Here is a 204040-nt window from a genome sequence, read left to right on the forward strand (position 1 = left end):
CTTAATGCGATGTTTTTGGGCGGCCCTGCCCTGTCCTCAGCATCCCAAGAGACGGGTGGCTTCGGTGCCCCCCGGGGAGCAGACCCGGGGATGCAGAAGCAGCGGGAGGCGAGCCTAGGGGTCTCTCATGTCCCTCAGCTGCCCCATCATTGGTGAGCATGTACAAACCGTCCCCTGCAAGGCTTCAAAAAGAAAACTGCACTGAAGGAGTGTGACAGTCACTCTGGAGGGCTCGAGTGGCCCGCCAGGCGAGGCTCTCGGAACACCCAGCGGCACCAGGCTGGTCGCGGGGCTTATCGGCCGCAGCTGGCTCGGGGCTGGCTGCTCGCCGGGGTGGGCGCAGCGGAGGGCGGCGCGCCGGGCACCCTTCCCCGCGGGGTGTGCGGAGCGAGCCTGGCGGCTGGAGCGCCTCCTCTGCCCGGGGCCGTGGCCCCGGCGGCTTCAGGAGGCGTCGCTGGGGCCGGACACTCTCGGGGAGGGGCGGGGGCGGGAGCGAGCAAAGTCCCAGGCCCCGCAGCCCCGGCGCCCAGCGGCTCGGCCGGAGACAGGCGCAGTCCCGGGTGAGGGAAGCTCGGGAAGGTGGGCTCCCGGCGGCGGGCAGCGTGGCATCCGCGCGGTCCTCCCGGTCCCGGCGACCAGTCTGCTGGCCCCGAACCCCGGCGGGGTGGGGAGGGGGGTGTTGTGAGGAGGCTGGGCGACCTCCCCAGGCTGGGGCTGGTGCCCCTGGACCTGAGACTGGTTTCTCCCCAGGCGGAGATGGATCCAGAGGTGGGAAGGATCGCAACATTCCGGATCACCGAGACCAGGGAGGACGGATTTGAACTGGGCGTCAGCAGGTACATCACCCTCGGCCACCGCTTTTCTGCTTTTCTCGTTACACGCGAGTCAGCAGAGCCACATGGAGCCGAGCAAAGAAGTTGAGTGGATGATGCCTTTGGCCTTTGTTTTGGAGTTTCCTTAGAGTCTTTTCTGTGGTTCTGACTTTACCCAAGGAATGTCACTGAGGTTTCTTTTGCGACAGGCTGGCTTTCCTGGTGGCTCAGTGATAAAGAATCCCTCAGAGACGCGGGGATCCCTGGGTTGGGAAGATCCCCTTGAGACGAGCAAGGCAAGCCACTCTTGTATTCTTCCCTGGAGAATCCCCATGGGCAGAAGAGCCTGGTGGGCTACAGTCCTCTTGTGGCAAAGAGTCAGACACGACTTCGCCAATAAACACCACCAGGAAAGAGAGCACGGTTGAAGGCGCCCCTTCCCTTTGTGCAGGGCCCTTCCATGAGCATGTGTGGTGTAACACTCCTTGCATTATGGAGCTCATGACTTTTCCAGAAATCTCTCATAAGCATCGTCTGATCTTCCGGGCTTAAAGAGCATCAGACACCTGCTGTTGATGGTTGTGCTTTTTAAACAAGTGTAGTGAAGCAGGCAGCTCCTTCCTCCACTCATTATTCCTCTTCCTCCTCATTTTACCCGCCTTCCTCTCAGCTCTCCGGTTCCCTCTTTCTCCCCTCTGGGGGGTGAGGGGTGAGGTGGGGAGGGGAACCTTGAGCAGCCTGGGGTGGGTTACCTGCGCTTCCAAAGAAACTGTTGCTCAAATGCAAGGGGGAAACCTCTGCCTTTCTCTGCTTGCCTGTCTTTCTCCCTGTGCTGGCTCTTTGGCCCCAAGGGCCCTTGTCACTCTCACTTCTCCACCTTAGTAGGGGCAGAAGCAATCAGTAAGTGGCATGCTGGCTTTGTCCCTCTTTCACTTTGAGGACAGTGAATCGTTTTTGCCTTCAGCGTCAAAATTTATGAGGCTGTTGTGGTCTCTGAGTTCATGCCAAGCCACCCAGAACCAATTGACCTGTGTCATCCAGTGATCACCCAGAGGGACAAACTTATCAGGTTCTGTAGTGGGTCCTCAGGCTGCAAGTGGCCTGATTAGTTAACAGAGAACATGCCTATCTGGTGGTTAAACCGGGGCATTATTTTAGCCTGTTAATTTCTTCATACAATAATCTTGCTTTATTTCTTCTACGTACCATGGTATTCATTCACAGAATATCTAGTTTGCCCTGTGAAATTGGAAAACCCATGGATGGTATTTTTTCTTCTAGAAAAATGTGGTTTTCATTCGCTGGCAATTTAGGCTGGAATTGACTGTGAATCTATAAATAGGTGGCATTTTCTCCAAGAAGTCTATTTCTCTGTTGCACAGGCTAAACATTGGTGAGTGTACAGAGGGGTTACTCCTGCAAAAGATGTAGTAACACAGCAGAACCCAAGAAGTTCTCAGAACCGGGGCTCACAGCCTTGTGTTGGGAAGAAGACAGTTTAAAGAGTGTAAAAGACTAAGAAAAAGTTAAGATTATGAACTTAAGTGTAATGAGACACACTTTTATAAAAAATGGACCAAAACTTGCATGCTAAAGAAGTTCAGCTCACTTCAGTGGTCCAGGGAAAACTGAGTTCCATGGTTGTTGCGATCACGCAGTTTCGCCTGTCACATTCTTGTGAACATATTTCATTGCAGATGTCAGTCCTTTGATTTCAGAAAATGTTCCAGATAGTTTGGGATCAAGTCCTGTGAATAAAACTTTACCTGGAAATTTAAATAAATGCCTTTAGGTAAAAAAAGTCTGCTCTCCTACAGTTAGCGTTTATTTATTATTGAGAATAGATGTAAACAATACATATGCTGAATAGTAGTTGCTAAAATCTTGCAAGTAGTCTTTATATGCCATGGAATTAAAGCCCAAGATACATAAAAGAAAAATATTACATCAAATTCCATCTTCCTGCCTAAGGGGAGAACCAGATTATGTTTCATTCCATACCCAAGACTGAAGAAGCAACAGTGTTTCCAACCTAAAACCAAATTAATAGCCTGTGCTTCTGAGACAAATTATCACCAAAGGGCATCAGATATCCCAAACCAGGAAACCAGGGACACTCTTGGGCTTTAAGTAATATAAAGTTAGATCTATGCAAATATGTGATCATTTGTGAAAAAGAAGCATCCATAAACTCTTTTCCCAGGGGCACTTTGTCCTGCAAACAATTGTTAGCAGGTAATGAATGCTATGGGAACACGTTAATTAAGCCTAAAGAAATCAGGAGTGCAAAAAAGCAATTTTAAATAGGGTAGTTAAGGTAGGTCATAGTGAGAAGGCAATATTTAAGCAAGAACTTGAAAAAAAAAAAAAAAAGAGAGAGCTGTGTGGCATATATGTACCCCTCCCAGCAGAGGTAATGCAGACCCTGTGGGGGGACGTGTTTGGAGTGTTCACAGGACAGCGGAGGCAGAGAGACCTGGGTGTCTGGAGCAGAGCTGGCAGGAGTGGGAGTGGGCACTGTGCTCAGAGAGGCAACAAAGAATATCATGTGGGGCCAGAGAGGCCAGTGTAAGGATCTGGCTTTTACTCTGAGAAAAGTGGAAGCCACTTGTAAGCCTTTGAGCAGAGTAGCAGCATAATATGACCTGAGAGTTTCTTTTTTTAATTTATTGAAGTAGAGTTGATTTCCAATGCTGTGTTAATTTCTGCTATACAGCAAAATGATCTGCTATTCATATATATATGTATATATTTGCACACACATTTTTTCATGTTCTTTTCCATTATGATTTATTACAGGATGTTGATATAGTTCCCTGTGCTCTTCAGGAGGACCTTGTTGTTCATCCATCTTATGTGTAATAGCTGGCATCTGCTAATCCCAAACTCCCAATCCGTCCCTTGCCTCTTCCTCCTCTTTAGCAAGCCTGTGACTTGTGTTTTTAAATGATGACTCTGAGTATCGTGTTGTGGATAGACTGAAGTGGGCATAAGCGGAAGTGGAGAAACAAGGCAGGAGTTCTCTGGGCTGTTAGGATAGTTATGAAAGTGGCGAAGAGTGAGTGAACTCCAGATGTATTTTGAATGTAGAGCTGACAGGATTTCCTGACAGCACTCCCTGTAATCATTCAGAAGAGTGGCCTTTACTAATTTTAGATCAATATGTACCTTTTTAGCACATGAAGCATTAACTGATCTTGCAGACGTTGTTGACATGGTCATCTTCCTTCTGTGCATGCGTGCTGCAAGGCAGGTGACCATTCCCCGGTTATCCAGAGATTCCTATAGTGCCTTGGACAGTTACCTTTGCACTTGGTCATTGCCTTACACCGTGTGTTAAACTGGATAATTTCGACAGTTTGTGGACATCACTCTTTTACATTTGAAAATATAATATTCAAATATGGCAACTACTTAAATTTATATTCAGTTGACTGTGAAATATTTTGTAAGAGTTTTTAAATTCAAAAATTTAAATTTTTTATATATAAAAAATATATATATATTTTTTTACAGCAGCCAAGCTAAGGAAAAAATGAAGAAAGTAAATTTGATTGGACCATTAACATTGGTAAGCTGTGAAATACTAAGTTTGAATCAGTTCTGCCTTCATTTACGTTTGATGTCTTGGATCTGTGGTGAGAAGTGCTTTAAGCTTGTCTGTAGGCAGCAGCAGATGTCCTGGATTGGCTCATTGTATTTAATGGCCCACATTCTCAAGGTGGATGATAAAGCAGGTAGGGATAGGCTGGCTGGGAGAGCAGAGCTAACTGGTGTACCGGGAAATTGAAGTTAGGACTGGTGTTTGAAGCACCATACAAACCAATTAATTTCAGAAAAATACATCTCTGTATCTTGTTTCTCACACACACACACAAATTTACCTTAAAATAAACTTGTGTACAAGGAGATTGTTAACTACAGAAAATTGTAAATGCTTAAAAAATCTATGTTCACATTGGACGCCAGGGAAACTGATTAAATATGAAGTTAATATTACAGATTCAGATATGTTTATGATAATTCTCAGTGGTTTTCCACCAGTCCAGGGCAAGCCAACATATTTTTGGAAGAAATCAAATCTGTTTTTCATTTGTAATATGTCTTAGAGAGGGGACCCAAGAAAATGTTTGCCCACTTTTGGTGAATAGGATATGTTTTAAACTATGACAGCCATTATTTGATAACAAAGAAGTTGGTTAAAAAAAAAAAAAAAAGCATGTCATCTGAAATCTCCAGTTTATTAAGTTTCATTCTCTTCTCCCTTATGCTTGTGACTTTTGTGTTTAAAAATCTCAGTAAGGGTAACATCTTTTCAATTCAGTACTTTAGAGACTAAATTGTTTGTAAAACTAAATCTGGTTTTAATGCAAAGGTTTTAAATCTGCCTCTTTCAGAAAACAAAATGTCACAAACCTTAAAGTAGAAACAGAAATTTTCATTTGAATTTGGAAGTTTAACCTTAAATATAAATGTAATCTTTTTCACTCTCAATAGATTTTTTTTGCTGCTGTTCTGATTGAGGTTCAGAATAAAACTGCATTTTAATAGGAGTTAGGCATTCAGGCTTCTCTGATGGCTCAGATGGTAAAGAATCTACCTGCAAAGCGGGAGATCTGGGTTCGATCTCTGGGTTGGGAAGATCCCCTGGAGTAGGGCATGGAGTAACCCACTCCAGTATTCTTGCCTGGAGAATCCCCATGGACAGAGGAGCCTGGCGGGCCACAGTCCATAGGGTCGCAAAGAGTCGGACACGACTGAGTGACTAAGCACAGCACAACACAGAAAGGCCTTCTTTTGTTGAAAAACCACTGAGAACAGATCTAGGTTACTTAGGATATTACTGTGAAATTCCTGGAATTTTCACTGAAGCTTGGTGACAATAAAATTTTGTTTCATTAATATGAGAAACTTTTTAATTGAGGTGCAGTGAATATATTACATTACATGAGTTTCAAATGTACTATGAAGAGCATTTAAAACTTTCCTCAGTTTCACGTGGAGAAGGAAATGGCAACCCACTCCAGTGTTCTTGCCTGGAGAATCCCAGGGACGGAGGAGCCTGGTGGGCTGCTGTCTATAGGGTCGCACAGAGTCGGACACGACTGAAGCGACTTAGCAGCAGCAGCAGAAGTTTCCCATAAATATTTGAAGACAACACTGCATGTCAGCTTGCTCCTGTGCTTGAGCTGTGGCCCAGAAACTCAAGTGCTCTATCTCCCTTCCCCTCCGGCCACTAAGGTGAACCCTGGGGACACTTTTGTGCCAATTTAAGGGGCCCTTCCCCACCCGCTCTGGACTTTACCTGCCCGCCTTGTTTCATTCCAAGCTCCACCTGGCTTCCCACCCTTTGTCTCTCTCAACACTCTTGCTTGCCCTGTGTTTAATGATGGAATTTGGTCTCCCAGACCGAACTTCTCGAAATCCCTGAGAGCAGTTGGCACACCGCCCCCCGACTTTATGCTTTAACCTCAGGGTGCCCCTGCATGGTGACTCCCTCTAACTTAGCCTCCGCTCTCAAGGACCATCTGCCAGCCTGACTCATCACCCATTCTCTTGATGATTGTTCCTTCTTTGTCCCCCAAAGGGAGTGGGGTGGCGAAATGGGCAGAGATAAGGGTTAAAAAGATGAGAGAGATGTGAGGGACAGAGGGGAGAGTATAGAAATGGAAAACTGAGAGACGGGAGATGTAGTCTGGAAGGCAGAGGACGAAAGAAGAACAGAGAGAGAGGCATAGTTTCAGTCAATCAGAAATGGGGAGAAAAAGTGGGAATTTGGAGAGAACTCAAAAAGGTGGTGAAGGACAAAGGGTTTTTGGAGTATTATGACACTGATTGGCTGGTTAGTTCTTCAGTGTTGTGCACTTTACTGGTATAACTACTTCCCTCTATAAGTGATAAGTTGAAGTTGCTCAGTCGTGTCTGACTCTTTGTGACACCATGGACTATTCAGTCCATGGAATTCTCCAGGCCAGAATACTGGAGTGGGTAGCCTTACCCTTCTCCAGGGGATCTTCCCAACCCAAGGATCGACTCTGGGTCTCCCACATTGCAGGCAGATTCTTTACCAGCTGAGCCACCAGGGAAGCCCTCTATGCTGCTGCTGCTAAGTCACTTCAGTCGTGTCCGACTCTGTACGACCCCATAGACGTCTGGCAGCCCACCAGGCTCCCCCATCCCTGGGATTCTCCAGGCAAGAACACTGGAGTGGGTTGCCATTTCCTTCTCCAGTGCATGAAAGTGAAAAGTGAAAGTGAAGTCGCTCAGTTGTGTCCGACTCTCAGCGACCCCATGGACTGCAGCCTACCAGGCTCCTCCATCCATGGGATTTTCCAGGCAAGAGTACTGGAGTGGGGTGCCATTGCCTTCTCCGGGAAGCCCTCTGTAGATGGTACTAAATCCAAGATAGTTGGTGTGGCCACCAGGCCTTTTAGACCTCTCTCTAATATGCTCTGTACTGTGTGCTTAGAAATTCCACCACGTGCAGTTCCCTGAGGACTCATGTAGTTTCCAGTCACCCTGCTGTTCTAAGCCCCCACCTCCCCCACTTTCTCTGCATTCCCCAGTTCTTCTTCGCTAATTCCCCCTTGTCCTTCAAGATTCTACAATGAGTATCATCTCCATAAGCAAGACTTCCCTAAAGCACACACCCAGGCACTCCTTAAGTTTCTTGCCCTTCACTATTGATCTGTCTTCCAAAAAGCTAACTTAAGCCTCTTAAAGGGGCCTTATCCTCAAAACCCAGAATATCCGTTCCCTCTCCACCCTTTATAATTCTCTGTCTGAAATATTCTGAATGTCTTTTTAAAGGATGTATTATGTGTGTGTATGTAAATGAGATCAACCCCTAGCTGTTTCTACCTCAGGAGCTCTGGAAGAGCGAACAGTATTTCTTAATGAAACCAAATCTTAGTCCCTTCTGATTATATTGCAATCACTTACCCAAATAAGACACTGATTAAATGAAATTAGAATTTTTTCCACACAGATACAAAATGAATAGAATCTTGAAATTACTCTGTCAATGATTTGAATTGAAATTCTCTTTCTTCCCTAATACATTTATTTGGAATGGTTACTGACCTTAAAGAAAAATCCAAAGAACATACACTGTGAAAAAAGAGAAATTCTATTATACAAACTAAGTATTCTTCTCTTTTCTTTCTTTTTTTAGTTTCGATACTCTGATTGGCAGGATAAATTATTTATGTCTTTTGGCACTATCATGGCCATAACTCATGGATCAGGTCTGCCCCTCATGATGATAGTATTTGGAGAAATGACTGACAGATTTGTTAATACTGGAGGAAATTTCTCCCTTCCAGGTAAGCATTTCTTTAATTAAGATATGTAGATGTATAGATATATTCCTGGCTGCGATTCATGGGGTCGCAAAGAGTCGGACACGACTGTGCAACTGATCTGATCTGATAGATGTATTCATTTATTTAACTGAGTGAAAGATTAGAAATTGATTTTTCTATTCATCATCTGCTTGCTTCATGGTTTGGACATCTGGGTAGCTTCAGATATCACAGAAGGAGTTTTAAAATTCTCAGTAAAATTCCTCAAATAATCAGTTAAATTTCAACAAATAAGTGTATGCTATTGGACTTTAAGTATAGAATAAGGAAATTTCCAGAAAGCTTTGTATTTCAATAAAGTAAGGAAGTTAGTCTGCTTGAGGATGGTGGAACCATAGCAGAGCATGTCTGCACAGTGTCCATTCAGTTAATGACTATTGATGAGCTAGCTTCAAAATAGGAGAAGGCAATGGCAACCCACTCCAGTACTCTTGCCTGGAACATCCCACGGACGGAGGAGCCTGGTAGGCTGCAGTCCATGGAGTCGCTAAGAGTCGGACACAACTGAGCGACTTCACTTTCACTTTTTACTTAAGGCAATGGCACCCCACTCCAGTACTCTTGCCTGGAAAATCCCATGGATGGAGCAGCCTGGTGGGCTGCAGTCCATGGGGTCACTACAAGTTGGACACTACTGAGCGACTTCACTTTCACCTTTCACTTTCATGCACTGGAGAAGGAAATGGCAACCCACTCCAGTGTTCTTGCCTGGAGAATCCCAGGGATGGCAGAGCCTCGTCGGCTGCCATCTATGGGGTCGCACAGAGTTGGACACGCCTGAAGCGACTTAGCAGCAGCAGCAGCAGCTTCAAAATGCATCAGTTGGCATGGCAATACTTCTTAGCTGTCCTCAGCTTGTGGGTCTGTTTTTTATTTTTTCTTCTTCCCCTCCCCCTCCCCCTTTCTCCTATCCTTCTTGCTAAAATGACACCTACTTTCTGTCTCTAATATTTGGATCAAAAAGGTTGACTGTTCCTTAACAGAGCACTTTACTAAAGAGTGAATGGATTCAGTATGAGAATGATGTGCTTTGAAACTCTCCCAAAAGACTAAAATTACTGGAGTGCCAAAGGAGTCACATAAGTTAATGCCATCAGTGCGAGGGGCTATGTCAGCAGCATTGGAGTGAGGTTCCAATGGACAAAGTTATTTTCATATTAGACAGACTTAGCATAGAAAGGAAGATAGCCATGCTTTCTACCCAGCACGATGGCTCAGTTCCTCCCTAGAGACCTGCGGGCACTAGCTGGAGACCGAGTGGAGCCCTGCTGCTCACAGATGGGGGATGTGAAGGAGATGGCTAATAAAGGAGAGGCAGCTTCCACAGTAGAGGCACCTGAGAGGCAGTAGACTGTATTTAGATGACACTCAGGAAGAGTTTCCAGCGTTCACTGTTGAGAGCTACATATTTGGTTAGCATTGTAGGGCTTAGTTGTAATTACCTAAGAACATGATTGCTTAGTTTATACAATAGGATCTCTTTACATGAATATTGATGAATACTAATACCTTTTAGATGTCTAGTAGAAGCATCCTTTGAATAGTTAAAGCACACTCCTACAAAAATAGTTTATTTATTCTCTAGTACTACTGTCTCTGAGAAGAACCTCTTTATAACAAAAATAATAGAAATCTTTCATAGTGTGTATCATGTGCTAGGTCTTATTCTCAGTGACACATGAAGACAACTGAGGCTTGGAGAGAATAAATAACCTCCCCAAATTTTACAGCGTTAGGGCAGAATTCACTCAGGTCTTTCTACGTCCATACCACGCTCATGACTGTACACATTATACTGCCAATGTAAGTGCTGTACATTCTCCTTTAAAAATTGTGTCTGGGAAAGTTTTAACTGGATTACTTGTATTTGACCAGTGGCCAAAACTTTAACACAAATATTGTAAAGAGTAAGATAGGATAGTTTAAAAAGTCTTTAAGGAAACTAGGAATTTTTATTTTCCTTTTACTTCTTATAAGCTTTATAGATGTATAATACACACACACAGAACAGGAGGATGCCCATATTAGAATCTATCAATCAAAACTGGCTTCAATTTAGGATTTTAAAAACTCAGCTGAATGACTGGATAAACAAAAGTTGTTACATACATACAATGGAGTGTTAAAAAGCCTTAAAAAGGAAGGAAATTTTGACACCTGCTGTAACATGGATGAATCTTGAGGACATTACGCTAAGTGAAAGAAGACAAATATCAAATTATTCTGCTTATAGGAGGTGTCTAGAGTAGCCAAATTCATAGAAACAGAAAAGAAGATAGTGGTAGCTGGGGGTGGAGGATAAGGAAATGGGGAGTTGTTTAATGGGCATAGTTTCAGTTGGGGAAGCTGAAAAAGTTCTGGAGATTGATTTTACCAGAGTGTAAATATATTTAGCACTACTTAACTATACACTTTAAATGGTTAAGATGGTAATGTATATCTTATCACAGTTAATTTTTTTTAACTGGATGCAATGTACTTATCCCAGGCAGGTTGACATTTGGTCCAGTTTTATTAGTCCCGTTTTGGTTTTTGCTAACACCAGAGTAATTCCACAGCTTCCTTATTTGGGGCAGTCTGCTTATTTTTAATGTGTTTCTAATTATGCAACCAAATTGCTTTGAAGCTGGAATGGCAGACAGGTGCCACGTACTGTGCCCAGGGCCAAATTCAAGGTCTTTCTGGGGAATGGCACGAGCAAGTCCCCTGCAGACCTGTGACCGCTGGAGTGATATACTCACCAGAGTTGCCAGCTGTTTCGGTGACCTCCGAATTAAATGACACTTGGTTCCCTACAGCCACGTTTGTCGTTAGGCAACTTGATTGTCTTGGAGGGTTTGGAATGAGAAGTCCCTCAAATGTTATTAATGCCAGTGTCCACTCTTCAGGTTTGTACAAATAATATTCCCATGGCTCTTAGGAGAAAACGAATTGTTGCATTTCATGCTCACTCTGAATCCAGACAGCTCTTTGATATGTTTAGGTTTGTAGAGTTTAGCCAAAGTCATGGGGGTTGAGAGCTGGTAGAGCCCTCAGGTGTCCCTAGCTGAGCTCGCTAGCTCGTCTCACCGAGATGATGTTTGTTTAGAGTCTCTTCTTTAGAATTGTTGGATTCTTGGAGAGCAAGACTCAATGGGAGCCAAATGAGACGAGAATGTTAGAAGAGAAAAAAAAGGTTTAAATCACAAGAGGGTCTGACAATGAGTTATTGTGAACAGACTCCATCCTTGTCAACAGAATAAAGTCTCCGTGGCAAGGTTGTTCCCTCACAATGACTCAGTTGTGCAGAAACTATGCGTAAAACATTCCACATCCAAACCTTAAGAATGGAGTCATAGGAAACAGGGTTTCTACAGAGTATTAGGAACTTGATGTTTTATGCCAAGTCTGTGTGGCTGTAATAATGTAGGAGGTTGTGTGGAGAAATTGATACACCCTGCGTGCCCTTGCATTGCCACGTAGATGAAAGGAAAAGACATTTTTGAGCCCCAGTTACCTTGACTTATTACCCATACTGCTAAAACTGCCTGGACATCCACCAATTCTGTCTTGTGCTGAGTGTTTCTGTGTAATATTAATAAAAGAAGTCCTGGACTGAATCAAGGGAGGCAGACATCGATTTACTCTGAGACTCAAAGTGACAGCACTCCTTATTTAGTGTCTCTTTGAGTGTTCCTTAAGGGATGCATTTATTATTTAGGCCTGTACCTGAGCTGGGGGCAAATTACTTAACCTCTATAATCCCTACTGTTATCACCTTTGAAAGGTAGGCTTGCTGATGGAATGGAATGAGATGACTTATGTCAAGTGTCTGGAACATAAACACTGAGGGCAAACTAGCTGTAAGAACTTGGAAATGCAACAACCACTCTTAGATTCTGTTTCCTCATCTATAAAATGTATGGAATATATGGGAACTCTCTAAAATTAAAAAGCAGCTTTAGAATTTCCCATTTCTTTGCTATGGGAGGCATTTAGGCAGAATAGAGAAGGAGTTCTCCATCCTGGTATATTAAAGTCAATTGGAAGCAATTTTTAGATTATCATCTAGACTCAGCTAGAGGTTCTGATTCAGCTGGTCTTGGATGGAGCCTCAGTTCAGTTGCTCAGTCGTATCTGACTCTTTGCAACCCCATGGACTGCAGCACACCAGGCTTCCCTGTCTATCACCAACTCCTGGAGCTTACTCAAACACATCCATCAAGTCGGTGATGCCATCCAACCATCTTCTGTCGTCCCCATTGGACACCTATATATTTTTCCACCCACCCCACGTGATTCTAACAGGCAGACAGTGCTGTGAGCCACTCAACCAGGTAACTCCTTGAAGATTGTTTGTGAGGCTAAAGCCCAATATGTAGCATCTGGAAGACCAGATAGCGGCTTTCTCCAGATCGAATCCCGTGAGATTTCCAGATCTAGCATTCCAGATTTCATCACATGACTCTTCAAGGAACACATTCATACACATTTGTCACACCTTGGTCCTCTGGCAGCAGAAACTTGGTTTCCTAGGGGCTTTAGGGCTTCTAGGGTTGCTCACCCAGAATTAGATTGCCATTCTCGGCCTGGGACTCTGAGAAAGGAGCAGGTCAAGTTTGTAATGTATGTAGATTTTTATTTCTTAGGAGGGAAGATCAGTTTGAGTTATAATATTGGTGTTGGAGGAGAGAAAAAGTCACTTTAAGATTTCACCTGCTTTCTAAGTTCAGGGGGAAAATAGCCCTGTACACATGATCCGCAGGTTTCCTGTGGTTTTGAACAATGATTTCTGCACATACTTCAGCTTTTGCACAGCTTGTCTGCCTCTCGTTCCAAAGACACTTCCAACGTAGCTATCGAAGGTGCCAGATTTATGAACTCAGGAAGCAAATGAGCACACAGAACTGAATGGATGAGAACAGAAGTGAAATAGAGTCTGCTTCCTCAAGGGCCTAGTAGCTGATAACGAGCTAGATCAATAAGCAGAAACACTTTGCTATGAACATCTACAGAAAGAGCAATCCTGAGGGAGAAATTATGCCACCATCGGGCTACAGGCCTGGTAATTGATCCTGATGGTAGGTTAAATTTAAAATAAATTTCTACCTCATTGCCCTTTGGAAGAAGATAAGCGTGATAACACAGCACCCAGAAAATGTGACCTCAGGGCTGTTTGCCCGTGATAAAGGAGCAAAGCCTAGTTTCTCTCTGGGCATCATGGTAAATGTGTTTTCCCATCAGTGCCGTGGTAACACTGTATCCTGTTACTCTGTGAATGCAGTAGGTATGGGCTGTTTTCTTTTTATGTTTTACTCTGTGTCTGTTAAAGAAGTGAAAATAAGCTATTACCCCGTGACTCAGTCGGTGTGGCATAGTGTCGGGTGCTGTATGAGGAGCGTTAGGACTCTCAGCCTACTTACTATCGTAACTGAGTGACTTTGGGTGAGTTACCTTATATCCCTGTGCTTCAGTTTCCTCATCTGTAAAACAGGAATTTATGATATAGCCCTACCGGTATAGTCCTACCTATGGAATTGTGAAAATTAGACCATGTGATGCGTGTATAGTATTCAGAACAGTGCCCAGCATATAATAAATGCTCACTGGATCCTAGCTGTTACTAAAACATGTGAACCAGAAAAGGCACATTGACACTTTTATCAAAATTAGTTCAAAGTAAAAGACCATTTCCTTCCAGTTAATAATGCTTTAAACATACCAGTTTACAGGACGGCTAGTAACCAAGACAAGGAAAGCAGGACCCTGATGGATCACCAGTGATCCACTGACTTGTCTTTGAGCAACTCAGTGATCTTTCTTGTCTTAATTTTTCTCCCTTTGCCATGAATGTAATTCAGACTTTCCATTATTTATGTTGTGAGGAAGCATGTAAGGGAAACACACACATATAGTAATGTAGAATCAAAAGAAGCAAGTATCTGTAAAGTGCTTTGCACCACTAAGAAAAAAGTGCCTGTTAAATCCTGTGTTTCTATGTGGACCATTTCTTTTTTCTTCCTCTGCCTTCTGTATACCCTTCATCAGCTCCTCTCTGCTGCTCTAGGAAGCTGTGTTGCTAAAGGCCCGAGGCCTCTGGTAGGGGGGCAGCACCTGGGAGGGGGGGCTTTACTTCCCCAACTGGACCCGCGATGGACCTAAACCCCAGGGCCCTTTACGTGGGCCAGACGGTAAGAGTGACTTGAGAGTGAGGGAAAGAGAAAAAGATTTTAAAAACCTGGCAGTGCCTTTCAAAAATGTCTTATTTTTTTTATTTTTATTTTTTAGTGAATTTTTCACTGGCAATGCTAAATCCAGGCAGAATTCTGGAAGAAGAAATGACTAGGTAATTGGCTAATATATGTATATATCATATGTACTTCTTTATACTGTGCTTTTAAAAAATATTTTATTTGAAAATAATTTCAACCTTATGAAGAGTTATAAGCATGTACAAAGAATCCCTGTATACTCTAGCTTTTGTTAGACTCTTTATCCTATTGTTTCCATTTATACCCCCTCCCCTGCCATTTAAAGTAAGCTGCGCAGGGGCCTTCCCTGGTGGTCCAGCGGTTAAGACTCTGTCCTCCCAATGCAGGAGGCCTGGGTTTGATCCCTGGTCAAGGAAATAGATCCCACATGCTGTTACGAAGACCCAGGGCAGCCAAAAGAATAAATAATTTTTTTAAAAAGTAAGTTGCCCAGAGCATGTTCCTTTACTTATAAATACTTGATTGGTTCCAAGAACAGGGCATTCTCTTCATAACCACAGTACAGCTATCAACCTCAGTACATTTCATATTGATACAGTACTTTGACCCGGTCTACCATCTGAATTCCAGTTTTGTCTGTTGATCTAATACTGTCATTTACGGCATTTTCCCCCTTTCTTCACCTTCTTAATAGAAATCCCCAAAGCCTGTCACATAATGTTTGTGTTTACTTTTCAATTAATGTTGCCGACTTAAGTGAGTGCTGTCTGTTGCCGTAGCGGCCTGAAACGAAAATATATTTGAGAGTAATGAAATTGAATTTATATTTCTAAAGATACTAACCTCCCTCCAATTTAGTTACGACTACACTCTGAGTTGATTTGAATTCATAACATTTTAGCATTGTTTTTAAAAATTCTTTCAACTTCTGCCAATCAGGAAGAGGGCTTTTTGTTCTCTGTGTAAACAACATGGGAAAAACTTACACTCAGAGCCATTTTGCATGTTCAGCCTATTTATTCCTGTATTTGCAATGTGGTGAAGCTTTTCAGACAGTAGGATATGCAAGTCTAGAATGTGAATTATGGAAGAGTCAAATTGTGTCTACAGATGATCAGTGTAGGTTTAAAAGTGACTCATGAACACCACTGTATGTTTGCAGTTAACCACACAAGTTTATTTTACCTTTGGCTGATAATTCAAGTGGACAGATTGGCCACTGTTCTATTATAATGTCAGAAAAGAGAAAAAAAATTGTATGTGTTATAATGTCCTACATGGTCTTTGTGATCTGTCAGTAAGTTTATTAATTTCCAATTCTGCATATTTCTCTTGCAAGCATAAAGACTCTATTTAAAAGAAACTTTTGAATTGTTTTCCAGATATGCATATTATTATTCAGGATTAGGTGCTGGAGTTCTTGTTGCTGCCTATATACAGGTTTCATTTTGGACTTTGGCAGCTGGCCGGCAGATTAAGAAAATTAGGCAAGAGTTTTTTCATGCTATTCTACGACAAGAAATAGGCTGGTTTGACATCAGTGACATCACTGAACTCAATACACGGCTAACAGAGTAAGTATGTTGTTACCTACACGTCCGTAAAGAAATTAACTACTAGCTATGTGCAAACTTGTCAAGGGAAGATTTTAAATGAAAAAAATGTTTGCTCAATTAAACATTTGGTGTATATTGGGAATAGATGATCTGATAGCCATCTCTAGCAGTTACAGCCTATGCCACAGTGCATTTTCCATACCTGATAGGTTTTTTTTTTTTTTTTTTTCCTGGCCTCAGTTATATAAGTAGGTGTATTTGAGTACTGAGCTTACATCCTTTGGGGCTTCCTGGTAGCTCAGACAGTAAAGAATCTGCCTGCAAATGCAGGAGACCCGGGTTCTATCCCTGGGTTGGGAAGATCCCCTGGAGAAGGAGATGGCAACCCACTCTAGTATTCTGGCCTGGAGAATCCCATGGACAGAGGAGCCTAGCAGGATACAGCCCATGGGGTCCCAAAGAGTCGTATGGGACTAACACACACACTCACATCCTTTACTTGTTTCTCTCTCATGGACCTTATCACAGGCCTGACAGATATTAAGATGGCACTCCAGTAAGATGGATGAATGAGTGAATCAGGAATTGAATGAATTCATAAAGAGACTTCTTCTCTTAGTTCTTGTTGACTCTTCACTTATTCAACAAACAATTGAAGGCTTATTAAACACTGTTCTAGATGTTTGTGATTTAACAGTGAATGAGGCAAAGATCTCTGGCCTCTTGTTGCTTATGTTCCAGCAGTGGGTGATAGATGATTAGCGTTTTCTGGCTGGAGATCCTGGCGAGAGGGTAGTGAGCAAATGTCCAAGAGGAAGGAGGATCAGGGCATTTTGGGCCTGGTTGACCTCCATAGGGACTTCAGATCTGCCACTGGACATTTTTGACCTGAGAAGTAGCATGTTCAGACTTCCATTTCCAAAGGATCACTCTGGCTGCTGTACTGAGAACAGAGTGGGTTAACAGTAGCACCACCGGTAGAAGGAAGGAGCCCTTCCTTATTCCTGCTGCTGCTGCTAAGTCGCTTCAGTCTCTGCGACCCCATAGACGGCACCCCACCAGGCTCCCTGGGATTCTCCAGGCAAGAACACTGGAGTGGGTTGCCATTTCCTTCTCCAATGCGTGAAAGTGAAAAGTGAAAGTGAAGTCACTCAGTCGTGTCCAACTCTTCGTGACGCCATGGACTGCAGCCCACCAGGCTCCTCCGCCCATGGGATTTTCCAGGCAAGAGTACTGGAGTGGGTTGCCACTGCCTCCTTATTCCTACTTTCAAACAAATTGAGACATATGTGCAAAATGCTAATCCTTCTCTAATAGGATTAACTAACTGAACAGCATCAACTTTTAATGATACTAACTTCCCAGAAGTGTGAACTAATCCTGAATTTCTTCCTTTGTACAGTTTTTAGGTGGGGAAAGTGTCATTCAAGAGGCTAAGACTGCGAGAGGGGCTTGCGGGCATCTGAACGAGCTTTGCCTGTGTCTGTGTTGGTTAGATGTTTGCTTCACGTTTCTGACTGAAGACCTCCTGCCTGTAACCACTTAGGTGTGATCTTTTTTAGTGACATCTCCAAAATCAGTGAAGGAATTGGTGACAAGGTTGGAATGTTCTTTCAAGCAATAGCCACGTTTTTTGCAGGATTCATAGTGGGGTTTATCAGAGGATGGAAGCTCACTCTTGTGATAATGGCCATCAGCCCTATCCTGGGACTCTCTACAGCTGTTTGGGCAAAGGTATGTGAAACATGGGCATGACCATATGTGTTAACTGACACAGATAGAGTTATCTTCAAGATGCAGGATTCTGGTTACATGTTGTGCAGATCTATGTTAAATGTCATTCGAAACTGCGTGCAGAAGGTTGTGGTTAATATGGTGCTCTAATAGGGAAGATTATTTTTAATGTGATTCAAAATGTCAGATACGGGACTTATCTAGTAGTCCAGTAGTTGAGACTCTGAGTTTCCAATGCAAGGGATGTGGGTGTGATCCCTGGCTAGGGAACTAATATCCCACATGCTGCATGGCCAAAAAACGAAAACATCACAGTTATTGCCTCAATTACAGTTTTTGCACTCTTATTTTTTTTTTACTTGTTTTAAAATCAATAAAATATTATTGATTATTTTTATTTTGTATGATTATTTATTGGCTGCGTCAGGTCTTAGTGGTGGCACATGGGATTTTTGTTGTGCTGCACGGGTTTCTCTAGTTGCGGTGCACAGATTTTTTTTATAATTGTGGTGGGTAGGCTCAGTTGCTCAGTGGTATGTGAGATCTTAGTTCCCTGATGAGGGGTTGAACCCCTGTCCCCTGCATTGGAAGGCAGATTCTTAACCTCTGGACCATCAGGGAAGTCCCTGCACTGTTGTTATTACTTTGGGTAAATCTCCTGGCATAGTAATTTAAATTACATAAATCTTTATGTCCCTATTTAAGGAAACATAATTTAAAAGTTACATCGCTCAGTTAGTCACTCAGTCGTGTCTGACTCTTTGCGACCCCATGGACTGCAGCCTGCCAGGATCCTCTGTCCTTGGGATTTTCCAGGCAAGAATACTGGAGTGAGTTGCCATTCCCTTCTCCAGGGGATCTTCCTGATCCGGGGATCAAGCCTGGGTCTCTTGCATTGCAGACAGATTCTTTACCATCTGAGCCACCAGGGAAGCCCAATTTAAAAATATAACATAACTTCAAACTATTGCATGAATATCAAACATTTAACTAAGTTTGGATTTTCTGTTTAATTGTGATGGTTACATGGCACTCTGCCAATTTTGTCTTGCAGTAACATCCACATAACCTGTTCCATTTCAGCCAACACTCCAGGGTTGAGAAATTTTACTGGCAATTTTTGCTCATTTTGGGGTTGATTATTTACTTAATAGACGACTGGCGTCTCTTGTGTTTCGATTCTTCCTTTAGCTTTCTCCTGCAGCGTCTTGTTTAGCCATCTTATCATTCAGTAGACTATCCGTGAGTAGTATCTGGAAATGTGGTTTTCAAAGTGATTAAAAATCATTACACAATAATAATAAGGATGGTGAATCCTTTCCAAGCAGTAAGATTTTAGTTTAGTTTGCAATCAACAGAGAAAAAAAGGTAGTAGATGTGGAACTCAACACTATTACCCAAAACACTATCTAGTGAATTATATGTGCCTTTCTTTTCCTCACTCTGTTACTGAATCAAGTCTAGCTGCTTGAAAAAAATCATTACTTGCAAAAGCTGGTAGAAAGGAAAGTTGCTTTTAATCAGAATGCTGGCAATCTGGGGGAGGTGGTGGACTCAGTGTCCACCAAAAACCTCCAAAGATTCCAAGATCTCCAAAGATTCTGTTACTCATGAAATATTTTAAAGGGGCAAAGGAAAGCATCTCAGTTAATCATCGTAACAGAGGGTCAGAGTCTACAGTACTCCCCATCATGCATACCAATGAGTAGGTGCAACTTCTTGTGATTTTTCTTTAAATGCTATCTCTTTACACAGTTTATTCATGAGATTACTGAAGGGGAAGCTAGGGAAGAGATCTGGTCATTTGTTAATGACTTACTCTTTATTTCTACATCTTTGATCTATGAAAAGAACCAACAAGTTAGGTGAAGTATTGTGTGATCAAAAGATTTGAAAGGGGGACTTCCCCCGTGGTCCAGTGGCTAATGCCTTCCATTACAAGGGGTGCCATTTCAATCCCTGTTCGGGGAACTAAGGTTCTACATGTGGCCAAAAATTTTTTTAAAAAAGAAATTGTGCTAGGGCTGGAGACAAGCAGAGCATGGGGATGATTTGTTTAAGGTTAGTGGCATGACAGATGAAGACAGAGAAATCAATAGAGAGAAAATAGTAGTAGATGTAGACAGCTTTTTCCTGCCTAGAGCTATTTACAACTTCCCTGGGGAGGAGTTCATTAAGGCAGATCACACCTGGCCTTTGTAGGGGAATGGAAGAAGCTGTTGGATGTGGTACACTGAGTGATGTTTGCTTCATATCTACGGTGTTTGGTAAAGGGCAGTGTTTGGGAAGAAAAAGTAAGTTGAAGAGTTGATCAGAGTGTCTTTTAACTTTTTTCCCTATTTGAAAGTCATGTGTTTGTCTTCTTTCCAGATACTCTCAGCGTTTAGTGACAAAGAACTGGCTGCATACGCAAAAGCAGGTGCCGTGGCGGAAGAAGCTCTGGGGGCCATCAGGACTGTGATCGCTTTTGGGGGCCAGAAGAGAGAGCTGGAGAGGTCAGGAAGGTCCTTTGTCCACTGGCTCAAAGAACTCACTTTTATTACATTTTGCTACTTATTCTTTTGTGGTATGAGGCTACAGTCCATACGGTCACAAAGAGTCAGACACAACTGAAGACACTTACAGCACACAGGCATGCACACGTGTCTACGGCTTTCCTTTGCCTAATATAAACCCCTTACCCACAAAACATATTCACCCTTTATTGATGGCTGGAGATTGTCAGACTTTACAGCAGGGTTCTGACCATTTTTGGCTACCCTGGCGGCTCAGATGGTAAAGAATCCGCCTACAATGTGGAAGACCTGGGTTCCATCCCTGGGTTGGGAAGATCCCCTGGAGAAGGGAATGGTAACCCACTCCAGTATTCTTGCCTGGAGAATCCCATGGATAGAGGAGCCTGGTGGGCTACGGTCCATGGGGTCGCAAAGAGTTGGATGTGAGTGAGTGACTAACACTTATACTTTCTGAACTTTTTATAGTCCATGGACTTCTTTGAAAGTCTGATGAAATCTATGGACTTCTTCTTAGAATAATGATTTTAAATGCCTAAAACAAAATACGTAGGCTTACACAGGAAACCAGTTATAGTGAGGCACAATCATCAAAACATTTTTAAAGTTGTGATACAATAAATCCATGCAAATAGATGGGGAAACAGTGGCTGACTTTATTTTTCTGGGCCCCAAAATCACTGCAGATGGTGATTGCAGCCATGAAATTAAAAGACACTTACTCCTTGGAAGGAAAGTTATGACCAACCTAGACAGCATATTAAAAAGCAGAGACATTACTTTGCCAACAAAGGTCCGTCTAGTCAAGGCTATGGTTTTCCCAGTGGTCATGTATGGATGTGAGAGGTGGACTATAAAGAAAGCTGAGTGCCGAAGAATTGATGCTTTTGAACTGTGGTGTTGGAGAAGACTCTTGAGAGTCCCTTGGACTGCAAGGAGATCCAACCAGTCCATCCTAAAGGAGATCAGTCCTGAGTGTTCATTGGAAGGACTGATGGTGAAGCTGAAACTCCAATACGTTGACCACCTGATGCGAAGAGCTGACTCATTTGAAAAGACCCTGATGCTGGGAAAGATTGAGGGCAGGAGGAGAAGGGGACGACAGAGGATGAGGTGGTTGGATGGCATTACCGACTCGATGGACATGGGTTTGGGTGGACTCCGGGAGTTGGTGATGGACAGGGAGGCCTGGTGTGCTGCTATTCATGGGATCACAAAGAGTCGGACATGAATGAGCAACTGAACTGAACTGAACTGAAATCCATGCCTCTATTTTTAACCTATTGAATATCAAGAACTAACTATAGGTCTAATACCTACTGTAATTCCAAGTAGGTCTGTGGGTAAAATGTATTTCAAGATATCTGTAAAAAGTAGAACATGATATGAAAATGATCTGGGATTTCTATTGGCAACACATTCACAGTTACTGCTGACCCTACAGAGGCTTGTTGCCTGCACTGATAATCGAAGGAAATGCTGAATTTTGGTTAGGGGTTAGCAAAGTTAAAAGTGTAAGTTTTTCCCTGGTCAAATTCCTTAACCAGGGATTCCAGGTCGAGTGCCTCTGCTCTAAGGGGAGTTGATAGACAAAAATGTATGGGCCAGAACAAACCCCCTAATAAAGGCTATTCAATTCTCCAACCAGTTTTCTTTAAATAATAACATACCCTAATATAACTGAAGTATGACTCCATGTAAAATATTTTCTTTTGCCATTCTGCGGGACTCCTGATACCCCCGACTCTATGAAAGGGAAATTCTCTGGAAATTCTCCAGCCTTGAAAGCAAAGGTTCCCCACTCCCCTCTTTTTCATTTTCTGTTTTTCTACTCCTTAAGTCCTCTTGACAGCCAACCTGTGCCTGGTTCTCTAACCTCTTCCTTTTTCTCTCTCACTGCTGCTTCCTGCACACAATAGCCCACACACCTCAGGATGTGAGTGTAATCAGTGCCGCTCCATTAGCTGCAAAAGGCAAGCCATCTAAGCGAAGGTAATTACAGCATGTCCATCCTTGTCCCCAGAATCCATGTCATGTTGGGGCTGATATAAACCTCCCTGCCCGCACCTTGCAGCCGGGCCACCTGGGATTCAGCACAGCACTGGGCGTGGGGTGCCAGCTGTCTCCCCAGGGATGCAGCTCTGCTAAGTCAGTGCGTGGCTGAACACTGAGGAAAGAACACTGGAGAGTTAGGTGCTTTAAGTAATTAAAAGATATAATTTTGGGTGGCTGGATGCATTTTAAAAAATGAATAAATTCTCAGCATCTTATTTGGTTAAACTAAAAAAGATATGATGTTGTTTGTTTTTGTTAGAAACATTCTAATGGATGTGATATAAGTTTCATTGTACATCCAGTGCATTTTTTCTTTTGTGACTTTAAGGAGCCAAAATTAAATTTTATACACTCTCTGCATCTAGCATGGAATGAAAGGCTTAACTGAAATTGATGGAAAAATCATTGTTATTTAACAGAACCATTCTAGACATGTGTACCTGTATGTCAAATCCCAGAAGCCAGTAATAATGGATTTTACTTAATATTTAAAATTATGGTTACAATAGAATGAGTGGTATCTAGGAAGAAATTAAATTCTAAAACAAAAGCAATAATAAAAATAGGATTTATCAGATTTTGCCAACTATGTGCTAGCACGGTTCTAACAACTTTCTGACATTGTCTGTCAACCTCACAGTCATCTAGCAAGGTAGGCATTAGTAACTCCATTTTATAATACCATTTGCAGCAATATGGATTGACTTAGAGCATGTCATCCTAAGTGAAGTAAGCTGGACAAAGACAAATATCCTATGATAATACAGAGCCTGGAAAAAATGATACAAGTGAACTTATTTCAAAACAGAAACAGACTCACAGACATAGAAAACAGACTTATGGTTACCAAAAGGAAAAGGAGGGGAGGGGAAATTAGGAGTTTAGGATTAACATATACTCGCTACTCTATAAAACAGGTAAGCAACAAGGACCTACTGTATAGCACAGGGAACTACACTCAATATATTGTAATAATCTGTAAGGTGAAAGAATCTGAAAAAGGATACATGTGTGTGTGTGTGTGTGTGTAGCTGCATCCCTTTGTACATCTGAAACTAACACAACACTGTAAATCAACTGTACTTCAATTTTTAAAAAGTAATTCCATTTTACAAGTGATGCAAGTAAAATCTAAAAAAGTAGAGTAAGAAACTATATCCCATAAGTAGTGACCTCTTTATACCCTATACCCTGGCTTAATCAAAAACAGAACAAAACAGAGACCAAAGCGAAGCAAAAAGGCAAAGACTGGAGTATAAGTACACAAACAGATAGAATTCCCATCCCTTTCCCAATGGGGTAAGGCTTCCCTGGTGGCTCAGATGGTAAAGAATCCGCCTGCAGTGCAGGAGACCCAGGTTCAGTCCTTGGGTCAGGAAGCTCCCCTGGAGGAGGAAATGGCAACCCACTCCAGTACTCTTGCCTGGAGAATCCCACAGACAGAGGAGCCTGGTGGGCTGCAGTCCGTGGGATGGAAAAGAGTCAGACACTACTGAGTGACTAACACTTTCGCTTTCACCCAGTGGGACAGCAGAGAAGATAAATTAGCCTGTCTTGAGAATATAACTGCTTTAAGAGTCCCAAATAGTGTTTGCAGTTTACATTTTGGTGTCACTCCTGGTGGGCTTGGTTTCTCTTCTTCCTCCTTAACCTTGACTTGTGATGCTGGCCATGAAGGTTGATGGTGAGGTTCTCCCAGGGTTGGGAGTTCAGTCCTGGATCAGCTATGGGAACATTGCTGGGACTTGTGGGGACTGAGGTAGATGGGTCCAGGCCAGTAGAGAAAAGGCTCAGATGGGATCTGGTCCAGGTTGACCCTGCATTGGTTCAGTTCCTGGGAAGCTGGGTGTCTCCATGGGTTTCTTGGTTGATGGTTTTTGTCCCTTAAACCTCTAGCTGTCCAGGAGGGGTATATTGCTAAGATTATGTATTCTCAGGGTTCAATCCCTTGGTTGGGAAGATCTCCTGGAGAAGGAAATGACAATCCACTCCAGTATTCTTGCCTGGAGAATTCCACGGACAGTGGAACCTGGTAGGGTACAGTCCATGGGGTCACAATGAGTAAGACACGACTGAGCAACTTCACTTTCACTTTCATGGATTCTTACTATCATATTTCCCCCTTCATTTTCTGGTAGGTATCAGAAACATCTAGAAAATGCCAAAAGGATTGGAATTAAAAAAGCTATTTCAGCAAACATTTCTATGGGCACTGCCTTCCTGCTAATATATGCATCGTATGCACTGGCCTTCTGGTATGGATCCACTCTAGTTATAGCCAAAGAATACACTATTGGAAATGCAATTACAGTAAGTTGTTTTCCTAATATTTGTGACAAATCTGAAAAATTGTTTATCTATCTACCTCTTCTTTCATTTTCCTCCTTTTTGAAGGATGAACCATGGTTCTAACCTTTTTACTTATGGCATATCTTTGCTCAGTCCTGTGGGCAGAGCTGGGCTTCTAGAATACACAGAGCATCACAAGTGGTTAGACCAATTGAGAAACATATGGAGCATATAAAGAAAGATGGAAAGAATTTATTAATGAACAAATATCAATTGGTACCATCTTCATTGTGCCTGTGATTTTCATTACATAAAAAAGTAGACATTATTATACATAGGTCATACTATGAAAGAACATTGAATTTGTATCATATTGGCTATCCAAATACAAGATGAAAAGTGATTTTAGTCTTTTTTTCTTTTATGAAATGAAAATAGGTTCATTTTATGATTAGAAAAATTATACATACTAGTTATACAAAAGATTAGAATACTTTTAAAAATTAGAAATTACTTAAAATTAGAATTACTTATGATCTAAAAATCCATATACACTTAATGATAACTTTTGGTGTTTATCTTCCAGATTATTTTCTGTATATGGGTTTTTTTCTCTTGAAACCTAAATTGCATTATGCATATCTTTTTGTAAATTTTTTTATAAACTAGCAACATATTGCGACCTTCTTTCCATGTCAGTGATGGTCAGGACAACACGTAACCATTCAACTAGCCATGTTTTAAAACCTGCACTTGCCTGTCTTTCTAAACAGAGGACATGGAACACAGTTTGACCCCTTGATGATGACTTAGGGGCATTATGGAAATTTATCATTTCAGAATGTTCTCTAGAGTGGTACCTTCAGACCCCCATTGAAGTGTTGAGGGCTGTTTGGCTGGATGAGGTTTCATCGCTGCAGAGTCTGTTTTTTCTCATGTTGGTCCCCTCTCCTTGTCAGCTTAGAAGCACTCCGCCTCTCTTTACGTCCTCATTTGCTAAATTTTACAAAGTGGGGAGATTGAGAATGACTCTGGCATTCATCCTCTCTGGCCTGGTCTCCCCATTTGTTGGGTGTAGACAGTGACTTCTCCCAAATAGGGGAGCAGAGTGACTCCCATGATGCAGGGAGCCCAGTGATGGCCTCTTCATAAAGACCAAGAACTCGAGTGTGTTAACTTTCTAGCATTGCTTCTGGTAGGGACTTTTTTTGCTCTCTTGCTGGTCCTTCTCTGTATTGCAGATAGTAGATAGATATTTGAGTTCTGGTATGTTAAGCATTATTGTTATTTGTCATCTTCTGAGAAAAGCCAAACTATAAGTAGATGTTTCACCATGCCCAGAGAGAAAGGAGTCATTTCTCTTCATTTAGGTTTTTCTCAGTTAATGTATGCTAATAACCTGGATTCCTGAAACTACAGTCTTGACTTTTCTGTATCAATTTGTTTTCCTAGTGAAAAAAAGATGAAGGGAAATGTGTTAAGTTTGTGTGCTATAGTACAGACTAATTGTGTAAAGGAATTATTAATTAATGCACACAGATGTGATTTATAATGCATGAACTGTTACTTTTTAATGTTAAAAATCTTATCAAAATGTGTGTGTGTATATATATATACATATACATATATATATATAAAACATGGCACTTTTTAAGGAAAGTTATATGGGGCCAGAATCTACCTTGTTTCATTTTGAACATTGTGTGTAATTCCATGCATAGTTAGAGAAAATAATTTAGTACTGAATAATACTGACAGAAAATATTTTCCTCTGGTGGCAATGGCTTCATAATCAAGGCAACAGATTTGAAAAATCTTTGTCATTTTGTCTAAGCCCAGGAGAAGAACAACCAATAGTTTGACAAGATAGATGAAAAAATATTTTTGAGGTTGAAGAAACCCATTTGTGCAACAAAATTTACCTTGTAAATTTTGCTCTTGTGCTGAAAAAAATTTTCAAGGGATTGACCTAATCTTGACGCTTTGGTGGCCTGTGTTCCAAACACATGTGTGTGAGATGACAGTGGACACTGGAATGGGACATGTGACTTTCCCTTGTGTTCTTTTGCTCAGGTCTTTTTCTCAATCCTGATCGGCGCCTTCAGCATTGGACAGGCCGCTCCCTGTATTGATGCTTTTGCCAATGCGAGAGGAGCAGCATATGCAATCTTTGCTATTATTGATAGCGTGAGTCATTTATTATTTTTAATGCTGAAAAATTTTTTGAGGCCTGGATAATTAAATCTGGCTTTATGTTAAATGTCCTGTAAAAATTAAGTAACATGAAAAACTTCTGCTTATTAATGAATAAAAGCAAATGCCTCTTTTGAATATTTGTGAAAGTTTGAAAAAAATACCTCTTTTTCAAGGTTAATTATTTGCATTATATTCTGAGTCTGAGAACTCACAGGATCCCAAGATCAGTAATCAAAACCAGCTCTAATTGATGAGGAAACTTTTTTTGGTTAAGCCTACACTTGACTGTTTGTAACATTCACACTGGTTCCAAATTAAAGAATCAATACAAAATAATAATAAAGAATAGAAATGGGATTTCAAGTGAGGAATAAATGAGGTTAGGAGTGCTTATTACTGTGCCTGCCTCAAGTTAGGGTTTAATAAATTTAAGTTTTGAGTTAGCCAATTGGGGAATAAAAGGCAGAAAGTGCTAAGAACTTTTATAAAGGAGAACAGGTTTTTTTTAAAAAAAAAAAAAAGAATTCTCTCTCCAATAAACTGTATTTTAAAGAAAAAATATTTCTGAATGCTTATCTTTAATCAAACAGCACTGATCTCATTTGGGAAAGTGCATCTGAACTAGTGTGTTATTACTAGAGTTCAAAGCAAAGATGTTTGTCTTCCTAGTTTTTCTCCTTTTCTCTTTCATTTTGTAGCCAGACTGAGAACATTATGCTTTGTAGACAGGATGAGTGGATGGAAAAATGATTGGTGGACTGAAATTGATAGTATGTTTTGCTGTGGGTTTCCCTCTCTCAAAAAAAAAAATGGTCACTGTATATATGATATAATTTTGAATCAATTGTATTGCATAAGTTATCCTGACTGAAGTGAAATAAAGAAAATCATTTTGACACATTAAAGGTGGTCTCTGCATTTACACAGGGAAAATGTTAACTAGCTAACTGAAATGTAATTGTCTAGTCCAAGCAATTGCTGTTTCATTAATCTAAGTCATGAGAAAATTGGTCAGCTTCTGCATATATTGAAAATTTACATCATTCCAAACTAACTTGTCCCTAACCAATTGTTCAATTTTCTCAATCTAGTCCATCACACTTATTGTTTAGGAATAAGCTAATTTTCACTAAATGCTGAAATACCTGGATATATCAATTATAGTATATTTTGTAATTGCAGTTGTAGGAATGTACATTTAGAAAATTTATGATATGCCAGAAACTTAAAGTGAAATATCATATGAAATGAAAATAATATATCCCTTATGTACTTTTTAAGAGAAACCTATTTTCAGAGAAGGAATACTTCCTTATACACATAAACACAAACATACAGACACACACACACACACACACACACACACAGTCTTCAACTTGGGTTCTGACTCACATGAAGGGAATTATGCTTTTCTGGGTCTTGTTTTTGGCATTGCTGAGGCCTATTCCTTAAAAATGCAATTGTTTGTCCTATGATGGAATAGCCATTGAATTTTGTTTTGTTTAGGATCCTAAAATTGACAGTTTTTCAGAGAGAGGACACAAACCAGACAACATCAAAGGGAATTTGGAGTTCAGAGATGTTCATTTCTCTTATCCTGCTCGGCCTGATGTCCAGGTATTATAAGTTATATTTATAGGGATTCCTAATTTAGATTGTTAATCATCTTCAGGAATCCACAGTCTCTGTTATTATGATATGTATGTGCCTTTTCCTTTGGGGGTTATAGTCCCTTATTTAATACTATTTTTCCAAATTTAAAATTGAGTCAGATTACTTCTCTTTCAGGCTTTTGATGTGAAGTGCACTCTTTTTCTCTCTTCCCTTAAAGATCTTGAAGGGCCTCAACCTGAAGGTAGAGAGCGGGCAGACGGTGGCCCTGGTTGGGAACAGCGGCTGTGGGAAGAGCACAGTAGTCCAGCTGGTGCAGAGGCTGTATGACCCTGATGTGGGGAGTGTAAGTGGGAAGAACCCCGCTCTTCAAAATGGGAAGCTGGGTATCAAATAGCCCTTAGAAAAATTTTTTGGTAACATATTTGCATGTGAATCCAATTTTGGTTAAAAAAAGAAAAAGGCTATGGAATTGCAATGCATCTGGATAAGATCTTCAAACCCTTGGGATATTTTGACAAATGTAGTCAAGATGATAAAATTCAAAGAAGCTAGACAATGCTCTCCTCTGTTCCAACTAAGCTTTTCATAATCTACTATGTCACTGGAAAATAGTCGTCCAAACCACCAAGAGGATTATTTTCAATGACTGACTTAGTTTGGTTAAAAATGTTCCACATTAGTAATTGTCAATAAGCTTGTGTTCGGGGTCACAAGGAATCTTAGGGCAGTAATTAAATTCATCAAAGACAGTTGAGTTTTCTTCAGTGTTGGAATATCTGAAGGGGAAAGTGGAACAGTCTCCATGAAACTGGGGACGTGAGAAACAGTAACGGCCTAGGGTATAGTTTTTTTGATCTTTTAAAATTTTTATTATAAATTGAAACTTACCGAAAAGTTGCAAGTAAGGAACTCACATATACTCTTCACCCAGATTTATTCATTGTTTTTATTTTGACCTACTTGCCTTATTATCATCTCTTTCTTACTGCATGTTTGTGTGTATGTATAAGACACACCACAAACATATATACCGGTTATTTTCTGAACCGTTGAGAGTAAGTTAAAGATGTTATGGCCCCCTGACCCTTACATACATTAGAATATAATTTCTTTTTTTTTTTAATGTTATCGGATTATAGGTTGTTTTACAATGTTGTATTCGTTTCAGGCGTATAGCAAAGCAGAATGTATTTTCTGAGAAGACAACATTCTCTTACTTAATCACAAAACAATTATCAAAATCAGTAAATTTAACATTAATACAATAGGGGCCCACAGTAAATATTCAAATTTCCTCAGTTGTACTGACTTGAGAACATTGAGTTTACCTGACATTGAAATGTAGTATAATTATGAAAACAGAAGTTTACAAGTTACACAGAAAAACAAAAAAACACAAAAAGGCATTAATATAGGACAGAGATTCTAGGATATGTGAATTATCCACTTTCTTTAATAAAATTAACAAAATTTCTTTGAAAAATCTGATACACCAAGTAGGAACATGGGCCCCTTCTCATTTCCTAAAGCAAACTCTAGGTTGGTTGAAGTATAAACACTTTTCTTCATTTTTAAAAAAGAACCTAGTAAATACTTACATTGAGGATAAGCATTTCAAAACATCTTATTTTAAAAATTACTATTGGAGTAATACATTTTTAAAAGAAAATACATGTCAGGAAAAAAGTCTTCAGAAATTCTGTAACTCAGAGATATTCACTGTTCACATTGTGATTTAAGTTTGCTTACTGCTGAAATAATGGAAAAAATGCCCAGTGATACAGCTGATTGATTCAATTTTTCCTTAAACCTCTCTTCAATAAAAATCAGTAAAGCTATAGTTTAAGAAAGAAAGAAATTGGAATGAAAAATTTATGATATATGATAAAACTATTATATTACTATTTTATAAATTAATATGAATCTATCAGAGGCTATGAACATGCACATCTTTTGAGAATAAATGTAGATTTGTAAAAAAGAGTCAAGAAATGCTCAATTTCACTTATATATGAATTATATATAAGCTACACCATACAATTATTAATTAGAAAAGACAGATTAATATGATAAAAGCCAGTAAATTACAGTGAAGCAAATATATATTTATATATTCCTGCTGCCACTGTGAATTATTAAAAATCTTTTTAAAGAGTTTGTTCAACCTTTATTCAGCAAATAATAAATACCCAAAATTTGCCAGTTATTGTATGAGTTAAGCAATTATTACTGGAGAAGAAAAAATAAAACATACTCTTCAGTCTGGTAATTCTGTCCTTCTACTATGATTGTCCTTCAGTGTTCTTTGCACGAAGCCAAATATTCAGCAGGTGGGAAATGCTGAAGTACATTATGGTATTGATATATTATGTAGAGTAAAACATCATAATGCCATCAAAGTGATATGTAGACTAGGTAGGTAAATGGACAGTTAATTCAGATTTAATAATGGTAAGCAAAATTCATAGTTATGCCAAAATACATAACTCAATATGTAATCATTTATGGAGAATATTCCATCCATGAAAAACAGTATACATAAGATAATAAAATCAAAAGAGAGAAAAGACTTTATTTTTAGCCTTGTACATTGCTCTTTATTTCCAATTCCCATTTCTAACCACTGCTGCTGCTGCTGCTGCTAAATCACTTCAGTCGTGTCCAACTCTGTGCGACCCCATAGATGGTAGCCACCAGGCTGCCCTGTCCCTGGGATTCTCCAGGCAAGAACACTGGAGTGGGCTGCCATTTCCTTCTCCAATGCATGAAAGTGAAAAGTGAAAGTGAAGTCGCTCAGTTGTGTCCGACTCTTAGCGACCCCATGGACTGCAGCCCACCAGGCTCCTCCATCCATGGGATTTTCCAGGCAAGAGTACTGGAGTGGGGTGCCATTGCCTTCTCTGTCTAAACCACTGAAATAAGTTAAACATTAGCTAAGGTTTTTTTTTTTTTTGCCTTGTCAGCAAACAGATTTTATTGAGCTATATTCTAAAAATAATATGTAAAGTTCTGATAAGGATTATTTAAAAGATGGTTTTACCAGTGTTGCTGCTGCTGCTAAGTTGCTTCTCCAATGAATGAAAGTAAAAAGTGAAAGTGAAGTCGCTCAGTAGTGTCCGACTCTTAGTGACCCCATGGACTGCAGCCTACCAGGCTCCTCCGTCCATGGGATTTTCCAGGCAAGAGTGGGGTGCCATTGCCTTCTCCGTACCAATGTTGAAAACACCCCAATTAAACTAATAGATTCCAAAGTATAAATTGAATGGTAATAATTTAAATAAAAGAATAAAGCATTCAAAATATAAGATCTTTATAAACACAGCAAGCAGAAATAGCTGATAATCCCATTAAAGTGTCTTTTAAAAGAATAAAGATATAAATTACTGCTGCTGACTTTTAATATTATGTGAGTGCTAATGAAGAAACTTTATTAGCAGGAATTCCCTGGCCGTCCAGTGGTTATCACTCAGCACTTTGACTGCAGTGGGCCTGGATTTGATTCCTTGCTTGAGAACCAGGATCACGCCAGCCAAGTGGCATGGCCAAAAAAAGGAAAGAAAAACTTTTATTAGCACCATTTTATTTACATGTCGTGTGGTAAAATAATAAATAGCTCACTCAGTTTGTATGGATCCATTGCATTTATTGTTATTTTTTTTTTAATTGGTGGATAATTCCTTTACAATGGTGTCTTGGTTTCTGCTGCACAACTTGAATCACATATTAGCTAAGGCTTTTTTGGTAACAAATGCTTTCAATGTCAAATGGTTTAAAATATTTAATGGAAGTATCTTGTTTCTTCAGATTATCATCGATGGGCAGGATATTAGGACATTTAATGTAAAGTATCTGAGGGAAATAATTGGAGTGGTGAGTCAGGAGCCAGTGCTCTTTGCTACCACCATTGCTGAAAATATCCGTTACGGCCGTGGAAATGTCACCATGGATGAAATACAGCAAGCTGTGAAGGAAGCCAACGCCTATGAGTTTATCATGCGGTTACCACAGGTAAAGCCTCTGTTAATTTAAGTGCCCTCGAACTTCATGCCACCGAGTTCTTTCTTCAAAGTTTAAGCTAATAATGTTTGAGGTTCCAGGTTGTCCAACTTTGCTAGGTAAGTCCCTTGAATTATCCATTTGGAGGGTCAAGGAGTGTAGCTTGGTACAATGACTCATAGGAAATTTTATACAGAGTTTGTGTTAGTTTTTTAGAATGTGAAATGATTTATTATGATTTGTGACTCATTACGCTAGTCAAAATGAAGCACCCTGTTGTCTTCCATGAATTCCTAGACTCCATAGCTTTTTCTATTTGAAATATTTCAAGAGCTCTACCACGCTTTCTGTTGTAGAAATTTGACACCCTGGTTGGAGAGAGAGGAGCCCAGCTGAGCGGTGGACAGAAGCAGAGAATCGCCATCGCCCGGGCCCTGGTTCGCAACCCCAAGATCCTCCTGCTGGACGAGGCCACCTCAGCGCTGGACACGGAGAGTGAAGCCGAGGTTCAGGCGGCTCTGGATAAGGTCAGTGGGTCCTCAACGCCTGAAGGACCAGCCAACTGAAACTGTATTGAAATTCTTACCAGTGCTTTGCGAGCCTAGGCTGAAAAACATGGACCTGAGAGTAGATGCAGCTCTCCCGTGGGCTTTTTTCTAACGTGTTACTCCATGTGGAGTGCAGTCGGTTAACAATGTTGTGGTAGGTTCAGGTGCGCAGCAGAGCGACTCAGCACTCACGTATCCACGCATCCATTCTCCCCCAAACTCGCCTCCCATCCAGGCTGCCACATAACACTGAGCAGAGTTCCCTGTGCTATACAGTGGGCTGGTTATCCATTTTAAATACAGCAGTGTGTACAGGTCAGTGCCATGGGGCTTTCTTTCAGGGCACATTGCAGAGAGAGGTGGGCAGCCCATTTGCTGGCTTGCTTTCTTGGACCAAGATGCAGTTATCCCCCGGTCCAGGCCTGTGCAGTGAACTGCTAAGCTTTGGGGGTTTTGTTTGTTTTTTTACATATAGGTTAGGACTTTGATCAAAAGTTCTTACGGTAAAACGTACAAAGAAAATTCTGATTACTTACCCAGTGGTCTATCTGAAAAGCAGTTCAAAATACTTGCCTTATTTTGTAGCAGTACATCATCTTTATCTGTTCATAAAAGTGAATGAGTGATTCTCTGGAAATAAAGTTCAATTTTTGTGTTTCTTTAAGCATATAAATAAGGAATATATTTCAAGGCCGCTGAACTCATGGGCCTGGCTCAGTGTTTCTAAATCTCTCACTATCGTCTTTACTAAGCTGAAGCTTCGCAGCATGAACCTTATCTTGGGACACTTTCAAGGTTAGTGCTGATGTCATCTGTCATAACAACACAGTATAAAAACTGGAGTCAGATGACACTATGTAAATAGATTTCAAATACATAAATATCATAAACATTTTTGACTTCATAAAGTTTAGTAATAAAATGTGCAAATTACTTAACAGTCTATCCAAATTGCCTCTTGAAATTTTGTTTTTCTGAATTGACCTACTTTATTTTTCAGTTTTTATTGAAATATAGTTGGTTTACAATGTGGCATTAGTTTCAGGTGTACAGCAAAATGATTCAGTCATACATATATATGTGTGTGTATATATATTATATATCAGATATATATATATATATGTCCTCTTGAAATTATACAGATGAGCTGTATAACCTTATTTTCTCAGGAAAATGTATACTTGAATCCTAAGTAAACACAACTGCCTTGTGTGCTATAAACTGTAGTTAATTCAGGCTTTGTGGTTTATCATGTTAACATTTTGGCTTATTTTATCTAATGGAATTTAATAATTAATGAGAAAATATGATATTCTCTCATTATGAGAGAATATGATGTAAGAGAATTATGAGAGAATATGATATTCTCTCATAAATTATTCCTCATAAATTTTTGTACTGAATTACCCTGCTTTCATGTATATTAAGTCTCAAGGAACCAAAATATAATACATAGGGGACTTATATTTGGTTGGTTAATTAGAAGTGACTTAAATCAGGAAATCATAAAAACAAATACATGCATTCATTAAATAATTGATTTAAAATGTGTCAGAATAGATTTTTTTCGCATACAGTTATGTACGATAAGAGAGATTTATGGAACAAAGTCCTAGTCAGCCCCAGGACACAGGTCCTAAAACTTTCTAGGGTGTGTACATTCAGGACAGTAGCCCTTGCTGTGCTAAACAAACAGAATTACTGACAAGTTTTTTCATGATGTGAATTCTGTCAGCAAACGTTGTATCCTTGCAAGTTTTAATTCATATTTGGATACATTACTTCTTTGAATTTTAGCAATTTGTGTTGGCAGACACAGAAGCTATAAGGCCTCTTGAAGTCTATGCTTCGGACATTGAACAAGCATTCATTCCTTCACAGCTTTTGCTCAAAACTAGTCACGTGGCCTGCCCAAATTTGAGGAGGTGGAAAAATACAGTCCATCTCTGAAGGGAATAGCCCTAAAGTGTTTGTTGCCAATTTTTATCTACCATAGTTGCTACAGATGGTTTATAATCTACCGAATCGACTCCATACACTGCAAGATAACTGATATGTTTTTCAGACAATAAACTATGTCTTGAAGAGGGAAGTCCTTCATTATTGCATTCTCTCCAGTGATACTGGTCAGTCAGTTGGCTGGTCCACCTGGTTAAAAACCAACTGTCTTAACAATGAAAGTTGAGTTTTGTAATTCTCTGTCCTTGAGGAGCATAAGGATGTAACACTGTTACTGTTTTTCCTCTCTGATTACCTAGCCTGGAAGCAGAACATTTTCCTTCTGTAGCCCCTTTCCACAGTCGTCACTGTCTCTTGTCCGGCACCATGCTGTTGTACTTAGCTATTTATTTATATGCTTTCTCTCTCTCTCCCCTAAGAGGCAGAACTAACAAAAGGCTCATGTTTACTCTATAACACCCACTCCAGTGCCTGCACATAGTAAAGCCTGAATAAATTTTTACTGAATTGATTACCATGGTCTAGCTCATTGAATAATGCAGTTCTACATTAGAAAAAAATAATTAATGACCATATCCGCTTTTGGCTCAATAGATAGCAACTGTTCTTCAAAATAAATAATAGGTTTTTCAGTATAAAATCTTAAAGAAGACTAGAAAAGCAGACTTGATATTTTGATTTTTTAAAGAAAGTCAATAATCAAAAAGTTTTATACCTATGTCCCTCTTCTACTTATAGTGTTTCCATACTGGAGGGGCAGGAAAAGAATGAAAATAGTGATTTAATGAAATGATCCCTGTAAGTTTCCATTTGTGCTTCCCGCCCCCCCCCCCCCGCCCCCCAGAAGTCAAGAAGCCTAATAGATGAGCGCTTCCTCTGTTTGGGCCTACCTTTCATTCCTGTGCTGTGAGCTTAATCACACAGTCATGTCCAGCTCTCTGTGACCCCAGGCACTGTAGCCGCCAAGCTCCTCTGTCTGTGGGATTCTCCAGGCAGGAATACTGGAGGGGGTTGCCAAGCTGTCCTCCAGGAGATCTTCCCAACCCAGGGATCGAACCCAGGTTTCCCGCGTTGCAATGGGATTCTTCACCATCAGAGCCACCAGGGAAGCCCACCTGCACATCCAAAATTAGAAGTTTCAAATTTAATAGTTGTTCTCCTTGAATCCAGGATATTTGTTTGCCAGTGTCTTGTCATCGTGGGGGTGTTTGAAAATACCCTTTTGTGTCAAATCTCCTCTACCCTAGCCAAAATTCTTTGGTCAAGGGTGACAGTGGCTAACTTTGAAATTCACAAATACATACTTGATTTCTCCTGCACACCAGTCATGTACTCACGAGTCTGACTCCCAATTCCCTTGTTTTTAAAGTTGACATAGCATTAACCTATTGTTATCATAATGATAAACCCAGCCACTGTTAGCAGTTACTCATCACTGTTAGTGTATAATTAGATTGATCAAATTATTTCCTATATACCTTATCATACATGGACAAAGCTGTGCAACTTCCTTATTAGTATATCAGTAAAGATTTATGAAGGTTTCTTTGGGGCCCAATTGCTAAAAATCAAAGAACAGTCTTAAATGTTGTCCAGTAGACTTATGCTCTAGTCTCTGTCTTTTTATGTTCTCATGTGTGTTAGTGTGTGCACACACGTGTTAGTCACTCAGTTGTGTCTGACTCTGCAACCCCTGGTAGCTCAGATGGTAAAGGGTCTGCCTACAATGCAGGAGACCCAGGTTCAATCCCTGGGTCAGGAAGATCCCCTGCAGAAGGAAATGGCACCCCACTCCAGTACTCTGGCCTGGAAAATCCCATGGACTGAGGAGCCTGGTAGGCTACAGTCCATGGGGTCACAATGAGTTGGACACGACTGAGTGACTTCACTTCATACTTCATACTTCGTACTTCTGCAACCCCATCAATGGTAACCCCCCAGGCTCCTCTGTCCCTGGGATTTTCCAGGCAAGAATACTGGAGGGGGTTGCCATTTCCTTCTCCAGGGCATCTTCCTAACCCAGGGATCAAACCTGGGTTTCCCCCATTGCTGGCAGATTCTTTACCATCTGAGCTACTAGGCTGTTTTATATTTTTTGAAACATAATTGATTAATCTGATTATTAGTATAAGGCCTGAAGAAGAAAGACCACATTATTTTTTTTTCCAGGTGGCTACACAATTGACTCAGTACCATTAATCACATAGTCTACTTTTTCTCAACTGATAGACAATGCATATTTATCACACACTAATTCTTTAAAATGTATGTCTATTCTGGACTCTCTGTATGGTTCTGTTTATCAAATTTTCTGTTTATGTGATAGCTTCCCCTGGATTTTATTGTTTTAATTGCTGTAGCTTTTTATGTTTTAGTATCTAGTGGAGATATTACCCAGATACTTATTAACTTTTTCAGAATTTTTGTGAATGCTCTTTTTAAAAAGATTGATGAATCTTTTAAAAAGATTCATATACCATGAAGTTCACCCATTTTAAATGCACAGTTCATCGGTTTTTAGTATTAATATATTCACAAGATTTTACAACCATTTGCATGATCTCACTGCAAAATATTTTCATCATTCCAAAAAAAAAAAAAACAAACCCTTGTACCCCATAGTACTCACTCTCTATTCTACTCTCACCCTTGAGCTTGGCAACTACTAATCTTTCTCTCTCTCTGGATTTTCCCATTCTGGACATTTCCTATAAATAGAATCATACAAGGCATGGTCTGTTTTAACTGACTTCTTTAACTTAGCGTCATATCTTTAAGGTTCATCCATATTGAAACACGTATCAGAATCTCATTTCTTTTCCTGGCCCAGTGCTATTCCATTGTATGGATATACCACCTTTTGTTTCTCTTTTGATCAACTGAACATTTGGATTGTTCTCACTTTTTGGCTATTATGAATCTAGCCTCACATTTTTATGTTTTTAACTGCTTAGGTGATTTGGGCCACACCCTAAATACCATGCTAACAATGTGGTTTTATTGCCTCAGAGTAGGTAGGTAGTGGTCTTAAGAAGTTGTTAGTCTAATAGGGTAATGAATATTAAAAAGAATAACTATTGTTAATGACGTAACGTGAATAATTTGATGGACATTTTCCAGCCCATTCATTAACCCATCAAGCTAAGGACATGTGAGCTCACTGAACTACTTAGGGGGTGATTTGTAGATTTCAGTATCCATAAAAACCACCCAAAGTATTTGTTAAAAATCACAGTTACTGGCCCCACTCCAGAGTTTGTGATTGAGATGGTCTTTGAACCATAACTTAAACCATCCAGACCTCAGGATATGTTTTCGCCTAAGGTACCTGCACGTAGTCCATCAGAATTACAATCACAGTAATTACAGAATTTCAGGCACTTCAGAAGAAATCATACAGAAGTGCTCTGGAGAAGGCCTTATGTGGCAACAACTTCTGAACATGCTTCTGCTAAAGTCTTTAGCATATCGTATAACTCAGAAGCAGGGCTCCTCACGATGGTATGAAAACATTAGAGAAGCTCCGGAGTTCTCCATCTTCATCCTGGGGGATTGGCCTCCTGTCTGGTCCAGAATTTAAGTCCCTTGTGTCCATTCACATGTGAGAGATGCCTTTGTGCCCTGATCACACAGGGATGGTGAGCTGCTCTCCATCAACCACAGACACCCCCGTCTGCCTGCTTCATTGTGTGTTAATCAACAGTGCAAGGACGGTGTAACCCTGCTCCCCTTCATGCCTGTCCTTTTCCCCTCTAGGCCAGGGAAGGCCGGACCACCATAGTGATAGCTCACCGACTGTCTACAATCCGAAATGCAGATGTCATCGCTGGGTTTGACGATGGAGTCATTGTGGAGCAAGGAAGCCACGGAGAACTAATGAAGAAGGAAGGGGTATACTTCAGGCTTGTAAACACGCAGGTATCTGCTTCTTGGGAAGTTTTTCTGTTGTTTTTTCCTTAATATAATATTCTTTCTTTATTAAAATATCAAATAGCTAATGCTGTACTGAGAAATCAGAAGTATCAGAAAGATGCCACGCATACATCTGAGACTTTAATTCACAGTCGTTGAAAGAATCTTGAAAGAGAAAGGTGGGGAGGGGGGGAAATAAAAGACAAGGCCAAAAACATTTTGAACTTGTTGTTTAGGACAGTGATTCTTAATTGCCTGTTCAAACTAATGGGTCCTTCCCCCAGTAGATTAGGGATGTTCAGAGTGGTGGTCGGGGTAAGAGGCTGATGCTAGGTAGTTGGGAGAGGTCCTATGAGACCTTAAAATACTTCCCAGATCATCCTAATGAAGCCAACAGCAAGATTCATGGCTCTTGGAAGTGAATAGTTCAGTGTTTTGTTTTTTGTTTTTGGCTTGCGAGATCCTAGTTCCCTGACTGGGGATCAAACCCTGGGCCCACAGGAGTGAAAGTGCCAAGTCTTAACCTCTGGGCCTCCAGGGAATTCCTGAGTTTGGTTTTCCTTTAAAACAACAACAACAATAACAACTACTCACTCTGTTTCCTACAGCGGGTTCTATTGATAATTATTGATTTGCCTTATTATTGAAATTAGTCACGAGCAATTTTTCAAAATAAATAACCGAAAAATATTTATCCTGTAAACACAATTCTTCTATTTGTAAAAGTTTATACATTTGCTTTGATAACTATAATATGTACATATTTTTGTTATTTTTCTTCACATTTCAAATACACACACTCCAAATACTATCATTTTATATGTCCTCAGCAGTAATTACATTAATGTGTAATAAACTGCTTGATCATTTCTCTAAAATTGACTATGTGGCTTGTTTCTAGTAATTCTTTGTTCTAAATATTGCCCTTTGGGAGCACGTGGTGGGGAGGGGGGTGAGGGTGGGTTCCAAAAAAGTAAAAAATTTGTTTTGTTTTCTGACAAGTAATTAACTCCTCTGAGTTTCAGTTTCCATATTAGAAATACAAAACCTACCATGTGAGGCTGCTGCAAGGTTAAGAAATAAGCACCCATTTAGTTCAGTTCAGTCGCTCAGTAGTGTCTGACTCTTCACAACTCCATGGACTGCAGCACGCCAAACCTCCCTGTCTATCACCTACTCCCAGAGCTTATTCAAACTCATGTGCATTGAGTCAGTAATGCCATCCAACCATCTCATCCTCTGTCGTCCCCTTCACCTCCCACTTTCAATCTTTCCCAGCATCAGGGTCTTTTCAAATGAGTCAGCTCTTCACATCAGGTGGCTAAAGTATTGGAGTTTCAGCTTTAGCATCAGTCCTTCCAATGATCACTCAGGACTTATTTCCTTTAGGATAGAATGGTTGGATCTCCTTGCTGTCCAAGGGACTCTCAAGAGTCTTCTCCAACACCACAGTTCAAAAGCATCAATTCTTTGGCGCTCAGCTTTCTTTATAGTCTAACTTTCACATCCATACATGACCACTGGAAAAACCATAGCATTGACTAGACGGACCTTTGTTGACAAAGTAATGTCTCTGCTTTTTAATATGCCATCTAGGTCGGTCATAACTTTTCTTCCAAGGAGGAAGAGTCTTTTAATTTCATGGCTTCAATCACCATCTGCAATGATTTTGGAGCCCCAAAATTAAAGTCAGCCACTGTTTCCACTGTTTCCCCATCTATTTGCCATGAAGTGATGGGACTGGATGCCATGCTCTTAGTTTTCTGAATGTTGAGCTTTAAGCCAACTTTTTCACTCTCTTTCACTTTCCTCAAGAATCTTTTGAGTTCCTCTTCACTTTCTGCCATAAGGGTGGTATCATCTGCATATCTGAGGTTATTGATATTTCTCCCAGCAATCTTGATTCCAGCTTGTGCTTCTTCCAGCCCAGCATTTCTCATGATGTACTCTGTATATAAGTTAAATAAGCAGGGTGACAATATACAGCCTTGACATACTCCTTTTCCTATTTGGAACCAGTCTGTTGTTCCATGTTCAGTTGTAATTGTTGCTTCCTGACCTGCATACTGGTTTCTCAGGAGGCAGTTCAGGTGGTCTGGTATTCCCATCTCTTTCAGAATTTTCCACAGTTTGTTGTGATCCACACAGTCAAAGGCTTAGCAATAGTCAATAAAGCCGAAGTAGATGTTTTTCTGAAACTCTCTTGCTTTTTCGATGATCCAACAGATGTTGGCAATTTGATCTCTGGTTCCTCTGCCTTTTCTAAAACCAGCTTGAACATCTGGACGTTCATTGTTCACATATTGTTGAAGCCTGGGTTGGAGAATTTTGAGCATTACTCTGCTAGCATGTGAGATGAGTGCAGTTGTGCAGTAGTTTGAGCATTCTTTGGCATTGCCTTTCTTTGGGATTGGAAAGAAAACTGACCTTTTCCAGTCCTGTGGCCACTGCTGAGTTTTCCAAATTTGCTGACATATTGAGTGCAGCACTTTCACAGCATCATCTTTTAGAATTTGAAATAGATCAACTGGAATTTCATCACTTCCACTAGTTTTATTTGTAGTGATGAGCACCACCTGAATATACTAGAAAAAGTACTTTAAAAGGTATGTGAATTTTGTCTCAATAAAGCTGTTAAATCATTTTTTTTAAGCACCTAACACAAAATAGCGGAGAAGGCAATGGCACCCCACTCCAGTACTCTTGCCTGGAAAATCCCATGGATGGAAGAGGGAAATGCAACCCACTCCAGTGTTCTTGCCTGGAGAATCCCAGGGACGGGGCAGCCTGGTGGCTACCGTCTATGGGGTCGCACAGAGTCGGACACGACTGAAGTGACTGCTTAAATATCAATTTAAGCAGTAGCAGTAACACAAAATAGACGCCTGACAAATAATAGTTACTTGTCCTAAACTTGAAGGTTACATCCATCTGGACACACAACTCAACATTTTGTTCTTCTTCTAGATTTCAGGAAGCCAGATCCAGTCAGAAGAATTTAAAGTTGCACTCGCTGATGAAAAGCCTGCCATGGGTTTGACTCATCCCATAGTTAGGCGTTCTCTTCATAAAAGCCTGAGGAGTTCCCGACAGTATCAGAATGGCTTTGATGTCGAAACCAGTGAACTTGTAAGTAGTTTTTCAATTATCTTTCATTGTTTAGTTTTGTTGGTGAAGTCCATAGCCTTGCAAGTACATTGTAGGCACAGAAGATTCCCACCATGAGCCATACTCTTCTTAAAAGAAGGAAATATCCAATATTAATTGTACTTGTCAAAAATTGAAATCAATTCCAATTAACAATGGATTTCCAATGAAAAGGGAGCCCAAAACATAGCCTTTGTGCTTAGATGCTTAAAATTAAAATAAGGTATTCATTTTTGAGGTCCAGAGTAATACAGGGCTCGTCTAAAGTAAGAGGCCCTAATATTTGCATAATCTATTATGTAGGATTACTTTTGATTGTCTATGATAGGAAACCCAGAGTAATATCAATTTAAGAAAAATAAGGTTTTATTTCTCTTTCACATTAAAAACAAACAAACAAAAAAAAGACTTACAGGTAAGAAACCCAGGGTTACAATGGTAACTCCACCATGGTTACCATGGACTCAGGCTCGTTTCATACTTATTCTCGTTATCCTGGCATGTAGCTTTCATTCTCAATAATCTAAAATGACTCCAGAAGCTCCAGCCATCACATCTATGTTCCAAGCAGCAAGAAAAAACAAAGATTTCCCAGACATCTCATACAGTACTTAAAAACAAAAAACAAAAAAAAACCTATGTCATTGGCCATAACTTAATCACATGTCCATACTTAGCTACAACGGAGAGTAGAAAACTGAACCTTTTTGCTATATGCATTGCTACTCTGAGTAAAACTGGAATTCTTACTAGGAAAAAGGACAGAATAACCAGAAATAGCCAAAGTGTACATTCTTTAATATTTCTCACCTGAAACTTTGGGATTTTTTTTTAGATCAACATCTTACACTTTATAATACAAATTTTTACACAAATCACATGTTTACAGTACAAAAGGCAAAGGATCTCAAGAGAAGTAACTGGGATGATATTAATTCAAGTTAACAGAAGCTTTTATAATAGAAAGGGAACACATTCCAAGAAAAGATATTTTATGATTTTAAGAAACGATTTAGGAGTGTATTTTGATGTTATTTGGAGAAGGCAATGGCACCCCACTCCAGTGCTCTTGCCTAGAAAATCCCATGGATGGAGAAGCCTGGTAGGCTGCAGTCCATGGGGTCGCTAAGAGTTGGATACGACTGAGAGACTTCACTTTGATGTTATTCCCTGATAGCTCAGTTGGTAAAGAATCTGCCTGCAATGCAGGAGACCCTGGCTTGATTCCTGGGTCAGGAAGATCCCCTGGAGAAGGGATAGGGTACCCACTCCAGTATTTTTGTGCTTCCCTTGTGGTTCAGCTGGTAAAGAATCTGCCTGCAATGCAGGAGATGTGGGTTCGATCCCTGGGTTGGGAAGATCCCATGGAGAAGGGAAAACGTACCCACTCCAGTATTCTTACCTGGATACTCCCATGGACAAAGGAGCCTGCTGGGCTACATCCAGTCCAGGGGGTCACAAAAGAGTTAGACTTGACTTAGCAACTAAGCAACAGTTAATAAAAGCCGAGTGTATTTTACTCTTGTGTTGGCCTGAAGAAACTGATCCTCCTGAGAGTTCATTTCGTCTGTTTTTCCTGCCCACGATGTTATTCACTGCAGAGATAAGAAGGGCTCTTTTAGTAGTCTCAATCTTGGTGTATTTATGGAAAGAGAATAACACTGTATTATTGTGGTGCAATATTATTGTAAGTAAGATAAAGAGTTTCTCCCTTTTTGGCTGTGAAGAATTTGCTTCTCATTTTCTCATTTGTCTGGATAGTTACACTGTTACATCTTTAGAGTCTGGTATTTTAGAGGAGAACTACTCTAGGAGAAATGCAAAATGGGGTAGGCAGAAAATGCCACAATCAATATGACTGTCCTTGGTGCCATCATAGAGGGATAAATGGTGTGCCCAGGGAGAGGGGGAGATTAAATCTGATTAGAAGGACTGTTTGCTTGTGAAAAGCAGCCTGAGCTCCTTTATCAGGCTGGAGGCCAGGTCTAAAAGATAGTGCTAACTAGGGAGGAAAAAAGCCCCTAAAATACAGAGGAGGGGGGTGGTTTGAAAGCAAAGGGCTGAATAGAAACTATTCCTATGTTCTCTATTTTATAGAGACACAAACGTGACCTATTTAAACAACTGTAAGGCCATGGGTTTCCATAGGCACTTATGGTATCAAGTTACTGTGAAACCACCTCTATAATTCAGAATATTCTCCTTTTTATTTTTATTTTTGGGCAGCCCACACAGCCTGTGCAATCTTAGTTCCCTGACTAGGGATTGAACACGGGGCCCTTGGCAGTGAAAATGCTGACAGAGTCTTAACCACTGGACTGCCAGGGAATTCGCTAGAATATTCTCCTTTATGTGACTTAAATCCCTCATGTTTGACCAAACATCAGGTTCAACACTTGCTGAGAAGCTGGTATGTGCCAGGCATTGGGCTGTTTCTAAGGAGATAAAGTGTTGGTCATTCAGTTAGTCTCTCAGTTGTATCCAACTCTTTGCGACCACCATGCACTGTAACCCACCAGGCTCCTCTGTCCATGGGATTTCCCAGCAAGAATACTGGAGTGGGTTGCCATTTCCTTCTGCAGGGGGATCTTCCTAATCCAGGGATCAAACCTGGGTCTCCTGCATTGTAGGCAGAGTCTTTTCCATCTGAGCCATAGTGAAAGCTAAGTCATAATGTTGGGGTCACATAAGCCAAGACATCTTAAAACAAAACAAAGTCACAGAGATGTGTAAACAAACAAACGGGGGGAAAGTCACAAAACAAGCTATGAAGCAGAAGTCTGTAGGGACTGCAGAGTAAAGTTAGTCTGCCCTACCGTTAGTAGTGGTGAAAGAAAAGCACGTAGGTACTTTAGTTTTGTGAGTTAGGACATGACAAGGATAAGATGCAAGGCAGGGTTCTGGGCTGAGGAGACCAAGCCCAGGTCCTCAGATGAATCACGGTGTCTTGTGTTGGTGAGGACGCTTAACCGGTCTATTCGTGGGTCTTACCTTGTGTGACCCCAACATCATGACTTGAATTTTAGGGCATCTGGTGCCCAGATCCTGCTTCCGCTCACTTGCTGAGGCTGGGATAGGGAGAGGCTGGTCACACTTTGAGGACTGCTTCTCGGGTGATGGACTACCCCAGCTCAGGCTGTACAGTCCATTTGCTGTCGTTCAGTCACTCGGTCATGTCCAGCTCTTTGCAACCCCGTGGACTCCAGCATTCTAGCCTCCCCTGTCCCTCACTATCTTCCAGAGTTTTCTCAAATGCATGTGTATTAAGTCAGCGATGCCATCCAACCATCTCATCCTCTGTCGTCCCCTTCTCCTCCTGCCTCCAATCTTTCCCAGCATCAGGGTCTTTTCCAATGAGTAGACTCTTCACATGAGGTGGTCAAAGTATTGGGGCTTCAGCTTCAGTCCTTCCAGTGAATATTCAGGGTTGATTTCCTTTAGGATTGACAGGGACATAGTTGACATCTTGTCACATCCTGTCTGACCCTCCCGTGGTCTGCTGTGGCCTAGTCATTCCCTCCGCCCAACTTGTAAGTTCCTGGAGGGCAGGCCAGGCCCTCTCCGGGTCCACACTCTGGTGCCTGTGGTGTTTCTGCCTGTCTGTCTTGATGTGTGTGTGTTCTAGGACGAATCTGTGCCACCGGTGTCTTTTCTGAAGATCCTGAAACTGAACAAGACAGAGTGGCCCTACTTAGTGGTGGGAACCCTGTGTGCCGTTGCCAATGGGGCGCTCCAGCCGGCCTTCTCGGTCATCTTCTCAGAAATGATAGCGGTGAGTGTGGAAACACCACTGGATGGCCTGAGTGAAATCACTCAACCACGAAATCAGTTCTCATGCCAACCCGGTCCACTCTGCAGTAAGGCAGCCTCCAATGAACCTAAGCCAAAGGCTTTAATTCTCTGTTGAGGAAAGCCGTGAGGCAAAAGAAAACGTCGGCCAGTTATGCTTTCAAGGAAATTGGAAACTGTAAGATCCCTGAAGAAGGAAATGGCAACCCATTCCAATAATCTTGCCTGGAGAATCCCATGGACAGAGGAGACTGGCAGGCTACAGTCCATGGGGTTGAAAGAGTCGGACACGACTTAGCGACTAACCCCCTCAAAAGATCCCTGAAGGAGGCATTCTGTTCACTCTCTTCATTCGGGTGAACTGGTGTCATGCTGTGATCCCCACCCTGCTTGTGGAGAGGAGATGCTCACCTCACAGGGTGGTTGGGTGGTGGGGATGGGGGAAGAGTTCACGTCTCAAGGGTTTAAGAGGCCAGGCTCTGGGCTCAGACTGGCCACGCCATTTAATTGCTGTGCTAAGTCGCTTCAGTCATGTCTGACTCTTTGCAGCCCTTGGAGCCCAGCAGGCCCCTCTGTCCATGGGATTCCCCAGGAAAGAATACTGGAGTAGGTTGCCATGCCCTCCTCCAGGGCACCTTCCTGACCCAAGGATAGAACTTAGGTCTCTTACGTCTCCTGCCTCTTAAGTGGGTTCTTTGCCATTAGCGCCACGTGGGAAGCCCCAGCTGCTGTGCAAATGCTTCACCTTGTGGCACCTCAGCTGTTCATCTGTAAAATGAACCTACTCCTGGAATGGCTGATGATTAAGAGACGATAAAAACTATACTCCAATAAAAATTTTTAAAAAGAGAGATAAGTAACGATTAATATACAGAAAGCATTTAAGAGTGTCTACCTCAAAGTGAGTATTGAAAAGTGCTATCTACTACATCATTGTTCAGTAATCCTTACAAGGCTTGGAGAGGCTGAGACACAGGAGGAAAACTCCTACAATCCAGTTGTTAAATTCCCTGAGGGATGTTTATCAGAAGTGATCAGAAATATCTAAGGCTCCATAAAATCCAACATTTATATTTTATGTCCTTAGTTAATCTCTAATGTTATTGGATAGAATTTTTGTTAGAGTTGAATTATTCCCCATCATATAAAGAATTTATTATGCTTCTGAATTGGAACGTTGGTCTACAATTAAGACCACAAATTAAAAAATAAATGAATTAGGGAGAACCCACCAACTGTTTTTACAGTACAGAATAAGGCAATCCCTGACTCTCTTGCAATTCAAAAACAGTGTGGGCTGTATTTATATGGGGGACCTCTCCTTGGTGTCAAATGGAGCTTTTGGAGATTGAGTAGAAAACAAAATAAACCAAGTCCTGCCCCTAAACAGTTTACTTTCTATTGGGACAGACGCATAACACACACACACAAAACAAGTATATTACATGTCACAGGATCGCAGGCATTTTAAAAGCACAGTCAGGCAGTGGAGGGGCCTGCAGTGGGGGTGCGGTTTCCTGCAGTTTGGTCAGGACAGACCTCTTTGGGCCGAGGGCCTGTGGGGTGGGGGGAGGCAGGTGAGGGGCGGAAGGAGTTCAGGCAGAGGGAGCAGCAGGTGCAGAAGAGGAGGAATAAACATGGCGGTGTGCAGCCACACACATCCACGTGTAGTGCTCCAGCCATGGCAGTAACCACGCACAGTGAGTCCTCTACATACGAACCTTCAGGTTGTGAACTTGCAAAGATGCAAACTCACATGCCAGGTCCTGTATGCCAGCTGTTGCACTATGTACTTTACAGGGTTCTGTACTATAAGATTAAAAATATTTCCTTTATTTTTGTGTTCATTTTTTATGTATGCATTTGCGATAAGTATTAGAAACTTGTTTCTATGCAGCTGATCGTATTTGTTGGGGTATCTAGGCTAACTTTGTTGGATTTACAAAAAAAAAATTGGACTTACGAACCTGCTCTTGGAACTGAGCTCATTCATATGTAGGGCACTTACTGTGTTCCTCAAATTCATGGAGACAGGAAGTAGAATGGTGGGACTTGATGGCTAGGGGCAGGGTCGTGGAAGTCCCTGTTGAATGGGTCAGGATTTCATTATGGATGATGAAGACTTCTGGAAATGGATGGTGGCGAAGGTGGCACAACAGTCTGAATATCCTTAACACCACTGTGTAGTACACTTAAATATGTTACATATATTTCACCACAGTTAAAAAAAAAAACACATATTCAAAACCTAGTTTTTAAAATGGGATGCTCAAGCCATTGTTTCTGGGAGGAATATACAAGGTTCATGTAATCCAAGTGGGTATTTTAAATGTTCTCTTGTAGATTTTTGGACCAGGAGACGATGAAGTGAAGCAGCAGAAGTGCAACATGTTCTCATTGCTTTTCTTAGGCCTGGGAATTATTTCCTTTTTTACTTTCTTCCTTCAGGTAGGTATCTGTAATTTGATCTTCTTTATTGAGTCTATATTCAAGTAGAGAATATAGATTAATTATCTATTATATTTTCATTAATTATATGTTAATATAGATTAATTATTGATTAATCAAAGTCCAATAAAAGAAACAGGTTATCCAAACTTTAGCTTTGCTGCTGTATAGCACGGGGATCTCAGCTCGGTGCTCTGTGATGACCCAGAGGGGTGGGAAAGGGGTTGAGTAGGAGGGAGGCTCAAGAGGGAGGGGATATGTGTATCCTTGTATGTATACTTATAGCTGATTAATGCTGTTGTACAGCAGAAACTAACACAACATTGTAAAGCAATTATACTCAAATTTAAATGTTAAAAAAAATTTTAAAACCCTTAGCTTTGATTTGGAGTTTCCAAATCTTAGACTGAAATGAATTAGACTCAGTTGGCACAAGGCTCTTTGAGAGGGCAGAGTCCTAAGTAGTAGACATTGTGACTTCCCTGGGTGCTAAGTTACATCATGATACAGGTTGGCCCTCTGCAGACATTCATTGCCAAGAAGAAAAGAGACTTTAATTCACAGGACAACATAAGTCCCATTTAAACGCAACAAGACATAAACTGAAAAAAATCAGTACAACAGCACTCTCTTTTTGAAACCGAAAGTGTTAGTTGCTCAGTTGTGTCTGACTCTTTGCAACCCCATGGACTGTGGCCCACCAAGTTCCTCTGTCCATGAGATCATCCAGGAAAGAATACTGGAGTGAGTAGTCATTCCCTACTCTGGGGGATCTTCCCGACCCTAGGATTGAATCTGGGTCTCCCGCATTGCAGGCAGATTCTTTACTATCTAAACCACCTTACTTTTTACATAATATCAAATAACTTCTCTGATCTTTTCCTCCTTAATTGATGAACTGTTTGAAAGAATGCACATTATATTGCATTTAGATATTTTAGATCTGGCGAAAATGAACTAGTAAACTCTGATTGTACTTGTCTACCTAGACTTTTACCAGTGGCTTTTTGTCTCTTTAACTCAGTGCCTTTCTAGTACAATCCATTAAGTCCACAAAATATTTCCTAGTCATGCCTAGTGTGTTTTTCTTTTGCAATTGTTGAGCCAGTGGTAAAAGTAAGCCAAGCTTTTTGTTTAGAGCGATTGCCTTGCTGGTGGCAACTCAGTGTCCAATGTAGCCACAAGCCCCAGTGTGTTAGGGAGTGGAGCTAGTTACAAACACGTGCTGCACCAACAGTGGACAGATGGCCGGCCCTTGAGCAATCTGCCAGCAAAGGTACTCTAGGAAATTGGCGAACTCTAGGCCTGGACTCCGGAGGCACTGACCACCCATCCTCTCAGCTTAGTGATATGTGCTCCCAAAGAGCACCCCACATGCTTCCACCAACACTCAACATGGCTGGGGACCCATCCCAGGGCCCCAGAAGCAAGCCCAACTGTGGACATCTGGGCTGCTCTCTATAATTAGAAAGAGGGACGTGTCTGGCAAGGATGCTGGGAGAAGACAAGTAGACTGACCATTGGCTGATCTGAGAGCAGGCAGAGCTGTGATGGGGAAGCAGCAAACTCACTTGGAGCCAGGACTAGAGACATCTGTCTACACCTGGGGTCCCCAGCCTCCAAGATCTAATGCTTGATGATCTGAGGTGAAGCTGATGTAATACTAATAGGAATAAAGTGCACAATAAATGTCATGCTCTTGAATCATCCCCAAACCATCTCCCCACCCCATCTGTCAAAAAATTGTCTTCCATGAAACTGGTCTCTGATGCCAAAAAGCTTGGGGACCAATTTTTGTTGTTTTTCAGCCACTCATTCGTGTCTGGCTCTCATGTCTGACTCTTTGCAACCCCATGGACTGCAGCATGTCAGGCCTCCCTGTCCTTCACTGTCTCCCAGAGTTTACTCAAACCCATGTCCATTGAGTCAGTGATGCCATCCAACCATCTCATCCTGCCCCCTCACCCCCTTCTCCTCCTGCCCTCAATCTTTCCCAGCATCAGAGTCTTTTCCAATGAGTCAGCTCTTTGCATCAGGTGGCCAAAGTATTGGAGCTTCAGCTTCAGCATCAGTCCTTCCAATGAATATTAAGGATGATTTCCTTTAGGATTGACTGGTTGGATCTCCTTGCAGTCCATGGGACTCTCAAGAGCCTTCTCCAGCAACATAAATCGAAAACATCAATTCTTTGGCACTCAGCCTTCTTTATAGTCCAACTCTCACATCCATACATGACTACTGGAAAAACCATAGCTTTGACTAGATGGACCTTTGTTGGCAAAGTAATGTCTCTGCTTTTCAATATGCTCTGTACTACAGGAGCCAAAATGCATCTCAACATAGAATTTTGTTACTTGCATTGAAGACTGTTTTGCTTCAAGCAAAGAACACTCTGAAGGTTGTAATTAAGATGGTATTATTATGCAGATGACACCACCCTTATGGCAGAAAGTGAAGAGGAACTAAAAAGCCTCTGATGAAAATGAAAGAGGAGAGTAAAAAAGTTGGCTTAAATCTCAACATTCAGAAAACTAAGATCATGGCATCTGGTCCCATCACTTCATGGGAAATAGATGGGGAAACAGTGGAAACAGTATCAGACTTTATTTTTTTGGTCTTCAAAATCACTGCAGATGGTGATTTCAGTCATGAAATTAAAAGACACTTACTCCTTGGAAGGAAAGTTATGACCAACCTAGATAGCATATTCAAAAGCAGAGACATTACTTTGCCAGCAAATGTCCATCTAGTCAAGGCTATGGTTTTTCCAGTGGTCATGTATGGATGTGAGAGTTGGACTAAAAAGAAAGCTGAGCGCCGAAGAATTGATGCTTTTGAACTGTGGTGTTGGAGAAGACTCTTGAGAGTCCCTTGAACTGCAAGGAGATCCAACCAGTCCATTCTAGAGGAGACTGGTCCTGGGTGTTCATTGGAAGGACTAAAGCTGAAACTCCAATACTTTGGCCACCTCATGCAAAGAGTTGAGGAAAAGACTCATGGAAAAGACTCTGATGCTGGGAGAGATTGGGGGCAGGAGGAGAAGGGGGTGACAGAGGATGAGATGGCTGGATGGCATCACCTACTTGACGGACGTGAGTCTGAGTGAACTCCGGGAGTTGGTGATGGACAGGGAAGCCTGGCGTGCTACGATTCATGGGGTAGCAAAGAGTCGGATATGACTGAGTGACTGAACTGAACTGATTCTCACTGAGATATTGTCCCTGAGAATTTTGAAAAGAAGTCTCTTTAGAATAGGTCAGAAGCCAATTTCTAAGACACATTTAAGGATTTTGGTCTTAGGGTTCTATTGCATACCAATGATTTACCAGTATATGAATTTTTTATTTTCATTTTTTTATGGAAGTGGAGTTGATTTACAATGTTAATTTCTGCTGTACAGCAAAATGTTTCTGGTATACATATAAAAACATTTAAAAATATTCTTTTCCATTATGGTTTATCTTAGGATACTGAATATAGTTCTCTTTGCTGTATAGTAGGTCCTTGCTGTTTATTCCAGCTGTAATAGCATACCTCTAGCAGCACATGAATTTGAAGTTGGGACTTTGAGTTAGTATCTGATCACAGACTTTGTTATTTGAATAGTTGAGTCACATATAAATATAGAATTCCTTGTGAATACACATACTTGTGTCAGAATGCTTGTGATGATTAAGAGAGACAAGAGGCTTTCTTCTTGCCCAGGGCTTCACGTTTGGGAAGGCTGGTGAGATTCTCACCACGAGGCTTCGGTTGATGGCTTTTAAAGCGATGCTGAGACAGGTAGGTGTGTGCACCGGAGCAGCTTCTTCCTTTCCTTTCGAGCCTCGCTGTGCTGCCCTCTGTGCCGTGGCCCCGGGTGTTTGTGCAGGAACTGGTCAGATCCCCGCTAGCTGCTCTAGTCCTTCAGTATCCAAAGACCTCTTAGGGTTTTCATGGGAATAGGCTTAGCTAATGTAATAAATAGGGGCTAGTATGTCCTGACTTTGGGGGCTTATTTTGCAACTCCCTCTATCCACATGGATACTCTCACTTCAAGGATCTGTCTCTGTTTTCTGGATTCTGTGCAGGCCCTGAGGAGTCACTTGAGACTCCAGGATGCCTTTCAACAAAGGCAACAGTGGTTGGCAGGGGTTCTGCCCAACAGTTGACATGACTTACTATGGGCGTCACCAAATGTTGACCATTGAGTTTTGTTGAGCTCTTCTTCCATGTTAATTCACCTGTTGGTTCACTCAAGTGTCACTCACTATGTACCAGATGGTGTGCTGGTCTTTGGGACTATCACATGCATTGTCGGCCCTGTCGGGAGGGTGACAGCTTAGTGCAGGACTTTGTGGGAAGATGTGCAAGCATGAATTCTCTATTTTATAGAGAAGGCTTAAGAGAGGGCCAGAATACTATCCATGTAGTCGACAGGAATTGATGACACTCCGGTTCACAGGAGGGCACAGGGCTTGTATCATATTTTGTGTAAGACTTTTTTCAGTGTCTTTTAAACTGTTTCTATGTAGGGAAAATTATTTTATATGAAACTAAAAGATTCTGTGGATGAAGGGCATATAATGAAAATCACATCTAAGACTTTAAATTTTTAGAATTTATTTATTTATTTATTTTTGGTGGCACCGAGTCTTCATTGCTGTGCAGGCTTTTCTCTAGTTGCTGCAAGAGGGGCCTACTCTGTACACCACGGGCTTCTCATGTTGCAGTGCACAGACTCTGGGGCACACACGGGCTTCAGTAGTTGTGACTCCCAGACTCCAGAGCACGGGCTCGATAGTTGAGGTGTGCATGCTTCACTTGACCCATGGCATGTGGGATCTTCTTGGACCAGGGATCAAACTCATCTCGTACATTGGAAGGTAGACTCTTTACCACTGAGCCACCAGGGAGGCCCTAAGACAGACTCTTTAATCCTTGCTTCAAATAAACAAAACTAAGCATGGTGAGAAACCAGGGCTGATGATCTCATGCCTAGAATTTACAAGAAAGAGCCACGTCCAGCCCAGCTCCACCACCCTTTGTGAGAGGAGTGGCCCCATCAGGGAGCGGGTGTTGGGAGCACAGGCTGTGAGCAGTGGGTGGATGGACCCGCAGGCACCACGGTCTCAGGTGAAGCTGGTAGCGAGCTTGGTTGCAATCTGGATAAGCCCTGCCCCCATTGCTGTGCTTTCCGGGCACAGATGGGAGGGGTCCTGTGGGCTCCCAGTGTGTGCTCAGGGCAGGGACCCAGGCTCCCCATCACATGGGAGGTCTCACCTAAACTCCAACACCCAAGTTCAGAGTGGGTACTTCCTCAGCATTGAGAGTTTGAGCTGTTTCATCCGATTTTTCTCTGCTTGTTTTAATCTGGAACTAATTTAAAGGTGTGTTGTGTGCCTTAGGACATGAGCTGGTTTGATGATCATAAAAACAGTACTGGTGCACTTTCTACAAGACTTGCGATGGATGCCTCCCAAGTCCAAGGGGTATGTAGACCTCATTCTACTACTGGTTTTCTTTAACTTGGTTTGGGATAAACATATGGCATAGCTGCCACTGTTAAGCTGCCTCAGCTGCAAATAACAGAAAACTCAAACTTGCCTGAACAACAAAGAGGAAGGTTAGACTTCAAGGCTGATGGATCCATTGGCTCGCAAGTGTCCACAAGGACCCAGGACTCTGTCTGTTGACTCTGAGCAGCTTTCAGTCCTCAGAATTGGCTTCACCCTGAGGCTCCTTCCCTTGTGGCCACAAGGTAGCTTCTGGGAGCAACTGGAGCTATAAGCTTCCTTGTTTTCCATCCAGTGAAAGAGAAGGCATACGTGGACCTCAACCACCAAACGAACACCCTTCCTTTAAATCTAATTTAGATTAATTTGGGTTACATACCCAACCCTGAACCAATAACTGGCTCAAGAGGGTGCTGCCTTCTCCCTGGCTTTCGCCCCTAGCCTTGGAGCTGAGGCCTGTTACACAAAGCTCATTGCTTCTGCACAATGCAAGATGTCACCTATGATGTCCCTATGACATCCCTCGTTTTCTGATTGGTGGAAACAGTACTTCATCTTTATGGAGGCTTTCCAGGGGATGGTCTCTTAGGATCTGTACCCTTTGCAACTGATGGTCTCTTGGAGCTCATGAACCTCCCTCTTATACATGTGAAGCAAACAGGCTTTAAAATGACCAGAGTGTCCGAGGTGTATTTCCTCTTTAAACATTGCCTTCAGGAAAAAGTGTATGTACCCCATAGCCTCTCCCCAAAGCAGAGCAGTGATGACTTGGTTCTGTGATGCTGAATTCATGTGGTCAGGAAAGGGGTGAGAGTTGAAAGGCACAGAGAGAGAATAACCTGCAGAGCCTCCCAAGTGATGCATGAGACTACTTTGGGAACCTGATGCAAAGAGCCAACTCATTAGATGCTGGATAAGATTAAGCACAGGAGGAGAAGGGGGTGATAGAGGACTAGATGGTTGCGTGGCATCATAGACTCGATAGACATGAGTATGAGCAAATTCTGGGAGATAGTAAACGACAGGGAAGCCTGGCATGCTGCAGTCCATGGGGCCACAAGAGTTGGACACGACTGAGCGACTAAACAATAACAATCTTGGGTTTATTGTAATGAAAGAGAGCAGATGTTAGCACAGGCATAAATCCCTGTCTCATGGTTTTGAATCAGGAGGCTGAAGGCTGTAGCTCACAGGTCTGAAACTTAAAATACAGCTCCCTCTCTTCTTTTGCTCATCCAGGCCACTGGGACCAGGTTGGCTCTGATTGCACAGAATACAGCTAACCTTGGAACTGGGATTATCATAGCATTCATCTACGGTTGGCAATTAACCCTTTTGCTGTTATCGGTTGTTCCAATTATTGCTGTATCAGGAATTGTTGAAATGAAATTGCTGGCTGGAAATGCCAAAAGAGATAAAAAGGAACTGGAAACTGCTGGAAAGGTGGGTCAAATAAGGCTTCAGCTGATATAAGTATGGTTGTTAAGACATGGGTTTTATTTGATTGATTTGTTACAACATGCGTGTTTTGATAATGTTAGTGCTCTCCACAACTAATGGTGGTCAACACTGAAGATGAAATATCTTACTGTGTCAATGCCTAGAACTTGAAAATGGGATAATTAATGTAAAACTTTTAGCGTATAGAAAGTGCTATATTCAGAAAATTTCTGAGTTTTCAGAGTTCGTTTTACGTTTTACTTTGTACACTGATGCCACTGTTAGGACAAAGGTTACCCCTGTTTTACAGATGAAGAGTCCTTAAAGAAGAGAAATATAAGTGTATTCTAAGTAGACAGTCCTGTTCTTGGTTGTGATTTCTGTAGTTAAGCTAGGCAGCCACCAGAGGGCAGTAATGCTCAGATTTGTAATGGCAATTGGGTACATGCTTAAACTTGGACCTTACTTTGAGCCACTTATTGTTCTAATTATTTATATTTCCCAACTCATCCTCACAAGAATCCTATGAGTCGAGTACTAATGTTCTGCCAATTTTACAAATGCAGAACTCAAGAATGAAACAAGTTAAAGGCATGGCTGGGATTCAAGTCCTGGTCTACTTCAAAGTTCTTTACTATATAGCCTCTTCATATGGGTTTAAATGTGTCTAAACCTACATTTTATTTACACATACATGTATTTAAATGTAAGCGTAGACAACAATCAGGAATTTTTTTACCCTTACTTATGTAAACATTATGCTACATTGAAACATTAAGAGGTGAAGAAATAGTGAAAATTGTGATGTAGTTTCTATAGCACAGCATTTGCAAAACCTTTTCACAGACAATACTGCCTAGGCCTTAATACAGTTATAGTTACTCGAGGTGGGGCAGATAGCATGCCTCGCTCATGGGGAAGAAGAGCAGTCAGCATGATTCCCAGCCTTCAGCTCTCAGGTATCCAGAATCCTGGAAGACCCTCTTGGCTGCTGGCCGTGCCTCCTTTATGGCGTCATTTCCTTGTTTCGTTTGTCACCACTAAACACCACCCCATAGTGCTTGTCTCCTTTCTCCTGAACCCTACTGCTTTTCACATTTCAGAAGGGAAATTGTCAGTAGGTAAAATGAACATCATTTTTTCTTAGACCAGTTACATGGAAGAAAACATCTTGAATCTGGTTAATAGAGCCTTACTTCTGTAAAAATGGCTAATGACATTGAGAGTTGCCAGAGTTTTCTGGCAGGAGCAGGGCTGTTAGAACGGAACAGCTCGGCAAACAAAACGCCACCCTTGATCATCCGTCCTGGCCTTGTAACCGCTCATTATATCATACTGGAGAAGATCCCCCACTTCTCTGGCCTTCAGTTTTCACTTATGTAACGTGAGAAATTGTACCAGATAATGTCACAGGTTCCTTTCAGCTACTACTCTGTTGTTTCAGGGATAAGAGGATGAACAACTCACATTGACCAGTCTGAAATACTTTTAGTAGCTACTTTAACCTAATAATGTTTTTTTTGTTGTTGTTATTTTTTTAATGAGAGGTTAGAAATTGTAAATGTTAATTATCAGCAATTCAATCATATTTCAATTCGGTTTACTCTGTCAACTCCTGATTAACCCAAAATGAGGGTTAGAAAGGTCTTGGAATTTCTGCCCCCACCCCTGCCTTCTGCTCTTCTGCCACATCACTGGTTTGTTTTTTTTTAAGTTTTCATTGACCTGTGTGCAGATTAGTCATGGTTCAGGAACATGGGGACTTGGGATAATTTCCCATTTTCATTTTCCAGAAAAGGCTTAGCAATGAGGGTGTTGGTTGCTGGACTGGGAAGAGGGGAAGGAGGCTGTTTAGTCACCCTCTTGACTCAGGCTCTGCCTGCTGACTGAGATAAGGGGCCTACTGAACCAGCATGAATCCTCGAACCACTTAATCCAGGGACCAGAAAATGAGAAGTTGAGTGAAAATCCTAACATCTAGTTTCTCCTTGTGTAAATTACAAAGCAGGGAAAGTAGAAGAGCATAATGGGTTAAGAGCAGGGACTTGGCATCAAACAGCCTGGTAGGGAATCCTGTCCCACCTACTCATGAACTCTGGAGCCTTAGGCAAGTCACTTCTGTGCTCTGTGCCTTGGCTCCTCACCTGTGCAAACAGGAATAAGAACACGGACCTCACAGGGTTGTCACATGAGGTAATATCTGGCACAGAGTAAAAGCCAATCTGCATTCTCTATTCTGGGGCTTCCAAGGTGGTTCAGCGGTAAAGAATCCACCTGCAATTTGGGAGATGCAGGAGATAGGGGTTTGATCCCTGGATCGGAAAGATTCCCTGGAAGAGGAAATGGCAACCCACTCCAGTATTCTTGCCTGGGAAATCCCATGGGCAGAGGAGCCAGGCGGGCTACAGTCCATGGGGTTGCACAGAGTCAGACATGACTGAGCACATTTTCTATTCCAGCTGTGATTACTGTTAGATGTTTCATTTATAATAAAGATAAAAGGCTCTTCAGCTTGAAGTATTGAATATCTTTCTTTCATCGGGTTCCAGAAGCTGAGAACTGAGATAAAAGTCTCCAACCTAAGATTTCATTTTACATTTTTGTCTCATGCTCCTTGTGCCAATGGTTTAAATGAATCAACTGCAGAACTCTGATTTAAGCCAAATAGCAGAGTCACAGACAATTAACTTCAGTCAGGGTTGGTTTAGCTGTCACAATCAGAAAACCGCTCTGGCGGATTTGGGTCAAAGGGTTTGCTATAAGGACATGCGAGAGTGTGGGGAACACAGACAGCTGATGGTAACTGCAGGGTCCCCAGCGGCTCCTCTCTTAGAGCCACTAGCTCTCTCATCTCTGAGTCTGTCTAGACATTTGTTCTGTTCCTCAGTCGCTGAATATTCAGGCCAGCTTCCTACGCATGCCCTGCTGACCTTAACCTCTGTATCTGCAGGGCCTCCCAAGTCACAGAGTTGCCTTCAAGTGCAGAAACTAAATCCAAGTGGCCTAAATCAGTCAGATGTCTGTCCTGGTTTCATCATTAAGGCCAGGTCATGGTGCTTACAACTGGAATGTTCTCAAATGAGGATAAGCATTTTCTTTACTGTAGAAAGCAGTGTAAGAAGCAGTGTACCTTAGGGAAGAAATGATTGCACCTTCAGTAGGCCCTTAGAAATCACTTGGGGTTTCTCAGGTGGCTCAGTGGTAAAGAACCCGCCTGCCAACACAGGAGACTCAGTTCCTGAGTTCGGGAGATCCCCTGGAGGAGGAAATGGCAACCCCCTCCAGTATTTTTGCCTGGAGAATCCCATGGTTAGAGGAGCCTGGCAGGCTACAGTCCATGGGGTCACAGAGAGTCGGACACGACTGAAATGACTTAGCATGATTATCTCTTCTAAGATCCTTACCCTATAAAGAAAGCAAAGTCACAGAGGGGTTGGACTAAAGCCAGTCAAGTAACTGCCTGGTGGCAAGGCTGGGAAGAGAATTAGGTTTCATGTCCAGACCACTGTTCTTGCCCTAAGCTGCTCTGTGTCTCAGCATAGGGCATAAGAAGGCTTGCCCACCATACATAATAGCACAACCAGTGGTGCTTTTAAGATGCCCCAGGATTCTCACAGAGCTTGTCATGAATAACACATTATGACCATGCTCTACAAACTGAAGGAATTGAAAACTCATCAATGCAAGCTTTGGAGTTCTTTGGACCTAGCCCTGAGACTTATTTATATATAATATATTATATATATAATAAATACATGTATATTTATTATTTATTTATTTCAGAAGTATTATTATTTATTATTTCAGAAGTAAAAACCCCACTTCTAATCCAGGTCTGTTCTATGTTACAGATTGCAACAGAGGCAATAGAAAATATTAGGACAGTTGTATCCTTGACCCAAGAAAGAAAATTTGAATCCATGTATGTTGAAAAATTGTATGGAGCTTACAGGTAATGAGCATATGATTGTTACTAAGAACCTTGTATTACTGATTGCAATTTTTAGGCTGAATTTTTGATTGCAGTTTTTATTGCTGCTGCAAACAATGATATGATTATAAGGATGACCTTTTTTCAATAATTATCTCACTGAAAACAAGCAATTTTTTGATGCAGTTGGACTATAGGATTGGATTTTTACATCTCTTATAAAAATAGTACAATTGGGTCTCTGAGAGCTAACAGGAACAGAGGGCTGCACAAGTACGTTTTTTTTGTTTTTTTTTTTTAACCAGTGCAGGCAACATAAACAACCCATCTGGTGATTCAGGGTAAATATTGTTTTAGGCAGTTCCTCAAGCCTTTATTTTCTTTGGATTGTGTAAGATTAAACCAAAGATGAGACTTGCTTTGGGGTTAAAGTGTTCTCTAGATGAGGGCCAGATCCAACCTATCCTGAAAACAAAGACACACAGTCTGTTTCTCTCGTTTATTTTTGAGCAACTCAACAAACCTCCAGCATCTGTTTGCCACTTGTTTCCAACTAGGGCCCGTTCTCACGAATGGATATATTTTAGCACTAACAGAACCGAACACAAGCTGAATCACAACTTTGTGGACTAGAACAGTGGTTTTGAACACTTACATATTTGGACAGAGATAGTTGTGAATTTCTCAGTGTATCCACCTTCTTAGTTATGCATACTTCACACAGTGACATTTTTCTGTCCCTTTGATGTTTGACATACATGTCAGGAGCACTGTAAATTGTTCAGTACCATTAAGTATTGTAATACTATGCTTACAGCACATAAGTTAAACTAGCCAAATAAGTAATACTTTGAATTTTCCCTCTTGCCAAGTGCCTTCCTTCTAATCTGAAAGTAAATGAATTACTATTCTTTTGGAGGATTTATAATAATGAAGTGTAATAAAGTAGCGAAACTAGTAGAGGAAAGCATGAGGTCTAATTAGAAATGGTGTAGAACAAATTGTGTTTGGGCTGGTGGGATCCAGTTCCAGGAAGAAGTTCTGGTGTGCCTGTGTGGACCTCACTGACCCTACTTTTCTGAATCCAAAACAAGAACAGACTATAATCCAAAACATAAAAGACTATAACTAGTCACAGAAGATGAGATAATAATATTAGACAATCGAATAGACAACTCAAACTTCAGTCTTAACTCTGACATCCTTTATTTTTGACACCACAATCATGTTTATATCATGTGTTGAATGTCTGAATTACTAGATATTCATGTGTAATAAGAATAGCAACTATCATTTGAACATCCTCTGTGAGCTAGGTACTGTGCTAGACATTCATATTGTCTATTTAGATCTCAAAGCAGTTTTGTGATATCCTGGTCATCCCCCTCTTACAAATCAGAAAACTGATATATAGAGAGGCTAAATCACCTCCTCTGATTATAACTGGGAGCAGAATTTAATGGGTAGACTAAACTTAGAAGCTGTGCTGTTTGTATAACCCAGGGTTAAAGAGGCTGAAGAGATGGTTACAGATATATTAATTTGCTTTTCAGGAATTCTGTGCGGAAGGCACATGTCTATGGGATTAGTTTTAGTATTTCACAAGCATTTATGTATTTTTCCTATGCTGGTTGTTTTCGATTTGGTGCCTATCTCATCGTAAATGGACACATGCGCTTCAGAGATGTTATTCTGTAAGTAATCTTTTAAATTTATTGAGATTATTCCATAACAGAGCTTCAGTAGGTATATTCAAAAGTTTGTAGTAGACTGAAAAACTAATTTATGATGAAGCCACAGAGTTGAATCTACTCTAGAAATTGGATGTTGTCAGTACTCCAAGGATAGTTTCATTTATCGAGTGGACTGAAGTCAACCAAGCTAGTGAACACGATCATAAACCAGACTTCTAGTAATACATAGGACAGGAGGATAGCCGGTATTCTCAATGTGGAAATAAAACATAGTTAGAAAACTATGAGAGGTTAAATAGCTTACCATTTATGGTCAACCAAAGATGGCCTTGCCAGTGGGATAGGAATGCATGACTGAAATCTGGGAAAGACTCTCTTCCCTAACCAGACCTGGGATGACCCTGCCCACTTTTGCCTCTTAGCCTTCCTATTGTCTTGGTTTCCAAGGCTAACCAATGGTCTTTCAAAATATGCCAAATACATTCAATTAGGTTGCAGTCTAGTCTTGCCAAGGGGAAGCTATTCTTTTAAGATCACTTGGGATATTTCTGGTGTGATGGGATGATTTTTAAAGCAGTAGCAAACAACTTAAAAAAAAAAAAAACAGGGTCAAGACAGACAAAGCAAAAGAGTTTACAAGCTGTTCTTTTGTTTTCATCCAAAATTAAAATAACCATGAAAAAGGAATATGTATCTTTGCATCAGTCAGGATCCTAGCAGGGACAAATGGTCTTAACAAAGTACAGGGTCTCTCTAATTGGGAGAGTAGCATTGACATATATAAATGACCATGTATAAAATAGATAACTAGTGGGAAGCTGCTGTATAGCACAGGGGGCTCAGCTCGGTGCTCTGTGATGACCTAGAGGGGAGGGGTGGGGTGGAGGAGGGAGCTCAAGAGGGAGGGGATATATGTATACATTGTTGTACAGCAGAAACTAACACAACATTGTAAGGCAATTATCCTCCAGTTAAAAAAATTAAGGGTCTATTTTTAAAGGTGTGAGATGTATAACCCAGCAGCAGTGCCTAGCTAGGAACCACCAAGATGTTACTTAAGCCTAAAGGGCAAGAAGAGGGAGGGATTTTCAGAACCCAGCATGCGGTATTGGGGGGAACACCACAACTGTCCACCACAACACATGCCCTGGCCCCTCTCCTCCAGCCTCCATCCCTGCTATGCTGGTCTTTGCTAAACGCCATCAGGAGCCAGAGGAGCAGGAAACCTTTTGATGCAGACCCTGTAGGTCAGCCTCCAAGGCACAGAGGAAGGAGGATGGCGTCAGGTAGAGATGGAGAGTGGAAAGTGGTTTCAGACAGATGCAAACAGCCAGTTGGGAATTACCACTCGAAGTATGCATACTGTCTTAGAAAAATACCATCAAAGAAATTGGGCCTGCTTTTGAAAGCTGTCTTATTTTTATCTTTAAAATGTTAAATTCTGGGTAATTGAAAGATAGCCTTTAAAGTCTTTCATACCAAGGCTGCATTGCAGGCTCTATAGGAAGGCCAGGCAGCTAGCTATGGGTGAGCTGTTCATCTCTCTTTGAAAATTTGATTTTTGGTAATCAACCTTCTCAGGTATTTACATGAATACTCTACCCACCATCCCCAGCCTCGTGTACTTAAAACACACTTTAATAATTAGGTTTATACTTTGCTGCACAGCAGTAATTAACGCAATCTTATAAAATCAACTATACTTCAATTTTTTAAAAAGAATTTAAAAATAGAAAAAAATTAACTTACAAACCAAAAGAAGAAGCCAAGTGCCATGATACCCAGTCCAGAATTATCTAATCTGTATCAGGGTACAGAAGCAAAGCAGAGAAGATTCAGTGCATGGAGTTTGATTCAATTTGATTCAGGTTTTTTCAAGCTTGTGGAACTTCAGTCTCACTTATTTGAATGTAGCTCAAAGAGACAATACAAACAGCTTAAAAAAAAAACAAAACACCTTAGAAGTTTAGGGGAAATTTTTTTTAAGTTCTCCATTATTATTAGAGATCTTCCTACACTCCTCTTTCTTTGGGGAGCTCTGATGCCAGAAGTAAATAGCTTTGTAAATGGCACTAATTGTAAAGAACCCACCTGCCAATGCAGGAGACATTAAGGTATGCAGTTTCAATCCCTGGGTCAGGAAGATCCCCTGGAGGAAGGCACAGCAATCTACTCCAGTATTCTTGCCTTGAGAATCCCATGGACAGAGGAGCCTGGTGGGCTATGGGGTCACAAAGAGTCGGACACGACTGGGCAACTGAGCATGCACACGCAGATCTCAGAATCTTTAGTTCTTCCTAGAAGTTATCATCCATATCCATTCTTTTAACTGGAGAATAGACCTTTGGTTAAGATGATTGCTTTTTTGAGGGTTGTAGCAATAGATATTTTACTTATAAGAGAAAAGCTGTTTGTAGTAAAGGCTTATTTTGCCTAATAAGAATTCTTTAAGCATAGTGCCGATGATTATCATTTGCCCAGTGGAGAGGTGGGGAGTGGGGGTGTGGAAGCCACTGTCTGAAGGTTAGGGCTGTAGAGTCAGGAGGAAGTCTCGCTCCTGATCTGGTCCTGATCAAGTCCCTTCAGCACCCAGAGCTCCAGTTCCCTCAACTCTAAACTCAGTAGAATTACCTGAGAATTGTCAGTAGAATTATCACAACTCGGATTCTCTGATCAGGAACTTCTGGAGAGAAAAGGACTTTACAAAGTTCCACGAAATCCAGGAAATGAGAAGTCCTGAAGGAAGTCAGAGCATGCTTAGTTGTGTCCAACTCTTTGTGACCCTATGGACTGCCACACGCCAGGCTTCCCTGTCCTTCAGGATCTCCCAGAGTTTGCTCAAACTCATGTCCATTGAGTCAGTGATACCATCCAACCATCTCATCCTCTGTCATCCCCTTCTCCTCCTGCCCTCTGTCTTTGCCAGCATCAGGGTCTTTGCCAATGAGTCAGCTCTTTTATATAAACTAATTTTCAAAATCCCTCTGCTTCCATCTAGGGTGTTCTCAGCGATTGTGTTGGGCGCCGTGGCTCTAGGACATGCTAGTTCCTTTGCTCCAGACTACGCTAAAGCCAAGCTGTCTGCAGCCCACTTATTCAAGCTGTTTGAAAGACAACCTCTGATTGACAGCCACAGTGAAGAAGGCCTGAGGCCCGTGAGTTCCTTGCTGTCTCATAAGCACTTGGTTAATTTTTTCCTCAAGGTTTTCTGTCTGCTAGATCATGTCGACTGGAAAAAAAAGAAAAAAAGCACAATGTGAGAGTTGTGAGTTAAGTTTTATTTGGGGCAAAATGAGGCCAATAGCCAGGAGACAGCACCTCAGATAGCTCTGAGAGACTGCTCCAAAGAGGTAGGGGGAACATCAGTGTTCCATTTGATTTTACTGAAGGGGGTACCTGCCGTCAGGCACACGTTTTGGCAGAGGTTTTCTGCTAGTCACAAGTAACAGATGTCTCTGCTAATGATTTTAGTGCTTTTCTAGTTATGAGATGATGCAAGAAACTGGGTTCATAAAATTCTCTCCTGAAAATGTCTGTCTGCTGGCCTGTTCTGCCAGTGTTTTCCCAGAGCATAGGGTGCCTCATTCCTCATCTCCGCCCTGAACTCCTTTCAGGGGGTGTTCAAGGTCAGCGGCTGCAGCAGTTTGTGGCTTAGCCCTTGTAGATGAGAGGCAGATGTCAAGTGGCAGTCGTAATCACAGGATACATTTGTAGTGATTACGCTGACACTGACTTCACTAGCTTTGTGATAGTTACAGGGCCAATAATATTTGGCCAACTTTCCTGGCATTTTCAAATTTCATAGGGGGTTGCAAGGATTCTGAAGTTGAGCACATCAAAAGTAAAAAAAAAAAAAACAACAACCAAATATCCAGATGTACTAGAACTAAATAATTTCCATGAAAATTGAGTCATCTGCAGGGAAGGTATGTGGCTTTAATACTGTGAGTAACTGCATTAGCAATTTGGCTTTCATCACCTAGTATAATGCTGCTGCTCAGTCGCTTCAGTTGTGTCCGACTCTGTGCGACCCCATAGACGGCACCCCACCAGGCTCCTCTGTCCGTGGGATTCTCCAGGCAAGAACACTGGAGTGGGCTGCCATGTCCTTCTCCACCTAGTATAATGACTGTGTTATAAATGGTAGGACGGCTACTTTATTCGGTGTAGGAGGATAAAATTACTGCGCCAAGTGAATGAGTTAAAGAGGCCGCAGGGCTTGAGTTAAGGGCTATCCACCAAGACTGCTCTAAATCCCCACCCCTTTGAGCCTTGAACCATTGACTTGGCTTCTGCTGCAAAATTATTTGGGAACACTAAATATTTGTCTTCAGTGACCCAGAAATTTTGAGTTTAGACAACAACACTACAACTCTCTCTACTCTAACCTGAACCCCTGGTTCCCATATTCATTTTGTATATATAACAACTCTAAAATATGACCCTCTTTAACCTGTAGCCCTGGTTCCCATCTTTATTTTATAACAACTTGCTACCAATACTAACTGGTGCTACTACTTGTACTGAACACGGATTTTATGTTACTCTGCTGTAGTGTCTGTTAAAGCCTCCTTGAATTTATACTTTTTATTCCAATGATTTATCAGACTAATTATAATAGCAATATAAACATACCTATTTTTTAGGATAAGTTTGAAGGGAATGTGACACTTAATGAAGTTGTGTTCAACTACCCCACCCGGCCAAATGTGCCTGTGCTTCGGGGGCTGAGCCTGGAGGTGAAGAAGGGCCAGACACTGGCCCTGGTGGGAAGCAGCGGCTGTGGGAAGAGCACGGTTGTCCAGCTCCTGGAACGATTCTATGATCCCTTGGCTGGCACAGTGGTGAGCATGCTTTCTGAGATCAGTTCAGTTCAGTTCAGTTGCTCAGTCGTGTCCGACTCTTTGCGACCCCATGAATCGCAGCACGCCAGGCCTCCCTGTCCATCACCAACTCCCAGAGTTCACTCAAACTCACATCCATTGAGTCAGTGATGCCATCCAGCCATCTCATCCTCTGTCGTCCCCTTCTCCTCCTGCCCCCAATCCCTCCCAGCATCAGAGTCTTTTCCAATGAGTCAAGTCTTCTCATGAGGTGGCCAGAGTACTGGAGTTTCAGCTTTAGCATCATTCCTTCCAAAGAAATCCCAGGGCTGATCTCCTTCAGAATGGACTGGTTGGATCTCCTTGCAGTCCAAGGGACTCTCAAGAGTCTTCTCCAACACCACAGTTCAAAAGCATCAATTCTTAGGCTCTCAGCTTTCTTCACAGTCCAACTCTCATATCCATACATGACCACAGGAAAAACCATAGCCTTTCTGAGATCAGTAACCTGATTTAAGGCACTATCGGGCAAGACCTATAATCTTAATGAAAAAATGACCCCATTCTGTGGATCCCAAACTGGTGCCCACAGTCAGACAAATATATGGGTAGAGTATCTGGAACTGAGTGGAGTTCAGAAAGGACTGAGTATGAAGTTGATCTCTACCCCACCCTGGGCCCTTTGCACCAGCCGGATCCCCTCTGCGTGAACATACATTCGCTTCCTGGGTTATAAAGGTAACCACACACTCCTGCCAGAGTTCTAAGCAGATTCCCAGACTCCCTCCCCTCCCTTCTGCTTGGCTATCTCTCTAACCCTGAATTTGAGGCTCTCTTTGATCCTTACCTCCAGGCCTCTAATATTTGGCTTTTAGCATTGATGTTGTTGGTGTCTAGCCCCTGGCCCTCTTCGAGCGGAAGTGTGGCTCTTACCAATAATGCGTGCATCTCCCATTACCTTGGGATGGTACCCACCGATCTGGCCCAGGGAGCCAACCCGTGTAGACAGTCACCAGAACGTTAAATCTTCTTGAGTTGTTTCTTTGGGGGAAAATCTTACGTTTCCACTATTATAATTACTGTGAAGATATGAATATGGGCAAACCAGCTCAACAGTGCTCTGCAGATATGCTGTGCTAATCCTCCAGTGGGGATTTCTTTCTTAAAAGGCCAAGACTAGTTGGACTCGTGTATTTCTTCACCGTGTCCTTTGCACTGTGGAAGCTGTTTCCTCACTTAGCACATCACAAGGCTCCTCTAAAAGCATCAGGCATCCTGCTTCCAACAAACCCGAAAATAAAACCACCACCAAAGATAAAGATCCTACTCTTGAGCTTGTCCACTTTCAGCTGAGCTCTTGTCCTATGTGTCAGTTAGTCAGTCCTGTCCAACTCTGTGACCCCATGGACTGTAGCCCACCAGATTCTTCTGTCTGTAGAATTTTCCAGGAAAGAATACTGGAGTGGGTTCCCATTCCCTTCTCCAGGGGATCTTCTCGACCCAGGGATTGAACTCCAGTCTCCTGCATTGGCAGGCAGATTCTTTGCCATCTTAGCCAACAGTTAGGGTAGGTGAAGACTGCTAGTTCTCAGGGGAAAGAGAGGTGAGGTGGGTAAGACAGGAGATAGCAGCTTTCAGAATGTGGGGCCCTGCTACTGATCTGCTTTTCTTCCTGGTGTGCCTGGAGAAGGGGCACAGTGTCAAGGTGAAAGGTCAGAGCTGATCAGGCGACAGCAGACAGAAGTAGGACACTGCATTGCTTGCTTCTTTTTTTTTTTTAATTAATTGGCTCAGACGGTTAAGCGTCTGTCTACAATGTGGGAGACCAGGGTTCAATCCCTGGGTCAGGAAGGTCCCTGGAGAAGGAAATGGCAATCCACTCCAGTACTATTGCCTGGAAAATCCCATGGAAAGAGGAGCGTGGTAGGCTACAGTCCATGGGGTCGCAAAGAGTCGGACACTACTGAGCAATCTTCACTGTAATTTTAATTGGAGGCTAATTACTTTACAATATTGTGGTGAAGGCAAAGGATGGTACACTTGCCTAGATGAAGGCAGACAGGAACAGAGAGAGTAATGTGGAAAGACAGGGCCAAATGTGCTACCGTTTTCTGAGGTAGAATAAGAAAGGGATGGCTGAGTTGCCGTAAAAAAAAAATCTTTTTGTTGGCTGTGTGGGCCTTACAGGCTCTTACTGTGTAAGAGCTTACAGGCGGTGAGGCTTGGTATTTCACAAGCTGCCGATGTCCATGTGCCACAGTCTCTTAGTAACATACTGCTCAGTTTTTTTGTTGCTGTTGTTGAAGTCCTTCTTACAGTTTGTGGGGTCTGGTTTTCAGCTTCTAGATGGTCACGAAGCAAAGAAGCTCAACGTCCAGTGGCTCAGAGCCCAACTTGGAATCGTGTTGCAGGAGCCCGTCCTGTTTGACTGCAGCATTGCCGACAACATTGCCTATGGGGACAACAGCCGGCCTGTAACCATGCCTGAAATTGTGAGCGCAGCCAAAGCAGCCAACATCCATCCTTTCATTGAGACCTTGCCCCACGTAAGTGAGCTGGTGACTTCCTGGATGAGCGGAATCAACTGCACACTGTGTTCCTCCTCCAGCAGGTCCCAGAGTTGGCCTCTGTACTAGCACTGTGGCCTTGGACTACACACTGAAGTCCATGATACCAAGTTTCCTTATTGGTAAATGGAAATATTAGTTGTGGTGTTTATCTTGTACCAATGTCATGGAAAGCAAGTGAGGCAATTGTTAAGTCACCTCAAACTGTTTGCTATGGGCTGCATTTGGACTAAAGCTGTTTGCTTTGTCCCTTATGGCACTTTTTTAATGAAACATTTTATTTCGAGGTAATCACAGATTCACATGCAGTTGTAAGGAATATGGAGATCATATGTACCTTTGACCTAGTTTTCTCCAATGACATCTTGCAAAAGTGATAGAGTATTGCAACCATGATACTAATTTGATACAGCCCACTGACCTTATTCAGAATTTGCTGGTTTTGCTTGTATGCATTTGTACACATAGTTCTCTTCACTTTTATTGCCTGTGTAGACTCACATCCACTGCTCCAGTCAGGATATGGAACGTTTTCATCACCACAGATTCCTCATGTTACCTTTCTGTAGACACTCCCCTCCTTCTTACTCTCTCTCCCCACAACCCCTGGCAACAAATAACTGTTCTCCATTTGTGTCATACTTTCAGAATGTTATATAACCACATGAGATTAGCATTTTCACTCAGCTGTAAATCCCTGAAGCTCTTGGGTATGGACTGTAGTTCATGCCTTTTTATTACTGAATCAGATGGATATATGGTCTGGATGGCCTTTTAAAATTTTTTATTGGAGTATAGTTGGTTTACAGTGTTGTGTTAGTTTCAGGTATACACAAAGTGAATCATATATATATATATGATTGTACATTATGTATATGTGTGTCTCCACATACACCCAACTTTCAGATTCTTTTCCCATAGAGGCCATTACAGAGTATTGAGCAGAGTTCCATGTGCTGTACAGTAGGTCATAATTAGTTCTCTCTTTTACATATATAGTGGAGTGCATCTGTCAATCCCAGTCTCCTAATTTAACATCCTCCTCCCCATTCCTCCCTGGTAAGCATGTTTGTTTTCTACATCTGTAACTCTATTTCTGTTTTGCAGAGAAGAGAGAATGCTCCTATAACTGTTGGTGGAAACGTAAATTGGTGCAACCACTATGAACAGTATGGTGGTTCCTTAAACTAGAGCTACTGTATGACCTGCAGCTTTTTAAACTAGTCACCTATTGAAGCATATTGAGATTGTTTCCAGTTGGGTTTTTTAGAGTAAAGCTGCGATAAGTATTTGTGTACAAGTTTTAGTGTGAACCTGAATTTTATTTCTCTGGGATAAATGCCCAGGAGTATAACTGCTAGACCATATGGTGATTGGTTGTTTAATTTTATAAGAAATGGCTAAACAGTTTTCTGAAGTGGTGTTGCCATTTCACATTCCCACCAGCAGGGATGAGGGATATAGTTTCTTTGAATCTTTGCCAGCATTTGCTGTTGCAACTTTTTTTTAACCATCCTGATAGGTACACAGTGATATCTTATTGTGATTTTAATTTGCATTTCCTAATGGCAGAGGATGTTGAACATTTTTTATATAGTTATTTGCCATCTATATTTCCTCTGTGATGAAATGTCTTTTCATGTATTTCATGTAAAAATGCCTATTTTCTAATTGGATTGTTTTTTACTGTTGAGTGTTGACAGATTTTTATGTTCTACTTACTAGTAAGTCCTTTGTTGGAAATGTAGTTTCCAAATATTTTCTCCCAGTTTGTAGTTTTTTTTTCATCCTTTCAACAGGGTCTTTTGCAAAGCTTAAGTTTTTAATTTTGATGAGGTCCCAGTTCATCCTTTATTTCATTTTACAGATTGTGCTTTTGATGTCAAGTCTGAGAACTCTTTGTCTAGGCCTTGGTCCTAAAGATTTTATCCACTATTTTCTAAATTCATGGTTTTACAATTTAGTTTTCACTATCCACTTTGAGTTAATTTTGTCATAAGACTGTTTTTCTTTAGTGCTTTATTTCTTTGGAGAGGATCTGTACTCTCCAATTTCCAGTCCCCAACACTCCCTATTTATTACCTCATTTAGCTTCTATCCTCATTAGTATATAGTGTATATATATTATATATAGATATATATAGTATATATCCTCATTAGCTGCCATCCTCATTAGTATAGTGGTGAGTATCCCCGCTTGTTGCACAGGAGACTGGGGTTTGAGTCCCCGACGGGCAGGCAACACAACCTTGGGGATTCCCTGGTGGCTCAGATGGTAAAGTGCCTGTCTGCAATGCGGGAAACCTGGCTTTGATCCCTGGGTTGGGAAGATCCCTTGGAGAAGGAAACAGCAGCCCACTCCAGTACTCTTGCCTGGAAAATCCCATGGACAGAGGAGCCTGGTAAGCTACAGTCCATGGGGTTGCAAGAGTCAGACACGACTGAGCGACTTCACTTTACTTTAGCTGCTGTGACTATAGCCAAATTGCAGTGAAATCAATACGAATTTGAAAACTAAGCTAAGAATTCAGTGACACAATTTTCTGTTACAAGTAAATTAATCTTATATTGCGTGCTATGTATGTATTTTTTTCTCTTGATTACAAATTCCTTAAGGGTAAGAACAGAGGCAGATTCATATTTATACTTCCCACAGTTCTACCATAACAGGTAGTCAGTAAATATTTAAGTGAATGAATGAATTTAAAAAAGAATAAATTAGGCTCTGTGTGGGTCATGTGAATATTTTAAATTAATAATGTTGAACATTGACATGTAACCATTTTAGGACTCCAGTGACAGCAGATGAGGCTTCCCTGGTGGCTCAGATGGTAAAGAATCTGCCTGCAATGCAGGAGTAAAAGAAAGTGTTAGTTGCTCTGTTGTGTTCGACTCTTTGTGACCATTTGGGTTGTAGCCCACCAAGCTCCTCTGTCCATGGAATTCTCCAGGCAAGAATATTGGAGTGGGTAGCCATTCCCTGCTCCAGGGGATCTTCGGACCTCAGGATGGAACCCAGGTCTGTTGCATTACAGGCAGATTTTTTTTTTTACTGTTGAGCCACCAGGGAAGCCCATGCAATGCAAGAGACTTCAATCCCTGGGTTGGGAAGATCTCCTGGAGAAGGGAACTGATGTTCAGATAATGATAGGATTTGGACAATTTGTTGCAGGATATGAAATGAAATGAAAACTAAGATCATTAACATTCTAGTTTGATTTTGAAAATGAACGTCACATTAAAAAAAAGTAAATGCACAACGTCGTGGTTGTTATAGAAACTTTATTATTATTTCCTATTATTTTTTCCTATAATTAGAACTGTCAAGTGTTAAGAAGTAAAAGTTTATTCAATATACTATTAGGATTTTTCTAAACTAGAACTTTACTAACTCTATTAATGGCTAACTTGCAGAAATATGAAACAAGAGTGGGAGATAAGGGGACTCAGCTTTCCGGGGGACAGAAACAGAGGATTGCTATTGCCCGAGCCCTCATCCGACACCCCCGCATCCTACTGCTGGATGAAGCCACGTCAGCACTGGATACTGAAAGTGAGAAGGTATGGCTTCCCACTTCACACCCCACTTAATTTATAAAACAAAACTTTTTCGTGTAGTCAATCATGAAAAAAATAAACACAAACAGCTCAATATTTTTAAAGAACTCTGGCCAAAAAAATGGACAGAAGTCCTAGATATTGTTCAAAGAAGACATACAGATGGTTAACAAACATATGAAAAGATGTTCAACATCACTAATTATTAGAGAAATGCAAATCAAATCTACAGTGAGGTATCACCTCATACCAGTCAGAATGGCTATCATCAAAAAGTCTACAAATAATAAATGCTGGAGAGGGTGTGGAAAAAAAGGAACCCTCCCACACTGGTGGTGAATGTAAACTCAGACAGCCACAATGGAGAACAGTATAGAGGTTCCTCAGAAAACTAAAAGGAAAGTTAGCATATAATCCAGCAGTCCCACTCCTGGGCATATATCTGGGAAAAAACTTGGTTTGAAAGGATATATGCACCCCAGTGTTCTTTGCAGCACTGTTTACAATAGCAAAGATATGGAAGCACCTAAATGTCCATGGACAGAGGAATGGATAAAGATGTGTACATATGAACAATGGACTAATAAAGCATAAAAGGAATGAAATAATGCTATTTGCAGCAACATGGAGGGACCTAGAGGTCACCATACTAAGTCAGTCAGAGAAAGAAATACCATTAAATCATGCAAATGTGGAAGCTAAAAACAATACAAAAGAACTTATTTACAAAACAAAGACTCAGAAAAAAAACTTATGGTTATCAAAGAGGGGAGGGATAAATTAGGAGTTTGATTTTAAAATATATATGCTACTATATATAAAACAGATAACCAAGAACCTACTATATAGTATAGGCATTTTATTCAACATTTTGTAATTATCTATAATGGAAAATATAAAAAAGGATATAGTAACTGAATCACTTTGCTGCATACATGAAACTAACACACCATTGTAAACTATATTTCAATAAAAATTTTAAAAGAGGGGTAAGCACAAAAAAAAAGGAAACAAATGTAGACAGCAGTTATTTTGAGGTAAAATATTTTTATTTCACCCCTTCCTTCCAGAATTTTCCAAATTTTCTAAAATGATTAAATTTTATACACAAAAAAGTACTTTTATTGCACTTTTTGTTTGAATGCCATAGCATATTAATAATGGAAAAACTGGGAAATAAAACATTCAAAATTGAAGCAGTTAGTTTAAATTATTTTGTGACTGGTTAGAAAATTTAAAGATTGTGAAGATTATTTAGAGAATACATTTTTATTATAAAGAACATAACTATATGCAAGACGGACTATGTAAAACTCAATACATAAAGCTAAAAATTCAAAGATGACATAAGAAATGAAAGGTAACTTTCTTTTGTATAGATGGTAAAATATTTGGATTTCCTTTACTTTTAAAACTTGTTTCTCTAATTTTTAAGGTAAGGCTTCTGTTCTGATTTATTAATAGATTGTCCAAGAAGCCCTGGACAAAGCCCGAGAAGGCCGCACCTGCATCGTGATCGCTCACCGGCTGTCCACCATCCAGAACGCAGACTTGATAGTGGTGATTGAGAATGGCAGAGTCAGGGAGCACGGCACACACCAGCAGCTGCTGGCACAGAAAGGCATCTATTTCACCATGGTCAGTGTCCAGGCTGGGACACAGAACTGATGAACTCTTGTTATAGTGTATCTTAAAAATAAATTCCGGCAAGTTTTTCTGACTTAGAGACTTCTTTTATAAGTCACCATAAAACATAGGTATATCTTATTCGAACTTGGAACATCCAATTTGGGGTTGTCTATTACAGCTTTTGACATTTAGTTGTTAAAAGTAACATCTGGCTTGATGCAGTATGAAAACAGCCTGGCTATGAGTTACCAAAAATGTATGGAGAGAATATTACTCACCATAAAAAAAAGTAACACCATTTGCAGCATCATAGATGGACCTAGAGACTATCTTAATAAAATCAGTCATTATCTTACTGTTTCTCAGACAAATACCATATATTATCACTTATATATGGAATCTAAAAAAAATGATACAAATGAACTTATTTACAAAACAGGAAAAGACCCAGACATAGTGAAAGGGGAAGAGGGATAAATTTGGAATCTGGGATCAACAGCAACACACTGCAGCTGCTGCTAAGTCACTTTAGTCGTGTCTGACTCTGTGCGACCCCACAGACGGCAGCCCACCAGGCTCTGCCATCCCTGGGATTCTCCAGGCAAGAACACTGGAGTGGGTTGCCATTTCCTTCTCCACAGAAACACACTACTATATATAAAAATAAACATCGAGGACCTACTGTATAGCACAGGGAACAATATTCTATATCTTGAAATAATCTATAATGGAAAAGAATCTGAAAAATAGACATGAAAATAATGGACTCACTTTGCTGTATATCTGGAACATTGTAAATCAACTATATACAAATAAAAAAAGAAAGTAAAAAGTTTAGGTATATAAAACTATACATTGAAGATGTAATCCGATCCCTATCAAATTATTCATGACATTTTCCACAGAACTAAAATAATCCTAAAATACTTATGGAACCATAAGAGACACAGAATTGCCAAAGCAATTCTTTTCCTTCAGGAAAAGAACAAAGCAGGAGGCCTAACCATTGGCACAAAAACAGACATATGGGTCAATGGAACAGGACAGACAGCCTAGAAGTAAAACCACACACCTACAGTCAATTAATCTTTGACAAACAAAGCAAGAATATACAATGAAGAAAAGACAATCTCTTTCAGCAAGTGGTACTGGGAAAGCTGGACAGCTTCATGTAAACCAATGAAGTCAGAATTCTCCCTCACACTCTAAGTGAAGATAAAGTGGCTTAAAGACAAACATAAACATTACACCATGAGACTCCCTAGAAGGGATCATAGGCAAAACATTCTGACATAATTCATACCATTTTTTTTTTTAATTTGGCTGCACCAAGTCTTAGTTGTGGCAATGGGATCTTCTATCCTCACTGCGGCAATGCAGGATCTTTTTAGTTGCAGCATGTGGGATCTAGTTCCTCAACCAGGGATTGAGCCTGGGCTCCCCTGTATTGGGAGCATGGAGTCTTAGCCACTGCACCACTCGGGAAGTCCCCATACTAGTGTTTTCTAGGTCAGTTTCCCGAGGCAACAGAAGTAATAACAAAAATAAACAAATGGACCTAATCAAATTTACAAGCTTTTACAGAATGGGAGAAAATATATGCAAATGATGTGAACAACTAGGGACTGATTTCCAAAATGTACAGCTCTACAACTTGGTAAACAAACAACCCAATCAAAAAATGGCCAGAAGTTCTAAACATTTCTCCAAAGAAGACATACAGATCACCAACAGGCATATGAAAAGATGCTCAACATTGCTAATTATTAGAGAAATGCAAATCAAAACTACAATGAAGTGTCACCTCACATCAGTCAGAATGGCCATTAAGAACTCTACAAATAACAAATAGTGGAAAGGGTGTAGAGAAAAGGGAACCTTCCTATACTGTTGGTGAAAATGTAAATTGGTACAACCACTATGTGGGGAGAGAAGGGCAGCTCAAGAGGGAAATGATATATGTATACTTATGACATTTATGACATTATTTATGACATTATTATTTATGACATTATACATATGACATGATATATGTATACTTATGACATTAATGACTTACGACTTATGACATTTCACATTGTTGTACTGCAGAAACCAACACATTATAAAGCCACTTTCCCCCAATTAAATATTTTTTTTAAAAGAAAAAAAAAAACCCAAATGATTCTGTGTGTGCTGACAATCAAGTCAACACTTGTACTAGTGAGTATAAAGGTCTTGACTCAGATTTCATCTTTGTAGTCTATATTAACTCTTAGTTCAGTTCAGTTCAGTTCAGTCGCTCAGTCGTGTCCGACTCTTTGCGACCCCATGAATCGCAGCACGCCAGGCCTCCCTGGATACATCAAATGCCATAGAGGCCAACTCTGAATGTTTTCACAAAGGAATAACAATGGCAACCAGTCATCAAAACCAGAACCTATGAAAATGTAACCAAAAAAGGATATATATTCTACAACCAGTGCACTAAATGTATTGTAATATTTGTGGTAGGTTGCTACAAAATGGCCCCCAATAAACCATGCCCTCTTGTGCCCACTCATGTACATTTACCAAATCATTTACAAATTACTTTGCTGCTCCTCTTACTGTGAGGTAAAACCTTTTCCCTCCTCCACTTGATCCTGGGCTGCTCTGGTAACTCGTTCCAGCCAAGTGCACACAAAAGGGACATCATATGACTTCAACGTGACTTCAGAGCCTAGGCCTCAAGAGGTTTTTCAACTTCTACCCTTCCCTACTAGAACATTTCCACTGCCCAGTTCGGAAGTCCAGGCTAGAATCATGAATGATCAAACACCATGCAGACAAGTCCCAGCCACTATGGCCTCAGGCAGGCGTGAGGCTGTCTCAGGCTTTCCAGCCTCATCCGCCTACCTGGTACGGGCGGCGCTGTAACTCAGGCAAGACAGCAGCACAGCCGTGCGAGTGGGCTCAATCCACTGACACATCATGAGATGACCACCTGTTTTAAGACAGGAAGTTCTGGGGGGATTTATTAGACAACAAATATGCAACTGATCAGAAAGTAGAAGGCCACAGAGGAATGAATCACTCAAACACAAAACAAGAAGCTATATGATTTTGAAAATTTTATTTCCTGAGGGTAAAAACTACAAAACTGGATAAAGGAAAAAGAAATCCTGAGAATCTGATTTAGTATTCAATCCTTGTAAAGTCATTAAGTTTAAATATAAATTAAGTTCATGTTCACAAAACTAATTATTGGGTTGGCCAGAAAGTTCATTTGGGTTTTTCTGTAAGAAAAACTATGGAAATGCTATGGAAAAACCCAAACAAACTTTGGGCAATTCAATGTAAGGATATAATAAATTTGCGGTGGTTTTTCGTATGTGTCAGAGGGTGTAAACCTCCTTACTACAACCTAATTCTGTCCAACATAAGCTTTTAGATTAAATTGTAGTGGTCTTTCCCAAACATAGTAGGCTTGTATCCCTGTGGTGAATGTGGAACCACTGATTTCAGGGAAGTTAGCATCCAATCATGTATTTCATATCCTTTGGCAACTAGAAAATATTAAAGTGCTTGAAAGATGGACTCTACGATGATGTCCAGAAAGAAGACTTATTACCTACTTAGGTACCAACAAAGATATCTGAGAGTTAGATTTGCACTGTTAAAATCTGTAGATTGGCATTGTTGAGGCTGATCTTAAACTATGCATAGTTCTATAGTCATATTGTAATTTGTATTGCTGCATCAGAGGAAGCTTAAAAATATTTCTACTTTCTATGTCAGGATAAATTTTGAGAGCATGATTCTACTGATCTCTACATTTAACAAGTTTCCTTCAGTTAACATCCCTTCCTGTCTCACAATACCACCCACTCCTGGCACCCAATTATATATTTTGGTAAGTGCTTAATAAATGGTTAGTCTCTAGAGATGAGGCATTTCCATCAGTTGCATCATATCACAGAAAGCATGAAAAACCTGCTGAACTAGCTTCTCTGCATCAGTCTCTGGACATGATTTCCAGGCTGAACAGGACACAACAAACCTGCAAAGTACAAATAATAAATGATTAAATACAACACAATGTCAACAGGAAAAGGCTCCAAGTGGTGACAGTGAAGAAAGCCATGACGTTTGTTCCACCTGGCTATTCGTGTATGAAACAGGATTGCTTGCTCACTGTGGGTAAATGTAGCCTGACACAATAGAAAGTAAAGCCACATTCTTCCATATAGCACAACTCCTAATTTACCTTCTAACTAGAGCCTAAGTAAGGACAAAAGGGGACAAGAAACTAGGCAGAGCTCAAGGGTGCTCTGGAGTTAGGTCTTAGTGTGCTAAATAAACTCACCTTTTCCTATAAAGACCTTTCTAACATGCCACAAATGGGATGAGTTAAATGAATTCATGCCACTGTCTGCAATAAAACTTGAACTATTTTTAAAGAATATTTGAAGAGAGTAAACAAAAATAATAAAATAGAAAAAGAAGGGTAAGAGGAGAGAAAGGCTGTTTCTAGAAAAGCCAGAGAAACTCTCTCGAAGCCAAGATATGCCCTCCACACTATGTTCTTCTAGAAGCTCCTGGTGAAGAAATCCCCTATGCAGTAGCTGATAAAGGTGGCCCCAGGAAGCTGAATTAAATAGGAAGAAAGCCTGGCTCTTCGAGGGCTCAGAGCAGAAACGTGGTTACTAATTAATTTTCTTGTAACTAGCTTTCCCCTTTACAGACACACAAATTTTCTACACCAAAACATGCATTATGCTCAAGTTAAAATCAAAATATTGTATAATATAAGTCTGTGGATGACCATGCGATTTTCACATCACTGAAAATTAAGACAGGAAAGTAGTTATCTTTGACATGTACTTTAGATTAAGCAGAATGACATAAAAACATGTTCTGGCCCAGTATATAATAATGAAACCAATGTTTGAGTGGATTACATTTGCTGAAAGATATACAGGAACCTACAGAAAGTCCTGCCTTGCTTTCACTAGTGATTCATGATCAGTAGGCCTTTTCTAGCTATACTGTACATACACCTCTCAAATATTTAGCAAAAGCTAAGTATTTCTTCACAAAGAGTAACAATTTCTATTTATGTGTTAAATTTTTTTAAAAATTCAGTTATATTTTTAAACTATAGAAAGAATAATCATTCCTACATGCACAATTCACCAAAGAATATACACAGATGCCAATAAACAAAGAGAAAATGTTCTGCTTCATATGAATTCAGGTTAAGTTATATTTTCCTATAAAAATTTGTATAGACTGCTTTATAATGCTTAAAGTTGGCAATGATGTGATAAAATAAGGAACACTAATTATCATATTATTATTTGTAATGAGAAAAACTGAAGATAGTAGGGAAGTGGTTTAATTATGGAAATCCATAAGACTAAACCTCAGATACGCAGATGACATCACTCTAATGGCCAAAAACTAAAGAGCCTCTTGATGAAGGTGAAAGAGGACAGTGATAAAGCTGGCTTAAAACTCAATATTCAAAAAACTAAGATCATAGCATCCAGTCCCATCACTTCACGGCAAGCAGAAGGGGAAAAAGTAGAAACAGTGACAGATTTTCTTTTCCTGGGCTCCAAAATCACTGCAGACAGTGACTGGAGCCATGAAAGTAAAAGATACTTGCTTGCTCCTTGGAAGGAAAGCTATGGCAAACCTAGACAGTATATTCAAAAGCAGAGACATCACTTTTCTGACAAAGGTCTGTATAGCCAAATCTGTGGGTTTTCCTGTAGTCATGTACAGATGTGAGAATTGGACCATAAAGAAGGTTGATGCTTTCCAACTGTGCTGGAAAAGACTCTTGAGAGTCCCATGGACTGCAAGGAAATCAAACCAGTCAATCCTGAAGGAAATCAACCCTGAGTATTCATTGGAAAGATTGATACTGAAGTTCCAATACTTTGGACACCTGATGCGGAAAGCCAAATCACTGGAAAAGACACTGATGCTGGGAAAGATTGAGGGCAAAAGAAGAGGGCGGCAGAGGATGAGATGGTTGCATGGCATCACTGACTCAAAGACATGAATTTGAGCAAACTCTGGGAGATAGTGAAGGACAGGGAAACCTGGCGTGCTGCAGTCCATTGGGTCACAGAGAGTCAGACACAATTTAGTGACTAAACAACAAGACTAAATATTACTCAACCAAAAATACCTCAAAGCATATTTAATGGCACTGAGAAATGGCTGAAATAATATTGAGAATGCAATTCACAAAAAAATAATTATAATATGATCTACATTTATAAAAAAGTATACGCTATAATCAATGCACATTATACATTAGAAAGATATGTCATGTCTTATAACAGAAACGTTAAATTTGTTCTTATATTTTTCCATATTTTACAAAATATTTTTAACAATGAGCATGAAGTACACATAAAATAAAATGCTATTTCAAAAATAAACTAACTTTCTCTAGGTCGTACATTTTCAAGCTTAACAATGAATGAAAAATTCCTTTCAGAGAATTTCCATGTATTTGGGGTATATACACAGTAATGACTCAGAAATTGAGTACACCTTGAGCTCTGACTTGTTTTCTGAGCTCCAAACTCATATATCCAACTGCCTACTGGCATATTATCTTGTATATAAATACAAATTATAATTCCTGTATTAGCAGAAATTTTGAAGTGATCATGTACAAAACGAAATTATTACTTCTACACTAACATGCCCATTTCCTCTCTAATTTTCTCCATCCCAGTAAATGCCACCATTGGAATCAGTAATCCATCAGTAAGTCTTACTGGTTCTACCTCCAAAACATCTCTCAAACCTCTCCATGCTCTCCACCTTCAGTATCAACTGCCTTGTTCAACATACATACCATCCATGCTTCCTGATTTCTTTCATCTCATTCTTGTTCATATTACTATCTACCTAATTTATTCTGCATATAACAGCCAAGGGTCCTTCTCAAATGTAAATACAACAAGTTTAACTTTAATACTTAAAATTGGTAAAATGCTTCCCGTTACTTTTTGGAGGAAATCCAAACTCTTTACCATGTTACAAGGCCCTACATCAATGGAGCACCCCAACCAAATCAGTACCTTCAGGAATACCGCTTCTAAAGCTCTTCAGGTAATTCTCAGATGCACTAGGGTTGAGAACACTGCCCTTCCTACCAGTTTTAGCTCTGGTCTCCCCCTCTTCTATCTCTTTTTCTACTAACTTCCCACTCAATTGTTAATGTATAGCCATACTGCCCCTTAATATTCCAAGCTCTTCCCTATCCTCAGATTTGTGTGCTTCTATTAAACAACAAAGTCACTGGGAAATAGGAATGAGCACAATGTGTTGAGCTGGAGATTCAAAAAAATTAAAAATCATGTTCTTGCAGGCTTATATTCTAGGAAGTAAAGATAGATAACACACACACACACACACACACACACACACACACACAGACTGGGTGGTTATAAATGTTAAAATACAACAAGTGTGTGTGGAGAAGGGGGACTGCTATTTTAGATGGTCAGGGAAGGTCTCTCTGATGAGAGCCTTTGAAATAAGGGGGTTACCTTTGCACATACTGCAGGGAAGAGACTACTAAAAGGAGGAAATCACAACTGTGAGGGCCTCGAGGATAGTGCTTTCCTGGCAGGTACAAGGTAGCCTTTGTGGCTGGAGTGGAGGCAATCAGAAGCACTGCAGGAGACAAGGTCAGAGAGGCAGATGAGAGCAAGATCATGAGGTCTCTCAGGAGGACTCTGGATCTCGTGTGACTGAAAGGAAAAGCCCTCGGAGGGTTCTGAGTAGGAGAGTATGACCTGGGTTCCATTTGGCCATCAGGGCTGCTGCGCAGAGAATGTTCTGCAGGGAAGGAAAAGCGAAAGCAAGAAGAGCACGGAGGACCTGCTGCAGAGCGAGCAGGGGACAGATGCTGGAGGGCTGTCCTCCTAGCAATTCATTTGATGAACTCCTTCACACCCTCGACATCTCAGCCTCATCAGCCCTCCTCAGACACGTCCCCTGACCACACACTACAAAAGCAGTGCTCTGTCTCCCTGCCAGCTTGTTTCTATGACCACACTGACTCAATAATATTCATCATTATTTGCAGTCACCCTATTTATTTGTTTCCTTTTGTTCCTATTTCCCATGTAAAAACTACAGTCTACAAGAGAGGGGATCTCCTCTGTCTTGTGTCCTGAGCACACAAAACAATCTTCGGCACATTATAAGTTCTCACTAAATATTTCCTGAATGAGTGAATGGAAGTTCCGTCCCAGGATCATGAAAAATGTATTTTTTCAAAAAGTCAAAGACCTGAGGCATATATGGCCTGAACTCTTAACCCTGCATGCAAGGTGAGATCCACAACTTGCCAGGAAATATGTTACAATCTTCAGGTTTCTCTGTATGTGATGATGATTTTTGACTTCTGACTATTACAAAAAAGGATAATAAGATCTATGTTTAAACTTTATCATTAATTTATAAATTAATGTATAGAAACTGCAAATATGACTATGGGAATATGCCATCTAAGACTTAGATGTCAACAAACACAAGCACCTCGGGTATACACAAACCACGCTTGACATGGAGGCAGATAATAAAATTTTGAAAAAAATAATACTGACTAAATTCTTTAAAAAAGGAAAAGTAGAGAAACAGTATTTCAGAAAGTGAAACATGTCAGACAAACCATTACTTCCATTTTTCACATTCCACCTGAAATGCCTCTAAGCCTGCTCTCTTCTTATTCACACAGTGCTAAATGTAGCCTCGTTATGTTAATTCCCTGACCCAAGCTCTTACAAAAGAGACAGCCAGATGCTATGAACAGGGACTTTCCAAGTCTTTGTCAATTCTTAATTATCTTGTTCTCCACCGCTCTTTCTCTTGCCAGGTTTTAGTATTTTCTTTCTCACTCTTTCCAAAAATTTAAGTCAAACCCCATACAATAAAAATGAAATGCATCTGACAGGGTAAACCATCCTTTTCTGAATATAAGTTAATTTACCTTGTCTCTTGTCTTGGTATCATTGCTATTGTCTATGACTGTACTAACCACCACATATGTATAGACCATCAGTTTTTACCTGAACTTAGCATCAAATACCTGAGGTAGAACAAGTGTACTGTAATATGTGTACTGATTTTGGAGGATGATGATGACATGGTCACCGAGTCAATCTTGAAATGGTGTTGTGCACAAAACACCTCAAGGACTGATTTCACAAAGTCTCAAAAGCAGGAAAGAGAGACTAATTATGCATCAAACACCTAAGTGGTAAAAAATAACTGCCCATGGAGCAAGTGACAGATGATAACATCAGAATCATAGTGGAGGGAAGACATTCAAAAAACGAAAATGAGCACAGTAAGAATAAAAAAGAGCAGCCTTACCTGTCATCTCTGATATGATAGAAGAATCCATAGCCATTGTGCACCATGGGAACCATCACGCCCTGGACTCTTAAATAACCAACCAGACTGGTTGAGAGAACAAAGTTTCCACCTCCTCCACTGCACAGCACAAAGAAAGGATATTTTACTAGGCTTACAGAGGCTTGTTTCTGAAAAGCTTTTAACATCCAGGAAGAAGAACTGCTGAGGTGACAAGACACCACTTTATGTTACCTCCTGGAGAAGAGGGGGTCTGTGAAGAGTTCTGGAACAGGGAGGCCTTCCTCCTTTGCTATGAGTGAGAGGCCTAAGAGATGACGGTCAAATCCTGCAATAGAACCCCAAACTTGAAGTTAGATAAGAGTTTCCTGCACAAGAGAATTTTTTTTTTTTGAGTGACAATAATTCCAGTGTAAGTACCTTTTCCAGTTGAACAATCTTTCATCATTTTATTATGTTTTGCAAAAGCTTCTAACATCATGTGCTTCCGCTCAAGAAGCTGTATTAAAAATCAAGAGATACTTTAATAACAAACTGTACAGAAACCAAACGGAAAAACCTGAGCTCAAAGTAATTAGAATTTGGGTAATTCAGAAGAGAAAAAAGAAAGATTTCAAGAAAGACCTTAAGACACATAATTTTTGTGTCGTTTTCTGCACTTCTATTGCCTTTTTTAAAAAAATATGTTTTATATTGGGGTACAGTTGATTAACAATGTGGTGTTAGTTGCAGGTGCACATCAAGTGATTCAGTTCTACATATACATTTATCCATCCTTTTGCAGATTCTTTTCTCATTTAGGTTATTATGCTCAGAATACTGAGCAGACTTCTCTATGCTTTACAGTAGGTCCTAGTCGGTTATCCATTTAAAATATATCAGTGTGTTCATGTCAATTCCCCACTTCCAATCTATCCCTCCTCCCAACCCTTACCCTCTTCCACTGCCTTTTCCTTCCTATATGCTCCGAAACTTATTTCCTTTCCAGAACAAGAAAATAGGAACTTGTGGGTAGCACTAAAGTGATATTAACAAGTATAAAGACAAAAGCAATTATGATTGCAAAACGAAAGCATAGTTGTACAAAAAAGATAATTAAGCAGCTCCATGAAATTAAAATAAGGTAACACATATATAACTAGGTGCTTTCCTGGTGGCTCAGTGGTAAAGAATCCGCCTGCAATGCAGGAGACAGGGGTTCGATCCCTGGGTCAGGAATATCCCCTGGAGAAGGAAATGGTCACCCACTCCATTATTCTTGTCTGAGAAATCCCAGGGACAGAGGAGCCTGGTGGGGTACAATCCATGGCGTCGCAAAGAGTTGGACACAACAGTGACTACACAACAATATATAACTATAACTATGTCTATCAAGACTAAAGAAGCAAATGCAATACCAAAACAGCAGTGGGAACATACCACCCTTTTGTGGTAAATGCTTAAAAGTAAGTATAAAACAAAACAAAACATATAAAGCTATATTGGTTCTAATATTAAAAAAAAAATCTCATTTCAAAAACGTTCAACCACATCAAGAAAAGTTTCCTTGTAAAGGCGTTTGGGAACAGTCTGCATTGTATGAGTATTATCTAAAGGCAGATCAACAGTAGTGAAATACTCAAGGTGTGGGAAATTATTTTGCCTCGAAGATGACACAAATGGGCTTATCGGGTCTTCCCTGTTTCTTATTCTCTCCAAGGGCATACTTCACTGGCAAATGAAGAAATGTTTGACAGTTTCCAGGAAAAAAATGTTTGAAAATATTTCACTGATTCAGGGATTTGAAGAAGTTAGTTATTCAAGGGTCATGTTTCCTTTAGAACAGACAACTTATCTTAATTTTTTTTCTTTTTGAATACTCACACTGGTAGAAGGATTCTGCATGGATTGGCACCAATTGACTGCTTCTACTGTACATGGTCGCACAGTCTCTGTACGGCCATGATAAAATAATCTTGTCATAGCTGTTTCATAGCAGCAACCAGGACTATGAGAAAAAAGAAAAATGAAAGAGAATGTATTATGAGAAAGAAAACACTATAATGTTACTACAAAGAGTTTAACTAGTAAAGCTGGCTTTGGTCAGAGATTAAGTTCTATGATATACACTGCAATTGAGATTTTCAATAACAAGAGGCTATTTTCAACAGCCAAGAGCAAAAACTACTCAGGCCTAGTATAACATATGTTTCAAAGGCGTGCCTGCCGTCAGGTTGTATGCTTTGGTGTCTGTGGTAGGTGGCCTCTAAGATGCGTCCAGTGGTCCCTGCCTCCTGCTCCTAATGCCCTGGTATAACCCCTCACGCTGTGTGTAGGATGGCCTTGGTGTCTTCTTTCTAACAAAAAGAACAGGACAAAAGCAGTTTGAAGTCACTTCTGAAATCAGGTTACAAAGTGAGCTCTCTCATGCGCTTTCACTTCCTCACTCTGAGGAAAGCCTGCTGCCATGCTGGGGGCTGCCCTGTAGAGAGGCCTCTAAACTAGAGCTTGGGAGGAAAGGCACCTTACTAACAACCACTTGAGTCTAGACACAGATCCTCTTGCAGGAGTGCCTTCAGGTGGGGACACGGCACTGGCTGACACCCTGACTATAGCAATGAGGTCAGAGGCATCCAGCTAAGCTGCACCTGGCTTCCTGACAGACAGAAAATGCGAGATGACAAGGAAGTGTTTGTTGTTCCCAGCTACTAAGATATTGGGTAATTCGTTACATGGCAATAGAGAATACAGTGTGCTTGGCCTTTAGTTCCCTCATACAGAGCTCAAATGACTGTAAAATTAAGTAAAAGCATTATTTAATAAGTTCCCTAGGGTAGGGGTCCTCAAACCTCTGGGATCCAATGCCTGATGACCTGAGGTGGAGCTGATGTAATATTGGAAATAAAGTGCACGATAAATGTAATGTGCTTAAATCATGTTGAAACTCTCCCCCTGCCTCCCCATGGAAAATCTGTCTTCCACAAAACCAATCCCTGGTGCCAGTAAGGTTGGGAACTGCTGCCCAAGGATGATGACTATTTTCCTGGGTTGGAGAATGATATAAATGATATAACAATTTTCAGTACAAAGCTCTCTTTCCTGGTGATAGGAATTCAGTCAAAGCAATAAAATGGAATTAGAGTAAAAGGTCTGAAAGTGGGCACTGCTGCTGCTGCCGCCACGTCGCTTCAGTTGTGTCCGACTCTGTGAGACCCCAGAAGGGGTCAAACACTTTTTTATTTTTTGGTCATGCCACACAGCTTGTGGAATCTTAGTTCCCTGATCAGGGATCAAACCTGGGTCCATGGCAGTGAAATCACCAAGTCTTAACCACTGGACCACCAAGAAATTCCCTCAAATAGTTATTGGGCCTCCTCTGTTCAATGTTTCTATAAGACTATCTCCCTGAGCTGAAATAGTATCTTTTCAAAATGTGAATAAGAAAGTGTAAGTAACAATCTAGGGACTTCCCTCCTGGCCCAGTGGGTAAGACTTTGCCTTCCAGTGTAGGGGGTGTGTGTTCAATTCCTGGTCGGGGAGCTAGGATACCACATACCTCCTGGCCAAAAAACCAAAACAGAAGCAATACTGTAACAAATTCAACAAAGACTTTAAAAATGGCTCACATAAAAAACCTTTAAAAAAAAATTAAAAATAAAGGCAGTAAGAATGAATGAAAAAATATCACTACTCAGCAACTTGTAATGAAATAATAGAGATCATGGTAATGATCATCAATGGCCACTAAAACCATTAGGTAAAAATATCAGGGAGGAAACTTTATAATGGATGTTGGCTAACAACTGAACAGGATATGATAGGAAACAAATAAGATGAACTATTTGATTTACTGTTATAAAAAATAATAAAATTTACTGATTACTATTTTTAAGTTTCCAAATCTAACTACCAGTTTATAGGAAACATGGGAGACAGAGCAACAATGCTTAACAGTTTTTTTACTTAAAGGACAAATACATAAAATAGTAATAAAAATTTATGTCCATGAACACACAATGTAAAAAAATGTAATCTGTGACAAAATAAAAAGGACAGCATCATGATGGACAAAAGCACAGTGTATACTACTGAAACTAAGCCAGTATTATTCAAATTAGGTTGTTATAAATTTAAGATGTTAAACGTAGTTTCCAAGGTAGCCATAAAGAAAACAGCTTAAAAAATAGAGACAAGAAAGACAGGGAAATCAAAATGGTACACTACAAAAAAAAAAAATCAACTAAATACCAAAAAATGCAGGAATGAAGGAACTGAAGAACAAAAACACATAAGACCTACAGAATACATAGCAAAAGGGCAGAATTCTCCCTCATCAGTAATTATCTTAAATATAAATATATTAAACTCTGCAAAGGTAGAGATTGGCAAAATGAACAAAATCACAGTCTATATACTATCCTCAAGAGATTTGCTTTAGATATGAAAACAGTTCAGTCACTCAGTCGTGTCTGACTCTTTGCGACCCCATGAACCACAGTATGCCAGGCCTCCCTGTCCATCACCAACCCCAGAGTTCACCCAAACCCATGTCCATTGTGTCGGTGATGCCATCCAACCATCTCATCCTCCGTCGTCCCCTTCTCTTCCTGCCCCTAATCCCTCCCAGCATCAGGGTCTTTTCAAATGAGTCAGCTCTCCACATCAGGTGGCCAAAGTATTGGAGTTTCAGCTTCAACATCAGTCCCTCCAATGAACACCAAGGACTGATCACCTTTAGGATGAACTGGTTGGATCTCCTTGCAGTCCAAGGGACTCTCTCATCCAACTCTCACATCCATACATGACCACTGGAAAAACCATAGCCTTGACTAGATGGACCTTTGTTGGCAAAGTAATGTCTCTGCTTTTTAATATGCTATCTAGGTTGGTCATAACTTTCCTTCCAAGGAGTAAGCGTCTTTTAATTTCATGGCTGCAGGCACCATCTGTAGTGATTTTGGAGCCCAGAAAAATAAAGTCAGCCACTGTTTCCACTGTTTCCCCATCTATTTTCCATGAAGCGATGGGACTAGATGCCGTGATCTTCGTTTTCTGAATGTTGAGCTTTAAGCCAACTTTTTCACTCTCCACTTTCACTTTCATCAAGAGGCTTTTTTTTAGTTCCTCTTCACTTTCTGCCAGAAGGGTGGTGTCATCTGCATATGTGAGGTTATTGATATTTCTCCCGGCAATCTTGATTCCAGCTTGCGCTTCCTCCAGCCCAGCGTTTCTCATGATGTACTCTGCATACAAGTTAAATAAGCAGGGTGAAAATATACAGCCTTGACATACTCCTTTTCCTATTTGGAACCAGTCTGTTGTTCCATGTCCAGTTCTGACTGTTGCTTCCTGACCTGCATATAGGTTTCTCAAGAGGCAGGTCAGGTGGTCTGGTATTCCCATCTCTTGAATTTTCCACAGTTTATTGTGATCCACACAGTCAAAGGCTTTGGCATAGTCAATAAAGCAGAAAGAGATGTTTTTCTGGAACTCTCTTGCTTTTTCCATGATTCAGCGGATGTTGGCAATTTGATCTCTGGTTCCTGTGCCTTTTCTAAATCCAGCTTGAACATCTGGAAGTTCATGGTTCACATATTGCTAAAGACTGGCTTGGAGAATTTTGAGCATTACTTTACTAGCATGTGAGATGAGTACAACTGTGCAGTAGTTTGAGCATTCTCTGGCATTGCCTCTCTTAGGGATTGGAATGAAAACTGACCTTTTCCAGTCCTGCGACCACTGCTGAGTTTTCCACATGTGCTGACATATTGAGTGCAGCACTTTCACAGCATCATCTTTTAGAATTTGAAATAGCTCAACTGGAATTCTATCGCCTCCACTAGCTTTGTTTGTAGTGATGCTTCCTAAGGCCCACCTGACTTCACATTAGGTTAAAAATAAAAGGATGAAAAAAATGGTACCCAAAAGAGCTGGAGTGGCTACAGATTTTTTTTTCTATTTGGAGTGGCAGTATTATTATCAGACAAACTGTATTTTAAGTGAAAAGCTGAATGAGACAAACAGGACATTATGTACTGGTGAAAGATATAACTCATCAAGACATAACAACTATAAAAATGTATGTACCCAACAAGAGAGTTCGAAGATACATGAAGCAAACTCTAACAGAATTGAAAATAAAACTAGACAGCTCTACAACAACAGTCACAGACTTCAATATCGAACTTTCAATAATGGATAAAACATGTAGACATAAGATCAACAAGGAAACAGAAGCCTTGAACAACACTGTTCAAGCCTTGAACAACAACTACACCCAAAAGACAGTGGCTCAAAGGTAAAGCATCCACCTGCAATGCAGAGATACAGGTTCAGTCCCTCGGCTGGGAAGATCCCCTGGAGAAGGGCATGGCAACCCACTCCAGTATTCTTGCCTGGAGAAACCTATGGACAGAGAAGCCTGGTGGGCTACAGTCCATAGGGTCACAAAGAGTCAGACACAACTGAAACAATTTAGCATGCACGTGTGCAAAAGACAGAATGAGAATAAGCCACTAATAGTAGAATATAAATTCTTTTCAAGTACACATGGAACATTCACCAGGATAGCCATATATTAGGGCACAGAATAACTCAATAAATTTAAAAAGACTGGAACCATACCAAGTATCTTCTTCAATGACAATAGGATGAAGCTAAAAAGCAACAGAAGAAAAACTGAAAAATTCACATATATGTAGAAATAAAACAACACACTCTTAACCAACTGGTTGGGAAGAAATCACAAGGTATATCAGAAAACACACTGAGATAAATGAAAAGCAGAACAGAACTTACCAAAATTTATAGAATGAAGCAAAAGCACTGTTCAGAGGGAAATTCATGGCTCTAAATATTTATATTAAAGAAGAAAATCTCAAATCAGTAAATTAACTGCACACATTAAGGAATTAGGAAAAAGAAGAGCCAACTAGACCCAAAGCCAGCAAAAAAACAAATTAAGATCACAGTAGAGATAAACAAAATACAGATATGAAAAACAAAGAAAGTGAACTAAACCAAAAGTTGATTCTTTGTAAAGATAAACCAAATTGACAAGCTTTTAGCTGTACTGACTAGAAAAAAGGGAGAAGACATCAATTATTACAATAAACTATGAAACAGAGGGCATCACTACTGACTTTACAGAAATAAAAAAAGCACCACAAGAGAACATTTTGAACAACCATTTACAATAAACTGGATGAAGTAAAGTGAAGTCGCTCAGTCGTGTCCAACTGTTTGTGACCCCATGGACTGTAGCCTATCAGGCTCTTCTGTCCATGGGATTTTTCAGGCAAGAGTGCTGGAGTGAATTGCCATTTCCTTCTCCAGGGGATCTTCCCAACCCAGGAATTAAACCCAGGTCTCCCGCATTGCAGGCAGACACTTTACCGTCTGAGCCACAGACAAATTCTGAGGAATACACAAATGACCAAATCTAACTCAAGAGAAAATAGAAATACGACTGGACGTGTAACAAGTAATGAGATGAATCAGCAATCAGAAACCTCCCTACAAAGTTAAGTTCTGGATCAGATGGCTTTACTGATGAATTCTAAATTAAAAAAAAATCAACCACTAATCCTTCTCAAATCCTTCCAAAAACACTAGAGAGGAGGGATCATTTCCTTACTCATAAAATGAGACCAGCATTACCCTGATACCAAAATTAGGCAAAAACACTGTAAGAATAGACACTACAGACTGATATTCCTTATGTCCGAAATCCAAATATTATCACTCAGTCACATCTGACTCTTTGTGACCCCATGAACTGCAGCCTGCCAGGCTCCTATGTCTATGGGATTCTCTAGGCAAGAATACTGGAGTAGATTGCCATTTCCTCCTCCAGAGGATCTTCCTGACCAAGGGATCAAACCCATGTCTCCTATGTCTCCTGCATTGCAGGTGGACTGTTTACATGCTGAGCCATCAGGGAATAGATGCAAAAATCCTCTCCAATTTACTAGAAAATTGAATTTAACAGCAGATTAAAAGGATGATACAGTAAGTCTCCTACATATGAACCTTCAAGGTGCCAACTTTCAAAGATGTGAACGTGTGTTCACATCAATCATGTAAGTTAGTTCACGTGTCTGGTGTACACTGTCATGAGCATGCATCCTCTGCAAGTGGTCGTTCAAACTGCCCTCCGTCTCCTATTGCTGATGAACCTTCAGCTCCACCATCTCCCCATCTCTGCCTCCTCCAGTCAGTAATTCTTCTTGTTCACTCAATGCCAGCCTCCATATGCCAGCTGTTGTACTGTACTACTGTATTCTTCAAGGTACCGTAAGATTAAACGTTTTATTTTTTGTGTTTGTTTTTTATATATTATTTGTGTGAAATATATAAACCTACTACAGTACAGTACTATACAGTTGACTATGTTAGTTGGGTACCTAGGCTAACTTTGTTGGTGTTACTAACAAACCGGACTCACAAATGAGCACTCAGAACAGAACTCATTTGTATGTAGGGATCTCACTGTACACCATGACCAAGTAGGATTTATCCCAGTAATGCAAGGATGGTGCAACATAGGAAATCAATGTAATACACTACATTAACAGAATGAAGAAAAAGACCTACATGATAATCACAATTGATACAGCAACAGCTTTTTATAAAATCTCGTACTCTCCCATAATAAAAAGTGAACAAAGGAATTTCCTCAATATGATAAAGACTTATGAAAAACCCACAGTTAACATGATACTCAGTGGTGGAAAACCAAAAATTTCCCAGCTAAGATTAATAATAAGATAAGGATGCCTGCTTCTGCCAATTCTATTCAACATAGTACTGGCTGTTCTGGCTATAAAGAAAGAAATAAAAGGCATCCAAATCAGAAAGGAAAAACTGAAGCTATCTCTATTCACAGATACCTGGTCTTACACATGGAAAATGCTAAAGAATCTACAAAAAAATTGTTGGAGCTAATAAATGAATTCAGTTTTTTCACGGTATGAAGTCAACATGCAAACATCACTTGCATTTCTATACACTAGCAATAAGTAATCTGAAAAGTAAATCAAGAAAACAATTTACAATAGCATCATAAAGAACACTTAGGACTAAGTTTACCCAAGGAGACAAAAAGACATGTACACTGAAAACTAGAGAAGCCCGTGCAATGAGACGTCTGTGGACAAGGGGAGGAGCGAAGATGACGGAGGAGTAGGAAGGGAGACTACTTTCTCCCCCACAAATTCATCAAAAGAACATTTAAACGCTGAGTAAATTGCACAAAACAACTTCTGAATGCCGGCAGAGGACATCAGGCACCCAGAAAAGCAGCCCATTGTCTTGGAAAGGAGATAGGAAAAAATATAAAAGACAAAAAAAGAGACAAAAGAGGGAGGGATGGAGCTCCATTCTGGGAAGGGAGTCTTAAAAAGAGAGAAGTTTCCAAACACCAGGAAACACTCACTGCCGAGTCTGTGGAGAGCCTTGGAAGCACAGAGGGCAACATAACAGGGAGGAAAAATAAATAAATAATTAAAACCCACAGATTACGAGCCCAGCGGTAACTCCCCCAGCACAGAAGCAGCGCAGACGCCTGCACCCGCCACTAGCAAGTGGGGGCTGGGCAGGGAGGCGCGAGCTGCATCACTTAGAATAAGGACCTGGCCTGAATGCCCTGAGCGCTATCTGAGCGAACTAACTTGGGCTAGCAAACCAGACGGTGGGATAACTACCACGGGAAAAGCCAGCCCTAACCTAAGACACCGCCAGGCCCGCGCACGGAACAAAGGACTGAACAGAGATAGCCGGCTGCAGACCATCCCCCTCTGGTGACAGGCAGCCAGAGTTGGAAGGGGGCAATCGCAGCCCCAGAGAGACATGATCTACAAAACTGTAAGCAGGCTTCTTTGCTAACTAAGACTTCTTGGGGTTCTGGACGGTCAACATTCACCTGAGAATGTGTGCCGGTTGTACACCCAGAAAACTAAGCGGCAGGGATGGGGGAGGCGATAAGTCGCAGCGACTGCGCTCACCAAACACCTCATTACCTGAGCTGCTCGGACCTGGGAAGGGCACAAAACGCAGGCCCAACTGAGTCTGTGCCTCTGAGGACTACCCGAGCGCCTGAACCTGAGCGGCTTAGACCTGGGAGGTGCATGCAGCCCAGGGCTGCCCTTGGACGGTTCCCGGGGGAGCAACCTAGAGCCTGAGCAGTGTGGGCAGGAAGGGCACACGCGCCGTGAGCGAGGGCAAACCCAGTGTGGCTGAGGCACTGCGAGCACACGCCAGTGTTATTTCTTTGCAGCGTCCCTCCCTCCCCACAGCGCGACTGAACAAGTGAGCCTAAAGAAAAAAAAAAAAAAAGTGTCCACCACCGCCCCCTTTGTGTCAGGGTGGAAATCAGACACTGAAGAGACCAGCAAACACAAGAAGCTAAAACAGAGGGAACCCCCTGGGAAGCAACAGGTGCAATAGATTAAAACCCTGTCATTAGTACCAACTACACAGGAAGGGCCCTATAGATCTTGAGAAATATAAGCCGGACCAAGGAACTAGCCGAAAATGAACTGACCCCACTCACACTGCCCACAACACCACCAGAGAAAGTCCTAGATATATTTTTACTATTTTTACGACCATTTTTTTTTTTTTTAATTTTTAAAAAATTTTAAGTCCTCTATTACTCCTTTAATTTTCACTTTTATAACCCACTATTACTTTGCAAAAAAAAAGACCCTATTTTTTAAAAAGCAAACTTCATATATATTTTTTTAATAATTTTTGTGACTTTTTTTTTTCCTCTTTTTTTTTTTCTTCTTTAACATTGTATTTTTGAAATTCCAAACTCTACTCTAGATTTTTAATTTTTTCTTTTTGGTATTTGTTATCAATTTTGTACCTATATTTTTTTTATAATTTTTGTGACTTTGTTTTTTTTTTCTTTTTCTCTTTCTTCTTCTTCTTCTTTTCTTTAACATTGTATTTTCAAAATTCCAAACTCTACTCTAGATTTTTAATTTTTGCTTTTTGGTATTTGTTATCAATTTTGTACCTTTAAGAACCCAATCTTCAGTATCCATTTTTACTTGGGAGCGAGATTACTGGCTTGACTGCTCTCTCCCCCTTTGGACTCTCCTTTTTCTCCACCGGTCGCCTGTGTCTCCTCCCTAACCCCTCTCTGCTCTACCCAACTTTGTGAATTTCTGTGTGTTCCAGATGGTGGAGAACACTTAGGGAACTGATTACTGGCTGGATCTGTCTCTCTCCTTTTCATTCCCCTCTTTTATCCTCCTGGCCACCTCTGTATCCTTCCTCCCTCTTCTCTTCTCTGTATAACTCCGTGAACATCTCTGAGCGGTCCAGTTGTGGAGTGCACGTAAGGAAGTGATTACACGCTAGCCTGCTCTCTCCTCTACTGATTCCACCTCATCTCATTCGGGTCACCTCTAACTCCCTCCTCCCTCTTCTCTTCTCCATGTAATTCTGTGAACCTCTCTGGGTGTCCCTCACTGTGGAGAAACTTTTCATCTTTAACCTAGATGTTTTATCAATGGTGCTGCATAGAAGGAGAAGTTTTGAGACTACTGTAAAAATAAGACTGAAAACCGGAAGCAGGAGGCTTAAGTCCAAACCCTGACTCCAGGGAACTCCTGACTCCAGGGAACATTAATTGACAGGAGCTCATCAAACGCCTCCATACCTACACTGAAACCAAGCACCACCCAAGGGCCAACAAGTTCCAGAGCAAGACATACCATGCAAATTCTCCAGCAACACAGGAACACAGCCCTGAGCTTCAAGATACAGGCTGCCCAAAGTTACTACAAAACCATAGACATCTCATAACTCATTACTGGACACTTCATTGCACTCCAGAGAGAAGAAATCCAGCTCCACCCACCAGAACACCGACACAAGCTTCCCTAACCAAGAAACCTTGACAAGCCACCTGTACAAACCCACCCACAGTGAGGAAACGCCACAATAAAGAGAACTCCACAAACTGCCAGAATACAGAAAGGACACCCCAAACTCAGCAATATAAACAAGATGAAGAGACAGAGGAATACCCAGCAGGTAAAGGAACAGGATAAATGCCCCCCAAACCAAACAAAAGAGGAAGAGATAGGGAATCTACCTGATAAAGAATTCCAAATAATGATAGTGAAAATGATCCAAAATCTTGAAATCAAAATGGAATCACAGATAAATAGCCTGGAGACAAGGATTGAGAAGATGCGAGAAAGGTTTAACAAGGACCTAGAAGAAATAAAAAAGAGTCAATATATAATAAATAATGCAATAAATGAGATCAAAAACACTTTGGAGGCAACAAATGGTAGAATAACAGAGGCAGAAGATAGGATTAGTGAATTAGAAGATAGAATGGTAGAAATAAATGAATCAGAGAGGAAAAATGAAAAACGAATTAAATGAGGACAATCTCAGAGACCTCCAGGACAATATTAAATGCTACAACATTCGAATCATAGGAGTCCCAGAAGAAGACAACAAAAAGAAAGACCATGAGAAAATACTTGAGATAATAGTTGAAAACTTCCCTAAAATGGGGAAGGAAATAATCACCCAAGTCCAAGAAACCCAGAGAGTCCCAAACAGGATACACCCAAGGCGAAACACCCCAAGACACATATTAATCAAATTAACAAAGATCAAACACAAAGAACAAATATTAAAAGCAGCAAGGGAAAAAACAACAAATATCACACAAGGGAATTCCCATAAGGATAACAGCTGATCTTTCAATAGAAACTCTTCAAGCCAGGAGGGAATGGCAAGACATACTTAAAGTGATGAAAGAAAAAAGCCTACAGCCCAGATTACTGTACCCAGCAAGGATCTCATTCATATATGAAGGAGAAATCAAAAGCTTTACAGACAAGCAAAAGCTGAGAGAATTCAGCACCACCAAACTAGCTCTCCAACAAATACTAAAGGATATTCTCTAGACAGGAAACACAAAAAGGGTGTATAAACTCAAACCCAAAACAATAAAGTAAATGGCAACGGGATCATATTTATCAATAATTACTTTAAACGTAAATGGGTTGAATGCCCCAACCAAAAGACAAAGACTGGCTGAATGGATACAAAAACAAGACCCCTATATATGTTGTCTACAAGAGACCCACCTCAAAACAGGGGACACATAAAGACTGAAAGTGAAGGGCTGGAAAAAGATTTTCCATGCAAATAGGGACCAAAAGAAAGCAGGAGTAGCAATACTCATATCAGATAAAATAGACTTTAAAACAAAGGCTGTGAAAAGAGACAAAGAAAGTCACTACATAATGATCAAAGGATCAATCCAAGAAGAAGATATAACAATTTATAAATATATATGCACCCAACATAATAGCACTGCAATATGTAAGACAAATGCTAACAAGTATGAAAGGGGAAATTAACAATAACACAATAATAGTGGGAGACTTTAATACCCCACTCACACCTATGGATAGATCAACTAAACAGAAAATTAACAAGGAAACACAAACGTTAAACGATACAATAGACCAGTTAGACCTAATTGATATCTACAGGACATTTCACCCCAAAACAATGAATTTCACCTTTTTCTCAAGCAGACACGGAACCTTCTCCAGGACAGATCACATCCTGGGCCATAAATCTAGCCTTGGTAAATTCAAAAAAATTGAAATCATTCCAAGCATCTTTTCTGACCACAATGCAGTAAGATTAGATCTCAATTATGGGAGAAAAATTATTAAAAATTCCAACATATGGAGGCTGAACAACACGCTGCTGAATAACCAACAAATCACAGAAGAAATCAAAAAAGAAATCAAAATTTCCATAGAAACAAATGAAAATGAAAACACAACAACCCAAAACCTATGGGACACTGTAAAAGCAGTCCTAAGGGGAAAGTTCGTAGCAATACAGGCATACCTCAAGAAACAAGAAAAAAGTCAAATAAATAACCTAACTCTACACCTAAAGCAACTAGAAAAGAAAGAAATGAAGAACCCCAGGGTTAGTAGAAGGAAAGAAATCTTAAAAATTAGGGCAGAAATAAATGCAAAAGGAACAAAAGAGACCATAGCAAAAGTCAACAAAGCCAAAAGCTGGTTCTTTGAAAGGATAAATAAAATTGACAAACCATTAGCCAGACTCATCAAGAAACAAAGGGAGAAAAATCAAATCAATAAAATTAGAAATGAAAATGGAGAGATCACAACAGACAACACAGAAATACAAAGGATCATAAGAGACTATTATCAGCAATTATATGCCAATAAAATGGACAACGTGGAAGAAATGGACAAATTCTTAGAAAATTACAACTTTCCAAAACTGGACCAGGAAGAAACAGAAAATCTTAACAGACCCATCACAAGCATGGCAAATTGAAACTGTAATCAGAAATCTTCCAGCAAACAAAAGCCCAGGTCCAGATGGCTTCACAGCTGAATTCTACCAAAAATTTAGAGAAGAGCTAACACCTATCCTACTCAAACTCTTCCAAAAATTTCAGAGGAAGGTAAACTTCCAAACTCATTCTACGAGGCCACCATCACCCTAATATCAAAACCTGACAAAGATGCCACAAAAAAAGAAAACTACAGGCCAATATCACTGATGAACATAGATGCAAAAATCCTTAACAAAATTCTAGCAATCAGAATCCAACAACACATTAAAAAGATCATACACCATGACCAAGTGGGTTTATCCCAGGGATGCAAAGATTCTTCAATATCCACAAATCAATCAATGTAATACACCACATTAACAAATTGAAAAATAAAAACCCTATGATTATCTCAATAGATGCAGAGAAAGCCTTTGACAAAATACAACATCCATTTATGATAAAAAAACTCTCCAGAAAGCAGGAATAGAAGGAAAATACCTCAACATAATAAAAGCTATATATGACAAACCCACAGCAAACATTATCCTCAATGGTGAAAAACTGACAGCATTTCCCCTAAAGTCAGGAACAAGACAAGGGTGCCCACTCTCACCACTACTATTCAACATAGTTTTGGAAGTTTTGGCCACAGCAATCAGAGCAGAAAAAGAAATAAAAGGAATCCAAATTGGAAAAGAAGAAGTAAAACTCTCACTGTTTGCAGATGAATGATCCTCTACATAGAAAACCCTAAAGACTCCACCAGAAAATTACTAGAACTAATCAATGAATATAGTAAAGTTACAGGATATAAAATCAACACACAGAAATCCCTTGCATTCCTATATACTAATAATGAGAAAATAGAAAGAGAAATTAAGGAAGCAATTCCATTCACCGTTGCAATGAAAAGAAGAAAATACTTAGGAATATATCTACCTAAAGAAACTAAAGACCTATATATAGAAAATTATAAAACACTGGTGAAATAAATCAAAAAGGATACTAATAGATGGAGGAATATACCATGTTCATGGATTGGAAGAATCAATATAGTGAAAATGAGTATACTACCCAAAGCAATTTATAGATTCAATGCAATTCCTATCAAGCTACCAATGGTATTCTTCACAGAGCTAGAACAAATAATTTCACAATTTGTATGGAAATACAAAAAACCTCAAATAGCCAAAGCGATCTTGAGAAAGAAGAATGGAACTGGAGGAATCAACCTGCCTGACTTTAGGCTCTACTACAAAGCCACACTCATCAAGACAGTGTGGTATGGGCACAAAGACAGAAATATAGATCAATGGAACAAAATAGAAAGCCCAGAGATAAATCCACGCACATATGGACACCTTATCTTTGACAAAGGAGGCAAGAATATACAATGGATTAAAGACAATCTCTTTAACAAGCGGTGCTGGGAAAACTGGTCAACCACGTGTAAAAGAATGAAACTAGAACACTTTCTAACACCATACACAAAAATAAACTCAAAATGGATTAGAGATCTAAACGTAAGACCAGAAACTATAAAACTCCTAGAGGAGAACATAGGCAAAACACTCTCTGACATACATCACAGCAGGATCCTCTATGACCCACCTCCCAGAATATTGGAAATGAAAGCAAAAATAAACAAATGGGACCTAATTAAACTTAAAAGCTTCGGCACATCAAAGGAAACTATAAGCAAGGTGAAAAGACAAACTTCAGAATGGGAGAAAATAATAGCAAATGAAGCAACTGACAAACAACTAATCTCAAAAATATACAAGCAACTCCTGTAGCTCAATTCCAGAAAAATAAATGACCCAATCAAAACATGGGCCAAAGAACTAAATAGACATTTCTCCACAGAAGACATACAGATGGCTAACAAACACATGAAAAGATGCTCAACATCACTCATTATCAGAGAAATGCAAATCAAAACCACTATGAGGTACCATTTCACACCAGTCAGAATGGCTGCGATCCAAGTCTACAAGCAATAAATGCTGGAGAGGGTGTGGAGAAAAGGGAACCCTCTTACACTGTTGGTGGGAATGCAAACTAGTACAGCCACTATGGAGAACAGTGTGGGGATTCCTTAAAAAACTGGAAATAGAACTGCCTTATGACCCAGCAATCCCACTGCTGGGCATACACACCGAGGAAACCAGAAGGGAAAGAGACACGTGTACCCCAATGTTCATTGCAGCACTGTTTATCATAGCCAGGACATGGAAGCAACCTAGATGTCCATCAGCAGATGAATGGATAAGAAAGCTGTGGTACATATACACAATGGAGTATTACTCAGCCATTAAAAAGAATACATTTGAATCAGTTCTAATGAGGTGGATGAAACTGGAGCCTATTATACAGAGTGAAGTGAGCCAGAAAGAAAAACACCAATACAAATAGTATACTAACACATATATATGGAATTTAGAAAGATGGTAACAATAACCCTGTATACGAGGCAGCAAAAGAGACACTGATGTATAGAACAGTTTTTTGGACACTGTGGGAGAGGGAGAGGGTGGGATGATTTGGGAGAATGGCATTGAAACATGTATAATATCATATATGAAATGAGTCGCCAGTCCAGGCTCGATGCACGATACTGGATGCTTGGGGCTGGTGCACTGGGATGACCCAGAGGGATGGTATGGGGAGGGAGGAGGGAGGAGGGTTCACGATGGGGAACACATGTATACCTGTGGCGGATTCATGTTGATATATGGCAAAACCAATACAATATTGTAAAGTTAAAAAATAAAAAAAAAAGTCCATGGACAGCAACGAAGAGTAGCTGCCGCTCTGTGCAGCTAAAGAGAGCCCATGCACAACAATGAACACCCAGCTCAACCAAAGATAAATAAATTTTAAAAACATAAAGTACATATTCTCAGATAAAATTTTAAAAAGATCAAGACACTTCCACTTCTGCTTAGGATGTAGAAAGTCACAAAATACCATCTCTCTTATCCTAAAAATGAGTAAAGACTAGATTCCATAAAACTGTATCTTTTCATGAACCCATTTGAAAACAGGCTTCAAGAAAACCAAGTGATCTGAATTTCAAAGCATGGCAAACCTCTGTAAGATGAGAACAGGTACTTCAAAAGTATCAAGGTAATGAAAAACAAGGAAAGACTGTCAAAGCGTCACAGACGGAAACCTAACAACACTGCTGATGAAAGTACAAATTAAGGCACAGTGCCAAGTGGGGAAAAAACCTCAGAGGAAACACTGGGGAGTTACAGTAGAACAGCTAGAGTAGAGATATCCCCTTCGGCCTCTAGACTCTGAAAATGGAGAAGGATTGGTCCTCACCGTCCATGAAGTCTGTAATAGGCCAACTGAAGTGCCAGCTGAATAAATGTATCAGGGTGAAGCTGCTTCTCCTTGGTTAGCTTTTTGCCAAAAGACGTAAAGGCATATACCACAAGCTGGAGATCGGACACCTAACAAACAGAATTAAATGGGAAGAGTGAACATATACCCAAGGAGAATACCCCCAAAGATAACCAAATTATCATTAGCATTAAATGAATAAAACAGAAATAAAGGTATTAAAAGCTATAACTTCTGAATGTTTTATGCCATCATATGTGGATGATAGCCAAATATTCATACACAGTAGTTAAAAGATAAAGTATTAACTATCAAAGAGAAAAGTGAAAAATCTACCTGCTTGAAATACTGGGCCTTAGCTTGGTTGATGTCATTTAATACTTTTTCATCCACAGTGAAAACAAGCTCCTCTGGAACCGGTATATCCCGTACTTTTTCTGAGCCCTGAAAATACGGAAAACTTAAAAATACTGTATCTATAAAAATATGAGGCGAAAAGGGAGGAAATCATTTTTTCTAACATACCTTCCATCTTCCTTCATTCTCAAGAATGTTCTCATCAACATAATAGCAGACTTTTACCAGAACCATTGCATCAAAAGGAGCATGCTAAAATGAAACCATACAAGATTTTGAATACTTTATGTAAGTTAAGACTTGACCCAGTATTTTATTTTCATTTTTGCCCCACTCTTAACACACAAGAGCAGAATTCTCATATGCCTCAACTCATAATGATAACGATAGGGATATTCTACAGTATAGTAAGTAATTGATGTATTTTATTTTCTGAGAAAGAACAAATATTTAAAGTCAGAAGCACCTAATCAGGGCTCTTGAAGTAATGGGAAGGGATGTAAAGTAAATATGAATCATAAAGAGAAAACAATTGCTATTTGTACTGGAAGTTAAAAGAGGTTCAGGGTGAACACATAGGGTTCAGGATGGGGAACACATGTATACCTGTGGCGGATTAACTTTGATATTTGGCAAAACTAATACAATTATGCAAAGTTCAAAAATAAAATAAAATAAAAAAAAGAGGTATACACATATACCTATACAATGGTAAAATGTTAAGGAATGGTGAGAGCACTGTAAAAAAGCAGATGGAGCTGCCAGTGACAGCACAGGTAACAAGACTCACCGGTCATGGACAAACCCTTTTCTAACTGCATCTCACAACTGCACAGTATTCTGTAGCTTTACAACGAATTTTCACAGACATTGCATATATTATTTCACTGAGACAATAGTGTTAAAATGCAGCCAGTAAGAAGAGCAATATTGAAGTGCCAATACTTTGGCTACCTGATGCAAAGAGCTGACTCACTGGAAAATACCCTGATGCTGGGAAAGACTGAGGGCAGGAGGAGAAGGGGGTGACAGAGGATGATATGGTTGGATGGCATCACTGATTCAATGGACATGAGTTTGAGCAAACTCTGGGAGAGAGTGAAGGACAGGGAAGCCTCGCATGCTATAGTCCATGGGGTTGCAAAGAGTTGGACATGACTGAGCAACTGAACAACAACAAACACGATCTCCACAAAACCCTCTAACAAAGAGAAGACAAAACAGTTGAAGCCAGGATTTTAAATCCAGAGAGGGAAATGTGATTATGTAGTCCAAACCACATATTCTAGTACCAACATAAGAGAGCAGCAACATGACTCTAGATTAAGAGCAAGTTAACTTTACAGTATATATGCTTTAGTAATAATGTTTTATATTAGGTTAAATAGTATTTTCAGTAATCATCTTGGGTTGCAAGAGTAACCTACATGGAATTTTGAAAGCCTATTATCTAGTGAAGACCATCAGATCAATTTTATAAATATATGGGGGATAATGCATACACATAAAATGTGTCCACACACTTTACTGAAAGAAAGCATCTCAGTTGTACAAAGACACGTGCTCATTATAAGACCAATATTTTCATCCCAAAATAGAAAATATGATTAAAATTACCTTCTCCTGAATTTGAGCAAACCGCAGGATATTGCTGCCATCAGTAAAAATCAAAGTAGTACAAGGTGGTAATTTTAGGTGGCTGGGAGTGAGGGAGGAAAGCAAGAAGATAAACTCTTGATGACGGGAGTAACTTGACCCTTACATAACAATGTAACACTCGATTTGGACAATTTAACACACAGTGAAACAAAACTCTTAAAATGAAAGTACCAAGTAAACACTAGAAAAATATAAATGCAAACAAACCAGAAGAGAGAGCAGGCAGAGGGGAAAAATGGTTATGAATAATATTAAGCTCAGTTTTAGAATGTGGAGACAGGAAGAGACTGTTAGGAGGATGAAGGCAATGTGAGATGAGCATGAAAAAGAGGGACATCCTCTGCATCCGACAAGTCAAGGAGAGATGGAAGGAAGAAGCCAGAAGGTTGTTAACTACTTTACAAAGCACAGTTTCCAGGGAACAGTGAGGCTATCAACCAGACTGAGGTGGTTAAGAAGAATCAAACAAGGAGCCAAAGAGAAAAAAGCTGAGGCAATTAACAAGAAATCTTTTGTCAACAGGGGACTCTTAAGGAAGAAGAAAGACAACTGTTAACAGACATTCTGTTACCTGCATATCAACCACTCCACCTTCTTTGGCAGTAACAACTACTTTATTTTTCTTTAGGCAACCAGCGCACATCTCTGTGGTGGTTTGAATGAGTGAGTGATTCTACTAGTGGGTCCCAAGGTTTGGCATGTGACCCAGGCCAGGTGGACTCCCTGGAACATGCACAAGATTCACACAGGCTGATACAACCAACGAGCATTATTCTCAGGTCTTTTGCTGGAACCAGAGGGGTTAAAAAAAAAAAAAAAAAGCTGGCTATTTCCATGGAGAACAATAACCTACTAGGAGAGCTGTGAAAACATGAGACTGTAGGTAAAACCATCACGTGGTACCTTCTACATAAAAATAAAGCTGAGGCTAGGAAAGTGATGCCAAAAAATGTAGAATTTTCTAATGAAAGCATTTGGACACTGGAAGTCAGCCTAACCCAAATTTAGCTGTATCCCATGCCATAAATACCTCTGTAAGGTAATAACAGTTTGATTTAGGTTTCTATCACCTAAAACTGAAAAAAATTACTGATTAATACAACTACTGAACCCAGATCAACATTACAGGTCTTTTTAGTATTTTACAGTCACTAAATCTTTGGGAGGAAAGCCCCCAAACACAAACAAACAAAAAAATCTATCTCATACTACTTTATACCAAGTCACATACTTTATGAAAAGTTACATAACAAGATTATAAATATAGATTGCAATCCTGACTTAGGTTGATTTCTTCATTTTCTTGGTTCATAGACTTCCTGAATGTCCATCAGAAAATGGCAGGGTAGAGATGATAAAGACAACCATAGGAGAACAAAAGAGAAAACAAGTTGTGTGTGTGTATATATATATTTTATAAAGAATGTAAAAAAAAAAATGCTATCCAGTACCAGATATTTTAATATCCAGAAGTAAATAATGTTCCAAAGATCCTGTGTCATTTTTTTAACAAGGTTACAAAATTACTAGGTAAATGTACAAATATAGCTACATACATTTCTCTGTGCACAGAACATATACATAATGCTATATCTTTTTAAATGTGTTGTAATTTTCAACAAGTAGCAGATTTTAAAAGAGCTTCTACTACATAAAGATACATGCAAATTCCATTTTACAGGCACACATCAAACTGTTAGCCTAACTACAGACAAAAATAACTTGTCCTATACTGTTTTCACTGAGAATTCATAACTAAAATTTTTACTCTAATGCCATAAAGCTAAAAAATGATTTATTATCCTGCCACAGGACAGCCTAACTATTGTAGATTACTGCCACTCATTTAACTGAAAAGAGTAAAAGGGAAAAGTAACTTCAGTAGTTTACTTACATCACAATTACTGCCAAATACTCCATTAGAAAAGGCAATCAAGTTATAAGATTTGTCACCCCAGCGTACTGTTGGGTCTCCATTAAGAATCTTTGCAGAAACCTAAAATAAATTTATTATTTCAAATTAAAAGAATCTTAATATTGGTTTTTAAGTATTTGTATCTTAAATATACACAAACACACATGATCTCACTTTTCCTCTCTTCAGGTAAACCAAATTTAATAAAATAATAGCTATTCTCAAGAAATAATAATTTAGGTCCTGACTATTTAAATACTCAAAATCTAAGAAATTCTACCAGAAAAGAGGATGGGACAATATTCATGAATGTTTAGAGAATATCAAAGTGAAAGGACAAGGTGTTTGCAACTTTAATAGAATAAGAAGCATGGATAAGGTTAGTCATGAAAATCTAGTTACAAGGAAAACATTTCAAGAATTCATATCCCACTAAGCCAGTTTCTCAAATGGTAGGTTTTGGCCGTAGTGAGTCAGGAAATCACTGTAAACATCTTTACAAAAAGAATAACAATAGAACATAAATATCAGAGTATATCACAGATAGTCAAAGTAATTACTGTTTTGTGAAACTTCTATTATGTACATACTTGTGTGTGTGAGCGTATGTGTGTGTATTTAATGAGCAGCAATCTAAATACGTCTAACTGTAGATTGCAGCAACTGAGCAACATTTAATTAAAATATATTCTTCAAGCTTGTTGATTCTACTTTTAAAAAAGCAGCTAACGAGGGAAAAACTGTTTCCAAGCTACAAGATTTTTCAATCCAATATTATTTATTTCTCTCATTTAATACTGATGGATGCAAAGATTCTGAGATTCCTACAAATACGAATGCTTCTCTTTTATTTTTTTCCCAGGAAATGGTAATGTCCCAGAAAAAAAAAATAAAACCCCAATTATCCTTAAACTCACTAACGTCAGTGTGTTCTACAAAACCAAATGATAAAATAAGTCACAAGAGTTCTGTGATTCTTAGGACAGACCTCACCAGCTAAGGTATCAAGGCCCACTGCTGTGGGCTATAGGTAGATTTTCATGTCACCTTGGGTTTGAAAAGCTCATTTTCCCCCATGCCTTATGCAAATTTTCTGTATATATAATCAATGGAAAGGTTGGGAACCACTGCCATGTGACAAGCATGTGACAAGCAAATAATACTCACACTTCTTTAAACAACATATAAGATCTGTCTAAACAGCCTTGCCGCTCAGATGGTAAAGCATCTACCTACAATGTGGGAGACCCAGGTTCAATCCCTGAGTCAGGAAGATCCTCTGGAGAAGGAAATGGCAACCCATTCCAGTGCTCTTGCCCAGAAAACCCCATGGACAGAGGCTACAGTCCATGGGGTTGCAAAGAGTCGGACATAACTGAGCGACTTCACTTTCTTTCTTTCTAAACAGAGCTGAACAATGTGGCAAGGATTTACAAAGCATTATTTATTTATGTATAATCTTATAATATGTGTGTATGTGTAGCTAAGAAAAGGTTTTAAAAGCTTGCACAAATATTTATATTGTATGACTTAGTATTTGTGCTTTCTTTTCTTAGCTACCCCATTCTAAGATAAAAGATGTTTCCAAAATCTAGGAAACAATTGTTTTCACGATTATGTTTCAAGGTGGTTTTACAGGTGTATACTTCAAACTAAGTTGTATACATTAAATATATACAGTTTTTTGCATGTCAATTATACTTAATAAAGTGATTCTTTAAAAAAAAAAAAAATTCTTCTCATGTTCAATTTACACAAGAGTTCTCCAGAAAACTCTGTGGGAAGAAATAAAACAAGGGACTTTCCTGGTGGTCTCATAGTTAAGAACCCATCTGCCAACACAGGGGACAGAGGTCTGGCCCTTAAGTGGTAGCTACTGAAGCTCGTGCACCTAGAGCCTGTGCTCCACAACAAGAGAAGCCAGTGCAATGAGAAGCCCACACACAGCAACCAGAGTACATCCCGCCTGCCACAACTGGAAAGAAAGCCTGTGCAAAGCAACAAAGACCCAGCACGGCCAAAAATAAATAAATTCTTTAAAAAAAAAAGAAATAACAGAACAAGATAGTTGAATACCTGAGAATAATCTTCTGGTGTAACATGTGGACTGTCATCATCTAAACAAAATACCAGTAAACTGCTCTGAATTTTTTCTAATATAGTCAGGTTCTCTGGATTAAGACTAATCAAATATTCTCGTGCCTAAAGGGCAAGAAGAAAAAATGAAATATTACAAGTTAAATATAAAATAGTCAGAAAAGCTCAACAGGTTTTTGAAAAGTTAGAGAAAAGGTTCATCAAGAAAAGTGTAAATTCAACGACCTCTGTGATGAGTCCTGAACAGGTTTTCTTCTTCAAAAGCATGCCTAGTCCCTACATTTGTGCTACTAAATGTATAAAGGTATAAAATTATGCCTGCTTTCCTGGGTGCTCAGACAGTAAAGAAAATGCCTGCAAGTCAGGAGACCCAGGTTCGATTCCTCAGTTGGGAAGGTCCCCTGGAGAAGAAAATGGCTACCCACTCAAGTATTCTTGCCTGGAGAATCCCATAAACAGAGGAGCCTGGTGGGCTACAGTTCACGGGGTCACAAAAAGTCAATGACTGAGTGACTAACCACACATAAAGTTATGCCACCCCTAGATTTTCTGCTTGTTCAATATTGTACAATGTATTTAAAAACTGCTTAAAGCTTAAAGCCGTCTGTCCATTTGTCTTTATTTCCAAGGGCCAGCACGTCCTTGAGCTGAGTGTTTGAAGTTTAAATGTAAACAAAATAAAAGTATATACTCTCCCCAAGTCTAAATTATAGTTAATAATATTGTACTGCATATTTGAAAGTTGCTAGAGAGTAGATCTTAAAGTTCTCATCACAAGAAAAATATTTTTAAATTTTCTGTATGGCGACGGACATTAACTAGATTTACTGTGATATTTCTCAATAGAAACAAATACTGAATCCTTATGTGTATACCTGAATATAATGTTGTAAGTCAATTGTAAGTCAATTGTACCTCTAAAGAAAAGAAAAATGTAAATTATAACCTTAGCCCATCGAGTTCGCTCCTCAGTAGTTAACGCTGCTACCCCAGGTCCGTCGGGTTCACTGTGGCATTTCTTTTGGATGTATGTCAATTGCCTTTGGAAGATTAAATAAGGAAGATTCAAAAAGAGCAGAGGCAGGAGCACTAGCTACTTTGGCCTTTCATAGGTTACAAAGTTTATTAGTATTTAAGTGTTTTAATTTAAATATTATCCAAAGAATAATACTGTATTCTGTATTATCCAAAGAAAGGGATTATGGTCTCTACAGCAATGGAGTTATCTCCTACACCTTTTTTTTCCCCACAGTGATTATGTGCCTATTAATACCATCAGTATACTTGACAAGAGCTTAAGCAAATAAATTTTGTTTGATATAATTTATACTTTCAAAAGGTACATGCACTTCCAAGATCCAAGTAAATGCCCTGCATAATGGAGAAGTTTAAAAATATTCTGGTACATAATCTCACAAATATCATATACATTTTATCTAACTAAAAACTACGTGAATATATTAACAGAGGACTCATTCTATACCCAATTAATACTTGGGTTTAACCCCCAAAATAGAAATACCATGTAGTTTTAAATATTTTCACATGTGCCACTGTTACTTAAAATCATTAAAAAGACTATTCAGTTCAGTTCAGTTGCTCAGTTGTGTCCAACTTTTTGCGACCCCATGGACTGTAGCTCTCCACTCCTCCCTGTCCATCACCAACTCCTGGAGTTTACTCAAACTCATGTCCATTGAGTGGGTGATGGCATACAACTATCTCATCTTCTATCGTCCCCTTCTCCTCCCACCCTCAATCTTTCCCAGCATCAGGGTCTTTTCAAATGAGTCTGTTCTTTGCATCAGGTGGCCAAAGTATTGGAGTTTCAGCTTCAGCATCAGTCCTTCTAATGAATATTCAGGACTGATTTCCTTTAGGATGGACTGGTTGGATCTCCTTGCAGTCCAAGGGACTCTCAAGAGTCTTCTCTATCACCACAGTTCAAAAGCATTAATTCTTTGGCACTCAGCTTTCTTTATAGCCCAACTCTCACATCCATACATTACCACTGGAAAAACCATAGCCTTGACTAGATGGACCTTTGTTGGCAAAGTAATGTCTCTGCTTTTTAATATGCTGTCTAGGTTGGTCATAATTTTTCTTCCAAGGAGCAAGCGTCTTTTAATTTCATGGCTACAGTCACCACCTGCAGTGATTTTGGAGCCCAAGAACATAAAGTCTGTCACTATTTCCCCATCATTTTGCCATGAAGTAATGGGACCAGATGCCATGATCTTAGTTTTCTGAATGTTGAGTTTTAAGACAACTTTTTCACTCTCCTCTCTCACTTTCATCAAGAGGCTCTTTAGTTCCTCTTCACTTTCTGTCATAAGAATGGTGTCATCTGCATATCTGAGGTTATTGATATTTCTCCCAGCAATCTTGATTCCAGCTTATGCTTCATCCAGCTCAGCATTTCTAATGATGTACTCTGCATATAAGTTAAATAAGCACGGTGACAATATACAGCCTTGACGTATTCCTTTCTCTATTTGGAACCAGTCTGTGTTTCATGTCCAGTTGTAACTGTTGCTTCTTGACCTGCATACAGATTTCTCAGGAGGCAGGTCAGGTGGTCTGGTTTATTGTGATCCACACAGTCAAAGACTTTGGCATAGTCAATAAAGAAGAAATATATGTTTTTCTGGAACTCTCTTGCTTTCTCAATGATCCAACGGATGTTGGCAATTTGATCTCTGGTTCCTCTGCCTTTTCTAAAACTAGCTTGAACATCTGGAAGTTCACGGTTCACGTACTGTTAAAGCCTGGCTTGGAGGATTTTGAGCATTACTTTGCTAGTGTGTAAGATGAGTGCAATTGTGCAGTAGTTTGAGCATTCTTTGGCATTGCCTTTCTTTGGGATTGGAATGAAAACTGACCTTTTCCAGTCCTATGGCCACTGCTGAGTTTTTCAAAAATATACTGGGTTCACCAAAAAGTTCATTAGGGTTTTTCTGTAACATCTTGGCCAATCCAAACAACGCTATGGTAATCAAAACAATATGGCACAAGTGACACTCATACAGGTCAATGGAACTGAACAGAGAGCCTACAAATAAACCCACTTACAGTCAACTGAGGTGCCAAGGAGACCAAGAATATATGGGAAATAGAAAGCCCCTTAAGTAAACAGTGTTGGGAAAATCACCACATAAAAAGAATTGAAACTGGACCCCTATCTTATACCTTACAGAATTGAAACTGGACCCCTATCTTATACCTTACACAGAAATCAATTCAAAATAGATTTAAGGCTTAAATATTAGACCTGAAACAATAAAACTCCTGGAAGAAAATATGGGAAAAAAGCTTCCAGACATTAACCTTTTGCAATCATTTCTTAGATATGATACCAAAAGCACAGGCAACAAAAGTAAAAATAGACAAATGAGATTACATCGGACCAAAAGCTTTAGCACTGTAAAGGAAACAATGAAGTGAAAGAGCAAACTACAGAATATGAGAAAATATCTGCAAACCATATATCTGGTAAGAGGTCATGGAACCCTCACAATACAATTGCAAAAAAACCCCAAACCACCTGATTTAAAAATGGGCAAAGGAACTGAACAGACATTTCTCCAAAGAAGATATAAAAATGGCCAAGAAATACATGAAAAAGTACTCAACATAACTAATTATCAGGGAAATGTAAATCAAAAGCACAACGAGATATTCTCTCACACCTGTCAGAATGACTACTATCAAAAAGACAAGCAGTAACAAGCACTGATGATGATGGGGAGGAAAGAGAACCCTTCTGCACTGCTGGTGGAACTGTCAATTGGTGCAGCCACTATAGAAAATTATGGAGGTTCCTCATGAAATCAAAAACAGAGATACTATATGATCCAGCTGGAGAAGGCAATGGCGCTCGACTCCAGTACTCTTGCCTGGAAAATCCCATGGACGGAGGAGCCTGGTGGGCTGCAGTCCATGGGGTCGCTAAGAGTTGGACACGACTGAGCAACTTCACTTTCACTTTTCATTTTCATGCACTGGAGAAGGAAATGGCAACCCACTCCAGTGTTCTTGCCTGGAGAATCCCAGAGACGGGGGAGCCTGGTGGGCTGCCGTCTATGGGGTCACACAGAGTCGGACACGACTGAAGCGACTTAGCAGCAGCAGCATATGATCCAGTAATCCCAGTTCTGTGTACATATCCAAAGGAACTGAAACCAGGGTCTCAAAGAGACATCTGCATTCCCATGTTCCTTGCAGTATTATTCACAATAGCCAAGAGGCAAAAGCAACTTAAATATTTAATGATAGATGAATGAATAAACAAGATGTGGTATAAACATACAAATGGAATTTTATTCAGCTTTAAGAAAAAATTCCACTGTTTGCAACAGTGTGAATGAACTTGATGGACACTATCCTAAATGAAATAAGCTAAACACAGAAGAAACACTACATACCATCACTTATATGGGGAATCTAAAATAGATAAAACTCTTAAAAGCAGAAAAGAATAGCGGGTGCCAGGGGTTGGGCTAAGGAGAAAATGAGGAGGCATTAGAATCCACTTGCAATGCAGGAGACCCTGCTTCGATTCCTGGGTAGGGAAGATCTCCTGGAGAAGGGATAGGCTACTCACTCCAGTATTCTTGGGCTTCCCTGGTGGCTCAGTCAGTAAAGAATTTGTCCACCATGCAGGAGACCTGGGTTCAATCCCTGGATTAGGAAGATCCCTGAGAGGAGGGCATGGCAAACATGTATTACATGGCACTCCAGTATTCTTGCCTGGAGAATCCCCAGGAACAGAGGAGTCTGGCGGGCTACAGTCTGTGGGGTCACAAAGAGTCGGACGCGACTGAGTGACCTAGCACAGCACTGCCAAGTGATACAAAGTTTCAGTTATACAACATAAGTCAGTCCTAGAGACCTATTGTACAGCATAGTGCTGTAGTTAATAACACTGTATGACACTCTTAAAAATTTGCTAAGAGGGTAGATCCTAAGGTAAGTGTTCTTACCATTAAAATTTTTTTTACAAACAAAGAGAGAAGGACACCTTTGGGGGTGATGAATATGTTTATGGTATCCATTTTGGTAAGTTTAATCAATGTATACTTATCTCCAAACTCATCCAGTTGTACAGAAAAAATATGCACAGCTTTATATGTCAATCATACTTCAAAGGTGGTTTAAAAATAACTTCTCTATTCATATTGTAAAAAGAGGTATAGATTTGATAACTGTAATTACCCCTCTTCTCTTTCAATTTGACTATCTATGGACTTTTCAGTACACATGCAATTTTTGATATTTAAAAGCACAAAAATTCATATTAACAATATTTTAGAATCATACATATTTTAAAATATTTTATCCTTGATATTTCCTCAAAATCTGCCTTCATTACTTTCCACTCATTCTTTAATTTACTGTAATTGGGTTTTGTCCTCCAGTGATTATCTTGAAAATGTGTTTCTGAATATTAGCAATGGCATCCCATAAGATCTAGCAGCTTTATCTCAGTCTCATGTTTCTCTTTATAAAGTCCTTTACCACCCAGGAGTCAATCTTGAAATTCTGTGTTGGCTTTTGTAGCACTGTTACATTGTGGTCTTTCTAACTCACTGACTAATGGTCTTTTTCACTGACTGTTGTTCTCTGCTGCTGCTGCTAAGTCGCTTCAGTCATGTCCGACTCTGTGCGACCCCAGAGACGGCAGACCACCAGGCTCCCCCGTCCCTGGGATACTCCAGGCAAGAACACTGGAGTGGGTTGCCATTTCCTTCTCCAATGCATGAAAGTGAAAAGTGAAAGTGAAGTCGCTCAGTTGTGTCCGACTCCTAGCGACCCCATGGACTGCAGCCCACCAGGCTCCTCCATCCATGGGATTTTCCAGGCAAGAGTACTGGAGTGGGGTGCCATTTCCTCTATCCACCATCACATGTATGTCTTCCCAAATTTCCCCTCACTGGCCTCCCCCAACCTCTTCTACAAGTTTCTTCTTTGGTAATTTCACCCACTACTTGAATAGCTTCAATTATCACCTTTACCTAAGAGGCAACCAAATCTCTAACTTTAACACTATTTTCTCTCTAAATTTCTAGTACCAAATTTCCAAATGCTTGTTGGATATATCCACCTCAATTTCTGCCAACATTCCAAATTAAATATACATTTAAAAATTATCTCCCTGACCTCTTCCTACAAATTAAGACAAAACTGATCTTAGAAGAAAACATAGGTATCTCTTCATGACTATGAATTAGGGAATGGTTTCTAAGATATGACAGTAAAAGTACAAATAACTAAGGAGTAGATAAACTGAACTCTATCAAAACTAAAATGTTGGCCCTTCACAAGCAACCATGAAAAAAGTGAAGTAAACACTAGAATGGGAGGAAAATATATGTAATTTATGTATATGATAAGGGACTTACATCTAGGATATAGAAAGAAGTTTTATAACTCAATAATAAAAAAGACAAGTAACCCAATTAAGAATTGGTAAAGAATTTGAACAGACATTTCTCCAAGTTGTTGTTCAGTTGCTAAGTCATATCCAACCCTTTGTGACCCCATGGACTGCAGGACACCAGGCTCCCCTGTCCTTCACTACCTCCCAGAGTTTACAGGCATAGGTACATGAAAGTATGTTCAATCTCGTCATCATGGAGACACAACTGTAAACCACAATGAGATCCTACTTCATACTCTCTAGGATGGCTACAATCAAAAAGGCTAACAAGTGCTGGTGAGAATGAAAATAAATTGGAACCCTCAAGTACCACTGATGTGAATGTAAATGGTGCACTCATACTGGAAAACAGTTTGGCAGTTCCTCAAATGGTTAAACATAGAAGTATGATCCAGCAATTCCACTCCAAGGAATACACCCGTGACAAGTGTCCACACGAAAACCTATACACAGATGTCCACAGCAGCATTATTCACAGCAGTCAAAAAGTCAAAACAACCCAAATGTCTATCAACTGATAAATAATTAAATAAAATGTGGTCTAGCCATAGAGTGCATTATTATTCAGTTAAAAAAAAAAAAAAAGGAAGTACTAATAAATGCTACCAGGAGTCTCCAATCCCTGTTAGGAACCAGGCTACACAGCAGGAGGTGAGCAGTTGGGTGAGTGAGCAAAGTTCCACCTGTATTTACAGTCACTTCCCATTGCTCCCATTTACCACCTGAGTTCTGCCTCCCGTCACATCAGCAGGGGCATTCGATTCTCATAGGAGCTGTCAACTGCGCGTGTGAGGGATCTAGACTGTGATTCCCTTATGATGCCTGAGGATCTCAGGTAGAGCTGAGGTGGTGAGGCTAGCTAGCTCTGGGGAGCAGCTGCAGATACAGATTATCACTAGTGAAGAGGTCCAACTGCATAGAGATCATGATAAACCAATTGCTTATGGACTCGTATCAAAACCCTATCAGTGAGTGACAAGTGACAACCGCATAATTATTTCATTATATATTATAATGTGATAGTAATAGAAATAAAATGCACAATAAATGTAATGTTCTTGAATCATCATGAAACCAGTGCACGTCCATAGAAAAACAGTCTTCCAGGAAACCCAGTCTCTGGTGCCAAAAAGATTGAGGACCAGTGACACAGAGGACCGCCACAACATCTATGAATGTTGAAAACGTAAGGTATACTAAGTGAAAGAACCTAGACAGAAAAGGCCATTTAAGAGTCCATTTATGTGAAATGTCCAGAGAAGGAAAACCGTAGAGACAAAAGGTCAAGTGAAACAGACAGAAAGGCTACCTCAGGCTGGTGGGATGGGAGTGTTGGGGAAATATGAGAAATGTCTGCTAATGGATGGGTAAGAGTTGGGGAGCAAATGGGGAATTACTGCTTATGAGTTCAGGGTTACTTTGAGGGGTGACAAAAATATTCTAAAGTTGATTGTGAAGATGACAGCACAATTCTGAACATTCTAAGAAATGCTGAAATATATACTTTAAATGGGTGAACTGTGTAGTATGTGAATTGCCTCAAAGCCAGTATTAAAAACAAGAAAAAACTGAAAATTGAAAGGTTACTTCCTCTTCTGTTATAATACTATCTACTTACTCAGTAATAGCTCCCTTTCTTTCTAAATCCAGTTACCAATTCAAATTAATTTTATCTCCAAAACTTTTTATGCATTTATCTTTTTAAGAAAAATTTAAATTGAAGTATAGTTGATTTACAACATTGTGTTACTTTCTGATATACAACAAAGTGACTCAGTTTTATATATTCTTCTTCAGATTCTTCTCCATTATAGTTCATTATAAGATATTGAATATAGTTCCCTGTATCATACAGTAGAATCTTACTAGTGGTTTTGAACAGTGTTCCATATTCTACAGTCCCAACCTCTAACTTCTTTCCTGGATTACTGCAAATTTTAACACATCTCTTTTGAGGCACCAACTCATAAGATTCAGAATCTGACCGATCTATCTTATACTACTAATACGTATCTTATGTTTCTAAATAAAATTTCCTAATGCATCGCTATTGCTGTTGCTAAGTCGCTTCAGTCGTGTCCGACTCTGTGTGACCCCATAGACGGCAGCCCACCAGGCTCCCCCGTCCCTGGGATTCTCCAGGCAAGAACACTGGAGTGGGTTGCCATTTCCTTCTCCAATGCATGAAAGTGAAAAGTGAAAGTGAAGTTGCTCAGTCGTGTCTGACTCTTAGCGACCCCATGGACTGCAGCCTACCAGGCTCCTCCATCCATGGGATTTTCAGGCAAGAGTACTGGAGCGGGGTGCCATTGCCTTCTCCGTCCTAATGCACAGAGCTGGCCTAATCACTCAGTTCACTCACACATCCACACCCACACCTTTCTGCTTTGTATTAAGCAGAGGGTATTAAAAAAAAAAAAAAAATCTGGTAAGTAATCTCTTTGAGCTCCATCTGAAGGTGAAAATATAGAAATAAATGACTTCAATACAATTTAATAATCAGTATAATAGAGATCAATAAGAGGCTAAGTCCTTGGGCCATGAAGAGAGGAAAGGGAATGGGAAATTATGAAATAAGACATAAAATAGGAAGTAGTAAGCCTGTGGTGACATGTGAACAGAAACAAAGCACGAGGAGCAATTCTTACTTAAAAGGTGGACAAGGCAGGGGACGGCAGTCCAATAGAAAGCATGAGCACATGCAAAGACTACAGATAACCTAACACATCAGAACTGCAAGCAGAGAAACTGGGTAGAACAGGATGCAGAGGGAGGAAGAGCAGGACAAGGCTGAAGGGACAGGCGAAGGTCAAATCGTGACCACAGTTTAAAAAAATTAGACTGTTAGCTAGACCTCAAGGAACTACTCAAGAATTTTAAGGTAAGATACGATCAAATATGAATTTTTAAAGTCACAGGACTGATGACTGTAGAGAATGTAGGGAAGCAAGAAAACCACCTGTGAGGCTGAATCAGAGTTAACAATCTGAACAAGCAAGGCTTTTATTTTAATGGAGAACAGAAATCCAAGTTTTTATATGAATAAAAACAGAAATCCATGTTTATGTGAATTCTCCTGATTTTTAAATAGCAATTCAAATTCTCTGTTATCTAAGCAAAACAGGCTACAGGCTGAATTCAGACCACAAATCACATGTATGCAGTTTCTGAGACAGTGGCTTTCAGTAATCCAAGTAATAAGCCTGATCTAATTCTTTTATGTCAAATTTGGAACAAATTTTAAAATACAGCTGAAGAGACAGAAAGATTATCCAAGAAACAAAAGCAAAAAAAACTAAAAAATGGATCTTTTTTGTCTATATCAAAATTAACAATGCCTGCTGAAGTACAAAAAAAGTTTGCTAACTGGAATGAAATGTTTGCAACCCATATAACTACTAAAGGATGAGTGCCCAGACATATAATTGCTACAAATCAATAAGAATTTAAAAATAGCAAATAGAAAAATAGGCAAAAGCAACTCACTGAAAATATGAGTGACCTATAAACATATAGAAATATATTCAATTTCACTAGTTATGAGGGATATGTCAATTCAGGCAACAATGAAAACCATTTTTCACGGGTCAGTTCACCATATTTTAAGTTTAATTATACCATGTCATCAACCACGTAGAGAAGTAGGTATCCTCCTAAAACACTAGCAGGAAACATAATGCTGCTACGAATGACAATCTGACTTTGTTTAAAAATTTAAAGGTATGTATCCTATGATCCAGAAAGTACATTTCTAATGTCAATACATAGATATTTTCTCACAAATACACAAAGAGGCATGCTGGAAAATGTTGACTGTTTTTTATAGTAACAAACGCAAACTACGTCAATGGGTACTAAAGGAGAATGGTCAAACTATATAGTATGACCATTTGGTGGAATTCTATATGACAGTTTAAAAAAGTAAGGTTGATAATGTCTACTCCAGTATGAATATATTATTGTCTTATTATTCATTGTCTTATTATTCAGTAAAAGAAATGAACTGCAGAAAAATACCTAAAATAAAATTATTTTCTGGACTTCCCCGGTGGTCCAGTGGTTAAGAATCTGCCTCGAAATGAAAGGAACACGGGTTCGATCCCTGGTTTGGGAAGACTCCACCTGCTGTGGAGCGTCTAAGCCCATGCATCACAACTACGGAGGCCTGCACACCCTAGAGCTTCTGTTCCGCAGCAAGAGAGATCACTACAATGAGAAGCCCACACACCGCAATGAAGAGGAGTCTCTACTTGCCGCAACTAGAGAAAGCCTGAGCACAGTGACAAAGACCCAGCACAGCCAAACATAAATTGACTATTTAAAAAAAAACTATTTTTAAATACACAAAACTACCCCTTTCCTCATGACACATGCAAAAATCAATTCTGCTGCTACTGCTAAGTCACTTCAGTCGTGTCCGACTCTGTGTGACCCCATAGACGGCAGCCCACCAGGCTTCCCGGTCCCTGGGATTCTCCAGGCAAGAACACTGGACTGGGTTGCCATCTCCTTCTCCAATGCATGAAAGTGAAAAGTGAAAGTGAAGTCGCTTAGTTGTGTCCGACTCTAGCGACCCCGTGGACTGCAGCCCACCAGGCTCCTCGGTCCATGGGATTTTCTAGGCAAAAGTACTGGAGTGGGGTGCCATTGCCTCCGAAAATCAATTCTAGGCAGACTTTTAACGTAAATGTGAAAGATAAAAGAATGAAAGTTTAGAGCACAATGTAAGAAAATATCTAACAATGTGTTAGTAAAAAAAATTTTTATGTAAGTCCAGACACTACAAAACTCATAGAGGAAAATCTAGGTAGAACTCTAGATGACATAAATTGCATTAATATCCTTTATGACCCACATCCTAGAGCAATGAAAATAAAAACAAAAATAAGCAAATGGAACCTAATTAAACTTAAAAGATTTTGAACAGCAAAGGAAATCATAAATAAGATGAAAAGACAGCCCTCAGAATGGGAGCAAATATTTGCAAATAAAGCAACTGACAAGGGATTAACCCCTAAAAATAAACCCCTAAAAATAATCAGCTCATGCAGCTCAATATTAAAAAAAACAAAAAAACAATCAAAAAATAGGCAGAAGACCTGAACAGACATTCCTCCAAAGAAGACATAAAGATGGCCAACAAATACATGAAAGCATGCTCAGTTCAGTTCAGTCGCTCAGTCGTGTCCGACTCCTTGCGACCCCATGAATTGCAGCACGCCAGGCCTCCCTGTCCATCACCAACTCCCGGAGTTCACCCAAACTCATGTCCATCGAGTCGGTGATGCCATCCAGCCATCTCATCCTCTGTGGTCCCCTTCTCCTCCTCCCAGCATCAGGGTCTCTTCCAATGAGTCAACTCTTCGCAAGAGGTGGCCAAAGTATTGGAGTTTCAGCTTCAGCATCAGTTCTTCCAATGAACACCCAGGACTGATCTCCTTTAAGATGGACTGGTTGGATCTCCTTGCAGTCCAAGGGACTCTCAAGAGTCTTCTCCAACACCACAGTTCAAAAGCATCAATTCTTCAGCGCTCAGCTTTCTTCACAGTCCAACTCTCACATCCATACGTGACCACTGGAAAAACCATAGCCTTGACTAGACGGAGAAAGCACGCTCAACATCCCTAAGAAATGCAAATCCAAACTACAATGAGGTATCACCTCACCAATCAGAATGGCCACCATCAAAAAATCTACAAACAATAGATGCTGAAGAGGGTGTGGAGAAAAGGGAACCCTCTTGCACTGCTGGTAAAAATGCAAACTGATACAACCACTATGGGAAACAGTACGGAGGTTCCTTAAGAAACTAAGAATAAAACTACCATATGACCCAGCAATCCCACTACTGGGCATATACCCTGAGAAAACCATAATTTAAAAAGACACATGTACCCAGTGTTCATTGCAGCACTATTTACAACAGCCAAAACATGGAAAGAATTTAAATGTCCATCAACAGATGAATGGATTAGGAAGATGTGGTGTGTGTGTGTATATACACACACACACACACACAATAGAATATTACTCAGTTATAAAAAGGAATGAAATTGGGTCCTTTGTAGTCATGTGGATGAATCTAGGATCTGTCATACATAGTGAAGCAAGAAAAACACACACTGTTTATTAATGTATATATATGGAATCTAGAAAAATGGTACTCTTGAACCTATCTTCAGGGCAAGAACAGAGACAAAGACATAGAGAACGGACTTATTCACATAGAGGGGGTAAGGAGAAGGTGCGAGGAACTGACAGTAACAGTGACATAGATACACCATGTGTAAAACAGCTAGTGGGAAGCTGCTGCGTAGCACTGAGAGCTCAGCTTTGTGCTCTATGATGATCTAGAAGGGTGGGAGTAGGGAGCGAGGTTCAAGAGGGAAGGGATGTATGTACAAACACAGTAGATTCATGCAACTGTACAGCAAAAACTAACAACGCTGTAAAGCAATTAATACTCCAATTTAAAAAAATTAGAAAAAAATTTCAACAGTACACAAAATGTATAATCCATATGGTAAAATATTGATATACTGGACTACATTCGAATGAAGAATTTCTGATGATCAAAGAGACACTTTGAAATCCATGAAAGCCTCATATCGAGAATGTATAACGAACTCCTACAACACTCCTACACTAGTGGGAAGTGTTTATCAGTACAAATACTTTGGAAAACTGGCATGACCACTGAAGCTGAACATACACATAAACTATGATTCCCCAAGTCCTCTCCTGAGTGTAATGAGACAGAAATGCATGCGTGTATACATCAAAGACTTATACAAGAATTTTTACAGCAGCACTTTTTGTATTAATAAAAATTGCAAGGAAGCTAAGTGATTACACTTGAGAAGGGGGATTTCTGGTATAAGGGGTGTAACGGAAATGTTCTGTATCTTGACCTGGGTGCTAGATGCATGAGTATTTAACTGTGGACTTCTGTGTGTGCTTGTGTACAGGTTTGTAATGCTCAATAAAAATAATTTAAAATATATACACATACATACAATTTTAGAAGACAAACCAGAAAATGTGAACAACTGACTGTATATTAATATATTAAAGAATTCTTGTTAATATTTTAGGAGAAGCAAGTCATTAGGTATGGTAATTTTTTATGTTTATGTTTTTAAGAGTCCTTATATCTTAGAGAAGCTTACTATTTATAGTGAAAGGATATTGCGTTTGAGATTTTTTAAAAATAATCTGTGGGGGAGTTTCGGGAGGGGCACAAGGAGGTATAGCTGAATAAGACAATGAATTTATAATAGTTGAAGCTAGGAGTTACTATAATAGCTGTTCAATCTAGGGGTGACTACATGGAGGAGCTTCATTATATAATTCCCTCTACCTTTGGGAATTTTCCATAATGCTAACTTTAAAAATATAAACATCCAAAATAATACTCTGCTTGCTGTTTAGTTGCTCAGTCATGTTCAACTCTCTGTGACCCCCACAGACTGCAGCCCACCAGGCTGCTCTGCCCATGGGATTTCCCAGGCAAGAATGCTGGAGTGGGCTGCCATTTCCTGATACAGTAGTATATGTACATACTGTATATATATAAAATACATATTGTGGGCTTCCCTGGTAGCTTGGACGGTAAAGAATCTGCCTGCAATGTGGGAGACCTGGGTTCGATCCCTGGGTTGGGAAGATCACCTGGAGAAGGGCACAGCTACCAACTCAGTACTCTGGCCTGGAGAATTCCTTGGACAGAGGAGACTGGCAGGCTACAGTCCATGGGGTCACAAAGAGTTGGATATGACTGAGAAACTTTCACTTTTAGTACATACTATATGTAAAATATACATATATATGTTCTTTTTAAAAAAATCTGTATGTGCATGTAAATTCATTGCAATAGGTTTGAAAGGACAGAATACACCATGCTAGCAATAGTGATTAATTTTGGGGCAGCGAATGCGATGAGTAATGTTTGTAATGTTTATCTTTTCTCCAAGGAGAGTTTATTCATATACAATGAGTAAAATGAAAAGCTAATTTAAATTTAAAATAAAATAAAAATAGGCTTTTAAAAATTAGCATACATAAAATTCTTATTTCTCACTTTACTGTCACTTTTTAAAAGGTAATGTTGAACATTTTTTTTTTTTTAACTCAAGTAAAAGTTTAAAACCTAATGAGACCCAAGAAAGTAGTTTGAAAACCTCTGAATCTCTGGTGCAGTCATCAGATATCCCTCATGCATTACATCAAAGACAAAAACTCGGCCTCGACACAACACTGCAAGGTGACTTGGAGAATGTCCTTCACTCTCTGGGGGAAAAAAAAAAGAAAACACAAGACTCAAATCTCTGAAAGCAAGAGTAAAGCTGCATATTTATATTCAACAGAAGACAATCATTCCTCCAATATTTTATTTATCATATATTCATCAAATATGTCACATGAATAAAAACACTTTAATAAGGTGATAAAATTTCAGTTAATATGTCATAAATACATGTTCTTGAAACCTATGTAAAACATTTAGATTTTCATGTTTCAAATTCTGTATACTTTAAGAATCATATAAATTCCATACTACTACAGGGCTTTCTAGTTTTATTTATGGATAGGCTGGGAGGGGGAAAGGGTTGCAGAGAAGTCCAAGAGGAGAGTTATTTAAGTTTCTTTGGGGGATTCGTTTACTGTTGATTTATCATCAGATTATTAAACTGCAGTAATATCTAGCTAGGATTTCTCAGTAAACTATATTTTTCAGTAGAATAAGGGTACTTTATGCTTGAGTGGCAAGAAGAAAGAATTTTGCCCAATTGTAGTGTTACTAAGGCTCTGATAACACCTGGTAAGCCACTGACAATTGATTGTATGACTCATTTGGCACACATTACCCAGGAACTATTTGTTTTTTTTGTTTGTTTGTTTTCCTTTTTATGAAATATTGGGTATATTGCCTTTGCTGTACAGAACATTCTTGTATCTTATTTACTTTTGTTTTCTTTTGTTTTTTATTTTATTTTTTAACTTTACAATATTGTATTGGTTTTGCCATATATCAAAATGAATCCACCCCAGGTATACATGTGTGCCCCATCCTGAACCCTCCTCCCACCTCCCTCCCCATACCATCCCTCTGGGTCGTCCCAGTGCACCAGCCCCAAGCATCCAGTATCATGCATTGAACCTGGACTGGCGACTCGTTTCATATATGATATTATACATGTTTCAATGCCATTCTCCCAAATCATCCCACCCTCTCCCTCTCCCACAGAGTCCAAAAGACTGTTCTATACATCAGTGTCTTTTTTGCTGTCTCGTATACAAGGTTATTGTTATTGAGATTTGTAAATAACAGACTATTCTGACTTAGTCCCATTTTTCAAGTACTAGGCTCTGACAAGGGTCTTCCTATATGATCTCTGCCTCCTCCCTCTCAAAAAAGGAAGGAAGAAAGTTAGGAAAGACATACACTGCCATTGGAAGTAAACTTATTGGTTGATATGTACAAGGAAATGTGCTAAATGCTTTACACATGTTATCTCATGATATCTACTCATTAGCTATGAGGAAGAACTATTTCCTGAAAGCACTATTATTTTTCCTCTTATATCCTCTTTCCTCAAGTCCTCTTTCCTCGGAGCTGGGGTATGTGTTTTCTGTGTCCCTCATGGCTATTTCCAAACCATTTCTTCCCCTTCATAAACCTCCACATCCTTTTACATTTACCATCACTGCCTTTTATTGTCCTCTACTACTTAAAATTTGGCACTGTATAAAGGAAATAAACCTGAGGCCAAGTTAACACTTGAGGAGACGAGAACAGAGGGTGCTACCTAAGGATGAGCATCAGAGGTTATATCTGAGCAGAGACCAAAGTAAAGTAAAAGAGCTAACACAGAGATATGTGTAGGAAGAGAGCTTCAGGCAAAGGAAACAGCAAGTGCAAAGGCATTAGGGCAAAATGAGCTGGTCTGCTTAAAGGGAGAAAAAGGTCAGTGCAGCTGCAGCAGAGAGAAATGAGTAGAATGGCAGAAAAAATTGCAGCCACATCCTATGGGCCTTAGAAAGGGCTTGCAATTTAAAAAATGATGGAAAAGAAGCCAATGGAAGGTTTTAAGCAGGACAGTAATAATGTCATCTAATTACTACTTTACAAAGGGCATTCCAGCTGCCATATGAAGAAGGGATTATAAGCGGGAAGAGAATATATAGCAGGATCAGAGTTAGGAGGTAACTGAAGTGGTCCAGGTGAGAACAACCAGAGAGGTGATGGTGGCTTTGACTAGGGTGTGACATTGAAAGAAAGCAAGGGGTCAATTTTTTCTTTTTAAGATGGGACATATTACAAATCTGTCCAACCCAGTAAAGAGGGAAAATTGTTAATGCAACACAGAAAGAAGGATAATGCAAAAGCAAGGCCCTTGATTAAACAAGAGGTGGAGCCCAGGACATCATGCAGAAGGGCTATCCTTAGGAATCAGAACAGTTCATCCGTCTTTATAGAGAGAAGACAAAGTATATGAATATGTAATACTGCACTGCAAGGAGGCTGCAAAACGGGCTAACACTTGAATGAATATGTTTCTATGACTGCTGTAATAAATTACCACTAACTTAGTGGTAAATCACCACTAACAAGAAAATTTTATTGTCTTACAGCTCTGGGGACTACAAGTCTGAAATGTGTCTCTCTGGGCTAAAATGAGGGTTGTCCCTGAGTCTGGGTTCCTTCTGGAGACTGTAGAGGAGAATCTGTTTCCTTTGATTTTTCAGCCTCGAAAGGCTGCCCATATTCCTTCTTGACTCAGAGCTCCATTCCTTCATCTTTAAAAGAATTTTTTTTTAAGTTTTTTGGCTGTGCTACACAGTTTTCATGAGAAACACTGGACTGGAAGAAACACAAACTGGAATCAAGATTGCCGGGAGAAACATCAATAACCTCAGATATGCAGATGACACCACCCTTAGGGCAGAAAGTGAAGAGGAACTCAAAAGCCTCTTGATGAAAGTGAAAGGGGAGAGTGGAAAATGTTGGCTTAAAGCTCAACATTCAGAAAACGAAGATCATGGCATCCGGTCCTACCACTTCATGGGAAATAGATGGGGAAACAGTGGAAACAGTGTCAGACTTTATTTTTCGGGGCTCCAAAATCACTGCAGATGGTGACTGCAGTCATGAAATTAAAAGACGCTTACTCCTTGGAAGGAAAGTTATGACCAACCTAGATAGCATGTTCAAAAGCAGAGACATTACTGTGCCAACAAAGGTTCGTCTAGTCAAGGCTATGGTTTTTCCTGTGGTCATGTATGGATGTGAGAGTTGGACTGTGAAGAAGGTTGAGTGCCGAAGAATTGATGCTTTTGAACTGTGGTGTTGGAGAAGACTCTTGAGAGTCCCTTGGACTGCAAGGAGATCCAACCAGTCCATTTTGAAGGAGATCAGCCCTGGGATTTCTTTGGAAGGAATGATGCTAAAGCTGAAACTCCAGTACTTTGGCCATCTCATGCGAAGAGTTGACTTATTGGAAAAGACTCTGATGCTGGGAGGGATTAGGGGCAGGAGCAGAAGGGGACAACAGAGGATGAGATGGCTGGATGGCATCACTGACTCGATGGACGTGAGTCTGAGTGAACTCCGGGAGTTGGTGATGGACAGGGAGGCCTGGCGTGCTGTAATTCATGAGGTCTCAAGGAGTCGGACACGACTGAGTGACTGATCTGAACTGATCTGATCTGACACAGTTTTCAGGGTCCTTAGTTCCCTGACCAGCGATTGGACCCAGACTCTGGCAGTAACAGTGTTGAGTCCTAACCACTGGATCAGCAGGGAATCCCTTCCACTCCTCTGTCTCTGATGCCATCCAGGGAGGATCATAACTTCCTCGTGCTTCCACCCCTTGGCTCTCTCCGCTTTCTCCTTCTTCACTTATACCTAGCGATTACTCTGGGCCCAGGTGAATAATCCAGGATAAGCTCCCTATCTCAAGCTCAACTGATTGTCAAATTTAATTTCATTCTCAATCTAATTTCCGTTTATTATTTAAGGTAACACATTCAATAGGTTCCAAGGATTAGGAAATGGACATTTCTGGAGATCATTTAGTGTACCTGCCACATAGGTTAGCAACTTTGATGATAGAACCATTACATTTGTTGAGAAGTAAAAGAGCTCATTAGCTAGGAATAAAGATGGAGAAAGTCATCAAACAGTCTTCTCTGAAAGTGAGAGAATATCCTGACAAAATACAGCAAGGTAGTGCTTCGGATCCACTCGAGGCTGAGAAAAGTGGTGTTTTGTGGATTCCTCTGGCCAAGTAAACTACTAGGGCAGACGCCTTTAATATGTGGAGTAAAAGCAGAAGACTAACATTTACACAGCGTTGAGGTGGGGATGGAGAAGAGGAGGGAGCGGGTGAGCAAAGGTTTGAATGTATTTAATATATGCTAGGGAGTGGTAAGAGTAAAGAATCACAGAAAGATGTGAAGATTTGGCAGTGGGCAGGGAGAAATGAAAGTGAAGAACTGCAGAGTCACTGGATTTTAAGTCAAGATGTCAAAAAAACGACTGAGGTAGACCTAAAGGAAGTGAGTTGTGAAGAGAAAGTGGAGGTCAGAGTGAGATGCCTACAGCTGCACTGTTAGAGATGAGTTTTTTCTATTATAAGCAAGTCTGGGGCATGGCCATGGTAGTGGTGGCTGCTTGAGAAGGAGTACAGATCCCTAGAGGAAGGAAAGAAAGGAGAAAGGAGCCATGGGTCATCCACACATGGAGGCTGAAGTCAGCAAGGATGCGACTGAGGTAATAAGGGAGAGACAGACAGTGAGACAGGTGCTAAACCGATCAATGAAGGAAGGAAAATGATCAAAAAGGACGTCACTGGGACAATGACGAGCAGGGATGACACAGCCTGCTGGCATTTCTTTTTTCTTCAAAAGCTCAAACTGTAAGGAAAAAGATAAAAACGGAAAGTGCAGTGGGAAATAAAGACACCAACATCTTCTACTTGCTCTTTAGTAACAAAGTATAAGAGAAAAACAAAGTCTCCATTTGAGACGGTCACAGCAAACGTCTAAAAAAAAATAACCAGGTTTCAGAAACAGCAGCTTTCAGAAAGGAAAGGAAAGGGGAGCTTTCAGAGAAAAGGAGGAGGATCCAAAAAATCCAAAAAATGGATTTTGCTGGCCATGAGTTCATGAAGTACAGCAGAAGAGTTTAGGGAAGCAGTGGAAGGTGGGTCACAGCAGTGAGAATCTTGGGTCAAATTAGGTTATGCCCTGCTCTATGAATCCAGATGACAAGAGATGCCATTCAAAGTCTGAACTGCTTGGGCAAAATGAGGTGAACAGGATGAAAAGCAAAACCGAATTAGCCTTAATTGTCACTTAAGGAAAAAAAAAAAAATTGTCACTTAAGGGGTAAGGAACCTGGGTCAGAAGATCCCCTGGAGGAGGGAATGGCAACCCACTCCAATATTCTTGTCTGGAGAATACCACGGACAGAGGAGCTTGGAAGGCTACAGTCCATGGGATCACAGAGAGTCAGACATGACTGAAGCAACTTAGCATGCACACAAAAAAACAAAAAACAGCAAAAACCTCAAACGAGGCCTAATTATTGCTTCGTTACTGAGACTAGCCTCTTAGCTGCAGTGGCTAGCACACTGTTATCCCCATCAACACATAATTTCTTCAATTTTCTCCTTAACCAGAGTAGATTCCATACCCAACATTATAATTTCTCCCTTGCAAAAATCCTTCACTCCCTCTTCCACTGTTGCTGCTTAAGAAAAAATACATGATACCATATAGTCTAACTTTAAACCCATAAACACACATTTCAACACTGTTTAGGTACCCTACCTTTGCACAGAATGTGTGCTTTTCCCATTTTCCAAAACGACCATTTCGAACTATCAAATGATACAATGCAAGCATTAGGTTTGTATCAAACCACGTAAGTCACAGTTTCAAAAAAAAATCCATTCCCATAAATTATTTCCAGCTAAATCACTATGGCTAAAAGATAAGGTTCATAGAAAGCCTAGTCTTTCTATGACTAGGCCAAATCAAAATCCAATAAAACTAGTCAAAATCCAGTAAGAAATATTCTTCGAAATCATACGTTCCATAACATCACGGGATTTCCCTGCCAGCTCAGTGCTTAGGACCTGACACTTCCACTGCTGTGGGCCTGGGTTCTGTCCCTAGTCAAGGAACTGCGATCCCGTAAGGCACATGGCACGGCCAACAAGAGAGTACATTCCACAGCATCACAGAAGAACTGCAGCAAAACCACCCAGATCCTGGGGCTTCCCTGGTGACTCAGCAGTAAAGAATCTATCTGCCAAAGTTGGGGACTCGAGTTCAATCCCTGGTCTGGGAAGATCCCACACGCTGAGGAACAACTACACCCATATGCTGAGACTACTGAAGCCCCCCCTCGCCACAACTAGAGAAAGCCACACGCAGCAACAGAGACCCAGGACAGCCATAAATACAATAAATCTTAAAAAAAAAAAAAAAAACTATCCAAACCCCAATGCTTTTACCAGGAAAAGTACAAATGTTTTCTACTTACCAGTCCTAAAATAATTAATAATTGAATCTCTAGTAATTCCTGGAATCTTGCAGGTGGAAAACAGCATTCGGAATTGATTCATATCTAGAGGAGTATTTCCAACTTTTTCAACAGCTAACTTTTCTCTATTAAAACAAACAAACAAAAGTATATTGGCCAAGAAATCATTACAAAACTTTTAAACCAGTCACACCTATAGTATTCATCCCCAGATGAGTAAATTAAGCTTCTCAACATTTTGCCACCAGAGACTTTGGGTAAATATGTAACTGAATTGACAAAACTATCCTTACTTTCTTAATAGCTGCCAGTAGTTCAAGTTATGCCAAAGACTTATACTTCCTCTTTCCAACTGTGTGCCTTCCTTTGGAGGCCAGTAGTGTTCAATATGGCTTGCAGGACCCCCAAAGTTGACATTCAGTTGTGATGGTATACGAACATCCAGGTAGGCAACATTCAGCCACCACTCTTCCAGCTAAAAAAAATTAAGAACATCAGCCTAATGCTATTGATAGTATTAATACCTGAAGGTGTAACTGCTGAGAAGGAAAAAAAGCTCTATTCTTTTTTCTTTAATTACTTTTCAATACTTAAAAACATGTTTGATTTTAAATCATTACAAATAGTAAAAATGCTATTGTGATCATTTCTTTCTTTTGGAATTATGGGATCTGAATTAAGTACTAGTCAAGTTTAACTACATTATCAAAAACATGAAACAAGAAAGCACTGAAAGAAACACCTTCAGACAGAGCATATTAAAACTACCAATATCCAACAAAGCACTCTAGGTGTGTTTTCTCAGAGTACCTGTTCACAACTGCAACTGAATCTCATGTGTAAGTAAGTGGGTCTCATCAAATTACCTGGAGCTCTTTCTGAAGAATTTGATGTTACAAACTATAGTCAGTCATTCGGAAAAATATAAGTGAAAAGGATACAGGCAGAACAATGACTTTTTAACCTTTACCCTAATTTAAAGTCACTGAAGGCTCAAAATTGAGAAAAAAGGAATCTAGACATATAAACTTGTATTATTCCATTATAGGTATCTAAAGGACAATAAAAAGATCAGCTTGCTTTTTATTTCTGAAACTAAATGATAGTTACAAACATTATTTCTAGACTAAGGCAGTATCTTAAATTACGAAAACTCATCCTACAGGAGTAGTTAAGATGAAAAATCAAAGAAGATTCCTTGTGAAAAATTACTGAGATCTTTATACCAATGTTTCCTCAATCTACCCAGCTGAAACACAGAATACCCATAACCATTCTTCACTCCAGTTTTCTAATGGCCCTTTTCTCCTGTGCACTGTATAAATATTTGCACACTGTAAATGTGATATCTATTTTAGTATTTGGGGCTTTATTTTTAGGCTATGATTATCTGGACAAAATGTTTTTCTCAAACATGGTCTAAAGATGACCTGCATCAGAACTGCATAGAGTAGTTAAATAAGGATATCTGGGCACCCTTTCCAGAGATACTGAATCAGAATCACTGGTCCCAGGAATTCTGCATTTTACCAAGTTCCCCTACATAATAAGAGGAACCCACACACAATACTTAAAACTCCCCAGAGTTAAACAATTCATTCATTCTTTTGGATGATAAAAGATGCTGCTGCTGCTGCTGCTGCTGCTGCTAAGTCGATTCAGTCGTGTCCGACTCTGTGCGACCCCAGAGACGGCAGACCACCAGGCTCCCCCGTCCCTGGGATTCTCCAGGCAAGAACACTGGAGTGGGTTGCCATTTCCTTTTCCAATGCATGAAAGTGAAAAGTGAAGGTGAAGTCGCTCAGTTGTGTCCAACTCCTAGCGACCCCATGGACTGCAGCCCACCAGGCTCCTCCATCCATGGGATTTTCCAGGCAAGAGTGCTTGAGTGGGGTGCCATTGCCTTCTCCGTGATAAAGGATTCTATAGTATATTTCTACAGTAATAGTATTCTACAGTATATTCTACAGTAATAATTTTAAAATGAAAGCTACACATTTACTTTTCATTAAGTATCAATATTCTAATAAATACAATAACATAAATACCCAGTTTCTTCTTCCTTTTGCTCTTTGAAGTAATTTCTGCTGCAATTTTTCTCCAATGCCATTTTGAAATTTCCAGACAATTGCTTCAGTATTCTTATATTCTTCCTCATTTGCAAATGGCTTTACTGTAAAAGGAAAAAATATGCATTAAAGTATTTAGACATCAAGTACCACAAACTCACCTCAATTATTATTACTTACATAAATCTTGACTCAGTTACATAAAACACTTATGTATATACTAGAGCAGTCCACTAAATTAGAGTTTATAACATGAAAATGGCTGAAAAGCAATAATGCAAAATATGTCAAAAAATAAAACAGTGGATACTATGTAGTCTGATAACTATTTCTCCCAAAATTATTTTAAAATCATTCTAGACAATGATAGTTAAAATGACACACAGGACTATCACCTAGCCATTACTGTGAGAAATCTCGCTAGCCATTACTGTGAGAAATTAAAGCTTCTTTCCATTAATGTTCAAGCAGAGCCTTAAACATTATGAATGTAAATGCAGCATATATGTAGATTTAAGTGTAAAGCCTTCCCAGAGCAGTTTAGGATCGCTTGTGGCCAATAACGACTTTCTTCACGAACACATACACAGAATACAAGGTGCCTAGTCCATGAAAACCAAGTGTTCTGAAAATTAAGCTATAGATGAAAGTAGAAATCCCTTAATTAGAAACCAAGGGACATTAATATCTTCCTTTTGATTTATTTTTGCCTCCTCAAAATTTTAAAGTTAATTTAAATAGCTGCATTCAGAGAGCACAAGTGAATAATCAGAAAGTTTTTTTTAAAAAAAGAAACTAGAATTCCCAGATGAAAGTAGGTGAGAAAAAAAAGAAAAAAAAAGTCAGAGTCTTCCAGTTAAACAAAGGCAACCAAGTTCATAAAGGTATCTTCACTTCTAGTAATTCACTAAAATGAGAATTACTAAAAAGGTGTAAGTTTATAAGGACAAAGCACATGAAAGAAGAGAGGACAGCAGAGAGGTTAACATTTTACAAATTAGAAAACGTGTGGGGAAATGGTGACTGACCACAGAATGGACGAAGTAGCCACAGCCTAGGGAGTAGAAAGAAGTGGGAGGGTAAGGAGGGCTTGGTGCAAACCCAACAAGCAAGCCAAGTCCTGCAGTGGAACTCTAGGAAGGTTCAAGAATTCATGACACACAGACTTCTAAAGATAAGGGACAATATGAGGCTGAAAACAGTGTAACTGCTTCAATGCTTGTAAAAGCAGCTGACAACCACCCCACCCACAGCCGTCCTTGTGAATCTCCTACACTCCAGAAAGCCAGACAACTTCCTCCCTCCCAATAGCGTTAGAAATATGAAGGTTTACCCTTAGGAGAAGTTGTCCCAAACTAGCAAAATACATTGATTCCAGCTCACATTTTAAACAGAGGGTTAACAATGAAGGTGTACACTAGAGCAATGATCCCTCCTGTCTCTTCCTCCACTCAGCTCTCCAAACACTAGCCATCAGGCTTCTGCCTTCCTAACAAAAGATGAGAGAATTCTTCTTCGGGGAAAATATCAGTCCAAGAGAAAGGAGGTTGGGCATTTGCTGCTGCTGCTGCTAAGTCGCTTCAGTCGTGTCTGACTCTGTGAGACCCCATAGACGGCAGCCCACCAGGCTCCCCCGTCCCTGGGATTCTCCAGGCAAGAACACTGGAGTGGGTTGCCATTTCCTTCTCCAATGCAGGAAAGTGAAAAGTGAAAGTGAATTCGCTCAGTCGTGTCCGACTCTTAGCTACCCCATGGACTGTAGCCCGCCAGGCTCCTCCATCCATGGGATTTTCCAGGCAAGAATACTGGAGTGGGGTGCCATTGCCTTCTCCAATGCAGGAAAGTGAAAAGTGAAAGTGAAGTCGCTTAGTTGTGTCCGACTCTAGCGACCCCATGGACTGCAGCCCACCAGGCATCCCCGTCCCTGGGATTCTCCAGGCAAGAGTGCTGGAGTGGGCATTTGGATATGTCCTAATAGAACTTCTAGACCTCTGCCCTATTACCCTCTGTGGCTCATTATAAGGCCCACAGGTCACCAAGGTCTACTCACACACTCAGAGCTCCGCATAAGCTTCTCAGGATCTGACTCAAATGTGAATGACAAAGGATTGCCACATATTAGAGGAAACCCCTTCATGTAGGAGTCAGACCAAAAAAGGACTGATGATACCAAATAGTAAGTGGACCAAAAAGGGACAAGTGGCTCAGAAGGTAAAGAATCTGCCTGCAATGCAGGAGACCTGGGTTTAATCCCTGGGTCAGGAAGATCTGCTGGAGAAAGGAATGGCAACCCACTCCAGTATTCTTGCCTGGAGAACCTCATGGACAGAGAAACCTGGTGGGCTGCAGGCAATGGAGTTGCAAAGAGTCGTATATGACTGAGTGACTAACACTTTCACTAATAAAATGAAAGGAAAATAACTTTTTAATTAAAAGCTTTGCCCAGAAGAACGAGATCCAAGTAATAGGAGCTGCTCTCAGAAAGAGTGAAAAAAAGAGAGGAGAAAACTACAAAACAAGTGATACTTTAAAAATTTCTGGGTGGAATGTGCAGGGGGAGGGAGGCTCAAGAAGGATGGGATATACATATAATTATGACTGATTTGCTTTGTTGTACGGCAGAAACTAACACAACATTATAAAGCAATTTTCCTCTAATTAAAAAAAAAAGAATAACTTCCTAGAACTGAAGAACATAACTTAAACAGAAAGGACCCACTGAATGTTCAACGAAATAATGAAAATACCTATACATCATGGTACATCACTGAGATATTCAGAATAACAGAGATAAAGAAATGGTTTCCAAACACATCTAGGGAGTGAAAAACAATGGGTCACATATAAAGGGTCAAACACCAGAACAGCATCAGGTTTCTCAAGAGAAACAGACAGTCCCTTCAAAACTTAAGAAAAGCCATTTCCAACCCCAAATTCTATACTCAGCCAAACAATCAAGCATGAGTAGCATAAAAACATTCTTTTCCTCCCAGACACCCTTTCTCAAGTAGCCTCTAAAGATGCACTTCAAAATAAGCAAACGAAACGAGGAAACCGAACCCAGGAACCAGGGAATCCAACACAGGAGAGAGAGGTGAAGAGAACCACCAGAATGATGGCTACAGAACCTCCAGCCATCTTGAGAAAAGTAAACACTAATTCCAACAAGAAGGTAGTGGGCTCCAGGAGGGATGTCTCCAAGAAGAAATGAAACTGAGTGACTATCTTGTGTATTTAACTGGATTCAGGGATTTTAGGTGTAGTGAGATATCTGGGGTGAGTGAGTTGTAGATACAAAGCAAAGCAAGCAAATGAAAAATGAGGAAAACCCAAAAAATGCAGCCGAAAGGTAATTCCAGTACTGTCCACTGAATGGTTCACTTGTGAATAACTGCATATCCCCAAACCCTCAATGGTCTGGTAAATTATTTTGGGGAAAGTGAAAGTGAAAGTGAAGTCACTCAGTCATGTCCGACTCTTTTCGACCCCATGGACTGTAGCCCACCATGCTCCTCCGTCCATGTTATTTTCTAGGCAAGAGTACTGGAGTGGGTTGCCATTTCCTTCTCCAGAGGATCTTCCCAACCCAGAGATGGAACCCAGGTCTCCTGCATTGTAAGCAAGACGTTTTACCGTCTGAGCCACCAGGGAAGTCCTACTTCGGGTAAATCCAGATTTAAATCAGGTGAACACTAATTTAATTGCAGGTGGTGATTTGGGGCAACAGTGAGAAAATTAGAGGGAAAATGTGATATGTTAGATTGCATAAATGTTGAGAAATGAAGCTGGAGGTTAGAGGGGTGTAGGAGAACTAAATCTTGATCTTTTTAGGAACTAACATATAATACCTACAACTAAAAAAATCTAAGAAGGAGTTGTATATGCTTGTTAGTTTAAATCTGGAGATAAACAACACAAGAAGTAGATATTTGAAAATGCAGTGCGGGAAACAAGGCAGAGGACTACTTGTTATTGTAAACCTAATAGTACTACCTGGCTTTTTAACTATGGAAAAATTAACATGAGAGAAAGACAGAAATGTTTTGGACATTTTAAGGATACTTTTAATTATCATGAGCCTAGAGGACAAAGACTTCCCTGGTGGCTCAGAGGTTAAAGCGTCTGCCTACAATGTGGGAGACCTGGGTTCAATCCCTGGGTCGGGAAGATCCTCTGGAGAAGGAAATGGCAACCCACTCCAGTACCCTTGCCTGGAAAATCCCATGGACGGAGGAGTGTGATAGACTACAGTCCATGGGGTCACAAAGAGTCGGACATGACTGAGCGACTTCACTTTCACTTTTCACTTAGAGGACAAAACAATTAGACCCTCATCAACTTCTGACAATTTCACAGTTAAGCTGCTAGCAATATTAACATACATTAAAAGATCACAAACATACCTGATTCAAGGTATTTTTTTAATGATTCTTCAAGTGAAGGAACAGGCAGCGATGGAAGGGAATCTTGGTACTGAAATGTCCTTTCTTCAGTTGATTTAGCCAGTTGATTTTCCATGATGCAGTCACAATAGGAACACTATAGAAAAAAGCCCTCATAATTAACTCCCATAAATATTATACTAGTTTCAATCCACTACGTCAATATTTAGGGATCACAGTATATCTAGGACTTGGTTCTAGTCCTTAGGAATTCACAGATTTGCCTGAGAGAGAAAATCAATTAAAAAAAAAAAAACAGTCTCAAATTGCTAGAGATCAAGGAGTGATCCTCAAGATCACTATATTTTTTTGAGCCAAGTATTGCAGTAAGTGTGATAGAAAATGTATCATCTCCTTCATCTTCATTCTATGAAAAATGGCATTCACTGCCATTTACATAAGAAGTCAAATCTTAGAGATTTACTAAATTGCCTAAGATCAAACCAACAGCTCAAATACAGATCTGTTTGACCATAATCTTCCTCCCATACCTGATAGTGGGAGAGGGGACTTACAGTCAGTCTAAATGGGTACGTAGAATGCAGATGTATAGAAAAGGACAATGGACTGAGAGAAAGAAATTTCAAGAGGAAAATATGAAGGTATGGAAGAGTCATTAAATCATAAACTTACAAAATATTACAGAATGCATAAATCAACAGAATGCATAAGTCATACAACAAGCTGCTGTAACCTAATTGTGCAGTGAGGCCTACACAGAATGATCGAGTATCATAAAGCAATCTTGAACATTTTCCAGATGTATTAATTTTCAGAGAAATCAAAGTAACACAAAATGTGAATAGAAAAAGAAATTCCTCAAAGAAGCCTTTAAAATTATATATTAAAATGTGCTCAGTCACTTCAGTCGTGTCCGACTCTCTGCGACCCCACGGACTGTAACCTACCAGGCTCCTCCGTCCGTGGGATTTTCCAGGCAAGAGTACTGGAGTGGGGTGCCATTTCCTTCTCCAATATATTAAAATAGCAGCTGAGAAATCAAGGAACAGTAATATTAAGAATTTCCTGGCCTTTCAAATACTACTTGTTAAAACTAATAGCAAAGTCAAATAGTATATTCCACTCACAGAAAGTTACAGAATAAAACATTACTTAAAAAAAAAAACAAAACAATGGTGTGGCAGAGACTGCTCTAAGCCAATATAATTCTCACCCTTTCTTAACAGAATCCTGAGTCTCAGCTGGGTAGCAGGCCACACAGCTGTATCTCTCCTACTCTCCCTTGGAGCTCAGTATGGCTTTTAGATGTGTATGCTGCCTCCAGCTTATGCCCCTGTAAGGAACTACAGGTGTTCTCTGCTTTCTCTTCTCACTGCCAAGCAGGAAAGCCAACTGGACTAGCACTTTGGACCCATTTATAGGAGACAGGTATTGAGGCTGTTAGCACCTTCCTACTAGACCTGGACTCCTTCCTCTAGATGTATAAGAAAAACAAACAAAAAACCACCACCACCACCACCGAAAAAAAAAAAACCCTTTTACTTATGCCACTGTAGTTTGGCTTTCTTTGTTAAGGAAGAAGAGCTTAGCCTACACCACTAATATAAAGAGATAATCCAAAACTGAGATACAACAAATATCCCAATTCCTCAGCTTTTTCCTATCTAAATGACTAACTGCACTTCACTGTGACCATCCATAAACATGGCTTTAGGACTAAAAGAAATGCAGATCTGGGTCCAAATGCCAACTCATCATTTTCTACTCACATGCCCTGAGACAAATAACTTTATCTGAATTTCTTTATCTGTAGAGAGGATACTCAAATAATCATTGTTAGGGTTAATTTTTTCCTTAATACCTTTGAAACTGAATTATAAAAATAATCTAGTTTTGAGACAATCACATCATGTTAAGCAGGATTTCTGTAAGTGGCCCTCTTGATTCTGCCCCCTCTAATACCCAGAACCTGTGAATATGAGATTATCACTTCTTGGACTGTGATGGTGTTATTGCAAAATTGACCTTAAAGAAGAGGGATTATCCAGGTGGGCCTAATCTAATCCCTTGAGCTCTTAGGAGCAGAAAGCTTTCTCCAAGAGGTGGAAGGGTTGAAGGTGCTGTCTGGCTTTGAAAATGCACTTGCTCCCGTGGAACTGAGAGAGGCCCCAGGTGACAGCCAGTAAGGAAATGAGAACCTCGGTCCTGATGGGAAATTAATTCTGCATGGAAATTAATAACCGCATGGAAATTAATTCTACCAACAACCTCAATGAATCTGAAGATGGATTCTCCCTCAGAAAGGCCGGACCAACAAATTCATTTCAGCTTTGTGAGACACTAAGCAGTGAACCCAGCTAAACCTACCCAAACTTTGCATCTATAGAGATGCAGGTTAATAAATTGCTTAACTGTTAGGTTTGTGATAAATTGTTATGTAGCAATAGGAAACTAATACACCTGTGTAGAAAAACACGCTATTCTCTGTATACATCCGTGCCACTTAGACTCTAGGCATCTGAGACCACGACGATCAATTCCATACTCACTATGGTCTTAACTCAGCCAGAGGTACACAGTAAAAATGTGAATTATCAGATTCTTTCATGGAGGATTGTTTTGAACTCTCAATCACAAAGACTGAATAATACAATTCCAAAAGAACCTATAAATAAATGCTTTAGGAAAGTGATGATGCCAGACTTAATTACAGTGGGCCACCTGGGAGCAGTAAGATGGAAACTGAGTACAAAACAGAATCAGGAAAAAGTAAAAGGAACCACATACCGGTAAACCAAGACGAGTTGTTTAGGACTGCCAAGTGCTTGCTGTAACAATTCTGTTCAGGAACCACAGGGGTGTGAACTGAGCCGGTGAACTGTGGGCAGGACGAAAACAAGCTTAACAATTCCAGGAGTAAAAAATTACCAAAAACTAGTAAAAGAGGGTGGAAGACATACAACTGAAGGGTTGCTGCTGCTGCTGCTGCTGCTGCTAAGTCGCTTCAGTCGTGTCCGACTCTGTGAGACCACAGAGACGTCAGCCCACCAGGCTTCCCGTCCCTGGGATTCTCCAGGCAAGAACACTGGAGTGGGTTGCCATTTCCTTCTCCAATGCATGAAAGTGAAAAGTGAAAGTGAAGTCGCTCAGTCGTGTCCGACTCTTAGCGACCCCATGGACTGGAGCCTACCAGGCTCCTCCGTCCATGGGATTTTCTAGGCAAAAGTACTGGAGTGGGGTGCCATTGCCTTCTCCGAACTGAAGGCTTGGGAGGCGCCAAGTCTCATCCCTTCGGAATTCACAGCAAACACACACAAAAAGTCCATCTGCCAGAAAGCTAGATAAAAATTACTACACGGATTAACTAGGTGAATTACTAGGACAACCGCACTCCTTCCATTAGATAAGCCCAAGATTACCATGTACCTCCCGGTGCCCAGGTACCTGGTGCTGGCGATTTATCGCAGGGCTGCCAAGTTCAAAGCCTGGCACTAGAGACAGGAGGAGAGGGCGACGAGAGCTCGGAGACGCTCCCCACCAAAGCAAAGGTAGCTCCGCACACACTCTAAAAGCCACCAGGTGACAGCAATCTAACGAAGCACCACCACGGACCAGCCCAGCGGCCCAACTTCAGGAGTACTTCTCAGACCTGGGCCAGAGACAAGCACGAAGTTACCTCCGCCGAGTCCTGTCACCTCTGCCGCTCTACACCATTTAACCCTGTCCTTAACTTCTCCCCACCCCCAAAATGTTAGGGTAGAGAGGGAGGGAGCGCAAACTCTGCCAGCCAAGTAGTCCCCACCCCGCTCTGCGCTTCACCAACTCCGCTGCAGCCCCCAGCAGCACCCGCCTGCTTCCCTCACGCCCAGAGGCGCGAGAATTGGACGGAAAGCCGCGAGGGTCCCGCCCCGCGGTTAACGGGAAACGGGGATTTGTTGGGATGCCCTGAGGGTCCCGCCCCGTCCTTGAAGGGACGGAGGGCCGGCTGGGCCTGCGCTTTCTCGCGACTTGGCCACGCCCTTTTCGGGCTTTCCTGGTCCGCTGCCCGCCACTTACAGGCCTGGCGGGCAGGCCGTAAGGGCCACAGTCCGAACCCAGCCTGGCAGCGGTTTACTGCTTGCAGCTGTTGGACCACAGCGCCTCACTCGGGACGTGGCTGGAGCTGAGGGCCGGCTGCACTCCGCTCAGGTGCCTCTCTGGAACCGGTATAAAAACAAATGGCCCATTTTCACGCAAGCTGTGCAAGACTCGCTGCGCTGTTCCTCTTCGAACCCCAGCTCCTACTTAGCAGCCGCTCTTCCCAAAGTGAAGAATTCCTTGTCATTTTTGTAACTCCCAAGTAAGAATTTATACCAGTGCCTTAAGGAGGAATACTGTCGTTCCCTCCGTGTCCTACCAAGAGAACAGTAACCACATAAATCCCCACTTGGTCTCTCTTTTGCTTCATCCACTGGGGCTGAAATTTGCCCAGCTAGACATCCTGCAGCACTGGGCTATCGGAGCTTCCCTACCCTCCCACAGGTCTTCCTGCTGCCCAAGGCCCTTGAAGCGCGCAGGGACTCATACTGCAAGCTTCAGGCTGACCTGATACCTTCTACTGTCGCACCAAGAAATGAAGTTTTTAACCCGAGGGAATTAGGCAAGTGCTAGAGAAAGATCGTAATACAATTAACATAGTTTCACAAGCAAGTCTATTTTACATTTACTCCTGGAAATACACTGTTTCAGTTTTCATTTTAAATACATTTTCATTTTTGTGAAAGAAAAGGCCAATGGTTTACAGTGATTGTGAAATGGATATCAAATATAAATAACTGGATTTCAAATTAACATGTCCGTCCCAGGTCCCAATCTTTTCCTAACTCTGTAAAATCTGACCAGAAGGAAACTGAGGATACAAATGAGTATTTGTAAGTTCGCTACAAAAATAGGAATGAGTTTGGTTGCAGTGCATCTTCTGTGCTTTCTAGTGATGTTACATAATATGTGGCAGACACACTTTTCTGATAAATGTTCTGAATTCTGAAACCTATCAGGCCAAATAAGGTTTCAGATAAGGGATTATAAAGTTGTACTGATTTCTGAAGATGCGGGGGGAAAAAACTTCGCTCATAGTATTTAGATGCTATGTTCTGGATAATGTTACAATTGGCTTACAAGGATGTGGGGAAAGAAACTATCATAGTATTTAGATGCTATGTTCTGGATAATGTTAAAATTGGCTTGCAAGGTATTATTCTTAAACACAATTTTAAAAATAGTCAAAAAAACTTCAAAGTATTTTTTTCTCTTCCCTAGTGAATTTTGGTGCCTCTTACAGTTTTTGCATGTCTAATACCTGAGGGTGCCATAGAATTTAGGGTCACTTAGCTTCAATGCCTCCTAATCTTGTTAATTTAAGGGGAAACACAATATTTCTGTAAAGATTCCTAGATTTTTAGAAAGAAAAAACCCGTGGGATTGAATGCAAAGGAGTGAAACAGAGACTTGGGTATGCAGGGGAGAAAAGGTAATCTTTAAAAATATATGAATAAGCAAGTCTACCAATAATTCCCCAAAGCATATAGTTAAAAGTGACTTGTTTTTCTTCAAAATACACAATATGAGTTTTAATGGCAGGTTCTGAATTCTCTTCAGGTTAAATTTGAATTAGTTTACATCTCTTGCAGTGGGGTGGCTGATAGTGGCTCTTGAGCCATATGTTCAGGTACATGACATATATTGATAACAAGAAGTTGTCCCAAGGTTAAAAATTGATTGTGAGTCAAAATACTTTTGTGAAGAAAACCTTGTAATTACTACAAGTAGTGATAATAACATTTTTTATTTAACCTTATTTATTTTTGGCTGTGTTGGGTCTTCGTTGCTGCGTGGGTTTTTCTCTAGTTGCGGTGCACAGGCTTCTCATTGCTGTGGCTTCTCTTGTTGCAGAAAACAGGCTCTAGGGCACACAGGCTTCAGTAATTGTTGTTGCCATGCTCTGGAGCACAAGTTCAATATTGTAGCGCCTAGGCTTAGTCGCTGCAAGCAGGTGGGATCTTCTGCGATCAGGGATCGAATCTGCGTTTTCTGTATTGTCAGATGGCTTCTCTACTACTGAGCCACCAAGAAAGCCCAAGTAGTGATAGTAAGGTTTTTAAGTTGCCATAAAAGATATTTCATTTTTAGTCCCATGAGACCTTTCATTTCTCATCCTATGTAGCTCTTTCTCAGTGTACAACAAACAGAAATAGCTCCTGTAGACAAATCTGGATAAGTTTCACTGTGAAAAGTGTAAAAACACCAGGAATTTACACTTTAGATATGCACAGCTAGCTGTTAAGACTTGTGACTCTGAGAAGTAATGAGTTATAGTATAAACAGCTGTAACCTATGGAACAGATCTTTAATCTACTTTCATTCCAATATATAAAATGAACATATTAAAGAAATAATTATGTGATCTTTTCTTATTTTTAACGACGGGGTGTGGGCAATAGACAGGTAATCACTTCAGGAAGCAACTCACAGCAAAAATAAAGCATTCTGGATACGAAGAAATCAACCTGAGATTAAAAATTAACTCCTCTACCAACAGCAGATGAACATACAAAGGGTGTTTTCTTAGGACTATTCTTTGGTTTGGATTTGTCTTTAGTGATATTTACTGTATATAAAAATTTACCACCAAAATCCTAGAGAACAGTTAAGATCACCATGATGTCTTTAAATCTCAGAAAAAGTCTGTATTACTAAGCAGAACATAAATTAACAGCTTTGTCAGGATATAATTTACATACCATAAAGTGCCCCCATTTATCTATTTACTTTTGCCACGCCACTCGTGTGATCTTATTTCCTTGACCAGGGATTGAACCTGTGTCCCATGCAGTGGAAGAGTCCTAACCACTGGACAGCCAGGCAGTTCCCTAAGATTTCATTTAAAGTGTATAAATCAGTGGCTTTTACTATATTTACAGGTTTATCCAATCAGATCAGATTGGATCAGTCGCTCAGTCATGTCCGACTCTTTGCGACCCCATGAATCCCAGCACACCAGGCCTCCCTGTCTATCACCAGCTCCCGGAGTTCACCCAGACTCATGTCCATCGAGTCAGTGATGCCATCCAGCCATCTCATCCTCTGTCGTCTCCTTCTCCTCTTGCCCCCAATCCCTCCCAGCATCAGAGTCTTTTCCAATGAGTCAACACTTCGCATGAGGTGGCCAAAGTACTGGAGTTTCAGCTTTAGCATCATTCCTTCCAAAGAAATCCCAGGGCTGATCTCCTTCAGAATGGACTGGTTGGATCTCCTTGCAGTCCAAGGGACTCTCAAGAGTCTTCTCCAACACCACAGTTCAAAAGCATCAATTCTTTGGTGCTCAGCCTTCTTCACAATCCAACTCTCACATCCATACATGACCACAGGAAAAACCATAGCCTTGACTAGACGAACCTTTGTTGGCAAAGTTATGTCTCTGCTTTTGAATATGCTATCTAGGTTGGTCATAACTTTCCTTCCAAGGAGCAAGCGTCTCTTAATTTCATGGCTGCAGTCACCATCTGCAGTGATTTTGGAGCCCCCAAAATAAGTCTGACACTGTTTCCACTGTTTCCCCATCTATTTCCCATGAAGTGCTGGGACCAGATGCCATGATCTTCGTTTTCTGAATGTTGAGCTTTAAGCCAACTTTTTCACTCTCCACTTTCACTTTCATCAAGAGGCTTTTGAGTTCCTCTTCGCTTTCTGCCATAAGGGTGGTGTCATCTGCATATCTGAGCTTATTGATATTTCTCCCAGCAATCTTGATTCCAGCTTGTGTTTCTTCCAGTCCAGCGTTTCTCATGATGTACTCTGAATAGAAGTTAAATAAGCAGGGTGACAGTATATAGCCTTGACAAACTCCTTTTCCTATTTGGAACCAGTCTATTGTTCCATGTCCAGTTCTAACTGTTGCTTCCTGACCTGCATACAAATTTCTCAAGAGGCAGGTCAGGTGGTCTGGTATTCCCATCTCTTTCAGAATTTTCCACAGTTTACTGTGATCCACACAGTCAAAGGCTTTGGCATAGTCAATAAAGCAGAAATAGATGCCTTTCTGGAACTCTCTTGCTTTTTCCATGATCCAGCGGATGTTGGCAATTTGACCTCTGGTTCCTCTGCCTTTTCTAAAACCAGAAAAGTGTATAAATCAGTGGCTTTTACTATGGGGCGTGGGGAGGAGCAACCGCATGCCTGAGGCCAGGGGTGGTGGATGGGAGGACCAACCCCACGTCCAAGGAGCCGTGGCTCCGTGGGCACAGGAGGGCCTAGAGGAGCTACCCACGTTGAAAGTCAGTAAGGGTGGCGGCGAGGAGATACCCCTCACCCAAGGTAAGGAGCAATGGCTGCACTTTGCTGGAGCAGCCATGAAGAGATACCCCACGCCCAAGGTAAGAGAAACCCAAGTAAGACGGTAGGTGTTGCAAGAGGGCATCAGAGGGCAGACACACTGAAACCATACTCACAGAAAACTAGTCAATCTAATCACACTAGGGCCACAGCCTTGTCTAACTCAATGAAACTAAGCCATGCCCGTGGGGCAACCCAAGATGGGCGGGTCATGGTGGAGAGATCTGACAGAATGTGGTCCACTGGAGAAGGGAATGGCAAACCACTTCCGTATTCTTGCCTTGAGAATCCCATAAACAGTATGAAAAGGCAAAATGATAGGATACTGAAAGAGAAACTCCCCAGGTCAGAAGGTGCCCAATATGCTACTGGAGATCAGTGGAGAAATAACTCCAGAAAAAATGAAGGGATGGAGCCAAAGCAAAAAGAATACCCAGCTGTGGATGTGACTGGTGATAGAAGCAAGGTCCGATGCTGTGAAGAGCAATATTGCATAGGAACCTGGAATGTCAGGTCCATGAATCAAGGCAAATTGGAAGTGATCAAACAAGAGATGGCAAGAGTGAATGTCGACATTCTAGGAATCAGCAAACTGAAATGCACTGGAATGGGTGAATTTAACTCAGATGACCATTATATCTACTACTGCGGGCAGGAATCCCTCAGAAGAAATGGAGTGGCCATCATGGTCAACAAAAGAGTCCGAAATGCAGTACTTGGATGCAATCTCAAAAACGACAAAATGATCTCTGTTCGTTTCCAAGGCAAACCATTCAATATCACAGTAATCCAAGTCTATGCCCCAACCAGTAACGCTGAAGAAGCTGAAGTTGAATGGTTCTATGAAGACCTACAAGACCTTTTAGAACTAACACCCAAAAAAGATGTCCTTTTCATTCTAGGGGACTGGAATGCACAAGTAGGAAGTCAAGAAACACCTGGAGTAACAGGCAAATTTGGCCTTGGAATACGGAATGAAGCAGGGCAAAGACTAATAGAGTTTTCCCAAGAGAACGCACTGGTCATAGCAAACACCCTCTTCCAACAACACAAGAGAAGACTCTACACATGGACATCACCAGATGGTCAACACCAAAATCAGATTGATTATATTCTTTGCAGCCAAAGATGGAGAAGCTCTATACAGTCAGCAAAAACAAGACCAGGAGCTGACTGTGGCTCAGTCCATAAACTCCTTATTGCTAAATTCAGACTGAAATTGAAGAAAGTAGGGAAAACCACTAGGCCATTCAGGTATGACCTAAATCAAATCCCTTATGATTATACAGTGGAAGTGAGAAATAGACTTAAGGGCCTAGATCTGATAGATAGAGTGCCTGATGAACTATGGAATGAGGTTTGTGACACTGTAGAGGAGACAGGGATCAAGACCATTCCCATAGAAAAGAAATGCAAAAAAGCAAAATGGCTGTCTGGGGAGGCCTTACACATAGCTGTGAAAAGAAGAGAAGTGAAAAGCAAAGGAGAAAAGGAAAGATATAAACATCTGAATGCAGAGTTCCAAAGCATAGCAAGAAGAGATAAGAAAGCCTTCTTCAGTGATCAATGCAAAGAAATAGAGGAAACCAACAGAATGGGAAAGACTAGGGATCTCTTCAAGAAAATCAGAGATACTAAGGGAACATTTCATGCAAAGATGGGCTCGATAAAAGACAGAAATGGTATGGACCTAACAGAAGCAGAAGATATTAAGAAGAGGTGGCAAGAATACACAGAAGAACTGTACAAAAAGCATCTTCACGACCCAGATAATCACGATGGTGTGATCACTGACCTAGAGCCAGACATCCTGGAATGTGAAGTCAAGTGGGCCTTAGAAAGCATCACTACAAACAAAGCTAGTGGAGGTGATAGAATTCCAGTTGAGCTATTCCAAATCCTGAAAGATGATGCTGTGAAAGTGCTGCACTCAATATGCCAGCAAATTTGGAAAACTCAGCAGTGGCCACAGGACTGGAAAAGGTCAGTTTTCATTCCAATCCCAAAGAAAGGCAATGCCAAAGAATGCTCAAACTACTGCACAATTGCACTCATCTCACATGCTAGTAAAGTAATGCTCAAAATTCTTTAAGCCAGGCTTCAGCAATATGTGAACCGTGAACTTCCTGATGTTCAAGCTGGTTTTAGAAAAGGCAGAGGAACCAGAGGTCAAATTGCCAACATCCGCTGGATCATGGAAAAAGCAAGAGAGTTCCAGAAAGGCATCTATTTCTGCTTTATTGACTATGCCAAAGCCTTTGACTGTGTGGATCACAGTAAACTGTGGAAAATTCTGAAAGAGATGGGAATACCAGACCACCTGATCTGCCTCTTGAGAAATTTGTATGCAGGTCAGGAAGCAACAGTTAGAACTGGACATGGAACAATAGACTGGTTCCAAATAGGAAAAGGAGTTTGTCAAGGCTATATACTGTCACCCTGCTTATTTAACTTCTATTCAGAGTACATCATGAGAAACGCTGGACTGGAAGAAACACAAGCTGGAATCAAGATTGCCGGGAGAAATATCAATAAGCTCAGATATGCAGATGACACCACCCTTATGGCAGAAAGTGAAGAGGAACTCAAAAGCCTCTTGATGAAAGTGAAAGTGGAGAGTGAAAAAGTTGGCTTAAAGCTCAACATTCAGAAAACGAAGATCATGGCATCTGGTCCCAGCACTTCATGGGAAATAGATGGGGAAACAGTGGAAACAGTGTCAGACTTATTTTGGGAGGCTCCAAAATCACTGCAGATGGTGACTGCAGCCATGAAATTAAGAGACGCTTGCTCCTTGGAAGGAAAGTTATGACCAACCTAGATAGCATGTTCAAAAGCAGAGACATTACTTTGCCAACAAAGGTTCGTCTAGTCAAGGCTATGGTTTTTCCTGTGGTCATGTATGGATGTGAGAGTTGGATTGTGAAGAAGGCTGAGCACCAAAGAATTGATGCTTTTGAACTGTGGTGTTGGAGAAGACTCTTGAGAGTCCCTTGGACTGCAAGGAGATCCAACCAGTCCATTCTGAAGGAGATCAGCCCTGGGATTTCTTTGGAAGGAATGATGCTAAAGCTGAAACTCCAGTACTTTGGCCACCTCATGCGAACATTTGACTCATTGGAAAAGACTCTGATGCTGGGAGGGATTGGGGGCATGAGGAGAAGGGGACAACAGAGGATGAGATGGCTGGATGGCATCACTGACTCGATGGACGTGAGTCTGAGTGAACTCCGGGAGTTGGTGATAGACAGGGAGGCCTGGTGTGCTGGGATTCATGGGGTCGCAAAGAGTCAGACACAACTGAGCGACTGATCTGATCTGATCTGATACTCTCTGAGACCCCATGGACTGTATCACACTAGGCTTTTTTTGTCATCCACATCTCCTGGAGTTTGCTCAAATTCATGTCTATATAGTCAGTGATGCTATCTAACCATCTGATCCTCTGCCGTCCCCTTCTCCTTTTGCCTTCAATCTTTGCCAGCATCAGGGTCTTTTCCAGTGAGTTGGCTCTTCACATCAGGTGGCCAAAGTATTGAAACTTCAGCTTCAGCATCAGTCCTTCCAATAAATATGCAGGATTGATTTCCTTTAGGTTTGACTGGTTTGATAAAACTGCCAAACTGCTTCCCAAAGTTGGTGCGTGATTTTACATTCCCACCAGCAAAGTATAAGGGTTCCAATCTCTCTCTGCCATAACAGTAACAGTAACACTTGTTATTGTCCATCTCTTTGATTATAGCATCCCAATAGATGGGATATATTAGCTCACTGTCTTAATTTGCATTTCTGTGAAGACTAAGTGTTGAACATCTGTTCCTGTGCTTATTGGTTGTTTGTGTCTCTTCTTTGGATAAATGCCTTTGTGTTGTTGAGTTGTAAGAGTTCTTTATATATTCCAGATACAAATCCCTTATCAGATACATGATTTGCAAATATTTTCCTATCTGTGGATGGTCTTCATTTTCTTGATTGTGTTCTTTAATGGACAGTTTTAATTTTAATGATGTTCTGCTAATCAATCTTGTGATTTTGCTGTTGTAGCTAAGAAATTATTGACTAATCTGAGATCATAAAGACTTACTCCTGTGTTTCTTTTAAGAGTTATGTAGTTTTTGCTCTTAGACTTATGCCTGTGATTCACTTTAAGTTACTTTTTCCGTGTGGTGGGGAGTAGGGGTCCAAATTCATTCTTTTGCATGTGGAATCCAGTTGTCCTATTACCACTATTGGTTGAAAAGACTTTTCCCACTAAACTGGTTTGGCCCCTCTGTCAAGTCAGTGCACCATACGTGATACCCTTTACTTCTCACTCTCAATTCTCTTTGATTCACCTGCATGTCTGTCCTATGCTGGTACCACACTGTCTTGATTACTACAGTTATTGAGTTTTGAAATTGATATCTGAGTCCCCCAGCCTTTTTTTTCTTTTTCAAGATCATTTCGGCTATTCTGGATCTCTTGCCTTTCCAGTGTTGTAACACTTTGTGGTATAGTTACAGACGTCAAGTAGTGTTTCATTTGGTACATAAATGTTGACTTTTTTTTATATCACAGGCTTCTAAGAAACCAACCTAGTCTAGTTAGTAAACTGAACTGTCGACGTTCTTGGTTTTTTTCCCACATCATGAGCGTGTGTGCTTAGTCATATCAAGACTCTCTGAGACCCCACGGACTGCAGCCCACCAGGCTCCTCTGTCCATGGGATTTTCCAGGCAAGAGTACTGAAGTCAGTTGCCATTTTCTCCTCCAGGGGATCTTCCTGACCCAGATATCAAACCTGCGTCTCCTGCATCTCTCACATTGGCAGGCATATTCTTTACCACTGAGCCACCTGGGAAGCCCAATTTCTCATATCACAGCAACACCTAATTCGTGTAGATCAGCTATATCTTCATTTATGCAGTTATTATAAGGAAAAAAAGTTATTCACAAAGTTTTTCCCTATAATAGAATCCCTTTTCTATCATGTGAAGTTTATCTAAAAATATTAACAGGTAAGGGACTATGGATACACATGGTATACAAATAAGATCTCAATGTAGTGAAGTTAAACACTGTTAACCTTAAAAATAAAGCAGTCATATTTTAGCAAAAATGGGGTTATTTGGGACTAGCAGAAGAATTGGTTTTTGAATCCAAGAGTCTGTTTCGTAGAGTTTGACGGCACAAGGAATGGTTGCTGCTGCTGCTGCTAAGTTGCTTCAGTCGTGTCGACTCTGTGCGACCCCAGAGACGGCAGCCCACCAGGCTGCCCTATCCCTGGGATTCTCCAGGCAAGAACACTGGAGTGGGTTGCCATTTCCTTCTCCAGTCAAGGAATGGTTAGCAGTACCTAATAGGGGCTTTCCAGCAAGGCTGAAGGAAGTCTTTCTGGAGGCATCTTTTCCAATAGGCAGGCTGCAAAGTGTGATGCTTAGGGTCTTTGCCTCCTGGGAGCACGCTGTGAAAGGATTGCTCTACCAAAGCATGGTATTTTTAACACAAGCAATTAGGCCTTTATGATAATGAAATTTATCTCCTTTTTATCAGCTGTTGATCAAAAGAGGCAGAGGCCAGGTGCATTCGATGTGCTGTGACTAGCTCAAAAGACTGAGAAGTGCCTGAATATCAAGCTTGAGTTTGAGCAAACAGCAGTTTTTAATTGGAGACCCTATGTCCCTTCAAGGCCAACAGTTTTAACATATGAATGTTGTCGTCCTATGAAAAAGCTTGAGAAAGGGAGCAAAGAAGCAAACTACTCACATAGTATAACAAAAGTAGAGCCTGCAGAAAACTTTACACCATCCAAATCAACCTTCATGATTTGTGAAGAGTAAGGTAAACTTCCTGTGAAATGCAGGGGCATTACTGTCCAAATTTATTGCCTTTCCAAGTGAGCGCAAAAGGGTGTTGTTTAGTCTTATCAACTGGAATACTAAAGAATGTACTCCATAAATTAATTACAGTGAAAATGTGCTTTCAGTGGGACTGGATGTCAGTAGTGTGTGGAGGTTGGGAACAACAGGGTGTCAAGGGATGAAAGAGTGGTTTATTGCTTGTAAGTTCTGGTTGAATGTTCATCGGGGCCCTTGAGTTTTCCTACAGGTAAAATGGGTATTACAGGGACCAGAGGGCTTACCCCGTGGCTCAACGGTAAAGAATCCACCTGTAGTACAGGAGACAGAGGTTCGATCCCTGGATCAGGAAGATCCCCTGGAGGAGGGCAAGACAACCCACTCCAGTATTCTTGCCTGGAGAATTCCATGGACAGAGGAGCCTGGCAGGCTACAGTCCATAGAGTAGCAAAGAGTTGGGCACAGTTGAAGCGACTGAACATGCATGAGTGTGCGCACACACACACGCATATGCACAGGGACTAGAACAGAGGGTGATAGGCTCTAAGCCTTGTAATCCTCTATTATGGCTTGATGCCTTGAAGGACTCCTTTATTTATAGGGTGTTAATTCTGAAGAGAGGCTTTGAGGGATCTATTCGAATCTTGACAGGGGGTGCACTGTGGATTCTACAAATATCCCTTGAAGATTTTTCCCATAAAAAGAGTGGTAGCTGATCCAATAGGGATAAATGGCCAGCGTCCCCATATTCAGCTATACTACCAACAAAAATAAAAGCAAATAAAAGATGGTGAAACGTCATTCAGTTCACTTGGTTGGCTATTGCTACTGTCAAATTCTAGCATTGTTTTTGCCTTTTAGGAGATGGAAATTCCAGCATGATACTTTTCTAAGAAGCCTCAGCCTACTAAATGAATAGGAGCAGAGGAACTAAGGAGAAAAAAGGTATGTATCTCTCAGAAGGTTTAGAGATGGGAAGCTGGGGAGGTTTACTAAGGATCCTCACTCTTTGAACTGTCTTAGTGCTCTGAGGCAGGGGCTGCTTTATAGCAGTTGGTTGAGCGCTGAGAGGGTAGCTCTGGGTCCGTAAGGACAGAGAGATACATTCCCAATCTGGAGAGTGGTGTCTCTAAGCTGATTAAGAGAGAGGATTAGGAAGAGCTCCTGTAGCTCCTCGGAGGCCCCATCATTGGGAATCAGGAGGTCTTGGGAATTAGACTGGCTAGAGGGCTGAAAACTCCTGGAGCACCTGAATTTATAATAACCTTTTGTTCAATATTTTGGTTCTTATAGAAACAGCAGTAATAGGTTTTTGATAGTTTTTGTTTTTTTTTCCTGGGCACACAACATATGGGATGTCAGTTCCCTGACCAGGGATCGAACCCATGCTCCTTGCAGGGAAAACAAGGAGTCCTAACCACTGGACAACCAGGAAAGTCCCACTAGGGGCTTTTCAGTTTTGTTTCAGGGCCTTCATTTGCTGGAGTTGAAAATTAAGAATTCTAGTGGTCTCTCATTTAATTGAGTCAGCTAGAGTTCAAATGAGCTGATTTGCTAAATTAACTAAATTCTGAAGTAGACATGGCTTCCCACTCCAACCCTGGGTCTTTTAACCAACAGAGAAAGATCCTAGTTCAGCCCATTAATAAACATAGAGTTAAAGTCTACCTGAGTGGATTCAGCATCTGAAGGAAGACCTGAATTTCATTTGAAAACAATCTGAAGTCTGTTATAATCGTCATGAAGGGGTTCCTCAGATTTCTGTGGGCAAGCCTTCATTTTATTTCGATCAGGCTTAGGAAGAGCTACTGTAATTGCCCAGTGAAAGTTTTCAGGCAGTGTTCTAGCCTTTTGCTAAAAGTTAAGAGTTTGTTTTTCTACATCTGTTCAGGATGTTCTCATCCAGCAAAATTCGTTCACTGTTTGGCTTGACTATCAGCAACAAGCAAGTGGACTAACTGATCAAAATCTGAGACACCAGGTTGGTTACTTTGAACAACAATGTTAAATACTTCAGCAAACCTATGGGGCTCCTCAGTTATTTCAGGGCTCTCAATTTGGCCTTATAGTCCAGGGAACAGAAGACATTTGGGGTTTATTTGGATCCTCAGAAGAGAAACCTTTAAAGGGAAAGGTTCTGATAGCCTCAGAGAAGGGGTAAGTGAGGAGAGGCTCAGGGAAAAGGGGCAGCTTGGTGAAAGAATGAGACTGGGAAACTGAGGGTGCAGCAGAGGAGAAAGATGGCACCAGGGGTGGGGGCTGGGCACAAGGGGCTGCCTTCAAAAAATGAGGTAGTAGGGGAGAAGCTGTCTTGTCTTTCTTTAGTGACTCAGTTAATTTGGAAATTGTATTTGCAGAGAAGCAATTTTAGACCCTGGATAATGCTTGGAACGGAGAAGGCAATGGCACCCCACTCCAGTACTTTTGCCTAGAAAATCCCATGGACGGAGGAGCCTGGTAGGCTGTAGTCCATGGGGTCGCTAGAGTCGGACACGACTGAGCAACTTCACTTTCACTTTTCACTTTCATGCATTGGAGAAGGAAATGGCAACCCACTCCAGTGTTCTTGCCTGGAGAATCCCAGGGACGGGAAGCCTGGTGGGCTGCGGTCTCTGGGGTTGCACAGAGTCGGACACGACTAAAGTGACGCAGCAGCAGAATGCTTGGAAGCCTCAAAATATCATTGAAAATATGTGTCCCATTAGGTTTTGATAGCTTTAGAGACCACAGCTGTCCAATTCAGTTTGAAGAAAAGTGTGAGGAGTTTGGAAGTTCCCCATAATGGCCATTAGTGTTCTAAGTTACTTTTGGTTAGGTCAGTCTATTGAGTTAGAAATGCGGGTGAGGAAAGGGTTTTGGGTTTTTTTTTAAGTTTTTATTTTGTATTGGGTTATAGCTGATTAATGATGTTATGATAGTTTCAAGTAAACAGTGAGTGAAGAGATTCAGTCATACATGTACATGTACCCATTCTCCCCAGAATCCCCCTCCCATCCAGGCTGCCAGATAACATCGAGCAGAGTTCCTTGTGCTGTACAGTAGATCCTTGTTGATTATCCATTTTAATTATAGCAGTGTGTACACGTCCATCCCAAACTACCTAACTATCCCTTTCCCTGTCCTTCCCACAGCAACCCTAAGATTGTTCTCTAAATCTGTGAGTCTCTTTCTGTTTTGTAAGTTCATTTGTATCATTTCTTTTTAGATTCTACAGGGCTATCATAAGATATGTCTCCTTCTCTGTCTGACTTCACCCAGTATGACACTCTCTGGGTCCATCCATGTTGCTGCAAATGGCATTACTTTCTTCTTTTTAAGGAGAGATCCAAGTTTTTAAACATAAAACTGGCCGGGGGCACCCTCAAAGCATTCTGATGACTGGGATCCCATTTCTTTGGGATTTTTTCCTCTAAATCAACAAGAAAAATTCCCAAATGTACAGTTCCAATAGGAAGAGCCCAGTTCCATAAGAAATCAGGCTAAAGATCAGGACAGTTCTGATAGAGTTCTGATATGACAGACTTCCAGTGGGAACAGCTCAGTTCCAAAAGGAATGAGGCTAAAGGTCAACACAGTTCCAATAAACAGAGTTCCAATAGACAGAGTTGCAGTGGGAACAGCCCAGTTCCAAAGGAATTGGGCCAAAGGCCATATGAACACTCTCAGAAAGAACAAAGCCTTCAAACAGATCCCAAATAAAGCCTGAACTCAAAATGCAAAGAGTGTGAGCTTGAAATCCAGGAGATTCTGTTCCTCAAATTCATGATCAGTGAGAAAGCAATGAGCTCTGGGCTCTGTGGGTTGTTCACACACCTTGGGAGTTGTTGGAGGTCTTCTTGGCATCCCAATTTTTATCATCAAGTGATGTTGACCTTAAAAATAAATCAGTCAGTTGTTTTACCAGAATGGGTTTATTAGGAAATACCAGAGGAGCTACACTTCAGGACAAGCAAGCCATAGCAAAAGCCATAGGCAAGTTCAACAAAAGAAAGGAAAGTTATAAGAGAAAAAAGAGGAAGTTAGGAAGTATTGTTTTGAATTAGTCTGTCAGAGAAAAGTGAGAGTCTAGGCTGATGACTGTTTCTCATTGGCTGAGTTGCTGGAGTAGCTGGTTTCCTGTTCAGTCAGTTAGGTGCAGTCGCTCAGTCATGTCCGACTCTTTGCAACCCCATGGACTGCAGCACGCCAGGCCTCCCTGTCCATCACCAACTCCCGAACTTCACTCAGACTCACGTCCATCAAGTCAGTGATGCCATCCAGCCATCTCATCCTCTGTTGTCCCCTCCTCCTCCTGCCCCCAATCCCTCCCAGCATCAGAGTCTTTTCCAATGAGTCAACTCTTCGCATGAGGTGGCCAAAGTACTGGAGTTTCAGCTTTAGCATCACTCCTTCCAAAGAAATACCAGGGCTGATGTCCTTCAGAATGGACTGGTTGGATCTCCTTGCAGTCCAAGGGACTCTCAAGAGTCTTCTCCAACACCACAGTTCAAATGCATCTATTCTTTGGCACTCAGCTTTCTTTATAGTCCAACTCTCACATCCATACATGACTACTGGATAAACCATAGCCTTGGCTAGACGGACCTTTGTTGACAAAGTAATGTCTCTGCTTTTAAATATGCTGCCTAGGTTGGTCATAACTTTCCTTCCAAGGAGCAAGCGTCTTTTTATTTCATGGCTGCAATCACCATCTGCAGTGATTTTGGAGCCCCCCAAAATAAAGTCTGACACTGTTTCCACTGTTTCCCCATCTATTTGCCATGAAGTGATGAGACCGGATGCCATGATCTTTGTTTTCTGAATTTTGAGTTTTAAGCCAACTTTTTCACTGTCCTCTTTCACTTTCATCAAGAGGCTCTTTAGTTCTTCTTCACTTTCTGCCATAAGGGTGGTGTCATCTGCTTATCTGAGGTTATTGATATTTCTCCTGGCAGTCTTGATTCCAGCTTGTGCTTCATCCAGCCCAGCCTTTCTCATGATGTACTCTGCATATAAGTTAAATAAGCATAGTGACAATATACAGCATTGACATATTCCTTTTGCTATTTGGGACTAGTCTGTTGTTCCACGTCCAGTCCTAACTGTTGCTTCCTGACCTGTGTACAGGTTTCTCAAGAGGCAGGTAAGGTGGCCTGGTATTCCCATCTGTTGAAGAATTTTCCACAACTTTTTGTGATCCACACAGTCAAAGGCTTTGGCATAGTCAATAAAGCAGAAATAAATGTTTTCCTGGAACTCTCCTGCTTTTTCAATGATCCAGCGGATGTTGGCAATTTAATCTCTGGTTCCTCTGCCTTTTCTAAAACCAGCTTGAACATCTGGAAGTTCACGGTTCACATATTGCTGAAGCCTGGCTTGGAGAATTTTGAGCATGACTTTGCTAGTGAGTGAGATGAGTGCAATTGTGCGGTAGTTTGAGCATTCTTTGGCATTGCCTTTCTTAGGGATTGGAATGAAAACTGACCTTTTCCAGTCTTGTGGCCACTGCTGAGTTTTCCAAATTTGCTGGCATATTGAGTGCAGCACTTTCACAGCATCATCTTTCAAGATTTGGAATAGCTCAACTGGAATTCTGTCACCTCCACTAGCTTTGACTGAACGACTTCACTTTCACTTTTCACTTTCACACAATGGAGAAGGCAAAGGCAACCCACTCCAGTGTTCTTGCCTGGAGAATCCCAGGGACGGCAGAGCCTGGTGGGCTGCCGTCTATGGGGTCGCACAGAGTCGGACACGACTGAATCGACTTAGCAGCAGCAGCAGCACTAGCTTTGTTCGTTGTGATGCTTCCTAAGGCCCACTTGACTTCACATTCCAGGATATCTGGCTCTAGGTGAGTGATCACACCATCGTCATTATCTGGGTCGTCAAGATCTTTTTTGCACAGTCTTCTGTGTATTCTTGCCACCTCTTCTTAATATCTTCTGCTTCTGTTAGGTCCATACCATTTCTGTCCTTTATTGAGCCCATCTTTGCATGAAATGTTCCCTTAGTATCTCTAATTTTCTTGAAGAGATCTCTAGTCTTTCCCATTCTATTGTTTTCCTCTATTTCTTTGCATTGATCACTGAGGAAGGCTTTCTTATCTCTCCTTGCTATTCTTTGGAACTCTCCATTCAATGCTTATATCTTTCCTTTTCTCCTTTGCTTTTTGCTTCTCTTCTTTTCTCAGCTATTTGTAAGGCCTCCTCAAACAGTCATTTTGCTTTTTTGCATTTCTTTTTCTTGGGAATGGTCTTGTTCCCTGTCTCCTGTACAATGTCACGAACCTCCATCCATAGTTCACCAGGCACTCTGTCTATCAGATCTAGTCCCTTAAATCTATTTCTCACTCCCACTGTATAATTGTTAAGGACTTGATTTAGGTCATACCTGAATGGTCTAGTGGTTTTCCCTACTTTCTTCAATTTCAGTCTGAATTTGTCAATAAGGAGTTCATGATCTGAGCCACAGTCAGCTCCTGGTCTTGTTTTTGCTGACTGTATAGAGCTTCTCCATCTTTGGCTGCAAAGAATATAATCAGTCTGATTTCAATATTGACCATCTGCTGATGTCCATGTGTGGAGTCTTCTCTTGCATTGTTGGAAGAGGGTGTTTGCTATGACCTGTGCATTCTCTTGGCAGAACTGTAGGAGATGCAATGTATATATTTTCCTGTTGGGGCCTGTAATCAATGGTTCTTTCCTTCTGCTGATCTTGACAATTCTTCCCGTCATGGACAATGAGTGATATTGCATGAAAGCTCCCTCCACCCCCCGGTGGCCTCCTGACTCCATTTTAATGAAGTTTCTCTCTTTATTTTCACAACACAAATCCCTTTCCTCATTCTCTTTCCAGTCGTTGGTTTCTTTCCTGCACATATTCATAAGGTAACTAGGCTGCTTTGAAGAAGTAGTTTCATCTTTTATTAGAGCCGGATGGACCCATCTGTTTCTTGTTGAAACTTCTAACAACCTCTGGTCTCCTCTATTCTGGCATTCTCTGCTGAACTTTCTTTTAGCTCTGCACATTGAGTATCTGTCAAAACCCTCATTTCATCGAGTGTATTTGTGGTTTCCTTTCAGCTATCTCTTTCTCTGAGTTAATAGGGGCCCCAAAGCCATCTGAATGTTTTGGTTTTTATTTCTTTGTCTTGTTTATCTCCGAGCACATGAATTCACGTGAGCCCAAAGCTCAGAGAACACACGTGAGGTGTAGCCAGGCTCTCCTAAGGTGGTTCCAAGGCCCTGTGTTGATGCTGAGGGATCTTGAAACAGTCAGAGGACACAGTCAGTTAATATTTGGGTGTACAAATTGGAAGCTCATGAAAACATTTGCGTGAGGCTGCAAAGAAAATACAGATATCCTATGAAATTCCAGGGGGGAAAAGTAGTGAGTTTTTTAAAGGGAAAACTCCAGCACCCACAGGTCCCCCTACACCTCTCTATTCTGTGTGTTGGGTGCTTCCCTGGGATAATTCATTACTGTCCTCCAGGGCTCTGAGTTATCTTCCTAAACTAAGGTGAGGAAAATTCCATTTTCATTTAGTCCAACTGGTACAAACCTAAATTTTCAAAAGGAGTATTTACAGTAATTTTAAGACAAAGTACATAGAAATGAAATACAGGCTACAAATGTATCCTCTGACAACTAGAATCTAGCTGTAAATGGGCTTTACTGAGACTATTGAGTACCTATCACAGCACATTCTAAGCAGTAACTTGACAAAGGAAGTTGTTTGCCCATCATGGGACATTCGGCAATATCTGAAAACATTTTTGATTATCATGACTACAGGTGGGAATATTATTGGCATTTAGTGGGTAGAGACCAGAGATGCTAAATACCCTATACTAGACAGCCGCCTACAAGAAGGAATTATCCATCCCCAATTGTCAACAGGGCTGAGGTTGGGCAATCGTGGTCCAGGTAGATGAGTAAAAAGAATGAGATTCGAGCAAGCTGTTTGGGCTTCCAGCCCAGAGTGACTCGGGTTGGTACTCTGCCATACTGCTGATCCTGGAGAGGCAGCAGTGAGTGGGCCTGAAGAGAGATCTTAATTCTAGGACCCTCTCCAACATGTGGACATGACTTTTTGTTAAGATGGACCCCATCACAGAGGCCTGTGAGGGTAGGTCCACATTTAGTACGGAGTGGTACCCTCTCCCTTTTTGACCCACAGGAGGCCTTCCTGTGCCTGTCCCAACAGGGAAGTTTTCTTTGACTTCAGGAGTGGGCACCTTATCTCTTTCCTTCAGCAGAGCTCAGCTTCTGCCACTGGCTTTGCCCTTGGAGTGTCTGGGTGAGAACAAAGCTTGAATTTTACTCCACCTGACAAACACCAGCTGTCTAGCCCAGAGGCATCTCTATCTCTTACCTCACTGGGAACTCTGCCAAAGGGTAGAATCAATATTAAAATCTGTTCTAATTCAATGTAACCATATCTTTTCAGCCTGACAACCAAATTCTTACTTCCTTTGGGTGGAAAGTCCAACTCATAACTTTCTGTGCAGAGAAAATAAACCATTGATTAAAACTTCACTAACTTAAGGATCTGGCTTTCTTTACCTTCCCTGTTCTCTTTGATTACTTAGATGCCTATAAGAGAAAAACATTGCAGATTTCCATCGCTAGTTTTCAAGTGAAAATAATGTAAAAGTTCCCTTAAAGAGGTCACTAACAAGTATTTATTAGGCACCTACTCAATGCCTAATATTCTGCAAGAAGCCAGAGAGGATTTTTTAAAGTATCATCTTCACTAGATTTATATTAATGTTTTGTCTTCAACCCACATTGGAGGCCCTCTCAAGAAGCAACTACCTGAAATTTGAAAAATGTTGTGCAAATGTTAAGGATGTTGTTCATTACATCACTTACAATATCTCCTACAATGTCTCACATTAAAAACCTTTCTTTTAGGGTTAAATTCACAGAAAGTTTTTGGTATGTTTCCTCTTTTCTGCTAATGAGATTTAAACTTTTCCTTTAAGCTATAGCTGCCAGGAAGCTCAGCAAAATTTGAATCATATGAACAGTGTCTATTTATTGTTCCCTTTTTTGTTACTGAAACTGATTTCAAATCATGTGTAAAATGAGGGAAGGGTGGGGAAGAAGGAGGAATCAAGAGTTAGAAAAAATATTTATACACTTAAAGGTACAGGAATAAATGTACATGCAAAAATAACTGGAGAAGAGGTTGTGCCTTTTGAAAATTGAGTGTCAGGAGATGTCATATATTAATAGTTCATAAATACCAGTGCCATAGTATTTTAAAACCTAAAACATGAGAGAGGTTATTATGAGCTCTAACCCGAGAATATTTGGAATTAAAGGGCCATAGAGGAAACGTGTTTACTGGTAAGGAGGGAGGAAGATGGGCTTTCCTTCTGAAAGTGACAGCCACATTGACAGGTGTGTAAAGGACAGTGAGGAGGCTGGGTGAGATGAGAGATTCATACTGGAGCTGTATACAGAGAGATGGAGAGATGGTAATGATTGATGAAAAGCCAGACCTGGGTTTGGCTCCTGGGTCAGGAAGATTCCCTGGAGCAGGGAAAGCAACCCACTCCAGTATTCTTGCCTGGGAAATCCCATAGACAGAGGAGCCTGGCAGGCTGCACTCCATGGGGTCGGACATGACTGAATGAAGAATATACTTTTCACTTTTTGTGCTTGAAAGCTGTGGAGACACACACATCCACACTTTTAAAGCTGGCCTTACTTGGGGCTCTTTCTGCTATCCCACATTGTCTCTCAAGATTTCTTTTGACAATAGAAAGCTGTTGTAGGTTTATAAGTTAGAAAGTGTTTTAGAAAGTATAGCAGAGTAAAGTAGGTGTGGGTTGAAGGCAACTGTAGGGAGAGTGTGTCTTGGCTGAGCTCTTTGTCTTGGCTTCTTCACTGCCAACATGGAAGAAATTTACATGATTCCCTGGACCCTGAAAGGCTTTTATAATGCCCCTATGGTAGAAAAAAAAAAAAAACCCACCAGATTAGGGCCTGCAGGTTTCCTTATCATCTCATCAAGTGGAGAAAGAATCATCCTGACGTCACAAACACATGGGCTACTTGTCCCTTCAGTGCTCTCCATCAGCTTCCCCAGGCTGAAATCAGTCACCATATATCAAGCTGTGATGACAAAAGGCGTATTGAGCAGGATGTAGTCAGCCAAATCAGGGACCTTGGACAAGAGACTCTGGCCAAGAGCACGTGGCAGTGCCCTCCTTGTGATGAAGACTAGGATAAAGATTTCTGGGGAAAGACCAGCACCCCACCTGTGGAGCATAGCCAACTAGCATGGCAACAGCATCCCTTTAAGCAGCATAGTTAGGGAACATAAGAGTAACCTGTGTGTTCCCATGTCTCTGTTCTGCTATGAAAATCAATGCCAGACCCTAAAAGACTCTTACTGCTTCCTGCCATGAAAGAGGGTATGGCAACTCCAGTATTCTTGCCTGGAGAATCCCATGGACAGAGGAACCTGGCAGGCTGCAGTGCATGGCGTCACAAAGAGTCGGACACGACTAAAGTGACTTAGCGTGCACTTCTGCCCACAATGCGTTCTTCACTTTTTTCCTCCTAATCTAATTAAAGAAAGATAAATTGTCTGTGACTTTCAAAAAAAGAAAGTGTAGCACAGTGGGGATAAGCTGTGAAGAGATAGAACCAAAGAGTCTTTAATGGTCAAGAAAGAATGGAATTCATGACCAAGGAAAAAAAGAACTTGCTGTTTAGGAAGCACTCCCGTGGCTGCCCTATCGTTATAGTTCCTGCATTAAAAAAGGTGAGATTAGTATACAGATTCCCTATTTAGCAGGATTAATAGCTTTCTAGAAAGTCATTATGAACACTGCAGTTAAGTTATGCCTGTGTGCTTTGAGCTGTCTCACCTAACTCAGAGGACAGCTGGTTTCCATTCATGTATTACTTCATATTCAGAAGTCAGGAACATTAGGTATTAATGATATGGGTTTACACTAAGATAAACAAAAGCTTCTCTTAGGAACTAACACTCCAATGTATTTCATGGAGGATTCTCTTAAGAAGTCAACTTTCATGTTACAGAACATGTGATTCCATATCATCACTAGTTTTCAGGAAAATGAAAGGTACTGAAAGATACCCTTTCCCATGTTTTGGAGCATGAGTTTTATGAATGAGTTTAAATACCATGGACTTAACGCTTGTGTATACTCAGTTCAGTTCAGTCGCTCAGTCTTGTCCAACTCTTTGTGACGACGCATTGACTAGAGCGTGCCAGTCTTCCCTGTCCATCACCAACTTGCAGAGCTTATTCAAACTCGTGTCCATTGAGTTGGTGATGCCATCCAACCATCTCATCCTCTGTCATCTGCTTCTCCTCCTGCCTTCAATCTTTCCCAGCATCAGGGTCTTTTCCAATGAGTCGGTTCTTTGCATCAGGTGGCCAAAGGATTGGAGTTTCAGCTTCAGCACCAGTCCTTCCAATGCATATTCAGGACTGATTCCTTTAGGATTGACTGGTTTGATGTCCTTGCAGTCCAAGGGACGCTCAAGAGTCTTCTGCAACACACAGTTCAAAAGCATCAATTCTTCGGACTCAGCTTTCTTTATAGTCCAACTCTCACATCCATACATGATTACTGGAAAAACCATAGATAGCCTTGACTAGATGGACCTTTGTTTGCAAAGTAATGTTTCTGCTTTTCAATATGCTGTCTAGGTTTGTCATAACTTTTCTTCCAAAGAGCAAGTGTCTTTTAATTTCATGGCTGTAGTCACCATCTGAAGTGATTTTGGAGCCCAAGAAAATAAAGTCTCTCACTATTTCCATTGTTTCCCCATCTATTTGACATGAAGTGATGGGACCACATGCCATGATCTTAGTTTTCTGAATGTTGAGTTTTAAGCCAGCTTTTTCACTCTCTTCTTTCACTCTCATCAAGAGGCTCTTTAGTTCCTTTTCACTTTCTGCCATAAGGGTGGTATCATCTGTACATCTGAGGATATTGATATTTCTCCCAACAGTCTTAATTCCAGCTTGTGCTTATCCAGCTCAGCATTTCTCATGATGTACTCTGCATAAAAGTTAAATAAGCAGGGTGACAATAGACAGCCTTGACATACTCCTTTCCCTATTTGGAACCAGTGTGTTGTTCCATGTCCAATTCTGACTGTTGCTTCTTGACCTGCATACAGATTTCTCAAGAGGCAGGTAAGATGGTCTGGTATTCCCATCTCTTGAAGAATTTTCCAGTTTGTTGTTAACCACACAATCAAAGGCTTTAACGTAGTCAATGAAGCTAACATTGACATTTTCTGGAATTCTCTTGGTTTCTCAATGATGCAATGGATGTTGGCAATTTGATCTCTGGTTCCTTTGCCTTTTCTAAATCCACCTTGAACATTAGGAAGTTCTTTGTTCACATACTGTTGAAGCCTGGCTTGGAGAATTTTGAGCATTACTTTGCTAGTGTGTGAGATGAGTGCAATTGTGTGGCTGTTAGAACATTCTTTGACATTGCCCTTCTTTGGTATTAGAATGGAAACTGACCTTTCCAGTCCTGTGGCCACTGCTGAGTTTTCCAAATTTGCTGGCATATTGAGTGCAGCACTTTCACAGCATCATCTTTCAGGATTTGAAATAGCTCAACTGGAATTCCATCACCTCCACTAGCTTTGTTCATAATGATGCTTCCTAAGGCCCACTTGACTTTGCACTCCAGAATGTCTGGCTCTAGGTGAGTGATCACACCATCATGGTTATGTGGGTCATGAAGATCTTTTTTGCATAGTTCTTCTGTGTATTCTTGTCACCTCTTCTTAATATCTTCTGCTTCTGTTATACCCATACTGTTTTTGTCCTTTATTGTGCCCATCTTTGCATGAAATGTTCCCTTGTATCTCTAATTTTCTTGAAGAGATCTCTAGTCTTTCCCATTCTATTGTTTTCCTCTATTTCTTTGCATTGATCACTAAGGAAGTCTTTCTTACCTCTCATTGCTATTCTTTGGAACTCTGCATTCAGGTGGATATATCTTTCCTTTTCTCCTTTGCCTTTCACTTGTCTTCTTTACTCAGCTATTTGTAAAGCCTCCTCAGACAACCATTTTGCCTTTTTGCATTTCTTTTTCTTGGGGATGGTCTTGATCACTGCCTCCTGTACAATGTTATGAACCTCCATCCGTAATTCTTCAGGCACTCTATCAGATCTAATTTCTTGAATCTATTTGTGACTTCCATTGTATAATTGTAAGGGATTTGATTTAGGTCATACCTGAATGGTTTAGTAGTTTTCTGTACTTTCTTCAATTGAAGTCTAAATTTTGGCTAGACAGACCTAGATCTATGCATATTAGTCGATACAAAAAATTTCCAAGGAAACATTGAATTGGATACCAAGAAAAGAAAGTTAAGGCACTTCAGCTCTGTTGGTAAAGAATCCGCCTGCAATGAAGGAAACCTGGGTTGGGAAGATCCCCTGGAGAAGGGAAAGGCTCATTTCAGTTCAGTTCAGTCGCTCAGTTGTGTCCGACTCTTTGAGACCCCATGAATTGCAGCACGCCAGGCCTCCCTGTCCATCACCAACTCCCTGAGTTCACTCAGACTCACGTCCATCGAGTCAGTGATGCCATCCAGCCATCTCATCCTCTGTCGTCCCCTTCTCCTCCTGCCTTCAATCCCTCCCAACATCAGAGTCTTTTCCAATGAGTCAACTCTTCGCATGAGGTGGCCAAAGTACTGGAGTTTCAGCTTTAGCATCAGTCCTTCCAAAGAACACCCAGGGCTGATCTCCTTTAGAATGGACTGGTTGGATCTCCTTGCAGTCCAAGGGACTCTCAAGAGTCTTCTCCAACACCACAGTTCAAAAGCATCAATTCTTCAGCGCTCAGCCTTCTTCACAGTCCAACTCTCACATCCATACATGACCACAGGAAAAACCATAGCCTTGACTAGACAAACCTTTGTTGGCAAAGTAATGTCTCTGCTTTTGAATATGCTATCTAGGTTGGTCATAACTTTCCTTCCAAGGAGTAAGCGTCTTTTTATTTCATGGCTGCAGTCACCATCTGCAGTGATTTTGGAGCCCAGAAAAATAAAGTCTGACACTGTTTCCACTGTTTCCCCATCTATTTCCCATGAAGTGATGGGACCGGATGCCATGATCTTCATTTTCTGAATGTTGAGCTTTAAGCCAACTTTTTCACTCTCCACTTTCACTTTCATCAAGAGGCTTTTGAGTTCCTCTTCTCTTTCTGCCATAAGGGTGGTCTCATCTGCATATCTGAGGTTATTGATATTTCTCCCAGCAATCTTGATTCCAGCTTGTGTTTCTTCCAGTCCAGCGTTTCTCATGATGTACTCTGCATATAAGTTAAATAAGCAGGGTGACAATATACAGCTTTGACGTACTCCTTTTCCTATTTGGAACCAGTCTGTTGTTCCATGTCCAGTTCTAACTGTTGCTTCCTGACCTGCATACAAATTTCTCAAGAGGCAGGTCAGGTGGTCTGGTATTCCCATCTCTTTCAGAATTTTCCACAGTTTATTGTGATCCACACAAAGGCTTTGGCATAGTCAATAAAGCAGAAATAGATGTTTTTCTGGAACTCTCTTGCTTTTTCCATGATCCAGCGGATGTTGGCAATTTGATCTCTGGTTTTCTGTCTTTTCTAAAACCCTCTTGAACATCAGGAAGTTCATGGTTCATATATTGCTGAAGCCTGGCTTGGAGTCTGAGATGAGTGCAATTGTGCGGTAGTTTGAGCATTCTTTGGCATTGCCTTTCTTTGGGATTGGAATGAAAACTGACCTTTTCCAGTCCTGTGGCCACTGCTGAGTTTTCCAAATTTGCTGGCATATTGAGTGCAGCACTTTCACAGCATCATCTTTCAGGATTTGGAATACCTCAACTGGAATTCCATCACCTCCACTAGCTTTGTTTATAGTGATGCTTTCTAAGGCCCACTTGACTTCACATTCCAGGATGTCTGGCTCTAGGTCAGTGATCACACCATTGTGATTATCTGGGTCGTGAAGATCTTTTTTACAGTTCTTCTGTGTATTCTTGCCACCTCTTCTTAATATCTTCTGCTTCTGTTAGGTCCATACCATTTCTGTCTTTTATCGAGCCCATCTTTGCATGAAATGTTCCCTTAGTATCTCTGATTTTCTTGAAGAGATCCCTAGTCTTTCCCATTCTGTTGGTTTCCTCTATTTCTTTGCATTGATCACTGAAGAAGGCTTTCTTATCTCTTCTTGCTATTCTTTGGAACTCTGCATTCAGATGTTTATATCTTTCCTTTTCTCCTTTGCTTTTCACTTCTCTTCTTTTCACAGCTATGTGTAAGGCCTCTGCAGACAGCCATTTTGGTTTTTTGCATTTCTTTTCCATGGGGATGGTCTTGATCCCTGTCTCCTGTACACTGTCACGAACCTCATTCCATAGATCATCAGGCACTCTATCTATCAGATCTAGGCCCTTAAATCTATTTCTCACTTCCACTGTATAATCATAAGGGATTTGATTGAGGTCATACCTGAATGGCCTAGTGGTTTTCCCTACTTTCTTCAATTTCAGTCTGAATTTAGCAATAAGGAGTTCATGGTCTGAGCCACAGTCAGCTCCTGGTCTTGTTTTTGCTGACTGTATAGAGCTTCTCCATCTTTGGCTGCAAAGAATATAATCAATCTGATTTTGGTGTTGACCATCTGGTGATGTCCATGTATAGAGTCTTCTCTTGTGTTGTTGGAAGAGGGTGTTTGTTATGACCAGAGCATTTTCTTGGCAAAACTCTATTAGTCTTTGCCCTGCTTCATTCCGTATTCCAAGGCCAAATTTGCCTGCTACTCTAGGTGTTTCTTGACTTCCTACTTGTGCATTCCAGTCCCCTATAATGAAAAGGACATCTTTTTTGGGTGTTAGTTCTAAAAGATCTTGTAGGTCTTCATAGAACCGTTCAACTTCAGCTTCTTCAGCGTTACTGGCTGGGGCATAGACTTGGATTACTGTGATATTGAATGGTTTGCCTTGGAAATGAACAGAGATCATTTTGTCGTTTTTGAGATTGTATCCAAGTACTGCATTTCGGACTCTTTTGTTGACCATGATGGCCACTCCATTTCTTCTGAGGGACTCCTGTCCGCAGTAGTAGATATAATGGTCATCTGAATTAAATTCACCCATTCCAGTCCATTTCAGTTTGCTGATTCCTAGAATGTCGACATTCACTTTTGCCATCTCTTGTTTGACCACTTCCAATTTGCCTTGATTCATGGACCTGACATTCCAGGTTCCTATGCAATATTGCTCTTCACAGCATCGGACCTTGCTTCTATCACCGGTCACATCCACAGCTGGGTATTCTTTTTGCTTTGGTTCCATCCCTTCATTCTTTTGGAGTTATTTCTCCACTGATCTCCAGTAGCATATTGGGCACCTTCTGACCTGGGGAGTTCCTCTTTCAGTATCCTATCATTTTGCATTTTCATGCTGTTCATGGGGTTCTCAAGGCAAGAATACTGAAGTGGTTTGCCATTCCCTTCTCCAGTGGACCACATTCTGTCAGATCTCTCCACCATGACCTGCCCATCTTGGGTTGCCCCATGGGCATGGCTTAGTTTCATTGAGTTAGACAAGGCTGTGTTCCTAGTATGATTAGATTGATTAGTTTTCTGTGAGTATGGTTTCAGTGTGTCTGCCCTCTGATGCCCTCTCGCAACACCTACCGTCTTACTTGGGTTTCTCTTACCTTGGGCGTGGGGTATCTCTTCATGGCTGCTCCAGCAAAGAGCAGCTGCTGCTCCTTATCTTGGATGAAGGGTATCTCCTCACCGCCGCCCTTCCTGACCTTCAACGTGGGATAGCTCCTCTAGGCCCTCCTGCGCCTGCGCAACCACGGCTCCTTGGACGTGGGGTTGGTCCTCCCTGCCGCAGCCCCTGGCCTCGGGCGTGGGGTTGTTCCTCCCCGCCTCTGCCCCTGGCCTCCGGTGTGGGGGCGTGGGGTAGCTCCTCCCAGCCGCCGCCCCTGACCTCGGACTTGGGTAGCTCCTCTCCATGGTTCCTGCGCCGTCACAGCCTGGCACTCTTGGCTGCCGGCTCTGACCTCGGACGTGGGGTAACTCGTCTTGGCCCCCGCCCTTCGGGCATGGGGTCCTCCCGGCTTCTGCCTCTGACCTTGGACGTGGCGTAGCTCCCCTCGGCCGACCCACTCCAGTATTCTGGCCTGGAGAATTCCATGGAGAGTCCATGGCGTCGCAAAGAGTCGAACACCGGTGAGCGACTTCCACTTCATTAATGATAGCTTCTCTCCTAAAAAAATAGAAACTCGACAACTTGTTTTTATGACAAAGCTTCAAAAGACCTACTTTAAGTCAATAAAAATGAAAGTTTTGAAGCACTAAGATTAAAGATACTTTCATATCTTTTTAAAAGCTTTAAGATACTCTGTCATATTGATGTTTACACAGTAGTGTATCAGCTTTTATTCAACGTTGAATTCTTGCTTCATTGAGACAATATATTGTGTGTAAGGTGTTTCCTATGTCTCTTCTGGGTCCTGGGACTTATTTGGGACACAAAACCATTTAGATTTTAGGGCTGCCATTTTCCCAAATAGAATTTTGCAAATAAGAATATAATATTCTTGAATAAACAATGAACCTTTGTAAAGAGAGTTCAGAAATAGCCTTGGAGAGCCTCAAGATTCTATAGCAGGGCCATGTAATTCCAAAAATGTGATAGGAGGCAGGGTGGTGTAGTCAGGGCACTCCTGAGAAGGTCTAGAAACCTACTTGTGTTGCTAACAGATATGTCTGGAGCTAATCATTGAAACCCCAGGTAGATCATGGCATTCCCTGGGAAATAAAATGGTTGCTCTCAGAGCTCCTTCATCCCTGCCTATGTTTAAGTTCTGAGAAATTCCCAGTGAGCCTTACAAGTTGTCCTAAAACAGGGCTGATTGGGACCATGTCTCTTGATGGGCAGAAATCCTATGGGAAAGTGAAGTGGTCATGGCACACACACACACGTGTGTGTGTGTATAAGTGTGCATGTGCATGTGTGAAAGAGAGAGAGAGATGAGAGATGAGAGAGAGAGATTTGCAGTCTGCCACAGCAAACTTGGAGAATTCCTTAGGAAATAAAATGATGTCCACCATCTCATGGGTCTGCCTTCTGCTCTTTCTTACACACAGACTCCTGTAGGAACCCTTTCTTGGTGTTCCCCTTCCTGTTCTCTTCTCACTTTTTACCAACAACCCAGGCTGACTACACAGCCAGGCTGACTCACACAAATTCTTCATTGCCCATCCTTTTTGTAATCCTTGTGAACCATCCTCACGTATAGTTTCACCCCTGTGCTACTGAAGTTGGCTAACTCAGACAGTTACTGTGACTTGGCAACTTGACGCAGTTGTTCAGACTGATAGCCCCTTTCGGTAGCTTTCCTTTTAGCCTTCTAAATACCTTGGCCTCTGCTTTGGTGTGTGCAAGGTTCACTTTCTTTGTTCCACAGAAGCTGATAATGTGATTAGCTAAAGAGGTGAAAGGCTATACAAATACATGTTTATTAAGCGCTAGTCCTTGCCCAGCATTATGTTAAATACAGATACAAATCAACACATTGATTCTGTTTTCCAGTTTTCTGTCTCATGTGTAGGGCAGCTCATAGAAGGTGGGAGTCGTGAAGCATTCTTTGTTGTATGTTATGGTGAAATACATATATTGTAAGATATAATAGTAGGCTGCCAACTGTGTAGCTTTTACAAAAAACGCATTCGACATTCTGCTTGTATCAATACAAGTGCTATATTTTATGTCTTTTCCTAACTTATACAAATCTGTAGAACTTAATACTATCCCTTGCAGTGATGTTTGCTTCTTCAATAAAAATTGAATGTAGGATACATATCATTTTATTAGACATACTTTGCATCTTTCTAGCACAATGCCAAGCCAAAGTGAATGATGCTTTAATTTTTAGGTGTGGGAAAAAAAATACTAGATAAGAGCTTTTATCTCTGCATTATAATCATAGAGACTATTTTTTATTTCTTTATACTCTTCCTGCATGATGGTAAATGCCATGTGATGGATGAAGCACAAGCTGGAATCAAGATTGCCGGGAGAAATATCAATAACCTCAGATATGCAGATGACACCACCCTTATGGCAGAAAGTGAAGAGGAACTAAAAAGCCTCTTGATGAAAGTGAAAGAGGAGAGTGAAAAAGTTGGCTTAAAGCTCAACATTCAGAAAACTAAGATCATGGCATCTGGTCTCATCACTTCATGGCAGATAGTTGGGGAAACAATGGAAACAGTGGCTGACTTTATATTACTGGGCTCCAAAATCACTGCAGATGGTGACTGCAGCCATTAAAAATTAAAAGACGAATTAAGGTGAAATTAAAAAAGGTGAAATTAAAAGACGCTTGCTCCTTGGAAGGAAAGCTATGACAAACCTACACAGCATGTTAAAAAGCAGAGACATTACTTTGCCAATAAAGGTCTGTCTAGTCAAAGCTATGGTTTTCCCAGTAGTCATGTACAGATGTGAGGGTTGGACCATAAAGAAGACCGAGCACTGAAGAATTGATGCCTTTGAACTGTTGTGCTGGAAAAGACTCTTGAGAGTCCCTTGGACAGCAAAGAGATCAAACCAGTCAATCCTAAAGGAAATCAACCCTGATATTCATTGGAAGGACTGATTCTGAAGCTGAAACTCCCAACAATTTGTCCACCTGATGTGAAGAGCCAACTCATTGGGAAAGACCCTGATGCTGGGAAAGATTGAGGGCAGGAGGAGAAGGGGATGTCAGGGGATGAGATGGTTGGATGGCATCATCAACTCGTTGGACATGAGTTTGAGCAAGCTCTGGGAGTTGGTGATGGATAGGGAAGCCTGTGTGCTGCCATCCATGGGGTTGCAAAGAGTTGGACATGCCTGAGTGATTCAACTGAACTGAGATAGATAGGGTTTCTGGAATTCGACACCTGGGCCTCATGTACTCACAAGAGGGGAACAGGCAGAGACAGAGTCAAGGAAGGAGATGTGAAGATGGATGAAGAGGTGGTGGAGTTATATAACTGCTGGCCTTAAAGTTGGAAGGAGGCTACAGAGCAGTGAATGCAGATGACTTCCAAAAGCTGGAAAAGGCAAGAAATGGATGATCCAGAAGGCATGCAGTTCTGCTGACATCTTGATTTTAGCCCTGATGTTGAGCTTCTGATCTCTAGAATGGAAAGATTAAAGGGATAAAACTCCTGTTACTTTAAGCCACTAGGTTTGTGGTAGTTCATAACAGGAACAATAGGGAATTAATATAAAATACATACACCAATTTCATATCACTAATAAGTGAGGGATCATGAATCAAGCCTAGATCCTCTCTTGACTCCCCAGTTCATACTTAAATCAGTGTAGTACAAGTGTGACTTGTGTACAAATGAAGGAAGAATAATCTATAGTATATTAGATTGAAATTATTATCTGAATTAATTATTGAAATTTATTATTGAAATCTATAGTTTCAATGAGAGATTTATTCAAAAAGTCAGAAATACTTGAAAAAAAAAAAAAGACGTGTCATGGTATGTTGAGCATATGCTTTGAATCAGGCACTGACAATGGCAGGTCGGAGAGTTATAAAGATTAAAACAACAAAAAGTCCCATGACTGATCTAGTTTGTCATCTCCACGATACATCTTCAGCCCTATCTGTGGTTTGTTTGTTTTATGTCATAGCTTTTATCAGATTTTCTGTGAACGCCTTACTGACAAATCCTTCTCGATATTGTAGTATGTATCAGTATTTCATTTCCTTTTGTTGGTGAATAATATTACATTATAGGTATACCTGTATTGTTCATCCATCAGCTTATGAACATTTGGGTTATTCCTGGGTTTTGGCCTTCATGTATGAGATTTTGTGCATCTGTTATTATTTTATGCAGTAAAAATTTGTTTAGATTTATCCATGTATTTTCTAGTTTTGTACTTATTCATTCTGTCTTGGATCTCAGACTTTGAATCTGGCATCACCTTTCTTTCTACTTGAAATAGCTCGTTTTGAGTTTTCTTTAAAGAGGTTCAGCTAATGGCAAAAATCATTGTTTATATTTACCTGAAAATGTCTTTATTTCACTTTGTTTTTTACAAAATTATTTATTTATTTGGCTGTGCCAGGTCTTAGTTTCAGTGCTCGGGATATTTAGTTGCAGCGTGTGAACTCTTAGTTGCAGCACATGGGATCTACTTCCCTGACCAGGAATCGAACACAGGCCCCCTGCTTTGGGAGCTCAGAGTCTTAGCCACTGGATCACCAGGGAAGTCACTCACTTTCATTTTTAAAAGGTATTTTAAGGTATAAAAATCCTAGGTTGACTGTTATCTTCTTTTACATGAAAGATAGTGTCGGGGGAGTGTGTAATTTCCTTGGTTTTGTGTTGCCACAGCAAACATTTGAAATGGTGGGCCAGTGTTACAGCTAGGTTCCAGCTCAGTTTTATTAAGCAAAGGATAGTACACCCTTTGCATGAGGGCGTGAGGGCGGGCCAGTCCCAAAGGAGAGCCCTCAATCCATCTTGGCTTCCTCTTTTTTATACATTTGTCTCCTCCCGCCTCAGCCTGCCCTGTGTAAACTGGGCTAGCCAGGAGGGCTGTTTGTTTCACCTGAGGTTCTTACTGCAGTCCTTGGATTTTCTTTTGTTCCATTTTTATGGGCTTTTTCCTTTCTTTGTCTTTTAGCCAACTGCCATTTTGAACTCCTTTTTCCTATTCTAACTACCTAAAATTAGCATTCCACCAACTTCTAGTTTCCACTTTTGCTGACGATGTCAGTGATTACTCCTTTGAGGTTAATCCATATATGAATTTCTCTTTCTGTCTTCCTTTGTATTTATTCTATGTTTTTGGTGTTCTGTGGTTTTCCCGGTTTGGTATTTTATTTACTTTTTGCTGTACTGGGTCTTTGTTGCTACATGGGCTGTTCTCTAGTTGTGGGAAGCAGGGGTTACTGTCTAGTTGCAGTGGCTTCCCTTGTTGCTGAGCACGCACTCTAGGGTGCAGGGTTCAGTAGTTGTGACTCGTGTGCTCAGTAGCTGTGGCTATAGAGCGCAGGTTCAGTAGTTGTGGTGCATGGACTAGTTGCTCCATGGCATGTGGAATCTTCCCAGATTGGGGATCAAACCTGTATCTCTTGCATTGGCAGATGAATTCTTTACCCCTGAGCCACTAGGAAAGCCCCCCTATTTTGTATTTGAAATCTATTTTTGTGAAGTCCTTGAGATTCATTCTTAAATCAAAAGATCACTGTATTTCTTCATTTTGGGGGAATTATCAGCGATTACCTTGTTGATGTTATTTCTTTTCCATTCTCTCTACTCTTCTGGGACTTCTTACACCTATATGCTACCTTCTTTCTCCATTCTCTCTGTCTCTTAATTTTCCTTCTGTGTTTCCCATTATTTTCTCTCTAAATCTGTTCTGTCTTCCAGTTCATTAAGTCTCTTAGTATCTTTTACACAGTTCATAGCTATAGAATTTTTATTTGAAATTACTGCAATTATTTTAAAAATTTTATTTGTTCTTTTTCACTTACTTTAGTTCACTCTTTATACTTTCTCCTAAAGTTACCTTTAGGCTCCTTTCTGAAATTTTCTGATAACAGTATAAAACATTGCTTTCCTAGTATTAATAGTTCCTGTATCTGAGGTCTTTCTGTTGTTGTGCTTATTTTCTTTCACGGTGACTTATTTTGTTGTTTACTTTGTTTTCATCGTGTGCCATTCATCGTTCTGAGGTTATTTTTAGGGAAAATTTGAGGTCTTGGATGGATGTGACTTCCTCCATCCAGAAATTACTTGCCTTCTTGACAGTTGCCTTTAGACATGTGCTAACTTGGGGTCACTTTAAGCTTAATTTACAGCTTCAGGTGTTTGGGTCACTCCGTGGAAGAAAATTTGGGCTCCAGGTATTTGTAAGTGTTAGTTTGATTATGCAGTTATTTGTAAGGAGCCAGTTTGGTGTGAAGAATGTGTCCTTAGATTTTGTACCTCAGGCAGCATCAGATTTTGCTTCCTGATTCTCTTGCTGTGCAGTGCTTCAGAACCAAAGGTCAGATCCCATGGTTGGGCATTCATCTGTTTTTAAGGAGACTGTTCCCATGTTTAACACAAGAATTTACATTTTCAACAGGGTTGTTGGTCTGAATAATCTAGCCTGTCATTAGAATGACTGTATAATATTTAGTTTTTCATAAAAATAAAACAAAACAGTTCAAGTTGTTAAATCTCAAGTAGGTGATGTTTTGAAACTTGGGTTGATTGCAGACATTCAAAGACTTTTTTTTTTTTTTTTTGCCATACCATGTGGCATGTGGGATCTCAGTTTTCCCAGACCAAGGATCAAACCTTCAATCCCTGCAGTGGAAGTGCAGAAGGTTGGACCTTCAAAGAAGTCCCAATGGTTAATTTTTAATTTGAGACACTACCTGACCAAGTTAGGCATTTTGAAATGGATACTATTCCTTAACAACTCTGCTCACTTTAGTGAACCTGGTCTCCTTTCCCCCAATGGGCCACAAAGCTCAAATAGGTCTGTGTAGGCAATTTGAAGACCCACCCATGTGGAAATTCATTTTAGCTACAGTTGATTTCCCAAATTCAATTTATTTACTTATCTCAAATTATTTTACAAAATCAAAGCATACTTCCTTGGACTTAGTTCCAACTTACATAAGTCACCATTGATATCAGAAGCTGTCAGATGTCAAGGTTCAAATATCCAAAGTCCAGAGGGAAAATTTTGAAACAGAGGGGAAATTTTGGTCATTTTTCAAATCTTTTCCCAAAAAGAAGCAAACTGATGCAGAAGGTCATTAGCATTGAAAAGAATAAATATGCCCCTCGATGTTACCAATACTGTAATGATCTGCAAGTAAATTGGGATATAAATTCCACTACATGAGTACTAGTTTTGTAGGACTGTCATAATAAAATACCACAAACTGGGTGGCTTAAACAACAGAAATTAATTTTCTCACAATTCTGGTGGCTGGTTGTCCAAGATCAAGGCATCAGCAGGTTCGGTTTCTCCTGAGGCCCTTCTCCTTGGCTTACAGATGGCCTATTCTTGCTGTGTCTTCAACATGGCCATTTCTCTGTGCATTTGTATCCCTAGTGTCTGTGAGTCCTAATCTTACAGGGACACTAGTCAGACTGAATTAGGGACCACCCTAATACCTCTCATTAACTTAATTATCTCTTTAAAAGTTCTGTCTCTAAATACAGTCACATTCTGAGGTAATGGGGATTAGAGTTTCAACATATAAATTTTAGGGGATAGAATCAGTTCATAACAGTATGTAAATAAAAGACTTGCAGATCCATTAAAGTACTGCCAGTACTTTACTAGTTCATGAGTACTGCTTGTACTAGTGAGGAAGAAGAAAGGATTCTATTGACATTTCACTTTAAAAGACCTTAGTTTGACGCACATTCTTTGAAATGACACCAGAAGCACAAACAACAAAGGGAAAAAAACCCCATAAATTGCACTTCATCAAAATTTTAAAAAATTTTACATATAAAGACACAATCAAGAAAGTGAAAATACAACCTACAGAATATTAGAAAATATTTGAAAATTGTCTATCTGAAGGGTCTAGTATCCTGAATATATAAAGAACTCCTAAAACAAGACAAAATTTTTAAAATATCTGTTCGATTAAAAAAATGAGCAGAAGATTTGAAAAGACATTTGTTCAAAGAAGATATACAAATGGCCAAAAAGTGTATGAAAGGATACTCAATTCATTAACCATTTGGGAAGTACACACCAAAACTACAATAAGAAAGCACTTTGTGCCCACTAGGATGACTATTTTTTCAAAAAAAAAAAAAGCAAAATAAAAGGATTAGAAAAGATGTGGAGAAATTAGAATCCTTGAACATTGCTTGTGGAAATGTAGAATAGGGCAGCTACTTTTTTTTAACTGAAGTATTTTTAATTGATTTACAATGTTGCATTAATTTCTGCTTTACAGCACAGTGATTCAGCTATACACACACACACACACGTATATATATACACACACACACAGTTTTAAAATATTTTATTATGGTTGATCATAGGATATTGAAGATAGTTCTCTGTGCTATACAGTAGAACCTTGTTGTTTATCCATTCCATATATAATAGCTTATATCTGCCAACCGCAACCTCCTATTCCACCCCTCCCTTACTCCACTTTCCCTTGGCAACTACAAGCCTGTTTTCTATGTCCACGAGTCTGTTTCTGTAGATAGGCTCAATTGTGTCATATTTTGTATTTCATATATAAGTGATATCACATGGTATTTGTCTTTCTCTTTCTGATTTCCTTCACTTAGTATGGTAATCTCAACTTGCATCTATGTTGCTACAAATGGCATTATTTTGTTCTTTTTTATGTCTGAGTAGTATAGTGCAGCCACTTTGGAAAGCATTTGGCAATTCCTAAATATGTTAAACATAGAATTACTACGCAGCTCAGCAATTTCTTTTCCAAATATATTCCCCAAAGAATTGAAAATAGGCATGCAAACAAATAGGTACTCAAGCCAAGAACTTCCAGATGTATGCTGGATTTAGAAAAGGCAGAAGAACCAGAGATCAAATTGCCAAAATTTATTGGATCATAGAAAAAGCAAGGTAATTCCACAAAAACATTTATTTCTGCTTCATTGACTGCACTGAGTCTTTGACTGTGTGGATCACAATAAACTGTGGAAAATTCTTCAAAAGATGGGATAGCAGGCCACCTTACCTGTCTTCTGAGAAACCTGTATGTGGGTTAAGAAGCAACAGTAGAACTTTATATGGAACAGCTGACTGGTTCAGAATTGGGAAAGGAGTATGACAAGGCTGTATATTGTCACCCTTCCTTTAACTTATATGCAGAGTACATCATATGAAATGCTGAGCTGAATGAATCACAGGCTGCAATCATGATTACATGGAGAAATATCAACAGCCTTGGATATGCAAATGATACCACCCTAATGGCAGAAAGCAAAGAGGAACTAAAGAGCCTCTTGATGAAGGTGAGAGAAGAGAGTGAAAAAGCTGGCTTAAAACTCAACATTCAAAAAACAAAGATCATAGCATCTGGTCTCATGACTTCATGGCAAGTAGATGGGAAAAAAGTAGAAGCAGTGACAGATTTAATTTTCATGGGCTCCAAAATCACTGTAGATGGTGACTGCAGCCATGAAATTAAAAGACGCTTGCTTCTTGAAAGCTGTGACAAACCTAGACAGTGTATTAAAAAGTGGAGACATCACTTTGCCAGTAAAGGTCCATGTAGTCAAAGCTATGGTTTTCCCAGTAGTCCTGTAAGAATGTGAGAGTTGGACCATAAAGAAGGCTGAGTGCCAAAGAATTTATGCTTTTGAATTGAGCTGGAAGAGACTCTTAAGAGTCCCTTGGATTGCAAGGATATCAAAGCAGTCAATCCTAAGGGAAATCAACCCTGGATATTTATTAGAAGGACTGATGCTGAAGCTGAAGCTCCAATACTTTGGCCACCTGATGTGAAGAGCCAACTCATTAGAAAAGACCCTGATGCTGGGAAAGACTGAAGGCAAAAGAAGAAGAGGGCAGCAGAGGATGAGATGGTTAGATGGCATCACTGACTCAAAGGACATGAATTTGAGCAAACTCTGGAAGATAGTGAAGGACAGGGAAGCCTGGCCTGGTCCATGAGGTCGCAAAAAGTCAAGCACGACTTAGCAGCTAACAGTAACAACAGCTCAAACAAATATGTACATACAAATGTTTATTGCAGCACTGTTCACAATAGTCAAAAGGTAGAAACAACCCTTAAAGTCTAGCAACAGAGAAACGGATAAGGAGACTATTATACAGCCATTATTTAGCCACAGAAAGGTACAAAGTACTGATAAAACATGGATTAACCTTGAAAACATTACAGTAGGTAAAAGAGGGCAAACAAAGATCACTTACCTAAAATAATATTTACATGATTCCATAAATAATATTCCATTCTTAGAATAAGCAAATCCATAGGGACAGAAAGTAAATTTGTAGTTACTAGAAGCTGAGGTGGGAGTGGTGAGTGGAAAGGTGAAAGACTGGTAGTGGATGTGGAATTTCCTTTTGGAGTGATAAAAATGTTCTAGAATTAGATGGTGGTGGTGGTTGCATAACCTTGTGAATATATTTTTTAAACACTGAATTGTATATTATAAATAAGATGGTAAATTTTATAGTGTGTGAATTATTAAGTTGATACAGAAGTAATTGTGGTTTCGGACCATCAATTTTAAATCATTTTAACTAGGCTCAAATACATCTTTATTAATCAAAATAGAAACCATACAATCAACACATTTTTGCCAATGAGAAATAAGTTTGTTTCTTCCCGTAGTATAAAAATCCGTGCTTCAGGATTTGATAGACTCTTGGAAAGCATTTTCTGCTTCCTGCTGATTGTGGAAGCATTCTGCCTTCAAGAAGTTGTATTGCTTGAAGAAGTAGTAGGTGGTTGGCAAGAGGTCAGGTGAATATGGCAGATGAGGCATAACTTGGTAGCCCAATTCATTCAACTTTTAAAGTGTTGGTTGTGTGGCATGCAGTTGGATGTTGTTGTGGAGAAGAGTTGGGTCCTTTCTGTTGACCAATGCCAGCTGTAGTTACTGTAGTTTTCAGTACGTATCATCAGTTTGCTGAGGATACTTCTCAGATACAATAGTTTTGCTGGGATTCAGAAAGCTGTAGTGGATCAGGCAGGCAGCAGACCGCCAAACAGTGATCATAACCTTTTTTTGGTGCAAATTTGGCTTTGGGAAGTGTTTTGAAGCTTCTTCTCGGTTCAGCCACTGAGCTAGTTGTCACCGATTGTCATATAAAATCCACTTTTCTACGTATGACACAATCTGACTGAGAAACGGTTCATTGTTGTTGTGTAGAATAACACTTCAAAACAATGATTTTTTTTTTAATTGCAGTCAGGTCATGAGGAACCCCCTTATCGAGCCTTTTCACTTTTCCAGTTTGCTTCAAATGCTGAATGACTATACAATGGTAGACATTGAGTTCTTTGGCAACTTCTCGTGTGGGATCAGCTCCAATGATTGCTCTCAGTTGGTAGTTGTCAACTTCCGATGGCCGGCCACTATGCTCCTCTTCTTCAAGGTTCTAGTCTCCTTTGCAAAACTTCTTGAACTGCCACTGCACTGTCCATTCATTAGCAGTTCCTGAGCCAAATGCATTATTGACGTTGCAAGTTGTCTCGACTGATGTACGACCCTTTTTGAACTTGAATAAAAAAAAAAAATCACTCGAATTTGCTTTTTGTCTAATATCAGTTCATAGTTTAAAATAAGTGTAAAATAAACAGCAAGTAATAAGTCATTAGCAAAAAAAAAAAAGAAATGTACAAGAAAATGATGTATAACAAAATCACATTTATTTAAGAATCTATCCTAGTGTCAAATGGCAAAGTTCAACAATGTAAAACTGCAATTATTTTTGCACCTAATATATCTTATATATCTGAATTTTTGAAATTAAAAGTGGATTATTAAATATAATCATCTGCAATTTTTTTCTTCTCCTCACAAATTCTTTTTGAGTTTTAGAAATACAAGATAAAAAAGAATGAAATTTAAAACCGGTTATCTATTTAACTCACATTTGTAAGCAGTCTGATTCATAGGAGAATATAATTTCAATAGCAGTTCATCTTTAATAGGGAAGAAAAAAATTTTAGGATAATAAAACAAGGTTCAAAAAAAGGAGAGAAACAGCTTATATCTCTTTAAGGAGAAAAATCAGATAATTTGGAGTCTGAATATGAAAGGAACACTTGAGACCAGAGATAGATATTTAATTAATAGGAATTTCTAGAACATGAAGGGATGCTTCTAAAACTAGTCAAGCTTTCAGTTATGAGATGAACTTGTTCTGGGGATCTCACAGCATGGGGACTATAATTAGTAATATTGTAACATATACCTGAAATTTGCTGAGAGCAGATCTTAAGTACTCTCATTGTAAAGGAAAAAAAAGAAGGAAAAGGAAAAAAGAGATGAATGTAATTATGTGAGGTGATGGTTGTGTTAATTAACTTGATTGTGATAATCATAGTAATCATTCACAGTGTATACTAAATTATCATGCTGTACACTCTAACTGTATACACTTTATTTTTCAATTTTACCTCCATAAAGCTGGAAAAAATGGAGTAAAACAAGTCATTCATGAACAATTTTGCTGAATCTTTAAAATCCACGTTGGAACAAATTTTCATTTCAAAAGGAAGCTTAAAAATAAAAGCAGTCAGATCATTTTTCTAAGGTGCTTCTGAAAGAATATAGATATCCTGTTTCCACGGACACAGAGTGAGTGAGTGAGTGAGTGAGTAAAGTCACTCAGTCGTGTCTGACTCTTTGCGACCCCGTGGACTATAGCCTATCAGACTCCTCCGTCCATGGGATTCTCCAGGCAAGGATACTAGAGTGGGTTGCCATGTCCTTCTCCAGGGGATCTTCCCAACCCTGGAAATCGAACCCAGGTCTCCTACATTACAGGCAGATTCTTTACCATTTGAGCCACCAGGGAAGGCCTGAGAATTAATCCTAAAGACATCTGTGTTACAAAGGGCAGTCATAAGTTACGTTAAAATGATTAACAAGGGCATTTGGTCTAAAGCAAACCTGTTAACAACAGAGCCTTGATGTAAATTTTATTCTAATAGAACAGGGAAGAATGTTCATGTTAGTGGTCTACTCTGAGCAGCCATCGTGGTCAAGTTATAGAGCAGAACATAAAGGAATTACATCTGGTGAAAGCAAACTTGGATCCTACCTTTCCTTCAAAAGGGTAGCTTCAACAATTTCACAACTTTAAGTGAGAAAGCCTAGAAAGAAGAGTCATGCGCTAATCTCTGCAGATGGCATTAATAAAAACACTAGCAGCAGGTAGTGGTGATAGCTTCTGGTGAACATGGTCTCTGAAGAAGATCTAGCTTCAGGACCAAACACCAGCCTTAATCACTCAAGAGCTTTTGTGTAGCAGAGTTTTGTTAAAGTGACAGAGGACAGAAAAAGCTTCTGACATAGAAATCAGAGGGGGATGGAGAGTGCCCCACTTGCTAGTATTAGCAAGGGAGCTATATACTTTTAATTGGTTATTCAGTTCAGTCACTCAGTCGTGTCTGACTCTTTGTGACCCCACGAATCGCAGCACGCCAGGCCTCTCTGTCCATCACCAACTCCTGGAGTTCACTCAGACTCACGTCCATTGAGTCGGTGATGCCATTCAGCCATCTCATCCTCTGTTGTCCCCTTCTCCTCCTGCCTCCAATCCCTCCCAGCATCAGGGTCTTTTCCAATGAGTCAACTCTTCGCATGAGGTGGCCAAAGTATTGGAGTTTCAGCTTCAGGATCAGTTCTTCCAGTGAACACCCAGGACTGATGTCCTTTAGGATAGACTGGTTGGAAGTGGTCAAACAGGAGATGGCAAGAGTGAACATTGACATTCCAGGAATGAGCAATCTAAGATAGACGGGAATGGGTGAATTTAACTCAGATGACCATTATATCTACTACTGTGGGCAGAAATCCCTTAGAAGAAATGGACTAGCCATCATAGTCAACAGAAGAGTCCAAAATGCAGTACTTGGATGCAATCTCAATAATGACAGAATGATCTCTGTTAGTTTCCAAGGCAAACCATTCAATATCACAGTAATCCAAGTCTATGCCCCAACCAGTAACGCTGAAGAAGCTGAAGTTGAATGGTTCTATGAAGACCTATAAGACTTTTTAGAACTAACACCCCAAAAAGATGTCCTTTTCATTATAGGGGACTGGAATGCAAAAGTAGGAAGTCAAGAAACACCTGGAGTAACAGGCAAATTTGGCCTTGGAATACGGAATGAAGCAGGGCAAAGACTAATAGAGTTTTCCCAAGAGAACGCACTGGTCATAGCAAACACCCTCTTCCAACAACACAAGAGAAGACTCTACACATGGACATCACCAGATGGTCAACACCAAAATCAGATTGATTATATTCTTTGCAGCCAAAGATGGAGAAGCTCTATACAGTCAGCAATAACAAGACCAGGAGCTGACTGTGGCTCAGATCATGAATTCCTTATTGCCAAATTCTGACTTAAATTGAAAAAAGTGGGGGAAAACCACTAGACCATTCAGGTATGACCTAAATCAAATCCCTTATGATTATACAGTGGAAGTGAGAAATAGATTTAAGGGACTAGATCTGATAGACAGAGTGCCTGATGAACTATCAGGTTCGTGACATTGTACAGGAGACAGGGATCAAGACCATCCCCATGGAAAAGAAATGCAAAAAACCAAAATGGCTGTCTGAGGAGCCCTTACAAATAGCTGTGAAAAGAAGAGAAGCCAAAAGCAAAGGAGAAAAGAAAAGATATACCCATTTGAATGCAGAGTTCCAAAGAATAGCAAGGAGAGATAAGAAAGCCTTCCTCAGCGATCAGTGCAAAGAAATAGAGGTAAACAATAGAATGGGAAAGACTAGAGATCTCTTCAAGAAAATTAGAGATACCAAGGGAACATTTCATGCAAAGATGGGCTCGATAAAGGACAGGAATGGTATGGACCTAACAGAAGCAGAGGAGGCAAGAGGTGGCAAGAATACACAGAAGAACTGTGCAAAAAAGATCTTTACGACCCAGATAATCACGATGGTGTGATCAATGACCTAGAGCCAGACATTCTGGAATGTGAAGTCAAGTAGGCCTTAGGAAGCATCATGACGAACAAAGCTAGTGGAGGTGATGGAATTCCAGTTGAGCTTTTCAAATCCTAAAAGATGATGCTGTGAAAATGCTGTACTCAACATGCCAGCAAATTTGGAAAACTCAGCAGTGGCCACAGGACTGGAAAAGGTCAGTTTTCATTCCAATCCCTAAGAAAGACAATGCCAAAGAAAGCTCAAACTACCGCACAATTGCACTCATCTCACATGTTAGTAAAGTGATGCTCAAAATTCTCCAAGCCAGGCTTCAGCAAGACATGAACCGTGAACTTCCAGATGTTCAAGCTGGTTTTAGAAAAGGCAGAAGAACCAGAGATCAAATTGCCAACATCCGCCGGATCATGGAAAAAGCAAGAGAGTTCCAGAAAAACATCTATTTCTGCTTTATTGCCTATGCCAAAGCCTTTGACTGTGTGGATCACAATAAACTGGAAAATTCTCAAAGAGATGGGAATACCAGACCACCTGACCTGCCTCTTGAGAAACCTATATGCAGGTCAGGAAGCTGCAATTAGAACTGGACATGGAGCAATAGACTGGTTCCAAATAGGAAAAAGAGTACGTCAAGGCTGTATACTGTCACCCTGTTTATTTAACTTCTATGCAGAGTACATCATGAGAAACACTGGACTGGAAGAAGCACAACCTGGAATTAAGATTGCTGGGAGAAATATCAATAAGCTCAAATATGCAGATGACACCACCCTTATGGCAGAAAGTGAAGAGGAACTCAAAAGCCTCTTGATGAAAGTGGAAGTGGAGAGTGAAAAAGTTGGCTTTAAGCTCAACATTCAGAAAATGAAGATCATGGCATCTGGTCCCAGCACTTCATGGGAAATAGATGGGGAAACATGGGGAAACAGTGGAAACAGTGTCAGACTTTATTTTTTGGGGTTCCAAAATCACTGCAGATGGTGATTGCAGCCATGAAATTAAAAGACGCTTACTCCTTGGAAGAAAAGTTATGACCAACCTAGATAGCATATTCAAAAGCAGAGATGTTACTTTGCCAACAAAGGTTCATCTAGTCAAGGCTATGGTTTTTCCTGTGGTCATGTGTGGATGTGAGAGTTGGACTGTGAAGAAAGCTGAGCAATTGAAAAGCAGAGACATTACTTTGCCAACAAAGGTCCATCTAGTCAAGGCTATGGTTTTTCCAGTGGTCATGTATGGATGTGAGAGTTGGACTAAAAAGAAAGCTGAGCACCGAAGAATTGATGCTTTTGAACTGTGGTGTTGGAGAAGACTCTTGAGAGTCCCTTGGACTGCAAGGAGATTCAACCAGTCCATCCTAAAGGAGATCATCCCTGGGTGTTCTTTGGAAGGACTGATGCTAAAGCTGAAACTCCAGTACTTTGGCCACCTCATGCGAAGAGTTGACTCATTGGAAGACTCTGATGCTGGGAGGGATTGGGGGCAGGAGGAGAAGGGGACGACAGAGGATGAGACGGCTGGATGGTATCACTGACTCGATGGACGTGAGTTTGAGTGAACTCCAGGAGTTGGTGATGGACAGGGAGGCCTGGCGTGCTGCAATTCATGGGGTCGCAAAGAGTCGGACAGGACTGAGCGACTGAGCTGAACTGAAGCATCATAGTCATTAGAGATGATTTACAGTGTACAGAGGATGTGTGTAGGTTATATGCAGACATTCCACCATTTTACATAAGGGACTTAAGCATGCTCGAATTTGGTGTCTGTGGAAGTCGTAGAACCAATCCCTAGGAGATACTGAGGGACAGTAGTAGACCCTTATCATGATCTACCTCATGATCTGCCTCTCAGCAATAAAAAGGAATGAATTGTAAATATATGCAACAATCTGGGGGGTGCTGATTGTGAAGAAGCCCGGCCCCCAAAGTTACGACTGTTTGTTTCCATCTTCATAACATTCCAGAAATGACAAAATGATGAAATCCAAAGAGAGTAGCGACTGTCACAAGTCAAGGAGGGGGTAGGAGTGAGAGGGGACCTGGATGTGGCTGTATAAAATGGTAACAGGAGGTGTCCTGTGGTGATAAAATTGTTCTGTACCTTGACTGTATCACTTTAATACCCTGGGTGTTACATTGTATGATAGTTTTTTATAAGATTTTACTATTAGGAAAAATGGAGGTAATTACACACAGGATCTCTCTGTTTTGTTTCTTACAACTGGGTGTTAATTACAGTATCTCAAAATTAAAAGTTTGATTTTCTAAATCTCATTTTAATTGGAGAGAAAGTCTCTGTGTCAGAATTCATGATTTCAGTCCCATGGATTAAAGTAATCCTAGGAAAATTCTGTAGTCTGTTAAGTGTATCATTCTATATTCCTTAAACTGAATTATTATGTGGATTCTCTCTACAAGTAAGCAGGGTTGATTCAAAGTCTTTTTCAGTTAGTGAGTCATTCCGTGATTTTTCTTGCCTAATATCTTGTGTTCAGTGTATCCCATACAACAAGTAGTGTTAGTCATGCAGTCGTATCTGACTCTTTGCAATCCAACAGACTGTAGGATCACCAGGCTTCTCTGTCCATGGGGTTCTCCAGACCAGAACACTGGGGTGGATTGCCATGCCCTTCTCCAGAGGATCTCCTCAACCCAGGGATTGAATCCAGGTCTCCTGCATGGCAGACAAATTCTTTACTGTTTGAGCTACAGGGAAGACCAATTGCAGCAAATACCAAAGTTCTTAGATGCAACAGGCCTGTCATCTTCCAAAACTACACAGTTCCTTTTCAGTCCAGAAGGTCCAGCTGGAGATGGGCTGTGCAACTGTGCCCAGGTCTGGAAGGATTCAGAAGGTTCTGCCCGTGCCAGTAACCGCTTGGATGAGAGCTGGGCAAGGATTCTTAGGAAAGCCCTGAGGCTTTCCAACAATGCTGAACCTTGATTAGCCTAAGAAATTCCTTAATTTTCTGTCGTCATATCATTATAAAGTTATTTCATCATGAAAAATTTCTCATTAAAAAGTATACAAGATCCTGTATTTTTTAAAATCAGTTCTTTTTCCCCCTGTAGAAATACAGAAACTTGTCAATACTTCCTTTGACATACCTGGAAAAGTTATAAGTTTCTTCTTTTTCTAGAATTTTAAATACTAACTGCAACTATTACAGTTACTCCATGTCATAAGTATATTTTAACTTGCCAAAATGAACCCAGGGGTTTTACAGCCCTATTGGGTACTGTTTAAAATTTAACCTTTCTGCCACTCCACTAAGGGTGGCTTTCTGTGAACACATTTTTATCATATAATTCTATAAAATTTTGTTCAAAAATCTTAGAAGTTTGCAGAATTAAGAAATGTGTCAGATCAGATCAGATCAGATCAGTCACTCAGTCGTGTCCGACTCTTTGCGACCCCATGAATCGCAGCATGCCAGGCCTCCCTGTCCATCACCAACTCCCGGAGTTCACTCAGACTCACGTCCATCGAGTCAGTGATGCCATCCAGCCATCTCATCCTCTGTTGTCCTCTTCTCCTCCTGCCCCCAATCCCTCCCAGCATCAGAGTCTTTTCCAATGAGTCAACTCTTCGCATGAGGTGGCCAAAGTACTGGAGTTTCAGCTTTAGCATCATTCCTTCCAAAGAAATCCCAGGGCTGATCTCCTTCACAATGGACTGCAGTCCATTGGACTTGCACAATGTACTTGCAGTCCAAGGGACTCTCAAGAGTCTTCTCCAACACCACAGTTCAAAAGCATCAATTCTTCGGCGCTCAGCCTTCTTCACAGTCCAACTCTCACATCCATACATGACCACAGGAAAAACCATAGCCTTGACTAGATGAACCTTTGTTGGCAAAGTAATGTCTCTGCTTTTCAACATGCTATCTAGGTTGGTCATAACTTTCCTTCCAAGGAGTAAGCGTCTTTTAATTTCATGACTGCAGTCACCATCTGCAGTGATTTTGGAGCCCCCAAAAATAAAGTCTGACACTGTTTCCACTGTTTCCACATCTATTTCCCATGAAGTGGTGGGACCAGATGCCATGATCTTCGTTTTCTGAATGTTGAGCTTTAAGCCAACTTTTTCACTCTCCACTTTCACTTTCATCAAGAGGCTTTTGAGTTCCTCTTCACTTTCTGCCATAAGGGTGGTGTCATCTGCATATCTGAGGTTATTGGTATTTCTCCCGGTAATCTTGATTCCAGTTTGTGTTTCTTCCAGTCCAGTGTTTCTCATGATGTACTCTGCATATAAGTTAAATAAACGGGGTGACAATATACAGCCTTGACAAGTCAGTACGGTACAAATACCACAGTCATCCACTGGAATCAGTGTTTGTAGGCTCCAGAATGAGAAGCACGTGAATGAAATGTCTCATTATGATGCAGTTGTTCTGTATTTTCTAGTTTGGAAAATAAGGCATTTAGAGGGAGTGTATAAGGCATTTGTTGGAAGACTCAAGAGCAGGTTGCTAACCCCAGCCTCCCACTCTACCCCTCCCCCAAACTCCTCCCCCTTGGCAACACCAGTCTGTTTTCTGTCTCTATGTATTCCTGTGCTTGTTATAGATTTACAGCAGCCAAGATATGGACACAAACTAAGTGTCCTTCAGTGGATGAAATGGATAAAGAAGAGGTGATACACGCTCACAGACACATAATTAAAAAAAGATGAAATCCTGCTGTTTGTGACATGACTGGGCCTGGAAGGTATTATGCTAAGTGACGCAAGTCAGAAGGAGAAGACAAATACCATTTAATTTCACTGATATTTGGAATCTAAAAACAAAACACAAATGAACAGATACAGAGAACAGCTTGGTGGTTGCCGAAGAGGAAAGGGGGTAGGAAGAGGTGAAGATGGGTGTAAAGGGCGAAGTGTATGTTGGACAGAAACTAAACTTTTGGTGGTGTATACCCGTTATTATATACATAAATTGAATTGTGTTGTACACACGAAATATTTTAAACCAATGTTGCCTCCATTAAAAAATGAGGAACAATTAAGCCTGTTTGCAACAACTACTGAAGCCCACTTGCTCTAGAGCCTGGGCTCCACAGCAAGAGAAGCCATGGCAACGAGAAGCCTGCACGCTGCACCTAGAGAGTAACCTTCACTTCCCACAACCAGGAAAAGCCTGTGCAAAAGCAACAAAGACGCAGCGTAGCCAAAATTAATAAATAAAAACCACAGGAAGGAGTAGCCCTTGCTCGCAGTCATGTCAGTACCTTCTTTGTGCTAAACATTTAGTTGCTATGAATGGGGTTGTCCAGTAAAATATTGGACACCCAGTTAAATTTGAGTTTCAGGTAACCAACAGTTTTTTTTTTTTTTTTTAATGTATTTCTCATACAATGTTTGGGACCAATTGTTACACAATCCCTGGAGGAGGGCATGTCACCCCATTCCAGTATTCTTGCCTGGGGAATCCCCATGGACAGAGAAGCCTGGCGGGTAACAGTCCATGGGGTCACAAAGAGTTGGACACGACTGAGCAACTAAACACAGCACACAGCACATACTACACAATTACCACATTCAACTGTGTCCTAGAGACTAAAATAATTTATTGCCTTTTTAAAATTCAGATTGAACTGTCTTCTGCCTTATTTGCTTATCTGGCAATCTCAGTCATGAACCCTGATGGAGGTTAGGTAAAGAATGCCAATTTCATGATTAACAAAACACAATGAAGCTCAGAGAGACAACGTCCCCAAAGTCGGTTCACTGAAAAAAATAATAGCAAGAGATGTGACCTGAGCCCAGATTAGGTTCATAACTTCCCCCTCTGTCTTGGCAGCCCTGGGCAATGACTTGAAAGTGAGAGGGAAGTGACAGAGCATAAAAGCTGCAGACTGGGGCTGCAACCAGCTGCCGCTTCTTGTAAGAACGAGGCCCCCACCGTGGAGGCACCCTCCTGCTGCTGCCCCACTGCCGCCAGCATAGGCACAAGCACACGTCTCCTCTTCATGGAACGTCCTGTCCCAGGCTCCACTCTTTGTTTGGGTCTTTGAACTTGCTGAGCCTTGCATGATATGGCGCTTGTCTTCCAGACATGTCACTGTGACTGTGTCCTCGCCAAGGTCTTACATACAGCCCCTCCTTCTACTGAGTCTCAACCCCTAGCACACCACTTCCATGCAAGTTACCTGACAAAGGTGGGAAAAGGAAGGAAAGTTATAGACTCTAAGACTAGCCTCTAGGTGGCTGCTTGGCTGCTAAGCCATACCCAGCATGGCTTGCTAGTATGAACACTAACATAAACAGTAGCTCCATTCTTTAATACTCCGTAGTATTAATACTAAATCAAACAGCAAATGCCTTGTGCCTGGCTGGGTCTTTTACATACATCATGTTTATAATCTCTCAACTTTCAACTCTCCCAGGCAAAAGATACTATATATTATCCCCATTGCACAGGCTCAGGGAAGTGAGTAACTTGCCGAAAGTCATTCATCAGAGCCAAAATTTCTGTCTAGCTTGATTTGCCCCCCAAATCCCATGGCACAAAGCTCTGTCTGCTGTCCCTGACTGTCAGGAAACTAAACCCAGAGTCAGGCAGTGGGGTAGGCAGTTTCTGCTTGAAGCTAAGCAGAACAGAGAGCTTTAACAGAGAACACTGAAGGTTAGGATTTAAATGAGTAGCTTGCTGCCTAAGCTTGTGCCCTTGCTTCAAAAGAGGTTACCTGAAGAGAGACAGCCCCTACCTTTCTCATTGCCTCCTTTCCTTTCTTTCTTTCCTAGTTGATCAGATGTGCCCTGTTCTGAAAGGTATATCTGTCCCCCAGTTTTCCAAGTGCCCACTCCCTGGGCTGGGCTCTGTGTCTCTTCTGGGATCTTATTATTTGGATTTTTACTCCATGATCAAAGCAATTACCATGTGTTTTTGAGCAAGTTCTGTACCTATTGTAACACTCTGGCAATTAAAACACAAGTTTTTAAACTTGGTTTCTTCTATCATCCCAAGGACTCCATGAAGACCTACCTAACTCCACACCCAGTCAGGAAATAAATTGCAAGCATTGTATTAAGAGTGCTGAAACAGGGTCATGAGAGTCACCCTCTTATCTGAGAAGTTTGAAACTTTAAATCATCAGAGAGCCATGGAGAGAGTCCTGTTTAAGATAATTACTGATAGGAGCATAAAACTTCCTCAGATTTGTAACAGTGTATTTTGAGGAAGGGCTGAGGGATAACTTTTCCAGTTTGTGGACATTTGTTGTTGTTTTTCATTTAAAAAGTTTCAGGGAATCCATGTTAGAGAATGCTGGTCTAGACCTTTTCTGGACACTCAGAGTGTGGTCGAAAAACCAGTAGCACTAATACCCCTCTGGGAGCTGTTAACTGGGAGCTGGGAGACTCTGAGTCAGAATGTACATTTTCACAAGATCCCCAGGTGGTTTGCAGGCAGTAGTCTAGACTGATAGATCATAAGTGCACCCCATCACAAGGGCGTGGGGTTTATTTCCTGACGGAGGGTGGGGAGTTGCAGTGATGGGAGAAGCCTAAGTGATCCTCAGGTGGGAGAGTCCACCCTGGGAGAAGTCCCTGGGCAGGCAAGGCTCACCGTGATCTTTCCCTTAAGCAGACGGTTATGTAATTTTAAAATATAGAAATATACTTCATATATATGTCATTTATATTTGTCATTTAGGTGACATTACAGTTGGGAGAACACTGTCAGTCTGACTTCTTAAAACCAGACTGTTGTCCAGTAAAACAGCAAGACTCTCCCTGAACTATATCAACCCCAGACTTGATACACTTTCAGAAACTAGATCTCTGTCCAAGTTATAGAACTGATATTTAAAAAAACATCTGAATGAGCTTGTGAATGAAAAAGAGTGTAGAATGGTAGAGAACAGGGGCCCTTTGGTTGAAAATCACTGGCCTCTCCTGTGAATAAGGGATGATATTTCCTGGTGGATTGTAGTGACGCTCATGGTATGTTTTCTGAAACGTTAGAATTAGGGTTAGAATCAGCATTCATTTTCATACCAACGTAAACACAGCAGCAGCCTCACCGATATCTCCTTATTTAAGCAGTGAGAATCCTGACTCCTGGCCATCTACATCTGGCTATTGAAAGCAGCAGAGCTTGACTCCAGAAACTGAAGTTTTGGGCTGTACTTACTTGTTGCCTCCTCATTACAGGAGGAGGAGTGTTAAAAGGGAACGACCTTAGAAAAACAAGGAGACCCAATTATAAAAGGCAGGTTGGAAATTCCCATGATCCTCACCACTCATGGGACCCAAGGCCAACCCAGGCCAACAATGACACCAGAGTGTCTTCACATTGTCCTGCCTGTTACAGGATCCAACCCAGGCCCACTTCTCTTAAAACAAGCTCTTATAGGGGCTTCCCTGGTGGCTTAGTGGTAAAGAATCTGCCTGCCAATGCAGGAGACATGGCTTTGATCCCTGGTTCTAGAAGAGCCCATGTGTCACAGAGCAGCTAAGCCCAGGCGCCACAACTACTGAGCTGTGATCTAGAGGCCAGGAATCGCAACTACTGAAGACTGCATGCCCTAGAGCCCATGCTCTGCAACAAGAGAAGCCACTGCAACGAGAAGCCCGCACGCCACAGCTAGAGTAGCTCCCGCACACTGCAACTAGAGAAAAGCCTGTGCAGCAACAAAGACCCAGCACAGCCAAAATAAGTACAATTATTACAAAAAAAAAAAAAAAAAAACAAGCTTCTGTAGCTCAAGAGCCGGCTTGTCATTTCCCTACTCCTGATTTGGTGATTTGGCTGGGCTTTTCAGGCCAGCCCTTCTCCAGGTCAGCGTTTTGGTAACGGAGCTGAGAGGTCATCTCTTTCTAGTGCCTTATTCCTCAGCTGTCCTGAACTTTTGAGGAAAGGATAACATCACCATCCTAAAACTGTTGCTCCTGTAACTGGCTTTGCTGAAGAGCCATGACTAGAGAAATTTCGATGTAAGGGAAAAACTTTAAACTATATGCAAATTATAACTGTGCTCACATCACAGGTCTTAAAAAAAATACACAGTTAAGCCCTTCTGTGGACACAGCCTCTTTCCCTGTCCTGGTGTTCACTCACCTCTTCAGAAAGAGAGAAGATACTTCGGTATCTCACGGTACAAATTGCACCCCATCCTTCATCAGTAAAACCTCTAACACAGCTAAAGTTTGAGTCCCCATCTCGGCCACAACAGCATATTTTTTTTAACATTACAATGTTATTTATTTAGTACAGATCTGTTGAGTGTTTACTCTGAGCAAACAGTGGTGAAAGTGGTAAGCTCTGGGTTGCTGGAACTTTTTTCTCATGTGATGAGGATGATAAGAGAGCTTTGGAAACACTATATACTTTCCCTAGAAAATATCATTTCAATAACTTAAGGAAGGGAGGAATATATTAATATAAGCAAGAATAAGAAAAGCCAATCTGACTCCTAATTGGAATGATGTTGGGCAGTGCATTTCTCCTCTTCAGACTTTACTTGCCTTATCTGCTAAATGCAGTGGTTAAACTAGGTATTTCCCAAGAACAAAACTCTAATAAATCCCAATGGCATCTTGGAGACATGATTGACCATAGGATGAGTCTTCAAATCTTAATATAGAATGATGGGAGGTACTCTAGCAGATTGGTCCCATGTGGACTTGACCCTCCAAGTCTTCTGGTCTCCATGGAGGATTCTCTGCAAGCGTGAAATGGGGGGGCACTTCTTCCATCTTCCAGCAGGTTCCTAATGGACTTCTTCCCCACCCCACATATGCACCTTTCAGGGAAAGCTGTGAGAAAGAGCAGAGTCTAAACCCATATGAAGGATGAGAGCCATTGCTCTGAATGCAGCCTCACTAGAAGACGCCCCTTTGCTCAAGGGAGAGAGCTCTCCACCGTGTCAGTTCCTCTTTGTTCATTTCTCTGCTTCCAGAATTTGCTCAGAAATCTATTAATATTCTCATATTAAAAAACCAGGCCCATTTTAGTCTCTTTCAAACAATAGAGAGTATAATCCTAGTGCGTCCCCTTTAGCCGTACAAAGTCCAAACAGAAGCACTGATTGTCAGTTTGTCTTCACTTTGGACCAGATCTAGTTCTGGGACACAAGTCTCTACAAGCAGAGGATGAGCAGTTTAAAGAATGCTTTCCCCTCAGTTCGGAGTGCTCCCAGAGGGGCTGGGTTGAGAGCCCCAGGGTTCTTTTCCCTGCATAACAGAACCTCTGTGGAGTTTATGAAGGCCATTTACTGTGGCCGTTTTTTCCTCCAGGGAAGAAAATAATCCAAAGCAAAATTGCCACGTACATTGAGAGCAGTCAATTGTGCCTTCGAGCCTGTTTCCTGCCCACTATTGAGAACTATCGCTTTTCCCACATCAGACCCTCTGGCATAGGTGGTGAGACCACGTGGCTTCAGCCTCTGAAATAGTCCACCTAATGCCAAACGCAGGCTTAACTTTCTTAGCATTTTGACAGAATCACTTACTGAGACTATATTTCCTACAATGACTCAATCTCGAATGAAAGCAAAACACACATTGCTGTCCAATTTTGGGAAAGTTTCCAGCATGTAACATATCACTTACGGAGAATCGTCAAATACCTGACTATAAAAGAAAGGAATTTTAAAGGGACTTCAAGAAGTAATCTAAAAACCTGACACATCTCCTCCTGGTAATGACATGGCAAAAATACCTGAAAACAGCCTGGTTACTAATTACTAGGTTGCAGATTTAAAGAAACAGATTCAGTGAGGAGTGGTTCTGATTCTCCTGCAGGGGCCGGCAGTGGTGGAGCGGCACCTACTGGCATGTGTGAGTACTGCATGCCAGCTGGCTCCACACCCCGCCCCAACCTTTGAGGCCTTCCCTCAGGTTCAGTCTCTTGGGGGGACATTGCTCCTTTCTCCTGGCTCCTGGTGTGCACAAGGGAACATTTCATGCAAAGATGAGCACAATAAAGGACATAAACAGTATGGATCTAACAGAAGCAGAAGATATTAAGAAGAGGTGGCAAGAATACACACAACTATGCAAAAAAGATCTTCATGACCCAGATAACCACGATGGTGTCATCATTCACCTAGAGCCACACTTCCTGGAGTGCAAATGGGCCTTAGGGAGCATCACTACAAACAAAGCTAGTGGAAGTGATGAAGTTCCAGTTGAGCTGTTTCAAATCCTAAAAGACGATGCTGTGAAAGTGCTGCACTCAATATACCAGCAAATGTGGAAAACTCAGCAGTGGCCACAGGACTGGAAAAGGACAGTTTTCATTCCAGTCCCAAAGGCAATGCCAAAGAATGTTCAAACTACTGCACAATTGCACTCATCTCACACGCTAGCAATGTAATGCTTAAAATTCTCCAAGCTAGCCTTCAACAGTATGTGACCAAAGAACTTCCATATGTTCAACCTGGATTTAGAAAAGGCAGAGGAACCAGAGATCAAATTGTCAACATCTGTTGGATTATTGAAAAAGCAAGAGAGTTCTAGAAAAACATCTATTTCTGCTTTATTGACTATGCCAAAGCCTTTGACTATGTGGATCACCACAAACTGGAAAATTTTTAAAGAGATGGGAATACCAGACCACCTTACCTACCTCTTGAGAAATCTGTATGCAGGTCAAGAAGCAACAGTTAGAATTGGACATGGAACAACAGACTGATTCCAAATAGGGAAAGGAGTACATCAAGGCTGTATATAGTCACCCTGCTTATTTAACTCATATGCAGAATACATCATGAGAAATGCTGGGCTGGATGAAGCACAAGCTGGAATCAAGATCGCTGGGAGAAATATCGATAACCTCAGATATGCAGATGACACCACCTTTATGGCAGAAAGTGAAGAACTAAAGAGCCTCTTGATGAAAGTGAAAGAGGAGAGTGAAAAAGTTGGCTTAAAGCTCAACATTCAGAAAGCTAAGATCATGGCATTTGGTCCCATCACTTTATGGCAAATAGATGGGGAAACAGTGAAAACAGTGACAGACTTTATTTTTTTGAACTCCAAAGTCACTGCAGATGGTGACTGCAGCCGTTAAATTAAAAGACGATTACCCCTTGGAAGAAAAGCTATAAACAGCCTGGACAGCATATTCAAAAGCAGAGACATTACTTTGCCAACAAAGGTCCATCTAGTCAAGGCGATGGTTTTTCCAGTAATCGTGTATGGATGTGAGAGTTGGACTAAAAAGAAAGCTGAGCACCAAAGAATTGATGCTTTTGAACTGTGGTGTTGGAGAAGACTCTTGAGAGTCCCTTGGACTGCAAGGAGATCAAAACAGTCCATCCTAAAGGAGATCAGTTCTGGATGTTCATTGGAAGGACTGATGTTGAAGCTGAAACTCCAATATTTTGGCCACCTGATGCGAAGAGCTGACTCATTTGAAAAGACCCTGATGTGGGAAAGACTGAAGGCGGGAGGAGAAGGGGATGACAGAGGATGAGATTGTTGGATGGCATCACTGACTCAATGGACATAAGTTTGATTAAACTCCGAGAGTTGGTGATGGACAGGGAGGCCTGGCGTGCTGCAGTCCATGCGGTTGGTTGCAAAGAGTCGGACACGACTGAGTGACTGAACTGAACTGAACTACTCTTAATGTTCCCCTTACAGTTTAAAGTTAGTTACTCAGTTGTGTCCAACTCTTTTGTGACCCCATGGACTGTAGCCCACCAGGCACCTCTGTCCATGGAATTCTCCAGGAAAGAATATTGGAGTAGGTTGCCATTGGCTTTTCCAGGGGATCTTCCTGACCCAGGGATGGAACCCAGGTCTGCAGCTTGTCAGACGGATTCTTTACCACTGAGCTATCTGGTAAGCCCACATAGATTAAAGATTCAAAAGTGAAAAGCAAAACTTTAGGACATGTAGAGTGAAATATAGGAAAGTATCTTTATGACTTTGGGTAGAAAAATGCTTTTATAAACAAGACATAAAGAAAAAATAAAAAATATTAACACATGGATTATGCCAAAATTAAAACTTCTGGGCAACAGAGAAAACCTTTAAAAATGTGAAAAGACAAACCATGGATTGAAAGAGGATATTCACAACACCCATATTTATAGAGAATTGGTAAACAGCATGGACACAAATCAACTGGCAAGGGGCTAAGAAACCAGTCACAAAATAAGCAGAGGATTTGAACAGGCAAGTTAGTAAGGAGAAAACCCATTTTAAACGAGGCTCAGCCTCACTAATATTCAGAAGGATGCAAATTAAGACAATGAGACACAATATCAGACCTATAATATCCCAGGTGGTGCTAATGGTAAAGAACCTACCTGTCAGCACAGGAGACTTTAGTGACTCAGGTTCCATCCTTGGGTCGGGAAGATCCCCTGGAGAAGGAAATGGCAATCCACTCCAGTAATCTTGCCTGGAGAATCCCTTAGACAGAGGAGACAGTCCATAGAGTCGCAGAGAGTCAGATATGACATGAGTGAAGTGACTTCTCACACACAGTATTGGCAAAAATTAAAACAGCTGATAAAACTGATCCTTGTTAGAATGTGGAGCTAAACTAACTCTGATGCAAGATGGGTTGAAGCATAAAATCTTTCTGGAAAGCCATTGGCTAAATCTAACAAGATAGAAGAGACTCCTTGTTTCCTACCCTCCGTTATACCAAAAATCTCCCACGTATGATAGGTATATTGTTCAAAACAATGTCAAAGGAAGAACAAATTGAAGAAGAGTTAGACAAGCCTGGGGAGTATGACAAACCTCTGGGGCGGGAAGGACAGAAATGAAATGGCTCAGAGGTATAAGTGAGGATTCAAAGTTATCTATTAAATATGCTTTAGCTTTTTACAAAAATTATTCAGCAAACATGATTGAGTGTTGGCAAAACTGAGGATGGTAAATACAGAGCATGTTAAGTATTACCTTTAAAAGGAAAAAGAAAATGCCTTATTATCTGACAAATCTGATTTCAGACTGTGGCTAGAAACACCAGCTCTGTCACTGCCCAGTTCTCTCCTCGGGGGGATTACTTCGCCGCTTGACACACTTTGTCCTGGTACTTGTCTGATCATCCCGTATCGCCTTTGTGGTTCTGATTCTGGAGCCTGTCTTTTCCTGTGAGCTCTCATCCAACACTCCTTATGAGTGTTGTGGTTATTGACCATGAGTTCAGATTTCTTGGAGTCTTCTCAGTGGGACTTCTTGGAGGCCTGAACTTAAGTGTTATTCTCAGAGCCTGAAGGCTCTGCCAAGCCAGAACCACTTTACATTCTTGCCCTGAGGGGTTTTCTTTCTCCGTGGTGCACTGAGAGTGCTTTTTAGGGACTGAATACCTACTGTGAGGCCATTTTGTGGTTATAAATTCTGCCCCACCCCACCCCTCCCCCATTCCCCACTGACAAGGTTTGAGACAATCCATCTTCTTGCTGCTCTGTGAAGAAACTGATGATTTCTCCTTTATGTTTACAGCAAGGAGGTAGCCCCATAGCACCCCAGCATCAGTGGTGGCTGAGTGGTGAAAGAATGTGCCTGCCAATGCAGGAGATGCAGGAGATGTGGGTTCAATCCCTGGGCTGGAAGATTCCCTGAAGGTAGATATGGCAACCCACTCCAGTATTCTTGCCCGGGAAATCCCGTGGACAGAGGAGCCTGGCCGGCCACAGTCTGTGGGGTTGCAGAGTCAGACATGACTGAGTGACTGACACAGCTTGTGTGGACACTGGGCTTGGGGCGCTTTTAGAAACCTGTGAGAATGAAAACTCATGCTTAGCTGGGTGAAGTTAATCCTCAAAGTGAAAACTAGTTTTAGTTCTTTGCATACTTTTCTGATTTTTATTTTTAGTTTTTTGACTCTGAGAATTCTTTTATTTCTTGCTAACTCTTCAGTGCATTTTAGTTTCTTTGCCCATATTTAATTCAGCACTGGGGAAAAAAATATCGGTGGAGTATTTCTTAAAGATCCATGATTATTACAAGCTCATCCATGATACTACTGGGAATTGATTTTCATGCTCCTTTAAAAAGATTACAAGAAGTCATATCAAGAAAATTAGAGATACCAAGGGAACATTTCTTGTAAAGATGGTCACAATAAAGGACAGAAATGGTATGGACCTAACAGAAGCAGAAGATACTAAGAAGAGGTGGCAAGAATACACAGAAGAACTGTACAAAAAAGATCTTCATGACCCAGATAACCACAATGGTGTGATCACTCACCTAGAGCCAGACATCCTGGAATGCGAAGTCAAGTGGGCCTTAGGAAGCATCACTATGAACAAAGCAAGTAGAGGTGATAGAATTCCAGTTGAGCTCTTTCAAATCCTAAAAAATGATGCTGTGAAAGTGCTGCACTCAGTATGCCAGCAAGTTTGGAAAACTCAGCAGTGGCCACAGGACTGGAAAAGATAAGTTTTCATTCCAATCCCAAAGCAGGACAATGCCAAAGAATGTTCAAACTACTACACAAATGCTCTCATCTCACACACAAACAAAATAATGCTGAAAATTCTTCAGGCCAGGGTTCAACAGTACGTGAGCTGTGAACTTCCAGATGTTCAAGCTGGATTTAGAAAGGGCGGAGAAACCAGAGATCAAATTGCCAACATCCGTTGAATCATAGCAAAAGCAAGAAAATTCCAGAAAAGTGTCTACTTCTGCTTTATTGATTACTCCAAAGTCTTTGACTGTGTAGATCACAACAAACTGGAAAATTCCTCAAAAGATGGGAATACCAGACCACCTGACCTGCCTCCTGAGAAACCTGTATGCAGATCAAGAAGCAACAGTTAGAACCGGACATGAAACAATGGCTGGTGCCAAATTGGGAAAGGAGTACATCAAGGCTGTATATTGTCACCCTGCTTATTTAACTTCTATGCAGAGTACATCATGGTAAATGCCAGACTGGATGAAGCACAAGCTGGAATCAAGATTGCCTGGAGAAATATCAATAACCTCAGATACTCAGATGATACCACCCTTATAGCAGAAATTGAAAAGGAACTAAAGAGCCTCTTGATGAAAGTGAAAGAGAAGAGTGAAAAAGCTGGCTTAAAACTCAACATTCAAAAAGGGAAGATCATGGCATCTGGTCCCATCCCATCTCTTCATGGCAAATAGAAGGAGAAGCAATGGAAATAGGGAGAGACTATTTTCTTGGGCTCCAGAATCACTGTAGATGGTGACTGCAGCCATGAAATTAAAAGGCACTTGCTCCTTGGGAAAAAAAGCTGTGACCAACCTAGACAGCATGTTAAAAAGCAGAGACATTACTTTGCCAACAAAGGTCCATCTAGTCAAAGCTATGGTTTTTCTAGTAGTCACGTATGGATGTGAGAGTTGGACACTAAAGAAAGCTGAGTGCCGAAGAATTGATGCTTTTGAACTGTGGTGTTGGAGAAGACTCTTGAGAGTCCCTTGGACTGCAAGGAGATCAAAACAGTCCATCCTAAAGGAAATCAGTCCTGAATATTCATTGGAAGGACTGATGCTGAAGCTGAAACTGCAATAATTTGGCCACCTGATGCGAAGAACTGACTCACTGGAAAAGACCCTGATGCTGGGAAAGATTGAAGGTGGGAGGAGAGGGGGATGACAGAGGATGAGATGGTTGGACAGCATCACCGACACAATGGACAGGAGTTTGAGCAAGCTCCAGGAGTTGATGATGGACAGGGAAGCCTGGCGTGCTGTAGTCCCTGGGGTCGCGAAGTGTTGGACACGACTGAGTGACTGAACTGAACTGATTGATATGTGAGATTTGCTTTAACATAATTTCATCCAAAAAATAACAACACAGGTTAGCAAAATGTTGAGCTTGGGTGTTAGGTACAAAGAGGGTCATGATACAATTCTTTCTACTTTTGTGTTTGAAAATTTCTTTACCTTTTTTTTTTTTTTTACCTTTTGTTTTTTGAAGTACTGTTGATTTACAATATTATGTTAAATTTCAAGTGTAGAGAATAATAATTTGTGGTTTGTTTGTTTTTTGCAGATTATATTCCAAAGGTTATTACAAGATATTGGGTATAGTTCCCTGTGCTATAGAGTACGTCCTTGTTGCTTCTCTCTTGTGTGTATAGTAGTTTTATATGTTAATCCCATACTCCTACTTCAGCCCTCTTCTCATCCCTCTCCCCTTTGGTAACCACAAGTTTGTTTTCCTTGTCTGTGAGTCGGTTTCTGTTTTGTATACAGATTCATTTTGTATACAGATTTATTAGTATCTGAAAACTTCTTTAATAAAACTTTTGAATGAGACAGAGAGAAAAAAGGAGAATCCAGATGCTTGATCACAAAACATCCCCATTTCCTTTTCCCTCACGAGTTGTTTAACTTTCATAACTTTTTTTGCCTCCAGTCACAATGCCAAACCCCTTCTGTTCTTGTCTCAGAGCGAGTTGGGTTTATTGCCCAGATATCAATACTGAGGGAACAGTCTTTGCAGAGAGAAGGGCTTTACTGCAGGGCAGCCAAGTAAGGAGGCAGGAGGCAAAGCTTAGATCTCTCTCCCCATCAGTGATTCTCTCACCCATTTCTGAATTAGGTGAGGAGTTTGTTATGAGGATGTGCTGGCAGGCAGGTTTTGGAAAGTGGCCCTTTGCGGTCAGGTGTGGGAATGGGGTTTCAGCACCAGATCTTCCTGGACAGCAGACCTTACGCTTCCGAAAGGGTTCCAGTGCTCTGGTTCAGGGGCACGTCCGGTACTTTGGTTCAGTGAGGGGAGAGACTTGGGTTTCAGGTCTTATTTGAGGTCAACATTTTCTCCTCTGCGTATGCTTTGGCTGCATGACTTAGAGTTTTGTTCTGTTGTCTCCAAAGACCAGCTCAGTACCTTGTTAAAAACAGGATAGGGCTAGTTTGGACTAGTCCTGTGGTTATATATTAAAATAGAAATACATGAAAATAATAATTATAGTTTTACCGATAGCAATTATTTATTATCTTTGTTCTGTTACAGGTCAATATCCTCAAAAGGGGCCTAGTCAGAAGGTATCATTCAGTTCAGTTCAGTTCAGTCACTCAGTCATATCCGACTTTTTGCGATCCCATGAATCACAGCACGCCAGGCCTCCCTGTCCATCACCAACTCCCGGAGTTTACTCAAACTCATGTCCATTGAGTTGGTGATGCCATCCAGCCATCTCATCCTCTGTCGTCCCCTTCTCCTCCTGCCCCCAATCCCTCCCAGCATCAGAGTCTTTTCCAATGAGTCAACTCTTCACATGAGGTGGCCAAAGTATTGGAGTTTTAGCTTTAGTATCAGTTCTTCCAATGAACACCCAGGACTGATTTCCTTTAAAATGGACTGGTTGGATCTCCTTGCAGTCCAAGGGGCTCTCAAGAGTTTTCTCCAACACCACAGTTCAAAAGCATCAATTCCTTGGTGCTCAGCTTTCTTCACAGTCCAACTCTCACATCCATACATGACCACTGGAAAAACCATAGCCTTGACTAGACGGACCTTTGTTGGCAAAGTAATGTCTCTGCTTTTCAACATGCTACCTAGGTTGGTCGTAACTTTCCTTCCAAGGAGTAAGTGTCTTTTAATTTCATGGCTGCAGCCACCATCTGCAGTGATTTTGGAGCCCAAAAAAATAAAGTCTGACACTGTTTCCACTGTTTCCCCATCTATTTCCCATGAAGTGATGGGACCAGATGCCATGATCTTAGTTTTCTGAATGTTGAGCTTTAGGCCCACTTTTTCACTCTCCTCTTTCACTTTCATCAAGAGGCTCTTTAGTTCCTCTTCACTTTCTGCCATAAGGGTGGTCTCATCTGCATATCTGAGGTTATTGATATTTCTCCCAGCAATCTTGATTCCAGCTTGTGCTTCTCATGATGTACTCTGCATATAAGTTAAATAAGCAGGGTGACAATATGCAGCCTTGACATACTCCTTTTCCTATTTGGAACCAGTCTGTTGTTCCATGTCCAGTTCTAACTGTTGCTTCCTGACCTGCATACACATTTCTCAAGAGGCAGGTCAGGTAGTCTGGTATTCCCATGTCTTTCAGAATTTTCCACAGTTTATTGTGATCCACACAGTCAAAGGCTTTGGCATAGTCAATAAAGCAGAAATAGATGTTTTTCTGGAACTCTCTTGCTTTTTCCATGATCCAGCAGATATTGGCAATTTGATCTCTGGTTCCTCTGCCTTTTCTAAAACCAGCTTGAACATCTGGAAGTTCATGGTTCACGTATTGCTGAAGCCTGGCTTGGAGAATTTTGAGCATTACTTTACTAGTGTGTGAGATGAGTGCAATTGTGCAGTAGTTTGAGCATTCTTTGGCATTGCTTTTCTTTGGGATTGGAATGAAAACTGACCTTTTCTAGTCCTGTGGCCACTGCTCTGTTTTCCAAGTTTGCTGGCATATTGAGTTCAGCACTTTCACAGCATGATCTTTTAGGATTTGAAATAGCTCAACTGGAATTCCATCACCTCCACTAGCTTTGTTCGTAGTGATGCTTTCTAAGGCCCACTTGACTTCACATTCCAGGATGTCTGGCTCTAGGTCAGTGATCACACCATCATGATTATCTGGGTCATGAAGATCTTTTTTGTACAGTTCTTCTATGTATTCTTGCCACCTCTTCTTAATATCTTCTGCTTCTGTTAGGTCCATACCATTTCTGTCCTTTATCGAGCCCATCTTTGCATGAAATGTTCCCTTGGTAACTCTGATTTTCTTGAAGAGATTTCTAGTCTTTCCCATTCTGTTGGTTTCCTCTATTTCTTTGCATTGATCGCTGAGGAAGGCTTTCTTATCTCTCCTTGCTATTCTTTGGAACTCTGCATTCAGATGCTTATATTTTTCCTTTTCTCCTTTGCTTTTCACTTCTCTTCTTTTCACAGCTATTTGTAAGGCCTCCTCAGACAGCCATCTTGCATTTTTGCATTTCTTTTTCTTGGGGATGGTCTTGATCCCTGTCTCCTGTATAATATCATGAACCTCTGTCCATAGTTCATCAGGCACTCTGTCTATCAGATCTAGTCCCTTAAATCTATTTCTCACTTCCACTGTATAACATAAGGGATTTGATTTAGGTCATACCTGAATGGTCTAGTGGTTTTCCCTGCTTTCTTCAATTTAAGTCTAAATTTGGCAATAAGGAGTTCATGATCTGAGCCACAGTCAGCTCCTGGTCTTGTTATTGCTCACTGTATAGAGCTTCTCCATCTTCGGCTGCAAAGAATATAATCAATCTGATTTCAGTGTTGACCATCTGGTGATGTCCATGTGTAGAGTCTTCTCTTGTGTTGTTGGAAGAGGGTGTTTGCTATGAACAGTGCATTCTCTTGGGAAAACTGTTAGCCTTCGCCCTGCTTCATTCTGTACTCCAAGGCCAAATTTGCCTGTTACTCCAGGTGTTTCTTGACTTCCTACTTTTGCATTCCAGTCCCCTATAATGAAAAGGACATCTTTTTGGGGTGTTAGTTCTAAAAGGTCTTATAGGTCTTCATAGAACCATTCACCTTCAGCTTCTTCAGCGTTACTGGTTGGGGCATAGGCTTGGATTACTGTGATATTGAATGGTTTGCCTTGGAAACAGAGATCATTCTGTTGTTTTTGAGATTGCATCCAAGTACTGCATTTTGGACTCTTTTGTTGACCATGATGGCCACTCCATTTCTTCTAAGGGATTCCTGCCCACAGTAGTAGATACAATGGTCATTTTAGTTAAATTCACCCATTCCAGTCCATTTTAGTTCGCTGATTCCTAGAATGTCGATGTATTATTAACATCTCCATTTACAAATGAGGAAGCAGAATCTTAACTAGATTAAAATAATCTTATGGATCATCATCCCTTCTGTCCGTGGTGGAAAGTGAAAGTGAAAGTCGCTCAGTCCTGTTCGACTCTTTTCAACCCCACGGTCTATATACATATACAGTCCATGGAATTCACCAGAATTCACCAGGCCAGAATACTGGAGTTGGTAGCCTTTCCCTTCTCCATGGGATCTTCCCAACCCAGGGATCGAAGCCAGGGCTCCTGCATAGCGGGTGGATTCTTTACCAGCTGAGCCACAAGGGAAGCCCGTCATTGGTGAAGCCACTAACTAAAAATCATTCTATGTCTGTCTGGCTGCAAAACTCCCTCCCCAAACTACTCAGGAGACCTCCTCCCACTGCACCATACTTTACTGAAAAAAAAAAGAAAAAAACAGAGGTGTGAACTCTTTCTCCTCCATTTGGAAATTTTCTTCTCCAGCTCAGAGAAGCAAGCGTTTCTCCTCCTTTGTGCTCCGAGGCTCTATGATTCCACCGTCTGCCCTTCACTGGAGCCTTTCTCACCTCCATCTTCAGTCTGCATCACCAACTTCCTGTGGGGAATTTTCTATCAGCAATTCCTCAGAAGCTCTTGTAGCCATAACTACTTCTTCCTGTTCACTGCCAGAACCCAGAGTTAGGCCCAAGGGCATGAATTCTTCAAGTTTCCTAACTGGCCTCCCTTCTCCAGTCTCTTGAGTTCTCCAGCCTCCTCTATATTTCCCCCAGGTCAGTTGCCCTAGAACACTGCTCTTTGTTGACTCTGTTCAAAAAACCTTCACATCTTCCCACGACTCACAGCTGGACTGACCGTGCCCCGTGGAGCCATCTTACTCACTCTTTTCTTTAAAAAATGCTTTTATCTATTTATTTTTGGCTGCACTGGGTCTTTGTTGCTGAGCAGGCTTTTCTCTAGGTGGGTTGAGCAGGGGCTACTCTCTAGCTGTGGTGCACGGGCTTCTCACTGCCGTGGCCGCTCTTGTTGCAGAGCGTGAGTTTCAGTATTTGCAGCGTGGAGGCTCAGTAGTTGTGGTGCCCAGGCTCTGGAGCACAGGCTTAATAGTTATGGTGCACAAACGTTGCTGGTCAGCAGCATGTGGGATCTTCCTGCGTCAGGGGTTGAACCCGCGTCTCCTGCATTGCAGGTGGATTCCTTACCACTGAGCCACCAGGGAAGCTCCTCCCCCCATCACTCTTACCCACACACATGCATCAACAGACCCTTGCATGCTCCTCTCTCATCTTGGTGCTCCTAGAAATCCTGAGACACCCCTCCTGCCTCTGGCCTGAAACCCTGTGGGTGAACTCCTGTGCCAGGTCAAGGCCCTTCCCCACTCCTCTTTCATTTTCCCAGTGAAATCTCAGTGGATGCTTGCGTGAGCCCTGTGTTGCAGCCAAACTGCTCATTCGCCTTCCGTGGAGATGTCTGGCACTTTCTTACCTTAGCTTTTCTTCTTTGCTGCTGCTCTTCCCCCAATTTTGTTTCTCACGCCCTCTGCTCTATCCACCAGGTTAGCTGAGATGTAACCTTTACACAGATCCCCCTCGATTGCCTCACCCAGACATGCCATCTCCCTGCTTTAAACCTTTCTCCCTTGCCTGGCCCGTCTCTCACTGCCTGACAGCAACCACTTCTGAGTCTTATGTGTTTGTCTCATCCCATCCCTTTATTTCTTATGCTGTATAGCTCACAGGGGGTTGTTAGAAACAGTCTCATTGCTTTTAGTTTTCCAGGTAAAGAAACTGAAGTGCAGGGAGGTTAAGGGACTTGCCTGAGTTGACAAAGTAAGTTTGAGCTGCTTGGGAACAGAATGCCAGTTTCTGGATACTCTTCAGCATCGTTCTATCCATACCATGCTGCTTCCTTCACCAACTAAAGGCTAATCTTCGAAGGGAAGTGCTTGTGTTTTGAACGTTGTACACATACCCACCCTTGCCCTTGCACACATGAGCATGCACACACACACACACACACACACTCCTTTCCCATACCTAGCACACAGTAATTGCCTTATACTCATTTGTAGATGATGGAAAGGCTGTCCCATTTGAAACTATAGCCTTTGCATAGTGTCAATACAAAAACAGTTCTCTTTTTTGAGAAGAGGAACATTTTGACAAATAACCTCCACAGAGAAACTAATTAAAAATATATGTAAATGCTCTTATTAATCACCAATACTTTGGCCACCTGATGTGAAGAGCTTACTCATTAGAAATGGCCCTGTTGCTGGAAAAGATTGAGGGCAGAAGGAGAAGGGGGCAAAAGAGGATAAGATGGTTGGATGGCATCACTGACTCAATGGACATGAGTTTGAGCAAGCTCCAGGAGATGGTGAAGGACAGGGAAGCCTGGTGTGCTGCAGTCCATGGGGTCGCAGAGTCAGACATGACTGAGCAACTGAACAACATGTAGTCACCCAATTCTCAGACGCACAAAGGAAGGCCACTGGCTCCCTTTGTCCAAGGCTATTTGTAAGACAGTGCAGTGTAGATCAGTCTGATGTCTTTCTTTTTCTAAGTACTAGACTCAGAAATTCATTGCAGGAATCAGATGTGGTAGCCGTGATACTTAATTCAGCTAAGCTGTATTGGAACCAGTTGCATACAGGACTTGTGCTCACCTGGTGTGAAAGATCTGAATGTGAGGGTTTTACAGGTTAATGGGGATGTAATCTCAAGTAAAACCAACTCAGCATCAAGACACATTCTCAAGATGCTTTGCTGGAGTGTCAACATAAATGGCCAGTAAGCACTTGAAAAATTATTCTACTGTGCTAGTAAGCAAAGATAAGCAAACTGATATAATGATAAGTATCATATTTCCTGATCAGATTAGCAGCGTTTATTGTTTTAAATCATAACTCCTAGCGTTGACTACAGTTTCTGGGAAACACACTCTCAAACACTGGTAGAAGAAAGGCCTTGCAGGTAGATAATTTAGCAAAATTTTTTAAAGCTTTAATTAAAAATGTATCTGAAAAATAAAAAATAAAAATAAAAATGTATCTGTTTCACCTAGCAATCTATTTCCCTATGGTGACTTAAGTCTGTTTTCCATAGATGTTGCTACAGAAGTATTCACTGAATCAATATTTTTACTTATAATTGTGAAACACTGGACACAGTCTAAATAATGATAAGAGCTATCATTGAATTGAGTCCTATGTCCTAGACACTCTTCTAAGGAGTTTACATTCAGCCTTCCCAGACAACTCTGTTATTATTATTATGCCCATTTTGCGGATGAAGGACTGGGGGCCACAGAGAGGTTAATTCATGGGGTCACATACCCAGTAGATGAAACAGTCAGGATTTAACCCCAACAGTTAACCTCTAGAATCCCATGCTGTTAACCAGGCCACCCTACCACTGCTCCAATAACAGGAAAACAGTTAAAAATAGTAATGCTGTATGTGTGAGAGAGAGAGAAAGAGAGGAGGAGTAATACTGTGTGTGTGTGAGAGAGAGAGAGAAGGAGGAGTAATGCTGTGTGTGTGAGAGAGAGAGAGAGAAGGAGGAGGAGGAGAATGAAAGGAGAGAGGGGTGAGAGAATGAATACGTGTGTCATACGCA

At 40.8% G+C, this 204040-nt stretch overlaps 2 protein-coding genes across 7 annotated transcripts; one reads left to right on the plus strand and one right to left on the minus strand.

The window, feature by feature from the left end:
• The first annotated feature begins 506 nt into the window (after window positions 1-506).
• On the plus strand, window positions 507-73351 carry ABCB4 (ATP binding cassette subfamily B member 4). 4 transcript variants are annotated; one of them, XM_010804130.3, is made up of 28 exons: window positions 507-560; window positions 751-836; window positions 4329-4383; window positions 7987-8137; window positions 14444-14501; window positions 15750-15941; window positions 17486-17657; window positions 20028-20152; window positions 24364-24535; window positions 26588-26701; window positions 28217-28327; window positions 28542-28667; window positions 32129-32332; window positions 32677-32847; window positions 38584-38745; window positions 41707-41868; window positions 45512-45658; window positions 48019-48123; window positions 51829-51906; window positions 53511-53594; window positions 54858-55061; window positions 58910-59010; window positions 60543-60683; window positions 63682-63838; window positions 65330-65527; window positions 67846-68052; window positions 71488-71634; window positions 73096-73351. In XM_010804130.3, the coding sequence occupies exons 2-28, from the start codon at window positions 757-759 to the stop codon at window positions 73297-73299; spliced, it is 3828 nt and encodes a 1275-aa protein (XP_010802432.1). In that variant the 5' UTR covers window positions 507-560; window positions 751-756; the 3' UTR covers window positions 73300-73351. The 4 variants fall into 4 exon arrangements, with proteins under 4 accessions (XP_010802432.1, XP_059741815.1, XP_010802433.1 ...); XM_059885832.1 differs by having other exon boundaries at window positions 4332-4383; XM_010804131.4 differs by having other exon boundaries at window positions 546-579.
• Window positions 73352-76337: 2986 nt separating this feature from the next.
• On the minus strand, window positions 76338-137711 carry CROT (carnitine O-octanoyltransferase). 3 transcript variants are annotated; one of them, XM_024990439.2, is made up of 18 exons: window positions 137632-137711; window positions 136617-136707; window positions 133830-133965; window positions 129406-129530; window positions 127651-127832; window positions 127358-127482; window positions 120984-121092; window positions 107311-107404; window positions 106344-106469; window positions 104247-104348; window positions 100862-100945; window positions 100673-100780; window positions 100316-100446; window positions 84499-84622; window positions 83056-83134; window positions 82870-82963; window positions 82636-82755; window positions 76338-77281 (listed from the first exon to the last, which is right to left on the minus strand). In XM_024990439.2, the coding sequence occupies exons 3-18, from the start codon at window positions 133942-133944 to the stop codon at window positions 77161-77163; spliced, it is 1839 nt and encodes a 612-aa protein (XP_024846207.1). In that variant the 5' UTR covers window positions 133945-133965; window positions 136617-136707; window positions 137632-137711; the 3' UTR covers window positions 76338-77160.
• Window positions 137712-204040: the final 66329 nt, after the last annotated feature.

Source organism: Bos taurus, chromosome 4 (assembly GCF_002263795.3).
Source record: "Bos taurus isolate L1 Dominette 01449 registration number 42190680 breed Hereford chromosome 4, ARS-UCD2.0, whole genome shotgun sequence".
Taxonomy (NCBI): domain Eukaryota; kingdom Metazoa; phylum Chordata; class Mammalia; order Artiodactyla; family Bovidae; genus Bos; species Bos taurus.

Coding starts and splice junctions, on each gene's coding strand:
- ABCB4 (XM_010804130.3), top strand. CDS start 757: ATGGATCCAGAGGTGGGAAGGATCGCAACATTCCGGATCACCGAGACC. Junction 32,333..32,676: donor TTATCATGCGGTTACCACAG/GTAAAGCCTCTG, acceptor TTTCTGTTGTAG/AAATTTGACACCCTGGTTGG. Junction 60,684..63,681: donor CGCTTCAGAGATGTTATTCT/GTAAGTAATCTT, acceptor GCTTCCATCTAG/GGTGTTCTCAGCGATTGTGT.
- CROT (XM_024990439.2), bottom strand. CDS start 133,944: ATGGAAAATCAACTGGCTAAATCAACTGAAGAAAGGACATTTCAGTAC. Junction 100,946..104,246: donor TATTTGGCAGTAATTGTGAT/GTAAGTAAACTA, acceptor GTTTCATTTTAG/CATGCTCCTTTTGATGCAAT. Junction 100,447..100,672: donor AGGCCCAGTATTTCAAGCAG/GTAGATTTTTCA, acceptor TCTGTTTGTTAG/GTGTCCGATCTCCAGCTTGT.